Consider the following 288,358-nt stretch of genomic DNA (forward strand, 5'->3'; position numbering starts at 1 on the left):
ATCTGCTTGGTTCCATTCTTCTGTTCTTAGGAAGGTGGGTGGTCACGTCCTTTTGTTTAAAGATTCACCTGGGACCAAGGAGGCTCCACACTGGTGGTTGGCTTTTCCTTAGCTCAGCCCTTTGGAAAGTCCAACAGGCAATGCTCTCCACCTCCCAGGAGCAAGCGGCCTGGGCAGTCCTAACCCTGGCTACATCCACCACCTCCCTGTCCATCAGCAGGCAATGCCAGAGAGAGGTCCAAGCTCTCTGAACACATAAAGTTTTCCATCTTTAGACACTGGGCCAAGATGGAGGAGACCCAGCAAATACAAGGAAGCTTGCTCTTGGTTTCTGAATACTGCAGTTAAAAGAATCAAAGTGCACAAGAGCCCAGAGAGAAGTCATCCCTATTTCTGAGCAATGCCCAAATCGAGCTCACACAGGCTTCTGCTTTCTGATCTTCGAATCCAGGCCAAGACGTGAGGGCACAAAGCTACTCACCCTTTCTTCAGCCAAATAAAATCCATAGACACATCTTCACAATGAAGCTTGAAACCAGTCAAGCACTCTTTTTTATTAAAAAAAAAAAAGAAAGAAAAGTCTAATGGTAAAGTATATAGTTTATACATGCTACAGCTAACTCATTGTTCATCACCCCTCCCCCTCACATTATATATGCTCATGTATTTTTCTGTGTGTGTGTTATAAGGAAACAAAGACCACCACCAGAATTTGTCAGCTTGCCACAGGTACGAGGAGTGCTGAGATACTGAGACCTCCAGCAGCATCCTGGGAGCAGACACCAGGCGGTGGGCAAGGCTGTCAGTGCCCACTGTTCTGGAGGCATGCCAGGAACAGCCTAGTCACTTGGTGGCTTCCTGAAGCAGGAAATGTGGGTTGTAGCCGAGGTGACCATTGTGGTACCATCCCGAGAATGAAGGGGGCGTGGCTATGAACAATTTCTTGGGCACAGTGGCATAGACAGGCACACACTGGGATAAAATATGGACACCTTCAGTTGTGTTAGGATTGCTTATTGCTGTAATAAGCCTGGCAGGGGCACCTCCTTTTGTATGTTTATAAAGACCCGGAAGTGAAGGATGCCGGCTGTGGCACTGGGTTTGGTCTCTTTAAGGACAACAGACGTTGAGTCCCTTGTCCCCAAGTGGAGCCAAAAAGGCTGACTTTGGAGTATAGACAGAAGTGGCAGAGAAGGTAGGATGCTGGCACACAAGGGGTGGCTTGAGAACTTGGCAAGGTAGCACCAGAAAGCAGATATTACCCCCAGGGGCTGGATGGTACAATCTGGGGTTGGACCACTCTGGAGCCCATTCGGTTTAACCCTGCAGCTCCACAGCTCTGTGATCTTCAGGGGCTGAGGGGCATTTGGACGTGAGAAGCTTAGCCGAGTCAGGAGCAATTTCTGCAGGCCACGGGAGGGCTCTCCGCACCCTCAGGCCTCAGTGCCAGCCAGTCTCCTCCTCTTTCAGGCCCCACGGTCTGACGACAGGTCATCTTTGGTCTATGGCATATATGGCTGTTTGCAGCAGAAGCCCTGAAGGGTGGGCCTGGAAAATCAAGGAGGGGACAAGACTGCCACACGTGACTCAGGCTGTTTTGTGTCCAATGTCACAGCCCAAAGTGAAGGGCGAGACCTCCCAGAGAGCAGCCCGAGACTCAGAAACAGAGGATGGGAGCTGAACCGGGCCACGCACGCGCCTGTTCTTGATGTTGACTTGCCAGCTATTTGAGGGCAGGAGCCATTTCTTCTCCATCCCACTCAGTACAAACTGAATAAGTACTAGACTGTCCCATCTCTCAGCCTAAGCAGAGGGCCTTCCAAACTTTGGGGAGATTTGGCACTGGTCCTTGAATGTGGCAAATTTGTTTTCCTACAGTCTATTTGATGAGGAAATCCCCAGTGTGCCCAGAAATGTTTTAATGCCAAGAACTTGGCCTAAGAAACCAATCACAGGGAGAGGCTTTGTGGAGGACGCCTAACACACCTCCTGGAAGCCTGGCAGGGCTCCAGCTGCAACCCAGCTCTCCCCAAGTCTCATCCTGAGACTAGGACATAAATCCATCAAATGGCAAATAAATTCAGAGTAAAAAACTTGAGCAAAGGCTTATTTTAGATTCTAAAACTCAGTTTTCCCCAAAGATTTAGTGTTACCACGAGCTGTCGTCTTACCCTAAGATTTAAGATAAGATAGCCATCCCAAGGATACCTGCCTTTTTTGGACTGGCATTTGGCCTGTGACCTACTGACATGTGTGATTGTGGGGCCGGGGAGGAAAAAATCTAAATTAAGAGGGAGGGTCACTGCTTCCCTGAAAGCATCATCATTTCACCACTGATGGCAGAGGAAAGGTCATGGGCCCTGGGGAGAAAAAAATTCCCGGATTCAAGTCTTGGCTTGGTCACTGTTTGGATGACGCTGGGCATGTGACTTCATCCTCTGAACCCCAATGTTCTCACTGCAGATTGGGGCTGACCCTATGCACCTCACAGGCTTGAAGCGAGGAGGATGTTAAAGGAGGGAGTGCTGAGCACCGGTAACCTGCCCGGCGCTCGGCACGGCAGATACTCCTATGGCCCCACGCCATTCCTAGGACATGTGCCACGGTGGTGACTCCAGGTCCAGGAAGTGTGCATTTGTTCCAGCAAAGGCTCACAGCGTGGTGGCTACAGTCCTGGATGGTGTAAACCCAGGTCCCCAGGGGAGGACAGCGAGGGAGCGCCCCGCCCACCGGGACCACCCCTTGCAGCTGCCTGGGCAAGGGCCGTCACTGGGATAGGAAGAGCTGGAGAGACGAGACTCAGGCTACAAAGACATCCTCAAGAAAGAATGATGGAGAGAGAGGAGTGTGGCTTTAGTGCCTTCAGTTCATGTCAGAATAATAGTAAAAAGGCGAATTCTTTCAAGTGCAGGGAAAACTTTCTGCCCTGGAAAAGGGAGAAGCTGTCCTTCCCACCTAGCTGACCCCTCAGAGGAGGAGATGAGGTCAAAGACAAACCCCTTCAGTGGAAACCGCACACAAGAACCTAAGCTCTTCACAGCCAGGCATGGAGCCACCCACAGCCTGGTCTTTACTCAGCGCCTGGCACATAGTAGGCGCTCACAAAATTGTAGAAAAGTTTCATGAAGGCAGAGAAAGAATTGGAAAAAAAATTGAGAATTCTGTCTTTTGAAAGGTAGTCAAATCCTACATAACAGCTTCACAAATGGTGTTTAAACCAACGTGGGTCAAAAACAGGGAAACATGCTACGGGGCCTCCCCCAAGATGAGGTGACCTTGGAGGGTGGGTGGCCCTCTCCCATTCTCTCTCCTGCCTCTGGCTGCTACTGACCCCCGCAAAGTTCTGGGCACAGGGCCAAGGGGCAAGCGGGTGCTGCAAGGGAACCTTGGAGCCCTGCCCCAGACTCTGGGGTGTGGGATGTACAGACCTGCTGAAGGAAGGAATAAAGATGCTACTGTGGATCAGGGGAGGCTCCTTCTCCTGCAGCAGCGTCCACAGCCCAAGTGGCAATGAGGCGGGGGGAGGGCGGGACGGGAGTCGGGGGAGAGCGTAGAGGACTGTCTGCACATCAGTCCTTGGCACTGCGAGCAGCCCCCAGGAAGCCACAAGAGCATGGCAGCAGATGACGGCTCTGAGTCAGAGCCTCTGGGGCAGGACGGGGCTACTTCCTGTCCTGCAGGGAAGGGGGGGATAGGGCGTGTGCTGCCCTCTCACGTCGTTCCCCAGCCCCACCCCAGCCCAGGCAACCTGGGCCACAGGCTGTGGGCTAGGAGCCAGAAACCCTGGGTCCTGATTCTTGTTCTGTAGTGTAACTGTGCCTCTGTGTGCCTCAGTGAACCACATCAGTCAAATGGGTGCAAGGGCTGCCCTGGGTTCTTTCCCACGAGACCACAGAGAGGGAGAGTGCGTGGAAAAAAAAGAAAAGGAAGAAAACTACTCTTCGAGAACCAGCGAGCAGCAGGAAGCAGCAGCAGAGAGAGACAGAAGGTTCTGCCTGGCCCCTGGGCCCCTCTATGGGGCTACTGCTTGACTCTGCTCAGTCTGCTGGAGATCCAGCCGCTGGCCCTTGAGCCACTGGGGCCCCTTGGGACTGGCATGTGAGACCACCTTGGCTCCCCTTGCTTCATAAGCTCTATCCCCCGGGGGTCACAAGCACAAGAGCAGGAAGCAGGGCTCCGTGGCAACACCAGGGTGCTGGGCAGCCCCTGGGTGGTGCAGCTGTGGGGGTTCAGGGCAGCCTTTAGCAGATGCCACAAGGGGTTGGAGGGGTGGTGGGAGCGGGAGCAGCCACGTGGCCCCCTGATGCACACCCATGGCAGCCCGCCAGTATCTCCCTCTCCCCCGCCTGGTTGGCTCTCACAGGGCACAGGCATGGAAGTCAGGCCAGCCTAGACTCACACCCCCTTCCCTCCTCTTCCCAGCTAGTGTGCCCTTGGGCACACCGAACCCGTTTCCTCATCTATAAAACAGGTACACTGGATCAGAGAGGGCTATTGTGAGGGCTCCCCATGAAGGGAAAGTGCCAAGTACAGCGTTTGGCACCAATTAGCTACTCAGCAAAGAGGAGTTCCCAGGGGGGCATGGCCTGTGAAGGGTCCCCTTTCTCAAACGAACTTTGAGATTCTTGCACTAGGGAGGCAGAAGTGAAAGGCCCCCCCAAAAGCAGACTGGGGATTCTTGTTTAAATGCATTGGATTGGACCAGAGTCTGCAGCAGGAAAGTGAAGCATGCTTGCAGCTGGCCGCACTCCTCTAGAACTGATCACGGTCCCAGCACAGAAGGGAGGACGGCTGGGCGGGCCTCCAGGCCCCATGCCTGGGGCAGCTGCATCTGCTTGAACCTGAGAGGCCCGGGGACCTGAGGCCTTGGGCAAGAGGACACCTCCCTGGGATCAGCAACAGAGCCGACTTCTACACAAGAAAGTTCTTTCTGGGACCAGGCATTTGGGAAGCGAGTGAATCAAGTCGCTGGACATGAATGAACTGGGTAGGAAGCTGGGGACATTCTTAGGACTCTGATCCGAGCAACGAGAAACCCTTTCTGCAGTTTCTCCAGATGATGGGTTCTGGTCCCGGAAGCCTCAGAGAGTCAGGGTCCCACTGCTGGGTGGGCAGCAAGCTGCTGGGCGGCAATGCCACTGGCCTTAAGGCAGGGATGTTAAGTCAAGAGAAAGGGGTGTGGCCTCGAAGCCTCCAGGGGATGCTATGATGGGAGGGATCACTCTCCACCCCGGAAAGAAACCACAGTATTCCATTCTTCCTTCCTTTGACGTTGCGTGGAGGATGATAAATTAAGAGGCATATTAAATATGTGGGTAAAGCCAGCAGGGACGCGCAAGACCTCCAGGCAGGAGAGGAGGCGGCTAGGGCTTCTTTCTGAGATAGTTGGAAGGAATCCACCCTTCCCAGGACGGGGCCCCACTCTGGACCTGGCAGAACCACCAGCCGCTGCTGTTCTTTTCCCGGACCTCGAACACCGTCCCCTCCTGGAAGCTGCTGGTATCTTGGTCTCCTTCAAAGTTGGCCACGGCCACGTACAAGTCCTTCGGGCCGTCGGTGCTGGGGAAGGGGCCTGCAGCTACTTTCTCCTTGTTTTCTCCCGTCTTGCCCATCATCCGTGGCCCCAGCCCACCTTTGCCTCGCATGTCATCCTGGCCCCCTGAGGAGTTGGAGAGAAAAGGTTTGGCTTTCGGGGGAACAAGCAGGGCCCGGCCTGGGGCAGGAGCTGCCTTGCCTTCGCTGCTCTCCCGCTGCGGCCCTCTGACCTCTGGAAGGGGCCCTCTGACCTCTGGAAGGGGCCCTCTGACCTCTGGAAGTGGACCTCTGACCTCTGGAAGGGGCCTAGACGATGAGGAGGTTTTCTTGGGGGGTGGTGGCCTCCGAGGCGGGACCATAGGTCTCTGGAGGGATGCCTCTTGGAGAGGGACTGGCGTGGCCTTAGGCACAGGATCGGTGGTCTTGGCTGGCCTTGGAGGGGCTCTGCAGGGCGCCTCCTTTGGGCTGGGCCCCTCCTGCTTGCTCGTCCTGTCCTGGGCACGGCCAGGCCCCTCCCCTGGAGGGAAGCCACGACTGAAGGCCCCATCCTGGCCTCCTCCCGCCTGGTGGCTGCTCTCTCCATCTACAGAGGCCTTCTCCTGGGACTTGGCAGGCCTGAGCTTGCTCCGGAGGTTACAGATGTCCACTTGGTCTTCGCCCTGAGGTGGCTCTGTCCTGGGGGAAGGAGCTGGTTTTGGCCTAACCTGAGGTTTGGACTTCAAGAAAAGGTTCTGGGGAACGGCTTCCGGCTTCTCCTCCGGTGGACCAGCTTTGGATTTGGAGATAGGTCGCAGGCTGGGCTTCTTCACCTCCTTGGCCAGCACTCTGTGGCCGCACTCCAGCCCCGTCTCATTTTTCAGCTGGAACAACTTGCTTTTCTCAGGTTTGGGCTCCGCTTTCCTGCTGTCCCGGGCTGGCGGGGCGTGTTTGGCTGGGATCATTGGCAAGATCATGCCAGGTGGCTTGGGTGAGGAACCCCTGAACTGCTCCATCCTCTGCCGCTCCTGCAGTTCCCCTTCTGACTTGATGATGGATTCTTTCCGGGGAGGGAGACTGGGTTTCTCCTCCAGGTCGGGGTCTGAGATCTCCTCGTAGCCTGCACATGAAGACGTGTCTGAAGACGCCTTCCTCAGCACCTCCTTACCACCCTTCCAGTCTTTGGCCCACGGCGTCCCGGAGTCCCCTGCGCCATGCGGGGCGTCGGGCAGGGGCCGGGAGGGGCCGCTGGCTTCACTGCCCGAGCTGTTTTCCACTGCTGCTGTGTCCCCCAGCCGGAGCTGTGCCACCTCGTTGGGCAACGGAGCCAGGAAGTTGGGTCTTGAGGCATTGCTAGTCTTCTTATACTTGTCAATGAAGGTCGCTGGGGCCCATCCCTCCTTATCTTCGATCTGAATGTACCACCAGCCGCTTAAGTTCTTCTCGATCACCTGAAAGGGAGGGCAGAGGAAAGCTCTGAGTAAGAATGGAGGCAGGGCCAGGGGCCAGGGTGGGCTGGGAGAGCCCACGTGCAACTGAGGCTCTACAATCAGAGACTTTACATTCGGCAGGTTCCCAGACTGTATCTACCAGGCGGACCATCTATGGAGACTGCTGTGTATAAGAAACATCTTACACAGGGGTAGGTGCTTGTCTACTTTAGGATTCCTCAAAAAAGCAGTCCTTGAGACATGAACTCTGGTGTAGGTAGGTAATTTGAGAGATGGTTCCAGGAAGCGGAAGTGAGGAAAGGGAGGGCCAATTAGGAACAGGTTAAGGCTCTAGGCCTACTACTACTACTAAGTCACTTCAGTCGTGTCCGACTCTGTGCGACCCCATAGACGGCAGCCCACCAGGCTCCCCCGTCCCTGGGGTTCTCCAGGCAAGAACACTGGAGTGGGTTGCCATTTCCTTCTCCAATGCAGGAAAGTGAAAAGTGAAAGTGAAGTCGCTCAGTCGTGTCTGACTCTTAGCGACCCCATGGACTGCAGCCTATCAGGCTCCTCCATCCATGGGATTTTCCAGGCAAAAGTACGGGAGTGGGGTGCCATTGCCTTCTCCGAAGGCTCTAGGCCAGCGGGGCTTAATTCAACAGGACCCTATGAGAGACAGTGCAGAATCAGACACGGGGTGGGGACACTGACCTCCTGACTCCTAGTCCCCCCACTGCCTGGACATTAACCTCTCCCCTTTCGGGGTGGTGTGCTCAGGCGAGCATAGTGGGTGGGAAGCAGTCAGGGGGCGGGGATGCAGGGCAGGCCACCAGCAGTGTCTGCTAAAATTCTGAAGTGGTTCAAGACAAACCCCCAGTACAGCCCAAACTAGCCTTGATCATTGCTCCTTTGGTTGAGCACCTGACAAAGACGCTGGCTGGTGTTTACAGGCATGGTGTATGAAAAACGTGCATCCTTAACTGTGGGAGTCACACCCGCTCATGTTTGGATACAGGGGAACTGATGCTGATGGAAGTTTAACAGACTCCCCTCTCATCTCTCTCTCCCTCTGGGACACAGGCTCATTGAGTGGAATGGTGGGTAGAATCACTCATATTATTTAAGATCTTACATTTCCTGTCTCCTTTTTGTTTAGAACCATGTGGCTGAATTCACACGGGTGAAAGGTGTACATGCTCCATATTATGGACTGCATTCAGGCGCCCCAACCCCTACATTCACACACTAAGCCCTAATCTCCCTACCTTAGACCATGACTATATTTGAAAACAGAGCTTTTAAAGAGGTAATTAGGTTAAAACAGGGTCGTTGGGGCGGGGTTGTGAATTGTTATCCTTTTAAGGGGAGATTAGGACACAGAACATCCAGCATGAGGGGAGACCACGTGTGAACCCAGGGAAGTGACCGGCTGTGAACCAAGGAGAGGCTAAATCTGACACCTTGACCTTGAACATCCAGCCTTAAGAATACGAGAAAATACACCTCTGCTGTTTAAACCAACCAGTCTGTGGTCTTTGGTGAGGGTAGCCAGGGCAAACGAATACACAGCAATACGTCAGCAGGCTCTGTGCACAGGAGAGCTGACTAATTACAACCACCCGAGAAGACAGGGATTTTCACGCCATTGTACACTTGCAGAGCTGAGCCCCATGAGAGCTGAAGAACTCACAGAGGCTCACACAGAATGTCAGGGGTGGAGGTGGGAGTCAAAGGCTGGGGAGCAGCCTCCAGAGCCCGAGTCTTTACCACAATCCATCCCTGCCCTGGAAAGTGGACGCTGCTTGGGGCGGGGGGAGGGAAATGGTGCCTGAGGTGAGAAACCACCGAGGCAGAAGGCTGTGGGTGCAGTTCTGCTGTTGCACTCTGCTGCCCAGACCACAGAGGAAGGGCAGCCACCCACCCAGCGCAGGGGCAGAGGCCGGGCTCGGTTCTGGCCGCCTGAACAGCCCCGGTCGGGCCCAGGCCTGAGAGGCCATACCACAAAACAGAGGAGGGGAAGAACAATCACGCCCACGCGCAGGTTTCCATGATGACCACAGAAGGGAATATGTGTGGCAGCGCTTGGTAAAGGAGGGAAAATGCTACCTACTAGTCATTAAACTTCAGGGGAGAGCCTGGGAGTGCAGCAGGCACGTGGCAGGCAGATATTTAACACGTCCCATTGGAGTCTCTCCAGGAAAGGGTAATGAGAAATGGAAGTCTCTTATGTGCAGGCGGCCAGTGTCTTACCAACACATGCTAGCTCTGGTGATGATTCCAGGTGATGCTTGGTGTACAAGTCATTACTGGCACATCCATAAATTTAAACTCTAAGTATGTACATAAGTGAATGAAAACAGAACAGTAATCAAACTAATACATCAGGGAGGGTTTGCTGAGCTTACACTCTACCATGTACCGTGGTGGAAGCTCTAAACATTTTTGTTCTTTTTAATTTTGTTGTTGTTAAAAGGTAATTTTACTTTATCCTTTTTTAGAATTTACTTTTATTTATTTATTTGACTGCACTGAGTCTTAGTTGTGGCGTGCAGGATGCAGCATGTGAACTCTTAGTTGCGGCCTGTGGGGTCTAGTTCCCTGACCAGGGGTGGAACCCAGGCCCCCCGGACCACCAGGGAAGTCCCTGTGTATCTGTGTTCTTAATCATCACGTATGGTAGTTTTCATTAACTAGAGAGAAGCTACGGGCTACTGTGAATACAGACATACCTTGTTTTCTTGTGCTTCACTCAACTGTGCTCTAGAGATACTGCATTTTTTTTTTTTTAACCAAATTGAAGGTCTGTGGCAACCCTGCATCGAGCAAGTCTATTGGTGCCATTTTTTCAACAGCAGTTGCTCCCTTCATATCTTCCTGTCACATTTTGGTCATTCTCACTACAGGACTGGAAAAGGTCAGTTTTCATTCCAATCCCAAAGAAGGGCAATGCCAAAGAATGTTCAAACTACTGTGCAATTGCACTTATCTCAGATGCTAGCAAGGTTATGCTCAAAATCCTTCAAGCTAGGCTTCATCTGTATGTGAGAACTTCCAGATGTACAAGCTGGGTTTACAAAAGGCAGAAGAACCAAATATCAATTTGCCAACACTCCTTGGATCACAGGGAAAGCTAGGGAATTCCAGAAAAACACCTACTTCTTTTTCAATGATTATGCTAAAGTCTTCAACTGTGCACTTGTGTGTGCCTGTGTTTAGTTCCTCAGTCCTGTCTGCCTCTCTGCCACCCTTTGGACTGTAGTCCACCAGGCTTCTCTGTCCATGAGAGTTTTCAGGAAGGATACTGGACTGGGTTGCCATTTCCTCCTCCAAGGGATCTTCCTGACCCAGGGTTCGAACCCATGACTCCTGTGTCTCCTGCATTACAGGTGGATTATTTACCCAGTGAGCCATCAGGGAAGCCTTGGACTGTGTGGATCACAACAAACTGGAAAATTCTTAAAGAGATGGGAACACCAGACCACCTTACCTGTTTCCTGAGAAATCTGTATGCAGGTCAGAAGCAACAGTTAAAACTGAATATGGGACAACTGACTGGTACAAAATTGGGAAAGGAGTATGACAAGGTTGTATACTGTCACCCTGCTTATTTAATTTATATGCAGAGTACATCATGCAAAATGCTGAGCTAGATGAAGCACAAGCTGGAATCAAGATTGCTGGGAGAGATATCAACAACCTCAGGTATGTAGATGATACCACTCTAATGGCAGAAAGTGAAGAGGAACTAAAGAGTTTCTTGATGAGGGTGAAAGAGGAGAGTGAAAAAGCTGATTAAAATTCAACATTCAAAAAACTAAGATGATGGCATCCAGTCCCATCATTTCATGGCAAACACAGAACAAATGGACACAGTGACAGATTTTCTTCTCTTGGGCTCCAAAATCACCGCAGATGGTGACTGCAGCCATGAAATTAAAAGACGTATGTTCTTTGGAAAGAAAGCTATGACAAACTTAGACAGCATATTAAAAAGCAGAGACATCACTTTGCTAACAAAGGTCCACATAGTAAAAGCCATGGTTTTTCCAGTAGTCATGTACAGATGTGAGAGTTGGACCATAAAGAAGACTGAGTGCTAAGGAATTGGTGCTTTCAAATTGTGGTGCTGGAGAGGATCTTCAGAATTGCTTGGACTGCAAGAAGGTCAAACCAGTCTATCCGAAAGGAAATCACCCTGAATATTCATTGGAAGGACTGATGCTGAAAGTGAGGCTCCAATGCTATGGCCTTCTGATGCCAATAGCTAATTCCTGATGCTGGTAAAGATGGAAGGCAAAAGGAGAAGGGGACAGCAGAGGATGAGATAGTTAGATAGCATCATTGACTCAATGGACATGAATTTGAGCAAACTCAGGGAGATAGTGAAGGATGGAGGAGCCTGGGGGGCTGAAGTCCATGGGGCTGCAAAGAATCTGACAGGACTTAGTGACTGAACAACATCATATTTCAAACTCTTTCATTGTTATCATTTGAGTAATGGTGATCTGTGATCAGTGAACTTTGAGGTCATTGTTACAAGAAGATTATGACTCAGTGAAGTTTCAGATGGCTGGTAACATTATTTTAAGCAATTAAGTATTTTTAAAGTTAAAGTCTGCACATTTTTTTTAGATATAATGCTTAATGGACTATAGTGTAGTGTCAACATAACATTTTTTTTTGGCTCTGCTGTTTGGCATGTGGAATCTTAGTTCCCTGACTAGGGACTGAACCCCTGAAGTGGAAGCATACAGCCCTAACCACTGGAGCACCAGGGAATTCCAACACAATTTTTATATACACTGGGAAATCAAAACATTCACGTGACTCACTTTATTGTAATTTGGCTTTATAGTGGTAATCTGGAACTGAACCTGCAGTATCTCCAAGGTTGGCTTGTAAAAGCAAATGCAAAATCACAAGAATGGAGATGAAAGAAAAGAGCATGGACTTTAAAACAGGAGAGATCTAAGCTCAAATCCCAGCTCCACCACTTCCTAGATATGTAACCTTGGACATTTACCTAACCTCTCTTTGTCTCAAACACATGTATAACATGGGCTAAACATATCATCAACCTCTTGGGACTTCTGTGAAGATTAGTTATCAAGGATATAAGGGATCTGGCACAGATAAGTGCCTGTATCATCATATCATCACTAGTTAAACATGTCTTGAAGATACATAGACCGCACAAAGAACTAAGCTATTCCTATAGCTATACTGCTAGACTGCTGTGCTTCCATTAATGAATTCTGAACACTAAGATGGTGGTGAATTGAACCAGGAAGCAAAACTGAAAGAGAAGAAAACAAAGGATAACAGTGTTTATCATGTTAAGAGAAGACTACCTGGTTAAACCAAAAACTTTAGGGACAACTATTTCTCACCTGAGTCCTTCAAGTCACCACTGGCAGAACCTATGCCAACATCATAGAACAATAAAGCAGAGAAGTTTCAAGGATGGGTTACATCTGTGCTTCTGGAAAAGAATGCTGGGTATGTGAGCTATTTATTGGCTCAGCTTGAGCAAAAGCAGACAGGATAAAAGCCAGAAACAAGAAAGGGGAATGGGTCTGCTTGAAGTGGGGGTGGGACCTTGAAGGGAGACTCCCCAGCTCCCCAGAAAACCCCAGGGATCCACTCACTCCCTATGGCACACAGTCAGCCCTCAGCATCAGCACGATGTCTGGGATTCCCTGGTGGATTTTGTAACGTTCTAAGCCAATGAGTGCTGCTACTTATCAGCAAATGCCCTGTCAGCTGGCATGCTCAGTGGTGTGTGTTTGCACAAAATCCTGGAAACTCCTCGTCTTAAAGGAAAAGGTTTTATCATGGTTTTCAGCACTCTTGGGGAAAAAAAGCAAAACACTTTTATAATTTGCAAAGCGGACTTCTGGTTTCAAGATGGGAGATGGAATGAACAGCAGTTTCCTTTTAGTGCAATAAAGCCAGGAAATGAATAAACGAACACAAAGCCAAGCTCAGAAGGAGGCAGACAAGAAGTTAGTAGACCAGGAATTGTGAGGAATCACTAATGGATGGAAGCTGTAAGTGGGGGCAGTGGCCCAGGAATGCTACAGGGAGTTCTGCTGCAAAAGGCCTGCCAGGCTTCCAGGAGGTAGAATCTGGGATTAGTGAGGTCCGGGGGCAAGTCACCGGGGATTGATTACCTGCGATACCAGGGCAGAAGCAACCATGCTGGTTGACCCCTCTGTGCCCTCTACTCCGATTCTGTAAAGCAGGTGGAGAGAACGAAGTGATTGCTCACAAGTGGAAACAGTGGAAAGGTAAGCTCGGGTCAGAGACATGACACTGCTCATAGTCTCTAATCTGGCCCTGAAGCCACTGGAAGTCAACCAGCCCCTTGGAGATACTCCCCAGCTGGGCTTTTGACTGTCTGTTGCCTCTTTTTGTACAGCCCAAGTACTAACACCATGAAAGGAACTGAAATAAATACCAAGACCACTGCAAAGGATTTAACATTGAGGAAAGAGATCATGAACAGTAACACATTTAATATTCTTAGATAAAGAACAGTATAGAAATCATGAAAGAATAGGCTATTGTGAAACATGAACAAGTAACTATGAAAAAGAATTGGTAAGAGCTCTTGGAAATAAAAATGATAATTGCTGAAATAAAATAATAAAGAGACTGAATTGTTAAAAAGAAAACAATTAATGGACTAAAAGATGAAGCAGAATACGCCAGGAATGCAGAACAAAGTGATGAAAATGAAAAAAAGGAAAGTTAAGCGACATGGAGTTCTCATACTGTTTCATAACCATTCCAGAGGGGAAGAATAAAAAGAGTGAAGATAGTCAGTATTTAATTATGTACAAGTGGAAAATTTTATAGGTAGATCTCCTAGTCCTATAATTGAAAAGATCCACCATATGCTGAGCAGGGTAAAAATAAAGAAAGGTACCTAGACATGCTGTAGAGACATGCCAGCAGTTTAAAGACAGTGAGGAGCTCCTGAGAAAATCAGAGGAACGACAGCTAATGAAAAAGAACAAGGAACAGGTGATAGCAGCACCTGGCTAGCAACGGTCAATGCAAGAAGAGAATGGAGTAATCTGTTCAGCACGCCAAGGGAAGACGACCGGAATTCAAAAGTCAATCCCTGAAGAATGGGGGAGGATAACATTCACTCATCATAATGCCAGGAAAGCATTATGGGACTTCCCTGGTGGTCCAGCGGTTAAGGATCCTCCTGCCAATGAAGGAGACACAGGTTTGATCCCTGGTCTGTGAAGATTCCCTGCTTGCTGCAACTAGAGAAAGCCCGTGTGCAACAACAAAGACCTAGCACAGCCCAAAATAGAATTAAAACAAGAAAGCATTCTGGACACAAATAAGGGCCTGCCCTCAGTTAAGGACTGAAATGTATGAACCCATCGTGCATACGTGTGTGTTTGCAACCCTATGGACTGCAGCCTGCCAGGCTCCTCGTCCATGGAACGTTTCAGGCAAGAATACTGGAGTGGGTTGCCATTTCCTCCTCCAGGGGATCTTCCCAACCCAGGGATCAAACCCATGCCTCCTGTGTTGGCAGGCGGATTCTTTACCACTGAGCCACTTGGGAACCCCATACAAACCCACAGAAACTACCAAAAGGGTAGAGAAGGGACACCATTGTGAACCCAGGGAGGCTTCCCAGATGAGGCAGGGATATAAAGAATAAGTTGGATTTTGATATGCCAAGTTTCATTCAAAGAACGGCCTTGAGTGCTTTCCATGAGAAAGCAGGTAGTGGGCTAAGAGCTAGGTTAAAGGCAGAGAGGGATAGGGAAGCCTAGCGTGCTGCAGTCCATGGGGTCACAGAGACTCAGACATGACTTGGTGACTGAACAACAAAAGGCAGAGAGAGCAAGAGAGGTGGGGCAGGGGTTCAGAGGAAAGCAGTGAAAATAAGGCTGATCAGTAGTGGAAGGAGGAACAGCCCTTGATGTGGAACGATGTTAAGAAACAGGCGTATGTTTCACACCAGAATATCAGTACATGTTTTGCAACAGCAAAATGGGAGAACTGGACATAGAATTTATCTTGAAGCCCAAGCAGGATATCTGGAGAGTTTGCTCTGTGGACTTGAAGTTAGTAAGAACAGATTGGGAGAAAAATAATAGGAGCAGATAAAGACCCTTTTAGAGTCTTGGAGGTATTTCTACTGTCCCCTCAGTTTCTCTGTGAGAATTGGGATTTGAATTTTATAAAAATAAGTTTGAGAGGCTTCAACTCAGGTTCTTTAAACACCACTTCAGACAGCCCCTCTGACGCCTGCATGGACTGAAGAGCACAGGGCGTAAGAAGTCTCTGGAGCAGCTTGGGTGAGGCACGGTAAGCAGCTCCTCCAGGGCTCACCGGGCCACTGTCCCGGGACGTGAGAGGAAGACAGAGGGAGGCAGGCGGAGTCGGAGCTGGGGAAAAATGGTGGGTGCTTCGGAGGTCTAGAAAAGAGACTGAAGACCCTTAGGGGACTTCCCTGGTGGTCTAGTGGTTAAGAATCCACCTTCCAAGCCTGGATGGGAGGGAAGTTTGGGGGAGAGTGGATACGTGCATATGTACTGCTGAGTCCCTTGACTGTTCACCTGAAACTGTCACAGCATTGTTTGTTCATCAGCTGTGGTGGTGTTCAGTGCTCGGTCCTGTCTGACTCTATTCTTTGTGACCCTATGGACTGCAGCACACCAGGCTTCTCTGTCCTTCACCATCTCCCGCAGTTTGCTCAGACTCATGTCCATGGAGTCAGTGATGCCATCCAACCATCTCATCCTCTGTCTCCCCCTTCTCCTCCTGCCCTCAATCTTTTCCAGCATCAGGGTCTTTTCCAATGAGTCAGCACTTTGCATCAGGTGGCCAAAGTACTGGAGCTCCAGCTTCAGCATCAGTTACACCCCAATATAAAATAAGAAGTTTAAAAAAAAAAAAGATCAGCTTTCCAAAGCAGGGGACATGGGTTCTGTCTCTGGTTGGGGAACTAAGATCTCATATGCTGTGGGGCAACTAAGCCCACACATGGCAACTAGAGAAGCCCACGTGGCATAGGGAAGCCCCAGCATGGCCAAAAAAAAGACACATAGGACACACACCACACTCATGCACTGGCTCATAATCATCTGTTCACTCTCTGTGCCTGTCACTCATTCAAATGTGCGTTCACAAAGGAATGGCTCTCTGAGTACCTACTGTGGACCAGACAGGGTTAGAGGCGAGAATGAAGAGGAAAACATTCCCTGGTTTTCTGGGTATTAGCAGGAGGCTAGTGGGGAGATGGATTTTCATTGATTTAACAACATTTATTGCAAAACCACCATGTGCCAGGCACTGTGCTACCTCTGGGGTTACAGAAGTGAAAAAACAGATACGGTCTCCATCCTCCTGAGATCCTCAAATACTGGGCAGATAACCAGCAGGCTGTCAATACATCTGGTTCTAATCCGGAGACAGACAAGGGTTCAAATCCTGACTCTGTCACCTTTTGGCTGTGTGAGTTTGAATAGCATCTTTTTTCTGAGCCACAACTTCCTCATCTGAAAAACAGGGATTGAACCATTCCTGCCTCATAAGAATAAATGATAATATGATTAAGGGAGACACAGCCTGCGAGGTGCTGAGTGCTGTGGCTGGCACCTAACTGCTTCTCCGTTACGTATGGACTTCCCTTCAAGCTCTAACCCCATGAGAAAGAGAAGAGAAATGGGAGAGGAGAAAAAATAAAAGGAGAGAGAAGAGGCAAGCAGGGAAGGAGGTGATAAAAACAGAATACAAGCCAGTCACAAAGGCCACATAGTATAGGATTCCACGCATATGAAAAGTCCAAAACTGATAAATCTCTGGACCCAGAAAACAGAGAAGTGACTGTCTGAGGCTGGGGCAGGGGCACTGAGAGGGAATGAGGAGAAATGGAGAGGGACTGCTAACGGGCCCAGGGCTTCTTATGTGGGTGATGAACTGCTCTCACGTTGATTATGGTGATGGTTGCACAACTTTCTAACTATACTAAAAAACCACTGAATTTTATACCTTAAATCACTGACTTGTATGGTATGTGAATTATATCTCAATAAAGCTGTTACCAAAATTTTAAAAATGCAGAAGTAGAAGATGATGCCTAGACCAAGAATCCCAAGTAGAACAAGCTTGTATACAGCAAAGGAAACCGTGAACTAAAGGAAAAGACAGCCCACGGACTGGGAAAAAATATTTACATATGATGCAACTGACAAGGCTCAATTCCTAAAATAAATACACAGCTCATTCAACTCAACAACAAAAAGCAAACAGGCCAACTGAAAAACGGGCAGAAGACCTAAACAGACATTTCTCCAAAGAAGACACAGAGATGGCCAACAGGCACATGAAAAGGTGCTCACTATCACTAATTATTAGAGAAATGCAAATCAAAACTACAATGAAATATCACTTCACATGGGTCAGAATAGCCATCATTAAAAAAATCTACAAATCTACAATAACAAATGCTGGAGAGGCTGTGGAGAAAAGGGAACCCTCCCACACTGTTGGTGGGAATATACATTGGTGCAGCCATGAGAGAACAGTAAGGAAGTTCCTCACAAAACCAGTAGACTTGCCAAATGATTTAGCAATCCTGCTTCTGGGTACATATCCAGGTAGACCTCTAACTCAAACAGATAAGCACCTCAGTGTTCACTGCAGCACTATTCACAGCCAGGGCGTAGAGACAACCTAAGGTCCACCGACAGATGATAAAGATACAGTGTGCGCACACAGAGATACAATGGAGTGCCACTCACTGACAGATGAGTGACAGATGACAAAAATACAGTGTGCGCACACAGAGATACAATGGAGTGCCACTCACTGACAGATGAGTGACAGATGACAAAGATACAGTGTGCGCACACAGAGATACAATGGAGTGCCACTCACTGACAGATGAGTGACAGATGATAAAGATACAGTGTGCGCACACAGAGATACAATGGAGTGCCACTCACTGACAGATGAGTGACAGATGACAAAGATACAGTGTGCGCACACAGAGATACAATGGAGTGCCACTCACTGACAGATGAGTGACAGATGACAAAGATACAGTGTGTGCATATAGAGATACAATGGAGTACCACTCACTGACAGATGAGTGACAGATGATAAAGATACAGTGTGCGCACACAGAGATACAATGGAGTGCCACTCACTGACAGATGAGTGACAGATGAAAAAGATACAGTGTGCGCACACAGAGATACAATGGAGTGCCACTCACTGACAGATGAGTGACAGATGACAAAGATGCAGTGTGCGCACACAGAGATACAATGGAGTGCCACTCACTGACAGATGAGTGACAGATGATAAAGATACAGTGTGCGCACACAGAGATACAATGGAGTGCCACTCACTGACAGATGAGTGACAGATGAAAAAGATACAGTGTGCGCACACAGAGATACAATGGAGTGCCACTCACTGACAGATGAGTGACAGATGACAAAGATGCAGTGTGCGCATATAGAGATACAATGGAGTGCCACTCACTGACAGATGAGTGACAGATGACAAAGATGCAGTGTGCGCATATAGAGATACAATGGAGTGCCACTCACTGACAGATGAGTGACAGATGACAAAGATGCAGTGTGCGCACACAGAGATACAATGGAGTACCACTCACTGACAGATGAGTGACAGATGACAAAGATACAGTGTGTGCATATAGAGATACAATGGAGTACCACTCACTGACAGATGAGTGACAGATGATAAAGATACAGTGTGCGCACACAGAGATACAATGGAGTACCACTCACTGACAGATGAGTGACAGATGATAAAGATACAGTGTGCGCACACAGAGATACAATGGAGTGCCACTCACTGACAGATGATACAGTGTGCACACACAGAGATACAATGGAGTGCCACTCACTGACAGATGAGTGACAGATGACAAAGATACAGCGTGCGCACACAGAGATACAATGGAGTACCACTCACTGACAGATGAGTGACAGATGACAAAGATACAGTGTGCGCATATAGAGATACAATGGAGTACCACTCACTGACAGATGAGTGACAGATGACAAAGATACAGTGTGCGCATATAGAGATACAATGGAGTACCACTCACTGACAGATGAGTGACAGATGATAAAGATACAGTGTGCGCACACAGAGATACAATGGAGTACCACTCACTGACAGATGAGTGACAGATGATAAAGATACAGTGTGCGCACACAGAGATACAATGGAGTGCCACTCACTGACAGATGATACAGTGTGCACACACAGAGATACAATGGAGTGCCACTCACTGACAGATGAGTGACAGATGACAAAGATACAGCGTGCGCACACAGAGATACAATGGAGTACCACTCACTGACAGATGAGTGACAGATGACAAAGATACAGTGTGCGCATATAGAGATACAATGGAGTACCACTCACTGACAGATGAGTGACAGATGATAAAGATACAGTGTGCGCATATAGAGATACAATGGAGTACCACTCACTGACAGATGAGTGACAGATGATAAAGATACAGTGTGCGCACACAGATACAATGGAGTACCACTCACTGACAGATGATAAAGATACAGTGTGTGCACACACAGAGATACAATGGAGTGCCACTCACTGACAGATGAGTGACAGATGATAAAGATACAGTGTGCGCACACACAGAGATACAATGGAGTAGCCCTCACTGACAGATGATAAAGATACAGTGTGTGCACACACAGAGATACAATGGAGTGCCACTCACTGACAGATGAGTGACAGATGATAAAGATATAGTGTGTGCACACACAGAGATACAATGGAGTAGCCCTCACTGACAGATGATAAAGATACAGTGTGCGCACACACAGAGATACAATGGAGTGCCACTCACTGACAGATGAGTGACAGATGATAAAGATACAGTGTTTGCACACACAGAGATACAATGGAGTACCCCTCACTGACAGATGATAAAGATACGTGTGCACATATAGAGATACAATGGAGTACCCCTCACTGACAGATGATAAAGATACAGTGTGTGCACACACAGAGATACAATGGAGTAGCCCTCACTGACAGATGATAAAGATACAGTGTGCACATATAGAGATACAATGGAGTACCCCTCACTGACAGATGATAAAGATACAGTGTGTGCACACACAGAGATACAATGGAGTAGCCCTCACTGACAGATGATAAAGATACAGTGTTTGCACACACAGAGATACAATGGAGTACCCCTCACTGACAGATGATAAAGATACAGTGTGCACATATAGAGATACAATGGAGTACCCCTCACTGACAGATGATAAAGATACAGTGTGTGCACACACAGAGATACAATGGAGTAGCCCTCACTGACAGATGATAAAGATACAGTGTTTGCACACACAGAGATACAATGGAGTACCACTCACTGACAGATGATAAAGATACAGTGTGTGCACACACAGAGATACAATGGAGTACCCCTCACTGACGGATGATAAAGATACAGTGTGCACATATAGAGATACAGTGGAGTACCACTCACTGACAGATGAGTGACAGATGATAAAGATACAGTGTGTTCACACATAGAGACAGTGTAAGAGACCTCTGGAACAATGTTAACTGCACCAGTATTCACATTATAGGGGTCCCAGAAGAAGAATACAGAGAGAAAGCACTTTAGAAAATATTTGAAGAGATAATAGCTGAAAATTTCCCTAACATGGGAAAGGAAACAGTCAACCAAGTCCAGGAAGTGCAGAGCATTCCAAGCAGGATAAATGCAAAGAGGAACACACTGAGACACATAGTAATTAAATTGACTAAAATTAAAGACAAAGATAAAATATTAAAAGCAACAAAGGAAAAACAATAAGTAACATACAAGGGAACTCTCATAAGGTTATCAAATGATTTCTCAACAGAAACTACAGGCCAGAAGGGAATGGTATGATTTATTTAAAGTGATGAAAAGGAAGAACCTACAACCAAGAATACTCTACCCAGCAAGACTGTGATTCATATTTAACAGAAAAATCAAAAGCTTTCCAGACAAGCAAAAGTTAAGAGAGTTCAGCACCACCAAACCAGCTTTACAACGCTGAAGGAACTTCTCTAGGCAGGAAACACAAGAGAAGAAAAAGACCTACACAAAATAAACCCCAAACAATTAAGAAAATGGTAATTATATTGCCAATTACCTTAAATGTAAGTGGATTAAATGCACCAACCAAAAGATATAGACTGGCTGGGTGGATTAAAACAAGTGCATGTATGCACTTCTGCTTACCACACTGCTCTACTTAACCCCTCCAAATTGTATGTATTTATTTTATATTGTTAGGTTAATCATGTTTCCATTATGGCTTGCAATTGTAATTACCTTTTGTTTTTGTCTGGCTATTGATTGTGAAAACATCTTTTACTATTGTGATTATGTAACTATTATTAACTTAGTACCATTGTATCATGATTGGTCAACAGAAAATAATATAATTTTATATCACTAAAACTACCATTAAATAGAGAAACCTGTAACCACTTTTAAAAATCCAGATGCTTATCAGAATTATCTTGGAAATTTTTGAAAAATACAAATGCTCAGATATTTCTTTTTTTTCCTCCAAAGCTCCAGATAAACATATTTAATGAGCAGCCATGTTTAAAAACAACCAGACTTTATGAGGATATTTTCATTTTATATAGTTGGTTTCACTTTTTCTATTTCCTTTTCACTGCTCATTTATGTTTTTCAATTTTCTGTCTCTCTTTTTTTTTTTTAATGTTCTTTCTCAAGTCTTTATCAAGCATCGTAGCAATCAGGCATAGTAGAAATGCTTTTGTGTGTGTATGTATATATGTGTGTATATATGAGTGCAGCCATGAAATTCAAAGACGCTTACTCCTTGGAAGGAAAGTTATGACCAACCTAGACAGCATATTCAAAAGCAGAGACATTACTTTGCCAACAAAGGTTCGTCTAGTCAAGGCTATGGTTTTTCCTGTGGTCATGTATGGATGTGAGAGTTGGACTGTGAAGAAGGCTGAGTGCCAAAGAATTGATGTTTTTGAACTGTGGTGTTGGAGAAGACTCTTGAGAGTCCCTTTGGACTGCAAGGAGATCCAACCAGTCCATCCTGAAGGAGATCAGCCCTGGGATTTCTTTGGAAGGAATGAGGCTAAAGCTGAAACTCCAGTACTTTGGCCACCTCATGCGAAGAGTTGGCTCATTGGAAAAGACTCTGATGCTGGGAGGGATTGGGGGCAGGAGGAGAAGGGGACGACAGAGGATGAGATGGCTGGATGGCATCACTGACTCGATGGACTTGAGTCTGGGTGAACTCCGGGAGTTGGTGATGGACAGGGAGGCCTGGCGTGCTGTGATTCATGGGGTCGCAAAGAGTCAGACAAGACTGAGCAGCTGAACTGAACTGAACTGAACTACTCACTGACAGATGAGTGACAGATGATAAAGACACAGTGTGTGCATATAGAGATGCAATGGAGTGCCACTCACTGACAGATGAGTGACAGATGATAAAGACACAGTGTGTGCATATAGAGATGCAAGGGAGTGCCACTCACTCATAAAAAATGAATGCCGACTGCAGCAGCATGGATGGCACAGAATTATTGCACGAAGTGAAGTAAGTCAGAAAGAGAAAAACAAACATGGTATGATATCACTTATGCGTAGAATCTAAAATATGACATAAATAAACTCATCTATGAAACAGAAATAGACTCACAGACATAGAGAACCGACTTGTGGTTGTTAAGGGGAAGAGTGAGTAGAAGGAAGGATGAATTGGGAGTTTGGGGTCAGCAGATACAAAGTACTACATACAGTATGGATAAACAACGGGGCCCTACTGGATAGCACAGGGAACTATATTCAATATCCTGTGATAAACCATATGGTAAAGAACATGAAAAAGAAAATATATATAAGTTTTGGGTTGGTCAAAAAGTTTGTTCAGGTTTTTCTGTAAGATGTTATCAAAAACCTGAACACACTTTTTGGCCAACCCAATAAACCCAAATCACTTTTTGGTACCACAGAAATTAACACAACATTGCAAGTCAACTATACTCCAAAAAAAAAAAAAAATTGAGAAAGAAAAAGAATCACAAGTAGGCAAAAGGACTCCAGGTCTACTCACTTCAACCTTGAGGCCCGCCTGGAAGCTGATGCCGTCAGGGATGGTCGTCTGGAACTCGGCAATGGTGTAATACTCTTCCTCCACCTGAGGTGGGATGGGAGGCTTGGGCAGGTTGAGACCTCGAGGCTGGTACAATTAAACACAGTGTTAAATCCAATATAACTCCATTCCCCAGCGCTGAATGAGGGGCCAAGGGACAGGGCACACAATCACCCTTAAAGGGGTGCTGGTGGGCCCATATGGATTCTAAGGGACAAAACAAAGGGGATTACTGACTATCATCTTCTAGATAAACCCTTCAGCTTTAGGGTGATAAGAAAAAACCTGGGACTTTTGCCCACAGTCATGAAAATTAGGTGCAAGACAATATTCTCTGAACTTAAGAAATAGCGAGGTTTGTGAAATGAACACAGGTTTCCAAGTCAGACACACCGGTGTGACTTTGGGCAAAGCCCATCCCCTCCTGAGAGCCTCAGTTCCATCTCCTGTAAAATGGGGATAATAACAGGATCTACCTGGTGGGGTCACCATGAGCATTCGATGATTTCACGTAGTGAAACGTGAGCACACTGCCTAGCACCCAGTAGGTGCTCAGTAGATGGCAGACACTAAAAATGAGAGGCCCATTTTTCACGGTACTGCTTAGAGAGGTACCTAAGAATTAAAAATGGAATATGAGAGTAAAATGCCAGAATGGCACCATAAGAGAAATGTGTGCCTCATTCTGTTTCAGTCTCAAGTCACCTTATTGGAGAAGACTCATTTACGACAAAGCAGAGTGGGCTCAGGAGGCAGAGAGCACACGCCCAGGCCTAACTGTCACAAAGCCATAGGCCAGCTGTGCGATCTCCCTGGACCCGAGTTCTTCCACCTGTCAATGGGATTAGCTTCACAAGGCTGCTGTGTAAAAGAACCCATCCTTGGAAAGGGTGAGGTGAGTGTTGGGGTCCAGTCTTAGGTCAGGGGCTGGCTCCTCAGTTGCAAGGGTCCACTTACTATGGTCATATCCCGGCGAGGAGGGGGTCTCTGCCTCATCTTGGGTGATCCTATAAAGAGACGAGATCTTGTTTCACAAACGATGAACATAATCCCTGAGGTGGACACCAGGACAGATCCGACCTCTCCTGCAGGAGATGAGGTATCATGTTTTGCACAAGCGTCAGGGAGCGGCTGTGATCCTTCCTGTGGGAGGAGCCTGATGGGGGCAGGGCCACGCAGATTGGGTCCAGGACTCTCTATTAGCAATGGGATGCTTCTGAGTCCTGGAGCAATGGAAAGCCTTCCAGGAAAGGCAACAAGTGTAATGTGAGGTGGGAGGCAACAAGTTATGTGACTTTGAGCCATGCGGCCCTCTTCTGAGGAGTGGGGATAATGCCTGCCTCCAGGAGGTACTGGTGGAGATGAAAGTCAGAAGTACAGGCTTGCCTCTTGGCACGTGGCAGGGACGCATTAATGTTACTGCCCCTGTCTTTGTTTGCTCTGGAGCAAACCCAAATTAAATAATGCATAAACAGAGCCAAACAAACCTGGACTGATGACTTCAGGGGTTTTTACTCTGAAATTGGGCTGCTCCTGCTCTGGGTCAGGAAGAGGATGACTGCAGCGGGCCAATGCTCCTGGCTAAAGGCAGACTATTGAGGAAGGCACCCCACATGCTGCCAGAGCTGATTTAGTTTGAGTCTACACAGAGGGGTGGTTTGTCAGTTGGGGTGTGGGGAAGACTGCTAAACTCTTAAATACCCATTTCCTCTGTCTCTTATTAGAATAAATAGCAACAGAATTTTAGCCAGACACTTGACTGCCTACATAAGATGACATTTCCCAGACTCCCTTGCAGCTAGGTAATGCCACGGGACTCAATTCATTCAGTTCAGTTGCTCAGTGGTGTCTGACTCTTTGTGACCCCATGGGCTGCAGCACTTGAAGCTTCCCTGTCCATCACCAACTCCTGTAGCTTGCTCAAACTCATGTCCATCGAGTAAGTGATGCTATCCAACCATCTCATCCTCTAAGTCTGGCCAATGGGATGTGGCCAGACAATCTACTCTCAGGTGTGCTGGGAACATTCAGTCGTACAATATATACAACAAAGTTCTGAAAAGCAAGCTAAGTAAAGAACTATCTTTGGAGTAAACCCAACACAGGGTCCATTTTTTCTTCCCCAGGCTCAGAAATGAGGCCCTGTAGACAGAACACTGGCCCTTGAGTCAGAAGGCTGTGGGTTCAAGTCCCACTGTTCACTATCTGGGTGGTTTTGGACAAACCACTTCATGTCTCTGCTTCCTAATCTGTAAAACAAAAGCAGTGAGTCCTACAAAGTTTGTTATGAAGGATCAGTAAGACTGATTATAACATTCCTGGCACACGGTAGGGGCTTGAGAAACAGGAGGTCTGGTGATTATCATGAGACAGTGGAAAAACCACAGCTTGAGTAGGAGAGCCACATTTCTCCACTCAGGTTCTGTAACTTGCTGGTGGGATGATCTGGAAACAAGTGACCCGGGGCTGTGAGCCCATTTTCTTATCTACAGGATGGAGGGCCACAGGGCTGCTGTGAGGGTGAGGGACAGCGACAGCCTGTGAGCAGCTCTGGACACAGAGCCTGCCATGCCTCTGGGAGCCAGGTGGGTGCCACTTACTCTGCCTGATGTCACTGTCGGGCACGGGGCGGCCCTCCAACCGGCCATCCTTCTGGTTGTTAAGCAGCTCCTTCTCCCGGCCCACCGAGTTCTGCTGCCGGGAGACGCCGTCGAGCTCCAGGACGCCCACATGGGCGGGTGAGCCAGGGGCCAGCTTTGGGGGTAAGGGTTCCCCGCTGCTCTTCCTCAGGTAGGAGGCTGGGGCCCAGCCCTCTTTGCCCTGGTACCTGGGAGGAGGGGAAAGATGTTGTCCAGCCTGCTCTGCCAGGCCCATGGGAAGAAGCCGAGCTCCTACAATGAATCTCCCTTCTGGCCCCAGATGGTAGGAACGATGGACCATCACTGCCCAGGGCCAGAGGCTGGCACACTGCTTGCTGCCTCCTGCTGAAGCCTAAGCCCCCAGCTGGGCATTCAAGGCCTCCCCAGTCTGGCCTCTCCTTGCCTCCCTGGCCTTGGCTCTCACGGCAACCTCCACACCCCACCCACCCCATGTAGCCTGCAGTCTTCCAAATGCTCCACTATCTCTCACCCTCTTGCCCCAAGCTCCTGCTCTGGGAGACCCTCTGCCTGGAAAGCCCATTCTCTATCATCCTCCTCTCTATCATCCCAGCTCTGCTTCAGGTGCCCTCTCAAGGCTTTCCTGAGCCTCCTTCCACAGTGCCCCAGTGGTCTTGCCCACACAACACCATCCCATCTAAAACGCACAGGGATACTTGGCTGTGATGGTCTTGTTTCCCCACTTATGAGGTGCTGGGGGTGGAGATCACGGGCAACTCATCTCTGCATGGGGCCTCACTGCCCGTGAGTTGAATGAAGAAAAAAGGGGACAAGTGGACAAACTGCCAACAGAACTGGCAAGAGTGAGCGGCCACAGAGCTCTGCTACTGTCCTCATACATCCACACGGTCATCACTGCAGAGACAACAGCGAAGGTAACTGCCACTCACGCACGCCTATCCGTGCCAGTCCTGTTTCAAGCACTTTATAGCTATTATGCATTTCATCCATCCAATCTGGTGGGGGTGGGTGGCAGGAATGGGTTCAGCCCTAGACAGCGGGCACCTGTCTGTGCTGTTCACCTCTGCTCTGCAGCCTCTTCCCAGCAGCCATAGCTGCCCGTACAAAGCCTGGTATAGGCGGGGTGGGGCTCCGGTCACAAGCAGATTAAAACGTGTTAAGATGGGAATGGAGCAGGTCGGGGGCTGGTTCTAGGGTAACCAAGGGTCACTGAACTCCAGAATGACTGACACCCTAAGAGCCCAGCTCACTGAATTCCAAAGGGAACTGAACAAGTGTAACAATCATTTAATTCTCTGCACCATGGAGTGTGGTTGAACAGCATTACCGGAGGGGCTGATTGGGGACCACAGGTGTGCAGGAGGTGGCTCGTGAGAACCAACTGTTCACGTCCCTTCCCAGCTCCACGTTTAGCACCATCACAATGGAAGCTTGAAATCCACCACGGAGGGACGACTTACACCGTGGAAACTGGCAAACACCACAACTCAAGAGCATTTTTTCCTTCTGGGACTGGCTGTTAAACATTTGCCGGCAGACCACTAGTCTGAACCACAAAATAGGTGTCCAGACCTTTGGGGAATATGCCTAATGGACTGGAGATTGCACATAGCAGGGCCATCTCTCATCAAGAATCACTTTAAGTGCTAAACAGCACTGTGTTTCTATAAGAAGGGTCCTTTTCAACTAGAAGCAAACTTATAAGGAGACAGAAATCTGCAGATTTTGGTGTCTATCAATCTTAAAACACCCTTTGAGAAGGACTAAATCTCGTGCCAGCTGGAGAATGCTGGGCCCCACACGATGCAGGCACCACCCTGAGACAGTTCATCATCGGGAGGCACTGCTGAGTGGGCTCTGGGGTCAGAAAGGTGCAGGTTCACATCCTGGCTCCGTCACTTCCCAGCTTCGGCCAAGGCTTCTGATGACCACGGCCACATCCTGCTGCCGCCTCGTGAGGGACCTGAGCCCAGCCGAGCCACCTGCATTCCACAGCCACGCAGTTTGGGGATGATTCGTTACATCACAAGATAAAACACACTCAAGACATGTGACCTGCCACTGTCATTATAAGTGTGCGCTGAAGTGTTAGTGGCTCAGTTGTGCCCAGCTCTTTGCAACCCCATGGACTGGAGCCCACCAGGCTCCTCTGTCCATGGGATTCTCCCAGCAAGAATACTGCAGTGGGTAGGCATTCCCTTCTTCTCCATCCAGGGATCGAATCTGGGTCTCCTACATTGCAGGCAGATTCTTCACTGTCTGAACCACCAGGGAAGCCCATCACTGTTCTAAGTACGCCTTCATACCTCAGTTCTGAGGTCCTGACTCTCAGGAAGCCTTCTTGACTCCCAGGCTGAGGAGCTGTCTTCTGGGCTCCGAAGTCCCCCATGCATTCCTCCTGCACTCACTCAGTGCCCTGCCCTGTATGTGCGTCCGAGTCTGTCTTCCACGCCTGAGGGTGTAAACTATTGTGTCTTTCTCACTGTTGAGTCCCCAGTTTTCACAATACAGCTTGGCCCAGAATAGATTCTGGTGTAGGTTTGCTCAATGAATGAAGCGTCACATACTCAGCCCTGGTGACTGGCCCCAGTGTCTTGCCTCACACCAAGGCACAGACACCAGGGGGCAGGGCCCCCAGACTTCCTGTCTTGCCTAAAACTCCTGAGGTTGCCGCCTGCCCACCCGAGTAACCAAGGAGGGAGTTCCCAGGACTCTTATTACTAAAACTAGGAAAGTCCCAAGCACAGCAGGATGAACTGGCCACCTTGCCTACCGATGAGCTTTTGATTCCATCACATAGAGGAAAGAACTATAACAAAGTGTTGGAAATGCCGGTCTCCACCAGACTCGGAGAGATGATGGCAAATGATGAGCTTTAGGACGGGCTACAGTCCATGTGGTGTTACCCATCCTGTTCCTCTCAGAGTGGGGCTGGAGTAGGAAATCACTCCCACACGGCAGCTTCAGCCTCCAGTTACTCATTACGAGACACACCTGGAGGTGAAGACCAGTTTTGCTCAATGGGGTTATTGCTATCTGTGGTTCAGTGTGTTCAGAGACAGTTTTGCTTACTATGGCTTTTTAGAGAAGGATATGGGTATGGAAGGACGCCAAACAGCACAGAGGAGAAGTGACCTTCTATGGCTCAGGCTGAAGCCTCATCTCCTCTGCAATCATTTACGGACATCTGTGCAGCTGGAGTCCACGTGGCCTGAAACCCACCCAGCTGCAGAGGGTACCTGATCTTCCACCAGCCTTCCAGGTTTTTCTGGATGACCTCCACCATGGCTCCTCTCTCCAGGTTCATTTCATCTTGGTCACGGGCTGTGTAGGGGTAGATGACTGTGTACTTCTCTTCTGTGGGGACAAAGGTATGCTGGGGTAAGTCAAGGATGCTGTAAGCTTGTAATGTTGATGGCCAAGGCTGTGATCCTGAGATGCCCTTGCAGGGAAGGCTTTCTTCCAGAGGCTTCCGTGCACCATCCTTCCCCCAGTCCCCCACCATGCCCCAGTGACCCTCACTTAGCCCTGGATGACCCTGGTCAAGCAGCAACAAGACACAGGACAAAGGGCAGGTCCTCAGAAATCCCTCAGCATCACACATCGCACTCACCTTCCTCAAATCTGTGTCTCAAGGTCACCTTCCTTGAACGTGCCTTATGTAATACCCAGACCCAGGGCACCCTCACCCTACTTAACAGGAACAACCTTCTAACATATCAGATTATCTATTTATCTATTATGCTTCATCTCTCTTTCCCCAGATAGAATAAAGAGTTCCAGAAAGGCAGGATTTGTGTCTGTCTCGTTCATTCCTCTATCTCTAGCACTGGGAATATTTCGGAACTATTCAGTAAAATAGCCAAGGTTTAGTAAATGAATAAGTCCTGAAGGCCTGGTGGCAGTCACCTTGCTCATGCTGGGGTAGAGGAATGGTGTTAAACCCTTGTGGTGGCTCCTCTGCAGTCCTTGTTGGTGGAGGGGTCAGGGACAAGCTGGATTTGGCAGCATATGGTTTGGGGTTCAATCAGTACCACGGAGGAGATAGCCATTTTTCATTATCTAGCTGGTAGCTGATTTCCACTTTTCATTTATTTTCAAGTCCCTGGATCCAACCATGCCTGAAGCTTAAGTTTTATTAAAAAATTATTTTTTAATTGAGATATAATTGACACCTAACACTGTGTTAGTTTGGTGTGTACAACATAACGGTTTGAGATATGTATCATGAAGATTGCCTGCTTCTGTTTTTATTAATGTCACCGGGGTGCCTTCCATCCCCGTCTCGGTGGATCCCGGCTCCCTTACCCCCAGAGCCAAGAGAACTGCCTCCAGCAGGGTCACTCCCACTGCCCTGCAGGCCCCTCTGGAAAGCTGTTCATTGTCACACTCAGACAGGGCCCTCCCCAGAGCAAGGGCACAGCTCCCACCCCCGGCACTGCGGGCAGAGACTGCTGAGACAGATAACAGATGAGAGTCCCAGGGGAGCCAGTGAGCAGGGGAAGAGGGCCTTCCTGTTTCAGTTACATTCCAGACCCCGGGGAGTCACCGAGCCAGCTGTGCGCCGATGCTGATGGTGTGTCGGGGAAAACACCACGGGCTGCCTGTGGCCTGCCCAGCTGGCGCAGAGGGAGGCGGAAAACACACAGGGCGTTTATTTATTTATTGATCTAGCCCCCTGACCTGCGCGGCGGGGGCTGAGCTGACTCAAACGCCACACATCCTGTGCACAGCAGAGTCAGCGGTTCTGCTCACTCACGGATGCAGGCTGTGAGGGCTGCAGCGGGGCATCCAACCCCGTGGAGGCAGAGAAGTTCTGTCTGGCTAGGTGAGAAGGGCACTGCCTGGGCCCCAGAATAAACAGGGTCATTACTACGGGCTCCAAACTCCTGGGGGTTCTCTAGCACCCAGAGGCCCTTTCTGGACTCCATCGAAAGTCCAGTGATCCCTAACAAAGCTGAAGGCGGGAGGCCTTGTGGACTGCATGGTGCTGACACCACCTGCTTACCACCCATCTGCCCGTCCCCTGGTGGCACCGCCAGCCTCCAGCCACATGTTTGGGTGAGGCTGCCCTCACCAGCACCTAAAGGGAGGGTCCAAAGTGACTGGCCACTGTGATTAGTTTAGGGATGGCACATGACCCTGCTGGGTCAGCTGGAATCAAATCCTGGGACTGTGTTGAAGGAGAAGCATGTTCTTTGGTGGGTGTCCCCAAAGAGTGCCTGTAACTACCATCACCATGAGAGAATGGTTCCAGCAGGGCAGAGAATGGAGCTGAGGGTGGCAAGCATGAGTCTCAGGTGCCAAGGGCAGGTGGAAAGGAAAGGTTACCTGCCAAGCCAGTAAACAAAGAATGATGCCCACCATCAAGCCATCAGCCACTGCAGCCACCCCCAAGAGTGCACCCTGAGGGTAATTCAGTTGTATAAAAACAGGAAGCATTCTGTGCTCTGGGTACTGGCCCAAGATAGATAAGGTACATATCAAAGGAGTAATTTCAATGAGTCCAGACTCTTGCATCTTTCCACTCATAGAAAAGCACGAAAATCATTAACTTAAGACGTTTGCCTTTTGTGATTAGCAGTAATCTTTCAATGTTAGACTACGTGTTTTGTTTTTTTCAGACAAAACTCCCCTATATATTCTGGCTCCTCCCTTACCTCTTTGGGGGCAGTGCCTCAGATCTATCTGAGAGGCTGTCTCCCAGGCTACAGTCCTCAGTAAGGTGCCTGAATAAAACTTAACTCATTGCTTTTAGGTTGTGCATTTTTCTTCAGTCGACAGATGTTTTCAAGCTCCCGAATCCAGCCATGCTTGAAGCTGCCTCTACCTAGAGTTTTCAGCGACCTGAGTCAACACACTTCCCTTTTGCTTAAGCTGGTGTGACATGGGTTTCTTTACCCTTGTCACTCAAATGTGCCAGATACAGGGAACAGATCACTGGATCAACATTATAGAGGCCCCTGGGAATCATTTATTTTTACTTTATTTTATTTTAGAATAAAATGATCTTTATCCTTCTTGCAATAAATTTGACTTGTTTTTTACATTTAACTTTTCTTGCTTTTATATTTTTGCTTTATTTTTAAAATATTTTGCTTTTGATTCGATATAAAATACAGTTGGCTTTGATAGTTTTGTCTCTGCAACATAACACAACCTTAGTTAGGAAAAGGGTTTTTATTTTGTTCATTAATTTTAGCACCTACACCTCTAGGTATCATTTTCTAACCTGGGAAATTTTAGGACCCCAGGTCGAGAAACACCCCAGGCTCCCTCCTCCCAAACATACATGCCGACACGCACATGGTACAGACCAGATCACCGTTTCTCACATGCAACAGGCACAGGCAGTCCTGGAGCCGGGGGATGCATGCAGATGCAGGATCCGGTTCTGAACACCAAATGGGGAGGAAAACTCCAAGGTAGGCACCTTGACGCCAGCTGATGGCATACAAGTCCCCCAGCGTCCGGCGGCGACCCGCGGGCTGGGGCAGAGACCAGTACCTCCAAGAGACTGGTCGGGCAGCATGTGGAGGCGAAGGGCAGAAGGAAGAGGTGAGAAGAAAGCACTTCCAGGGTCTTGAGGCAAAGGCAGCACCAAGCATGTGCTCCCACTTAGGAGCAATTAATTCTGTGACTCTGCCAAGCCCTAGGTGTCTCAGAAGGACCAAATTCCTCAGTATTAGCCCTGAACTTGAGTGAAGAGCCACCCAGGAGACACAGTGCTATTCCCAGCATGATTATGAAGAGGCCCTAAGAGAAATCCTCACGGCAGAGGGAAAAAATGTACAGACCCTTAGGAAAATGTGGTCCCTCTCCCATCTTCTAGCTGTGTGATCCCGAGCCAGTGTTTCTACCTTTCTGAGATTGTTTTCCCATCTGTAAAATGGGGATAATAATCAGTCCTTTACAGAGACACGCCCCATGGTGGGCATCATTAACTGTCTAAGAGAGCTATGGTTTCCAGGCAGCACACCACTATCTTTAAGCTGAGTTGGTTTTTGTACTTTTTCTTCATTAGCCCCGCCCCTAGAGCCCGGTGGCCCTGCAAACACAGAGCAAAACAAAATGCATTTTACTCTGCCGGTGCTGGCTGTAATAAAGCTAGATGAAAAACCACGTGTGTGCTTCTTTGCTAACCTTTGAGCATAGAAACCCCTTTTCCTCACTCCCTCTTATGTTAAATACATACATAAGAAGCTCTGTGCTTTCTAAAAAGAGTCAACTAGAAGCAGCAAATATTCAACCCTAGGTAAACCACAGCTCTGATAAAACGGTGGTAAAAACCGTTCCTAGTTATTTATTATTTTAGGTTCTTGCCAACTGCTTTGCCTGTGGGATCTCATTTAACTTAAAAGAATCCCATGATGTCGATACCATCATTTCCATTTTTAGAGGAGGTGGCTGAGGCATAGAAAGGTTAAGTTGCTGGTCCAAGATCACTCAGCCAGTTAGTGGTACAAATTCAAATTCAGTGGTGAGAGTCAAATTCAGGCCTGACTCCAGAACCCCTTTGTTTAGTATTTAAAGTGAGTTCATAGTCTTGATTTAGGAATTCTTGGGGGGTGAGGGGAGGGGAGGTGGCTGGGTTAGGATTTCTGATGCAGCAGGAACCACTCTTTAGGACACCTGTAGGGAAAATTCTCTGGGAAACAGAAGTGAGTGGAGAGGGTCAGTTCTGATCCTGACACCCTGGCAGGGCCATTAAGCCGACACAGAAAGCAGACAAAGCAGAGATCTTTACAGATGGCTTCAGATGTTTTGTAAACGAGCCAGAAGCAGCGCCAGCACCTTGGCCATCAGAATAACTCAAGGGAGGATGAGTGGGGTGTGGATAGCAATCCAGCCGGGCTCGCTGAGGCCCCACAGAGGCATCAGGGCCCCAGCTCTGGACAGGCTCACCTGGGCTGGCTCCCCAAGGCCACCAAGAGCGGGCGGGCTTGCCCTGTCCCAGCCACAGGGCCTGGCTTCCCGTCCACAGGCTACAGAGCCTGAGCCAGGAAGCTGCTGAGACTGCACTGGGTGAGGAGGCCCCTGCGGGTGATGGCCGGCGGCACAGCAGGCCCGGGGGCCTGGCCCCTCCTACCTTCTTCAGGCTGCAGGGAGAACTCATCTTGCACACCGTCCTGCCCTTCCAGGCAGGTTGCAGGGACCCAGCCTTGCTCTTCAGCAGTGCTGACGAACCACCAACCTGGGAAAGTGAGAGTGCAGACTGAATGTAGTTGGGTCAAGTATGAGGCCTGTGCGTCAGAATATAATAACAGACTCAGCCGTGAGAGGAGTCAACACTCAGGGTGAGGCCAAAAAAGTCACCACTTTATTAGAGAACACAAATACCCATGCAGGGCTTCCCAGGTGGTGCTAGTGGTAAAGAACCTAACAACTCAGGAGACATAAGAGATGTGGGTTTGATCGCTGGGTTGGGAAGATTCTCTGGGGGTGGGCATGGCAACCCACTCCAGTACTCTTGCCTGGAGAATCCTATGGACAGTTGAGCCTGCTGAGCTACAGTCCGTAGGGTCGTAAAGAGCCGGACAGGACTGAAGTGACTAAGCACACTCGTGTTTACCCACTGTTAACTGCTTCAGACAGGCTAACGGGAAACCTGCTCTGAGCCTGGGACAGGGCTGGGGAAGGGAGTCAGGGGTGGGGATGTGGAGAAAGGTTGTTCTAAAGGACGAGCGTGAAGAAAGTAGCTACCTTCACTAAGGTGAGCAAAGGACTTATCATTTTTACTTGTATTTTATTATCCCTACTGCACAGACGAAACTGAGGCTACAAGAGACAGGACTTGTCCAAGTTCACAGAGCTTATGGCTGGGCTGAGACTTGTACCCAGGGCTCTCTGACACAGAAACCACTGCCCTAGTAAGTCATCTGAGACATTGATTTTGCCTCTGTTCATGTCAAGGTAAACCTGGCTTCAGATGTAACAGTTTGAGAGGCTGTTCACTCAGACTCAGGCCCTCCCTCTTTACAGAAGGGGCTCTCATGGGGCCTGTGGTAGGCAGAGTAATGACTCGGGTGGCAAACAGTTACAATTAAGGTTGCAGACAGGATTAAGGGTGCTAATCCGCTGAACTCAAATAGGAAGATCCTGGCTTATCTGGATGCTGCTGCTGCTGCTAAGTCGCTTCAGTCACATCCGACTGTGACCCCATAGACGGCAGCCCACCAGGCTCCACGGTCTCTGGGATTCTCCAGGCAAGAACACTGGAGTGGGTTGCCATTTCTTTCTCCAATGCACGAAAGTGAAAAGTGAAAGAGAAGTCACTCAGTCGTGTCCGACTCTTAGCGATCCCATGGACTGCAGTCCACCAGGCTCCTCCGTCCATGGGATTTTCCAGGCAAAAGAGTACTGGAGTGGGGTCCATCGCCTTCTCCATATCTGGATGGGCCCAATGTAATCTCAAGTGAGGCAGAACAGTTCGGGGGAGATGTGGGTAAGGAAGAAAGGCATAGAAGGGGGCAACTGCTAGACCTAAGATGGAGGAAAGGACCACAAGCCAAGGGATGTGGGTGGTCTCTAGAAAATGGAAAAGGCAAAGAAGCAGATCTTATCCAGAACCTGTAGAAGGGAACATAGCCCTGACAGTGCCTTTTCGTCCAGTGGGACCCATTCTGGACTTCTAACCCCTCAAACCATATGATGATAAATCTGTGTTAAGTCTGTAAGTTTGTGGTATCTCATTACAACAGTCATAGGGCATCAACTCAGGGCCCAAACGGCTCATGCACAGCATGAATGGGAAAAACAGGATCTGCTCTGCAAGATTACAGACCTCCAGGCTCTGGAGACCCCAAAGGAGAAGAGCAAGAAGGGGCAGACTCTGAACTAGCTTCCTGGTCTCACAGGGAGGCCTTGGCTTTCAAGCTCCTTGAGGCAGAAGCGACCTTCAGCTTTGCTTGACTGGGTGCACCTCTTCATACATATTTCGGTGGCTGAGCAGAGTGGGTGTGTATGTATGTGTGTATATGAATGAATGGGGTTGATAAACCTGTGGAAAATCAGGAAATATGCCATATATGTCTTCCTAAGGACTCATTGTAGGTATGTGTGTGGCAGATAAAGAAACTATCACGATAGCAGTATGTGTTCCATTATGAGCCCATTTTACAGATGGGGAAGCAGGGTTCAGAGAGGGGCAGTGACTTGACCAACGTCACAAAGAAAGTGGTAGAGCCAAGATTCACACCCAGGCTGTCTGGCTTTGAAGCCTCAGCTCTTAACTCTTGGCACTAACGCCTCATACATTGCTGGAGGAAGAGTAAATGGGTTTGGCCACAGTTTGGAAGCAGGTTGTTTGGCTGTGTCTTAAGATTTAAAATGTGCCTATCTTATGGTCCTGCAGTGTTCTGGGTACGTGCATGCTAAGTTGTTTCAGTCATGTCCAACTCTGTGAGACCTCCTGGGCCATAGCTTACCAGGCCCTCCTGTCCATGGGATTCTCCAGGTAAAAATACTGGAGTGGACTGCCATTTCCGCCTCCAGGGGATCTTCCTGACCCAGTGATTGAACCCATATTTCTATGTCTCCTGCACTGGCAGGCAGGCTTTTTACTAGCGCCACCTGCGAAGCCCACTGCCATGCCAAGAGACAGTCACAATGTATACATAGATACACTGTTCATACTAGAGGAAGAGAAGACTTATAGTATGCCATCTCTCCAAGTAGGGTGCAGATGTTATGGGAATAAGAGCTAAAAGTTGACTTAAGAAAGAGCACCTTGGGACTTCTCCAGGGGCCCAGTAGTTAAGAGGGCTTCCCTCGTAGCTCAGTCGGTAAACAATATGCCTGCAATGCAGGAGACCCAGGTTCGATTCCTGGGTTGGGAAGATCCCCTAGTGAAGGAAATGGCAACCCACTCCAGTATTCTTGCCTGGAGGATCCCATGGACAGAGGAGCCTGGCAGGCTACAGTTATGACTGAGCGACTAAGCATACACCAGTAGTTAAGACTCTGCTTCCACAACAGGGGGTGCAAGCTCGATCCCTGGTTGGGGAACTTGGCATCACCAAAAATAAAAAAAATTTAACAACAACAACAAAAAACAAAAAAGGAAAAGCAAGCTGCAGGTCAAAATGTACAGAATGATACACCACTGGGGTTAAAAAATCTATAAAATATGCATGAAATATGACCTGTATGTATGTGTGTACATAGTTATACATGTACACATGCATATGCAGATATGCATGCATATACACATGTACAAATGTGTACACTGTGCATATACATATATGTACATACATGTGTATACACACATATACACATACTTACATACACCTGTGTATACAATTATCAAGAAGCATTCACCCCAAACTGACAGAAGAGCAACCTGTCTGGAAAGGGGACCAGGTAAAAAGTTGGTGGAAAAAATTACATTTAAACTTTATCATTAATGTTTCAAGAAGAACATATCCATATATTACTTGTGTAAGTAAAACATAATTAAAAATAAATGTTGACTTTGTGGACCACTTGAACATTTGAGCATCTGCCCTCTTTCCCCTGCTGCCCTCTGGACACACCAGGCTCGTCTTCCACCCTATCCCTGCTCCTCCTCTCCTCCCAGCAACATGTTCTTCCTAACATCACTCAAGGGGCCGAAGCAAAGGAGGGAAGGGGGGTAGGTGCTCCCTTCTTCTTGTCTCCATGGAGCATCCCAGTCACACCCACGAGCTGACTATACTCATTTCCAGGAATTAGAACGTCACATGGCCTTGGGGCCAGCTGGAACTGGTTAGGAGTTCCAGCTCGGCAACCTGTCACGAGATTCTGGGTGAGTGACCGAGTCACTTGGAGTCTTAGTGTCTTCAGCTGTGAAGCAGGAATAACAACTGCTATATTGAGTAATCAAGGAGTTTTGGTTGGCTAAATGCTCATCTCCTGACTAAAGGGAACACAATCCAGAGACTGCTGGAAATGATTTTTCCCCTTTTTGTTGGACCTTAGCTAGTCACTGTGGAGAAGGCAATGGCACCCCACTCCAGTACTCTTGCCTGGAAAACCCCATAGATGGAGGAGCCTGGTAGGCTGCAGTCCATGGGGTCGCTAAGAGTCGGACACAACTGAGAGACTTCACTTTCACTTTTCACTTTCATGCACTGGAGAAGGAAATGGCAACCCACTCCAGTGTTCTTGCCTGGAGAATCCCAGGGACGGGGGAGCCTGGTGGGCTGCCTCCTATGGGGTCGCACAGAGTTGGACACGACTGAAGCAACTTAGCAGCAGCAGCAGCAGCTAGTCACTGGGATATCACAAAGATTGGCCCACTAATACTAGCCAACGTCACATTTTAGCCACAACAAAGTCAGTGGATTTATGCCTCTTTTTCCTGGAGAGGGTCCACTTATGCCCTGCTCCTTGATCTCTGTCTTCAATGGTGCCAATGCCCTATTCTGGCTAAAAAAGACAAAAGGGAAGGAAATTCATATTTTTGAGCACTTGCTGTGTGCCAAACACAGGCTTGGGCACTCTCTATGTATTGCCTCATTTAATCCTTGGAGCACCCTTTTTGATGAAGCGACCTGCACGGCTGTGAAATGCGGAGTTCAGGTAGGAACCCAGGCTAAGTGCCTCAGCATCTCATCACACTCTGTCCTGGCCAGTATCCAGACAAACGTTTTATGGTGCTTCTCTTTATTGCATTTCACAGATAATGTGTTTTATTTTTTTTTTAAATTGGAGGTTTGTGGTAACCCTGCATCGAGCAAGTCTATCAGTGTCATTTTTCTCACAGCATTTGCTCACTTTCTGTCTCTGTGTCGCATTTTGGTAATTCTCCCAATATTTCAAACTTTTGAATCTTAGCCACTGGACCACCCTGTGATTGGTGATCTTTGATGTTAGTACTGCAAAAAAATTATGACTCTCTGGAGGCTCAGATGATGGTCAGCAAGGGAGTATTTTTAGCAAGGGAGTATTTTTAAAATTAAGGTACGTACGTTGTTTTTTTGATACAATGCTATTGCACACTTAACAGATTACAGTACTGTATGCTATGCTGCCGCGCTGAGTCGCTCAGTCACGTCCGACTCTTTGTGACCTCATAGATTGTCGCCCACCAGGCTCCTCTGTCCATGGGGATTCTCTAGGCAAGAATACTGGAGTGAGTTGCCATGCCCTCCTCCAGGGGATCTTTCCAACCTAGGGATGGAACCCAGGTCTCCTGCATTGCAGGCAGATTCTTTACCATCTTAGCCACCAGGGAAGCCCAAGAATACTGGAGTGGGTAGCCTTTCCCTTCTCCAGGGGAACTTCCCAACCCAGGAATCCAACCAGGGTCTCCTGCATTGCAGGTGGATTCATTACCAGTTGAGCTACCAGGGAAGCCCACGGTATTGTGGGCTTTTATTTGCGCTGAGAAACCAAAAAAATTCACGTGATTTGCTTTATGGCAGTAGTCTGTAACTGAACCTGCAACATCTGTCAGGTCTGATGGTATGTGAACCGAGGTTCCTGTGACAGCAAGAGGGCTGAAGCAGGGTGTCCCTCCCGCCAGAGCCCACAGCGGACAGATCCTTCATGAGGACTCCCATGGCAGCCAAAGGCAAGCCAACAGAGCAAATTTCCGCTGCAACGGGGGGCTCTGTCTCCAGGTGCTTTGAAACTAGAAGGAATGTCCATCAGATGTGAACCTCAGGACAGTCGATAACATGTGACCCAAAGGATGCTGGTGAGTTGTGACCAAGTGGGATACTCAAGCATTGTGATCAAACAAGGTCAGATCTCTAGAGAGTCATCAACTGGATCTGTGGAAACTGACCAGCCTGGACTGGCTACTGCCGTTCCTGCAGTCCCCAGTGCTCCCTGTCCCAGGGGCTTGCTGACAGTGCAGGGCGGAAGGGAGGGAGCCCAGGCCCCTACCTGACTCGTTCTTCTCGATGATGTCCACCACTTGGCCCACGCTGAGGCTGATCTCCGAGCTCTCCTGCTTCTGGTAGTCTGCCACCACCACGTACTGCTCCAAGACCATGGGGTCCACTGAGGTCAGGTCGCCCCCTGGGGGTACAAATTGTCATCACACAATCCGTGTGAGAAGGAACAGGAGCCGGGGATAGCGGGTAGGTGGGTCATGAGGATATTCCAGTTAGAGACAGAAGCTGTGGCAGGACTGGTCTCAATGGTCACCTCAATGGATACTTCCCCCAAAGAGGATGACAGCCTAGTGGGAAAGTTCATTCATTCGTATCTATTTATCCATCTATCGATCTGCCATTATTTATCCATCACTTCCACTCAACTAAGCACCCACTCATCCATCCAACCAAACATCCATCTGTTGCCATCCATCCATCCAAAAGGAAACCAACCCTGAATATTCACTGAAAGGGCTGATACTGAAGCTGATACTTGTCCACTTGATGCGGAGAGCCAACTCATTGGAAAAGACTCTAATGCTAGGAAAGATTGAAGGCAAAAGGAGAAGGAGGTGGCAGAGGATGAGATGGTTACACAGCATCACCAACTCAATAGACATGAATCTGAGCAAACTCCAGGAGACAGCGAAGGACAGGGAAGCCTGGCGTGCTGCAGTTCATGGGGTCACAGAGAGCTGGACATGACTTAGCGACTGAACAACAAGTTTTTGATTGATGCATTGCTGGAAACAACCAAGATGGCAGACAAAGAATGAGCGGGAAAAGGAGGTTACATTAAATGGAGTGGTCAGAGGACCCCTCTGGGAGGTGATGTAAAGCAAAGATCTCTGAGACAAGAAGGCATAAAGAAGTGGGGACAGAGCAACGCAGGCAGACTGTCGGACAGGACAGGCCAGGAGCCTTCTAGGAACTGGAATGGGGTGGCTGAAGTCCAGGAGCAAGGAGAGGGCATTCCTGTCTGAGATCACTTTGGCAGGCATGGGCCAGAGCAGGGAGGGTCTGCTGGACCAAGGCAAGGAGTCTGGATTTTTTTAAACCCTAAAGGAGAAAGCCATTGAAGGGCTTTAAGAAGGGAATGACAAGATTTACATCTTTCCAAAGACAATTCTGGCTGCCACATGGAGACTGGATTAGAGCCTAGCAAGAAAAAAAGCAGCAGACCAGATGGAGGCTGTAGATTTGCAGACAAGACAGGATGGTAGCTTTGAACGAAGGCAGGGGCAGTGGGGGAGAGGCGACCCAAAGGAGGCTGTTTCCACAGGATGCAGTGCTGTGCAGCCCTGGTTAAGTACTAAGACATATCTGATAAATCAATGAAAAGCTATCACAGGATATGGATAATGTAAAGGGACATCAGACACTCCAAACAGAGGGGGCAGCACTTTCAGAGCAGCAAGCTGAATGTGGTGGGAGGGCAGCCTGGCTCTTGTTGCCACCAGGCCTGGTTTTCTGAAAGTCCTGATTTGAAGTATTTTCCCTTATATTATTTCCATAAACCTCTAAAATAGCCGTTTATATTCTGTGTCCAAATACACCCATACAGAGCTGAGTCTGTGCATCTCTTCCCAACTCTGCTGGGTGGTGCCTTACTGAAACTGGCCATAGTGGGAGTATTTACACCATGGAAATTGGCAAATGCTACAAAGCTGGGCTTTCCATCAGAAGGCTGGTTGTGAAGTATTTATCAGCAGGCCACTGCACCCAACCTCTGGCATTCAGAAGCAACACAAGAGCCCTTTGTTAGAACCATGCTTTCTGCATTTCTGAGGCAGAAAATCAGAGCAGGGCATGGTAGCCGGGTGAAGGGTCACTGCATTTTGGCTCTGTGACCACGCTCTGGCCATTCACCCTCCCAGGCTGAGGGTCACAAAGCAAAATGGCAGGGCCCCAGGGTAACCTCGCTACACATACCCTGGGTGGAGAAAGCGTGAGAACAGAGAAAGAGCAGAAAAAAAGAGATGGAAGATGTGGAATGAAGGTTCAGAAGATTGGGAGGGAAGTGGCCCCATATGAACGCCTACCACAGGCTACCTCGACACAACCGCCCTGAAGGTGGGTATTACCACTCTCCTTTTATGGACAAGAAGACAGAGGCTCAGCTATCAGGTGACCTGCCTCAGATCCCGCAGCTAGCTGGTGACAAGGCCAGATCTGAAGCAGGTCCATGTGGTGGCAGCAGGTGAGAAAGAAAAGATGGTAGGAAGGAAGGGTGTCTGAGGTCTTGCTCTCCTCCTCTGTGGGTTCCCCCCGACCGCCCCCAAGTCTTATTTCTTTGCAGCTTCAGGGTGGTCTTCACTACTGCCAGCCCTCTCCTCCTGTTACCTCTCACCTAGGTCAGTCTGCAGAGCTGACTTCCTCCCAGCCTCAAGCAAGACAGACAGCCCAAACCAGCCCGGTCACTTGAGCGCTTACACCTTTCAGTGGCCGCAGAGCAGGCTGGTGCCTGGCCCCCTCTGCTGCCCTTCTGGACAGTGACCTCCTGACCGGCTCCTTAACCCCCCGGCACTGTGCTCCTAGGAGGTACTCTCCTGTGAATGAGTAAAACAGACGCTGGCTTGCTGGAGGCTCTTGGCTCAGGTCATCGTGAGCAGGAGACACATTCTCTAGTGAATGCAACAGATAGAAACCATGGGTCTACAGGTTTACCCCAGAATACAGCCTGCCCTGGGGTCTGCAGCCCCAGGAATGCAGCTACTCTTCTGTTTTAACCCCTTTGGGGCTGGGTTCATGTAACCACACTTCCCTGGGTCTCCACTGGAGACAGAGAACTAGAGAGACAGAAGAGAAGCGTCCATGTCAGTCAGGCTGCAAGCAGAGACTGCTGCTCGGGTTAGTGCTCAGACAGCCCAGGTCTTCTGGGCAGGCTAGAGGGGCCAGGAGGTGTCTGCACACGTGTGTATGTGTGTGTGTGGGGGGTGGTTCTCTGCTGCCCCTAGAGGTGGCCGTCAGGACTCACCCTCCCAGAGCCGCAGGCCTGATGTGGGAGGACCTTCTTGCTAGCACTCTATCACCTCGCTTCACCCACATCCTCATGAAGCCACATCCTCTGCACCAGGGTCTGAGAAAGGCTTCTTGGGGCCGGGGGTGCAGAGGCGGGGCACCCTGTGATTGCTCTCCATCGCGCCCCTCCAGTGGGTCCTCCACTGCAGGCAGAGCGCTCACTCAGAACGCTCCTCTGGTCACGCCACCCTCTGCTCAGCACCTGCTGTGGTTCTCTTGCGCCCTCAGGTCCTCCATGACTTGCACTGTTCTCTTCTCTCTGCTGACACTTTTTGGCCACCTCATTCCTGGCTCACTTGTAAAACTGGAAAGCTTGCAGGCGCCTTTGCATAGCTGTTTTCTCTGCCTGGGATGTCTCCTCTTCTCCTCCGCATTCAAATAGGAACTACCTATTCTTAGCCTCCTAAGTGGCCTCCTGCTGCCAGCCTTGACCCCTACAGTCTGTTCTGGACACAGCAGCTAAAAGAATCACACTTAAAAAGAAAGTGGATCACAGTTCGAAATTCAAGGCCCGGCAATGGCCTTCACTTCACTCAGGAAAAGTCCCACTGGCCTACAAGCCCTCCCTGGTCTGTGCTGACAGTTACTTCTCCCCCACTCTCTCCAAGGTGGCCCAGATGGCTACTTCTCCCCCATTCTTTCTTCTGCAATAAATAGACTTGCCTGAGTTTTAGCTTGGCACAGGGCTACTTGGAATGAGACTCCTTCACACCGGGAGTGGTCACATGACTAACTGTTAGCCAGTAGGATATAAGTAGAAGTGTTCTATGTAACTGCTTGGTAAAGATCATTACAGGAGGGGCTTACTGTATTTCACCCTTTACTTGTTACTGCTGGCTAAAATGTGCAAGTGATGGCTGGTGCTGCAGCAGCCACCTTGGGCCATGAGATGACCTCAGAAAATGCTGGCCACGTGTGGCAAAGCAGCAAGACAGGAGTCTGGGTCACTCCTATTGTCAAACACAATATTACTTCTGGACTATCTATGGAATGTGAACTAAGAAACACAATTAAAAATTTAAAGGCACAATTATTTTTAGTTACTATGCTCAGGCCTCCTTGCTACTGTTTGATAACACAAAGCAATGTCCACCTCAGGACACTGAATTTACTGTTCCCTTGCCAGGGACAAGTTTCCTCTAGATATCTGCAGGGCTTCCTCCCTCCCTCCCTTCTTTCAGGCTCCTGCTCAAGTGGCGTCTCATCAGAGATGTCCCCTGACCACCCTGCCCTACTTCACGACTTTTTATTTCATGCCACCATGCTTTTTTTAAACCATCATGGGTTCTATACATCTCCTCGTCTCCTTGTCTGTTTTCTACTCTGGAACATAAGCTCCCGTCAGGCTGGGGACTCAGTTTCTTGCTTACTGCTGTACCCACACTCCCTAAAGGCTCACAGGCCCATGGTCCATTTTTGTGCAAGGGGAGCAAAGAACGTACTTTTATGTTTTAAAACCTTGTAAAGAATAAGAGGGAGAATAAAAAGAAGAGTAAACAAAAAAATTACTATTAGTGACAGAGTCTGTATGCAGCTTGCAACGCCTGAAATATTTACTATCTGGCCATTTAGAGAAAAAACGTTGGCCAACCCTTGACCCCAGAATATGAATGGCATCCACAAAGGCTTAATAAATATTTAAAAAGAAGAATGAATATTTTAAAACAGCTTTAAATTACTTCTGACCTCAGGGAGACACTCAAATGCCTTCTCACATGGCATTTACACTGTTTTATTTTGTTTACACATCTGTCTTTTCTACCAAACTGTGAGGTTATTGCCCACATGATGCTGGCCTTTGCATTCCCTGGGGACCTAGAACACTGTCAGGCACACAGTAGGTGCTTAATAGACAATGAACGAATAACCATGTTGGTCTTCTTCACGCAGCACAGAGGCTAGGTGAACATTTGTAGTGTGAATGAACAAAGGGTGAATGGAGACATCTAGAAACCCTTCCCACTCTACACAGCTCGGGCCTCTTCCTGAGAACACTCCGTGCTGAGTCCATCGGCAGGCACCGGTCCACCTCACAAGCAGCCAAAGACTACTCCTTCTTGTCTGTAGGGAGGGACAGAGGCGCTGGTTAAGTCAGGGTCCAGGTACTCTGTCCAGAAAGTTGAGCAGTTGCCGCCTGCTTCCAACAACTGATGGTCCAGCGGTACCACATACAATTGTCAGGACTCTGGTCAATGCACTGATCTATTCATTTCTGCACCAACTCTCCTCACCAAGCTGCCAGCCAGTCTAGGATAACCATGAGCAGTGATGGGACTGGGGAGTGAGGGGACTCACGGTGAACAAGACATGAAGTCAGGAAGTGAGGAGGGCAGGGGGCAGGGTGGGGGACTCAGTGCTGGCCTGAGCGGGCCAGGTGCTGGCTCAGGACTCAGGGATGGCACTCATTCCAAGACTTGCTCAGGGGCCAGGGCTGAGCCTCACTAACATCTCCTTCCTATTCCCCTCTAACAGTAGCTTTAGACTGTAGTTTCCTGCCACTAAGTGGCTCAGAATTGGAGCTGCTTTTTCAGCATCAGTTCTTCCAGGGCAGGTTACCTTCATTTTACCCAGAGGACTCAACTTATCAAAAACATCATTCGATCTACAAGGAGTCTCAAACTAGGCCACAGGCCATTTAAGTGTTAGGTGGAGACATCTACTAGAGGACGATGATATTGCAACCAGGCTTTATAATGCATAGTAATCACAGTACTTAGAAGCTGATACAGATAGAACAAAGTTCTAGGAGTTATAAGCGTGAAACCAAAGTATTTCTAGATAAGAAATGTCAATCCTGTGGTTCAGCAGGGAACAAGAGAGAAGGGAAAGGTCAGGAGAAAGGAGGAGCTTTGACAGTGGAAGGGCAATTTTATCATTAAGGAAGTATTATACTATAAAATATCCTCAAAAGATAATAGCTTTCACCACCACAAAAGCTTTCTGTTTGGCTCTTTTTTTTTTTTTTCTTCATGATGGTAGCTTTAGAATTTTTTAACTGATGAGTAATGGTAAAGCAGGACTTTATTTCTAGAAATTCACTATACTGTCTGTCTTGCTGAAAGAGCCCCCAAACAAGAGACTACTTCGATAAGTAAAGGGTAGAAAAAGCAGAAATAGATGGTCCTTAAATAATCACATGCTCTGTTAAATTTTGGTAAGAGGATTTTTTTTTTCCTGCAGGATGAGCAGAATTTGAGACCACATTAGCCAACGTCTGCAGGAACCAGCCAGCCAGCCACAACAGGCCCATTCTGGAGAGATAAGCCTTCTCCAACTCACAATTCTGGCATAGAAACTGCAGGGCTTGGGCTGTCAACATTAAATCCTTTTTGAATTTAATCAGGGAGGCTTGTTCTAACTTAAAGGAAGTGTTCAAAGGTCAGATAAAAAAATAAGGCTAATCCCAGCAAGGATTCTTAGTCTGAATGAAGAAAGATGCTATTTTCCACCCAGTTGAACTATAAATAAATCCGTCCCCCATCATTGCAGGTGAATGATGTAACATCGGTCACCACAAATTATAGAGCTCCTTCTTTCTTCTCCAGACCGGTCCCCTCATTAAGCCTGTTCTGACTGAATACCTTGGTTTTCACCAACCAGAGCTGTCTGTTTCCTCCCTCCCTCCCACCCGTCCACTCCAAGAAAGTCTCCGCACACTCAAAGCCAGAAACACTATGACCGGCCTAAGACTGTCTGCTTCTCTTCTCCTCTCTGCTCTTTTCTAAGAAACCTATCATTATCCTCAGGGTTCAAGGGCTATTTGTAGCTTTAGCAGGATGTCACGGCTCCGGCCAGTACCTATTAAGCAAGAAAGCAGAGCTATAAACAGACTGATGGGGGAAAGGCTGGAGTTCATGCATGACCCCATACCTTAAGGCAAAGAGATGCAGTTCTTTTCTACTCTTCCCTGCAAGAATAGCCTTGGGGCCTGTAAAGCTGACCACAGGCCTGGTATCCAGGGGGAAGTAAAGGGATAAAAGATGTTGAATTTGGCATTATTACTGATGCTGGATGAGAACACCTTTGTGCATTGAATGAGTAATAGCAGCATAAAAAGAGCATATATATCCTTAGTGCATGCCACACACTGTTCTAAGTGCTTTACATATTATTATATTAATAAATCCTATAATAATCCTACAAGGTAGAATACTATCCTTATCCCCATTTTACAGATGAGGAAACTGAGGCCCATCATAAAGAAGGCATCCTTTTTCACTTCGGGGATCTCTGCTTGGCCTCCTCTCCCCTCTTCCTTATCAACCCCCTCAAACTTCTTGGAGTTCTAGATAAATAAAAGAATTTAGAACTCTGGAAAGCTCTGAAGGCCATGTTGCCTCCAGATGTGGCACGGGCTTGGGCCTTTGCAGACATGCAGGATGTTCTTGGGCTGCAGGAGGATAAAGTTGGGCGATTGTGAATCTGAGCTTATCAACCCCAGGTCTGTGAGAACTCAATCTTTCCTCTGCACATACTCAAAATCTCACCTTCTTTTTTTCCACAATTGCTCCTGATGAAAGAGTCATGCTGTCCAGGGAATGAAAGTGCATTAAGAAGGCAGAGAACTGACTATGTGGAAGTGAGTATGGGAGCTGCCTGCAAGAGCAGTCTTCACTGCCCACATCAGTGGCTGATCGAAGGAAGCTCACAGACAGGCCTGGCACGGAGGCTGGCAAATGGATCAGGCCCAAATCTACTGCACACTCGCATTTCTGAGCTTGCACGCTGTCCCCTCAGCCCCAGCTGCTCCTCATTATCCATCTATCCATCCATCCATCCATCCATCCATCCATCCCTCCCATCGCTGTATCCCCCATGTGGTGCCCAGGGCCTGGGACATCGCTCAGTAGGGGTATACTAAACATCAAAGCAATAGAAGAAATGGAAAATATTCTTACCAGATTTCTTTTTCCCAACATGTTCCCTGTATAGGAAAGAATGGGGGTGGGGAAGAGTAATGAGTCAGTATCTCTTGTGTATTGCTACAAGTTATTCCATTAGGAAAAGGAGACTTTTCCTTCCCACAACATCTCCAGTGAATGAATGTAAAATCCACGTCAGCCCCAGGGACCCAGACCTCCTTAAAAGAAGGAGTTCCTTTTAATTTTCTCCTTTTGCTCTGGTGCCCTGGGGACAGCATCTGCACTCTGTAGAGGAGGGGGCTCCAGGGAGTTGATGGGCAGGGGTGGGTATGCAATCTGAAATCAGGAGGTAGACCCCCACGCTGCACGGGGCCTGAGGCCACCTCATCAGGCTCGGGGGCGGCCTTGCCTACCCTGAGCAGTGCCCTGAGCTGAACAACTGGGGCAGGAAACTCTTGGTGGTGAGGGGAATACATTGCACCCCTCCCTCATGGCGACACCCAGGACACCATTACGGGCTGGAACCCATACAGAATGAGCAATCACGTTTTATACTTGTGAACCACGGCAGAGTTTATACACACAACTGCGTTATGAACACAATGTTACAAATGAGGGTTTACAACATACTTTTAAGTAAATTATCCCATTAGTAAAGAGCTGTCCAGTGTTACAGAAAGTAAGATGAGATGGTTGGGTTGAGAGAGATATTGTGGCAACAGCAGTATTAGCTAATACTTACCACTAAATTCCTGATAAATGCTGTTAACTTGTGCCAGGATCCTGCTAGGTATTTTGAGTTCACTCACTTAATACTCATAATAACCCTCAGAAATAAGTGCTCTCTAAACGCCCATTTTATGGATGAGGAAATTGAGACACAGAGAGGCTAACTAACTCGCACAAGGTCACACAGCTTGCAAGCAGCATGGCCAGGGTCTGAATCCAAGTCTGTCTAAATTTTTAAGGATTGAGATACAATTCACTTGTCATAAATTTCATACTTTTAAAGTATAGAATTCACTGTTTTTTTTAGTATTTTCACAAAATTGTGCAACCACTGCCACCATCAAATTCCAGGAAATTTTCATCTAAAAAGAAACCCCGTACCCCTTAGCAGCTCCTCTCCATTGCCATTCCTTCCAGCCCTTGACAACTATTAACACGCTTGCTGTCTCTAAGGCTCTGTCTATTCTGGACGTGCACTATGAATGGAATCATACAATAGGTGGCCTGTGACTGGTTTCTTCCATGTAACAATGTTTTCAAGGGTCATCCATGTGGTAGCTCACATCAGTGTTCCATTCCATTTTATGGCTGAGTAAGATATTATTCAATGGGATACCATTATGTGGATAAATCACACTCTATCTGTTCATGGACATTTGGGTGGTTTCCACTTTTTGGCTATTATGAATAATGCTTTATGAACAGTGTACACAAATTTTCATGTACATATTTTTATTTCTCTTGGTTATATACATAGAGATGGAGTCGCTGATGAAACAGTAACTCTAGGTTTAATTTTTGAGGAATTGTCAGGCTGTCTCCCACAGAGGCTACACCGTTTACATTCTCAGCAGCAACGTAAGTAGGTTTCAATTGCTCCATGTCCTCAACACCACTTGTTACTGTCTTATCTTTCTGAGTCCAGCCACGCTAGTGGGTATGAAGTGGTATCTCCCTGTGGTTGGGACTTGCATTTTCTGATGCCTAAGGATGCTGAGCATCTTTTCATATGCTCACAGGCCATTTCTGTATCTTTTCTGAAGAAATGTCTATTCAGTGTCTGATTTTAAAGTCTGGGTTTTTTAATAATGTTTTGGTGTAATCTGAAAAGTTGGGGAGCGGGGAGCTAAGCTCTGGAGCCTGAGGCTGCCCTTCTGCATGTCTGGAAGCAGCAGCAGGGCTGGGCCGATCAGGAGTGATGTCCTCTGGCCAGGCGTTGTCCAGCGAGGCCCAGTGTCACACCCTGTGTGGGGGAAGGCGAGGGTGACGGGAATCTCCCTGCTCACAGTCCCTGCCGTCCACTGCGGACAGGGTCCTGGTCGGAGCGCTGTACCTGGACTGACCCCCAGGACCCTCCCATCACTCCACTCCGCAGGTGGAGACACGTAGGCCCACAGAGGTGAGGCGCTTCTCCCAGGACTGGAACCCAGCAGGCCTGGCTGGAGCTCACTCTCTGACCAAGCCCCGGACAGTCCTGCGGGAGGAGCTATCCTTAAAACGGCCGGGTTCAGGACACACCAGCAAAGGCCTCTAAAGTCTGCTTTTAAGCAGAGCGCCCTCTGCCCGCATGGCTGTCCAGGCTGTGACCTGGACCGTGGTACGGGACGCCTGAAATGCCGGCTCCCGCCCTGCCGTGTCCCCGCCGCCGCTGCTGCACTGGCCCAGCTGGAGCGGGGAGTGGGGGCGGCAGGGGGCTCTCGGGGTCAAGCAGCAGCTGGTGTGGGCTCACACAAGCACACTATTTCCTCTGTGCGACTTGCTTAGGGTGATCCCAAGTTTTCCCAGGTATGGCAGCAAAAACCCTCCCTCTAAAAGCACCATTTGGAACCCATGATGTCTTTGCTTAGAAATGCTGGTCAAATCTCCCAATCTCCACTGCAAGCCCTTACTCAGGGCTGAGCATCAGAGGCTTGATCAAGGGACTAACGCCACTGAGCGGCTCCCTCACAATTCATTACTCCCTAAACAACAACAGCTAGGTGACGCTGTCTACTGTGGCCCCAGAGCCACCTCTTGGGCTCTCAGCAACTAACTTCCTTCCTTCCTTCTTTCCTCCCTTCCTTCCTCTTCAAAGTCTGGCTTAAGGACAGGAAGGCATCACTAGGAAAGTATCTGTCACATGCCTGACACCATTATCACCCTTTACGAGCAGGATATTGCTTCACCAAGATGTGAGCAAGGTTAGCTACGCCCACTTTACTAATGAGGAAAGAGAAACTCAGAGATGTCAAGTCATTTGTCCAAGGTCACAAAGCAGGGAATGGATAGACAGATAGGAAACTTCCCTTTCCTTCCAGGAAACCTCTGGGAACCAGATAGACACACTTCGCAGGATGCCGGTCAGCTTATCTTAGCTGTTACTTTGTGCTTTGGGGGAGTACAGTCTAGGCTGTGTTTTGTATTTTTAGTGCATGTTCTTATTTGCGGGTGTGTTTGTGTGTGTGCATGCACACATGTGTTCACATGCTCACACAGCCTTTCCCACAAGTCTAGAAATCTCCTGAGGGCAGGTGCTATTTTTCTCTTGTATTATTCCTGAGGGAAGAAACGGAAATGATCATTAAACACTATAGGTTGTGGTCTTTTTTATTTTTTGTTTTTAAATAATTGGAGCAGTAAGATTTCTTCCAGCACTCAAAAGGTTATAGCTGTAGAAAAAAACTTTAGATTCTCAGCACATACCGTCAGTTGAAATGAATGCTAATCGATTTAATGAGTAAATATTAAAAGAAACCCCAAACCATAAATCAACTAGAAAAAAATTAAGGGAACTATCTTGTGTCTGAATGGTAACTGCCCTTCTTAGACCGAAAGCAAGTGAAAGAAGTCACAACTGAAAAAACTGGGCACCGGATTTGACTTTGCAAAAATATAAAACTTACGCACATCATAAAATCCAGAAACAAAATATAAATGCATGATAAAAGGGACAAATATTTACAACAAATACAGCAAAGCTAATTCCTTACTATATAAATAACAAAATATTCCTTACTATATACAACAGTAAAACCAACAGAAAAACCGAGCAAAGAGATTTTCCCCTTCCAACCACGAGTCAAGAGCTTCTTTTTTTTTTTTTTTAAGAGTTTCTTACTCTTGAACTTTAATGCCAACCAGCTTGCCTCTTTTCTAGCTCAAAAAAGTGCCCACCAGCCTGTAAGGCTCCCCAAGGCAAGAACTGGGATTGTTTTCCAGGCTTTCAGTGTGGGTGGCACTTGTGGGAAACATTTAGGAAATTAACTCACTTGAATGGGTTGACCCTGTCTCTGCGGGGTTTCGCCCGGAGATGTGGGGGATGGGAGAGCCATCTGGAAGGCCTGCGAGAAAAGACTCTGGTCCTCCCATAGGAGAACAAGCATCTACACACGGTACCCACTCCTTCCAGGGACATACTACAACCAAACAGACCAACTAGCTTCTTTCTTAGCATCTCATAAAAGATTGCAGAATCCAAGCATCTTGGCCCTGACAGCCAAGGAGATGTGAAAACTGTGTACCTACTATGTGCCAGGCACTGTGCTAAGCCCTTCACACATACAGCCAAACCTCACAATGACTGTGGGTCCCACATCCATGGAGTCAACCAACCTTGGATTGAAAATGCTTGGAAAAAAATTTCCAGAAAGTTCCAAAAAGCAACACTTATATTTGCTGTGTGCCTGGCAACTATTTACAGAGCATTTATATTGCATCAGGTATTATAAGTAATCTGGAGATGATTTAATGTATATGAGAGGATGCGTGTGGGTTTCATGCAAACACTGCACCATTTTCTATAAGGGACTTGAGCATCCATGGATTTTGGTATCTGTGTGGGGCCCTGGAACCAATTCCTTTGTCAATAATGACAGTACTATTATTTCCACCGAAGAAGTGAGGAAACGGATTCACCTGAAAAGTATAAGAACAAAACTCTAACTCCAGGAAACTGGAGAAAATCTATGTTTAGAATTTTCTAATAATACCCAGGGGGCACCATCATGATTTCAGCCCCCAAACTCCAGAAAACCAGCACTGATCATGTCCTAATCTCCCCATTGTTATTTCTGTTCAGTCTCCCGGTAACCCCATAATGTGGGTGGGGCAGGGGACGTGGTCTCATTTCACAGATGAAGTCAGTGGGGCGTGAGGGGAGGAGAGGGGGTCGCTCTGCCCGGGGGGAACAGCTGGCTGCCTGGCCAGCAGACCAGAAGTGCCCTGTGGGCACAGACTGCATCTGCCACGTCATCTCCATGTCCCCCGTGCCCAGCCCTTGGGCCTGGCAGTGGGCAGGCCCTCGATACCTATTTCCTGAATGGATGAACAATGCTGGCACTCCTAACTGGGAACAGCACTGGGTTTAGACCTCCCAGTCCTGTGTTCCTTCTGCCAGCCCGAGGCAGCCAGTAAGTGGGGAAGGTCATGCCATGGCACCAGCCTCCCTGACACCCCGGGCCCTCTAGGGGGCTGGCTTCCACCCCGCATGCCGCAGCGTCCTTCCTTCCTGCACAGAAGTGGCCAGACTCTTCTCCAGCACAGCAGGCTGCCCCAGGCCTGGCCCTTGCCCATCTCTGCAGATGAGCTGGGGTGAGGCCTGCTCAGAGGCTGGGGATGCACACACCACTCTCGCCAAGCAGGAGGCTGAGGACACGCGAGTGTTAACACTCACAAGGGGCACCTGGGTGGCAGTTCTTAACTTCAGGTCCCTGAATGGGATCTGACAGAACTGAGGACCTCCAGAAACTGGGGCGTTTTTTGTTTTTTTTTTTTGAGAAGGAAGAAAGCATTTATTGGGTTCTCTAAATGTTCTGTGATCCTCCTCAAAGTTAAAATCCCTGGGATGCTGAGATGGGGCAGAAGAAAATCTGGATGTTATAGAATCCAGTGGCCCAGGGAAGCCACACCCAGGTCAGATCTGCCCCTCAGGGGCTGGCGTTTTGCCCTTCCTCCCGTGGGTACCGAGTCTGGTTTGTAGAGTGCTGGCCAAGCACTTTTCTCTGCATCTTGTCATTGGACTCTTGAGCAAAGCTGCAAGGGAGGTGCAATCAGATCCACCCCATGAGACAGGAGAGGGGAGCAGGCGTGAGGAGCAGCCTGCCCAGAGCCACTCAGCTTAACAGTGGCCCAGCAATCCTCCCGGTGAGGGCCTACCGAGGGGCATCCTGGACAACTCTGGGATATAAACAGCTATGGCTGGGCACCCAGAGAGGAAAAAATACCATGGGCCACCACTTTTTGAGCTCTTGGCAGGTTCCTGGAATTTCTACTTGTGGTAGCCACTCCATCATCACTATAACCATAAGATACATTGCTATTCCCATTTCACAGGGATGGAAATCAAGGCCCAAGGCTACACAGCCCATGTGTGGTAGAGGCAAGATTTGAACCTGGATGTACCTGATTGCAAACCCAGACTCTTTCTCTTTAGTCTGGTTGTCCCTTTGGTGGAAGGTATACACAGAGCTTACATTCAGACTCAGGGAGACCTGGGGAAGAGTCACCTCACCTCTCCCAAACTGTGTGACCTTGGGCAAGTGTCTCTCATTACCGTGAACCTCAACTTCCTCACCTGTAAAATGGAATGACAACTCCTCCCTGGCAATTCTGTGAGACAATGAAGTAGGAACCGAACACGCTATGCTCCATATCCTTTGATTCACCTCTCCCAGAAATGAGACTCAAAGCCACAGGCTACAAGCCTGAACTTGACAGTTTAACTCGACTGCCTGGGAGCACTGCAGACAAAGATCCCTTAAGAATATTTCACCATGTCTTGTTCTGTCCATAAAAGCTGGGGAATGTTGACCAGGCGTAAATGATGAAGACACCAGGAACGGAAATATCAGCCAGGATGGGCTGCAGGCCCAAGAGCAGATTTATACTTATTCTGCATCTTTCCAAAAAAATCCACGGGTTGGCAAGGCATTCCCTTGTGATGTTCTGGTTCAAAAGATTTACTGGGGTCCCTTATGAAATAGCCCCCATACTTCTGTAGGCTGTCTCTGAGAAGGTATATTCACTTATGCTGGGCTTGTCACAGGAAACGATATTTATTACAGAAAGTTAAGTTTATCACCTGTGGATAGTTAAGCCATTAGTCCTGGGTGAGCAGCTCACTTTGGGTGACCTCCAAACCTGATTCTGCATGTCGCTCTGTGAGTGTGTATAAATGGCTTGATTCTACTTGTTAGAACTCTTTGCTGCTTTCACCTTACAGGACTATTGAAAAACTAAGCTTTGTGTCTTCACCAGATTCACTTCCAGAAGGCAATGTGGGTCTTTCGAGCCCCACCTAATACTGAACCCATGAGAGCCTGGCTCACTGCTGCTGCTCTGGGCAGTGAGTTATGCTCCGAGCTAAGAGGAACATTCGCACTCCTCCCAAAACTGTGCCTGGCTGGAACTTCTCAGCTCTTCCTGCCAGGGTCCCAGTGGACCCCCAAGCCTGTCAGCTCTTGCTCCTAGGACCCACGACAGCCCAGCACCTGTGATCTGTGTCCTCCACTCCCTCTACTGTGACTTCTCCATTAGACAGATCCCTTCTTTCTGCAAACAGGCAGGAGGCCTCTTCCCCCAAAAGGGCTTTTTTAAAAAAGCACCGTGCATAAGTCAGCGTTTCCTGCGGGTGCCACCCACTGCTGGCACGAGAAGGCCGGAGGGCAGGGGGTGTTGGGTTCTATGCGATGCGCACTGCACGTTGCGGGGTGGAGGGGGGGGGAGGGCCACGCAGGCTGTCTGCTGCAGGAGAACAGGACCACATCCTGGTCCCGCCACTTGCTAGCAACGGGGCCTCCACGGGGTCTCCCTCACTCACACCCCCGGTGGTCGTGTGCACATCCGCCCTCGAGGACAGGGCACACGGTCCCACCTCGGGGGCTCACCGTCTCCCGTTCACGTGCCATGGGGAGCGTAGGGCGTTAGGGATTTCAGAGGTGCATGCGGCCGGCGTCCTTCACCTGTAAAACTCACCTACGCCGCCTGTGGTCACTGAGGAGGCCATAAGAGGTAAGGCCTGGCAGGGGCTCCAATGAGAGAATCTAGTTCCGTTTTTACTTAGCTTTCCTGTATTGATCCTGGGCTGGCTGGTCCGACAGGAAGGAGGGCTTTGAGAACATGCCTGAGGGAGATCCACAAACCAACTTACTCTTTGGGGGGATTCAGGTCCTCCGGTCTTGTTTCAAAGAACTGTAGCACCTCATCACACTGGGAGATATACGGGGGCAGCTGGATCAGGGCCTGGGGAAGAGACAGGCAGGCGAGCTCAACGGAAGGGAAGAGGGGTCGGGATGCAGAAAGTCAAGACTCCATCATGATCACCCACCCCCCAGAGTTTCAGATTCAGTAGGTCTGGAGTGGGGCCTGAGAATGTGCAATTCTAGCAAGTTTCCTGGTGATGCTCCATGGCTGGCTTAGGGAACACACACACATAGAATATATACACACATATATTACAGGCATACTTTGACAAATAATATGTACATATTTAGACAAAACAATAAATTGTGAACAAGGTCCTATAGAGCACAGGGAACTATATTCAACATCTTGCAATAAACCATAATAGAACAGGATATGAAAAAGAATATATATATATATACGCATATAGCTAAACCACTTTGCTGTACACCAGAAACTAGCACTACATTGTAAATCAACTAAACTTCAATAAAAATGCTTTTAAAAATTGTGAACTTCATGCCCTGTCATTATTTCTCTATATCACCGTCTCTACGGGACACTCAGTGTCTGCTGGATAGAAATCTCAGGCTTTATTCAACTAGCGGCCTACTGACTGGTAACAATTAGGTTGTCTCCAATGTGACCCGCCCACGTGTCCTAACTCACGGATCTGAGGGGTCAAGCGAAGTGACTATTTTATGATTTAGGTAGAGGTCAGAGAGGTTGAAATACCCAGGACGTCCCACTGCTCATGTCCATGTTCATCTGCCCCTGTGGCTCATCATTTTAAGGAGCCTCAACTGTCCCAACCAGTTAGATAAGGAGGCAGCCGGGGTGGGGGGAGGACACAAAGTGGACCCAGGCATTTCTTATGCTGATTTATCTACCAACAGCTATTCAATGATTCAACAGACATTTACTTATGCCCAGCACTGACTGATTTCTGGGTCAAACAGGACAGAATTACAGGGTACATCCCATCATGAAAGGATCTGAAACAAAGACCATGGCTCCAAAATGAATAAACAACTTAATTTAGCAAATATTCACTTAAACCCCCTCTGGCACAGGTTCTGAGGATGCAAATCTGAGTGCAGTAGAGCTATTTCATGTACACACTTTATTATAAACTTCCGAGCAGGGAGAGGGCCAGTGCAGATACTGGAATTTAAACAGCACGGCTGTGCTATGGAGTGAGGCAGGACCCTGCTCTCCCCGCAGAAGGCCTCATTCCCTGGTGCTTCTCCTATGCCTTCTTACCATGCTGAGTGTTGAGTCTGGAGTGAAAAAGATTTGTCTTGTAATTCCTGTGAAACAAGGCTCTAAAAGCCATCCCCACACGAAGTGATTTTCTAACCCTACCATGGACGATGATGGACTATGGAGAAATGGCTGGGGGGTCTCGATTGTGGCACCTTCTACAGCATTTTCAGGGGGTATTTTGCCCCTCCATGATTTATCTTTCTGGTTTTAAAGAAGTTTTAGTTGTGGTAAAATATACATAACATCATCACCATCTTGATCATTTTTACGTGTCCATTCAGTGGCATTGAGTACAGTCACGCTGGGGTGGGACCATCATCACCATCCACAGGTCTCTTCTCATCCTGGGAGACTGCAACCCCGCACCCAGCAAATAACAGCTCTCCACTCCCCTCCTGACCGGGCACCGCATTTCACTTTCTGTGTGTACACATCTGACTGTTGCAGGCACCTCGTTCATATGAGGGCAATCACACAGTACTTGTCTTCTTTTGACTGGCTGGTTCACTTAGCATCAGGACCTCAAGGTTCACCCACATTGTATGCAGTGTGCCAGAATCTCCTTCCTTTTCAAGGCTAACCGGTATTCCATTGTATGTATATGACACATTTGTTAATTTACCCCTTGAGATTCAAGTGGGCTGCTGATCCAACAGGACCTTTGAGTCAGGATCTGACTTTAAGTTACCTCCCTTCTCCTGATGTATGCTGCTGCTGCTAAGTAGCTTCAGTCGTGTCCGACTCTGTGTGATCCCATAGACGGCAGCCCACCAGGCTCTCCCGTCCCTGGTATTCTCCAGGCAAGAACACTGGAGTGGGTTGCCATTTCCTTCTCCAATGCATGAAACTGAAAAGTTAAAGTGAAGTCGCTCAGTTGTGTCTGACTCTTCGCGACTCCATGGACTGCAGCCTACCAGGCTCCTCTATCCATGGGATTTTCCAGGCAAGAGTACTGGAGTGGGTTGCCATTGCCTTCTCCTGATGTATGACCTGGCCCAAACCTAAAGTGGAGAAGTGGGTGGACATGTTTTAGTAGTGTGCCTTCCTGGTCACTGTCAACTTTCTACAATGGATAAGGATAGAAGGATAAAGGATGTTGGCTTGAAGGGCCTGGTATCTGTGACTCACTGATATTTTTTATTAGCCTTGCATAAGTATCTTCTGCCCTGCAGCAACTTCCCAGAACCAGTCTTATCCAGGCCAGAGGCAGAGAGCTCAAAAGGGAGAAAACGGATACCACCCCCCCACCTCCCATTTCTGACCCTCTTTCTGGTTTGGAACAGTATTTATTCTCATGCTGTCCTGGGGCTCCCTGTGGGTCGCTCTTTCCTCTGAAATCCTGCAGTTCTTGCAATTGGAACCACATAATGAAGGAGCTGATCATACTGTGCTGGACTGTGGTGTGTCCTGGCTGCCTCGTGGGCAGAAATCTTGCGGCTCCCCCCAGACTGCAAACACCACATTCCCTTTCTGTGGGCTCAGCACTTGACGGCTCCTAAAATACATCTGTCTGCATCATGTCATATCATCCTGAGAGGGCTGGCCCACTCTAGAGATGGGGAAATGGAGGTTCTGGGGAGGTTAACTAGGCTACGTGGGGGCCAAAGGAGCTGACTCCAGCTCCTCTACCTCAAATCTACAGAGGGTTTCCTCCTGTACCTTCCCTAGGTGCCTCGACAGTGCCGAGAGGGCCTTGATATCTGGTCCAAAGTGTCTGCTGGATAAATGAGGATGAGGCCTGGAGGTGGCCACAGTCTCTGCCTGGAGGGGGTCTATCTGCTAAAATGGGCAGAGATCCCAAAGGACCAGTGAAGAAGGGTCAACGAGGCCCACAGAAGACAAGACCACGTTCTCTGTTTCTGAGCAATTCCTAAAGACGTAAAAGCCCAACCAAACCCCTGAAGCATAAAATAAATCCAAGTTGCTCATAAAGGGCGGCTCCAAATGCTTTGATACTTCCAAAAACATGACCCGGGGCACAGCAACAGTTCTGCTTCTGAAATACCCCAGAATCATTTCGTGTTTGGTCAGTAATGACAGAGAACCACAGTTCCAGGAAAACTCTGGTTCTGTTCCCCGTGGAATGGATAGATGTGGCTACTTGACATAGGGCACAAGGAGAGATGAGGAGAGCAAGTCCTGCTTGTCTGTGTAACGTCAGACAGGTCCTGGGTCTGCGTTGGCCACATTCTGGCACCTCTGAGCTTCAGTCTGTAAAACGGAAATAAGTAACACCCTACCTGGAGGGTTACTTGTGCTACAGAACAAGTGAGCAAGTGTTTATCATACACTAGCTGCTTGATAAACATGTGGTTAACCCTTTGGGCCTCTGGACTGTACCAAGAACAACAGTGTGCTGCTTGCTTCCGGGGTGAAGGTGATTCAGTTCAGTAACAGTGCCTCAGCTAGAGAGAGAGTTTGTGTCTTCAACAAAATTTTAAGCGCACAGCACAGGACTGTTGGCTGCCGTACAGCAGATTTCTAGAGCTGATTCTTCTTGCTTGACTGAAACCTTGTGCCTGTTGATTACTAACTCCTCACTTTTCTCTCCCACCAGCCCCTGGAAACCACTGTTTCACCTCTTCTCTTTTTAGGTCACACCTGCAGCATTCAGGACCTTAGCTCCCCGACCAGGGATGGAAACTGTGCTCCCTGCATTGGAAGTGCTGGAGTCTTAGCCACTGGATGGCCAGGGACGTCCCAAACATTTTACTCTTTGATTCTACAAATCTGACTATTTTAGATGTCTCGAGTGAGTGGAACCATACAGTATTTGATCTTTCTGTGACTGGCTTATTGCACGTAGGATAACGGGCTTAAGGTTTACCCCTGGTGCTGTGTATTGCTGGATTTCTTCTTTGTATGGGCTGAATAGTATTCCACTGTATGCACACGCCACATTTAGGTTGCTTCTACATCTTGGCTACGGTCAACAGTGCTGCAATGAACACGGGTGTGTTAACATCGCTTTCAGATCCCGATTTCAATTCCTTTGACAAATACCCAGAAATAGGATTGCTTGACTACACGACAGCTCTATTTTTAATTTTTTGAGGACCCTCCATACTGTTTTCCATAGCGGCTGCACTTTGCGCTCCAGCACGGTGTGCGAGGGTTCCAATTTCCCTGTATCCTCACCAGCATGTTGTCTTGTTGCCGTTGTTTTTGATACCAGCCATCCTGACAGACGTGAGGTGATATTATATTGTGGTTTTGATTTGCATTTCCCTGATGATTAGTGACGCTGAGCAACTTTTCATATACCTATCGGTCACTTGTGTATCTTCTCTGGAGAAATTCAAGCCATTAAGGCGATGGCACCCCACTCCAGTACTCTTGCCTGTAAAATCTCATGGACAGAGGAGCCTGGTAGGCTGCAGTCCATGGGGTCGCTAAGAGTCAGACACAACTGAGAGACTTCACTTTCACTTTTCAGTTTCATGCATTGGAGAAGGAAATGGCAACCCACTCCAGTGTTCTTGCCTGGAGAATCCCAGGGATGGGGGAGCCTGGTGGGCTGCTGTCTATGGGGTCGCGCAGAGTTGGACACGACTGAAGCGACTTAGCAGCAGCAGCAGCAGCCTATTTAAAAATTGGGCTATTAGTTCTTTTTGTTTATTGAGATGTATGAGTTCTTTACATATTTGGGGGATTAACCCCTTATCAGATATGTGATTTGCAAATATGTGATTTCCCATCTGGTAGCCTGCCTTTTTACTCTATAGATTGTATACTTTGTTGTGCAGAAGTATTTTAGTTTGATTTATTCCCACTTCTTTATTTTCGTTTCTGTTCCCTGCACTTTTGGTGCCATATCCACGAGATCATTGCCAAGAGTCCTGAAATAAAGCCATGCATGTGGTTAACTGATCCTCAACAAAGGCGCCAAGAATACATACAGGGACAGGACAATCTCTTAAAAAAATGGCACTGGGAGAACTGATACCCATATGCAAAAAAAATGAAATTGCGCCCTTATCTTATACCATGCAAAAAAACAACTAAAAATGGACTAAAGACTTAAATGTAAGACTGAAACAATAAAATTCCTAGAAGAAAGTACTTCCCAACTTGCTTCCCACGAGCAGGACCAGGCTTTGCAGATCTTCCTCCAATAGTAGGTAACAGCAGCTGGCTAGATTTAAAAATATTTCTTGTTGCTGTTGCATCACTGATTTAATTTTTACTTTTGGGGTAAGTGAAATCAGTTTTATATTATGATTGTGCTATAAAATTTCCTCTAAAATATATATTCTTAAAAAAGGTAAAAAAGTGAATAATTAAAGAAAAATACTAATAGTAATACAGGTGGTTGAATATGGTAAGAACCTTCAGGTGAGGTCTGAGGGACTGGAGTCTGATAAACAGTGTTGTTACACTGCCTATGTTTTTCTTGTTAGTTGCTCAGTCACGTTCAGCTTTTTGTGACCCCCTGGCTTGTAGCCTGCCAGGCTCCTCTGTCCATAGAATTCTCCAGGCAAGAATACTGCATGGGTAGCCATTCCCTTCTGCAGAGGATCTTCCCAACCCAGCAATGGAACCTGGGTCTCCCACATTGGAGGCAAATTCTTTACCATCTGGGCCACCAGGGAAGTCCCCACACTGCCTACAGCACAGTAGAGGCAGTGGGGGAGGGATAGATTGGGAGTTTGGGATTAGCAGATAGAAACTATTATATATAGGGTGGTTAAATAACAAGGTCCTACTGGATAGCACGGGGAACTATATTCAATATCGTGCAATAAACCATAATGGAAAACTATGAAAAAGAACACATATGTGCATACCGGAGTCATTTTGCTGTACAGCAGATATTAACAAAACACTGTAAATCAATTATACTTGAATAAAATAAAAAAATTAAGTACTATGGCATGAGCATATACACTCACAAACTCATAGGAATGCATGTGTGTGTGTTAACGTAACCTATACTCTAATAATGGCGAGTTAATATCTGAAGGACCTTCATCAGGAATGAACACTTTAGCAAGTAATAGACTAATCACAAGTTCTCACTTCAGAAAAGGCAACTTTGGGGCTTCAGGTATATCCCCCTCTGACCAAGACCACAGCCTCTATCCACCAGCATAACAGCTGTCAGAAATAATTTTCTTCACTGGCAACATGAGGGATGGCCCTTGCATGAACAGAACGCGCTGAGCCCAGCATTAAACACCCTTCGACATGGTGTCCTGGCTCTTGGATTCTGAATCCTCTGTGTTCGGCCTCTTCCTGAAGATTTTACTGTCACACCATGGTTAGGATTAGCTGATCCTGCCACTACGATATCATTGCATCTGTCTTGAGAAAACTTTCATGCAAAGTGGTGTCAGACAAGACAGCTGGTATTTCACCGAATTTACAGAACAACTCGAGAAGCTGTTGAGGGAACTGCTTGGTAACAAATGCTTGCGTGTGGGGCAGGATTTGGCTGAGTCTTGTTTTCATTGTGTCTTTTGATGAACAGAAGTTCTTGAACTTCATGTAGTCCGATAAATCAATCTTTTTATGCTTGGAACTTTTTGTGTCTTTAGAAGTCCCTCAATACCTTGAGATTATGAGGAATTTTCCTATTTTTATTTTCTAAAATCTTTTATAATTGCCTCTTACATTTAAGTCTTTAATGTACTTGGAAATGATTATATGTGTAGTGTGAGGCAGGAGTTATCCTGTTTGTTTTTTTTCCAATATGGACATGCATACACTGAGGAATCCTGCCTTTCCTCAATGATCTATAAAGCTGCTTTTGTTAGTATCAGAGTGTCCAAATACACATGGATCTGTTTTGGGGTTCTCTATTCTGTTGCAATGGTTAGTCTATCTTTCTGCTGACAGCATATTATGTTAAACACCGAAACTTTATAACAGGTCTAATGGAGCAGCAAGTTACTTCTTAGCTGGTAGGTAGTTTTAGGGACATCTACAGCCCTCTTCTATCTTCATCTATTGGAAACTGCCCAATTTCTACCAAAATAATGCTAAAACAGAGATAGATCAAATTGGCTTAAGTCAGCTCACAACGATGTCAATAACAGAGCCCAAATGTTACATAGAGGTCTATGCAGTCTCTAAAAGACTCCACAGGCCTTGAGATAAAAGGCGTAAGGTTTCATCTCCTTCCAGGAGGGCAGTGTCCCTGAAGCCTAGTTCAGGGAATCTGGCCAACCAAACTCCCCAAATATCTGCTCCGTTTCTTATGCTGCATTAATAGCTGGGGTGGTAACTTCTACGTGACTCATATAACATAAGCAGTTTCTCTCCTATGGTTAATCCAGGTCAATTCATGATCTCTGGACTGCTCCAAGCAGAGCAGATGCAGGCAGCTGCCGCTGTCCCTTACTCCTCCAGCATTTTATACTTCCTCTTCCAAATCAAGTGTCCAGGGGTTCGGGGAACCCCGGGTGTGAGAAGAAGGTGTGACTCTGGAGAGAAATTGGGTGGGCTGGGGAAGAAGCAGGAGAATGCATATGGGCTGAGAGATAACACTTTCTGGGAAGGTACCAGGTAGAACTTGCTAGTTGGCTAAGATGACTCCAGAGTACGAAGTTTCTGCCGGCAGGGCCTGGACAAAGGAATTTCAGGCTCTAGAGATTTGGAAAAGGACAAAGAGAGGAAGATCTGAATCTTCCTCTGAGATCTGGGAGGCAGAAGTGGTTTCTTTGTGCCTGAGAGACTGGCCCTGCCCCTCATCCCCATCTCTTTTAAAGGCACCCTTAGGAGAGGGAAGTCTATTTCTATGAAACATGTGCTTGACTCTTTCGGCCTCTTGAATTTGTACTTTCTCGTTGTTGTCGTTCAGTCGCTCAGTCATGTCCAGCTCTTTGTGACCCCATGGACTGCAGCATGCCAGGCCTCCCCGTCCATCACCAACTCCCGGAGCTTGCTCAAACTCATGTCTATTGAGTCGGTGATGCCATTCAGCTGTCTCATCCTCTGTCGTCCCCTTCTCCTCCTGCCCTCAATCTTTCCCAGTATCAGGGTCTTTTCCAATGAGTCAGCTCTTTGCATCAGGTGGCCAAGTACTTTCTTAGAGAGGCAGTAAGGGGTATGTGAGTGCTGAGTCCTAAAAAGCTCGGGTTTAACTCTCAAAGCCTCCAACACTGTTACTGCAAGTAACTTTACTAGGTCTCCATTTTCTCATCAACACAAAAGGAAAAAGAAAACCTCCTCCTCAAAGTTACTGGAGGGACGAAACAAGGTCATGTCTGATAAAGAGCAGATGCCCAATCAGAAGTGATTTTCTGCCCTTGTGTGACATCTCCTGCCAAGAGAGGGGGCATCTGTCCCCACACTGTCCCCCTTCAAATTTTTCAATAGACTTACTGAAGTAAAATTTATGCACCATAAAATTCACCCATTATAAGTGTACAGTTCAATGATTCAAATTCAAATTATAGAGTTGGGCAATCATCACCACACTCTAGTTTTAGAACTTTTCCATCACCTCAAAAATTTCCCCAACCTCATCTGCAGTCAATCTCCATTTTCACCGCCCCAAGGCCCAGGAAACCACTGACCTGCTTTCTCTAAATTTGCCTTTTCTGCACATTTCATGTAAATGGAATCATACAATATGTAGCCTTTTGCATTTGGCTTCTTTTGCATAGCATCATGTTTCTGAGAGTCATTCATTTTGCAGCACTGATCAGCATTGATCTGTCGAATAATATTCCATTGAATGCCTATTGAACATTTTCTTTATCTATTCACCAGATGATAGACATAGGGATTGCTTCCACTTTGGGGCTATTATGAATTAATGCTATGATGAACAACTGCATCCAAGTCTCTGTGTGGACAGAAGTGTTCACTTCTTCTGAGTATACACCTGAGACTAGCTGGGTGGTAAATTTTACTTTGGAAGAAACTACCAAAACTGTTTTCCAAAGTAGATTCCCTCATACGCCCCGGCCACCCGGTGGTTGAAACCGCGTGCTTCCAATGCGGAAGGTGCGGGTTTGATCCCCGGCTGGGGAACTAAGATCCCACTTGCCATGTGATGAGGCCACTCACCTAACAGAATGGGGAGTTCACTGCTCCACATCCTCACCAGCTTTTGGTCTTGTGTGCCTTGTCAATTACAGGCATTTGGGGCGCTGTGTTGGCATCTTATGATGATTTTATTTCATGTTGCCCTAATGACTCATGATGTTGAACAACTTTTCACGTGCTTAATAAGCATTGTATGTCTCCATGGATGAAATTTCTATTCAATCTTTTGTCTATTGTTAAACTGGCTATCTTTTAAAAACAACAACAACAACAACTATTTACTTATTTATATATGTATTTATTTAATTTTTTTGATCATGCTGCATGGCATGAGGAATCTTAGTTCCCTGATCAGGGATTGAACCTGTGTCTCCTGCAGTGGAAGCTTGGAGTCCCAACCACTGGACCACTAAGGAAGCTTTAGCCTGGTTGTCTTTTTATTTTGAAGTTGTAAGAGCTCTTTATATAGTCATAACACAAGTCCCTTCTCAGATATGATTTACAAATATTTTCTCCCATCTGTGGCATGTCTTTTCCTTTCCTTCATGGCATCTTTCGAAGCACAGAAATGTATAAGTTTAATGAGGTCCAGTGTTTCACTTCTTTTGGTGCTGTATTTATGAACTCCTTGCCTAAACCAAGGTGACGAAGATTCTCTTCTATGCTTTCTTCTAGAAGTTTTATAGTTTTAGCTTTTATATCTAGGTCTATGATCTATTTTGACTTGAGCTTGAGCTTTTGACTTGATTTTTTAATCATGTGTGTGACGTCAGGGTCCAATTTAATTAAAAAAATTTTTTTTGCATATGAATATCCCATGATCCCATCATTTGTTAAAAGACTACACTACCCTTGCCCATTGAATTGCTTGGTATTTGTGTTGAAAATCAACTGAATATAAACCTGAAGAGTTTACTTGCAGACTCGATTCTCTTCCCCTGGTCCACGTGCCTTTCCTTATGCCAGTATCTCCATCTTGATTCCTGTGGCTTCATAAGAAGTTTGGGAAATGGGTAGCACAATTTCGTTCTTTTTCTTTTTTTGCAAAATTGTTTTGGCTATTCTGAGCCCTTTGTACTTCCCCATATACTTTTGGATCAGCTTGTTCATTTCTACAAAAAAGCCTACTACGACTTTGGCAGAGTTTATACTGACTCTGTAGATCAACTGGGGAAGAACTGCCATTTTAACACTATTGAGTCTTCCAATCCATGAGTATGGAATATCTCTCCACTAATTTAGTTTCTTTAATTTCTCTCAACAATGTTTTGCAGTTACAGTGTATAAACTTGGTATTTCTTTTATTAAATTTATTCCTAACTACTTCATTCTTTTTGATGTTATTGTAAGTGGAATTATTTTCTTAATTTCATTTTTGGGATTTTCACTTCTAGTATATACAAATACAATTGATTTTTTAAATATTTGTCTTGTAGCCTATAATCTTACTAAGTTCATTTATTAGTTTCTGCAGGGTTTTTTTTGTGGATCCCCTATGATTTTCTATGAGAACTTCCCTGGTGGCTCAGACAGTAAAGCATCTGCCTACAATGTGGGAGACCCGGGTTCAATCCCTGGGTTGGGAAGATCTCCTGGAGAAGGAAATGGCAACCCACTCCCAGTATTCTTGCCTGGAAATCCCATGGATGGAGGAGCCTGGTAGGCTCCAGTCCATGGGGTCGCAAAGAGTCGGACACGACTGAGCAACTTCATTTCACTTATGATTTTCTAGAGTAGAATCATGTCACCTGTGAATCAAGGCAGTTTTACTTCTTTCTTCCTTTCATTTGGCCATGCCGCACAGATGTGGGATCCTAGGTTCCTGATCAGGGATTGAGCCTCAGCATTGGAAGGACGGACTTCCTACCACTGGACCGCCAGGGAAATCCCTACTTCTTCCTTTCTAATCTGTATTCCCTGTATTTCTTTTTCTTGCCTGCTTACACCAGCCACAGTCTCCCGGAAAACACAGAACAGAGGTGGAGAGCGCAAACATACTTGCTTTGCTCCCAAGCTTCGGGGGAGAAAGCGGTCACCGCTCCATTGTTAAGGCAGTTTTTGCTGTTCCCAGCCTTCTCCAATCAAACTGCTAGTTGAGTCAGAGAAACAAATACTAAAAATTAGGGAAGCTAAATAAAAGAAAAATAGGCTTCTTTCGCAACCACAACCTCAAATCAAATGAAATAAAAGCAAGAGGCAGACAGGCTCCATGTGGTTGAGAGCATTCAAGGGACTGGAAGCCAGCTGCACTGCACAACAACAGGAGCTGGCTGAATAGCTTCTAGAACATTCACGCACAATGGAATACTATGAAGCCACGAAAAGCAGGTTCAAGGAGATTTTTTAATAGCACAGGAAATTCTTATAATGCAAAAGAAAAGAGAAAGAGCGACAAAAATAACACACGTCGGATGGTCTCAACGTCATAATGAAAGGCACACAAAAAGAAAGGAAATATGTAAACACCTTCACGATTGTTGCCTTTGAGTTGAAGGATCACGGGTGATTGGTTTTTCTAATTTCTTTACATTTCTTTCACCTGTACAGATCTTTCACAATGGGCATCCTTCAGACAGAAAAAGAGAAGGGGGAAAAAAAAAAACTATCCAAGGAGAAGACGAGAAACAGGGAAGTACTGGAATTTCTCAGACTTACCTTACAGTATTCGTCTATTGGGATCAGGCGCTTGACAGCCACGTCCCGAATGTGGCTTCGTCGGAAGAGAATTTTGCCTGCAGAGGACAAGAGTGCGTACAGAGTTGAGAGGCAGTGGTGACAAGCTCTCAGCAGCTTGGGAGGATGAGGACATGCCTGCCTCTGGTATGCTTGTGTGCGCGTGCTCAGTCATGCCTGGCTCTTTGGGGCCCCATGGACTGTAGCCTGTCAGGCTCCTCTGTCCATGGATTTTCTAGGCAAGAATACTGCAGTGGGTTGCCATTTCCTACTCCAGGGGATCTTCCCGACCTAGGGCTTGAACCCTTCTCTCTTGGGTCTCCTGCACTGGGCAGGTAGATTCTTTACCACTGCACCATCTGGGAAGTGGTCCCTAAATTCCTGGCTGCCATCAAAACCCACTGCTGCTCATCCACAGGGTTTGGATGACCCCATGCCTGGTCCCCCAAAACCTTCTTCACAGCTCTAGTACAAGGGTCTGACGGAGTCGGACTTAGTGGCTAAGTTTTGGTGAGATAAGGGAGACTGGAAGCAAGGAAGACCTGATACTCAGAGGCCCGCTGTCTAAATATAACATCCTCAGACCTGTGAGCGGTTCAGTGAACACTCAGCTGTGCCCTCAGCCAACAGCTCAGCCTCCTTCCCTCCTCTTCCTGTGAGTATTTCCTGCTCTTACCTGACGTGTCCCCAGTGTGCTCTGCTCTCTCGTAGTTCTGCGCCTTTCCCACTTCCTGGAATACCTTCCCCGTCCAACCTCACCACTATCCCTGCTGGGAAACTCTTACCCACTTCAAATGGGTTATGAGTTCCTGTGGCTTTCGGAACAGACTTGTGGTTGCCACGGGATGGGGGTGGATTGGGAGTTTGGGATTAGCATAGCAAACTAGTACATAAAGGATGGATAAACAACAAGGTCCTACTGTATAGCACAGGGAGCTATAGTCAATATCCTATGATAAACTGTAATGGAAAAGAATATGAGAAAACATATGTATGTGTAACTGAGTCACTCTCTGTAGAAATTAACACTCTACCTGCCAAGACAACAAATCCCTCCCATCCCTTCCCTAGTCAGTGTGCAGCAGAGGCTCCATGCCTCCCCCCGCCAAACACTAAGAGATGGTCCACTCACTACTTGCTTGGTGACACCTGAGTGCTGGGGTGTGATACCAGAGTCTCCAATGTGACGTAGAGGCAGAGGATGTGGGTCACGGGCAAAGGTAAGTATGTAAATGGTGCCACCAAGGGTCTTAGGAAATATCCAAGAGGCTGAAATGTTACAGGTGAGGTTTGTTTCAAGCAAATCAGTGGGTTCCCTCTGATTTGCCACTTCTCACGGGGAGATGGTGGCAAGGTTCACGCACTGAAGATCCAGACAATGTGGCCACACCACACAGACAGGGGGCAGGCAAAATCAGAAAGACAAGGAGGGCCAAAGGCGGGAGACGGGGACAAGCCCCCACTCCATGCTTACGCAGGGTGACCAGGGGGTCTCCAGGGCTCAAAGAGGACAGCACGGGCAGGCCACAGCCCTCCAGACAGCAGAGCGCGGAGACCTACTGAGAACTTCACCTACTTCTGGTCCAAGGAGGCAGGTCATGGAGACAAATTTGGGTCACGAAGCTGGCAGGGCAAGGAGAGATGGCACTGGAGGACTGCTGTCTGCCTGGGTCACGCTTGGGTGAGCAGGGACAAGATGGCAGGAAAGGTCCATAAAGAATTTCGCCATAGGACAGAATCAGAAGGGATAACGGAAAACAGCCTCTTGACTTTTGAAGATTTGCAATCTAAGGTGCTCAGGAGGTTTGCACCCAAAGAGGCCATATGTTTAATGTCACATGTAAAATAATCGGACAACTTGCTCTTGGGCAAAAGGGCACAATCAGGAAATTAGGTAGATATGATCGACCTAATAGTCATCCTTTCTTTGTTCATTTCCATCAATTAAAAAAAACCCACAAGGAGATGAAACATATATTCCTTAATAACGAAGATCTCCTTTCTTTATAGTGGTGACAGGCTTAATTCTGATGAATCAGTCAAATTTCTGATATACCACGCCTGTTAGAAGAGAGAAAAAATCTAGAGGAAAATGCATCACAGTTCAAAGTCCTTGTCTCTGAGGGTGGAAGACAAAGCTTTCTTGTGTTCTTCTTTATACTTTCCCCAAAGTCCCTACCCTAAACATTGATTACTTGTGCTATCAAAAACGTTCATGTCATTTAAAACGAAGAAAGGAAATTATGCAGGAAGTGAGAAGGGGTTTACAACCTGGTCTCCCTAGAGCTGATGACATTCCCTCGTTTACTCCCGAGGTGCAGGCTCTGCGTGAGCCCCATGCGTGCAGGGTGCTGGGGGCCTGCCTTTTTGACACTTGACAGTCGATGTTTCCCAGTAGGGGAACAGGGCCCTTGCCCTGCAGGAGGCTTGCATCCTTGGCCTCCAATCCAGAGAAGGCCGATGGCCTTCCTGTTTCCATACCAGCCCTGCTGCTGCTGCTGCTAAGTCACTTCAGTCGTGTCCGACTCTGTGTGACCCCACGGACGGCAGCCCACCAGGCTCCCCCGTCCCTGGGATTCTCCAGGCAAGAACACTGGAGTGGGTTGCCATTTCCTTCTCCAATGCAAGAAAGTGAAAAGTGAAAGTGAAGTCGCTCAGTCGTGTCTGACTCTTAGCGACCCCATGGACTGCAGCCCACCAGGCTCCTCCATCCATGGGATTTTCCAGGCAAGAGTACTGGAGTGGGGTGCCACTGCCCTAGTCACTGTGATAATCAAATTACTGCCCTCACGGGTGGGACCACCTGAAGATCAGAATCTCTAGGAGAGTCCTAAGCCTTTAAAAAAAAAAAGAGAAATCCCACAGGGCAAACGCTTCCTGCCTCTAATCCATTTCTCAAAATGGGAGGAGTCCCTATGAAAAACATTTTGCTCTCCATTTAGTATAATTTCCCCTTCTATAAAATCAGAGGAAGTGGGCAGAGTGGGGTATACAGGCTGGCTGAGAAGGCTGCGACTTACAGCGGCCGTGGCGCTAGCCCTGGCCTGCAGGAACAGCACAGGCCTCGGAGCCTCCACCGCCCAAGAGAATCTGCCTGAGGCCTGGCCTGCAGAGGCTGGGAGAGGACGGAGAACTCAGGCGCCTTCGTGTCTCCTGGGGGTGTGACACAGCAGTGTCTCTCCTTTCCCTGTGTGGCCTTAGTGGGACCAGTCTCTGGGCTCATGTCAGGGGCCCTGCCCAACACAGGGGGCAGGAAGCCCCATGGCAGGATTAGCACGTGCCGGGGAGACACACAGAGGCTCTGGGGTGATGAGCAAGCCCCCCCCAGGCCAATCCCAGGGGGTCCTCTTCCTTCCTGAGCTGCCTTGGAAAATGCATTTACCTGCTGGAGCCTCAGTCTCTTCATCTGCAAAAAGGGAGAACCACCCCTATGTCTTAGTAATCTCTTAGACGCACGGGCACTGGGCTTGGCCCTTGCTAGGTGCTTAAAAAAGGGCAATTACTTGAAAAAAAAAAAAAAAAAAAAGTTACAGGGCACTGCCTGACTCCCCACTAGGAAGGGCACATGTCTTTTCTTCAACTCCCAGCTTGGTTTCTTAAGACCTGTCACCGACAGGCTCCCTTATCATTTACCCCCAGCAGAGCTGGAGTGCCGCTCAGGCTTGGGGGCAGAACTGCGTGGCCAGCACCCGCTTGGCTGGTGCCTCTGGGCGAAAGGCTGGGGGGGCTGCACCCCCAGCCTGCGCCTGCATCCAAGTGTTTCTGTGCGAGTTGTGGGGAAGGAAAGCAAGTGAGCCTGCACCCAACCTTCCCAGGCAGGCCAGCCTTGCTGGAATGGAAAGGGTCCTCAGAGGAGAGACGAGCCTTTGGTGGGAACGAGCAAGCTTTTGTTTTCCACAGTGGAGAAAGGCCAAACTGTAATTCTTATTTTTCAAGCCACATCCTCTGCCAAGTTGGCTTTCCCCAGCTCTTGCTGGGATGGAAAATTGCACAGGCCTGTTCTCCCCTCCCCTCCCCCGCCTTTGTGCTAACAAGAAACTTGCTTTTGTTCTGCTGACGCGGCAGTCTTGGCAGAAAACTGACCCCTCGGAGTGGGGGACGTTTCTCCCACCCGTCCCTGCCCTTGGCCTTGGCATAGAGGAAAAGCAAAGAGGTGGGCTGGTAAAGGATGCTCCAGGGGTCCTGGGGCCCAGCGGGACCTCTCCAAGCTGCAAGTGGGTCTCCTGAGCAGGGACAATGGAGCCGAGTCCCTGAGAACTGCATCTCCATGCACTCGTGGGTGGATAAGGATTACGTAACCACGAAAGCTTTCAGGGGCTGGGGAGAGGGTCGGCTCAAGTTCTTCCCTGTTCTGGGAAGTTTTTCCAGAGCTGGTTTTGCCTTTCATCCAGCAGAGTTCTAACTCACGGCTTTCCTTTCCTGTCTTGAAGAAAAATATACATTCAGAGCCCATTTCAACTTGAATATCCAGATGGATCACTTAAGCAGGATTCCATGATACGAAATACCCAGAAATTCCAAACGAATGTCCTCGGACCCTGTTTCTGCTTTACTGAGAACCTTCTATGTGCCAGGGAGAGAAGCTTATGAAGCAGGGGTCACTGTTCCATTTTACAGATGAGGAAACTGGGGCTCAGTGGTGGGAGATGTTGTCTGCTTGAGGTCACAGGACTTGGTCCACTGGACTCCAAAGCACGTGCTTTGGGCGCTGAGATTAGACTCCTGCAGCTGGCACACTGGGTTATCTCCAATAGAGGAAAAAATTTCAGTGTTCTTTCCCCGTGGAAGAACTAAAAACATTAATTTTTTTAGGTAAACGATGCTCCCAGTAAATGGGGGCCTGGCAAATACATCTACCCTGTCTCTAAACTCACTCAACAGTGACAATATTTGAAAGAACACAATGATACGCGGATAGCAGAATCTTGGAATGGAAGAGGGGAGAATGAGCTCCTGGGTGACTCAGAGTCTCCCCGTCTTGGAGCTTTCCCCTCTGTCCCCTCAAAATGAAAAGACTTAAGGGCCAGGAAAGTGAAGTCGCTCAGTCGTGTCTGACTCTTTGTGACCCCATGGACTGTAGCCTACCAGGCTCCTCTGTCCATGAGTTTTTCCAGGCAAGAGTACTGGAGTGGGGTGCCATTTCCTTCTCCAGGAGATCTTCCTGACCCAGGGATTGAATCTGGGTCTCCCGCATTGTAGGGAGACACTTTACCATCTGAGCCACCAGGGAAGTCTAAGGGCCAGTCTAGCTCCAAATATCTGTGATTTAGGGTGACTGTCAATTTGCTGATTATCTGTACAGAAAGGTAGTAGTAAGTGCTTACTTGTTGCTAGCTACACACTAGGCACTTACCTAACCCTCAGAACAACTTTATCATTTATGTACCATTATGATCTCCAATGTGCAAGTGTAGAAATGAAACTCTGTATGCCTACGTAACTTACCTAAGAGAACAGAGTGGATGATTAGGGACACTGGGATTTGAGCCTGCGGTGTGTGACTTTCAGGCATAAATTTTAGAGCCTGCCATACCTGTGTCTGAATCCCAGCTCTGCCATTTGTGCAAGAGATCATAATTTCTCTCAGTCTTCATTTCCTCATCTGTGAAATGGGCATAGTAATGTCTGCCCTGCTGGGTTGTTCTAAGGACTAAACGAGCTAACGAAAGCACTTAGCCCAGTGACTGGCCCACAGCAGACATCTAATGGTAGCTATTATTATTGGAAGCTACAACACTGGTTTGGGTAGCTCATTTTTTTGAGTTGAAGCCCTGATGTTATTTCTTTGGTAAAAAAATTTTGGGGGGGATGTACTGAGAGCAGGAACCAGCGATGGCTGCATTGAGCCTGGCCCTTAAAAGCTGCTTGGTGGCTGTGGTAGGCGGGCAGGCAGGCAGAATTTCTTAAATGGCTCCCGAAGATATCTCTTCTCAATCTCAGCACCTGTCAACAGAGTGGGAGCTCCCGCCTGGGATCATGTTACATGATATGCCTCAGTTCATTTCAAGAGAAAGAGATTATCCTGGATTAGCCAAGTGGGTACAAGGTAATCCCATAGGCTTTAAATGCAGACAACTTTCCCCATTGGTGGCAGGCGGGGGAATTCAGAGTGATTCCGAGCCCAGGAGAGATTCCATGCCCTGTTGCCAGCCTGAAGGTGGATGAGGAATACAGGCAGCCTCTGGAAGCTGAGTTTGCAGTAGACAGCCAGGAAGGAAACAGGCATCTAGGTTCTAGAGTTGCAAGGAACCGAGTTCTGCCAACAACCTAGATGAGGTTGAGAGGGATTCTTCCCTAAATCCTCCAGGTAACAGGCCAGCCCAGGCAAGACCCTGACTTTGGTCTTCTAAAATGCTAAACAGAGAAGCAGGCTGAGCCTGCCTGGACTTCAGACCAGCAGAGCTGTGAGATAATAAACGGGTGTTATTTTAAGCTGCTAAATGGGTAGTAATTTGTTATGCACAACAGAAAACAAATATTTTAACAGAAGCTGTTAAAATAGGTGCCACTCACTACACAGACCACATGAGCTCGAATTATTCCTTTTATTTTGTTATTAATTTATTTTGGGAGGCCTTGCCACGTGGCACGTGGAATCTTAGTTCCCCAACCAGGGATTGAACCCGTGCCTCCTGCAGTGGAAGCATAGTCTTAAACATTGGGTGGCCAGGGAAGTCTCTACTCCCAGAGATGGGAGAAACTGAGGATCCCAGAGGTGAAGTGTCTTGCCTAAGGTCACGCAGCTAGTAAATGGCGTAGCATCTAACTCCAAAACCCGTATTCTTAAGCACTGAGTTCTACAAAAGACTGAGGTCTGGTCACCGGGACAATGGACAGGGACAAAGAGGGGAGTGATCCAAGAGCTGTATGAGAGCCTAGAGGCCCCATCTGAGAGCATGCGTCTCACTCACCGGGGAGAAAGGGAATGATCCGCTGTTTGGGGTCCTTCTGTCCTCCTTCCATGGGAAATTTGTCCAACATCTGCATCTAAATGGGAAGAATAACAAAATGAAAGCCTTTAAATGATAAAAGCGTCTCTGACAGTTTACAGGAATTACGTGAACTACGTGATTTGATAGAGAAAAGCTCACTTTGTTCAGTGTTCCAGAAACCCAAACTAGCGGAAGACAAAGTCAACCAAACCTAGGATCTCCATACAAACAATTCTCTAGATCCGCAACTGGCAGCCTGGTGCAGGCTCAGGGCTGGGAGAGACCAATCTCAGTTTTCCTGTGGGCTCTAGTCACAGGATCTGAAGCATGAACAACGCCCACTAGAGCCCCCAAAATTCCACAGATGGCAGGTCATCCTGTTTCCTAAGAATTGCCGGGTGGTGCTCAAACCACGGAGACTCAGTTAATCTGGTTAGGTCTCCACCTGTGAGGTCATGACACACTCCTGCCGCAGGAAAAATTGCCCTGGCTGGCTCAGCTCCGTTCCTAGCTCTGAGTCAGGCACATGGGGTGCAGCAATGAAGCGACTCAGAGTCTAGGGAGAGACTGAAAAGTAAATTGATCATTGACGGGTGGTGTAGGAAGCATCTTGAGAGGTAGTACAGGCTGCTGTGGGCAGAGAGGAAGAAGAGGGACGGAACACCCCAAACAAAACCTTTCATGTCTTCTGATAACAGCAAATGCATCTCTGATATTTTAAGGAATTAATGTGAAGTATCTGATCGGATATACACAATCATCAGGATCTGTTATTTGTGATATCTTGCGCCTCATCCTTAGTTGACCATAATGGTACCCACTGCCAGCGTTGCTTTACAGATTAAAGCTGGGATGTGGTGGTCATTAATGCTGTCACCAGATTTCTGGTTCTTCCTTTCAGCACGTGGTAGATTCCTACCTCCCCACCCCCTGAAATAAGATGCAGCAAATTCAAGGTGAGCAGAAGGGACATGGCTCACTTCGGGGAGAAGAGCTAGGAGTGGTACTTTACCCATCACTCTCCAGTTCTGCCTGCCATGTGACAACCATGCTCCAGAGTGTGGCTTTTCTGTCAGCAAGGGACCCAGAGCGAGGGCCCAGGGCCCCCAGCAACCTCTGTGGACAATCTTTATTTCCCAAGCGAGAAGTGAACCCCGTGTACAGTGAGGCTGTCTGTCATAGCATCGTATCTTTTTTAAAAAAATTGGATGTAACTGCTTTATGATGTGCTCGTTTCTGTTGTACAATGAAGTGGATCAGCTCTAAGTACACATATAAGCCCTTCCCACCCCTCTAGGTTCACAGAGCGCCGAGTTGAGCTCCCTGTGCTGTGCAGCCGCTTCTCACCACCTGCTTTACACGTGGGCATGTATATATGTTGGCACCACTCACTTCGTCCCACCCTCCCCTCCCACCCGCGTGTCCACCTGTGTCTGCTCTATGCCTCATAGCAGAGCATTTTAAGCCAGTCTGATTAGTATGCAGGCCCAGGATTCAAGGAGAAGAAAAGGGAGTCCTGAACCTCCCACAGTGGTGGCCGAATGTGAGAAACCTGTCCATCATTTTGCCTCAAGGAGAAAGTCACCCTGGATCTTCAGATGTGTCCCTCTGGATGTGGAAAAAGGGAACTCTTGTGTACTGCTGGTGGGAACGTAAATTGGTACGGCCACTATGGAAAATGGTCTGGAGGTTCCTCAAGAAACTAAAAAAGAACTACCATATGACCTAGCAATTCCACTCCTGGGCATATATCTGAAAAGAATGGAGACGTTAATTTGAAAAGATACATGCACCCCAACATTCACAGCAGCACTATTTACAGTAATGAAGACAAGGAACAACCCAAGGGCTCGTCAAGAGATGACTGGATTAGGATGGCGTGGGGGGTGTGTGTGCATATATGCACATATAACACACGCAGACACAGTGGAATAGTATTCAGCCATAAAGAACGAAATTCTGCCATCTGCAGCAACATGGATGCACCCAGAGAATATTATGCTTAGTGAAATAAGTCAGAGAAAGACAAATATTATATATTAACAATATCACTTGTGCTGCTGCTGCTGCTGCTAAGTCGCTTTAGTCGTGTCTGACTCTGTGCGACCCCATAGACGGCAGCCCACCAGGCTCCCCTGTCCCTGGGATTCTCCAGGCAAGAACACTGGAGTGGGTTGCCATTTCCTTCTCCAATGCATGAAAGTGAAAAGTGAAAGTGAAGTCGCTCAGTTGTTTCCGACTCTTAGCGACCCCATGGACTGCAGCCTACAGGGCTCCTCCATCCATGGGATTTTCCAGGCAAGAGTACTGGAGTTGGGTGCCACTTGTATGTGGAATCTAAAAAATAATACAAATAAATATATGCAAAACAGAATCAGACTCAGAGACATAGAAAGCAAACTTGTAGTTACCAAGTGAGAAAGGCAAGGAGGGAGGGGCTAATTAGGGGCGCAGGATTAACAGACACCACTGCTATATATAACACAGATAAGCAACAAGAATATATGGTACAACACAGAGAATTATAGCCATTATCTTGTAAAACTATAGTGAAGTATAATCTACAAAAATCCTGAATCATTATGTTGTACACCTAAAACTAACATAGCCCTGTGAATCATCTACATGGTGGAGGTTTAGGCGCTCAGCCGTGTCTGACTCTGCGACCCCATGGGCTGTAGCCCGCCAAGCTCCTCTCCCCATGGGATTCTCCAGGCAGGAAAACTGGAATGGGTTGCCATTTCCTCCTCCAGGGGATCTTCCCAATCCAGGGATCAAACCTGGGTCTCCTGCGCTGCAGGCTGATTCTTTACCCACAGAGCTACTAGGGAAGTTGGTGAATCAACTATACTGTGATTAAAAAAAAGATGCGTGTCTCTGATAGCATGAAAGCAGCTTTGAATAGCCTGGGAAAAATAAGCACAGCTATGGTGCAGGGGGACGGAGGAGAGGCCTGAAGTGGGAGAGCAGAGAAACATGTATACATGCCAAGCCCAGTTAGATTCTTCCGACATATCCTCTCACAAAACCTGCAGAATACCCCTTCAAGAGATGGACATTATCATGTAGGGAACTGAAGTCCAGAGTGAAGAAATCCACCATGGGCCTGCAGCCAGCAAGGGGCAGGGACACAGACAGAAGCCCATGGCTTTTCTGCCATTGTATCACCTGCCTCTGAGATGCTACAGCGGTAATTAAAAAGGATTGCTCCCCAGGATTCAGGAAACAGGGTCATTTAGGAGCGCCTTGCCTCCTTAGTACTGTTTAGTGTGACACCCCTGGGTAGGAGGTGGCCACCCTCAACTTGGCTGGCAACCCTGAAGGGCTGCCCATGAGGCTGTGGTTTTATTTGTGATTGCCAACTGGCCCTTACTCTGTGCTATGCTGTGCAGTGATGGGGAACTGTGGCTTACCAGCATCTGGAAAGGACTTGCTGGAAAGGCAGGCTTCCCTTTTTAATCCAAGATTTTTTCAATGCTGACACATAGTAGGCATGCAATAACAATTGGCTAAGCCAATGAATACATGTAAATGAAGTCTGGAAATACAGGCAGATTTGCGAAGATATTTGCAATGCATCCCTGATTAATAATATTCAATTTACTAATGCACGAGTGTGTGCACTAAGTCACTTCAGTCGTGTCCAACTCTTTGTGACCCTGTGGACTGCAGCCCACCAGGCTCCTCTGTCCCTGGGATTCTCCAGGCAGGAAAACTGGAGTGGGTTGCCATGCCCTTCTCTAGGGGATCTTTCTGACCCAGAGATGAAACCTGCATTTCCTGTGACTCCTGCATTGTAGGATTCTTTACCACTGAGCCACTGCATTACTAATAACAAATAATAATTAGTAATGGTGTTAGAAATAAGGCAGAGGAACCCGATTTCAAATTGCCAACATCCGCTGGATCATCGAAAAAGCAAGAGAGTTCCAGAAAAACATCTATGTCTGCTTTATTGACTATGCCAAAGCCTTTGACTGTGTGGATCACAATAAACTGTGGAAAATTCTGAGAGATAGGAATCCCAGACCACCTGACCTGCCTCTTGAGAAACCTATATGCAGGTCAGGAAGCAACAGTTAGAACTGGACATGGAACAAGAGACTGGTTCCAAATAGGAAAAGGAGTACATCAAGGCTGTATATTGTCACCCTGCTTATTTAACTTATATGCAGAGTACATCATGAGAAACGCTGGGCTGAAAGAAGCACAAGCTGGAATCAAGGTTGCCGGGAGAAATATCAGTAACCTCAGATATGCAGATGACACCACCCTTATGGAAGAAAGTGAAGAGGAACTAAAAAGCCTCTTGATGAAGGTGAAAGAGGAGAGTAAAAAAGTTGGCTTAAAGCTCAACATTCAGAAAACGAAGATCATGGCATCTGGTCCCATCACTTCATGGGAAATAGACGGGAAAACAGTGGAAACAGCGTCAGACTTTATTTTGGGGGGCTTCAAAATCACTGCAGATGGTGATTGCAGCCATGAAATTCAAAGACGCTTACTCCTTGGAAGGAAAGTTATGACCAACCTAGATAGCATATTAAAAAGCAAAGACATTACTTTGCCAACAAAGGTCTGTCTAGTCAAGGCTATGGTTTTTCCAGTGGTCATGTATGGATGTGAGTTGGACTGTGAAGAAAGCTGAGGGCTGAAGAATTGATGCTTTTGAACTGTGGTGTTGGAGAAGACTCTTGAGAGCCTTGGACTGCAAGGAGATCCAACCAGTCCATTCTGAAGGCGATCAGCCCTGGGATTTCTTTGGAAGGAATGATGCTAAAGCTGAAACTCCAGTACTTTGGCCACCTCATGCAAAGAGTTGACTCATTGGAAAAGACTCTGATGCTGGGAGTGATTGGGGGCAGGAGGAAAAGGGGACGAAAGAGGATGAGATGGCTGGATGGCATCACTGACTCGATGGATGTGAGTCTGGGTGAACTCCGGGAGTTGGTGGTGGACAGGGAGGCCTGGCATGCTGCGATTCATGGGGTCTCAAAGAGTCGGACATGACTGAGTGACCGAACTGAACTGAACTGAATGACTATGAATGTTGGTTTGACAGTTTACAGCTAACAAGCCTTCTCAGACACCTGGATTCATCTGTCCTTCAGAATAATTCTATGAAATCAGTGCACAACCCCCAAGTCACAGATGGAGAAGCTACAGAGCAGAAGGACACAGTGACCTGCTTGAGGTCACATAGCTAAGTGGTGGTGCAGCCAGTTCAGATATCTTAGCCTAAATCCTCTTCTTTTCCCCTCAGACCACTCTCTTAGGCAGCTTCAGTGTCACATGAACATGAAAAATCAGCCAGGCTAAGTTTCATATTCCATGCACAGGTGGAGTATGCTTTCTGTTTAAAAGCAGAGTGATTAGTCAAGCTCAGCTGCAGAGTCTTTCTGGCACTGTTTAAGTTTTGTCTTTATGCTATCCTTTTTTTTCCTGGAGGAGGGCATGGCAGCTCACTCCAGCATCCTGCCCTGGAGAATCCTGTGTACAGAGGAGCCTGGTGGGCTACAAACCACAGGGGCGCACAGAGTCAGACCCGATGGAAGCGACTTAGCACATACGCATCTTCTTTTCTTCCTCTCAATTTTACTTGTGAAGACAATGCTGGAATACAGGGGAACATTTTCTTAGAAGGTATGCCTTGGTAACCCATCAACCACACCCCGCCTGCGTGCACTCGTCGAGGCTTCTGCTGCGCTTCTGTCTGAGTGCACACACAGGCTCAGCGGCCCAGCCCACTGCTGCATTGCCCTGTGGTCTTCACCGCTCGGTCAGGAAGTTATTCATCCTCTGTCCTGACTTGCTTTTACCCACATACGTGGAGCTCAAAGAGCTGAAGTGTCTCCCCAAGTGGTATTCATTTGAGGCAGGTATTATTAATTTGAAGCAGTAGTCTCGGGTTTAATGTTGCAAAGTCTAACCACAGACATTATCCCTGAGGACCAGACAGCCCCGGGGTTTAATCCCGATGTTTCTTTGTGCCAGCTGTGTGTCCCTGGCCAGAGACCTACCCAGTGAGTCGGAGTCACCATTTGCAGACCGACAGACGCAGCCTGCTGGGCAGGGGGGTTTTGTAAATGATTCTGCGTGTGAGCTGGACACGGGGGCGCACCAGGTGCCCAACAAGGAAGGCCCCCTCCTTGCATTCTGCCCACAAAGAATGCTATTCTGAGAATCATCTGGGAATAATTATCAGTATTTTATAAGACTGCATTTTTGGGTTAAGCATACATAACATGAAATTGATCATTTGAACTATTTTAAGTGTACAATTAAGTGGCATTAAGTACACTGTTGTACAACCACTGCCGCCCTCCATCTCCAGAGTCTCTTCATCATTCCACATTGAAGCTCTATGTCCATTAAACACGGACTCCGCATTGCTCTTCTCCAGACTGTGACAACCACCACTCTACTTTTTATTTCTGACTTTACATCTGACTATTCTAGGGACCATATGTAAATATCTGTCCTTTGTGTCTGGCTTATTTCACTTAGAATAATATCTTCAAGTTTCATCTATATTGTAGTATGCACTGCAATTTCCTTCCTTCTTAGGTCTGAATAATATTCCACCATGAGGCTGTATTTTAAGGTTGGCCAAACTCCTCCCACTATCAAGGTCCCCACAGTGGCCAGAGCTGGGCTTTCTAGTGGAATTTTCTATGATAGAAATGTTCTACATCTGTGGTGTCCCTTACAGTAGTCATTGGCCCTGGATTGCTATTAAGCACTTGAAAGGGAGCTCCTGTATTGGAGGTCGAAGCTTCACTGGATGGAGGAACTGACCTTTTAATTTTATTCAATTTTAATTAACTTAAATTTAAGCAGCCTCACATGACTAGTGGCTACCATATTGGATAGCACAGGGCTGGACTATAATACTCATTCTCCTCTTTTAGCCATATCTATTGGAGAAGGCAATGGCACCCCACTCCAGTACTCTTGCCTGGAAAATCCCATGGACGGAGGAGCCTGGTGGGCTGCAGTCCATGGGGTCGCTAAGAGTCAAACGTGACTGAGCGACTTCACTTTCACTTTTCACTTTCACGCACTGGAGAAGGAAATGGCAACCCACTCCAGTGTTCTTGCCTGGAGAATCCCAGGGACGGCAGAGCCTGGTGGGCTGCTGTCTCTGGGGTCGCACAGAGTCGGACACGACTGAAGCAACTTAGCAGCAGCAGCAGCAGCAGCAGTTTTATTTCTGGAGAAGGAAATGGCAACCCACTCCAGTTTTATTTCATTTTCTTTATTATCCCATCAGTGGTAACTGCAATCTGTATGATGGCTATTCGCCAGGAGAGGCGAGCAAAGCCTGGGAGCTATTTGGCTTTAGGTCTCAGTGTGTTGGGGTTCACAGGCCACAGGCTACTTCTAGCCAGGGAGCTGTCACGCTTGGCCCCATAGGCTTTGAAGCAGACACGGGCAGCATCCCAGACCCTCTGTGGGGACCCCAGGTGGCCTGCAGCAGCAGGACCAGAGGCATGCCAGGCAAGTCCGACTGCAGACTGTGTCCTTGGAGACTGGACGTCCATGCCCCGCCCCTCAGAGAATGAAAGGAAGCGGTGCTGAGAGTGAGGAGGACTGGAAACCCCGGAGGAAAGTGAGTCAGTCTCGGGGGTGGGAAGGGAGAGGGAGCCACGTCAAGCGGCCACATCACAAGGGGACGGGATAACACTCCATCAGCAGTTTTCAGGACGCAGCTTGTGGTGGAGGGAGAGGAGACGGGCTGTCCAAGGAAAACATCGTGGAGGCTGGCGTGGAGGTCCACACGTGGTTTGTGTTAGCGGCAGACTGGACTTGGAGGGGTGCACTACCACACTGGGACAAAGGCCCCGTGTCCCAGGAGAGCCAGGGCAGGCAGTGTGCAAGGGCCCAGGTGATCGTCACGGGCAGCTGCAGGCTGGCAGCGAGCCATGTGGTTCTCGGGGCAGGACACGCTAAGACCAAAAGCAAATCAGCTCCCAGGCTCTGATCGCCTCTCCTTGCAAACAGCCGTCTCACTGCAGTTACCACAGATGGTGCGTTGCTGGTTGCCTCTGGGGATCCTGTCCCCTCGATGACCTTGCTTTGCTAAATGTCGGCATGTCCTGGTCTCCACTGGAGCCCGCTGTCCGTCCTGTCTGTCCCCAGCCCCACTTCTCTCCTTCTTACGGCCCCTTCTCAGTCAGGGCAGCATGTTCTCAGCCTGACTCCCTTACTGGGCGGCCCTCTGGCCCACCCCCTTCCCCATCACCTCCTCTCTGGTACATGGTAAGCCCTTGGGATACATATGTGCAAAGAATGAATGAATAATGGACGAACAAATGAATGAAGAACTGGTTAACTGGCTTGGTCAGCCACTGTCTAGAAATGGAGACATTATTTTCCAGGTAGTGGTAGCAGGCCCTGGTTTGGGCCTTAGATGCAATCAACCAATACAACCTTCCCTCTTTCTGTTTTCCAAATAAAGAATTGCAGTTGGCCCTCCATACCCTCAGGTCCCCTACTTGCAGATTCAACCAATGGCAGATCAAAAATATTTGAGGGAAAAAAACTTTCAGAACGTTCTAGAAAAGGCAAACTTGATTCTACTACGGTTGGCAACCATTTACATAGCATTTACCTTTTATTTGCATAGCATTTACACTGTGTTAGGTGTAAGTAACCTAGAGATGATTTAAAGCTATATAGGAGAGTGTGTGTAGGTTATATGCAAACGCTACACTATTCAATGCGCTTCCCAGGTGTCACTAGTGGTGAAGAACCCACCAGCTAATGCAGGAGATGCAGGCTTGATCTCTGGCTCAGGAAGATCCCCTGGAGGGGGAAATGACAACTCACTAGAGCGAGTATTCTTGCTTGGAAAATCTCATAGACAGAGGAGCCTGGTGGGCTGCAGTCTCATGGGCACCACAGAATTAGACACGACTTAGTGACTGAGTACGCATGCACAATATTTAATACAAGGGACTTGGGCATCTTTGGATTTTGGTGTCTGTTGGGGGGTGAAAGGGAGCGGTCCTGGAATCAATTCTCCCACAGATGCTGTGAGAAGAAAGGTAACGCTTACATGTCCTCAGCTCTACACCATCAATATGGCAATGGTTTTCAGACACAAGGGAACAAATATGCTGGTGTGTATAACACCCCAATTTCAGAAGATAATGTCTGGGGAAAGAAAGTGTGTCTGAGGAGCCAGCAAAGACAGTATCTGGGTAAAGATGCTTGGTGGAATCCCAGGCCAAGTGTTGGCTACGAGCTCGCCGGGAAGTCTTCCCAGCTGGGCAAGGCCTGCCTGCGGAGCGAGAGCTTCAGCTGTGCCCCTCCTACACCTGCTCCCAGAAAAGACGGGAGAAAACAGTCCTTCCCCGTGGCTTCTGTGGTGCAGCCTAGGGGCTTCTGGCTGTTCCCAGGGCTCATGAAGTACGTCAGGGGCTGTCCTATCTCAACAGAAAGTGGAAACAAACGATGCTTGCCATGCGACACTGGACAGCCTCTCCCGTCTCCGGGTCTGAGTTCCCTTCTTTGGGGAGAAACAAAAGGCTCAGACCAAGATGTGGCAGCCTGCCTTCAGCTCTGTGACGTGCTACGTTTGGGAAACAGACCCCGCTGAAAGCACCCATGCCCAGAAGCCGTCCCCGGAGTGTGGAGGGCTCCTGCTTACAGGACACAGTCAGGGTTTCTCTCGCCAGCTCCCTGCCTGGCAGGCTGACCGGCTGGCTCATGCGCCATGGGAATTCTGCAAGATCACAAGCTAACAGTCCTGCTGTCTCACGCTTCTGCATCTTTGCACACATGGTGTCCTCTGTGTGGGATGACCTCCCCGACCCTGTCGGTGGGGCAACTCCTTACTCATAGTCAAGACTCTGCTCAGCTGCCACCTCCTCCAGGAAGCAAGCCCTGCCTGAGTTCCCTGGCTGGGACAGAGGACGAAGGGACAGGCAGTATCTGGAGTCTGGCTCAGCAAACCTTTAAGTGTGCCCTCTGTGAGGGAACCCTTGGTTCCAGGGACAACCATCTTGGCCTTGAGGATGCAATGAACTCCTGGGAAAACTCAGAGGGCAAAGGTCGCAAGGCACAGATCCATCACACACTCAGGGTCTGTCCGTGAGGGGCCATGTCCTGCTCAGAGCAACCCTCCGCAGGACAGATGCTACCTGAATCTCACAAGGAGGTGCTAAGTGGGCCTTCAAAGAGCAGCTCTCTTCAAAGGGCAGAACTCCATGAGGAGACAGACTCGAAGGCAATCCTGGGCCTCCAGGAGGTGGGGGTGCAGCAGTTAGGAGCACAGGCTTCAGACTCAGCCACCCCCAGGGCTGAATCCCACCCACGCTGCCTTCTAGGCACGTGATTCTTGCCTCTCTGAGCTTCCCTTCCCCCATCTGACTTCATGCCTGTAAGTGAGGACTTAATGAACGTGTGTGTGCGCTTACACGCTTCAGTCATGTCTAACTCTTCGTGACCCCATGGACTGCAGCCCACCAGGCTCCTCTGTCCATGGGATTCTCCAGGCAAGAATATTGGAGTGTGCTGCCATGCCCTTCTCCAGGGGATCTTTCCGACTCAGGGTCCAACCTGCATCTCCTGCCTTGCAGGCAGATTCTTTACCACCGAGCCACTGGGGAAGCCCAAGGACTATATGAAATGATGCATAAATCAGGCAGCTAGCATGTTTTAGTAAACAGCCACCAATAATGTTTGTTATTACATTGCTCAGTTCAGTTCAGTTCAGTCACTCAGTCATGTCCGACTCTTTGCAACCCCATGAACCACAGCACGCCAGGCCTCCCTGTCCATCACCAACTCCTGGAGTCCACCCAAACCCATGTCCATTGAGTCAGTGATGCCATCCAACCATCTCATCCTCTGTCATCCCCTTCTCCTCCTGCCCTCAATCTTTCCCAGCATCAGGGTCTTTTCCAATGAGTCAGCTCTTCACATCAGGTGGACAAAGTATTGAAGTTTCAGCTTCAACATCAATCCTTCCAATGAACACCCAGGACTGATCTTTAGGATGGACTGGTTGGATCTCCTTGCAGACCAAGGGACTCTCAAGAGTCTTCTCCAACACCACAGTTCAAAAATTACATTGCTCAAAAAAAATTACATTGCTCACCAACCACACTTCCTCAAGGCTCCGCCCTGGGCCCTTTGGGCTCTCCGGGCTCTCTTGTCCCCACCCAGTGCCCTGCTCGGAGGCCAGCTCTCTGTTACACTCTGCGAGATTCTCCAGAGAGGCTCAGATGAGGGCAGAAAGGGAGGTTCAGAGAGGCTGAGGGGCCTGCCCAAGGCCACACAGCGGGTCAGACAGAGGACTGGGACGGCACCAGGCCTCTCCACTCCAAGCCCAGGGCTCTCCCACTGACACCCTCACACAAGTCGCATGGTCAGATGTCAAGCAGCAGCAGTGGGTGTGACTGTCCCCAGAAAGTGCCAGAGGGACCCTTCTTGCTGGGAACTGTGAGTCTCTTTTCCCACAGAGGAGTCTGAGTCATGCTCTTTCCTTCCACCCTGGTGGCCTCTGTGCAGACCTTCCCCTCTGCCCGAGTGTCCTGCCCCCACCAGAGGGGGCAATTACTGTTGTGTCACCCACAGGTTATCTTCTCTTCTCTTGCAGCAAGTCTGACTTCTTCTGGAGGATCTTCTACTCCTCTGCCAGTCAGCAAGCATGGATGTGGTGGGATTCCTCCACTTCCTGGGCTGTTCCTGGCCAGACACCCAGGATGAACCCGTAAGACTTGTGCTGAAACCGCTGGGGTGTTCTGTTTTTCCCTGAAGTCACTGAGCGGAGTTGTTCAATAAGCTGGGAGCTATGGCCACCACCATACAGTCTGGACACAGAGCAGGCCGAGAACCAGAGGAAGGCAGGTCCTCACTGACACTGTGGCCCTAGATCCAGGCGGACCTGAAGCCAAGCACCTCAGTCTTCTCAGTTCCATTTAGATAAGCAATGTTCTTTTTGAATAATCCATACAGACTAGGTTTCTGTCATCCATAACTAAAACACTTCTGACTAAAACAAGGTCTCATGGCCAGGAAGTGGCAGCATTTGGATCAAAGCCCAGGATCTTAACCACTCTATTAAACTGGCATCATCTCCCACTCTAATCTTCATGCCAGTTCCTAGCAGCAACCCATGTCCATCAATAATCCCAACAGCTGACATTTGCTGAGGGCTTGACAGCCCAGAAACTGCTCTCGCACACATCATCACTTTTCTACAAAAAGGAATTGAGATATACTTCACATACCATAAAATTCACCCTTTTAAAGTGTTCTATTCAGTGGTTTTTAGTCTATTTACAAGGTTGCACAACAATTACCACTATCTAATTCCAGAACAATTTCATCACCCCCGAAAGACACCCAGTACCCATTAGCAGGCTCTCCTCCTCTCTCCCTCCCCCCGGCTCCTGGCAACCACTAATCTGCTTTCTATCTGTATGGATTTGCCTCTTCCGGACACACGTCATCACTTTTAACTCCAGAGGGGCCTTGTGAAGTGGTGACTCACGAGGGGCGCACAGAACAGCAGAGTGGATGAGGCTGTGGACCCCAGTGGTGCCGCCCAGCTTCAAATCCAAGCTCTAATGCTCACTGGCTGTGTGACCTTGGGCAGATGCCTGAACCTTTCTGAGCCTGGGTTTCTTCATCTGTGTGATTTGATAACCTTGACAAGAGGATTAAACAAGTCATTTTATCTTGAGGCTGAGCGGGCAACATCCCAGCAATGCCAGCTGTTTCTACTATCGCCACCCCCATGCTACCAATGAAGAATTCACCAGTGGGCACAGAGGGGTTAAGGGGTGTGCCCACGGCCACACAGCAGAGGTGGCTGGGTCCCAAGTCTCCTGACCGAGTCCTCTGCTGTTTCCATTACACCACACTGGCCGAGCTGCTCCTCCACGAAAGATCGACTGTCCCCTATACTCTGAGCCAAGCTGTCTGAAAAAGCCAAGGCTACTCCCAGCCAGGAGTGGGGGCGGGGTGAGTCATGAAATCACCGACTTCAGGGTGCTGAGGTCCCATGCAGGCGGCCTCCTCCTGCCTGGTCCTTGGGATCAGCCCACTGCGGCGGGTGGGGTCCTGCCTTGACTTCTTCCAGTTTCCCCCAATCAGGTATGGGGTTGGAGGCAGGGCAGGCCCCTCTGGAATTTCAGGACTCTCCCACTCCAGCTGCCCATCTGGAACTCTTTAAAGCTCCCTTAAGCCCTGCTTCTAGACGACTTTGTTTTGGGAGTGGAGTCTCAGGCAGCTTTATGTCACAGTAAACCTCCAGTTAATACCTATTATGGCGAGGCGGGGGGGGAACCTCACTTTTAAGTTCTGGGAGAAGTAAGAAAGTTGAGTTAGAACAGGAGAGTGGAGGGAATACAGGCTCTGGGCCAGGGCGCCCTGGGATCCAACCCCGCCTCAAATGTTCCCTAATGATGTCACTTTGGGCAGGTCCCATCTGGGCAGAGTGACAGCAGGTGACTGCTCCTGCTTACTGAGCCAGGCACTGCTCAGCGAACTGTCACGGGAGATGCGGGGAAAGCGCTTTCATTCTTAACATGAGGACGGGGAAACTGAGGCTCAGAAACAGAGCGGGACACCAAGCTGAGACTGAGACGGCAAACTGAGATGTGAGCCCAGGTCTGTCAAACCCTGGAAGTCAAGGTCAGAAGCCTTGAGTGCAGCTGGAACGGGCAAATCAATGACCCAGTCAAATTCCCCACACGCTTCCCGGCCCACGCTCCACCCTTCGGGCCACAGATGGCAGGCTTGGGGGCGGACTCTGACCCCGGACACTGACACTCAGGTGCTCTCTCTCAGACACTGGAATCGGTACCCAAACGCCACTGCCTGGACACGGGGAAGGGCACTTCACCTCAGGACTGAAGGGGCATGTGGGTCAACGGGCCAGCAGAGGAAGCTGGTCCAGAGGTGTTGGCAGGAAAGGGAGCTTGTTCGGAGACTTTCTGGCCATGTGACATGTGGCCTGCATTCTGTTGCTGGCTCCGGGACCCTGCGAAGCCAACTACACCCCTCGCTCTGGGTTCCAGGGGGGCATACCTGCCTCCTCGCATCAATCCACCCCACTTCTGTCTGTCTCAGCAAGCTGGGAGGGTGTCTGTTCTGTGCACGCCATTATTCTCTAGGTGAGCAATCACCCACGTCACCCATCTCTGCCCCCTCTGTTCCTTCTTGGATGCCTCAGGCAGGGACGAGGCCTCTGAAAGCAAAATACAGGCAGCACTCCGCACTCCCCCCAGTGCAGACCCCCAGTGCAGAAAAAAATCAGTCTAACAACTTGCAAAACATTTACCCAGCACCTATGCTTTGGAGATCTGGCATAATGGGTCTGCATAAATCACCCTTGTGTCTGGGAAAGAGGGTGTGGATCTCCATCAGTTTCACACAGGACTGAGGTTTGGCTCACAGTGTCTGGAGGTGTTGGGCATTATAGCTATCACCTTCCCTGCCTTTGCCCCAGGGTCAGCCCTACCCGACTCCCCCTCACCATGCCTGTGTCTTCTCTTTCCTTTATTTATTTATTGGCTGTGCCACACGGTTTGTGGGATCTTAGTATTTTAGTTCCCCAAGCAGGGATTGAACTCACGCCCCCTGCAGTGGAAGCCTGGAGTCTTAATCATTGGACTGCCAGGGAAGTCCCCTGCCAAGTCCATTTTAGATAGTATCTTAGCATCTTTAACACAGAGCCTCTTCGGGTATTGACATTCGCTTCATGTTTGCTGTGGACCAGAAGAAAAAATCAGAGAAGGCAATGACACCCCACTCCAGTACTGTTGCCTGGAAAATCCCATGGACGGAGGAGCCTGGGGGGCTGCAGTCCATGGGGTCACAAAGAGTCGGACACAACTGAGCGACTTCACTTTCACTTTTCACTTTCATGCACTGGAGAAGGAAATGGCAACCCACTCCAGTGTTCTTGCCTGGAGAATTCCAGGGATGGGGGAACCTGGTGGGCTGCCCTCTATGGGGTTGCACAGAGTCGGACACGACTGAAGCAACTTAGCAGCAGCAGCAGCAGCAGAAGAAAAATATTGTTTGTATATGACCCTGTTTGGTTTTATTGCATCACTGAGTTCATTACATTTTAAGTAGTTAGGCAACGGGGGTTAAGTGCTGGCCCGTGGGCAGTGACTCTTGGCAGTTTGTAATGTAGACTGCTTGGTGACTGTTTAGGGAAACTGGTTAAGAGCACATTAACATTGCTCCTCCCCCTTTAAAATACTGGAACACAGGCTCTGAAAATCTTCCATTTGACAATTTCAGGAACAGATCAGGTCTGCTCGACCAAGGATGCCTGTGGTTAATATCACCCAGCCTTCAGAAAGAAGGTGGGCGGCACAGAGGCAGGCTGGTGTGTGGAGGACGAGGGCTCTTCTGGCGGCCCCACAGTGCCCCCTCTCCCTTGGATCCCAGCTGTTCTCGCCATGTCTCAGCCCCTGCCCCGTGCCTGAGAGGCAGAGCAGGGACCGGACGAGTCCACTGGCCGCCACGTTCCTCAGCCCTGTTGACTGGCTTAGAGATGAGCCTAGAAAACACAGTGTTTGCTGGCACTTCTGTGAACTGACCTTTCACTCTTTCCTGCTGAGTGTGAGCCCAAAGAATTTTGCAACCACATGAGACCCGAGATAAAGCCAGGGAACTGGGAATCCAGAACAAGAGAGAGAAGCTGGACAAGAGGACACAGTGGAAAACCCTGGATCAAGCTGTGCCTGAAGCCTGCCAGTTTCCCTCTCCCAGGGCATTCTATTACAACAGTCCCCTAAACCTCCTGTTTACTTAGGCCAGTTTGAGTCAGGTTTCTGGCATTTGCAACAAAAGCAGCCTAATTGGTACAGAGGAAAAGAAGACAGTCATCTCCACGAGCCCTCACACTGGCCTGTCAGGTATGTGAGCCCCTTACCACAAGGCACGGAACACTTGTGGATTCAGGAAGCCAAGCCAGTTCCCATCTCCTCCTAAGGCCTGTGTTTCCTAAAGAAATGTGCTACATGATATCAGGCACTGTGACTTCTCATCGAGATACACTTGCTCTGATTTGCTGGCCGTTGGTGATGTCAGGATAATGCTACTGATCCATGGATTAGAGTTCTTTTGCCCTAGTGGGGAGGGGCTTACACGGAGCTGTCCACAGAGGCTCCCTATGAGACTGGTGGTGCTCGGTGTGGATTTTAGTTCATCCCTTTGTTCATTTGTTCATTCATTCATTCACAAACGCTGACTGGCTACATACAGTGTCCTTGAGTAAAACACGAAGGAGGGACAGGATAAAGAAGATGCGGTTCCTGCCCACAAGGGTCACGGATTAGAGCGGGACAGGCAGACAACTTCAACAGAGTCAGCACAAAGGGATACAGAGCTGTGGGGGTTAGGGGACGTGGCTCTCGCTGGCTGGGAAGTGAAGTCAGACCAGGCTTTCCAGGGGATGAGAGTCCTGAGGGCGGCGAGCCGACAGGGCCTGGAGGGTGCAGGAGGCGTTTCAGGCCAGGACCGGCCTTAGGAAAGGGCAAGTGCGATGCCCTCAATACACAGCAGGTGTTTCAGGCTAAACATGGAGCCTGATGGGGAGAGGAGGCCAAGGCGAGGGAAGATTTGGGTCTGTCTTGAGAGCAGAATGGCCCCATAAAGTCTGACCACACATAACTCACCAGCAAACACGATTACACAAGTTTACGATCTGAATGCCAAAGCCAAACACAAACAATTTCCAGATTAGCCTCCATTCTGGAGCAGGCAACATGAGACTTTATTTTATTTAAAAAATACTGAATACCAAAGTAAAAGCAATACAGCCCATCACTTATGTCCCCAAAGTGATGGACACCTTTTTTTTTTTTTTAATATGGAATGCTCCACAAATTTGTGTTATCCCTACACAGGGGCCAGACTCATCTTCTCTACATCTTTATAGTATGTGAGCTGCTGAGGTGAGCAGATGGACATCATTTTTAAGTCTAGGAAATAAATACTGTGCATCCACCGTGGGTGAGGACCCAGGCTCTGAAGTCAAAGCGGAAAGTAGGTCCATATACACTCTTTCCTACCCTGCAGCTCCCTGGAGACCCCACATCCTTACCTGGAGATCGAAGAACTTGCTGTAGCGTCGGTAAATGGCCTCCGTAGAGCCACTGGACCACGTGACCCGGATGATGTAGACCTGCAGGGAGGAATGGAGACAGCCGTTAACACCGAGGCAGCCTCTCCATCGCCTGGGCTCTAGAGCAAAGCACAAGGGTTAGAGGCAGCAAGGCCTGGGCTTGACTCTCAGCTCTGCCCCTGACCAGCTCTATGACTTGGGACAGGCTACTCGCCCTCTCTGAGACCCAGCTTCCTCTTCAGTAAAATGGGTATAATACCCTCGCCTCTGAGAGTTGTGCAAAGGATCACAGGAAATCAAGTCTAGGAAAGCATAAGCACCCTGCTTATCTCAGGAGATGCTGCTATTTTCAGGATTTCTTACTCTCCACTCAATTCAGAGACCCATCGGGCTGGCTATTTTGTTAGCATCATTCTTAAAACTTGGATTTGTCAGAAGTCACAGCAACCTGTGGCTCTCAGCTCTCCCAAGTTTCTCATAAGCTTAGCCATCGTGTCATTTCCTCCAGTTAGGACCTGGGCCTAGTCATCATTTCCCTCTATATGCAGTTTGTCCATCTGTAAAGTGTGCTAATAACTGTTTCTGCTGCCTACCAGGATAGCGTGAGGCTCCGATAAAGCAGAAGATGGGAAACCACTCTACAAACCACAGGGCCATGTTTCTAATCCGTCACTAACTGAAACACGCACAGAAAATAATACATCGACAACAAATTCAGGCAAAACAAGGTGACGACAGGAGGTCAGAGGCCTCTGGCTGGGGACTCTGGTGGCCTTGGACCCCACCTGGGTACTCAAGGGATGAGGGATGAGCACATCTATTCCTGCTTTGCACAAATGATCTGTGGTTACAGGGCGATTTTGACATGTAAAACATACATGTGTGAAAGCCATCTAGAAAGAGAAATAAACCCGAGGGGCTGGGTGTTGTTAGAGGCACAGGAGTACACAGGCAAGGCTTCTGACTCCATGAGTGGAGAGTGAGCTGGGGAGACAGCATGTGCATAAATGAAGATAAATAACATGTGGGCGGTGGAAATCACTGCAGATGCTGACTGCAGCCATAAAACTAAAAGACACTTGCCCCTTGGAAGAAAAGCTATGACAATCCTAGACAGCATATTAAAAAGCAGAGACATCACTTTGCTGACAACGGTCCATCTAGTCAAAGCTATGGTTTTTCCAGTAGTCTTGTACCAATGTCGGAGTTGGACCGTAAAGTCTGAGTGCTGAAGAACTGATGCTTTTGAACTGTGGTGCTGAAGATTCTTGAGAGTCACCTGGACTGCAAGGAGATCCAACCAGTCAATCCTAAAGGACATCAACCCTGAATATTCATTGGAAGGACTGACGCTGAAGCTGAAGCTCCAATACTTTGGCCACCTGATGTGCAGTGCTGACTCACTGGAAAAGACCCTGATGCTGGGAAAGATTGCGGGCAAGAGGAGAAGGGGGTGACAGAGGATGAGATGGCTGGATAGCATCACTGACTCAATGGACAGGAGTTTGAGAAAATGCCATGATAGTGAAGGACAGAGAAGCCTGGTGTGCTGCACCCATGAGCTTACAAACATTCAGATGCAACCGAGTGACTGATCAACTACAGTAGACATCATTATTTTTTGCATTTAATTTTTTTTAAATTGGAGCATAACTGCTTCACAATGTTGCGTTGGTTTCTGTCATACAACAATGTGAATCAGCTGTAAGTGTACCTATATTCCCGCCCTCGTGAGCCTGCCTCCCACCCCCAGCTCTATGTCAGTCGAGTGCTGAGTTGAGCTCCCTGTGTCATACAGCAGGTTCCCACTACTTATGTTTACACATGGCAGAGTATACATGTCAATGGCACTCTCTCAACTCATCCCACCCTCTCCTTCCCCTGCTGTATCATTATTTTACTGTGTTGATAAACCTTTCTTTCAACCAGAGTGCCCAGACTTTTCTCCTGGGAACCTCTTTTCCCACCTCAACATAGTCCTTTAGACACCACGCTGGGCACCACTGTCCACGGTGACTGGTTAAGGAGTGATCACGTGACTCATGCCAGGCCAATCACAGGCACTAAGAACCAGCCCTGGGACTTCTGCTCCCACCCTGAGAAAAACCAGTTCTCTCTTCCTTGAGGTTGCTCTGCTGTTAGGACATGACCTGGAGTCGCTGGGGGATCATGTCATCATCACTTAGGAGGAATGTGTCTGAGAATGAAATCAGTAGATTTCTGATGACACAGTCTGACCCTTAGATCCAGCTTTGCATGTAGCTCAGTCTACGCCTGGTCTCTCCTGAGCCAGTAAATCTTGGGCCACACCCACACTCCGGGAATATTTTTGAAGCCAGTTTGAGTTGGGTTTTTGACACATGTAATTTAGTTCTGACTGGCACAGGAAGCGGGGCAGGAGAGTTCTCTGAAGCTTGAAGTCATTGTGGTGTACCTTGAAGGGCATGTCGATCCAGAGAGCAGGAGAGGAAGGACGAGACCGTGGGTGGTAGGGGACGATGGTGGAGCAAAGACCAGCTCAGGGAGTACGGGGGGCCACACCTGGCAGTGGTGTTTCCAAGGTGGTATTAAACAAAGTCTCTTGCTAGGATACCTTCATTCAAAACAGGAAAAGGAGGAGCAGCTTTGGGCAGAGGGAGCCAGACCCCACTGTAAACACCAGGGACTTATGGGAGAACTTTCTCCTGGTGAGAAGAGATGAAAAATTGAAAGACGAACCAGGACAAGGTGGGAGGTGCCCTTGAATGCCCAACTCAGAGGTTCACCGGGGACGACCTCTCCAAATCCAACATCTATTTCATTTCAGTGAAGCAAGGCAGGGAGGAAGGAACTTGGGCTCCTGCATCACAGTTTCCCAACCCCCAGAGCCTCAGTTTCCTTATCTGTAAAATGGAGTCATCAAGCCCATCTCACATAGACTTACGATGATTATCAGAGATAAAGCTCTGAGCTCCTTGCCTGGCAGAGAGGAAAGGTTCAAGAAATCTTAGTATCCTGCACTCCGATTCCCCAATGCCTACCCAGCCCCTGTTTTAGAAAGAAATGATTTCATGATTTCACCAGGGATTCACGTATCTTGGCCCTTTTCTCTCCTACTAGTCCTGGGTCACTCATGGAGCCAAAGAACAGGTCAAGGCATCCTTTGGGAGACAGTCACCCTGGAAAAGTGATTTTACAACAAAAAGAATTGTTATCAAAGCCACCCCAATAATCATTAGTGTTATGAAAAAGAAAACACCAATTCTAATGAAGTAGACAGTCGGACAGTCTGGACCCTACTCTTGGAGAGTGGGAAGATGGGCAATAAACCAGCTGATGAAGAAATATGTGTGTAATTTAAGTTACAGTCTGTGCTAGGAAGGACCCCAAAGCCTGCTGTGAGAGTGCAAGACACGAGTGGTGGGGGTGGGCGTTCCTGGAAAGCAAAGTCGAGGAAGCAGACTCTGAACTGACACCTGAAAGATGAGGAACTGGTCTGGAGAAGAGCTGAGGAATGTGTATTCCACACAGAAAGAGAAGTGCAAACAACGATGGGCAGGCTGGAAAACGCTTGGCCTGTTGAGGAACCAGAAGACCATTATGGCAGAACAGCGCTGGCGGGGAAGGGGGTGCTCCCAGGAGGGGCAGCCGAGGCATCACCGCAGGCTTATACACCAGGGCGAGGAACTTTATTCTGTTGAAGGTTTGAGAGGCGCAGGGGTTGGGAGAAAAGCATGAGATATAATTTAATGTATGTTTTAAAATAAATACATATATATATAGATAAATATACCCACATGCATACCTCTGGCTGTTGTGTAGAAAATGGTCTTGAAAAGGGGCAGGGAAACTAGTAAATGGGCTTCCCCACATCTGAAAGGGACCACGGAACTCAGTCAACCCAACGGTCCCACCTTCCAGATGGGTAAACTGAGGCCCAGAATACACCTTACCAAAAGCCCCCATCCTGGGGAATGTATAAGCAAAGTTTAGATGACTATCTGTGAAGGACAATGCCAATGTGGATTAAAAAACAAGAAAAAAAAAGATAACTGAAGATGTAAAAGCCAACACAGAGCATACACCCATAAATAGAGAAAAACAATTCTGCTTACATAATTCATTCTTGACCTCTTGCTTACAATTTTTAAAGTTCTGTCCCTATGGTACAAGAACTCTGCAGCAGATCTAATTGGTTTACTGGAATCAACCTCTGAACACAATTTGATAGCTTCACTTTTTAGGCACAGATCTAACTTTTTAATAAGAACGGTCCCACTGCAGAGCTTTGGCCTTTCCCAGGGCTTGGGGGCTGGTGAAGGAGCCCGTGTGATGGGTTCTAATGCCAGCCCTGCTGTGGTTGAAACTCACAAGGTATCAGTCTCTCTGGCCACAGCATCCTCCTCTGTAACATGGGCACAGGAAACCAACTTATGGTTCCCAAGGGGTAAGCAGAGGAGGGATAAACTGGGAGGTTGCTGCTGCTGCTACTGCTGCTAAGTCACTTCAGTCGTGTCTGACTCTGTGTGACCCCATAGACGGCAGCCCACCAGGCTCCCCCGTCCCTGGGATTCTCCAGGCAAGAACACTGGAGTGGGTTGCCATTTCCTTCTCCAATGCAAGAAAGTGAAAAGTGAAAGTGAAGTCGCTCAGTCGTGTCCGACCCTTAGTGACCCCATGGACTGCAGCCTACCAGGCTCCTCTGTCCATGGGATTTTCCAGGCAAGAGTACCGGAGTGGGGTGCCATTGCCTTCTTCGAAACTGGGAGGTTAGGATTGACATATACACACTACTATATACAAACTAGATAACTAATGAGAGCCTACTGCCTAGCACAGGGAAGGCAATACTCTGTAATGACCTATCTGGGAACAGAGTGTAAAAAAGAGTGGATATACATTTAAGTACAACTGATTAACTTTGCTGTGTACCTGAAATTAACACAACAGTGTAAATTAAGTATACTATAAAAATTAATTAAAAAACAAATAAAATGGAATGGGGATAGTATTTCCCCCGAGGACTCACCATAACAACTGAGGTACACAGGGCCTTGTCCAGTGCCCAGCACCCACGAGCTGTGTCTGGTGCTCCGGCTGGCCTGGAGCCCCATCTCTCCTTTTGGTGGCGGCCCCCAATTCCCCTGGCTGGCCTAGCGCCCCGTCTCTCCTTTTGGTGGCGGCCCCCAATTCCCCTGGCTGGCCTGGTGCCCCGTCTCTCCTTTGGTGGCGGCCCCCAATTCCCCTGGCTGGCCTGGTGCCCCGTCTCTCCTTTGGTGGCGGCCCCCAATTCCCCTGAAGAGCCACTGCTCTCCCTTCCCTTGTCTTTGTGACAGAGAGTGTCGCGTTCTAAGCCTGGCTACCAGGGTACTATTGGTCCCTGGCTTCAACAATGGCTCAGGGATGGGCACGTCACCCACGCCAGGGTGATGAGACTCAGTTCTGGACATCTGACAGCACAATCAGGAAAGAGACTGCTTTCCTCACTGCAGCGACTAACTGGGAGACCATCACACCGAGACTTAAGACGGAGAAAGCACAGAAGCAAGCAGAGGTCAGAGCAAGACAGACGCGCCAAGTCCCATGACGTTGTTTGAATCCCTGGATCCAGTATCCTGGACATTACTTAGACACAGGCCCAAACTTTTCCTTACTTATTTAAGTCAGTTTGAGTGAGTTTCTGTTACTTTCAACCAAAGCAATCCTAATACATCTAATCTTGGCTTTTAGATTATATCTCCAAAACAGTTAATACCCAGTGGCCTGGCATTAAGAAATTAAACGTAGACTTTTCCATAGCAGCATTACTCACAACAGCCAAAAGGTGGAAACAATCCAAGTGTCCATTGATGGATGAATGGATAAGCAAATTGTGGTATATTCATACAATGGAATATTACTCAGGCTTAGAAAAAGGAAATTCTGCCGTATCCTACAATATGGATGAAACTAGAAGACATGAGATGCTAAGTGAAATAAGCTGGTTCACAAAAAGACACATGCTGTGTGATTCCACTCATAGTAGGTACTTAGAGTAGTTAAATTCCTAGAGACAGAAAGTAGAATGCGGTTGCCAGGGACTGGGGAAAGGGGAACGGAGAGTTAGTGCTTAATGGGTTATGCAGGTTCAGTTCCGGAGATGAAAAGAGCTGTGGAGACGGATGGTGTGATGGAGCACGACCATGTGAGTGCACTTAACACCCCTAAGCTGGACCCTTAAAAATGGCTGAAATGGTAATGTTTATGTCATACATATTTTATCACAATTTAAATAAAAATAAGCAGATATCCTTCAGAGATTTACACAGTACCTGTCATACTCCCTGGACACGACACTATAATTTTATAGTGTAGTCCTCAAAACATGGGCTGCATACCTGAAGAACTTTTATACCCAGAATATATTTTCAAAAACACAAAACCAGCTCAACAGTAAGGAAACAAACCTACCTGATTACATGATGAAAAAAGACCTAAACAGACACTTTATTGAAGAGGATATATGGATGGCAACTAAGTGCATGAGAAGATGTTCAACACCATTAGGCATGAGAGAAAGGCAAATTAAAACCATGATGAGGTATCACCATACACCCATTAGAATGGCGGAGACAGGAGATACAAAAACAAGTGCTGACAAAAACGTGGGCACAGGAACTCTCAGACATTGCTGCTGGGAAAGCAAGGTGGCACAGCTACTCTGGAAAGATCCTTGATGGGTGCTGACCACTGGGTGAATGGTTATTGGAGAAAGGGAGGGTCACATAGGCTGAAGATATCACCCCAGGAATTACTCTCCAGCAAAGGGGGAAATGCCCCTTTCAGTGGAGAGATCTGGTGACCACGACTGAACAGTGAGCAAACCTGACGTCACCAACAAGAGGGATAATTAGACACTGAATGGTCCCTGAGGTGATATAACAGGAGTATATAAAACCTTCTGTCAAGTATCGATACCAAAACATTTAACCTGAATCTCAAGCCTCTTGACCCAAGTTTCAATTCATAGGAAATAGAGGAGGTAGAGAAACAAGCTCAATGACACCAAAAGGAAACAATCAGACAGATCCAGAAGATGGGATGGTTTACAAGCCCACTCACAGGGCAGAGTTCAAATGCTACCTCCTCCAGGAAGCCATCCCTGACTGCTCCCACCCCATCAATATTAGGTTGGGTCTCCATGGCACATGTCTCCTTGGAACCCACCTCCTCATCACAAAGTCAATCACATTTTACAGCAATTGCTGAGAGCAGGAACCATGACTGTCTTGTACACACATTGAATGCCCAGCACTGAGGTCAATGGAAAAATCTATACTTTGTGGGAAAAAAAATGAGGAAGAAACAGAGAAGCCAGGAAGTCCAGCCCTCTCTGGCTCTGTCCTGCTTCAGCATGGGACTCCCTTCAGCATGGGACTCCCTTCCTCTGGGAATGAGGAAGCAGAGACCACACTGGTGTCTGAGAGCCACCGAGGGCTTCCTCTCGCTCCCCACAGGAGGCTCTAAACTGGAATTAGCCACCATCAAAATCCCTTCTTACACAGTCTCAGCAGCAGAGTCTGCATGATTAACTAAGTCTAGACTCCCCAGGCCTGCGTTGCCCACAGGGGCTCAGAGTCACCAGGGCCAGACGTCCTGAGCTTCTACTTCCTCTGAGTCCACAGGGAGATGAACTGGTGGCAAGGGGCAGGCTGAGGTGGCGGCGATGAGCCATAACAGGGTGCTCGGGGTCGAGGTGGGCTTGGTCTCCCCCAAATCCTCGTGAGCTTGCAGATCAGGTGAACACTTTCCACGCTGTCCTGTTGAGGCTGGAAGTTCAGAAATGTAGTGACTTGCCTGAGGTCACCAGCTACGCTGTGCAGTTCAAGGACTCTGCCCTCCTGTTACTTCCAACCCCGACAGCCTTGCCACCCCGGGGAACCATGCCCTCGCCCAGCAGCTGGGCCACAGCTGGACTGGCGAGGTGCCTGCTTGCTTTCTATCTTAAAGCTCCTCCATAGAGCCTGCTGGAGGCTTCTGAGTTCAGGGCTTAAGAGGGCCTGGACTCACCCTCTGCCTCCATCTCAACTAGCTGTGTGGTCTTGGGAAAGGGGCCTGACCTCTCTGCAACTCAGCTTCCTCCTCTGTAAAAACAGGGGGATCAGAATAGCATCAACCTCAGAGCTGGTGTGATAATTAGTGGGAAAACGCACAGAGAGTGCCTGGCATGGGCCCTGGCACAGGGCAGATGTTCCATGAAGAGAAGCCACCGTCGTCGTCATGCTCCCTAAGAGCTAAACACAGGGACATGAAGCTGAGGGGACCTTGCCCCGCTCTCCGTCTTGACAGGGGAGCCCCCCAGAGTCCCCTCTCCCTCTCCAGTCCCCATCTCCCCAGGGCCCTGCCCCTTCCACTGTCTTCTCTGGGCCCACAGCCGTGCAGAGGGACTGCTCCTCCAGGGCCTGGGCACGGGTCTCCCAGCTGCTGGATGAGCCAGAGTGCTGCCCCTCCCACACCAACCTCTGGCCTCTGTCTTGGCAGAGGGGTGCCGCGTGTCTGCTGGGCCACCAGAAACCCGTGAGCCTGCTTGGTGCTGGGGCTTCAGCGGCCCTGACCCTTCCTCTCTCCGGGCTAAGGACCATTCCAGGGAGACCCAGGGCAGTTTGACCCACCAGGAGTCATCATAAAGAGGATGGAAACCCCAGCTGCTCACAGATGCCATCAGGTGTCCTGAAGCCTGGGCCACAGGAACCCACCCTGTCCTGGGGCCTCCAGAGACCACTTTTCCTCAACTTAGACTGCTTCTGGGAGACATAGAAGCCCTCTGGGAGATGCCAAGAATCCATCCATGAACCCCTTACATGAGAAGTGCCCCCTCTCCCATCTCAAAGCCAGGGATGGTCAGTCTCTCTCAGGAACCTGAAATTAGACCTGAATACGCTAGCTCTGAGAGGATACTGCTGCAGCCCGAGTCACCTCCACTTTGCAACAGACGTCTGGTCTGCAGAGCGGGATGAAGGAAGGAGACACAGAGGAGCCTTGCTTGGCTCCCGCGCGCTCTCCAGATCCTGCCTCTGGGGCCCACCCGGGGCTGCTGGGACTCAGGACAGGGGACTGGCCTTCCAGGTAACGCCCCTCTCGGCATGAAGAAGGTCCGTGTGCAGCTAAAAGAATTCTGTGGTTTCGGGGAAAGTTCAGGCATCATCTTAGGTATAAGAACAGATTTCAATCTCAAAAAAATTATGTATACAATATATACATGTATGCATGTGCTTGTGTATATTTAATTTGTGTAGTCACATTCTGGAGAAAGAAATAGCAACTCACTCCAGTATTCTTGCCTGGAAAACTCCTTGGACAGAGGAGTCCGGTGGGCTATAGTCCATGGGGTCGCAGAGAGTTGGACACGACTGAGCAAGTGTGTGCGCACACACACACAGAGTGGCATTCTACAGTCACTGTGACTACTGACTTAGTGAATGCAGACCTGCCGCTCCCAGGGGAAATGAGGGCTGGGGTCTTGCACGCCTCTGATCACAGCATTTTCATCTAGTAGTCAACAGTACACAGCCTGGTTGTATGTTTCTCTTTAATGACACCTTACTTAGTGTTGTTCATTCACTAACCTTGACCTCATGGCCAGTGGCACTGGAACTCATGCCTGAACGAAGAATACCTAACACCCATATTTTCTCCAAAAGGCACAACACAGCCATCCTGAGTTTAGGAACCCTAGACTGCCCTTCAGCACCACGTTTGAGGTCATTTTAAACAGTGAAATGGCTGATGAAGAGCACAAGAATGTGAAGAGAATGTAGCACTAAATAGACCATGACAAAGACACTTATTCAGAGTATTAAGAGCTGGAACAAGAAAGCAGAGGTCGCTGTGTTCAACCCCAGCTGGGAACACGCACATCAGGCCGCACACAATTTCTGCTGCCGTGCACATGCCCACGTCTGCAAGTGACTGGGAAAGCACTGCAAGTATTGGTTGGATTAGAAATAAAGTTCAGCAAATAGGCAAATCCCCAAACATGACATCCGCAAATAACACGGATTGACTATATTATATATAAATGCGCATCCGTACATAACCCCGATATATATAAATAAATAGACATATAAATGTACATATATGGCTTGCTCTGTGTTGGTAGGAATATTAGACTTTAAAAATTCTCTTCTTGAGACTTCCCTGGTGGTCCAATGTCCACCTGCCAATACAGGGGACACAGGTTTGATCCCTTGTCTGGGAAGATGCCATATGTCAGGGTCCAACTAAGTCTACGAGCCACAACTACTGAGCCCATGCGCCCAGGGTCCATGTTCTCCCACAAGAGAAGCCCCCGCAGCGAGAAGCCCACGCACCACGGTGGGAAGGCAGCCCCCGCTTGGTGCAGCTGGAGAAAGCCTGGCTGCAGCAATAAAGGCCCAGCACGGCCAAAAATAAATGAATATTAAAAAATTCTCTCCTTGATGCTTTCTTGTAGTCTTCATATTTTCTATAGTCTGTTTTTTTTTACAGTCAGAAAAAAAAAAAGTCACTTTCCTAGGAGAACAGGAAGAAATGTGTCTGACTCAGCACCATGAACTCCAAGGTGGAACGAGCCCCAGCTTCCCGCACTACCCTGGCTCACCCTCTGGTGCGCCAGTCCGGATCACGGAGCACCCCTGGGTGCAGATGCAGCTGAGGACAGAGGCGGGAGTGCGGGGCGGGGAGGAGCTGGGAGTGGGCAGAGGGGGGCCTCGGCCCTGACCGCACTCCAAGTTTGGGGAGGTCCTTTGCGCCTTTCAGCCTCTGTGTTCTCTGAGAATAACGGGATAAGGATGCTCGTCCTTCTTATCTCACAGGCAAAGACTGAATGAGGTATTTTTTTTCAAAGTTCCTGAAATGGAATCTACCTTGGTCAGAATCTCTGCCCATGGCTGGGATTTGAAAGAGAATGTTCCATAAATGCTTCCTATGGCCTCCAGTCACCTCCTTTGGCAGGTCCAACCTAGCCCCATGGGGTTGGCGGCTCCCAGTGCCTGGAGGACCCCATTAAACACAAAGAAATTTACATTCTATTTCTAGGTGACAACAGCCAAGAGATCACCCATGAATAAAGATTTAAACTAGCACAAAGTTTAGAGACCTTTAAAAAATGCCTGGAACCAGGCTTGGGCACGGCTAAGTAGTGGCCCAGAAACGGGCAAGCCCCAGGCAGCTCGGTTTAACTGCCATGCCCTCTCCCTGCAGACCCACTGGCCCAGAGCTCTGCCCACAGCCGCGGCCCTGGGAGAGGCCCCAGAACTCCACCGATACAGCCTCCCCAGGGCAGGGCGATATGAAACAGCTGTCGCCCCGCCTCGGGAGTGCTGTGATCTCATGCTTTCATCATGTGAACTCACAAAACATGAGAAGGTGTTTTTGCCCTGAGAATAAAATCCCTGAGGCACGGGGGAATGGCCTTCAATCACACTGTTTCTGCAGATCTCTGTGGCGGGGTTTCTAGGGCTGAAATTCCCCGCTGATGTTAATTAGAAGGGGCGTGACTTCTGCACTAGTCACAGGACAAAGGGATTTCATTTTGATGGGAGGGGTGTGGTGGCCAGAGGTTTACATCTGGGGGTCTGGGGACGGGTGTGGTCCAAGCTCTTTTCAAAAGCCGGTCTTTGCTTAGATGACGGTCTCAGGGCACGCAGGAGCTCGGGCACACCATCGGGTTTCAGGTGGTTCAGGGCTCGGCACTCAAACTGCAGGGAATCCCACAGTGAGAAAGTCAGTCTCTGCCGTTCCCTTCCAGCCCTGACTGGCTCAGAAAGTTGGCAGTCGTGGTTTCTTAACACCCCTTCCAGCACTTGTTGGTCTCATTTCCTGAAGAAGGGACAGAAGACCTCAGGGCAGGCAACCCTTGCCAGGAAGAACTTTAACACGCTGATTTTCTTTTTCCTTTCTATTTAGTTCCCTTCTATTTCTAGCGAGGGCTGCTGGTTTTCCACTTACAGTGGACAGCTAAAATTTCCTTTAAAAATAATGTAAGTAAAAAAAATGAGTCAGTTTGAAGAACACTGAGTTGAGGATTAAGGGTATATGGTGCAGGGGTTTGTGGCAGGATGGTGGAGGCAGGACAGTCCCCGATGAGGGCAGTGCTGTCTTAAGTGGAATTCCTTGCCATTCTCATCTGTCTGGAGCTGTTGTTTACAGGCCAATGAGCCCACATTTCTCAAGTTGAAAGCCCTCTCCTGGCTCTGCAGTATTGATGGGGAGCCTGGAATGACCTGGGAGGCCAAAGAAAACATCTAAAGCAAGGGTACCAGCAGGACAGCAGGGTTGGGGCTCTGTTCCTGCACGGGCTGAGAGAAAGGAGCACCAGCAAGACACAACTCTGCGGTCCATTAGCGATGTCTGCCCTGGGCCCCGGGCGGACGTGTACCACACAGCCCTGATTAGGGCAGCTCCTGCATTCTACAAATGGGGATTCAGATAAGTGTCGTGACTTGCTAGGGGTTCCACTCCCAGCTATGGACTCTCTAAACTTCCATGGTAGTATGCAAATTTCCTTGCATGTTCCTCAGGGCCTCCTGCACAATGACACCCCAGAGGACTTCACATTTGGAGAGTTCTTAGGTGATTAGCCAGTGGTCAAATTGGCCTGCAAGAAGCCCGAGGCTGCTGGTGAGGTGGGTGGGTTCCCAGACTCTCCACCCTGGTTTCCACTAGGCATTGCCGCTTTTAGCTCTTCTATATGTGGAAGAGGGTGTAACCGGTCCACACTGCCACAAGGCAACCCTCAGCGGAGCCTCTAGACAGGGCTCAGGCTCCTCCATTGCTCACAGTCCTCCTTTGCCTGCTTCAGGCCAACAGCACAGGGTTCCAAGACTTTAAAATATACAAAAATCCTGTTCTAGATCATCCCTCATTTTATAGTTGGGGTTATGAGGTCATAGAGAGGAAGGGACTTGCCAAGGCCACACAGCAAGTGGGGAGGAGAGTTGGAACCAGATCTAGGGCCCTTAGGATGAGGGCTGAGGATGCTGGAGCTCAATCTGGAATGCTGTTTCTCAGGTGTGGGGAGCTCTTTTTGGATTGAGGGAGGAAAAACTCCATCTCTCATGCAGCATGAAAAAAAGTGAAAGTGTCAGTCGTTCAGTCATGTCCAACTCTTCGCAACTCCATGGACTGGAGCCCGCCAGGCTCCTCTGTCCAGGGAATTCTCCATATTGAGGGGCTATGACTTCTGTTCACAGACCACACAGTTCCTGCAGCAAGTCCTTAGCCCAGAATAACTAAAGCTGTCCTGCACTGCAGCCAGAACAACCTTTATTAAACACAAAACATGTGCAGCCCTGAAATCAAGCAGCAGTGTTAGTTTCAAGATCTAGATGGGTTTCTGGGGATATGTCTGAGGGCACCCAAGAGTCTATAAACCCTCGTTTAAGAAACCAACTTTGAAAGGTAACTGCGACCTTCTGGGCAACCCCAATAAAGCTCCCACACTGGTTGGGTTTCTGGGTTGGTGGTTCCTGGGAAGAGCTTGGTGATTAAAGACTGGCTGGGCTCCAGGCCCACCTCGCTGGCTATCTGCTGCCAGGGCTTAAGGCGGAGGACAAAGTCGCTAAAGGGTGGGGAGGTGTGGGGCTGGCGTGGGGGGAAGCAGGAGGTTGGGAGGGAGAGGAGGAGAGAAGGGTGGAGGAGAAGGGGAGAGCAGAAAGAGGGCAGGGGCAGTTGGCTAGGCTCCACCAGCTTAACTAATGGGAAACATGATTCTGCTGTTCCCTATGGAGACCACGCGCTCCCTTTGGTTCCCGATCTGTCAGCTCTCCCCAGATGTCTGCCCAACATCTGGCCTATGTAGGTCAGCATTCCCAACCTCTTTTTGGAATTGCAACACCCTGCTGCATGTTTGATTTCCCAACACCCCAGAGCAGCATCACAACCGGAAGTGCTGAGAAACGTGTTATTTCTCTTTTTAAGGAAGGTACATTAAATTTATATTAGTCACTCAGTCGTGTCTGACCCTTTGCGACCCCACGGACTGTAGCCCACCAGGCTCCCCGGTCCGTGGGATTCTCCAGGCAAGAATACAAGAGTGGGTTGCCATTTCCTTCTCCAGACATTAAGTTTAATCCTGGAGAAATGCCACTGAGTGTCATGATGCCTTTGAGACCTAGGATGTCAGAGTGAGGCAGGACCAAGCTGAGTGGTGTGTGTGTGTGTTAGCTGCTCAGTCATGTCTGACTCTTCGCGACCCCATGGACTGTAGCCCGCCAGGCTCCTCTGTCCATGGAATTCTCCAGGCAAGAATACTGGAGTGGGTTGCCATTTCCTTCTCCAGGGGATCTTCCCGAGCTGAGTGGGGGCCTAAAATAAAAGCAGCATCCATGCCAGGAAACCTGCTGGATGCTGACCCTGTGCTGGGCACTTTGTGGTTCTTTAGTCACTAACTCGTGTCCGACACTTTTGTGACCTCATGGACTGTAGCCCTCCAGGCTCCTTTGCCCATGGGATTTTACCAACATCATGTCAATCATCACGAAAGGCCTGTCAGAAGGTGGGGCCACCCTCAGGTGGGGGAGGTGGAAACCCAGGGCCATGCTGCCATGCTCAAGGCCAGGTAGCTGGGAAGCAGGAGACCTCAGTCTCAAGCCCAGCTCCTTCAGCCTCCTAAGTCCCTTCTCCTCCTCCCAGATCCCCAAGGCCAGGCCTGGCTCTCCTGGCCCCAGGCAGCGTTTTCCTGTCCCGAGTCAGAGTCAGGATTGCCAAGCTCAGGCGCCACAGCAAGTGACATACTGAGTGCGGCTGGCAGCCACGGTTTTTTCTTTTCAATCTTTTCAATTAAGTGAATGCTTGGAAAGGGGCCCAAATACAAGTGCTTGCGGTGTTAGCGGCAGATAGAACGTTCTGGTTCGGGACTGACTATGCTCCTCGCCCCTAGGACACACAGTAAATGCTCAGGTGGGCGATGAGGCTGGTCTCAGACTGTGCCTACGGGCAGAGGGCCGCCAAGCTGGGAGGTGGGAGACAGGTCCAGTTTATCTCTAAAGTGCAAGTAGAACTGAGTCTCTCTTCTGCTACAAACACTTCAGTTCATTTATTCATTCAGCAAATACAGAGCACCTACTGTGTACCAGGCTCCCTTCCAAAGGCTGGAGATACGGCCATGAACCAGGAAGACAGAAGTCCTGACCCTTCTGGAGCCTTCAGACAGTGAGGACAACAAAGGCATGTCAGGTCTTTAGGGGGCCTCCTCCCACTCCCACCTGACCAGGTGCTCCCCTGCCTGTGACCCCTGCGCCTCCCATTGCCTCTGGAGGGAGCATCTTCTCTCCCTTCACCTGTATAGCAACTCGTCACTTCCTAGGAGTCGGTGCAGAGGTCGCCTCCTCCTGGAAGCCTTCCTGGAGACCCTCATTCTCTGGGTTCCCACTAGGGCTGCCCTTGCTCAGCACATGTTCTTCTGGGAAATCTGTTCACACGACTTCAGCCCACTCCCCTGGGGACCCTCAAGCCAGGCCTGTCGGGCTCACCCTAGTCTGTGCTGCGCCTGCTCTCAGGAACTGCCCAGGGAGACCAACAGGCGGATGGAGAGGCAGGCGGGCACAATGAGAGAAAGCCAAGACAGGGCCACACGGTCATAAATCAAGGTGGCCTCATTCAAGGCTCTGAGTCTGGGGTAACAATGCTCTTGGAATGGCTGAGTGAACAGTTCAACTGCCAAGCATGCGAGAAACAGAATCGTCTTTGTTACAGAGAAGAATGCAGGCACAGGGCCCAGCCTTGGGAGAGAGGTCCACACTTCACCCCAAGACCTCTCAGGACAGGCGACAGGAGCAACTCCAACTGCGGGTGGAGGCAGCATTTCACATCATCCAAGAGTCTGGGCAGCCGAGGGGACTCTTAGGAGGTGATGGGCTCATTCTTCCTGTCTGGGGTGGTGGTTATGAGAACCTATACACGCACAAAAGCTAACAGAATGTCATACCAAAAAAGGGAATTCTCCTGCATGCGTGCATATAAATCAAAAATTAAAATTAACAACTACTTTTTAATGCCATTAAAAAAAAAAGGGCACTGGCTTTTGGGTACCTGGGTGTGATTCTGGGCTCTATAGCTTACCGCTGCTGTGGGATTTCACAAGTCACTTCATGACTCTGAGTCTCCATTTTCTTATTTGTAAAATGGACAGAACAGTCATACCTACTTTACAGGGTTGGCTAAGGATTCAACAGGCTAATGCAGGGCAGAGTCCTGGCACACAGCCTGACTTACAGGAAGCTGTGAGTGCAATCACTAATAACTCTGTCAGAGATGGGGCCCTAGAGGCTCAGGCTGAGCCTGTCCCCGGCCCCCTCCAGGGCTGACTCAAATCTGTTGAAACAAGCTATGTTAAAGGGAAAAGTCAGGAATGTCTTGCTGTGAAATCCAATCAACTGCCCTCCCTGAAGCCCATCTTTCCCTCACTGCTGGGGTCTCACCCAGAGGATGGGCATGACCCACTTGCAGAGCCGGGGGGCCCGGCCCCTCTGTTCTTCTAGATGGAGACTTGGAGCTGGTGGAAACTCTCGCTGGATCAGGTCTGCAGCATCAGCCGGGCCTCTGGCTGCCAGCTCACGGCCTTGCACACATCTGGCCGGAGCGGCACGGGGAACTTTCCAATGGCAAGCAGAGGTGTTGGCAGCCGGAGCCCAGGCTCTGCTGAAACTAACCTGAAGGCTAGCTTTCTAGGAAAGCCTCCAGGGCAAGCACTGAGGGCTCGTGGAGATGGCCCAGGTTGCCAGGCCTCAGAGGAGCCCGGGGCAATGCAGGAAATGCAGCTGAGAGATTTTAAATCAGCGCCTCTCCTACAGGGAGAACTGGGTAGCCACCTGGAGCACCCACTGTGTGCAAGCGCACAGGCAGCAGGGATGAAACTGAGTAACGCAAAAGAATCCAAACGGCCAGTTTACTTGGCTGACTGGGCATGGGGAGTGGGGACATTGGCTGGCACGAGGCCTCACGGCCAGCACGTGACAGAGTTAAGATCTAAACCAGGGCTGTGGGGGTCTTCCCTGGTGGTCCAGTGGTTAAGATTCTGCGCTTCTACTGCAGGGGGCTGGGCACGGGTCCAATCCCTGATGAGGGAACTAAGCTCCTGCGTGCCATGTGGCATAGCCATGAAATAAACCAGGATGGTGGGACACACGGTCACATGGGTCTTGGTGAGTGCACGCTCAGTTGTGTCCGACTCTTTGTGTCCCCATGGACTGGAGCCCACGAGGTTCCTCTGTCTGTGGGGCTCCCCAGGCCAGAATACTGGATGGGTTGCCATTTCCTATTGCAGAAGATCTTCCTGACTGAGGGATCGAACCCAAGTCTCTCGCATCTCCTGCACTGGCAGGCAGATTCTTTACCACTGCGCTACCTGGGGTCTTGGTTCACACCTAAAGGGCCCAGCACAGTGCCTGACACACAGCAGGTACTCAGCAGAGAAGAGAGTGGTAGAATCCTCTCACAGGCCACAGGCCCTCCAGGGAGCACTTTACAGCCGCTGATGGAGCATGGAGGAGGAGGGCTGATTCTGTTGGTGGAGCTTGGAGGGGCTCTGAATCTGGAGGGATTCACAGGGGTTCTCCAGCTGAGGACCAACACTAATGAGCACTTGTGAAATCCTCAGCACTCTGCTCTCAGGAGCCCTACAGAGTGAGGCTTACCATTCATCCCATTTCACAGCATGGTAAACTGATGGTGGGTCCAAAGCCACACCGCTGCTTGAGGAGGGGGCCAGAATGCAAACCCAGGTTTGTCTGACTCCATAATGCCCCTTACAGTCCCCAACCAAAGCTACAGACACTGCAGCAGAAACTGCAGAAGCCAACTGTCCAAACCAGAACAAGAACGGTGGCATCCCACAGCGGCAGCTCAGGGAGTTTCAGTCTATAGCTGCCAGCCCCCAGGTCAGGGGGTCCAAGAGAGCGCTGGGAGCTCTCCTGCCACTCCATGGGGAGACAGGCAGCCCCGTCTCAAGACAGCAGCAAAGCAAACAGCCACAGACTCAGACAGACAGACCTGGGTTCCAACCCTGGCTATATACTTCCTTGACCAAGCTACTTAGGAGCCTCAGTTTCCCCATCTGGTAAGTGGGGATGCTAATACAGTTAGCCCTTTGCATTTGTGGATTCAACCAAGCTCAGATTAAAAAAGAAAGAGGAAGAAAATCCAGAAAGTTCCAAAAAACCAAAATTTGAATTTGCTGTTTGCTGGCAACTATTTACATAGCATTTACATTGTATTTACAACTATCTACATAGCATTTACATTGTATTAGGTATTATAAGTAACCTAGAGATGATTAAAGTATTTGCGAGGATACACAAGGGGACTGCAAGGAGATCCAATCAGTCCATCCTAAAGGAAATCAGTCCTGGGTGTTCACTGGAAGGGCTGATGTTGAAGCTGAAACTCCAGTATTTTAGACACCTGATGTGAAGAGCTGACTCATTTGAAAAGACCCTGATGTTGGGAAAGATCGAAGGCAGGAGGAGAAGGGGACGACAGAGGATGAGATGGTTGGATGGCATCACCAACACAATGGACATGAGTTTAGGTAAACTCTGGGAGTTGGTGATGGACAGGAAGGCCTGGTGTGCTGCGGTTCATGGGGTCGCAGAGTCGGACACGGCTGAGCGACTGAACTGAACGGAACTGAACAAGGTTATGTGCAAACACTATGCCACTGTATATAAGGGACTCCAGAATCCATGGATTTTGGTATCCACAAGAGCCTTGGAACCAGCCCCCCAAGGGATGACTGGAAGAGTACTACCTGTCTCTCAGGGCTGTTGTAAAGTGTAAATGGGATAATGTTGATAAGATGCCTGGTAGAGTGGTGGCCCCTAATCCCCTGCCGTGCAAGCAGAGTGGGTTCCGTAGGCCCAAATCAAACTCGATTATTAGGTTGAACTAAGTGAAATTGCCATATGTTAAGTCAAAAGCTGGCAATTTCATATGGTTCGACCTTGTAGCATCCCAAGGGGTTAAAGTATTCCATCCGTGTCCACTGGACTCTTGAGGGTTTGCTATGTGTCACTTACTGGTATGACTCCTCTATTTAAAGATGAAGAAGATACTGAGGTTCTGAGAGGTTAAGTAACAAACCCTAAACCGCACAGGCAGAAAGTAATAAAGCCAGGATTTACACCCAGGCCTGGCTGCCTCCAAGGCCTGTGCCTTATCCACTATGACACAATGCTCGGTCTGGTGGCAGGAGCGGGTCAACACAAGGCATCTGACTCTGCCTCAGTTGAAGGATGCCATCCATGGCCATCACCCTAGAGTCATGGGACCTTGGGACTAAGAGGGTTCATTGAAAGAACAAGAACTGACTTGTTCTGGGTCAGGTCCTGGACTGTGAGGGACTCAGGGCCTAGTGGAGAGGAGACAAGTTAACAGACAACTAGACCCAAAGTATGAGCACCGAGACGGGCTTGGTCCACTAGGAAGCATCTAAGCTGAATGCCCTGGTTGGGTGACAGGTAGATACAGGCCAACTAAGATGGTCTAGGGTACTCCCTAAACATCTGCCCCCTCCATGTAAGTGCAGCTCCATCTTCCTATCCCCCTGGGCTTGAGGGCATGAGGGAGAAAAGAAACAGATGAGAATGTAGAGGGACTGAGCTCTCAAACCCTGGGGACAGCCATCTATTAGGGGTATCAGAAGAGGATTAGGGATTCTCACCCCAGATAAAGGAGGGGAGGCTGCATAAGTGGGTACCAAACTTTGCACATCCAAGGAGCCCCTTTTCCTGCATGAAACTGCATGTGGTTCCCAAAGGTCAGGTTCTGTGGGTTCCTTGGTCACCCCTGTACCTGTGCCCTGCTGGTCTCCTCACCCAGCAGATTATTCCTCCTAGCCTTGATGTGAACCCCTATGTGGAGTTTTTCACCAGCTTCTGGGGCTTCATATACAAGTCTATGAGACAGAAAAAACGGAGCAGGGGAAGCGGGGTCCCTCCTTCTCCCTCCCTTCAGGACACTTTCCTGACTCTGGTCCTAACCCAGTCCTCTCCCCTCTAGAAACACCTGGGATAATATATAAAAATATAACACAATGCAAAACAATGTAATTGCTCACAACCACCAGTGGTCTCCAACGTGTTTCCTACGAGGCTACACTGCATTACTGTTTCCACTCAGCAGTGGTGGAAAGTAAGACCCAGTGTGTGAAGTAACCTGTTCCATCCAGCTGGTAATGAAGTCTGATGGCAGAGTCTGAGGTCTTAACAAGCATGCATGTTTCTACCACCAGAAATGAAGCTTTGGGCATATTTCTCCCCAGATCCTTTTTCTATACGTTAGTTTATGAAATTAAGATCACATTGTATATATGATCTTTTTCACTTGTGTTACATGGTGAGTGAGTCCGTATTTCATTAAAAATTCTTTGAGAAAAATTTTTGAAGGATCTTCAGTAGTCCATTTATTTAATCATGCCTCTGATAAGCACTGATGTTATTTTCAATATTATTTTAATCACTACACTGCTAAACATCCGAATACATACATCTTCAGGGAATGCTGCTTTTAAATCTTAGGAGGGGGTGTGTCCATTTAGAGACTGTTTCTCAAGGTGAGGTCATTCCAGACCACCCATGTCACATCGTCCAAGGTTGCTTATTAAAAATGCACATCATTCGTTAGGGGATGCTGCTGATGAGAAATATAATACTAACAGGTAACTATTCAGTACTTTATGTCCTGGGCACTGCTCTAAACCCTTTACAGGAAATAACCCACAGTAGGAACTATTCTTACCCTCATTTTAAAGATGAAAAACTAGAGGCACAAAGAAGTCACGTCACTTACGAAGGTCACACACTCAGCCACTCACTAGCAGGGCCAGGTCAAATTGCTGCCTGACTCCCAAGACCAACTCTGACACTTCTACCCAGAAGCCTTTCATCTTTTTGTGTATATGTGCCATGGAGGCCCTTGGCAATCTGATGGTATCTATGGTCCCCTTCTCAAAATAACTTAAAAATGAATAAAGCATGTAACATTCCAAATGAAACTAATACTGAATAAAAATGTTTCAAAAAGACAATGAATAGACATACAATTTATTAATGCAATAAGTAACAAAATCCAGCAGTAGTCAAAGAGCACCATGGTTCTGAAGCAGGGGTAAGTGTAAACGATCTACTGGGGCCCACGAGACGCCTGTAAAGTGAGCGGGAGTACCTGTGAATGTCCACCTGTGACAAAGGCGCAGGCATTAGTGAATATCCAAGGCTCGCTGTCTTCAGAAAGGAAAGCAATGCTAAATGGCTATTGGAGGTTATTGATGATAAAGGTGTACTCCTCCCCCTTCGAAGTTCAAGGACCCTCCAAATTCTACCCGTATTAAGAACTCTGCTAGCTGGCTCTCCTTGTCCGGGAACACCCATCTCCTGTGGACCCCAGCTCAGAATGCCGCCTCTCTAGCAGGGCACGGGCAAGCCAGGCCTCGGCCCCTTGCCCTGTCCCCATGGCCCTATAGCAGGCCCCACCACAGCCCTTACGTCGTAGGGACATGGTCTAAACAGAGGGTGACCTCTGTGAGGACAAAGGCTGCCTGGTCATCTCAGCCTCTCTTTGGCTTGGGGCCAGGCCTGGCCCGCGGCAGACAATAAACCACATCTGTGCAACTGACCGGCAGCCAAGGATGGCCCAGCGCCCCCGCTGCTGATCCACACCTTGGCCGGGAAGGAGGAAACGGTGACGCCACTGTGTGGGCTTCTGGCTTTCTTTCTCAGTGGAGCAGGCAGGGGGGTCCCTGCAATTCTGCCTAATTAAGCAGAACAGAAAATCCTATCCTTATGTGCTTTAAAGGCAAGTCTGAGGGGTGGAGGTGGTGGCGAGTTGAGTGCACCATTCTTTACATTCAGTGACAGGCAGCAGAGCCAAGTGTGATCCTGGGCAAAGTACTTCATCTGAGCCTCAGTTTCCATATTTGTGAAATGGGCTAGTAACAGTGCCTGCGTAGCAGACATCTGTTGTTTCCACCCATTCGGGTGCCATGCCCCACTTCTTCCAGCAACACAGCACCCTAAGTCCCCTACAACAACTACCGGCAGTTTCAGTGGGCTGGTCTATCACAGCTCCTCGCCCTTCCTAACCAAAGGAGGGTCAGGTGATCCGGCTGGGCCAATCAGTTTCTCTCTCCCTGGAACTGGACTCATGAGCGGCCACTTGGACCGAGGGATGGAGCAGGTGCCTGCTTCTCATGATGCTGATGCCTGTTGGCAGTTTCAACTCCCTGGATGGCCCCAGCTGGCCAGGTCCTGTCTGTGACTGGGGGCTAAGCCAGTTCTGCCAGAGCCATTTATCCAATACATTTCCTCTGGCTTACGTTAGCTAGGTTCATTTCTGTCACTTGCTACCCAAGAATCCTGAGTAATACTCCTTATCTCACAGAACTGCTGCTCAGATTCTGCAACATAAAGCATGAAAAGCTTTTGAGCATATAATAAGCACTTGAGTAAATGAAAGCTGTTCAATAATAACAACAATAAGTAATTATTAAGTCTTGAGAACCAAACCAATCCGGAGTTATTTAATCCCAGTAGGAATTTCAGAATACTGGCTTTCATGGTGTTGGTGGTGGTGGTTTAGTTGCTAAGCCATGTCCAACTTGTGACCCCATGGACTGTAGCCTGCCAGGCTCCTCTGTCCATGGGATTTTCCAGGCAAGAATAGTGGAGTGGGTTGCATCCCCATCTCCAGGGGATCTTCCTGACCCAAGGATGGAACCCATGTCTCCTGCACCACAGGGGGATTCTTTACTGCTGAGCTGCCAGGGAAGCCATGCTGGCTTTCACAGACCCCTCTGTTTCCCATCCTCCACTCCCTCTCTGACTTCATCTCTCCTGTCTGCACACAGTCCTCCTGTGGACAGGTGTCCAGTCCTCTTGTGGACAGGTGTCCAGTCCCCCTGTGCACAGGTGCCCAGTCCCTCTGTGCACAGGTGCCCAGTCCCTCTGTGCACAGGTGTCCAGTCCTCCTGTGCACAGGTGTCCAGTCCTCCTGTGCACAGGTGTCCAGTCCTCCTGTGCACAGGTGTTCTCTCCCTCTAGCCTCCCAGGTTTGTTGTGTGCCTGCCCCTTCCATTCTCCTGTGAAAGGTGTGCCCCCCACCCATCAAGCTGGGGGAGTGTCCTTGAGTCTCAGCTCCTCCTGACCTCTCCAGCAACTTTCATTTGGGACATCTCTGATTCTGAGCACTGGCTTGTGTGTGTGTGTGTATGTGTGTGTGGGAGGTGGGGGTAGTGAGAGGAGCGGGGCAAGGCCTTCTTGAAGGTAGAGTCTATGTGTATTTATTTAGGCTGCACCATGTGGCTTGTGGGAATTTAGTTCCCCAACCAGGGATTGAACTCAGGCCCCCGGCAGCAATAGGGTGGAGCCTTAACCACTGGACTGTCAGGGAGTCCCCTTTGCTTTTATTCTTCTGTGGGTTTTGGCCCAGTCAGAAGCCCCCAGACCCTTGGGGCCCCCAGCCACCCATCAAGCTCCATCTCCATCACTCAAACCTCTCCTGCTTTTTGCAAACATGCCAGATGCCAGGGCTGCTGCTTCCTTGTCCTCTGTCCTCTGTGCCTGAAGCCCTTTACCCTTCGCCACTCGGCAGCATCTCTCCTATGGCGTGTGAGCAGCCTTGGGCACCGTGCTGCCTCCTCCAAGTCCAGCTTCCCAGAATCCAGGGGCACAGGCCCCTGCTCATTCCTCAGTGCCAGACTAGTCCTAAACTGCCATCCATCTATCGCTCAGGACACTGGCCTCCCTGAGGTCTGAATCCCCGCTTTGCACACCTGGGTGTCATCTCTTTGCTCAAGTGCCTGGCCCCTGAAGGGATTTACCTGTGTTCAGTGGATTCTTAAGAACTGTCAGGATCACGAAGTATGATCGTTTCTTGGTAGTTGTCTTATTGAAAGTGGTAGTTTTAGCAGTCTTGCCAGATCAAGCACAGGATGCCCAGGGAAATTTGAATTTCAAATAAATAATGAATGATTTTTTAGTATAAGTATGTCCCAAATTTTGTATGTTTATCTGAAATTTAAATTTCCCTGGGCATCCTGTATTTTCTTTGGTAAATTTGGCAGCCCTAGGCTCTGGGACAGCCGGAGAGAGGCCTGCAAAAGCTGGCAGGAGAGCTCTGCCTCCCCACCCGCTAAACGCGCGCACACACACACACACACACACACACACGTGCGCGCGCGCACACAGTAGATGCACCTCTGGTCCCTTGTCCCTTCGCTACATGAAAAAGGCCCCAGGCTTGGGTTCATCTCCTGTCTGCAGGTCTGCACCTGGGCCAGCAAGTACGAGGAGAGAACACCTGTAGCCTGGAAAATGGTCCAAAGGAGGATGGCTTCCAGCAAAGCTCGGGCCTGTGGGCTCCTGGTAGAGCCCCTGAGGAGCGGCTCCAGCGCCTCCCCACGGGCCGACAGGTGGGAGACCCCAGGCCTCCCATCTATCGCATCAGCCAGTCCCCACAAACCAGCAGAGGGCAGGGATACCAGCTACACCCTGGTCTGGGTGACCCCACTGACAAGAGCTTGAGAGGAACCCCAAGGCCCCAGTTTCTGGGCACAACCCCAGGCCAGGAAGCACCAAGGTACAGCCGTGCCAGCAGCGCCCTCAGGCACTCTGCACAAACGCTCATGCAACTTCCCCGCCAAAGCCGCCCATTTCCCAGAGGAGAAGGCTGAGGTCCCAGAGTGAGTGAAGAACAGAACAAGCCCCGGGCCCAGTCTCGGTGCAGACGCTCGCGCACCCTCCCAGCCTCCCGAAGAGGCCTCCTCGCCGTGGGCCAGGGCGTGCACGCCTCAGCCTCGCGCTCGCCAGGCTGACAGGACGCTCAGTTGGCGGCTGCCTTTCTCATAGCTGCAGTAACCTGCAGCTGGTCCTGGCCTCCCAGGGGAAGGAGAAAACGGAGTCACACCACCAAGTAAGACCTTTCGCCTCCCCAGAGCTCTTTCTTCACGGAAAAAAGCATGGACGACTTGCAACAGGATACGAGTGTCCGTGCATGGAGCAGTCCGCTAGGCCTTTTTGGCCGTGATGACTCGGTTGTGTGATGCTGCCTGTACACCTCCGGATGGGTGACAAGCCAATGGACGATCCGTCCAGGGGAGTGGGTGTGGGGGCACACCTCTAACCTGAATGACCTTTCTGGTGCCCCTATGACCTCATGGTGCAGACCCTTCCAACCTAGTCCAATATAAGCACTACCGATATAAGAGCCCCTGAGGAGCTGCAGCAGCTCCCCCCACTAGCCAACTGGTGGGGAGAGGGCCTGGCCCCCGAGCAAGGAGCATTTCAAAGCATCTGCTCTGGACTTTCTTCCCTCTTGCAACTGTGAACTCATCTCTTGCCACTTCTTGGGCTCAAGGATGGGAAAGCCATACCCAGAGCCCCGACTCCGCGGTACGAGTCCGGGGAGAGTCTCAGAGGCCAGAGCCTGTCTGCAGAGTACAGGCTCTCGGAGGAGCTGGAGAACTCTGTGGCTTCAGGACAGGACAGCGGGGCGGGGATGTGGGAACCTGGCTGGAGCCGCCATGGCCTGGCACTGCTTCTCTTTTAAAGTGAGCACTTGCTGTTTTTTAAATTTTTAACTAAAAACAGGAATATGGGTTCTTCGCAGAACATTTGGAAAACAGAGAAATGCACAGATGAGCAAAAAGAAAGTGACATATATTTCATCAGCTATGCTTCTGTGCTTTCACCGACGCATCTTTTCAGCTTTCATTTGTAACCAGGTGGGAGTCAGCCTGAGCACGTGGTTTTGCCACCTGCTTTTACTATTTTACATTCCCGTGACAGAAGATGGAACACATTTTTGCCATCTCGATGGTATTCTAGCTCTTTGTAGCTCAAGGTTATAGTGTGTTTTATTTATCTTATTCTCTACTGATGGGTGTTTAAGTGGTTTCCAACTTTTACTATCATAAATGATACCAAGTGTGTACACTCCTAATATAGCTCAGAGCTATTAAGCCCTTACTGTGTGCCAGGACCATTCCGTCCTCATAATGAAATTGGAACCACCATTATTATTCCCACTTTACAGATGAGGAAACAGAGATGAGGTGCAGAAAAGGTAAGTAATCTGTCTGAAGTCACACTGTTGGGAGGTGGCCGGACCGGGATTTGAACCCAGGCCATTCGGTGCACTTTCTTTGCTTACCAGAAGCAAGGAATGGCACTGATTCAAAGTCTGAACTAAAGTGACATTTAAGTAAATATGAAGATATGACAGCCTCACCCTCTTGGATCTTCAGATAAGTGCAGGGGTCCAGAGTATAAGACTGGCAGGATGAGGATGACCTGGCAGGTGAGGTGAGGGGCCTGGCTCCTTGCAGCCATGGACCAGAGCGAGCAGGATGGCAGAGCATGGCTGACAAGGCCAACAGCCAATGAAACAAACAAACAAACAAATCAAACCTACCCGAGGGGCCTTAATGTCTCCTGAGGGCACTAACTCTGTGCCACAGACAGGGCGCAGAACCCACCTATACGGAAGGCAGGTGGGCTCTGCCTCGCTCATGGGCCTCTCCCAGGACAGCAAGTGCCCTTTCTGTGGCAGCACCCGGAGTAGAGAAAACACTCGCAGGCCCCCAGGGCAGTAGGCAGGAGAGAGGCAGAGAGGTGGATCATGGCAATGACTATCATTAACTGTAGTTTTCATGATGGCCAATGATTGAGTGCCTTTTCTACAGGAGGCATCAGGCTCAGCAGTGTGTGAGGAGTACCAAGTCCCTGTAGGTAAGCACCATTACTGCTCCTATTTTACAGACCCTCGGGGAGCTGCTGTGCGAGGTCACCCAGGTTAGGAGCTCATGAAGAGAACTCAGAGTCAGGTCCTTCCTTCACGAAGCAATGGTGCAGCCATAAGAAATGTGCTAGGAGCTGGCAGTGATCCCTCCGCAGGAGGAATGGAGAACAGATCAGTGCATACATTATCTAAACAAGCACACAATCATTCTAGAAGGGTGACACTGTCCCCATCTTACACATACAGAATCTAAGGCTTGGGGTTGAGTGAGTCACCCAAGATCATGCAGAATTTGAAGGCAGAAATGTTTGTCTCTGACGCCCAAGTTCTTTTCACTCAAGTTTGTTGGCCTGCCCTGCATGTTTCTGCAAAATGGGGTGCCAGGATGTCTGGGGGGGAGGGGCGGGGGAGGCTGGAAAACAGAATGTAGCTAATTTGGGCAGCAGATTCACAGTTCGTTCCAGACCACTGAGCCTGCCAGCCAGTGGCCTCCCATAGACTGAAACAAGAATGCTGATAATGCCTCATATGGGCATGATCCATCCTGCAAAAGTCAGCTGCTCAGAGGAGAGACCCTTGGCTCTTAGAGCATGGCAAGTGAGGCGGGAGGTCTCAAAGCCAGGAGCACAGGGTCTGCCAACCCATCACTCCAGGGGCACAATCAACCTGGAGCTTTCCTGGGGTTAGCATGACTAAGGGCTGGCGGCAGCTTGTGTGTCGTCCATCCAGGCTGGGCGGGCAGTGAGACAAGGAAGGGCCAGGGTGCAGAAGCTGGGCCTGGAGGCTTAAATGAGCCACCCAAGGTCACTTGGCTCAGGGGTGGGATCACAGGGCTGCTGAGCACACATACATCAATCCCCATCCTGCCACGCTTTGCTGCGTGACCTCAGGTATGTGCCTGTACCACTCTGAACCTCTGGTTTCAAGGGGAAAACAGGAACACTAATGAAGGACCAGGATCCCAGGTGTATAAATAAATCCTATAAATTAACAGAAAACCAATAACTCAATATACTGAAAAAGGGGACAAAAGATAAAACAAGCAATTAATTCACAGAAGACGAAACTCAAATGGCTGAGAAGGGTGTGAAAAGATGCTTAATTTTACTAGCGAGCAGGGAAATGCAAACACACACTGCTATGAGATACTATTCTGTACCCACTAAAAAGTCATGTAGGGGATGTGAGAGTTGGACCAGAAAGGCTGAGCACCAAACTGATACTTTTGAATCATGGGGCTGGAGAAGACTCTTTAGAGTCCCTTGGATGGTAAGGAGATCAAACCAGTGAATGCTAAAGGAAATCAACCCTGAATATTCACTGGAAGGACTGATGCTGAAGCTGAAGCTCCAATACTTTGGCCACCTGATTCGAAAAGCTGACTCATTGGAAAAGACCCTGATGCTGGGAAAGATTGAAGCCAGGAGGAGAAGCAGGCAGCAGAGGATGATATGATTAGATAGCAACACTGCCTCAATGGACATGAATCTGAGCAAACTCCAGGGGATAGTGAAGGACACAGACCGTGGCATGCTGCAGTCCATGGGGTCACAAAGAGTCAGATACAACTAAGCCACAGCAACAAGAAATCTGACAATTCAGAGTGTTAGCAAGGACCCAGAGCAAAGAGGCATACAAACACCGCTCCCAGGGATACTGAATGCACAGCTGAAAATGCACAAAGCCCAAGACCCAGTAAGCTGGGTCTGAGCCTTGGGTCTGACCCATACTGAGCTGTATGTACAAAGCAGCTAAGAGAAAGCATTCTAAAAGTCTCCTCCAGAAGCATGAACCAACACAAACATATTCATAAATGGAATATGAAGCAGCAGTTGAAATGAACTGGAGCTCCATATACCAACATAGATTGCAAAAGTATGTTTTTGTACAGTTTTTAAAACTTTCCCTATAAGATCCTGGGGAGTGCTGAAAAGGTAAGAATTAAAAGGTACACGGGACCTAGGTGGCAAGGGGAGTGATTGCCACAGGGCACAAGGGATCTTTCTGGGGGTGATGGGAATATGATAAAGCTGGATTGAGATGATGGCTGCACAGCTCTATACATTTCTTTAAAAATAAGCCAACTGTATACTTATAATGGGTAAATTTATGGTATGTAAATCATACCTCAATAAAGCTAGTGAATTAAACAAATCATGTCTGTTGGTTATTTTTAAAGTGTGCACGGGAACGACAAGCTCCAAATGTAGGATACTGTGATTTGTTTTATAGGGGAGCTTGTTGGGATGAATGCGCAGGAGGCTTTGCAGCTGCAAGATTTTATTTCTTAAAAAATAAAAATGACTTGACTACGGCAAAATGTAAAGATCTGACAGCTGGATGGTAGACAGATATTTAACTTATTCCATGTATCTGTATATTTAAAATTATGTATGAGTATAATAGAAATCCATTCTGAAGGAGATCAGCCCTGGGATTTCTTTGGAAGGAATGATGCTAAAGCTGAAACTCCAGTACTTTGGCCACCTCATGCGAAGAGTTGACTCATTGGACAAGACTCTGATGCTGGGAGGGATAGGGGGCAAGAGGAGAAGGGGACAACAGAGGATGAGATGGCTGGATGGCATCACTGACTCGATGGATGTGAGTCTCAGTGAACTCTGGGAATTGGTGATGGACAGGGAGGCCTGGCGTGCTGCGATTCATGGGGTCGCAAAGAGTTGGACACGACTGAGCGACTGATCTGATCTGATCTGATAATAGAAACGTACTTATTTAAAAGGACCACTCTTATGACTAAATATGAACACACAGAGAGCTCATCTAATGCCTGGCCCACAACAACAAATTAAATTTCAGCTATTAAGATTATTGCTTCTATAACTACTCCTAGCATGTTGTTCTTCTTAACATCTAAAGATTTCAAGACAGAGCAAGCTAGTGTCTCCTGGCCCCTGCTAACAGAGACTTTTTTCTGAACCCCAAGGCTTCTGTATATCCCTCTCCAGTGCTGGAACTGGGGCAATTCAAATAAAACCTGCAAAACCTACAGGGAGCACATCCTTCTCCCCTCAAGCTGGAAGATAACCTTGCTGGGAGGGTCTCTCAGGGTGTCACACGTGAAAGCCCCCTTTCCATTCATTCAGAAAGCCTGGATAGATGCCAGCAGAGAAAGGCCAACAGACAGAGGGCAGTGGCTCCAGGGAAGTCCTCTCCAAATGATAATACTGTTGATATTATTGGCAACAATAATCCCTACCCATCCATTGGGATCTCAGAGGCCCTGGGAGCTTCTGTCCCTGAATTCTCCAAATGTGGCCTATGGCTGTGCCCTTGGGCCCACTGATGATGTCTCTGCCCACAAGGTGAAGGAGGCTAGGACCAGGCCTGATAAAGATGCCACCTTGATTATGGAGAAGATGCCATTTCAAGTGGAACAAGTAGCCCAGTCCTGATGGGCAGCCCTAAGCTCCAGGTGCAGCTGGAGAGCTACAGCATCTATGACTTTTTCTTTCTCAGGCAACCAAGCTATGAGCAGAGGAGATCAAAGTAGCTGCAAATGGGGAGCAGGTGGTGGGGAACCCTCCGTAACTGACTTGTATATTCTCATGGAGTCATTGGAGCAGGGGGTTAGAGGTTGGGGGACATGTGTGGGGACATTTTGGACATTTTTGGTATAATTAGGGAGGGGGACACTCTATGGGGGGCATCTAGGGGGTGGAAACTAGAGATGCTGCTGAACATCCTACAATGCACAGGACCAGCCCCCAATAACAAAGAATGATCTGGCCCCAAGTATCGACAGTGTGAAGGTTTAGAAATTCTGCTCTGGAGGAAAGCAGTATTTACAATCTGCAGATATAGAAGGTGGGGCTCAGAGAGGTAAACAGAGGTACAGCAGCCCAAGGTGGCACAGCAGGAAGTGGCAGAGCCCGCGACGGGCCAACTCCCCTGCTCATGCTCTCTCTCCAGAGCGGCTGGGCCAGCTGCAGATAAGGGGACACTACGTGGGGAGAAAGTTCAGGCTCATGCCAACAGCTACCTCCATCCCAGTTCCCAGAGTGGAGGAGGCAGGTATGACTGGAGAACGAGTGGGGATCACTGGCAATTTCTGGTGGGTTTCTTGCCATCAAGGCACTTAATTTTCTCTGTTCCTGTGGATGACTCAGGCTTCAGTTCAACTCGCTACCCCTCTTCATCTGATAAACCCAAAAGCCTGGCTGGAAGGGAGGGGGCCCTTTTGAATTACAAGAGTGACTAAACCCACATGCAGAAAAACAAATTCTCGGTGAAATCCTCCTCACATGACGTCGGCACGTTCCCAACCAGAGTGACATGGATACCACGGGGCAGGGAGGCAGGCGGCTAGCGGTTATGGAATGTCAACCCTGCCAGTCACAAGGTCTCTCCCCCTAAGAAGTGGGCACCATTACTCCCATTTTACAGATGAGGAAACCCAGGTCACACAGCTAGCAACTTGTGATGCCAAGATTTAAACTGAAATCCATGTTAATATGTAGAGATTTATCTGAAGGGGCCCCTAAAAAGTGGTTGAAGGCTTAGAAAGATGCCCTTCAGAGCTGCAGAACCTCCAAAAAACTGGTAGGGAGGGATCTAAGCAGAGAATGAAAAGCCTCAGAGTGATCACAAATGATGGCAGATTTCCTAGTCTTTGAGGGGAGTCTGCTTAGGGAAACTATGGGGCATGAAATCTGCAAAATGGTGTGGCCTGGTGGAAAACACTTTCTGGTGTTGAACAGACTTGGGTTTACATTCCCGCTTTCGCCCTGATTGTGACCTCAGGCATAGGGCCTCACCTTTCTGAGCCTTAGTTTTCTCATCTGTCAAGTGGGCTTAATTAAGAACCTGCACCTGACGTGATAGGAGAGGACAGGAGCGTGGACGATGACGCCCAGTTCTTGGTGGCTCACGGATCTGGGGGGAGGCAGCATGGGGGCTTTCAGACTTCCTCCTGTTGCCAAGTTGGTAAAAACTGTCTGTATACCAAAGAGGCAACTCAGTTACGCAGTCAACAAGCTCAAACAAGAAACCAAGACTTGGCAGCATTTGAAACAGTTAAAAATAAATAAATAAGGGATTAAAAAAAAGACAGTTTAACCTAGCTTTGGAATCAAGGGAAACTTCACTCTATTTAAAGATGCCACAGGTCCAGGAAATAGCTTCCCACCGCCTGGCTAAGGCTTGAATAACTGGCTGCCCAGCCAATAACAATACAGGCTCACACAGCACAGCCTTTCTGTAGGGAGTGCAGAGTGGATTCCCCGCTATCTCCTTTCAGAATTGTGTAGACTATCTGTGGAGGGCATGTAGATCTATCTTAAAAGAAGGAGCCTCTTAAGACAAGAGACCCAAAGAGGACTTGCCGAGATGTCAAGGAGCTGAATTTAGCCAGCCAACGCCCCTTGTTCTTTATTGTTCTACACTTCTTTGTTAGGATTTTTTTCCCTCCCTCTTGCTCTTTTTTCCCTTCCCGGTTAACTTCTCTGCAACTAGGCGCTGCCACTGCCCCCTTCTCACCGCCAGAGACACCAGAGCCCCTTCCCTCCTGCAGAGAGGCCTCCCCAGGGCCCAACACCCCCCCAGCCCCACTAGCCTCCTATCTAGAACCTCTAAGGTCCTCCAAACCCACAGATTGAGCTCCTAGGCTGGTGAGGGAATCCATTCCCAACTGGGGTGGGGGTGGGGGGGTCACCGTCTACTCCAGGCACATCTTCCAGAAGCAGAGAAAAACCAAATGCAGCTCAGCCTTGTTCCAGAACCCAATGCCTCCCAGAGTCTCAGCCTTCTCATCTGCAAAATGAGGACACCGGCCCATTTTCTCAAGTCCCCGCCAGCTCTAAACAAGTTCTCATTTTGCCAGGGAGATACCAGGAAAAAACTTTCATACATTTTTAAACAGAAGTTTTTGGAGAGAAGGGGGGGGAAAAAAAAACAAAACACCTTTTCGTGGTGCAGGCACTGAAAGGATCCATCCTCAGAGATTTCAGGCTGCCTCTTCCAGAAGGACGGGGCCAACCTGGCGATCCCCGGCAGGGCTACCTGTGGCTGGGCACTGAGGGTCTGAGCGCCTCCGGACAACGAGGGACAGGGCAGGCGGCCTGAGAAACAGGCGCCTCTCTCTCAGCCTCTCGTTCCCTACACCGGCTGGGGCCAGACTTCTCCACGGATGGAAAGGGAGGGACTAGTGGGGGACAAGAGAGAGAGGGAAAGGGGGAGATGACACGCAAAGAGGCGATGAGGGGCGATGCCCGAGCACTGGGTGGAGGATCTGAACAGGGCAAAAGGGAGGAGGGGGAGGGGGAGAGGGAGGAGCCGGGAGAGACCCGGGCCGCGCAGCAGCAGGGCGGCGGGGGAGCGCAGGGGCGGTGGGGGAGAAAGAGCAGGAGGCAGAAGTTTTCAGAGCTGGGGGGCTCCCGGCCGCCTCCGACGGGGCCCGGGCTCGAGGGGGCGTGGGGCCGCGAGGCACTCACATAATGCTTGTTGGGCACCCGCCGCTTCTGCACGTCTAGCACCTTCACCTCCACGATGCTGCGCCGCGGCGGCATGGCCGCTCCTCCGCGGGGCCGGGGGCGGGCGCAGGGGTTACGGGGGCGCGCCGCCGCGGGCCGGGAACCAGGGACCGGTCGCGATCGGGAGCCCGGGCCGAGCGCGAGCTGCCGCCGCCGCCGCCGCCCTTCGCTCCGCTCGCCCTCCGGCCGGGCCGCCGCCGCCCGCCCCCGGCCCGCCCCCGGCCCGCCCCCCGCGCTGCCGGCCCGCCCAGCTTAAAGGGCCCGGCCCCCCGCTCCGGCCCCCCGCTCCCGCCCCCCGCGCGGACCCGGCTGGCCGACGTCCGGCCGCCGCGGGGCCTTTGTCCCGGCGCTGCGCCCCCGCGGTCGGGGAGGGGACGGGCGCGCGTCCGCCCTGCGATCATGATTGACTGGTGGCTTCGTTCCCTCCCTCACCCCTTGTGGTAGCCGCGGTCTGGCGCCGGATTTGAGGGCCGGGCTCTGCTGCTCTTCGACTGTGACCTTGGGCAAGTGGCTTAACCTCTCTGGGCTCAATTTCTTCATCTATAAAATGGGCCTAGTACTGCTGCCTTCGAAGCGGGGCTGTCTTCAGGATTAAGCGCGTGTCAGTACACTATAAATATTAGTAATTGTCAGCTCAGCCCAAAGCCATGGGTATTCAAGGAGGAGCAAGAAAAGAGCCCCCCACCCCCAATATGCAAGTGTGGTATAATGACAAGAACAGCAGCAAAACCGAGCAAGAGGGTGGTGAATGGGGGAGACGCAGTGGATGCTTTTTAACAAGAACACCGATTCCCAAATTTGGGGCACTTACTCCATACCTGGCCCAGTGCCTCCTGTTTTGTAAAAAATAATTTCTCTTTGAATTCTCAGGCCAACTGTGGGGGGAAAAAGTGGTTGACTCATATTATAGAGGAGGTGGGCTTCCCAGGTGCACCGGTGGACTCAGGTTCCATCCCTGGGTCGGGAAGACCTCCTGGAGGAGGAAATGGCAACCCACTCCAGTATTCTTGCCTGGAGAATCCCATGGACAGAGGAGCCTGGCGGGCTGCAGTCCATAGGATTGCAAAGAGTACTCACACTCCGAGAAGGCAAATGAGAGCAACCTCTGGAGTCACAGAGCTAGGGGAGAGACCCTGTCACCGGCCAGCCCTAGGCACAATTCACGGGTTGAAGCTGAGGGTGCCTGGGGCCGCCCCACATTTCTTTATCCAGTGCCTCCCAGCCCTGTCTCCGCAGTGAGTCATTTTCAGGAGATGTTGACTGAACAGACCGTCTGAATGAGCGTACACAGTGCAGGGATGGGAAGTTCAGGCTCCTGGCCAATGTTCCCATATAGTAAGTAGTAAGCAGGTACAAAAAACCACACAGCTCCTTTCCGGGCCTGTGAGAGCCCAGGGCTCCTTACCACCCTGGGTCCAAGGTCAGCCTTTGAAAGTGGGTGGGGGTCATTCAGAGCAGATGCTTCTCAGCAGCCCTGGCCAGGCCGCTAGACATTTCAGTACCGTTTCCCTTTAGCTCTGTGCCACCCCTTGCCTCTCTGACTTTCTTGCCAGGTTTTACCACCCCGCTCTGACCCTGGAGGCTGACTGGTACGGATTTCACTGATGGGTTCCCTGTCCTTTGGCTTCGTGTTGGGCTGGGTGAATAGAGGGGTGGCTTGGCAAGAGACTGAGGGCAGGAGGAGAGAGAGGTGTGGGAATTCACTTCCCAAACTTTCTTCCTGCCGGGTTGTCCTTACCAAAGCCACCTTCCCTTAGCAGCTCTCCCAGCCTTCCCTCCAAGGGTGGTGACGGTCCTGCCTGTATTGCGCCCTTCTTTGGCTCTTCGAACCCTGCCCACAACTTTGTAAACAGACTCTTCAATAAACTCTCCTCTGTAACCCAGTTTGTGGGTGACATTTGTTTTGTGGGACCCTCATTGATGTAACTCGTGTAAGGCACCTTCTTCTGCATCACAATTACAAGTCAAAGGACATGGAAATGTCCAGTGGGTTGAAGGCTTGGCTTTTTTGTGCCTTTTGCCTCATGGTGTGCATGAGCCAAGCCTTCCTAATAAGGCAGAACCGTGGAGGGCAGACGCTAGAGGAAGTCTGTGAATCAGCCTGCTTCCTCGGTTTTCCCAGAAAGGCAATGAGACCTGTCCTCAGTTGCGCCCGTCGCAGTGGAGCTGGCGCTCCATCCTCCTGAGTGTCTTCCCCTCCTCCGCTGCGGCAGGCCTGGCTGGAGGAGGCACCTTCCCCCTACCTGCCTGTAGCAGAGACACAATCCCTGCATCCTTCCACGCCCACCCTTCCTTTTTCTTCCGTTGTACTGAAATGCACATGAGATGAAATTTACCATTTGAACCATTTGTAAGCATACTGCTCTGTGGCATTAAGTGCATTCACGTTGTTGTGCAACCATCACCACTATCCATCCCTAGAACTTAAAAAAAAATTAATTTTAAAATTGGAGGATAATTGCTTTACAATGTTGTGTTAGTTTCTGCTGTACAACAACGTGAGTCAGCTCTATGTACACATCTGTCACCTCCTGAGCCTCCCTCCCAGCCCACCCCCGCCATCCCCCCTTCTAGGTCATCACAGAGCACGGAGCTGAGGTCCTGTGCTGTGCAACAGCTTCCCACCAGCTATCTGTCTCACACATGGGATCCAGCTGTCTGTTTTAACAACTCTCTCAATTGACATATATACACTTCCAGGACTTTTTTGATGCTCCCAAACTGAAATTCTGTACCCCTTAAACACCAACTCCCCGTTTCTTCTCCCCAAGCCCTTGGCAACTGCTTCTTACCAAGCGTATGACTTCGGGCAAGTTACCTGACCTCTCCATACCTCCATTTCTGCATCTGTAAGATGTGATAAGAAGACCCACTGACCACATAGTTTTGTTCTGAGCTCTAAATGAGATGATACGGGTAAAGCAAGCTTATTTTTGTTATTTTGCTACTAGCTAATCTGATACCCCTAAATATCTCCTTTTAACCTGCATCCAGATGCCAAACCTAACTTTTTAAAGTATTAGTGGCAGAATGTAGAGTCTTCGTTGCCTCGTGTGGGACCTTCTGCTATGGCGTGCAGGCTCAGTGGTGGTGGTGCGTGAGCCTACTTGCCCCAACCAGGGATCAAACTCATGTCCCCTGCTTTGCAAGGTGGATTCCTCACCACTGGACTGCCAGGGACGTCTCCCCAACCTAATTTTAATCCTGACTCTGCCTTGACCTACATGCACTCTACCCAGTGCTCACCCTCTCTTTGGCCCCAATTGCATGTCCTGCCTCATCTCCCACTGTGTGTGTTCAGTCGCTCAGTCATGTCGAACTCTGTGACCCTATGGACTCTCCCTACCAGGCTCCTCTGCCTGTGGGACCCTCCAGGCAAGAATGCTGGAGTGGGCTGCCATTTCTCCTCCAGGAGATCTTCCCGACCCAGGGATCGAAACTGTGTTTCTTTCATCTCCTGCGTTAGCAAACCTTTATCACTAGCTCCACCTGGGAAGTTCCCATCTCCCACTAGTCATCTCCACTTTCCTCATCCCAACCAGAGAAATGGCTTGTCATCTCTAGAAGAAAACATATTCTGTTTTTTCCTACTAACATGCCTTGGCATAAACTATTTATTTCCCCACCTTGTCTGCCGGTGACCTCTTATTCAGCCTTCAAAGCCCGGCTTGATGTCACTTCCTTCAGGAACCTCTGCCTCCCAGATACATCATCACTTCCTCCCCTGGCTAACGCTGTGTACTATTGCAGCCATTACTCTGGGCTGTAACTGCCTTCTTATAGATCTGATGACTTTGCCAGACTCTGAGCTTCCAAGGAGCCGGAGTGGGTCTCAAATGCCCCCAGCATCCAGCACAGACTAGTGCCGAGAGGCCCCGAGGAAATGTTTGTAAGATGAAAGAACGCAACTCCATCTCCCTAGGTCGGAACTCAGTCTCCACTGGCAGCATTAATCAAACCTCCAGGCAGGGCCTAGTTTTGTCCCTCCCCACCCCCAAGAGACATCTTCATCCCGAGCTTCACTGCTTCTGGGAACACTGGCATTCTCACTGTTTGTGGTGTGGAGTGGACAGTGTAGAGAAGATGGTAAATCTGCTGTTTTTGCTTTAGAAGGACTTTATCCTTCCAAATTCCTCTTTCAGGAGTGCACTTTGCAAGCTTGAGAGCTGCAGACCATGGAAAATCAGTGCTAGAGCCAGTGGACCTCAGAATTCCATATGGCAAGTTTATTTGGGAGGAGGGCTGCGCTTTCAAGGAGCATTTAGTCCATCAGCCTGAATTAGGCTCTGGTCTTTTTGTGATTTTTGGTGTCTATCGGGCTGGCAGGCTGTACTTCTACCAGATCCCAAGTTCCCAGGATGGACAGCCAGGCCCAGGAAGCTGAGGCCTGCTCCTTTTCTGCCTCTCTCCTCAACTGCCTCTGAGAAGGAACTAGGCTTCTTTCCAGGACAAAGCCGGAGACCTGGAAACAGATGCCTGCTCCCTCTCCCCCCAACTGCTGTTTGATTGGCTGGCACGGCAAGATGCCATAATTAACAGGGCTAAGCCTGCGAATACCAAGTGGCCAGGCACATGTGGCCCTGTGGAATAGGCCGTGGGTTGGAAGGAAGCAGGCCTTAAAGCAACATGGCAGGTGCCCGCTGCAGGATGTAGCTTCCGGGGTTGGGAGGAGGGTGAGTGAAGCTGTAACTCAGGGTCAAGAAGGGGATCATGACTTCCTTCCTCCCACCTTCTTCCTCTTTTCTGGAAGCCAAAAATGATCTTCCTCTGAAAAAGAAGCTCTGTCCTTGCTCCTCCCTGCTCGGAAACCCTCACAGGCTTCCACTGCTCACAGAGGTTTTCGTGCTTTAGGTTGGCATTCAAGGCCTCCACGCCCTGGTCCCTTTAGTACCGCTTTCCTCTCTCCCTGTTTTGTGTTTATTAATTGTGCATGTGGCTGTCTTTTCTCTACTTGGTAAAGGGATGTGTGTGATAATGTAACTTTTATCAAGCATCTACCAAGTGCTGTGCATAGCACCAGACATTCCATATCCGCTTCTCTCATTTACAAATCCACAGTGTGAGTACTATTCCCCCCATGTTCCTGTGAGAAAACCAAGCTTAGAGAAGTTGCTCAGAGTTATAGCATGGAAAAGTGGTGAAGCTGGGATTTGAACTCAGAATTGCTGTGCCGCCTGACCCTTGTTCTTCCCACTGGAGTCAGAGCTCCCTTGAGGACAGGGCTGGTATCCACTCCCTGCAGTTAAGTAGGTGTCCCTCTGCTATAGACTGAATGCGTCCTTCCAAAATTTACATTGAAATCGAGCCCCTCATTTGTTGGTATTTGGGAGATGGGGGAAGGGGCAGTGGAGCCTTTGTGAACAGGGTTAGTGCTCCTTTAAAAGACACCCATAATTAACATATAAACACTATTAAAACAGGTAAACAGCAAGGACCTACCATATAGCACAGGGAACTATACTCCACATCATGTGCTGCTGCTGCTGCTGCTAAGTCGCTTTGCGACCCCATGAACCAAAGCACGCCAGGCCTCCCTGTCCATCACCAACTCCCAGAGTCTACCCAAACTCATGTCCATTGAGTTGGTGGTCCCATCCAACCATCTCATCCTCTGTTGTCCCCTTCTTCTCCTGCCCTCAATCTTTCCCAACATCATTGTCTTTTCAAATGAGTCAGCTCTTCACATCAAGTAGCCAAAATATTGGAGTTTCACCTTCAACATCAGTCCTTCCAATGAACACCCAGGACTGATCTCCTTTAGAATGGACTGGTTGGATTTCCTTCCAGTCCAAGGGACTCTCAAGAGTCTTCTCCAACACCACAGTTCAAAAGCATCAATTCTTCAGCGCTCAGCTTTCTTCACAGTCCAACTCTCACATCCATACTTGCTGCTGCTGCTAAATTGCTTCAGTCGTGTCCGACTCTGTGCGACCCCATAGATGGCAGCCCACCAGGCTCCCCTGTCCCTGGGATTCTCCAGGCAAGAATACAGGAGTGGGTTGCCATTTCCTTCTCTACAATATCATGTAATAACCTATAATGGAAAAGACTCTGAAAAATACTATAAATTTATCTGTAACTGAATCACTTTGCTGTTCACTTGAAACTAACAAAACATTATAAATTAACCATACTTCAATTAAAAAAAGAAATTGTATAAAATAAAAATGTCATGGGATATATGTAAAAATAAGCTTATGAATTAACATTTTAACAAATGTAAATGTAAACAAAATTTATCAATTTGAATTTATTCATGAACACATTATTTACAGTAAATATACAGTAGCAAAAACTTCAGAGGGTGAAAATAAGGAAGCCCAAAGAAACATAGTATTTCAAGTCTGCAAAAATGCACAGTGAAATGTTATATCATTACGTTGCTTTATAAGGCAAGAGAAGGCAAGGCATCCAGATGCATACGAGCAACAAAAACAAATCCCTTTGTTATTAAATGTAACATTTAATAAATAAATAAGACTGAAGAGAGCTTCCTTGTCCCTTCTGCTATGTGAGGACACAGTGAAAAGACAGCCCTTTATGAACAGGAGGCAGGCCCTCACCAGACTTTAAATTGGCACCTTGATCTTAGAATTCTCAGCCTCCAGAACTGTGAGAAGTAAATTTCTGTTTTTTTTTTCCTATGAGGCAGCCAGTCTATAACATTCTGCTCTTAGCAGCCCAAAAGGACTAAGACATGCTGTGAAGCCATTCTCCATACCCAGCTAGATGGGTCTTTAGGAAAGAAAAGGCCAGCTGGATAATCTGTATAAAGTCAGCCCTCAATGGCCAGCTGGATCTGGCCTCTGCTCGCCTCTTCCCATCATCTGACACCCCTCCCCTGACACACACCCTCCACCCACTTGGGCCTTCTCTCCGTTCCAAGAGCACTCACCGCTTCTCACCTGCCGTTCCGTCCTCCGGGAGCGCTTTCCCTTCATCTGGCCCATTCCTGTCTCGCAGGCTTCTAGATGCCGTCTCTTTGGGGGCCCTCCCTTAAGTAGCCCCTCGTTTCTCTCCCGTGTGTGTTTCCTTCATAGCACTCATCACCATTGTCATCGGAATGAAGAAAAATAGCGGTTCTTCCCTCCGACAGCTGTTCCTCTCCTGTTGTCTCCTTCACTACTTACAAAGGACACTTCACTCTGGCCACCAAGTATGTGGAGGTTTTCCCCAATGTCAAGCAATTGTCTATGACACCGGCTGCTGCTGCTGCTGCTGCTGCGTCGCTTCAGTCGTGTCCGACTCTGTGCGACCCCATAGACGGCAGCCCACCAGGCTCCCCCGTCCCCGGGATTCTCCAGGCAAGAACACTGGAGTGGGTTGCCATTTCCTTCGCCAATGCATGAAAGTGAAAAGTGAAAGTGAAGTCGCTCGGTCGTGTCCGACTCTTAGCGACACCATGGACTGCAGCCCACCAGGCTCCTCCATCCATGGGATTCTCCAGGCAAGAGTACTGGAGTGGGGTGCCATTGCCTTGTCCGGTGACACGAGCTGGGTGTCCTATGATTTAACTCAATTCTGACAAAGTCTACCTGGACATAGTGTCAGGTCCCACAGACTAGGCACTTAGTCCCACGAGGTTGCTCCCATCCACTTCAGACACCTAAGCAGTAGGTCACCAGGCTACCCACAAGCCTCTCCTCAGGTTCAATTAATTTGCTAGAGTAGCTCATAGGACTCAGAGACACGCTTATTTACGTCTACCCGTTTATTGAAGGATCTGATGAAGAATCCAGAGAAGGGAAGAAGAGAGAAATAAGTGACAGAGATTAAGAGACATAAACTTCTAGTTGAAAAATCCATAAGTCATGGGGGTGAAATGTGGGCATAATATAGGCAATATTTATATGACAGCTTCATATGGTGACAGGTTATGACTAGACTTATCACGATGATCATTTTCAAATGTATAGAAATACTGAATCACTATGTTCTGTAACAGGAACTAACACAGTATTGTAGTTTCTGTACTTCATAAACTCATAGAAAAATAGATCCGATTTGTGGTTTTCAGAGTGGAAAACCACAGGCGGGGAAAGAAGGAATTGGATGAAGGTGGCCAAAGCTAAAAACTTCCATTTATAAGATAAGTACCAGGGAAATAATGCGCAGCATGAGAAGTGTAATGAACAATGCTGTGTGTTATGTATGACAATTAAGAGAGTAAACCTTGAATTCTCATCACAAGGAAAAATATCCTTTCTATTTCTTTCATTCTGTATCTGTATGAAATGATGGAGGTTCACTAAACTTACTGTTGCAGTCGTTTCATGATATATGTAAGTCAACTCATCATACTGTACACCTTAAACTTAGACAGTTGTTGTTATTGCTAAGTCGTGTCTGATTCTTTGAGGCCCCATGGACTTAGTGGTGTATGTCAATTCTATCTCAATAAAACCAGAGGGGGAAAAAAAGAATATAGATGAACAGCCAGTTGAAGAGACACACAGGGCAAAGTCTGGGAGGGTCTTGTACACAGGAGCTTCTGTATCTGTGGAATTGGACTGCATTACCCACTAACTTGGAAGCTCAGAGGACCCTTTACAACTGGAACTTTATGGAGGCTTCCTCACTTAGGCATGATAACTTATTAATTCCATTTCTAGCCCCTTCATTTCCAGCCCCTCTCCCCTCTCTGAAAGATTGGGGTCGGCTGAAAATTTGAAGCTTCTAATCAGACTTGGTCTTTCTGGTGACCAGCCCCCAACCAGGAGGCCCCCAGCAGCCCATTCAGACTTGCCTCATTAGAACATAAGATGCTCCTAGTGTTCCTATCACTTAAGAAATTATAAAGGTTTAGGAGCTCTGTGCCAGGAACTGTGGGCAGAGACCAATGTATGTATTTTCTATGGTCTTACAATGTTATTTATTTATCTTCAACTGGAAGATTGGCTCCATGATGGCTGTCTACTCTGTCTCAGTAGTTACGATTCACAAACACCAGCATGGAGCCAGCAGGCTCTTGGTAAATTGTTGCTGACTACTGAATGGCTTTCTTTTCACAGGAAAGGCAGGACCTCTTTCCCCCCTCCCCCCAGTGTCTGATCATTTATAGTTCAGTGTAGTTCAGCCACTGAGTCATGTCCAACTCCTTGAGACCCCATGGACTGCAGCACACCAGACTTTCCTATTCATCACCAATTCCCGGAGCTTGCCCAAACTCATCACCATCAAGTCGGTGATGCCATCCAACCACCTTATCCTCTGTCATCCCCTTCTCCTCCTGCCTTCTCTCTCTTTCCCCGCATCAGGGTCTTTTCCAATGAGTCAGTTCTTCACATCAGGTGGCTAAAGTTTTGGAGCTTCAGCTTCATCATCAGTCCTTCCAATAAATATTCAAGACTTATTTCCTTTAGGATGGATTGGTTGAATCTCCTTGCAGTCCAAGGGATTCTCAAGAGTCTTCTCCAACACCACAGTTCAAAAGCATCAATTCTTCAGTGCTCAGCCTTCTTTATGGTCCATCTCTCACATCCATAATGCAAAAAATCATAGCTTTGACTAGACAGACCTTTGTTGTCAAAGTAATTTAATTTCATGGCTGCAGTCCCCATCTGCAGTGATTTTGGAGTCCAAGAAAATAAAGTCTGTCACTGTTTTCATTGTTTCCCATCTATTCGCCATGAAGTGATGAGACCGGATGTCATGATCTTCGTTTTTAGAAAGTTGAGTTTTAAGCCAGCTTTTTCACTCTCCTGTTTCACTTTCATCAAGAGGCTCTTTGGTTCCTCTTCACTTTCTGTCATAAGGGTGGTGTCATCTGTATATCTGAGGTTATTGATATTTCTCCCTGCAATCTTGATTCCAGTTTGTGCTTCATCCAGCCCGGCATTTTGTATGATGTACTCTGAATATAAGTTAAATAAGCCTTGACGTACTCCTTTCCCAATTTGGAACCAGTCCATTGTTCCATATCTGGTTTTAACTGTTGCTTCTTGACCTGCACACAGATTTCTCAGGAGGCAAGTAAGGTGCTCTGGTATTCACATCTCTTGAAGAATTTTCCATAGTTTGTTTTGATCCACACAGTCAAAAGCTTTGGCATAGTCAATAAAGCAAAAGTAGATGTTTTTCTGGAACTCTCTTGCTTTTTCTATGATCCAATGGATGCTGGCAATCTGATCTCTGGGTTCCTCTGGCTTTTCTAAATTTAGCTTGAACATCTGGAAGTTCTCAGTTCAGGTGCTGTTGAAGCCTGGCTTGGAGAATTTTGAGCATTACTTGCTAGTGTGTGAGACCTCTCATAACTGTTCAGCAAATGTTTGTTGAATGAATGAATGAATGATGAATGGATGGATGAATGCATGAGTGTGTAAAAGATCATGCTAATCACAAAAAGGGTTTGGGCTTGCATTTCAGATCAATTGGCACATACTCCAGAGACCTCTGAGAGGGCCGGGACTGGTGACTCTCATGTTGTTAACAGCGCCTAGAGAAACTTGCAAACACCTAGTGTGTTAAGAGGTAGAGGTCACCTGCCATAGAGCCGCTTCCCAGTCAGACTGGGTGCAGTTCCTCATTTAGCCACTAGGTGGAAGCCTGTAATGCCGCAATGCACCACCAGAGTCAGGTCCCCAGCCCTGACTGATCGTCCTCAGGGCTTCCCACACCCCACATTCCCAGGGGAACCTAAGTGCTTTGTTACCATATAAATTTGTTCCAGTGGTTATGAAGGTTGTGACTCAACCTCGCCTACTCAAAGTGTATCAGAGCATGATCCCAAAGGGCAGGTAGCTCCGGGAGCCCATTATGTATTCATTCCTATTTATACCTCACTTGTATACAAGTATTTATCATTTGTCTAAACAGGTTTTCTTGAACCCCTGATATGCGCTAGGCACAGTAAGAGGTGGTTGGAATATATCAGTGAGCTGAATAGGTAAACATTCTTTTCCCTGTGGTGCTCATGTTCTAGTAAGGAAGGCAGACAAAAAGCAATAAACATAAGAAACAAGGCAATTGTGAAGCGCATTAGAAAGTAAAGTGTGTTATGAAAAACTGAGCCAAACGAGAGGGCTCAGGAGGTGAGGCCTCCACTTCCAGAACCAGGCAGAACAAACACTGGGTTCAGATCAGTTCAGTTCAGTTCACTCACTCAGTTGTGTCCGACTCTTTGCGACCCCATGGACTGCAGCATGCTAGACTTCCCATTCCGTCACCAACTCCCAGAGCTTACTCAAACTCAAGTCCATCTAGTTGGTGATGCCATCCAATCTTCTCATCCTCTGTCATCCCCTTCTCCTCCTGCCTTCAATCTTTCCCAGCATCAGGGTCTTTTCCAATGAGTCAGCTTTTCGCATCAGGTGGCCAAAGTATTGACTGGAGGTTTAGCATCAGTCCTTGCAATGAATATTCAGGATTGATTTCCTTTAGGATTGACTGGTTTGATCTCCTTGCAGTACAAGGGACTCTCAAGAGTCTTCTCCAACACCACAGTTCAAATGCATCAATTCTTTGGCACTCAGCTTTCTTTATGGTCCAATTCTCACATCTATACATGACCACTGGAAACAAAGTAATGTCTCTGCTTTTTAATATGCTGTCTAGGTGGTCAGAGCTTTTCTTCTAAGTGTCTTTTAATTTCATGGGTACAGTCACCATCTGCGATGATTTTGGAGCCCAAGGAAATAAAGTCTGTCACTGTTTCCATTGTTTCCCCATCTATTTACCATGAAGTGATGGGACCAAATGCCATGATTTTTTTTTTTTTTTGAATGTTGAGTTTTAAACCAGCCTTTTTGCACTGGGCTAGAGCTTCATAAAAGCTCCCTTCCCAGAGCAAGGGGTGTCTGAGGGGTCTGGGAGTGGGAATCCCTGCCAGAAAGAGTCCGAGGGGTGCACCCTCAAAGTAGGGGATCTGAAGGAGAGTCACAGAGACCTAAGCCAGGGACTGGGCAGGAAAAGGTCTCCGTAGTGGAGGGAAACTTAGAGGCCCTACAAAGCTCACTCTGAGAGGAAGAGATACAGATGTTGCCCAGCTATGACCAGGAGTGGGGGGAGGGAGGCTGCAGCGGTTCTGAAGACCGTCAGGGATGCAGTCAGGTCAGTTCCTGCTCGTCCCCGGGGTTCCCGAACCCCTGTCTCCAGCACAGTGTTCGCCCTGGCCTCTGGTTCTGTTTTTCCAGGATCCCAGAGTGGGAGAGAGGAGTCTGGCTGGACGCTGTGAGGAGGCATCTCCCGCCACAGGGACTGAACGGTGGATCCTGTGAAACACTGGAGAGAAAAGGATCAGTCAGACCTGTGGGGAGAAGCAGGAAAATACAGTCTAAGCTTCCTTTTAGGCAGGGGTCAGACTCTCCCAGAAGCCCCACAGCATCTGTCCTGAAGTTACTGAAGGCACCCCAATGTCCCTTTAACCACCGCCCCCTCCTCGTTTTTTGTTTTTTTTTTTTTTCTTAATCCATGCAGTAGGTATGAAACTCAGGTCACAGATGTAAGTGTCCAATAATGACATCAGTTCTAAATTTTCTTAGAACAACTTCATTTTGACTTTACCTCCTACATGCTCAACCGCTGCTGGGGTACCCCTTCCCTAAGGTTCTAACAGGATTTCACATCAAGTAAAGCCCCAGTAGCTTTCCTTCCATTCATCATGTCCAGCCTTTCATGCCAAGCCACCCTTGGCTCTGGCCCTTATTGTCCCTTCATGTCCCTTGGTTGGCAGGTCCACACCCTGCTAGGGGCGCAGGATCTCGGGGGAGACTTGGGGTCCAGCCTCACTGGTAATTCCAGAGTCCGCCTCAAGGTGCAGCTGGGGAACAGGCATAGCTCCCTTCTGCTCTCAGATCTGCAGGCCCTCCTGCTCCTCCCATGCCCAGGGAGGGCTCTTTTTGTCCTGGGGGAAATCCCTGGTTGATGCCTACAAGCCAAGCACCCCAGCACACACCTGTAGGCAGACATTCCTGTGAGTGTGCCACCTGCTGCTTTGAGAGGGTGGCGGGGGGGGTGGATATACACCATGGGGAGCTTCGTGTCTGGGGGAGAGAGGGTGAGGGAGGGCTTGTTAGGGGATTGGAGCCTGTGTTGGAGGGTGTGGGGAGGGCCCAAGGAAGTGGGGTCTGTTCTAGATTGGGTGCTGTCAGGAAGCGGGGGTACTCAGAGGATCAGGCAGTGCTTTTCACCCAGGAGGCAGGAGAAACAGAGTCGCAGTCGCAAGTCAGGCAGGAGAGGGTGTTGCTGACGCAGGGGTGGTTGTCTCCACCCTTGCTTGGGTGTGACGAAGGAGTGTTTGCTTTTCGTTCGTTCCCTCACCATCACAAGACGTCCTCATCTGACACTGATGTTCTGGGAAGTCGTGTATGCTTAGGATGCAGTGGCACAGCCTGGCCAGAAGCAAGAGGCCAGCTGCCAGCTGTCGTCCAGCAGGAATGCTTCTTCCTGTTTCCCTCTCTTCTTCAAATCCTGTTCTCCTCAGCAGGCTCGAGTTTGAGAGGGAAAAGCCCTGCCTCAAATCTCCCAGGAGGTAAGGAAGCGTGGAGCCTGCTACCTGCTTGGGTCAGGGGAGGGATGTCCATAGTGAGGAAACAGGACTTCATTTGTGGACACGTGTTTCCAGCCTCACAGGCTTGAGGGGGTCTCTGCAGAGTCTAACCAGGGTCCCCGTGGCAGGATTGGGGGCCCCTGCTTTACAGAAGCTCAGAGGAGAGAATGTGTGCTCTAACTGCAGCCATGAAATTCAAAGACGCTTACTCCTTGGAAGGAAAGTTATGACCAACCTAGATAGCATATTCAAAAGCAGAGACATTACTTTGTCAACAAAGGTTCGTCTAGTCAAGGCTATGGTTTTTCCTGTGGTCATGTATGGATGTGAGAGTTGGACTGTGAAGAAGGCTGAGCGCCGAAGAATTGATGCTTTTGAACTGTGGTGTTGGAGAAGACTCTTGAGAGTCCCTTGGACTGCAAGGAGATCCAACCAGTCCATTCTGAAGGAGATCAGCCCTGGGATTTCTTTGGAAGGAATGATGCTAAAGCTGAAAGTCCAGTACTTTGGCCACCTCATGCGAAGAGTTGACTCATTGGAAAAGACTCTGATGCTGGGAGGGATTGGGGGCAGGAGGAGAAGGGGATGACAGAGGATGAGATGGCTGGATGGCATCACTGACTCGATGGACATGAGTCTGAGTGAACTCTGGGAGTTGGTGATGGACAGGGAGGCCTGGTATGCTGCGATTCATGGGGTCGCAAAGAGTCGGACATGACTGAGTGACTGAACTGAACTGAAGGTCACATAGCCAGCAAGCTGTAAACTTGGATTCCCAAAATCATTATTTAGTTGTAGAGAGTCAGTTTATGTTGAGAAAGGTACAATTTGCATTGATGATATGAGTCATCAGCCTAGATGTGCCGGAAAACATTGCAGCAAAAAAAAAAAAAAAAAAAAAAGAAGAAGAAGAAGAAGAAGATAAAAACAAAATAGAAGGAAAAAGAAATAAGCCCAAGAGGAGATGGGCAGGTTTAAATACCCACCTTGCTCTTTGGTAGGTCAAATAGACAACAACCACATATGGACACAGAGAAATGGTTCTTGACGTTCTGGAGGCTTGAATGAGCCCAATAAACCCTTGCTCCAGAAAAGTGCAAATCTGATGGTAGATTAGTATTTTACACACATCTGAGGCACTCATTGCCCCCAGCAGGAGCTCCGTGAATTCCTGATACTGAAGACTCTAATTATAATTCAGCCCAAACTTAAGAATCAGACTTAAATTTGAATTCCAGCTCCACATCTCTGATGGCAACCTTATACATTCTAAAGGAAATCAGTCCTGAATATTCATTGGAAGGACTGAAGCTGAAGTTCCAATACTTTGGCCACCTGATGCAAAGAACTGACTCATTGGAAAAGACCCTGATGCTGAGAAAGATTGAAGGCAGGAGACGAAGGGGATGATAGAGGATGAGATGGTTGGATGGCATCAGCGACTCGATGGACATGAGTTTGAGTAAGCTCTGGGGGTTGGTGATGGACAGGGAAGCCTGGCATGCTCAGTCCATGGGGTCGCAAAGAGTCAGACACGACTGCGCGACTGAACTGAACCTTATACAAGGTAGCAAACCTCTCTAAGCCTTAGTTACCTTATCAGTAAAATGAGGATCACAAGAGACATTTCTTAGGCAAATATTATATGATGTCACACATAGAATCTAAAAACTAGTACAAATGAACTTATTTATGAAATAGAAACGGACATGGAAAGAAAAAGGTTACCAAAGGGGAAGGGCAGTTTGGTATTAGCAGATACACGTTGCTGCTGCTGCTGCTGCTAAGTTGCTTCAGTCGTGTCCGACTCTGTGTGACCCCATAGACGGCAGCCCACCAGGCTCCCCTGTCCCTGGGATTCTCCAGGCAAGAACACTGGAATGGGTTGCCATTTCCTTCTCCAATGCATGAAAGTGAAAAGCAAAAGTGAAGTCGCTCAGTCGTGTCCGACTCTTAGTAACCCCATGGATTGCAACCCACCAGGCTCCTCCGCCCATGGGATTTTCCAGGCAAGAGTACTGGAGTGGGGTGCCACTGTCTTCTCCAAGATACACATTACTGTATATAAAATAGATAAGCAGCAAGGACCTACTGTATAGCACAGGGAACTATATTCAGTGTCTTGCAATAAACTATAATGGAAAAGAATTTTTAAAAAGAGTCGAGGTAAATACATATATCTGTATATATAACTGATCACTTTGCTGTGTGCCTAGAAACTGACAGAATATTATGAATCAACTGTACTTCAATAAAAAAATTAGAAAGCAAAAATAAATTATATTGAAAAACAAAACCCCACACCACCACCCCCTCCCCTGGCCAAAACAAACAAAACAACAACAACAACAGCAAGACACACCTCTTGCAGGACGCTGAGAGGGCATGAGAGCCTGGCACAGCGGGCTCTGCACGTATGGCGGCTCTCATTACTGCTGCCGCTAGAATGATAGTGCGGCTCATGGGTCTTGTCCTTTGCAAAGAAATAAAATATCTTCTTTCTGGTGCCCATGTACCGAGCACAAAAGTAGAACCTATCTGAAGCCACTAAGAACAGTTACTTTAAACACAAAAGGCAGAAAGTGGATGGTCCATACCCTTTACTCACAAACCAGTACGACAGAGATGTGAATAACACAAGTTTAAGGGGAAAAACCCACATACTTAGACATGGAAAAAAATAAAAACAAAACCCATTCTCCTGCATAGACCTTGGACCCAGGGGAAATCAATAAACGTGCTCTCATTGTGATGAAGAACCCGCGGCGATTTTGCCTCCTGTCCCAGGGATCAGGGCGTCTCAGGCGCTCTGGGTCTGACCGCCCCCGGGCCATTTTCTTTTCTCAGCGGAGTTAGGGTCAGACAGGGGAGATTTCTGTAAGCAAGGAGCAGTGCGGGAGGACCCGGGGACGAAGGCCAGGGTAGAAGAGCTGCTTGGGAGTGGAGCCAGGAGCATGATGGCTTTGGCTGTGGCACCGGGGCCTTTATTGTGAACTTAATCAGTGAAAGGGAAATGGGTTCCGGAAGACAGAGGCTTTCCAAACGGAGGCATTAAGTGACACTGGGGACAATCAGGAAGTGCAAAATGGAAATGGAGATCAATATTGATTCCTTTGAATTTGAACAGGCTGGGAAGCCAGAGAGTAGAACTGGGACTAGAACATCGAGATTCTGAACTGAAAGCATGTAGAGAGAATATGGAAAGCAGGGGAAAAGTATTACTATGTATGGAGTCAGAAAGGCAAAAGGAAAAATTCAATTAGAGAAGATTAATAATTGAGCTGTATTTAAAAGCCAACTAGAACAGGAAGGAGCTGGCGTAAATGAAGAGCTGAAAGATGGATGGCTGAGAGTTACAAGATCATAAGTAATGAGAAAGGCCAGGCTGCTGGGCACGCCTCGGTTTTTGCTCTGACAGAAGACATACAACGGGAGAACACATCTGTTAATGTCCTTCACGAGTTAGTCTGAACTTGAAGCGGAAGCGAGGTCACGAAGGAGTGATGCCCGACAGTTGAGAAGCATTTGTAAATCATCTCATTTGAGATGCAGTATCCAGGAAGGGGTCCTGGAGCCTCAGAGAGCTTGCCGCAGGAACAGGTAAGATACGATCACGGACAAAGATGAATGGAGTTCTGCAAGAATGCTGAGATGGTTGGAGGGAAGACCTTTTTATCCTTCAGAAAGGAACTGGGAGATTACATTAGAAATAAATCACTGCAAGGCAAGAGAAGCGCTGAACATATTACATATGCCAGAGAACTGTGGAAAGCCCTGTTTGCTGTGAAGACTATAAGAGGTGCTGAATTAAATATGGGGCGTGCAGCAGCTATTGTAGGGCTTGTTTATCAGCCAACACTCCCCGTGTGCTCTTCGTGTGCCTGGCACTGTGCTCACATGACAGGTAACACCGAACCCTTGTGGTTTTTCCTGTGGTCATGTATGGATGTGAGAGTTGGACTATCAAGAAAGCTGAGCACCGAAGAATTGATGCTTTTGAACTGTGGTGTTGGAGAAGACTCTTGAGAGTCCCTTGGACTGCAAGGAGATCCAACCAGTCCATTCTGAAGGAGATCAGCCCTGGGTGTTCTTTGGAAGGAATGATGCTAAAGCTGAAAGTCCAGTCCTTTGGCCACCTCATGCGAAGAGTTGACTCATTGGAAAAGACTCTGATGCTGGGAGGGATTGGGGGCAGGAGGAGAAGGGGATGACAGAGGATGAGATGGCTGGATGGCATCACTGACTCGATGGATGTGAGTCTGGGTGAACTCTGGGAGCTGGTGATGGACAGGGAGGCCTGGCGTGCTGCGATTCATGGGGTCGCAAAGAGCGGGACATGACTGAGCAACTGAACTGAACTGAACACTTGCGGAGCTCTGGCATTAGTTCTGTGCACCATCATGATGATGCTATTAGTTGCTCAGTCATGTCCAGCTCTTTGCGACCCCATGGGCTGTAGCCCACCAGGCTCCTCTCTCTGTCCATGGGATTCTCTAAGCAAGAATACTGGAGTGGGTAGCCATTCCCTTCTCTGGGAGATCTTCCTGACTCACGGGTGAAACTCGGGTCTCCCGCATTGCAGGTGGATTCTTTGGCATCTGAGCCCCAGGGAAGTCCTCTGTGCCTATATCATCTTATTTAATCTCACAGCAACACTGAGAGGGAAGTGCTATTGTTATTCCCATTGTCCAGATGAGGAAACTAAGGTACAAAGGAATTAAACCTTTGTACAAGGCACAGCCGGAACTAGGGTGAGCTGAGTGAGGCATTCGCCAGAGAAGCAAAGTTTAAAGGTGGCAAGGAAGACCCTCAGTAATCAAGATAAGTACTATGTAAATACAATATTTAAGGGGATCAAAATTAATGTGAAGAAATCTATGATGAAAAAATACTAGAATTTTAAATAAAAACAGAATCAGCAAGCTCACACGGTTTGTAAGTGCAGGGGCAGGATCTGAACCCGGGCAGCTGTCTGCGGATCCACGCATTACCCACTGCCCTATCCTGGCCAGCAGGCCACATCTGCCTTTTCTGCCTCTCTCTGCCCAATCCCATTCCAGGCCCTTGCATGTAGCAGGTCCACAGTCAATGTTTGTTGAAGGAACATGGAATGAAGGCGTGGGCCTTGCTCTCAGGAGTTTTCATGCCTCCTGCTGTGGGCCTGTCCTGTGGCCATGCCGAGGGCTTGCTGTGTGTCACAGACTGCATATGACGTATACTTATCAGGATAGAGTCAAGCTGAGCCACGAGCACTGGCAGCCCAGGAGTAGCAAGGATGCCTTTAGTCTTGCCATGCTGTGGCAGACTTCTTTTTTTAAAAAAAGTGCTGGAATCAAGATTGCTTGGAGAAATATCAATAACCTCAGATATGCAGATGATACCACCCTTACGGCAGAAAGTGAAAAAGAACTAAACAGCCTCTTAATGAAAGTGAAAGAGGAGAGTGAAAAAGTTGGCTTAAAGCTCAACATTCAGAAAACGAAAATCACAGCATCCGGTCCCATCACTTCATGGCAAATAGATGGGGAGACGGTGGAAACGGTGAGACACTTTATTTTTGGGGGCTCCAGAATCACTGCACATAGTGACTGCAGCCATGAAATTAAGACGCTTACTCCTTGGAAGAAAAGCAATGACTAACCTAGACAGCATATTAAAAAGCAGAGACATTACTTTACCAGCAAAGGTCCATCTAATCAAAGCTATGGTTTTTCCAGTGGTCATGTTTGGATGTGAGAGTTGGACCATAAAGAAAGCTGAGCACTGAAGAATCGATGCTTTTGAACTGTGGTGTTGGAGAAGACTTGAGAGTCCCTTGGACTGCAAGGAGATCCAACCTGTCCATCCTAAAGGAAATCAGTCCTGAATATTCATTGAAAGGACTGATGCTGAAGCTGAAACTCCAATACTTTGGCCACCAATGCGGAGAACTGACTCATTGGAAAAGCCCCTGATGCTGGGAAAGATTGAGGGCAGGAGGAGAAGGGGATGCCAGAGGAGGAGATGGTTGGATGGCATCACCAACTCGATGGACATGAGTTTGCGTAAGCTCCGGGAGTTGGTGATGGACAGGGAAGCCTGGCATGCTGCAGTCCATGGGATCGCAAAGAGTGGGACACGACTAAGCGACTGAACTGAATTGAACTGATTTATTTTTAATTGAAGGATAATTGCTTTACAATATTGTGTTGGTTTCTGCCATACATCAGCATGAATCAGCCATAGGTATACACATGTCCCCTCCCTCTTGAACCTTCCTCCCACCTCCCACACCATCCCACCTCTCTAGAGGGGTGAGTCATACAGCAAGTTCCCACTGACCATCTGTTGTACATATGGCAGTGTATATGTTTCCATGCTACTCTTTCCGTTCGTCCCACCCTATCCTCTCCCCAGCCCCTCTCCCGTGACAAGTCTGTTGTCTGTGTCTATGTCTCCATTGCTGCTCTGCAAATAAGTTCATCAGTACCATCTGTCTGGATTCCAAATATACACGTTAATATAAGATATTTGTTTTTCTCTTTCTGACTTACTTCATTCTATACAATAGGCTCTACGTTCATACACTGCTGGGAGCGGGCATATTGCATATTGAATGCATATTGCATATTGCATATTGAGTGCAGCACTTTCCACAGCATCATGTTTCAGGATCTGGAATAGCTCAACTGGAATTCTATCACTGCCGGGAGCAGGAGCTCCGCCCATGGCAAAGGTCATGAGGAAGGAGGCTCGGCATACGCAAAGGTGGGATCGAGCCTCAGGAGTCCCCCTGGAAATTCTCGAGCATTTACCCCCAAACCAGAATCTGCCTACTTTCTGCTTTGTGCTCTCACCTACACCTCTGACTTTACGGGGGCTGTCCCCCACTACCTCTCTCTGAAAAAAGAGTTAGCTTACAGCTCCAGTTAATAATTCCTGGGTGTGACAGTGTTTCAACCTACAAACTCCTTTGGAAATCCTCTAGCCTGCCTGAATAGGTTTTTCCGGCCACATGTGATTGTTCAGAGCCTCCCAACTGTGAGAGGCAGGAGATGTTCTAAATTGTCTAAACACAGATTCTTTTGAGTAGTTAACAGATTGATTAGAAATTGTATTGGTGAAGGGTTTTTCACTTATTGGGCCAATGTTTGCTGCTAAGTCTCCATACTCCGTACCTACTGTGTCCTTGGCAGTGTATTGATTGATATAATGGGTGTATAGAAATGTAAGTAGTAGCCTCAATGTTTGTAACGTTGGACCCTTGAGTTAATTCTTTTCTTGATTGAGCCCACCTCACCTTTGCCCTATAGGAATGCAGCTTTGTCCAGTGCTTTTTTGGAGGCTGGTGCCTGACTGTGGAATAATCACCTTTAGAGAAAGATAAGTTTCTTAAAATGTTAACAGGCCTCCTGGCCAGAAGATGATGTAAATCACCTGAACTTTTGCATATGATAAGTTTGAAAGCCTGGCTTCGATTAGAACCAGGAACTGCTGTCCTTGCATGACTCCACTCCTTCCCCCATTATCCTCTATGCACAACTTAAGGTATAAAAACTACTTTGGAAAATAAAGTGTGGGCCTTGTTCACCGAAACTTGGTCTCCCCATGTCACGCTCTCTCTCAAATTCTGGCTGAGTCTCCATCTGGAGCGCGGAACCCGCCATGCTTGCTAATTATGCCTGGGCTTCTAAGATCCGACCGGGGAGGCCTCAGTGTCTCCTCTCCTTCGGGAGAAGGGAAGGACGCCTGCGGCCTACGTAAGTGGTGCAAACTTCTTGTCTTGAAGTTTTATTGGTCTCCCGCATAAAGCAAGCTACTCAGCCTTTTTTCTCCACTGAATTTTCCTACTGAGCTATCCTCATTCTATTACTCTTTATATCTCTGAATAAATAAATAAATAAATAGGTCGCCTATGCCGTCTCTCCTTCGAATACCCTGGATCAGCCGGGGCTGGACCCCGGCAATCCACCTCATTAGAACTGACTCAAATGTGATCCTTTCTATGGCTGAGCTTTATTCCGTTGTGTATATGTACCACAGCTTCTTTATCCACTCATCTGTCAGTGGACATCTAGGTGGCTTCCATGTTCTAGTTTTTGTAAACAGTGCTGCAGTGAACATTGGGGTACATGTGTCGTTTTCAATTTGGTTTTAGGGCATATGCTCAGTAGTGGGATTGTTGGATCATATGGTAGTTTTATTCCTAGTTTTTAAAGGAATCTCCATACTGGGCTTCTCTGGTGGCTCAGATGATAAGAATTCACCTGCAACGCAGGAGACCTGGGTTCGATCCCAGGGTTGGGAAGATACCCGGGAGGAGGGCATGGCAACCCACTCCAGTATTCTTGCCTGGAGAATCCCATGGACAGAGGAGTTACAGTCTGTGGAGCCGCAAAGAGTCAGACACGACTGAGTGACTAAGCACGTACTGCTCTGCATAGTGGCTCTATCAATCGACACTCCCACCAACAGTGCAAGAGAGTTCCCTTTTCTCCACACCCTCTCTAGCATTTATTGTTTGTAGATTTTTTGATGATGGCCATTCTGCCTGGTGTGAGGTGATATCTCATTGTAGTTTTGATTTGCATTTCTCTTATAATGAGTGTTATTGAGCATCTTTTCACGTGTTTATTAGCCATCTGTATGTCTTCTTTGGAGAAATGTCTGTTTAGGTCTTCTACCCACTTTTTTATTGAGTCGTTTGTTTTTCTGGTATTGAGCTTCATGAATTGCTTATAGATTTTGAAAATCCTTTGTCAGTTGTTTTGTTTGCTATTATCTTCTCCTATTCTAGAGGCTCTTCTTTCACCTTGTTTATAGTTCCCTTTGTTGTGCAAAAGGTTTTAAGCTTAATTAGATCCCACTTGTTTATTTGTGTGTCTATTTCCAGTACTCTAGGTGGATCACAGAGGATCTTGCTGTGATTTATGTCATCAAGTGTTCTGCCTATGTTTTCCTCTAAGAGCTTTATAGTTTCTGTCCTTACATTTAGATCCATTTTGAGTTTATCTTTGTGTATGGCGTTAAAAAGTGTTCTAATTCCATTCTTTCACATGGTCCACTTTTCCCAGGACTACTTACTAAAGAGACTATCTACTCCACTGTATACTCTTGGCTATGGCAGACCTTTAGAGGGGGTGATATTTGATCTGGGCTTGCAAGAGCTGATGAATTTCTTCAAGCAGGAAAGGGGGGATGTTCCCTAGCGACATGGCTGAATCCCCATGCATTACTGAGTCAAAAACATTTTTCTGGCGTGATGTTTCTAATGTAGTACTAATGTTTCTAATGTAGTAAAGAAACCTTCCTGAAGTATGCATATGGTGACACACACATGTGGGGAGAGACCTGGGAAGATAATCACCAAACTCTGGGGAGGGCTGCCCATGGGTATGGTGATTGGAGGGGTCTTAGAGAGCCGTCAGCCTTACACGCAAGGTTCAGCTTTTTAAAAAAACCAGAAGAGAGCCATTATTGATTATGTCATTAAAGATTAATTTTTCAAATAGATGGAAAGGATCTCTAGGAACTGATATGAAGTAATTTCCAAGATGTATTATTTTTTAATTATTTATTCATTTGATTGTGCAGGGCTTAGCTGTGGCGTGTGGAATCTTTAGTTGTGGCATGCAATTTTTAAAAAAATGTATCTATTTATGGCTGTGCTGGGTCTTCACTGCCGCACAAGCTTTCCTCTAGTCGTGGCAAGCGGGGGCTACTCTCTACTCGTGGCGTGTGGTCTTCTCGTTTTGCTGGCTTCTCTTGTTGGTGAGCACAGGCTCTAGAACATGCAGGCTTCAGTAGCTGTGGCACCTGGGGGCTCAGTAGTTGTGGCTCTCGGGCTCTGAAGCACAGGCTCAATAGTCGTGGCATGCAGGCTTGGCTGCTCTGCAGCATGTGGGTTTTCCTAGACCAGGGATCAAACCCATGACTCCTGCATTGGCAAGTGGATTCTTTACTACTGAGCCACCAGGAAAACCCCCACATGTAAAACCTATTAGCTGTGGCATGCAAGATCTTTGGTTGTGGCATGTGGAATCTAGTTCCCTGACCAGGGATCAAACCCAGGCTCCCTGTGTTGGGAGCGTGGAGTCTTAACCACCAGGGAAGTCCCTCAAGATGTATTTTTAAAAATTGAATACAATTGACATGCTGTTGTTCAGTCACTAAGTTGAGTTCAACTTTTTGCAACCCCATGCACACCAGGGCTTCCTGTCCTTCACTACCTCCTGAAATTTGCTCAGATTCATATCTGTTGAGTTGGTGATGCCATTTAACTGTCTCATCCTCTGCTGCTCCCTTCTCCTTTTGCCTCCAATCTTTCCCAGCATCAGGGTCTCTTTGCATCAGGTGGCCAAAGTATTGGAGTCCTTCCAATGAGTATTCAAGGTTGATTTCTTTTAGGGTTGACTGGTTTGATCTCCTTGCAGTCCAAGGGAATCTTGACAGTCTTCTCTTGTTATAATTGACATATAACATCATACAAGTTTCTGGTGTACAACATAATGATTTAATCCTTGTATATATAGCAAAATGATCACCACAGTAAGTCTGGTTAACCTGTGTCATCACACATAGTTACAATTTTTTTCTTGTGGTGAGAATTTTTAAGATCTACTCTCTTAGCAACTTTCAAGTATACAATACAGTGTTATTAACTACAGTCTCATGCATTGTTCTGCGTTACATCCCGGTGACTTATTCATCTTAGAGCTGGAGGTTTGTACCTTGGACCCCCTTCACCCATTTTGGCTCTCTTGCCCAAACCCTGCCTCTGGAAACCACCCATATATTCTTTGTATTTATGTTTCATTCTTCAATGCTGTTTTTTACTTCCACATATAAGTGAGATCTTGCATCATGTGTCTTTCTCTGGATTATTTCACATTGCACAGAGCCCTCAAGGTCCAGTCATGTTGCTCCAAATAGCAAGATTTCTTTCTTTTTAGGGCTGAATTATATTCCAGTGTATACCTATACACATGTGTGTTAAGTCGCTTTAGTCGTGTCCGATGGTTTGCGACCCTAAGGGTTATAGACTGCCAGGCTCCTCTGTCCGTGGGATTCTCTAGGTAAGAGTACTGGAGTGGGTTGCCAAGACCTCCTCTAGGGGATCTTCCTGACCCAGGGATCGAACCTGCATCTCTTCTGTCTCCTGCACTGGCAGGCAGGTTCTTTACCACTAGTGCTACCTGGGAAGCCCATACCTACATATATGCATGAAGTGAAGTGAAGCTCTCAGTCGTGTCTGACTCTTTGTGACCCCATGGACTGTAGCCTACCAGGCTCCTCAGTCCATGGGATTTTCCAGGCAAGAGTACTGGAGTGGGTTGCCATTGCCTTCTCCAGGGGATCTACCTGACCCAGGGATCGAACCTGGGTCTCCTGCATTGTAGACAGACGCTTTACCATCTGAGCTACCAGGGAAGCCCCTAATACATATACGATACTACATTTTTTTTTTTTAATCCATTTCACCATCCACAGACACTTAAGTTATTTTATGTCTTAGTTGTTGTAAATAATGATGCAATGAAAATGGGAGTGCATTGATCTTTTTTAGTGTTTTCATTTCCTTCCAATAAATACCCAGAAGTAGAATTGCTGAATGCATAGTAGTTCTTTTTTAAAAATTATGAATTTATTAGTTTTTGGATGCCCTGGATCTTCATTGCTGCTCACGGGCTTTCTCTAGTTGCAGTGAGCAGGGGCTACTCTGCAGCTGCAGCTAGCAGGCTTTAGAGAAAGGGCGCAGTGTCTGTAGCTCCTGAGCTTAGTTGGTGCATGGGCTTAGCTGCCCCATGGGCTTAGCTGCATCAGAGCATATGGAATCTTCCCAGAACAGGGATCAAAGCCTTGCCCCTGACATTGGCAGGAGGGTTCTTAACCACTGGACCACCAGGGAAGTCCCATATAATAGTTCCATTTTTAATTTTTTGAGGAAACTTCATTTTGTTTTCCATGGGGCTGGACCAAATTACATTCCTACCAAGAATACACAAGGGTTCCCTTTTCTTCACATCCTCATCAGCAATTGTTATCTGTCTTTTTGATAATAGCCATCCTGACAGGAGTGAGGTGGTATCCCATTGTGGTTTAGATTTCCATTTCCCTGATGATCAGTGACGCTGAGCACATTTTCATGTACCTACTGGCCATCTGTTGTATGCTCTGGGAAGATGTCCACTCAGAACCTTTGTCCATTTTTAACTGGGCTGTTTGTTTTTTCAATTTGAGTTGTATGAGCTGTTCATAAATGTTGGATATTAATCCCTTGTGATAGGCTGTTTTTATTACCATAGCTTTGTAATATAGTTTGAAATCAGGTAGTGTGATGCCTCCAGCTTTGTTCTTTCTTATCAAGATTGCTTTGGCTGTTTGAGTAAGATTTATTTTTATGTCCAAAAAAGTACTTATAGCATATGATCTTTTTTATCTATGTATATATGTCTATGTATTTATCTTTTTTGTTTTGTAAAAATGAAACATGGGAAGAATACTAAAATGATGAGAATGATTACCAATGACAGTAGGTATGAATGGTACAGAAAAGATAGGAATAGAAGAATCATTATCCTTTTATAGTTTTTGAATTTTAAATAGTTTACCTAATAAAAAAATAAGATGAAATAGAAATGATGGGAAAACAACCCTAAATTTAAATATAAATGGAAACAAATGAAGTTGTCCATAAAATTGATACCAACTACCCAGAGATATTGATAACTTCAGATTTACAGATGACAGCACCCTATGGCAGAAAGTGAAGAAGAACTAAAGAGCCTCTTGACGAAGGTGAAAGAGGAGAGTGAAAAAGCTGGGTTAAAACTCAACGTTCAAAAAATGAAGATCATGGGATCTTGTCCCATCACTTCATGGCAAATAGATGGGGAAACAATGGAAACAGTGACAGACTTTATTTTCTTGGGCTCCAAAATCACTGCAGATGGTGACTGTAGCCATGAAATGAAAAGATGCTTGCTTCTTGGAAGAAAAGCTATGGCAAACCTAGACAGCATATTAAAAAGCAGAGACATTACTTTACCAACCAAGGTCTGTCTAGTCAAAGCTATGATTTTCTTCCAGTACTCACATATGGATGTGAGAGTTGGACCATAAAGAAAGCTGAGCACTGAAGAATTAATGCTTTTGAACTGTGGTGTTGGAGAAGACTCTTCAGAGTCCCTTGGATTGCATGGAGATCAAATCAGTCAATCCTAAAGGAAACCAATCCTGAATATTCATTGGAGGGACTGATGCTGAGGCTGAAACTCCAATACTTTGGCCACCTGATGTGAAGAGCCGACTCCTTAGAAAAAACCCTGATGTTGGGAAAGACTGAAGGCAGGAAAAGAAGGGGATGACAGAGGACGAGACGGTTGGATGGCATCTCCGATTCAATGAATACGAACTTGGGCAAACTCTGGGAGATGATGAGAGACAGCAAGGACTGGCATGTTGCAGTCCATGGGGTCGCAGAGTCGGACACAACTGAGCGACTAAGCAACAACAACCGAGAGATTAGAAGTAGCTTCATGACGGTGACTACGTACTCTTCATCGGATATATTTTAAGGATGAAAAGAACTTCAAGTAAATCATGAACTTTACTTAGTAGCGTTTTTGTTGTTGCTGTTGCTAGTGATATAGGTGTAGTAGTTTGTATGTGCTGTGAAACAGAGTTATATATTGATATCATTACAAGCCAGAGTTCTCACTCTGGAAAAAGGAAGATGTAAATAGGAATGGGGGAAAGTGCCAAGGAAACCTGTGGTGTTGGGCTTGAATTGAGATAATCATTATAAACTGATAACTAAAACTTAAGTAAAGCAGCGGTTAGCACATCTATCCCTTAGGTGTTGGTTTCTAAACACCATTTCTCACCAAAAAGAACTCTGATGACATGAGAGATTCCTGGGTTGGGGCACGGAGAGCACAGGTTAAGTCTGTAGCTTAAAGGCCAACGAAGACAAGATGAAAGGACAAATAGGAGGCTCTTCCCTCACGGTTCAGTGGTTGAGAATCTGCCTTCCAATGCAGGAGACACAGGTCTGACCCCTGGTCAGGGAACTAAGATCCCACACGCCGAGGGGCAGCTGAGCCCACATGCCACAACCGAAGAGCAGCCTGCACGCCGCCAGCAGCGGGGAGCCTGCGAGCCACAGCTGAGACCCGACGCAGCCAGAGACAGACACACAGACGGTTGTTAGAAGGACAAAAGGGACACAGAGTTTGCTTGAAGGGCCTCCCACTGGTCAATTTGGACATGACTTAAATATCAAAAAGAAGAGCAATGAAAATGGATAATAATATATCGAATTTTTTAAATCCACGAATCTATAATAACAGTGAAGAAGAGGAAAGAGAGCTCTCTTTCATAGTAGAGTACCAATGAATACATTTAGAAGGGATGAAAGGAGTATAAAATCACCATTTAGTAAGCAATAATTGATTGCAGGCAAAGATTGAGTGAATGCTAAAGCTGGTAGGTGAAAATTTGTTGAACAGAACTGTTGCATGGTCTTGCAGAGCTGCCCTACACTTTACTCATCAGTTACCAGAGGACCAGGGTACAATGAAGCAATCTAGCAGATATCATCTTCATCAAGCATGGTGAGCTTTCCCTGTCTAGCGGATATTATCTTCATCAAGCATGGTGAGCTTTCCCTGTTCAGAAGGATGAGTGCTCATCTGAGAAGTTCACAGTAGACCAGTTATGTGCACAGGCTCTGCCTCTGGACTACCTGGGTCAGGGCCCAGCTTAGCTCTGGGCAATCCTGGGTACTTATCTTTTCCGGGCTTCATTTATAAACTGGAAATGCCAGTAACACTTACTTCCCAGAGTTATTGTGAAGGTGAACGGAGCTGGCTTGGAGAATGCCCCTAGAACAGAATACAGTGGACTTGTAGCAAGCACTTGGAAAGTGTTGGCGGCTCTTTTCACAAAGGAGCCACGCTGTCCAGGGCACAGATGATGCTCAACAAATGCTGTTTGCATCCCTTCCTCTCTCTTCCCCATCTGGCAAATAGAGCCTGGGCTTTGGGACTCTTTGGCCTGGGTTTGACCCTGGTTCTCCTATTGAACAACTGAGTGACCTTGGCCAGACCAGCAAACCGCTTAAAGTCTCTGTTTTCTTCTGTATAATGGGCACTCCAGGGTTATTGTGAGCATTAAATGAGGAGGCTCACGGAAAGAGCCCGGCACACGGCAGGTGCTCATTGAAAGGTCAATCTTACTGGCTATTTTGCCAGCTTGGGGCTGTTGGGACTCTTGGCTCTTTAATCAAGAGTCCTGTCTTCCTGTCTCCCACCAGACGGGGGCAGTCGCTGCTTTCTTATTCCCCGCATGCTCATAGAAGACTTTTCCAGGAGCTGGCTCACTCGCCACCAGAGGGCTTTGTCGCCTCTTTTAAAAGCATTCTTGGGTGGACAGACAGAGTCCTGGATGACACACAAAGCCATCAGATTCTAATTTGTTTCTCAGTTGATTGCGTCTTCATCTGAAACGAGCGGTCAGACAGCCCCCCCTCTCCGAGCTCGGTCTGAGCTCACACCCACTCCAGGTGCCCTGACGGGGACCCGATTTTCTAGAGAGATGCTGCCCAGGTACACAGGTGACCCCCGCTCCGTCCTCCATGTGAGAGGGGAGTCATCTGGTGGCAGTGCCAAGCTTGAAAACGCTAGAGCTGCTTCGCCAAAGATGCACACTCTGCCCATTCATCTGCCCTCTACTCTGAGCCCCCACAGGAGCTGAAGGTGCAGGGGAGACTCAACTCCAGCCTGAGGAAGTCAGCTTTTACAACTCACAACTCATGGTGGCTTCACACAGGGGACTGGATTCATGTTGACTGTGACTATGCCAGTCTTGCTTCTGTAAGAGCAAGGAGGCGGGGATAGAGAGGAAAGGCTCTCCAGCCAGTCCTACCTGCCCAACAGTGTGCTAAGGGCCCTGCAAGGGTCAGATGGAGAGAGTGACTTCCGCGGTGTCACACAGCTCGGAGTGGATCTGGATCTGAACTCCAGTTGTGGGCTAAAGAACCATGATGCCGTCCCCATTCTCCATCCAGCCCCAAACCGGCAGCCTTTGTGGAGGGCCAGTGCTGTGCCCAGGCCTGTGTGGGTGTCTCTGGGAGATACAGGGAGAATGATCAGCCTGCTGGCAACATGAGACCTGTTTACTGCTATTGTTATTTATTATTGTACGCGTGTTAGTTGCTCAGTCGTGTCCGACTCTTTGCAACCCCAAGGACTGTAGCCCGTCAGACTCCTCTGTCCATGGGGTTCTCCAGGCAAGAATATTGGAGGGGTTGCCATTTCCTTCTCCAGGGGATCTTCCGGATCAAAACCACATCTCCTGCATGGCGGGCGGTTTCTATGCCGCTTGGGCTACCAGGGAAGCCCTTGCTTGTTACTACCCTCTGAAATCCCGGAGGAAGAGAAACAGAACCAGGCTAGAGGAGAAGGAGCAGGATTTCTTCTCCACCAGATTGATGATTGAGAGGAAATGTTTTCCTTCATATACTTCAGTCTGGACTTCTTAAAACTGTTCTTTTTCACTAGTTTGACTAAATATATCTTTCTGTGAACATTTGCACAGATTTTTGTCTTGTCATTTTTTGCCCTGAGTGACTGGTGTCACGGGCAGAGTTTGGTTCTGGAATCATGCTGACCTGGTTTTGAATTCTGTCTCTGTGGCTAGATCAGCGGTGTGACCTTGGACAAGTTACTGGACCTGTCTGTGTTTCATCTTCTTCATCTGTGAAACAGAAATTAGAGTATCTTTCTCATGAGGTTCTTTGGAGAGCTTTAAAGTTTACTTTCCATTATGAAACACTTCAAACACAAATAAGAAACACAGACAGGACACTTTAAAGTCCCACGTCCTCACCTTGTAGCTACAACAGTGTTGATGTTTTAGACACTTTTTTTTCATTACTTTTTTCACCCATGTTGCCCCCATCCCACTGGATTATCTTGAAACAAATTCCTATCATTATGGTATTTTATTTGTAAATATCGTGATACACGTCTCTCTTTTAAAACATAGCTTTGGAGAGGTTTCATGGAGCTTATTCTTTATGACCAGGATTCTTAATAAAATTTACAGGATCTGATGAGAGCTCTCATGTCCTGCCATTAGAGTTTTCCAAGAATAATTATAATCACATGCTCTTGCTTATTGATTGTTGGATCATTTGACTGCAAACACAAGCAGTAGTGAACCATTAGACTACCGTGTTATAATCTGCTGCTAAGTCGCCTCAGTCGTGTCCGACTCTGTGCGACCCCATAGATGGCAGCCCAACAGGCTCCCCCGTCCCTGGAATGCTCCAGGCAAGAACACTGGATTGGGCTGCCATTTCCTCCTCCAATACATGAAAGTGAACAGTGAAAGTGATGTCGCTCAGCCGTGTCTGACTCTTCGAGACCCTATGGACTGCAGCCCACCAGGCTCCTCCATCCATGGGATTTTCCAGGCAAGAGTACTGGAGTGGGGTGCCATCGCCTTCTCCAGTGTTATAATCTAGCTACACTTATATACCTGATGACCATTTTTTGGGGGCAGTGCTATCTACTGAGCTATGTTTTTACAACCCTTTAAGGTGAGAATAACTATCTCCATCTGTAGGCAAGGAAAAAGAGATACAGAGAGGTTAAGGCGTTTCCTGGGCCACACAGCAGTGAGTAGTTGAGGTGGAGTTTAAAACCAAAGCCTGTTTGACTCCAGAGTCCATATCCTTTCCTCTGTCCTGTGCTGTAACCTTTGGAATTTCAATTGGCTTCTCTGTTGAGATTGTAAATTCTTCAGCGTAAGGGCTCTACCTCACATGTCTATTTCCACGGTCCCAAGAAGTTTGATGATTTGACTAATACAAAGTCCAGAGCAATCTCTGAAAATTGCTGAGTAAAAGCCAATCTTATCATCATCACCATCAGTTTGAACACACAAGTGCTAGTTACATATCTCTACATAGCACAGCACTCAGACCCTGTGGGGAGTTAAATACACAGTCTCTGTCCTCGAAGTTATTTATGGCATCTGCCAGGGATTGATTCAGACGTAACAGCAATAAGATGGGGAAATGGGTTGGAAATATTCCTGCCTATGAGAATGGTTCCTTATCTGCTTAAATGGCTTCGTATTCCACATGAAGGCAAAGACGTGCATATGAGCTGAAAAATATTTATCTAGCCCAGTTTGTGCCGGGAGCTGTGCTGGGGATCTTCTAGTACTAGGGAGAGGAGGAGGAAGCAGGATGCAGTGGACAATCACATAGACAATATAGAGCAAGTGGAAAACACACACGGCATTTTGCAGTAGCAACAGCGCTGGAGGGAGATGAGCAGGGTGACGTAGCAGACGGTAACGGGGTGAGGAGACCTAGTGTGCATGTGGAGGCCAGGAGGACCCTCTTAGAGGGTGGCCTCTGAGCATGCCCAGAAGGTTGAGCCACAGGCAGCAAATGAGAAGCCACAGAGGCACATTCCAGGCAGGGAAGAGCACGTGCAAAGGCCCTGAGGTGGAGCAGGGTTGGCACAGTTGTGGGACAGCAGCCCAGTAGCTCAGCTGGTAAGGAATCCACCTGCAATGCAGGAGACCCCAGTTTGATTCCTGGGTCAGGAGGATCCCCTGGAGAAGGGATAGACTACCCACTCAGTATTCTTGGGTTTCCCTGGTGGCTCAGATGGTAAAGAATCTGCCTACAGTGCGGGAGACCTGAATTTGATTCCTGGCTTGGGAAGATTCCCCTGGAGGAAGGCATGGCAACCCACTCCAGTATTCTTACCTGGAGAATCCCCATGGACAGAGGAATCTGGCAGGCTGTAGTCCATGGGGTCACAAAGAGTTGGACATGACTGAGCAACTAAGCATTCATGCATGCAGAGGGCCAGCACATCTAGAGACTAGAACACGCTAGGCAAGGAGGAGAGCAGGGTGAGGCAAGACCAGAGACACTGGTTGGCCAAGACCAGATCCCATGGGGCCTGTGAGGCCAGGAGAGGAATTTGGAGTTTAGTCTCTGTGTGAGGAGAAAGCACAGGATGATTTTAGAGCAGGGAGTGGTGTGATGTGACCTGACCTTGTCACTTTCTAGAGCTAAGTCCCTCCTCAGAGTTCTGGGGGGTGAAGGCTATTGAATCTGGCCAGGGGCCTTGATACAGCCCTTTGGCTCACCCCTCTGCAGGGAGCTAGGCCTCTGGTCTGGACGGGTCCAAACATGAGCCAGAGAGGGCTCACCTGCTTCTCTCCTGTCTCTCTGCCTCCTCTGTGCCCTCTGCACTGCCTCCAGAGAGGCCCTTCTGAAGAGCAAAACCACACCCCTCCTTGCGGCTCCCATCACCCTCTGGAGAGAGTCCAGCCACTTTAGCTTGGCTCCATGACCTCTGACCTCTGTCAGGCTCTTCCCACTGTCTGGAATTCTCTCTGCCACTGGTTTATCTGGTGACTTTCTAATCACTCATCAAGGCACTGCCTCTCAGAAGCCTGCCCTGAGTTCCCAATGTTTGGCAAGGCGCCTGTTTCTATTGGAGTACTTTATTGGTCAAATACAACAAAGCTCTCAATGAAAAGAAGCTGAAGCAATGAGGAACTTATCACTTCACTTAATGAGCAGTCTAGAGATAGGCCAGTTCCAGAATTGGTTAATTTAGGCACAACTAGGTCTTTCTTCTGCTGCATCTCGTTGATGGTGGTGACTTGCCTCAGGACTGGAAAATGGTTGCCACAACTTCAGACAAATTGGCATATGACATCTGAAGAAGGTGCGATAGTTTCTTCCTTGTAGCAGGGGGGCAAAAGCTTTCTCAAGAGCTTCTTAATTTCCCTTGCACAGATCTGGATCAACTGTTTTAAATCAACAAGGAATATGGGATTATCTGATTAAATCAAATAAATCATATATTCTCCTTGGAGCTAAGGAGGGATTGTCTGATTGAAACTGGGGTTTTATTAGCAAGAGAGGAGGAAGGGTTTTTATTGGGTGTGGTAGTCAGCCTCCAGGCAGCCCTGTGGTCCCTCAGGCTGGCATTCATGTCCCGTGTGGTCGCCTCTTCATTGCGCATTCACTGACAACCCGGCTGCCACCCCCTGGGAGGCCTTGAGCCGGAACAACCCAGCTCGGTGGCTCACAGATACCTGATCCTCCGAAACCGGGTGGTCATCAGTGTTTGTTGTTTTAGGCTGCTTAGTTTGCGGGTAATTTGCTATGTGGAGGTAGATAACTAACACGGCTGGGACACAGCACTGGGTACCGTGGCGCTGCCCTCCTATGGCCTGTAAGTCACAATCAGAACATCACTTCCATAATCTGTGCATGTCTCTTCCCCTTCCCCCCCAACCAGCTTGTGAGTGCCTTGATTTTTAATTTGCTTGTGTTCAAGGATCTCAAGTGTATATGTGCACGCCTGTGTGTGTGTGTGTGTGCGCGCACTAAAGTCACCAATCTTCTCCTTCATGGCTCCTTCTTACTGGGCTCTCCCTGGACTCAGGAACGTCTTATTTCCTCTGTATGTCCCAGGTCTGGCCCAGGCCTTGGCACAAAGTTGCCTCAGAGAATACAGAGAGTATCAGCGATGTTAACAGGATGCTGAGGTGGGTGAGAACCCACTTGGCTGCCATGGCAACCACAACATGGAGAACTCAGAGCAGCCTGGGCTCCGCTAAGGAGCTGGGAGGTTTGCGGTAATTTTTCTGTGAAATGGCTCAGGAGGTGGGAATTAGTCTCTGTTCTCACCGCCTTGGAAAGAGGGCACCCAGAAGCGTGGGGTGGGGTGGGGGAGACAGTTGAGTGGCTGCCTGCTCTGCACACTCGCACGCACAAACCCTCTCACCTCCACGTCCTCAGTGGCGCCTCATCAGAACTCCTCCAAGCCTCTTTTTTGTTTACTGAAGACCTACTATGTACCAGTCACTTGGCTGAACATTTTATGCCCAGCTCTGATCTATAAGTCTTACAAAGATCAGCCATGGGAAGAATTAGGCAAAAGGAGAAAAGCAGAGGATGGGTAGGATGGAGAGAATATTCCAGGCCAGGAAGTAGCATGTGCAAAGGTCCTACACCCTCCAAAGGGGGGTGAGCCCACAGGGAGTGCCTAGTGCCACGACTTGGAAGACAAGCTGCCTGAGCCTGGCTCTGCCACTGCGTAGTTGGGCTTACCCGGGGTGCTGCCTCAGCCTCCTCATCTGCCAGATGGGGACAATAGCAGAACCTACCTCACAGGGTTTTTGCATCACTAAGTGAGCGTACGGATGGAAAGCACTTACAACACATAGGTGCTACATTGTGAGGGCTTCCCAGGTGGCTCAGTGGTAAAGAATCTGCCTGTAATGCAGGAGATGCAGGTTCAATCCCTGGGTTGGGAAGATCTCCTGGAGGAGGAAATTGGTAACCCACTCCAGTATTCTTGCCTGGAGAATCCCATGGACAGAGGAGCCTGGTGGGTACAGTCCCTGGGGTCACAAAGAGTGGGACATGACCAAAGAGACGGAGCATGCCTGCATTTTGTGGGTGATGGAGCCATGCAGAGGCAGACCCCAACTGTGTCCCTCTGGAGGGCAGCCCTCTTGGGGGTCAGCCAGGACAAGGAAAGCATTGGCCATCGCTCTGCTGAAGTGGAAGCAGGCAGTCAGGTGCGTTCGAGCCTCCCATTTCTGCCTGAGCCTCCCACTCCTCCGCACTGATCAGAAAGGACACTTGGTGTAAGGGATTTGTCCTTTGCCTGAAGCCTCCAGTTTCTGAGAGTTGGAGACCGTGTACAGGGCCCATTGTCTCCGTTTCCAGACGGTTCCAGACAAAACCAAGTGTGATTGCTTTGGAGGAGCACGCGGGTGAGACAAACCTAGTATTTTGAGGCAGCTGTGGGAGCTGTGTGTCCACTCTCTTGTCAGAGGCCTGTCAGAGGAGCTGGAGCAAACCCGAGAAGCTGGTGCGGTGGGGGCAAGCCAGGAGCTGGGTGAGGGGAATAAGGCCGACACGCCCAGACCCCAGCGAAGTCATGGCCAGAGGGGAAGCCAGGCGCAGCAGCGGGCCTCCAGCGAGGGCAGCGCAGGAGGCAGAGACGCTGTCTTCAATCCCAAGTGCCTACAGACATCATTTAGGCGGATGCCTCCATTTTATGGGATTCCCAGGCGGGTCAGCGGTAAAGAACCTGCCTGCCAACGCAGGAGATGCGGCTTTGATCCCTGGGTCGGGGAAGATCCCCTGGAGGAAGAAATGGCAACCCACTCCAGTATTCTTGCCTGGAAAATTCCATGGACAGAGGAGCCTGACGGGCTACAGTCTGTGTGATGCATCCTCGGTTGCTTCGGTTGTGTCTGACTCTTTGCGAAGTCACTGACTATAGCCCACCAGGTTCCTCTATCCGTGGGATTTTTCAGGCAAGAATACTGGAGTGGGTTGCCATACTCTCCTTCAGGGGATCTTCCCAACTCAGGGATTGAACTGCGTCTCCAGTGTCTCCTGCGTTGCAGGTGGATTCTTCACTGCTGAGCCACCGGGAAGCTGGGCTACAGTCTACAGGATTGCAAAGAGGTGGACACGCCTGAGCACACACACACACTCCGTTTTATAAATGAAGAAACTGAGGTTCAGAGTTGGGTGTGTGGTTGGGGGAGAGACATAGTTTTCTTTATAAACTGACACACACTTTTCATTTTCTTTTAAATAATCACTGCATTAAATAGTTAAATAATGTATGCCACCTCAATGCTATGGTTCTTTATAGGATTTAAAAAGAAGAAAAAAATGTGTATGAACCAGCAGACATCTCTAACGCTTGTTAAGAGAAAAAAGCTGCAGAAGAATATATATAGCATGCTACTACTTAAAAAAAAAAAAACAGAGCCAAGCCAGAATGACATGTTTTGATAGGTCTGTGTATGTATATAAAGGCCTCAAGAAAGTTCCGAAGGGCATTCATCAAGTCAGGTAGGATGGTCACTTTCCAGAGGGGACCCAATGGGGAATGTGGGGCAGAGGGAATCTCAACTTCATCAAGATGGCTTTAATTTTTAAGAGAATCTTTTCATATATTATGTGTGTCATTCAAACATAAAATACAAAATATTTTTTTAAAAATCATTGTCAAAAGTTTGTTTGACCCTGGGGTTAGATTTGTCTAGAAAACATTTCTCTTCTGGGTACCAGACCTAATAAAATCCTGACCTCTCCTCTCTGAAGCCTCACCCCTACGACCACTCATCATATGCTGGATTTTGTAAAAGACAGAAAAAATGATGAAAATGCTAATTCAAAGACACTCACCCAACTCCCTTTGCCCAAAGGCCGTGAGAAGATGGGTTTTCTCAGGATGTCAAGGCTTCCGGGAAATTCCCCAGTCCCGGGGGCCAGACTGACGTGGGTGCACAATCCCAGTGTGATTAGAGGTGGGGAGCAGCGGGGCCTCTGGGCTTCCTCCTCCACTGGAGTCTATCCCCGCCTTCTGTGTTTCTTCCACTCAGCTTTGAGAGGACCGGTCAGCACCCTGGATGCTCTTCCCAGAAAAACATAGTTATCATGAGTTAACCATGTTCCCGGATTTGATCTTTTTTCTAAATTAATCTTTAGAGCACAAATTAAACAAGAATACATTCTCCTCGGGGGATAAGCACTCTAAATGAGGCTCAAGTCCCTTTGGACAGCCCTCGTCTACAGAGGTAACCACTGTTAGCAGTTTGATATGGGTCCCTGCAGAGATTTCTCCCCTGCGTTTTGTATCTAGTTATTCGTACTCTTAAGACAATATATTTCACTGTTGTGTACTTTGTGTGTACATGTGTGTAGGTACTGTATATGTGTGTGTACTATGTGTGCACATATATGTGTGCAGCTGTGCGCACTGTGTATATGTACCGTGTATACATGTGTGTACACCATGTGTGCACATATGTATGTGTGTACAGTGTGTATGTACTGTGTGTACATGTGTGTATGTCCTGTATATATGTGTGCATTTATGTGTGTGCATGTGCGTATGTGTATATGTGTGCACATACTATATGTGGGCCACACGTGCACATACATGTATATGTGTGCACATGTGTACCATGTACATGTATCTGTACTGTGTGTACATTTGTGCATGTGCTGTGTGTGTACCATGTATGTACACGTGTGTGTGCATGTGTGTGCACTGTGTATATGCACTATGTGTGTACATTTGCGCTTGTGTGTATGCCTGTGTGGGGTTATTAGGCGCGCCTGGAGCCAGCTGTGCACACTGGATAACTGTCCTTTGATGTCATAGACTGCTCTCCCTGAGGCAGCACCGCCTTTGTCCTGTTCCTGGTTTTCCTGCTGCCTGGCACACAGTGGATGTTTACAAGAGCCCCTGCACTTCAATCTCAGGCACCACCTCTGCCCAAGCCGTTGGCACCACATCAGAGACCCTGAGCTCTGCCTCTGTGCCCAGTAGTGCCTCGGAAAGGAGGCTCCTGGGTGTCTAATGGGGAAGTGGCCCGTCAGAGCCACTCCAGTGGGAGGGACAGCCCAGCAGATTTGAGCTCGTACAGTAGCCTCCCAGAGAGGCCAGTCTGGAGGCAGCTTCTGGGTGGGAAAAAGAGAGCACTTGAGATATGAAGTAAGCCTCTTGACCACAGGAAACAGGGCCACCTTCTTATCCCACGTCTGTGGAATTAATAATGGGATCAACGGGGACCCAAGGCTCACCGCCCAATGCTGCATTTGGGGGAAAGTCCCCTCTTGGGCCTTCACTTTCTTAACTGACTGATGACCCTCTGTCCCTGGCATGTAGTTGGTTCTCAACCAGCCTGGGTTTTATTTTCTTAGATCAAGGGTCCAGCTGTTTGTCAAGTCGTGGTGCTGAGCTCTGGAGCTAACTTCAGTTTGGTGCACATGTATCTGTCCTCTGCTGCGTGCCTATAACCATTAGAATGCTTTCGGTTGCACATGACAGAAAAAAAAAAAAGCTCATGTAATTGAGCAGACAAGGGCAGCTCGGTCCAGGACTTCTGTGTCTCTCTCTATCTGCTTCATGGGTTGGCTGCTTCCATGAGGCTCTGCCTCAAGCAGGCCTTTCCTCTGTGGTCCCGGGAGGGCTGCCAGCAGCCCAGAGTGACATCGTTCTTCATTCCTGTTGAGCAGAGACGGACAAGCACGTAATTCAGTGTTTCCAGCAGAACCTTGAGATCCATCCTGACGGGTCGTCTTGGGTCCCAGGCTTTCCCTGGACGAGTCAGGCTAGCTGGTGCATGGGTACTTAAATTGGCCAGGCCATTCATGGGTCAGCCTTAGTGTGGGGTCAGCCAACTTCCCCAACTGTCACGTGGACCAAGGGTTGGGAAGGATGTTGGTCGGCTAATCCCCTGTGCATTGAAGGCTGTACGAACACTCACCCTTTGTTCACACTCACAAGGCTGGAAGATGGGGTGAGTTTCAGTAGAACAGAGGTGAGGACTGAGGCACCTGTGTCCATACATGGAAGAGGTATGACCACTGCAGTGCTTTAAAAATCACCTACAAGCATCATAGCTTCTAGAAACTAGATTTCCCAACAGAGAACAAGATCTATTATTTCATGAATAAGGAAACAGAAAGTCATAACTTGCCTGGGTCACACAGAAGTGCTATGATCCAGTTGATGGTAGAATTTAAGATTTTTAATTTTGAGACGAATGCTCAGTTGGGTGGTGTAATTTGGTGCCCCAAAAGTTACACCCCTGGGGGGAGAGAAGGTGGGTAACTGCTCCTAGGTGGAGGTGAGTGGTGTATGTGCCATAGGGCATTGCCTCTGCGGGTGGACTTAGCCCTCTCTAGTCTGAAGTGGCCCCAGGCTCTTGTCTGTTAGGCTTCGGGTCACCCCCTGGTGGGCAATCCCAGAAGCTCACCCCGAATTCCTGGTATTGTCTCTCTGGTATAGAAAGAATGTGGATGAAGAGCCAGAGAGACCTACCACTTGCTGGCTGTGTGACCTTGGGCAAGTTACTTCACCTCTGTTGCCCCCTTAGTTGTATAATGAGAACAATCACCCCTACTTCTCCAGAGGGTCAGGAGGAAGAAACGACATAAGATATGAGAAGTGTCCAGCATGATGCCTGCCCATAACCACTGCCCAATAAGTGTGAGTGGCTCTCTGTGGGGCAACAGATGGTCCATTTCCCGGGCACATGCTTGCCCCCATGGTGGCTCCAGGCTTCCTCCTGGGGAGGCATGGGGGCTCTGCCTGGTGTCTGTAGGTTGAGCTGGAACTGCATTTGGAGCGATCCAGGCCAGCCTGGGTGCACCACTCCTGGGCCAATCTGCCCACACTCCTAGGAGGTTCTTTCCCCCAGCCCTGCCTCTGGGGCTCCAAGGTGAGGCTTCTGGGCCGCCCGCCCAGAGAAGCTGCAGGATGGGTACTGGGTGACTCATGTGCAGAGAGGGAGGCCAAGACAGGGCATCAAAACAAGACAGAGAAAGGTTGCTCCCCCACCCCACGGATTATGAGAGGCTTCAAAAGGGACCCATGCATCACTTATTATTCATGGGACCTAAAGGAACCTATGTGAAAAGCCCAGCTGGAGAGCATGGTGGGATGATAGGGTGAGAACTGTGAGGCGCCTCACCCAGGGGCAGTCCCTCCAGGCTGGGGAGCTAAGCTAAGGCCTTCTTTTTTAAATTAATTAATTAATTTATTTTAATTGGATGCTAATTACTTTACAATATTGTAGTGGTTTTTGCCATACATTCATATGAATCCGCCCTGGGTGTACATGTGTTCCCCATCCTGAAGCCCTCTCCCACCTCCCTTCCCATCCCATCCCTCAGGGTCATCCCAGTGCAGCAGCCCTGAGCACCCTGTGTCATGCATTGAACCTGGACTGGCAATCTGTTTCACATATGATAATTTTCATGTTTCAATGCTTTTCTCTCAAACCATCCCACCCTTGCCCTCTCCCACAGATTCCAAAAGACTATTCTTTATATCTGTGTCTCTTTTGCTGTCTCACATATAGGGTCATCGTCACCATCTTTCTAAATTCCATATATATGCGTTAGTATACTGTATTGGTGTTTTTCTTTCTGGCTTACTTCACTCTGTATAATAGGCTCCAGTTTCATCCACCTCATCAGAACTGATTCAAATGTATTCTTTTTAATGGCTGAGTAATACTCCATTGTGTATATGTACCTCAGCTTTCTTATCCATTCATCTGCTGATGGGCATCTAGGTTGCTTCCATGTCCTGGCTATTATAAACAGTGCTGCGATGAACATTGGGGTACACGTGTCTCTTTCAATTCTGGTTTCCTCAGTGTGTATGCCCAGCAGTGGGATTGCTGGGTCATAAGGCAGTTCTATTTCCAGTTTTTTAAGGAATCTCCACACTGTTCTCCATAGTGGCTGTACTAGTTTGCATTCCCACCAACAGTGTAAGAGGGTTCCCTTTTCTCCACACCCTCTCCAGCATTTATTGTTTGTAGACTTTTGGATCGCAGCCATTCTGACTGTTGTGAAATGGTACCTCATTGTGGTTTTGATTTGCATTTCTCTGATAATGAGTGGTGTTGAGCATCTTTTCATGTGTTTGTTAGCCATCTGTATGTCTTCTTTGGAGAAATGTCTGTTTAGCTCTTTGGCCCATTTTTTGATTGGGTCATTTATTTTCCTGGAACTGAGCTGCAGGAGCTTTCTGGGTTGCCTGTTCCTCAAGGATTTGCACTGGGAGGGGCACAAGGCAGCAGGTCTCCTCAGCACCAGGCCTTTCTGCAACTTTTGTGCTGTGGCCGGCCAGCTGCGCCGTGTATAAAGACTAGTTAGCCCCATTGTATGGATGGGAAAACTGAGGAGCAGAGAGCAGAGAGCACACTGCTATAAAGTGACCAAACTGGGAATGAGTGAAAGGGGTCACTCATGTGAAAGGGGGTGGGTATTTGTTGAGAATCTACTGTGCGCCAGGCATGGCTCTGGGTGCTGGGGACACAGTGGCGGACTATGCATGGTCTTCATCCCAAGGGGCTTATATTTTATTAGTGAGGTGAGAGGCAATAAACAAGCAACAAAGAAACATATAAAATAGTTTTAAGTAAGGGTAAGCACTAGAAAAAAAAAAAAACAGAGGGGGTGAGGGAACAGAGAGAAGGAGGGACAGGATGGTGGCAAGGACAGGCTGTGTCACAGATGGGGTGACTGAGGAAGGCCTTTCTAATAAGGTGACATTTGAACTGAGGCCTGGATAAAGCAAGGGGCCCGATCCTGTAAAGATTCAGAAAAGCATTCCTGTTGGGAGAACAGCAAGTGCAAAGGCCCTGAGGTGGAGGGCTCTTGCGTGTTCAAAGCGCTAGCAGAAGGCTGGTGAGGTGCATCGTGGGCAGGGCGGTAGGTTAACGGGGAGTTGGGGCCGGGATGTGGGGGACCCGGCAGGCCATGGTGAGAACAGATGTGTGCAGGAACACGGGGTGCTGGGGCCACCGAGTGGGAAGATTGGTACTGCGTGCCTCACAGTCTCCTCTCCAGGTCAGCCCAGGTTTCTGGGGCTCCTTCCCTTCTGAAGCACCAGGAAGGAACCAGGGACACTCAGTCTACGGAAGAAAGGAAATGGGTGTTCACAAGGCTGCCTTTGCACACCAGAAGAGATGCGGCCACCATCCTCCACCTCACCCCTATCTTTTCTTTAGCTCAGCTCCCTGGTGCCAGGCCTGGGGAAGTACATGTCATCTTGATTAATGCATGCTCGTGGCGACCCTGGGAGGAGGCACCCGTATGCGACAGATGAGAAAAGTGAGGCTCATCAAGACAGCCTTACTTGAGGTCACACAGCTGGCACTGATGCTGACTCGAGCCCAGACACCAGAGACGATGCTCTTAACCTGGGGCAGGTTTTGAAGACCCTGATGCACCTGCTGCTGGGGCCCCCACAGACCCACAGCACCCACAGCCCCCCACCGCTGAAGCAAGGCGTGCTTGCTCACTGGATGCTCACATCTCCAACCTCCTTCCCTCGGGCTTCCTACAGGGACCTTGGACACCCCATCAGCTGTGAGCGTTATCAGCCTCTTCTAGGGAACCACAAGCCCAGCTGACCAGGGAGTTGCTGGTGAGAAATTCCATCCCAGCGCCTTTTTGACCAATTAGCAGATAAGCAGCTGGGAAAATGGAAAATAGGAATTCTGTTAGGATCATTCAGATTCTTTTAGAATCTCTTCTAAAGTGAGAGTGAGGCTTGAGACATTTAGAAATAGATGTCACTGTCTTAAAATGTTCCCTTATCCTTTGGGCCACTTAGAAATTCTGCTTCTTAGAATGTATACAGGGGAAATCACAGGGTGTGTGCAAAGAAAAATGTGTGTGCAGTGGGGATACACAGCGCTGCCAAAGCAGCCACTTGTGACCACTGCACACTCCAGTTGGGTGGTGTCTAAGCCCAGATCATCCCAGCGGTCATATACTTTGAAAGTCACTCAGTATGTGAGGATGCTCATTGTATCCCTAACATTAATAAGAAGAAACTGGAAATGACCTAGGTGTCCAACAGGAGCGGACGGTTAAATAAATGACGATATATTCATAGACTACTGCATAATGTTGAACAGTCTTTTGGACTCTGTGGGAGAGGGAGGGGGGTGATTTGGAAGAATGGCACTGAAACATGTATAATATCATATAAGAAACGAATCACCAGTCCAGGTTCGATGCAGGATACAGGATGCTTGGGGCTGGTGCACTGGGATGACCCAGAGGGATGGTATGGGGAGGGAGATGTGAGGGAGATTCAGGATTGGGAACACGTGTACACCCGTGGCGAATTCATGTTGATGTATGGCAAAACCAATACAATATTGTAAAGTAATTAGCCTCTAATTAAATAAATAAATTTAAATTTAAAAAAATAAATAAATAAAAAAATAATAGTATTAACCTTAAAAAAATAATAAAAATAAAATAAAATTTAAAAAAAGGAAAGTATGCATCCGAAGAATATGCAAGGTTATGAAAAAATCATTATAATCTTTTGTTAGATGAAAGAGGGTTTTAACAGCACATTTCTAATCTAGAAGACCTGATATAAATTTTTCTGATTCTGACAAAATGGCAAACTGGGCTGACACTTCTCATTCCTCAACCAACAGAAACATCTAGAAGTGCTGGATAATATAAAACAAAGGTATTAAAAAACTTAGCTGAGCTTAAATAAAGGGAAATCCCCACTGGGACAGAAGACATGGGCTTGACATGCCTCTGGTGGCAGATAGAACTGAGACGTATTAATGAAGCAAGAACCTCATAGTGTTCACCAAAAACTTCTAGAGCATTTAAGTGCCTGTGCAGATTGTCCAGACTGGGAATGGTTATTCCATCAGCCTGGGTCCTTGAATGAGGACACATTGAACGGAATTCTCAACTGATCCCTGATGGATATGGGGAATCAGTAGGAAATAAACCTTTACTGTGTTGAGCCACAAAGAGTTTGGGCTTGTTTATCACCAAGCATAACTGTTCCTTTCCTGACTGCCATAACTATCCATGGAAGAGGGGCTGGAGGACCTTCACCCAAAATGTGGTCTCCACTTCAACCTCTGGGTGGAAATGAATAAGTACCCCCTGGAGAATTTGAAATCTCAAGCTTGTACCATGTGAGAGAGTAGAGATTAAATTTATGCTATCCAGTTAGAACAGGAAGCCCATACCAAGACATTGTAGAAACTGAATCTTGACTAGTGAAGATTTGGGAGCACCAAAGAGAAAATGTAAAACTGGTTTTCAAAGACACTTCTCCACGGGCACAGGATAGTCTCACAAAATTCACAGCACACCAATTATTAATACGTAAGAAAAGCGATCAACTACAGGGCAGAGTCAGCAAATAGAACAAGTTAGGAGGATGTGAATCTCAGTACTATGACATGGAAGGACAATTAGAAAGAGACTAACATACATACATTAAAAAATGTACCCTTAAATTATTTTATGCAATGGAATTTGAAGCATGAAGTTAAAGATGTGGTGAACTTTGGTCAGCTTTGGTCCTAAAATTATCAGTCCACCCCCGATGATTCATGCAGTACCCAGGGATCTATAATTTCCTGATATTTCTATTTAAGGTTTCATATTTGTTCTACTTGTAATATGGTATTCTTTTCCTACATATTTAAACACACCTCCTGTTGGTGAGCACAAATCAAATATATCTATCTGAGTGTTTACATGTGTATGCAAGTACCTAGCAAGGTACTATGGTATATGAACCATACCAAGGTACCCAGGTACATGAACACAGCACTCTGTGTGCACGTGTGTGGGTATATATGTAAATGTGTGTGGATACCTGACAAACAATACTTGTACAATAATGTGACATTTTATTATAAGTATGTCGCTCATACATAATTTTACAATGATTCAAGCAGATGGCGGCTCTCAGAATAAAAAAGAAGCCAAGAGACAGAAAGACAGCCACCCTGAAAGTACAGACATCCACACAGAAAAGTGACTGGAAGGAAATACATTCACATTCTGATCCTAATATTACCTCTGAGTGCAGCGAAAACAGGTGGTTTTAATTTTCTTTTTCATGTTCTTCTGCATTGTTTAAAAATTTGTGTTGTGATTAAAAATGACTTTGTTTTTTCAATTTGCATTAGAAACTTTAACAATGGAGGTAATACATATAGATAATTAAAAGAAGGTAATACAATGAGAAAGAAGTTGAAGTATATATATGGGCTTCCCCGGTAGCTTGGTGGTAAAGAATCCGCCTGCAGGGCAGGAGATGCAAGAGATACGGGTTCAATTCCTGGAGGAGGGCACGGCAACCCATTTCGGTATTCTTGCTGGGAAAATCCCATGGACTGAGGAGCCTGGCGGGCTACTGTTCATAGGGTCGCAGAGTTGCACGTGAATGGAACAACTGAGCACGCACGCATGCATACAGATATGAAAACGAATTGCATTCCTTCTGTACTTAGGAAGTACAGAAGATAAATAAAAGATATTTATCTTTTAAAAATCCAAGATGAGAATATTACCTTTCCCTTTTCCAGTGGGTATATTGTAATTTGGGGAGGAGAGTGAGGCAGATTTTCCTTGGCTTAAGCTGGCATCAGGTTCCTAAGCCGGGGATTTTCATTCATATCTGGGGTTCTCTGGAGGGTGTGCAGTTGATGATCCAAAGTAGACTTGTCTGTGAAATCCCACACCTCCTGAAAGCTCCCATAGAGGCAGAGGATTGGGGAATCAATGAGCACTTCCATGGGGACTCAGTGGTCACTGTTTTGAGGGATCCTTAGCTTATTTCTTTAGAAGAAAATCAAGCAATACAAGTTTATTGTAGAAAATGTGGAAACTGACACAAAACGTAAAGAAGACGTTAAGAATGGTGAAGGAGCTCCACCATCCAGGATCTCCACTCTTCTCAGCTTCTCCAACACATACCAGCTGCCTCGCTCTGGGCCAGGCACAAGGAGAATATAAAAGGAGCGTGAGGCAAGGCTCATGGATCTCATCACCAGCTTGGGGGAAGCAGCCGGTGCTTCTGGTTGCAAGCAACAGAAACAGGTTGTCCAACTTCAGCTCAAAGGAACACACTGGAAAAATATGGTGTGGCTCCCAGATTCCACAGAGAAGCTGGAGGCTTCTGAAAGGGCAGGTGCTCTGAGGATCCAGGCAGTGAGGATAAATAGACACTCTCACAGGAGGCACTCAGCAAAGGTCACCGTGTGGAGTCCCTCTGCTAGTCTGGGTCAAGGGCGGGTGAAGCACCCTGATGGACAGCCCTGCCGGACTGTGTGCGTGATGGGTGGTGGGAGGTGGTAATCTCCATAGGAAACCAGGCTGCCAGCACGAGGGCAGTGGAGGGGGAAGATCACTCCACGCCTTCCTTGACCTGGATCTGACTCAGGCTCTGCTTCTCAGCACTTGTGTGGTAGGGGGTGGGTTGCTAGCCTGTGGATCCTTCTGTTCTCCTACCTCTAAAATGGGAATGGTAACACCATTCTGGGGGGCTGCCATGAGAAAGAAATGAGATATAGTTAAACATCTGTGCAATGAGTTGAGCAGGAAGAGGAGTCATGTGTTGGGAGTCCCAGAGATTGTGGGGACAAGGAAGGACGGAAAAACCCCTAAACCCTGGTTGAGTTTCATACTAGGGTCTGAAGACCACAGTTGCCTCAAGATCTGGCCACTTCTCAGCTGCGGGAGCGCAGGCAAATCAAGGGTCCTCTCTGGGCCTTAGTTTCTGTACCTGAAAGCAGGGTGACAATCTTCCCTGCTGCCCCACGAGGCGGCTGTGAGCATCCTGAGGGAGGAAAATCTAACTGGTGCCAGATGTTACAGGAGAGGAGAGATGGACATATACCGTAGGGGCACCAGCAGGAGCAAGGGATGGAGGGGGAAACACGCCAGCTCCTCCCCACAAGCCCGTAGATGCTAATAGTCTAATGATGGCATCTATTTGGGGGGCTCTTGCCCTGTGCCTGGCTCTGTATGATGTGCTGGGCCACAGAGACAACAAAAGGGAAATGCTCCTGGCCAGATGGAGTCCAGGGATGGGCTGGAGCTCAAATGATTAGGGGGTGCTTGTTTCTCCCTAAGCAGTAACAGGGATCTGAGCTGGTCTGAAGTCTGGGAAGGCTTCCTGGAGGAGGTGACCCTGACCTGGCAGCTGAGCATGAAGGAGGCCACAGGGCCCACAGGTGGAGGAAGAGCACTCTGAGCAGCGGCAACAGTGGTGCAAAAGCCCTTTGGCAGAAGGGAGGGAGGCGTGCTGAGGAAGCTCAGGCGGACGGCCAGGTGCATGCGTGCTAAGGTGGCCGGAGGGTGCAGCTGCCCTGAGGGGCCCTTTGGGAAGCAAAGACAGTGCTGCCCAAGGACATACTGCTGGTAGGCCCTCAAGACAAGCTAATGAGACAGAGACCCTTTCCCTCCCAGGGGTCTGGCCCTCGGGAGTTTGAGTGCTTTGCTCAAGGGCATTCAGCCTGTGGGACAGCTGCGGGAAGATTCAGGCACAGAGGGCCGTGGCAGAGAGTGCGTCTTGACTGAGCATGGTGAGGGTGCTGCTGGTAGACGTGTTGAGGCAGACATGCTCCTCTGGGCACTGGGGAGCCACGGAGGTCTTGGAGCACCGCCGGTTCTCAGTACACGAGGAGCGCTTTAGCTCCTGTCCAGAGGCCTCAGGGTGGTGGCTGGGGACAACAGATCGTGGCCCGCCACACCTCACGCCACGCTGAGTCACGGTCAGCAGTAGACTTCAGCCCTCTGTAAGTAAGTGGAGGTGGCGAGGGAACGCGAGTGTAGCTGTAGGTTGCTGCTGGGGCCACTTTGTCCTTCGGAAGAGGAAGGCCAGTTTTTCCTGTGAGAGGTCTGTTCCGGGGGAGTGAGGCTGGAGAGGGGAACTCGGGTTTCTGGCCATGGCCTGTGTGCTCGCAGAGAGGTGACAAGTTACTCGGAGGGTCTCCGGATCCGGCCTTGGATAACCCAGCCTGGAGATGGGAAGGAGCAGGAAGAGCACTCCGCCTGTGAGAGTGGGCGCTAATGCTTTAACACTTTAACACTTGTTTGCCAGCATTCACTGTTTAAATACCTTCTATTTGTGGCAAATGTGCCCAGTTTCCTTTTTAAGGTAGCAACAGGAAGTTAGTTTCAATAAAGTTCCTATAAATATATTTGAGTAATAAATTGTGGTTCATTTAAAGAAAAAGCCTCTAGTGGTTAATGCAGGGGAGTAGTCTCCAAGTCATGTCTGACTCTTTGCAACGCCATGGACTGCAGCACGCCAGGCTTCCCTGTCCCTCACCATCTCCCAGAGTTTGCCCAAGTTCATCTCCATCGAACTGGTGTTGCCATCCAACCGTCTCATCCTCTGTCGTCCCCTTCTCCTCCTGCCCTCAATCTTTCCCAGCATTAGGGTCCTTTCCAATGAGTTGGCTGTTTGCATCAGGTGGCCAAAGTATTGAAGCTTCAGCTTCAACATCAATCCTTCCAATGAGTATTTAGGGTTGATTTCCTTTAAGATTGACTGGTTTGATGTCCTTGCTGTCCAAGGGCTCTCAGTGCTGGGGAGACGAGGCCTGTAAACCAGGCGTGGTGGAGGTCTGGGAGCATTACCCTCTGTGATCCCCACGATAGCTCTGGAGTGGGGACTGTCATCCATATTTTATAGCTGGGAAAGCTGAGTCCTGAAAAATTAACGTTCCCTCTCCCCAACAGTGGGCAAGGGCTGAGTCAGTTCTGGAATCTGGATGTCCCCTGACACTTAACCTCACTCCACTGAATGCCCAGGTTCCGCATATCTGGGCTGCAAAAAACCATGCCCACCTCTCCAGGTCACTCCTTAGCAGTTCAGAGCTCTCCTGATGTCACAGGTTCTAATCCAGGCCCCAGCGTCCCCTTGTGCTAGCTTGTGGCCTTGGGCTAATGTCCAACTTTCTCTGTGCCTGGTTACTCTCTTGTCAAATGGGGACGTTGCTTGTACCTCAAGGATCGTTAACAGGATTCAGTGAGATGATGTCTGTTATTATTCCCAACTTAAAAGTGAGACAATAGAATCCCAGAGCCATGAAGCCACCTGTCCAAGGTGGAAAGCAGAGGAGCTGGTGGAATGCTGCTGTTGTGCTCAGTCACTCAGTCGTGTCCGACTCTTTGCCATCCCACAGACTATAGCCTGCCTGTCTCCTCTGTCCATGGGATTTTTCAAGCAAGAACACTGGGGTGGGTTGCCATTTCCTTCTCCAAGGGATCTTCCCAACCCAGGGATCGAACCTGCATCTCTTGTCTCCTGCACTGGCAGGCAGGAATGCAGGCCTATGAGACTCCCAAACTGCTGTTTCCCTGACCCCGTGGTGCTGCCTCTCTTCTGTTGAAAGCCACCCATGCCCACGTGGAAGAAACTGAGAGGGTCTGCAGTGGACAAAAAAGAGGCCCTGGGGGGCACTGGTTTCCTTCAGGCATGAGCCCATAGACTCTGCCCAGATCCCCAGAAGCATGCAGGGCCAGGAGTGAGGGAGCGCGCTTTCCTGTGGGAAAATGCAGGGCGTTTCCACTTATAGCCTGATAATTGGGCCCCGTGAGGTCCAGAGCACAGATGATGTAATTTATCCTCGGTGGCCTCTGGGGCCTCTGGGGAAAGCGGGAGGGGGAGAAAAGGCTAGAGGGCCGAGAATCTGGAAAGAATGACAGATGAAAACAAGAATCAGAGTTCTGGGTGTGTGCACTGTGTCGAGGGAGGCTTTTAGAGCAGTTGTAGCAGGAGACGAAACGCACAGGAATCAGAGGCAGAGGCTGGGGGCAGGGTGACGGGTGAGCCAGGGGCGCCTGAGTGGTTGGTGGCTTGAGCGCAATGCTGAGGAGTGGGGAGAGATTCCTGGGAAGGCGCTGGAGTCGGGACCCGGGTGCTCCGTGAGAGTGGACAGAAGGGAGTTCAAATCCCTGCTGACATTTACCAGCTCTGTGACTCTGGGCAAGTATCTTGACCTCTCTGAACCTCCATGGGGCAGATACTATCAGTTGCCAACCAGACAGCCATGTCTCAAGTCATCCTGGTGAACGAAACTCTGCTCCTCCTTGGGGTGGCAATGCACTCAGCCTGAGGGCCTCTGCATTCCCTGCCTCCCTCACAGCATGGGGTGGCCAAGGTGATGCCCTCAGCCTCCTCATCCCCAAAGGAAGGTGATTTTTGCCTCTTTGCAGGGCTGGGGGAGGATCTCAAGGGGTGCAAAGCAGTGGTCCTGGCACACAGCCCATGCACACAGGTGAGAGTGAGGCAGACTTCTGCCCCAGGGGATGGGCCTACACTCCTGTCTCCAGCATTTGTCTCTCACTTCCCGGGACCTCCCCTTGGCAGTCCCCATCATCCCAAATGCAACAGACCCCACCTGCCCCCTCCCCCATCTACCCCGGCAGCATTTTCCAGCTCTTGCAGGCCCTGGAACTAGCTGTCTGTCTGGACCTGAATCTTGGCCCATCTCTTCCAGCTGTGTGACTTTGCAAAACACCTAACCTGGGATAGTAATAGCATCAACCTCCTACAAGAGCTGTGAGGGTGCAAATCCGTAATTGGTGCCGGGCACTTGGCACACTGTGAGCGCTTGTCTGCGCCGTCCTGTCCTGACCTTGGCTTGGCCTGCCACGCCCTGCGATGGGTCCTGCCTCCGTCCCCAGCTACAGAGCTGTGGGCCCTGCCCCACGCTGATTCTCACCCCTCACTCCTTGGTGCCTTTGCACTGGTACTCCTCTATCTGGAATACTGCCCGCCCTTCTTTCTTCACTTGGCTCATTCGGTTTTAGCCTCTAAGCCTGATCTCCATGTCACCTTCTCCAGGAAGGCGTCTCTGGTCTCTGGCTCACTCCTGGGCCCCACTGCCTTCCCTGTGTGTCCCGCCTGTCAGAGGCGTGTCTGAGGTTTTGTCGTTGTCTGTGTTTCTGCCTCCACGGGGGCTGGTCTGTGAGCCCCTCTAGGGGCACTGCGGCCACATCGTCAGCGTCCTCAGGGCCCGGCTCGGGGAGGGGAGGCGGGGGTCCTGAGCCCATGGCTCTCATGCATCTTCTGACGCTGTAATACCTGTGCAGCCCAGCTTGCAGCACCAACAGCTAAACCTTGTTTACCATTTACTACAAGTTCCACAGGCGGTGCCCAGCCTTCTCACACGTGCTTTCACATGGGCTGTGTCTGTTGGGATGTCCGCTGGGCAAACTGTGGTGGCCACTTGTTGGGCAAACACTAGGTGTGGCCATGAAGGTTGTTTTGTAGATGAGATTAACACCTATAATAGACTGGTTTTAAGACAAGACTACCCTCCCTAATGTGGGTGGGCTTTATTCAAAGAGTTGAAGGCCTGAAGGTTTCCCAAAGAAGAATTCTGCCTCAAGACTGTAACATAGAAACCCTACATGAGTTTCCAGGCTGCGGGCCTGCTAGGAAGTTTTAGATTTACCAGCCCTCACACTCAGTCATAGGGGCTACAGAGGACAAGATGGCTGGATGGCATCACTGACTCTGTGGACATGAGTTTGAGCAAACTCTGGGAGATGGTGAAAGACAGGCAAGCCTGGCGTGCTGCAGTCCATGGGGTTGCAAAGAGCTGGGCATGACTGAGTGACTGAACAACACTCAATCATGTGAGAAAGTGAAAAGTGAAAGTGTTAGTCACTCAGTCGTGTCTGACTATTAGCCGACTATTAGCGACCCTACAGACTATAGCCTGCCAGGATCCTCTATTCTTGGGATTCTGCAAGCAAGATTACTGGAGTGGGTTGCCATGCCCTCCTTTAGGAGACTTACCCGATCCAGGAATCAAACCCGTGTCTCCTGTGTCTCCTGCATTGCAGGTGGATTCTTTACCCATTAGGGAAGTCCTGAGTCAATTATATAAAATAAATAAATTGATTCTGTTCTTCTGGAGAATACAATTATCATCGCTATTTTATAGATGGGGAAGCTGAGTCCTGGAGACATTAAGTCTTGTGGTCAAGGTCATACACCTGCTCAGTGGTAGGGCCAGAACTGGGACCAGGAAGCCTCTCCAGGACCAACCATCCTGACCACCCAACTGATGCTGGGATCCAGGGTCTTATCCTTCTTCAGACATTACCAGGCACCTGGAGCCAGCTTCCTGAGCCAAGGAAGCTGATCAGTGGAGTAGCCCCTTCCTGTAGAGCCAGGACAGTTTACAGCTCTTCTCTGCACAGTGCTTCAAAGGAGAGATGTAGTGAAGCTTCTCTAGTATAAGAAAGAAGGCGGCGAGGACCTGGGAGCCCTTCCTTCCACTTCCTGGCTGTGTGACCTGGGGCGAGTATCTTCCCCTCCCTGGTCTTCGGTTCCACAATGTAAAATTCCCTTAATAGGGACTGGTAAGATACACTATGATACCTCCAGACAGTGGGATAAAGTCAGGAGATTCTCTGTCTATTGAAATAGAAAAGTCTTCAAGGCGAATTGTAGATTGAAAAGAATAACGTTTTGTACAGCGTGACAAATATTTTCTATTTTATATAAGGAAAGAGGATTTTAAGACTATGTTCTTGTATTTGCATACAAGAATGTATTTTTCTATCTGGAGAGACACACCAGAACCTATTCAGTGTGATTCCTTGAGGCAAAGAGTAGGTGGGAACATGGATGAAATAAGACTTCTCACTTATTTCTAAAAGAAATAGTACTTTTAAGTGGAGATAGGGAGAGTATTTCCTTTAAAAACTTGTAGTTAAGATTAAATTTGAAAATACATGTAAAATGCAAAGTATTTTAGTTAGGTATTTAAAAGTAATAGCTAGCTGTCTTTTCACTGTGAACCTTCCGGGTTTTCCTCATAAAAAATAGCTCTACTTCCCACTGGAGCACCTGCTGAGTGTTTCCTGCTGAACGGGGTCCTTTGGGCTACAGATGAGATATTCCCCACAGGCCCTGGCTTTCCAGGTTTTAATAATCTACCCAGGGAACCTGGGCTAACATCCACTGACAATGTAGTGCTCACCATTCACTCAGTAAAGGGTCCAAAGGAAATTCTCACTTATTGCTGGCGGAAAGGCAAAATGGTAGTATCACTCTAGAAGATAGCTTGGCAGTTTTTTTTTTTTTTGCAAAACTATACATATTCCTACTATACAATTCAGCAATTGTGATCCTGGGTACATACCCAAATGAATTAAAAACTTATGTCAAAAAAAAAAAAAAAAACTTATGTCCATGCAAAAATCTGAACATGGATGTCTATAGCAGCTTCATGCACAATTGCCAAACTGGGAAGCAACCCAGATGGCCTTCATCAGTCAGTGACTGGATGATAAACTGTGGCATAGCCAGACAGTGACATATCAGTCAGCACTAAGAAGAAATGTAGTGGCAAGCCGTGAAAAGACAAGGAGTAATCGTAAATGCATATTGCTAACTCAAAGAAGCCAATCTGAGAAGTCTACGACTGGGAGATTCCAACTATACGACATCTGGAAAAGGTGAAACTATTGTCAAAAGATCAGCGGTTGCCAGGGATGAGGCAGAGGGAGGGGGAGGTGAATAGGCAGAGCACAGAGCATATTTCAGGATGGTGAAAATACTCTGTAGGATGTTATAAGGACAAATACAGGTCATTATCAGTTCAGTTCAGTCGCTCAGTCGTGTCCGACTCTTTGCGACCCCATGAATCGCAGCACGCCAGGCCTCCCTGTCCATCACCAACTCCCGGAGTTCACTCAGACTCACGTCCATCGAGTCAGTGATGCCATCCAGCCATCTCATCCTCTGTCGTCCCCTTCTCCTTCTACCCCCAATCCCTCCCAGCATCAGAGTCTTTTCCAATGAGTCAACTCTTCGCATGAGGTGGCCAAAGTACTGGAGTTTCAGCTTTAGCATCATTCCTTCCAAAGAAATCCCACGGCTGATCTCCTTTAGAATGGACTGGTTGGATCTCCTTGCAGTCCAAGGGACTCTCAAGAGTCTTCTCCAACACCACAGTTCAAAAGCATCAATTCTTCAGCGCTCAGCTTTCTTCACAGTCCAACTCTCACATCCATACATGACCACTGGAAAAACCATAGCCTTGACTAGACGGACCTTTGTTGGCAAAGTAATGTCTCTGCCTTTCAATATGCTATCTAGGTTGGTCATAACTTTCCTTCCAAGATCATTATACACTTGTCCAAATCCGTGGAATGCACGTGAGACTGAATAGTAATGTACACCACGGTCTGTAGGTGATAAAGACGTGTCAATGCAGCGAATGCAGGGATGCTAATAGTGGGGTGGGCTATGCATGTGTAGAGGGAGGGGCTGTAAGGGCACTCTTTGTATTCCCTCTCAATTTTGTTGTAAACCTAAAACTGCTCTAAAAAAAGTATGCTTTTTTAAACAAGTTTTTTCTTTTAAAAAAACTTACATTGGCTGCACTGGTCTTCGTTCCTGTGAGCCGGTTTTCTCTAGTTGCGGCGAGTGGCGGCTACTCTTTGTCACTCTGCTTGATCTTATCTTCGCGGTGTCTTCTCCAGTTGCAGAGCACAGGCTCCAGGCACAAGGGCTTCAGTAGTTGCAGCACGTGAGCTCTAGAGTGAAGGCTCAGCAGCTGTGGCACACGGGATTAGTTGCCCCAGGGCATGTGGAATCTTCCCTGACTAGGGATCGAACCTGTGTCCCCTGCATTAGCAAGCAGACTCTTATCCACTGCACATCAGGGAAGTCCCTAAAAAATTGTCTTAAAAAAAAGATTCAAAAGGAAAAAAAGGTCACTGGTGGATAAGAGGAAGGACTTTACAGGACAGGAGAAACATTCATTGATCTATGTCGCATTCTTACATACACCCCCTCCTGTAATCCTTATATCAACCCTGAGAAGAATGGTGATTGCTTCCGTTTTACAGAGGAGGAAACTCAGGCTCAGAGAATTGAACTAATCTTGCCAAGAAAACACAGTAGACCTTTGCAGAGTCAAAGTCTGACATCACATCTCTCCAAGTGCAAAGCTTTGTCTTCCCCTACACTCTGACACCTGGTCAAGGCCTAGAAGGGTCCATTGGGTTGACTAAGTGAAGTCGGGGTACGTGGTGGACAGGTGTGGGTCAGAGAGAGTGGTAGTAGCAGTGTGAGAGTGAAAACTAGTCCTTGCAGGCATGCTGGGAACTAAGGATGTTAAAATGAGGACGCACCCAAGGAGTTCACAATCCAGCAGGGGCGAAAGATCCACAAATGAATGTGGGCGTTTGAACGGTGGGTGGGCTAGAGGATGAACATAGCAGTAAGAGAAGGTGGCGTGGCAGGGACAGAGGTCTTGGAACATGTGCAGGAGTTTGCTGTATGGGTTGGGACTCCAAAGGACAGCATGTGTAAGGACCAAGGTGGGAGAAATCGTGATGAGTTTGGAGAAGTGACTCAGTGTGATTGAGGTGTATGGGGGGTTGGGTTGAGGGATGTGAAGCAGGTAGGGAGGGAAAACAGCAAGGATGGAAAGATGGTTTGGGAAAAAGTCGATTGTGACGCAGCATGACAGAGACTGGACACCATCCTATAAGCCCCAGCAGAGGAGCCAGGCACGTCTGGACTTCGGAATCACCACTCTAGGGGCCTGGGAAGGGGGCAGAGGGAGTGGGAACAGGGGGCCTGGGTCCATCTTAGGGTAGCTTCTGGTGACTTAGGGTACTCCAGAGTCTCTCCTTTGCCACTCTCCTGTTTTTACAGAGATAATTATAGATTCATATGTGGTTATAAGAAACAGTTTGAGATAGCCCTTGCACATCGTGTCCATGTTCCTTCAACGGTAGCACATTCTGCAAGGACTGTGGATGCTGGGATGGGGGGCATCAGTGTGCTGAAGGACAGGTGCCCCGAGAGCTCCAGTGACCTGGGACCTCCTTTCCTGTCACCTCCCCTTCTTCTCAAAGCCAGAACCACCTTACGGGTATGTCATGGAGCAAGTTTGGGAAGCCTTGTAATAACAGCCTACAAATATATTCTTATAAACCTTGTAAAATCCCTTTTCTATCTCCTTGCAGGAGACCAGGCTACCTCCTTGGGCATCACCTTAACACGGCCTAGTAGAGTAGTTATAGATGATATGGTCAGCTGACCAACCAAGTTTCAGTTCCCTTTCTATTATATGGTGGTGATGCTGGAATTACCCACCCAGCCAGGAATTGTATCTCCCAGTACTTTTCCTTGCCAATCATGTGACCAGTTCTCACCAATGCAACGTGCAGAGCACTTTCAGGATGAGGTGCTAAGTAGTGGGTATATCACCTTTTTTCTTCCTTCTTCTTGTATTCTATTTGGATGATTCCAAGATGACCTTGAGGCCAAAAGATGGCAGAGGAGACACAAGACAAAAGGGCCTGTGTCTTGGAGAGTCCATTAAAGGGAAGCCACCCAGGAGAGCCATGGGCCAGGAACATGAGCACTGAGCTTTGTCTGAGTGACAAATAAATATTCATAAATGTTTGGAATATACAAAAGAAGTAGAGAGTATGGTATAGTAACCCATCTTAGTCATCCATCATTCAGTTTCAAAATCTACTGACATTTTCCCAGACTTCTTTCGTTTACCACCTCCACTCAACTTTTCAAACTGCTGGTGTTCAGTTTAGTTCAGTTCAGTCGCTCAGTTGTGTCCGACTCTGTGACCCCATGAATCGCAGCACGCCAGGCCTCCCTGTCCATCACCAACTCCCGGAGTTCACTCAGACTCACGTCCATCGAGTCAGTGATGCCATCCAGCCATCTCATCCTCTGTCGTCCCCTTCTCCTCCTGCCCCCAATCCCTCCCAGCATCAGAGTCTTTTCCAATGAGTCAGCTCTTCGCATGAGGTGGCCAAAGTACTGGAGTTTCAGCTTCAGCATCATTCCCTCCAAAGAAATCCCAGGGCTGATCTCCTTCAGAATGGACTGGTTGTACTTGAAAGTTATTCCCAGACATCGTGCAAAAAGAAGAGACAAAAAAACCAAAACAGAAATCCAAACACCTTCATTGTGCTGAGCCACCTGAGATGAGGGGCCGTTTGTCACAGCGATTAGCCAGCACTGACTAATGCCACGGAACCTTGGTACCCGGCTGTTGAACTGTACATAACTGAACACAACAGACCTGTTTTTCTAGGCTGTGCAGTGCACAGAGGAATGTGTCTGGGCCTAAAACAGCAAGAATGCCAAGTCTTCTAGCTCTGTGAGAAGTAGTTCTCTTTGTTCTTCAGGCCCAGCTGCACCCAGCCGCACCCACCCAGCCTGTTGGCCCCCACCTCCGATGTCTTCCTGCTTCCAGGCCCTGGGCTGCCTAAGGTGGGATCGGGAATAGAGGGCTTTCGGGCCATGTCTCGGCTTGGGCTGGGCTGGGCTGGGTGTGGCGGGTGAGGCTCTGTTGGAACAGAGAGCAGGCAGAAGGGAGAGATGTTGGAAACCCAGAGCTAAGCAGCCCGCGGGGGCTGGGGCCAGGGGAGCAAGACCTTTTGTGCCTTTCAGCTTGGCCTGTGTTGATGACCCTGAAGCACAGAGACAGATCGGAGCTTTGTGGTCAGACCCTTGGGTGGGCTTAAGGCCCTTCAGAAAGCGATTCCGGAGCTCCGGCGGGGCAGCCCTGGGCCTGCTGCTCGGGATGTGCTGAATCCTGGCTTAGCGGCGCCCTGGTTCTGAGACCTGGGGCGGGTTCTTTTACCTGTCTGAACCTCGGGCTCCCCATATTGAAATGCGGATGGATATGGCCACCTCACTGGGCCCCGGGGAAATCAGCCATGGTGTACAGAGAGCCTGGCACTCAGTAGGCTCTCGGTGACTCACAGCGATTGCTACTGATTTGTTACCCACAGCGATAAGCAGGGGAATGTGAGCGGGCACCCGTCCAGGAGGTGGATCGGGCTAGGGGAGGCCGCGCCCCACCCTCTCGGAGCTGCTTATAGAGAAGGAGAAGTAGACAAAGGCGGGAGCTGGAGGGGGCGATTTCTCTGGGTGCCGCCAGGACTAGTTTTGCACGTCAGAGTGCGGGAGGGCAGAATCCTGCGATTCAGGAGTTCTTTCCTGGAAGGGGCCGGGTCGGCAACACAATGTCCGCCCCCCTCCCCCGAGACACCCTCACAGCTGTGGGGAAAAACAGCCGAGTGGCTTCTCTTCCAAAAGGGGAAACCTCAGTCCTTAGGGGAGCAGGGCAAGAAGCGATAGAAAACAGGAACGCCCAGGCAAGTTCTCTCGTAGGGGGAAGGGGTGCGGGAGGGGCTGGGTTCAAAAGCCAGCTCTCTTGCTTCCTGGCTGTGTGACCTGGGGCAAGTCACTTCACCTCTCTGACCCTAGTTGCATCATTTTCTAAATGGGGATACCAATGTTTATCTCACAAGAGCATGGTGAGAAGAAGAAAAAAAAGTGTCTCAAGTGCCTTGCACAGTGCCTGGTACACAGGACGTGCTCAATCAAAGGTCATTGTAAGTCACTCACCCTAGAGCTAAAATGAAACTCCCTTTGTTTGCTCAAGAAGCTTCTAGAGACCTATATGTAAAGACCAGACTTGTGGACACAGTGGGGAAGGACAGGGTGGGACAAATTGAGAGTGGCATGGCAATATATACACTACCGTATATATGTATACACACACACACACATATATAAATATATATATCATAGATAGCTAGTGGGAAGCTGCTGTATAACACGGGGAGCTCAGCTCAGTGCTCTGTGATGACCAAGAATAGAAGGATGGGATGTGGGAGGTGGGAGGGGGGCTCAAGAGGGAGGGGACATATGTATATATACACACACACCCCTAGCGATTCACGTTGTTGTACAGCAGGAACCAACACGACACTGAAAAGCAAATATTCTCCTGTTTTAAAAAAAAGCAGCTTTAAATGTCAGAGGTCCCTGTCACCTCCTCTCATGCTCTGCATTGACTCCTCGAGGGCTCAGCCGCTCCACAGCATTAAACCCTGTTTCCACGACATTGGCTCCAGAGGTGTCCTTTGGAGCTGTGGTGCCTTTGCTGTTGTAGGTCACAGATCCTTTATATTCCCCCTAAGCAACAACTGTCCCCCCAGCCCTTCCCATCTTGGGAAAGTGCCTCTGTTCAGGGGAAAGATCTTGATTATTCTCTCTCCCTCTGCCACCAAGTCCAACCCATCTGCAGATGCTGCTGCCTGTACCTTCAGAACACATCTCCAATCTCCCCACCTCCACCGGCACTGCTGTGGTCCACACCGCCTTCTACTCTCGCTCCTGTGCTGCTCAGAGTCCTCCCCATGCTCCCTGCTCCCACTCTTGCTCTCTAACAGCCAGCTCTGCAAGGCAGCCTCTCCTTTTCCTTTTAACTGTTCATTTCGATGTAACTTTTAGCCTCCCAGAAAAATGGCAAGAACAATTCAAAGATTCTCCATACACTCATTACTCAATCCCTGACATGTACCTTATCATCTGTGGTCTCAATATCTACACATTTTTTTTTTTCTCAAACATTTGAGAGGAAGTGCAGACATGACACTTCTTTATCCCTAAACATTCCAGTGGATAGCTCCTATAAAAGGGGCCTTTTCTTACATAACTACAGTACCATGATTTAATATATGTGCTATTGAGCTAGTACCATCAGCTAATCTCCAGACCTTATTCATATTCTGTCTATTGTCCCCAAACAAAAGTCCAGGGCATTGTATTCTGTTATTGTGTCCCTTCGCTCATCTTTAAACTGGATTAGTCCCTTGGTCTGTCTTCACCTGTCATGCCCTTGGCACTTTTGAGAAGTTCAGTTCAGTTCAGTCACTCAGTCGTGTCCGACTCTTTGTGACTCCATGAACCAAAGCACGCCAGGCCTCCCTGTCCATCACCAACTCCCGGAGTCTACCCAAACTCATGTCCATTGAGTCAGTGATGCCATCCAACCATCTCATCCTCTGTTGTCCCCTTCTTCTCCTGCCCTCAATCTTTCCCAACATCATTGTCTTTTCAAATGAGTCAGCTCTTCACATCAGGTAGCCAAAATATTGGAGTTTCACCTTCAACATCAGTCCTTCCAATGAACACTCAGGACTGATCTCCTTTAGGATGGACTGGTTGAATCTCCTTGCAGTCCAAGGGACTCTCAAGAGTCTTCTCCAACACCACAGTTCAAAAGCATCAATTCTTCGGCGCTCAGCTTTCTTCATGGTCCAACTCTCACATCCATACATGACTTCTGGAAAAACCATAGCCTTCACTAGATGGACCTTTGCTGACAAAGTAATATCTCTGCTTTTTAATATGCTGTCTAGGTTGGTCATAACTTTCCTTCCAAGGAGTAAGCGTCTTTTAATTTCATGGCTGCAGTCCCCATCTGCAGTGATTTTGGAGCCCCAAAACATAAAGTCAGCCACTGTTTCCACTGTTTCCCCATCTGTTTGCCATGAAGTGATGGGACAGGATGCCATGATCTTAGTTTTCTGAATGTTGAGCTCTAAGCCAACTTTTTCACTCTCCTCTTTCACTTTCATCAAGAGGCTCTTTAGTTCCTCTTCACTTTCGGCCATAAGGGTGGTGTCATCTGCATATCTGAGGTTATTGATATTTCTACTGGCAATCCTGATTCTAGCTTGTGCTTCATCCAGCCCAGCATTTCTCATGATGTACTCTGCATATAAGTTAAATAACCAGGGTGACAATATACAGCCTTGACGTACTGCTTTTCCTATTTGGAACCAGTCTGTTGTCACATGTCCAGTTCTAACTGTTGCTTCCTGACCTGCATACAGATACAAGAGGCAGGTCAGGTGGTCTGGTATTCCCATCTCTTTCAGAATTTTCCAGTTTATTGTGATCCACACACTCAAAGGCTTTGGCATAGTCAATAAAGCAGAAATAGATGTTTTTCTGGAACTCTCTTGCTTTTTCGATGATCCAACGGATGTTGGCAATTTGATCTCTGGTTCCTCTGCCTTTTCTAAAACCAGCTTGAACATTTGGAAGTTCACAGTTCTCATATTGCTGAAGCCTGTCTTGGAGAATTTTGAGCATTGCTTTACTAGTGTGTGAGATGAGTGCAATTGTGTGGTAGTTCGAGCATTCTTTGGCATTGCCTTTCTTTGGGATTGGAATGAAAACTGACCTTTTCCAGTTCTGTGGCCACTGCTGCGTTTTCCAAATTTGCTGATATATTGAGTGCAGCACTTTCACAGCAGCATCTTTTAGGATTTGAAATAGCTCAACTGGAATTCCATCACCTCCACTAGCTTTGTTCATAGTGATGCTTCCTAAGGCCCACTTGACTTTGCATTCTAGGATGTCTGGCTCTAGGTGAATGATCACACCATCATGATTATCTTGGTCATGAAGATCTTTTTTGTATAGCTCTTCTGTGTATTGTTGTCTCTGCTTCTTAATATCTTCTGCTTCTGTTAGGTCCATACCATTTCTGTCCTGTATTGAGCCCATCTTTGCATAAAATATTCCCTTCGTATCTCTAATTTTCTTGAAGAGATCTCTAGTCTTTCCCATTCTATTGTTTTCCTCTATTTCTTTGCACTGATTGCTGAGGAAGGCTTTCTTATCTCTCCTTGCTATTCTTTGGAACTCTGCATTTAAATGGGTATATCTTTCCTTTTCTCCTTTGCTTTTTGCTTCTCTTCTTTTCACAGCTATTTGTAAGGCCTCCTCAGACAGCCATTTTTCTTTTTTGCATTTCTTTTTCTTGAGGATGGTCTTGATCCCTGTCTTCTGGACAATGTCACGAACCTCTGTCCATAGTTCATCAGGCACTCTATCAGATCTAGTCCCTTAAATCTATTTCTCATTTCTACTGTATAATCATACAGTCCAGTTATTTTGTAGTATGCCTCTCAGTGTGAACTTGTCTGATACTTCCTCCCACGGCGAGCTTTTAAAAAGTGAGGGCGATCCCCTCACTCCTCAGCTTCAGTCCTACGATGGACATCCTTCACACTCAGAGAAAATGCAGACCCCTCACCACATCTCCATGACGACTGGGTTCAGTCGCTGCCTGACTCCCCCATCACTCCCTTTCTGCTCTCTCCTCTCGGCACTCTGACCTCCACCCTCAGAGGCATCTTCCCACCCTAGCTTCCCCTCCCCAAGCCCCTTACCCTGCTGCACTGCTCTTCACATGCCATTAGGTTACACATCCTCTCCTCCACTAGGGTGTAAGCCCCAGAATCTGGCTGGTTTTTGCCTGTGTCTGCGCATCCAGCACCACAGGGGCGCCCTGGCTTCCACATTCCTCTCTGGGGGTTCCCTATCTTCTCACTTCTCACTGACCCTTGGTCCCTTTCTCCAATAACGCATCTTCCTTAACCCATCCCGTGTGATACTGTAGGATTTGTCCCAAGCCCTGGTGGGATCCTTTTGTATGACATGGACAGACCTGAGGCCAATATCCCTGTGCTGTTTCTTAGCTGTGGGGCTTTGGGCAACTCACTTAAAAACTCTGAGCCCCTACGTCCTTATCTGGAAAGAGGAAATAAGAATCCTTAGCTTGGCAAGATTCTGGACAGAGTCAAGATAAAGAATGTGGAGATATGTAGATAATGACATGAACCTGACAAGAACAGGTTCTTCTCTCTCATCTCTCTCTAGTTGGTGGAGTAACAGGAACCATCACATCTTGTGGAGAAATGGGAATGCGGTTGTAGTAGGTTGAATGGTGTCCCTTCAAAAGATACGTCCACCTCCGAATCCCAGAACCTGTGAATGCGACCTTTGAAAACTGTCTTTGCCAATGACATTAAGTATGTTGAGATGATATCATGCTGGTTATCCAGTGGGTCCTAAGACCAACAGCAAATGTCATGTTTATGAGACACACAGAGGAGATGATGTGAAGGTGGAGGCAGAGACTGGAGCTTTGTGGCTACAAGCCAGGAAACGCCAAAAATGGCTGGCAGCCACCAGGAGCAGCAGAGAGGCATGGCATGAAAGGGTACCCAGTCCTGCCAACTCTGCAATTTTGGACTTCCAGCCTCCAGAACTATGAGAGAATAAATTTCTTTTTTTTTAATTTATTTTTTATTGAAGGATGATTGCTTTACAGAATTTTGCTGTTTTCTGTCAAACCTCAACATGAATCAGCCATAGGTATACATATATCCCCTCCCTTTTGAACCTCCCTCCCACCTCCCTCCCCAGCCCACCCCTCTAGGTTGATGCAGAGCCCCTGTTTGAGTTTCCTGAGCCATACAGCAAATTCCCGTTGGCTGTCTATTTTACATATGATAATGTAAGTTTCCATGTTACTCTCTCCATACATCTCATGCTCTCCTCCCCTCCCCCCATGTCCATAAGTCTATTCTCCATGTCTGTTTCTCCGTTGCTGCCCTGTAAATAGATTCTGCAGTACCATTTTTCTAGATTCCGTATATGTATGTTATAATACAATATTTATCTTTCTCTTTCTGACTTACTTCACTTTGTATAATAGGTTCTAGGTTCATCCACCTCATTAGAACTGACTCAAAGGCATTCCTTTTTATGGCTGAGTAGTCTGCCATTGTGTGTATGTACCACAACTTCTTTATCTATTCATCTGTCGATGGACATCTAGGTTGCTTCCATGTTCTAGCTATTGTAAATAGTGCTGCAGTGAACAATGGGATACATGTTTCTTTTTCAATTTGGGTTTCCTCAGGGTATATGCCTAGGAGTGGAATTGCTGGGTTATATGGTGGTTTTATTCCTAGTTTTTCAAGGAGTCTCCATACTGTCTTCCATAGTGGCTGTATCAATTTACATTCCCACCAACAGTGCAAGAGGGTTCCCTTTTCTCCACACCCTCTCCAGCATTTATTGTTTGTCGACTTTTTGATGATGGCCATTCTGACTGGTGTGAGGTGATATCTCATTGTAGTTTTGATTTACATTTCTATAAAAATGAGCGATGTTGAGCATCTTTTCATGTGTTTGTTAGCCATCTGTATGTCTTCTTTGGAGATATGTCTGTTTAGGTCTTTCTCCCACTTTTTGATTGGGTTGTTTGTTTTTCTGGTATTGAGTTGTTTGAGCTGCTTCTATATCTTGGAAATTAATCCTTTGTCAGTGGTTTCATTTGCTATTATTTTCTCCCATTCTGAGGGTTGTCTTTTCACCTTGCTTATAGTTTCCTTTGCTGTGAAAAAGCTTTTAAGTTTAATCAGGTCCCACTTGTTTAACTTTTGTTTTTATTTCCGTTATTCTAGGAGGTGGGTCATAGAGGATATTGCTTTGATTTATGTCATCAAGTTTTCCTCTAAGAGTTTTATAGTTTCTGGTCTTACATGTAGGTCTTTAATCCATTTTGAGTTTATCTTTGTGAATGGTGTTAAGAAATGTTCTAATTTCATTCTTTTAGATGTAGTTGTCCAGTTTGCCCAGCACCATTTATTAAAGAGGCTGTCTTGCCCCATTGTATATTCCTGCCTCCTTTGTCAAAAATAAGGTATCCATAGGTGCATGGGTTAATTTCTGGGCTTTATATCTTGTTCCATTGGTCTACATTTCTGTTTTTGTGCCAATACCATACTGTCTTGATGACTGTAGCTTTGCACTATAATCTGAAGTCAGGAAGGTTGATTCCTTCAGCTCCATTCTTCTTTCTCAAGACTGATTTGGCTATTCAGGGTCTTTTGTGTTTCCATATGAATTGTGAAATTTTTTGTTCTAGTTCTGTGAAAAACGCCATTGGTAATTTGATAGGGATTGCATTGAATCTACAGATTGCATTTGGTAGTATAGTCATTTTCACAATACTGATTCTTCCTACCCAAGAGAGAATAAATTTCTATTTAAAAAAATGTTTTTTTAATTAGAGGGTAATTGCTTTACAATGTTGTGTTAGTTTCTGAGTAGTGAGATGGCTATACTTAGAGCCTGTTATACAGGTCTCTTGCATTAGCAGTTGGATTCTTTACCATCTGAGCCACCAGGGAAGCCCTTACGCAGAGTGAAATAAGTCAGAAAAAGAAAAACAAATATCACATATCAACGCATATGTGGTGGTGATGGTTATTCGCTAAGTCTTGTCCGACTCTTGTGACCCCATGGACTGCAGGTGGCCAGGCTCCTCTGTCCGTGGGATTCTCCAGGCAAGAATACTGGAGAATAGCTCATTGCTCATTCTCCAGGGGATCTTCCCAACCCAGGGATCAAACCCACATCTCCTGCATTGTAGGCGTATTCTTTACCACCAAGCCAGGGAAGCTCCTGATGCATGTATATTTCTAAATTTCTATTGTTTGAAGCCACCCAGTTTGTGGTCATTTGTTATGACAGCCCCAGGAAACAAATACAGGAATGAACTTTTGCAAAACAATAGATGGAAGTTGCTGGCCCACAAGGAATACTTTCTGAATGGAACTTTCTACACCAGGGTTTCATTCCCTCTTGACCGTAGGTTGGAAGAGATTTCAAACATGATTCCTTATGAGGGCTGAAGTCTCCTGAACCAGAGGGCTCCCCGTGTCCCCTCCTCTAGTGGAGTGGAGGGACCTCCCCTGGATCTCCCTTTGGAAAGACAAATGCCAGAGAGAGGCCCAGACAGACCACTTAAATCAAGGCAGAATGGAGTCGGGGTGCTGGCTGATTATAGGAGTGGTTTGCATATCAGCACCCAGGAAGCTTGGGGCCTCTGGGGGCCAGTGGGATGTTAAAGTTGGCCTCTGTGGTGGTGGGGAGAGGCAGCTGCTGGCCTGTGGGAGCAGGCTGCCTCGTGATAGCTCATTGCTTAGACAACACAGCACAAGATTCTGGGGCCCTTTTCAGACAACGCTGCCCACTGCACCAGTCTACCTGGAGATACACGCCATTTTTTCACGGCATCACAGGCTTCCCTGGAGAACTTCATGTCCATAGCCTGAATCTAACATTTGGTGACATGGCTCCCGCCTCAGAAATTTTTGTGACAACTCCAAGAAGCATGGAGTCCCCAACAGCAGGTTCTCATGTGACTGGATGCCAGGCTTAGGCATACTCTCATCCACAGTCTTCACAGCACCCAAAGAAGGACAAGGCTCCTTGCAAGTAGATCCTAGCCAAGGTGGGGCTTGAGCTAAGACTTGCTTGCAAGGGGCAGTGCCTGAACTACTTTTTCTGGGAAAAGCCACTTCCCAGTTGCTACAGGTTAGCTGAGCCAGAGGGTGGATTAGGGCACACATGCCAGCCTCAGGTTCTGCCCACGGCACCCCCACTGCTTCTGGGGCCAGCTCAGGGGCCGCTAATGAATTCTCCAGCGTGGCTCACACACCAGGCAGGAAGGGAAAAGCTGCTCTGGGAATAGCAGACCCAGCAAGTGAGGACTCCCGGGAGGCACGTGGGAGAGGCAGCGGAGGCGGCTCTTTCACACCCTGTCACAATGGAGATAGCAGTTTCCTTTTTGGACTGGAAATGTGACCTACTTCCTTGTAACAAAGATGCTACTTCAGCACTTAGATGGAAAATGCAGGTGAAGGACATGTTCCTCCCCAGACAGAGCAAGAAAGAGAAGGGTCCTTGCCTTGATTTGTTCTGTACATTATTCCCCCACCTAAAATCCCCTGCTTAGCTATTCCATCTGGAAAATACCTCGCTGTGCTTCATAAGCCAGCTGGAGGGAGCCCCCCTTCCCCCCAGGCAGCCTGCCACCACTTCTCCAGACTGAGCCACCCACACTGGGGGTGAAGTCATAGCCTTTTAGACGTGGGCTGAGAAAGGGGGCTGTCTGGCCTACATCCCTAGGCCCCAGCTCAGAGGCTGGCATGCAGATCAGGAATGTGTGCTGATCATCTGTGCGAAGCAGACATGTGGGATCCACTCTTGGAGCCCTGGTGTCCTCATCTGGTGGCAGAGCTAGTGTTCAACAGCTGCCTTTATTAAGTCCTTCCTATAGAAAAGCTCAGGAGGTAGGTGCTAGCGTTAGCCTCACTGACCAAGATGAAAGATAACTTGCCCAAGATCTCTATATCTCCCTAGTCCTCTTTTAAGGATCAAATTATATGTATGTAAATCATGTGCTATGTGTTGTATTATATGCTATATAAAAATATGAGAATATATATGTGTTATATTTTATGTATAATATGTGATACATACATATATATATGTATGTGTATATATATATACATAATGAATAAATTATGGCCTTTAAAGATATCAAAGTTCTAATTCCTAGAACCTGTGAATGTTCATAAAAATATGGATATGTATTTATATGTGTATTTCAAGGCAGTCACTGCCTGACACATGGGAACTGCCCAGTAAACAGGAGTTATTTTATTTATTCTCACTGCAATCTCCCCGGTGTTCCTAGCACTTTCCAGTCATTGATCTGCTATATCATACAGCCCTTGTCCAGTTCTCCTCCCTTGGACAGGGGATCTCTGAGCACAGGCCTGCCCATAGTAGGTGCTAATTAAATGCTATAGAATGAATATGATGAATGAAGAAGTGACTCTAAATGTGATTTCATAACCAACAGATCCAGCTCCCAGGGAGACTCAAAGCCACTTCTATGAAAGGCCTTTGTCACCAGTGAGTAGCATTTTATTATAATCATTTCTGCAGTGGAAAGAGAATTTCTACTTTGGAAATATCTCATAACTGTTACCTCAGTTGGCCCACCCAGATGACTGCTGCAGGATGGGACCTGTTTTATAGATAGTTGGTACCTGGTTTGTGAAGGATGTGGCTCAAAGAATCTTTAGCTTCTTGATGTCCAATTTATGCTCTGCCACATCTCCTGTGTGATCTGTGACCAGTCACTTCTCTACTCTGAGCCTTACTTCCTCATCAAAAATGTAAATATTCCTGTTATTACAAAAGTGTAAATAACCCTACGTATCTGATTGGTGTGAAGCTTGCATGTACAGGGAGATAGTTTCATGCTAAGTGCTCAGTTGCTCAGTCATGTCTGACTCTCTGTGACCCCATGGACTGAAGCCCACCAGGCTGCTCTGTCCATGGAATTTTCTAGGCAAGAATACCAGAGTGGGTTGCCATTTCCTACTTCAATAGGAAGATAGGTAATTAAGACCAAATCTTCCACAGAGGACAACTGAAAAGGATATAAGGAATATAAAAATATCTTAAAAGCACCAAAGAGCCAGTAAGAGAATAAAAATTTTTCTAACAAAATAAACTGAAAAATGAGAACCCAGAGAAGTAAGACTATTACCCAAAAGTGCATTTTCCCCAAGTACATTTACAAATCCAGAAGAAATAACTGTGGTTTTGGTAGTATCAGGAAAATTTAAGTCCCAGAATCTGCCAAAAGTGGGGATTTTTAAATGTTCATCCTTCCTTATTATAAGCTGGGATCCTGAATAACTATACTGAAATTTATGATAAGTCATAAGTAAACCAAGTGTATCATGGACTTTCTAGTTCCAATTACCTGGATTATCTAAAAAACCTCAAGCTTTGAACTTTGACTAAAGTGGTTCCAGGATGGTAGAGTATCTGATTCCTGGCAGAAGCAAGCAAAAAAATCTCCTCTGTAGAAAATATCACTATCTTAGTTTATAAATTGTTCTTACATATAATTTTTTGAATAAAATTTCCAGCCCAAAGTGAAAAAAATCAGGAAGTGAAGGAAATAATAAACATGTGAAAACCACAGACAATAGAAATATACATGAAACTTCAGTTATTAGAATTGTCAGACTCAGACTATAAGATAACAATGCTTACTGTGTTTAAAGAAATACAAAGGGACAAAAACTATAAAAAGAAACATTGTATATTGGCAAAAAGCAAAATAAACTTTGAGAACTGAAAACTTAAAAGCTCAAAGTTAGTTTAATGTCAGATTAGATACAGCTGAAGAGAAAATTAATGAACTGCAAGACAGATTGGAAGAAAGTATCCAGAATGCAGCAGGAGAAGCAAAAAGACTGAAAATATTGAAGAAAGGATGAGCGAATATAGTGAGAACCTCTAACACATGTGTAAGTAGGGTGGAGATCTAGAAGGAAAGAGAGATACAAACAGATAATGGCTGAAAACTTTCCAGTTCTGTTGCAAGATACCAATTTCAATATTTGTGAATTTAAAAAGCCAAGGTGGGATACAAAACAAAAATCCATATCCTGATACATCATAGTGATTGTTCAGGAAACTACAACAAAGAAAAAAGAGAGAAAGAAATGAGAGAAAAAGTATAGTTTGTTCAAATAAGTGACCGAAGGACAGCTAACTTCCCAACAGAAACAATGGAAACCGGAAGACAGTGAAATGACATCATCAATGTGCTGAGAGAAAATAGTCCTAAGATAGTATTCTACACACAGAGACATATCCTTTAAGAATGGGTGTGAAATAAACATAATTTCTGACGAACAAAATGCCACCAATAGATAAGCACTAGTAGATATTCTTTAAAAGCAAATTATTTCAAACATAAGGCTAGAAATGAAAGAAGACATGCAACAGAAGAAAAAAAAATTATAAATGAGCTTCATAAAAATTAAAAACTTTTCTATTTCAAAGAACACCATCAAGAAAGTGAAAAAACAACCCATAGAATGGGAGAAAATGGTTTCAAATAATATTTTTCTATAAGGGACCTGTATATTGAATATATTTTTAAAAATTCTTACAACCCAATAATGCTGCTGCTGCTGCTAAGTCGTTTCAGTTGTGTCCGACTCTTAGCGACCCCAGGGACTGCAGCCTACCAGGCTCCTCTGTCCATGGGATTTTCCAGGCAAGAGCACTGGAGTGGGGTGCCATTGCCTTCTCCGCAACCCAATAATAAATAATTTAAAAATAAATAAATGATAAGAATAAGATTTTCTCCAAGGAAGATATACAAATGGCCAATAACATATGAAAAGATGTTTAACATCATTACTCAGCTGCTGCTGCTGCTAAGTCGCTTCAGTCGTGTCCGACTCTGTGCGACCCCATAGACGGCAGCCCACCAGGCTCCCCCAACCCTGGGATTCTCCAGGCAAGAATGCTGGAGTGGGTTGCCATTTCCTTCTCCAATGCATGAAAGTGAAAACTGAAAGTGAAGTCGCTCAGTCGTGTCTGACTCTTAGCGACCCCATGAACTGCAGCCCACCAGGCTCCTCCGTCCATGGGATTTTCCAGGCAAGAGTACTGGAGTGGGGTGCCATTGGGAAATACAAATCAAAACCACTTAGATACAACTTCACACCCACTAGAATAGCTAAACTAAGGTTAGATAATAATAAGTGTTGGTAAGGATGTGGGAAAACTGGAACCTTCATATACTGCTAGTGGGAATGTAAAATGGTATATGCACTTTGGGAAAAATTCTGACAATTCTTCAAATGATTAGACATATGACCCAACAGTTCTACTCCTAGATATATATCCAAGAAATGAAAACATGTGTTCATGGACACAAAAAAGCCTGTATGTGACTATTTATAGTAGCATTATTCATAATAGCAAAAAGAAGCAACCCAAATACCTATGAACTGATCAATGGATAAACAATATGTGGTACATCCATGAAACAATATTATTTGGCCAAAGAAAGGAATGAAGTGGAGTTCAGTTTTCTTGTCCATTATGTAAGAAGCTCCACTCTAACAACAAATTAAAAGTTGAACTTTTGAAAAATCAACTTTTTCAGATCTGATCATCAAAGGGATGTTACAGGGCAAACCACTGCCCCTCAAATGGGAGAAACAGGCAAATACAGAGTATTACAGAAAACCTCTGTAACTACCCAACTCCAGCCAGCTCTAGACCTGTTCCCTGGGGAAGAGAAATATCCAACTCCAGCCCTCTGTAGTCATCCTGTCTCACCCATGAAGACACAGGGTTCTAAGAATACTTAATGTCTATGTAACCAACAACACGAGGCAAAAACTGATCAAAATTCAAAGAGAAGTAGATAAACCCTCTGTTATAAATGGACACTTTAATATACCTGTATCAGAAGAACAGATTCAGTAGGCAAAAGATCAGTAAGCACATATTTGAACTCAACAGCACCATCAATCAACTGGATATAATAATTGATATTTATAGACTACTTCATCCAACAACAGCAGATTATACATTCTTTTCAAGCTCACACGGTACATTCACCAAACAGACCACATTCCAGACCATAAAACACACATTAACAGATTTTAAAAGACTATAAATCATACAATGTCTGCTCTCAGAACACAATGGAATTAAACTAGATATCAGTAACAGAAAGATAGATGAAAAATCTCCAAGTACTTGGAGATTAAATAGCATATTTATAAATAACACAGGAGTCAAAGAAGAAATCTCAAGAGAATTTTTTTTTAAATTGAAATAAATGAAAACTAAAATTCAACATGAAGTATGTAGGATGCAGTGAAAGCAATGCTTAGAAATTTACAGCATTAATGTATATGTTAGAAAAGAAAAACATTTAAATCAATAATTTAAGCCTTTGCATTAGGAAACTAGATAAAGAAGGACAAATTAAATCCAAAGTAAGCAGAAGAAAAGATATATTTAAGAAGTTGAGTACCAATCAATGAAATTGAAAATAGCAAATCAACAGAGAAAATTGAGAAAATCAAAGCTGATTCTTTGAAAAAAATCAATCAAATTGATAAGCGTCTAGCTGGACACAAATTACTAATATTAGAAATCCCATGTACATTAAAAAAGGTGATAAATGAATACTATTAACAACTCTATGCCCATAAATGTGATAGCCTAGATGAGATGGACCAATTATTTGAAAGTGCAGTCTCTTAAAACTCACATAAGAGGAGCTTCCCTGGTGGCTCAGTGATAAAGAATCTGCCTGCCAATGCAGGAGACACAGGTTGGATCCCTATCTGGAAGATCCCACATGCTGTGGAGCAACTAAGCCTGTGTGCCACAACTATAGAGCCTGTGCTCCAGAGTCCAGGAACCGCAACTCTTGAGCCCATGTGCCACAACTACTGAAGCCTGTGCACCCTAGAGACTGTGCCCCGCAGCAGGAGAAGCCACCACAACGAGAAGCCTGCACGGCAGCTATAGAGTAGCTCCCACCTGCTGCAACTAGAGAAAAGCCCACGCAGCAGTAAAGACCCAGCAGAGCACAAGAGGAAACAGATAATCTGAATAGACATATGCCTATTAAAGCAATTGAATTAAGAATTAAGCACCTTGCAAAACAGAAAGCGCCGTGATCAGATGAGTTCACTGGTGAAGTCTATTGAACATTTAAGGAAGAGAGTGCATCAATTCTCTACAATCATTTCCAGAAGATAGAAGCAGAACAAATACTTCCTACGTTACTCTATGTTACCAGCATTACCCTAATACTAAAAACAGACACAGATATTACAAGAAAACTACAGAACAGCATCTCTCATGAACAAAGAGGTAAAAGTCCTCAACAAAACATTAGCAAGTTGAACCCAACAATGCAAAAAAAAATTATAACTATAACCAAGTGGGGTTTATTTCAGTTATGCAAGGCTGTTTCAACATTTAGAAAACAATTAATGTAATTCATCAACTCAGTAACTTAAAGAAGAAAATTCACATGATCATATCAATTGATGGAGAGATAAAATCCAACATTGATTCACAATAAAATCTCTCAGTAGAAGGGAGCTTCCTCAACTTGATACAGAACATCTGTAAAAGGTCGATAGCTAACATCATTCTTAATGGTGAGAAACTAGCTTTCCTTCTAAGATCAAGAATAAGACAAGGATATCTCTTTCATCATGCCTTTTCACCGTCATACTGAACGTCTAAGCTCATGTAGTAAGATGAGAAAAGGAAATAAAAAGTAAACAGATTGGGAAAGAAGAAATAAAACTGTCTTTTTACACAGATGACATGATTGTCTATGTAGAAAATCTGTAAGAACTGACAAAGAAATTGTAATGAATAAGCAATTATAGCAATATTGCAGGATAAAAGGTTAATATAAAAAGTAATTGCTTTCCTATGTCAGCAATGAACAAGTGGATTTTGAAATTAAAAATGTAATATTATTTACATCAGCACTCAAAAAAGAGAAATACCTAGGTATAAATCTTATAAAATATATACAAGATCTATATGAGGAAAACTACAAAATTCTGATAACAGATATCAAAGAACTAAATAAATGCAGAGATAGTTCATGTTTATGGTTAAGTAGCCTCAATATTTTCAAGATGTAATTTCTTCCCAATTTTATCTGTGGATTCAATTAAATCCCAGTGGAAATAAACCCCGTTAAGTTGTTTGGTGCATATTGATAAACAGATTCTAAAGTTTAAATGAAGAAGCAAAAGACCCAGAATAGCCAATTCAATATTGAAGGAGAAGAACAAAGTTGGACAGTACCTGATTTCAAAACTCACTAAGAAGCTGCAGTAATCAAGACAGTTTTGGCAAAAGGACAGTCACATGGATCAGTGAAACAGAAGAGAGAGTCCAGAAATAGGCCCTTCAAAATAGAGTTAACCAATCTTTGGCAAAGGACAAAGGCAAAACAGTAGAGCTCAGCAGTGTTCTCAACAAATGATGCTGGAACAACTGGGCATCCACATGCGAAAAAATGAACTTGGACACACATGAAGAGATGTCCAACATCATATATCATTTAGTTTAGTTTTTAGTTCAGTCGGTCAGTTGTGTCTGACTCTTTGCGACCCCATGAATCGCAGCACGCCAGGCCTCCCTGTCCATCACCAACTCCCGGAGTTCACTCAGACTCACGTCCATCGAGTCAGTGATGCCATCCAGCCATCTCATCCTCTGTCGTCCCCTTCTCCTCCTGCCCCCAGTCCCTCCCAGCATCAGAGTCTTTTCCAATGAGTCAACTCTTCACACGAGGTGGCCAAAGTACTGGAGTTTCAGCTTTAGCATCAGTCCTTCCAAAGAAATTCAGGGCTGATCTCCTTCAGAATGGACTGGTTGGATCTCCTTGCAGTCTAAGGGACTCTCAAGAGTCTTCTCCAACACCACAGTTCAAAAGCATCAATTCTTCGGCGCTCAGCCTTCTTCACAGTCCAACTCTCACATCCATACTTGACCACAGGAAAAACCAAAGCCTTGACTAGATGAACCTTTGTTGGCAAAGTAATGTCTCTGCTTTTGAATATGCTATCTAGGTTGGTCATAACTTTCCTTCCAAGGAGTAAGGGTCTTTTAATTTCATGGCTGCAGTCACCATCTGCAGTGATTTTGGAGCCCAGAAAAATAAAGTCTGACACTGTTTCCACTGTTTCCCCATCTATTTGCCATGAAGTGATGGGACCGGATGCCATGATCTTCGTTTTCTGAATGTTGAGCTCTAAGCCAACTTTTTCACTCTCCTCTTTCACTTTCATCAAGAGGCTCTTTAGTTCCTCTTCACTTTCTGCCATAAGGGTGGTGTCATCTGTATATCCGAGGTTATTAATATTTCTCCTGGCAATCTTGATTCTAGCTTGTGTTCCTTCTAGTCCAGCGTTTCTCATGATGTACTCTGCATATAAGTTAAATAGACAGGGTGACAATATACAGCCTTGATGTACTCCTTTTCCTATTTGGAACCAGTCTGTTGTTCCATGTCCAGTTCTAACCGATGCTTCCTGACCTGCATACAAATTTCACAAGAGGCAGATCAGGTGGTCTGGTATTCCCATCTTTTCAGAATTTTCCACAGTTTATTGTGATCCACACAGTCAAAGGCTATAGAGACTTATAAAAAGATTAGTGGTTGTAGGGGTTGGAAGTAGTGGAGACAGAGGGGTGAATATGTGGAGCACAGATGTTTTAGGACAGTGACACTCCTCTGTATGATATCACAATGCCATTATACATGTGTCCAAACCCACAGGATGTACACCACCAACAGTGAGCCTGAATACAAACTATCAACTCTGCGTGATAATAATGTGTTATAGGTTTACTGATAGTAAGCAGTGTACCTGCTCTGGTGTGGAATGTATCAGTGTGGAAGAGGTTGTGTATATATGGGGACATATATATGGATGTGTATGGGAATTGTTTGTTCTTTCTGTTCAATTTTGCTATGAATTTAAAACTACACTAAGAAATAAAGTTTATTAAAGAAAGAAAGAATTGCTGATATGTGTCACAACATAGATGAACTTTGAAAGCATGTACTAAGTGAAAGAAGTCAGTCATAAAAGTCTACACATTATCTGCTCTCATTAATATGACAGTCCAGAGTAGGAAACTCCATAGAGACAGCTGGTATATTATGGGTCTATGGGGTCGCACAGAGTCGGACATGACTGAAGCGACTTAGCAGCAGTAGCAGCAGGGCTGAGGAGGGGGTGGTGATGAGGACAGCGGTGATGGTGGTCGTGTAGTCACTCACTTGTGACTCTTGTGACCCCAAGGACTGTAGCCTGCCAGGCTCCTCTGATCATGGGATTGCCCAGGCAAGAATACTGAAGTGGTTGCCATTTCCTTCTCCAGGGAGTCTTCCCAACCCAAGGATCAAACCTGGGTCTCCTGCATTGCAGGCAGATTCTATCCCGAATGAGCCACCAGGGAAGCCTGGTGATGAGGATATGGAAGGGTAATACCTAAAGTGTTTGGGGTTTCCTTCTGAGATGATGAAAGTGTTCTAAAATTGGCTGTGGTCACGGCTGCACTCTGAAATACATAGAACACATTTTAAATGAGTGAACTCTATGGTATGTAAATTATAACTCAAGTTGTGTTTAAAGAAAACCTCAGCACTGACAAAATAAAAAAAAAATGAAATAAAAGAACAGTAAAGAAAGTGGTGAGTATAAATCTAAATAAAACTATACTAATGTCTCATGGAGACTTAAAAATATATGTATAATTAAAATGCACAGAAACTGTGATGTAAAAGGCAGGATGAGGATAAATGGAGTTAAATGTTCTAAAGTCTTTTCTCTTTGTGAGGAAGATAAAGGCACTAATCAATTATACTTCAATAAATCAAGGATCATGTTAAGTGCTAGAAAGGTATGTGACTTCCAAATTAGAAGAGGAAAAAATTATTCAAAAGAAATCAATGCATAAGTTAAAAACAGCATAGGTAAATAAGTAACTTTAAGTAATTATATTAAATGCAAACAGACTAAAAAACTCCCTTAAAAGATTAAAACTGTCAGACTGAGGGCAAAATACAAAATTGAACTATATGCTATTTATAAGGGTTACATCTAAAACATATGAATATAGAATGGTAGAAAATAAAAATATGGAAAAAGAAATAATATATATAAGTATTGACCAAGAGAAAACTGATATAGCTATATTAAATTCCTATAAAATAGACTTTCAGGATGCAGAGGAGTTCACAGCATCACTTGTAACACCCTAAACTGAAACTACCCAAATATCCATGGAGAGTAGAAGGGATAAACTCTGGTATATTTGTGCATGCAAATGAGTGAGCTATAAATACCCACAACACTTGGATAGCTCTTAAAAACATAATGTTGAGCAAAGGCAGTAAGACACAAAAGAATTCATGAAGTATGATTCCACTTAGAAAAGTATCCCAAAACAGGCAAAACTAAACAATTTTATTTAGACAGGTACCTATGTGTTTATGGAGAAGGCAATGGCACCCCACTCCAGTACTCTTGCCTGGAAAATCCCATGGGCGGAAGAGCCTGGTAGGCTGCAGTCCATGGGGTCGCTAAGAGTCCGACACGACTGAACGACTTCACTTTCACTTTTCACTTTCATGCATTGGAGAAGGAAATGGCAACCCACTCCAGTGTTCTTGCCTGGAGAATCCCAGGGATGGGGGAGCCTGGTGGGCTGCTGTCTATGGGGTCGCACAGAGTCGAACACGACTGAAGTGACTTAGCCGTAGCCTATGTTTACACTGTGAAAAAAGTCAAGGAAGTGACTGTCCTTCCATGGAGAGGCTTCATTCAGGCTCTATGTTGAGAGGGATCTTTCCCCAGAAACACAAGGAGGTGTTTGGCAGGTTCTATATCTGGAAGGATCAAGACTCTGCCCATGGTAATGAGGGACCAGGGCAGGGAGGGGAACTTCTGAGGCCAGGGCGAGCCTGTGCAGCCACCTGCAATTTGAGGCTTCCTTGCCCACTCCTTACGAGTGCAGGCAATGTCCCCAGGGAGAGGGCAGAGAGGGCAGAGCAAGTGGGGAGAGGTCCGGCCCCTCCTCCTCTCCCTAGCCTGTCCTATCTCGCGCCAGGGTGCCAGCACTTGGGACCTCCTTGGGCTGTCCTTTAGGCTAGGGTGGCCATATTCAGGATCACATGACCCTTATTCCCAGTTGGCCAACCCACTGCAAGCTTGGGGCCATGGACTCCATAAGCCATGAAACCGAAGGAGTTCAGGGCAGTTTCCCCTCAAGTGCACTGAACAAATGGGCCCCCACTAACACCTGAACTGCAGGAGTCATTAAGATGAAATGATTTCAGGCTATTCCTATAACGGGGGCTTCCCTGGTGGCTCAGCAAAGAAGAGTTCACCCACCAACACTGGAGACACGGGTTCGATCCCTGGTTTGGCAAGATCCCCTGGAGAAGGAAATGGCAATCCACTCCAGTATTCTTGCCTGGGAAATCCCATGGATAGTGGAGACTTGGGGGCTATAGTCCATGGGGCACAAAAGAGTCAGACACAGCCTACCCACTAAACAGCAATTCTTATAATGAGGTCAGCTTGGAGTGGGGTTTTGGTAGAGACTGAATTTGCCAACAATGGCTTCATCTCAGGTCCCCATAGCTGGCCGTAACCACCCCTCACCTGCATCTGCTTTGGCCACAACTGCAGCTTGTTGGGGAATTTGTACGAGTGAGTGCTTCCACGCAGACTGTCTGCAGGCTGCTCCCTGACCCTTCAAGCAGTAGGAGTGGAAACTGGCTGGGGTGTTTAACTTGACCTAGTGATTCTTGTAGGGTGAAGGTGATGCCTGGCTTCCCTCCTTCTTTTCTTAATTTTGTCTGCTCTTGGTCAACTCAGTGATTCACAGTTGGAAACCACAGAAATGAATCTTAGCCTACTTATAAAAAAAGGAGTATACTGTAAGAATACTGGGTAGGTTGCTCTCAGAATCGGAGAAGGCAATGGCACCCCACTCCAGTACTCTTGCCTGGAAAATCCCATGGATGGAGGAGCCTGGGAGGCTGCAGTCCATGGGGTCGCGAAGAGTTGAACACGACTAAGTGACTTGACTTTCACTTTTCACTTTCATGCATTGGAGAAGGAAATGGCAACCCATTCCAGTGTTCTTGCCTGGAGAATCCCAGGGGGGGATTGGTGGGCTGCCGTCTATGGGGTCGCACAGTCAGACATGACTGAAGCGACTTAGCAGCAGCAGCAGCAGCAGCAGCAGCAGCTCTCAGAATGGACTGAAGGGAATGCTGACGGGCCAAAGCACAGACAGGTCATCCCAAGGGTGTGGTCTGGTGCTGCCCTGGCTGGTTGCTGGTCTCTGGACCCCTGGACTCTCAACTCCATCCACAGCCATCTAGCACTCAAGATCCCAGATGCCACCACCCTGGTGATTAAAATGGAATTGGAGGAACTTCTGCTTGTCTCTGTTCCTCATCCAGACTTGTGTCCTAGACAAGATCATCTCACAGGCTGGCAGGACTGTGGTGGTCCGGAGAACACGTTTGGGTCTTTGCCTTCTGTAGAGAGGAGTGGGGTTCATCAGCACCCACATGGTGGGCATTTCTCCAAACCCAAGATGGGGGCTCAGATGCTGAGCAGCTAGCCCCCAAATGGTGAGCAACACTGCACGTGGCCTCCAGGACTGGGCATCAGGGCAAGAGGAGAGTCCGACCCAGCCCCTGCCATTGGGTGTGACACAGGTACATGACAACTGGAACAACACCGGGGTCAAACAACGACGGTGTCAGCACCTAGGAAGGAACCATGAACCTGGCCTCAGTTTCCCCATCTGTAAAACGAGCAGTAATGATAGCGCTTGTCTCACTCACACGATGTTTGAGAAACACTGATAAACAACACGTGACGCACCCTCTGCCGTCCTGGCGCGTATGGGGCCCTGCACTAGCGGCCGTGTTCTCATTAAGGAGGCAGTGGCGCAGAGGCGGAGCAACCGGGAATGTGGTCACTTGTGGCTGGGGTTCTAGTAGCTCCACCCACACATTTCCAGGGGTAGCATAGTGGGGTGGGGTCAGCCCACAGGCTCTGGAGCCAAACTGACTGAGCCCGAAACCCATGTCTGACTTGTACTAGTTAGAGGAACTTGGGTGTCTTATTTACTGTTGGGTGCCTCAGTTTCCTTATTTGTAACTTGGGATGGTTACCATTGCTCACCTCACAGGGATGATGCAAGGATTATACAGGTGATACATGAAGGTCTCTGAGCAATGCCTGGCAAGTAGTTAGGAACTCAGTGTGTCTGTGTGCGTGCTCAGCTGCTCAGTCGTCCGCTACTCTTTGCGACCCCATAGACTGTAGCTCGCCAGCCTCCTCTGTCCAGGAATTTTCCAGGCAAGAATACTGGAGTGGGTTGCCATGCCCTCCTCCAGGGGATCTTCTCCATCCAGGGATCACACCCAAGTCTCTTAAATCTCCTGCATTGGCAAGCAGATTCTTTACCGCTGTGCCACCTGGGAAGCCCACGATCTCAATAAGTATTAATAATTTTTTTTAGTCAAGAGTCCATTCTGGGCACAAAGGCCTGACAAATGCCAGACTGCTCCGTCTCAGAGGGAGGTACCATTTGCTCGTGCTAACTAAGGAACTGTACTGTACAGTTAGCAAAGGCCTGAGGGACCTAGTTGTTCAGACCCAAACTTCTCAGGCTCAGAACCTCATGTTCATAGCCTGTGTGAGCCTGGAGCTCACTGTTGTCAGTTCCTGGCCAAGTTCCTGCTAATACCCACATCCCCATTTCTATACCGAGCCTGCCATCTTGGCTTGGCTTCATCACACTTTTCCACACTACATCCGGTCTCAGGATGTTGAACCTCACAGGAGACTCGATGGGGGATAGGCTGGTATCTGGGCAGGGACTCCCAATCTCTCATTCCAAGTCTTCTCTAGGGAGCAGCCCTATGTTCTAGCCTGTCTTCCTCTAGGACAGTGGGTCTCAACCAGGAAACATTTAGCATTGTCTGGAGACACTTTTGGTTGTCACAGCTTGGGGGGATGCAGGAATGCGACTGGCACTGAGTGAGTAGAAGTCCGGGCTGCTGCTCAATATCCTACGATGCACAGGACAGTCCTGTGCAACAGAGAACTTTCCAGCCCAATAAAAATTTTCCAGTGCTGAGGTTGAGAAATCCTGTTCTAGGAATTTCATGAAATTAAAATCTATATCTTGCTATAATACAATTCTTGCATAAGAAAGCAAGCAAAAATCCCTCTAAATCTCCCTACTCACTAGTGACCACTGTATACATTTTGGTGATCTTGGCTCCATGTTTCTCTCTGTGTATGTACATGTAAATTTATAGATGTGTATAACATGACAGAAATATGCTCATGCTATACATGCTGTTCTGCAAACTTTTTTTTCACTCAGCAATATACCATCAGCATCTTTCTACTGTCAACAAATGGAGATTTGCAACATCCTTTTTAGAAGTCTGCATGGCATTCCATAGTACGGATGTAACACTTTATTTAGACAATCCCTTATTGATGGATATTCAGATCATTTCCAGTATTTTGCTTTATAAACACTACTGTGATGAATATCATTGTATATACATCTTAGTGTGCTTGGCTGAGTAAATCCTTAAGATAAATTCTAAGAGTGGAATTGCTGACAAAAGAATAACATGCCCTTTTAGGACTTTCAATACTCAGCGATGAGTTACACTTGAAAAGGTACATTAATTTACACAATCTCCAACAGGGCACAGGGATGCCAGTCTCTCTGCCCCTTTGCCCACACTGGATATTATCAATTGTATTAATCTGCAAAAGGGATTTTTTTAAGACTAGCAGAGAGTAGCCAGAAACGCTCACAGCTAAGTGTGTTAAGTTTGTGCTCGGCAGCTGAGTCCCGGGATTTGACGTAGCCCTGCTGGGTCCCGATTTTCTGTCTCCTCCCAGGTCCTTGCTGTCTCTGTGGACGCCTCGGCGAGGCCAGGGCGGCCAAGGGAAACTTGGTGAGCACAATGTGGCTTCTCATGTGGGGCTACTGCTCCCCAGCCAGTGTTCTCTCTGTCTGGCTGGGAACACTCCTTGGCCCTCCTTTCTCTGTGGTCACTTCTCTCCCTGATTTTTAAGGACCCAGGAGAATGTGTCTATCAGGGAAGTCTCTATGGCCTGACCTGAAGCTATCTACTCTTTATGCTCTAATTGGGGCAGTCTCCACTCACAGCTCATATGATTTTCTCAGCATATATGCCCAATAGTAGGATTGTTGGGTCATACCTGTAGAAGGGAATACTACTACCTGTAGTAGGATCGCTGAGTCACACCCACTCCAGTATTCTCCTGTGTCCCATGGACAGAGGAGCCTAGCAGGCTACATACAGTCCATGGGGTCACAAAGAGTTAAACACAACTGAGTGACCAACCCTTTCACACTTCCAGTTTTTCACAGTAATTTTATTTCTTTTTTTGATTAAAGGAATCTCCATATTGTTCTCCATATTAGCTGGATCAATTTACATTCCCTTTAACAATACAAGAGGGTTACCTTTTATCCACATCCTCTCCAGAATTTATTGTTTGTAGATTTTTTGATGACGGCCATTCTGACAACTGTGAGGAGACACCTCATTGTAGTTTTGATTTGCATTTCTCTAATATGAGTGAGGTTGATTATCTTTTCCTGTGTTTGCTGGCCATCTGTACGTCTTCTTTGGAGCAATGCCTGTTTAGGTCTTCTGCCCATTTTTTGATTGGGATGTTCATTTTTCTGATACTGAGGTGCATGACCTGCTTGTATATTTTGGAAATTAATCTTTTGTCAGTTGCTTCATTTCCTATTATTTTCTTTCATTCTGAGGGTTGTCTTTTCATTTTGTTTATAGTTTCCTTGACAGCATCCTTTCCCAATTTGGAACCAGTTTGTTGTTTCACGTCTGGTTCTAACTGTTCTGAGGAAGTACGACAAGACTGTATATTGTCACCCTGCTTATTTAACTTATATGCAAAGTACATCATGAGAAATGCTGGGCTGGATGAAGCACAAGCTGGAATCAAGACTGCAGGGAGAAATATCAATAACCTCAGATATGCAGATGACACCACCCTCACAGCAGAAAGTGAAGAGGAACTAAAGAGTCTCTTGATAAAAGTGAAACAGGAGAGTGAAAAATTTGGCTTAAAACTCAACATAAAGAATGAAGATCATGGCATCTGGTCCCATCACTTCGTGGCAAAGAGATGGGGAAACAATGAAAACAGTGAGAGACTTTATTTTCTTGGGCTCCAAAATCACTGCAGATGGGGACTGCAGCCATGAAATTAAAAGACGCTTGCTCCTTGGAAGAAAAGCTATGACCAACCTAGACAGCATATTAAAAAGCAGAGACATTACTTTGCTGACCGAGGTCCACATAATCAAAGCTATGATTTTTCCAGTAGTTATGTATGGATGTGAGAATTGGACCATAAAGAAAGCTGAGTGCCGAAGAATTGATGTTTTTGAACTGTGGTGTTGGAAAAGACTCTTGAGAGTCCCTTGGACTGCAAGGAGATCCAACCAGTCCATCCTAAAGGAGATCAGTCCTGAATATTCATTGGCAGTACTGATGCTGAAGCTGAAGCTCCAATACTTTGGCCACCTGGTGTGAAGACCTGACACATTGGAAAAGAAGCTGATGCTAGGAAATATTGAAGGCAGGAGGAGAAGGGGATGACAGAGGATGAGATGGTTGGATGGCATCACTGACTCAATGGGCATTAATTTGAGCAAGCTCCAGAAGTTGGTGATGGACAGGAAAGCCTGGTGTGTTGCAGTTCAAGGGGTCACAAAGAGTCAGACATGACTGAGCGACTGAACTGAAGTGAACTGACAGTTTCGTTTGCTGTGCAAAAGCTTTCAAGTTTAATACACCCTGCTGCTGCTGCTGCTGCTAAGTCGCTTCAGTCGTGTCCGACTCTGTGCGATCCCATGGACTGCAGCCTACCAGGCTTCTCTGTCCATGGGATTCTCCAGGTAAGAACACTGGAGTGGGTTAACATTTCCCTCTCCAATGCATGAAAGTGGAAAGTGAAAGTGAAGTCGCTCAGTTGTGTCCGACTCTTAGCGACCCCATGGACTGCAGCCTACCAGGCTCCTCCATCCATGGGATTTTCCAGGCAACAGTACTGGAGTAGGGTGCCATTGCCTTCTCCCAATACACCCTGAGAAAACCACAATTCAAAAAGACACATGAATCCCAATGTTCATTGCAGCACAATAGCCAGGACATGGAAGCAACCTAGATGTCCATTGACAGATGAATAAAGAAAGAAACTGTGGTACATATATACAGTGGAATATTATTCAGCCATAAAAGGGAACAAATGTGACTCAGTTCCATAAAAGGGAACTGATGTAGATGAACCCAGAGACTGTTATACAGAGTGAAGCAAGTCAAAAAGAGAAAAACAAATATCATATATTAACACATAAGTGTGGGATCTAGAAAAATGATACTGGTGAACCATTCCTGCAGGACAGGAATTAGAGATGCAGACACAGAAATCAGACTTGTGGGCACAGCATCCCATAAATGTCATCCTTAGACATGCAACTAGAAGGCAGCTAAGGATGGTACCCACTGCTCCCTCTTACTCTCCTCTCTCTGACATGCCTATCCAATCCCAGGAGAGTAAGTAAAAGCAGCTGGCAAGTGAGAAAGGGGGTGAGCTTTCCTATAGCAAGCATTGATTTTTAGCCAAGCATCCCACAGGTATTTCTAGGACAGCGAGTTGAAACCAGGCTCTGGTTGAGTATTTGGGGTAGGGTTATGAGAAAGTGAAATGAAGGCGAGCCAGCAGCTCTTGCCATCTAGAAGTTCACATTCTAGTGTAAGAGGCTGGCATATGAAAGATCATTACAAAATGAGATGCATATAATAATAAAAACTAATCTTCATTGATTATGTGCTGAAGGCTTTGCCTGAATGATCTCATTTAATTTCCATAAAACCCTGTGATATGGGTATTATTAGGCTGATTGAAGAAATTGAAGGCCAGAGAAGTAAAGTAGATTTGAACTTGGTCCTTTCTGACTACAGACCCATGTCTTTACCATTCTGCTATCAAATGGTACATGGAGAAGGTAGCCACTGGGGATGGGATGTGGGAAATGGGATTTGAGAAGATGAGCTGAAAAGAGAAGGAAGTATATTCCATGGATATGGAGACGTAGAGAGGACTTGTGGACACGGTTGGGGAAGGAGAGGGTGGGATGACCCGAGAGCTGCATTGGCTGACACGCACTATGCATAAATAGCTAATGGGATGCTGCTGTACAGCACAGGGAGCTCAGCTTGGTGCTCTGTGATGATTTAAAGAGGTGGAATGAGGAGAGGTAGGAGGGAGGTTCGAGAGGCAGAGGCTATACATATAGCTGGTTCACAACACTGTATAGCAGAAACTAACATAACATTTTAAAGCAATTGTACTCCAACTTAAAAGAACAAAAAATAAAAATAAATATTTAAAAAAGAAGGAACTATGTTCCTGAAAAATGAATCAGTGTTGTCAAAGACTGCATATTTGTGTGGACGCAGTACATTGGTTATGACGCAGTACATATGGTGTGCTTGGTTGCTCAGTCATGTCAGGCTCTTCCAACCCTATGAACAAATAGCCCACCAGGATCTGTCTATGGGATTCTCCAGGCAAGAATACTGGAGTGGGTTGCCTTGCCCTACATTGGTTTATAAAGCTGCTAATTAGCATTTACTGAGAACCTACTATGTTCTAAGCACTTTGCATGTGTTTAATCCCTACAGCTGTCTATACATTCTTACCTACATTTTTTTAAAGGGGGCCCTAAGGCTCAAGGAGAAAGCTGAGGGCCGAAGAATTGATGCTTTTGAACTGTGGTGTTGGAGAAGACTCTTGAGAGTTCCTTGGACTGCAAGGAGATCCAACCAGTCCATTCTGAAGGAGATCAGCCCTGGATTTCTTTGGAAGGAATGATGCTAAAGCTGGAACTCCAGTACTTTGGCCACCTCATGTGAAGAGTTGACTCATTGGAAAAGACTCTGATGCTGGGAGGGATTGGGGGCAGGAGGAGAAGGGGACAACAGAGGATGAGATGGCTGGATGGCATCACTGACTCGATGGATGTGAGTCTGAGTGAACTCCGGGAGTTGGTGATGGACAGGGAGGCCTGGCATGCTGCGATTCGTGGGGTCGCAAAGAGTCGGACACGACTGAGCGACTGAACTGAACTGAAGGCTCAAGGAGAAGGGACCCAGAGAACCACAGACAGTAAAGGAGAGAAGGCAGAACCAGAACCCAGATCTGTCTCATCCCCAAAGAGTGTTTTTTCCACTACAACAGTCCATAGCTGGAAATGTAACATTGAGATCTGACCCCAGCTCCTGGCCCGTCTGTCAATGCACTGACGCTCCCTAGCTACAGCGGTCGGCTCAGACGTGGGCACGTGGTCTAGGTTAGTCCAATCAGAGTAACTCGGGTGCTTGATGAGGAACTTCTGGGAAGAGGCTTCATTCTTGCCTACCTTGAACATGGGGGCAGGCTGGAGAGGCAGAGCTGAAGCTTTGGCTGAGAAGGAGAAGAGGTTGAGGCTGGGGCAGTGGTCTTGAACTGCAGGGTCAAGGGCTGCAGATGTGGTGGGTAGGAGAGCAAATGTGCGCAACACATGTGAAGAGTTGTGAGAAATAAAACACTGCCTGCCATATCATAAACCAAGGATATCACAGGCATCAGTAATTGCAACCCCTCCCCCAGTGAACCCAGAGGGAACTCAGGATGGAAACAAGGAGTGTCCATGATCAAGCAGTCATCAGACCGCAGCCACCACTGAAGGTGCAGCTTGAAGAAACTCAGGATTTGAAAACAAAGGATATTGGCCCCATAGTGGCAAGGTGCATACCAAAGAAACTCAGAGGAGGCACTGGCGACCCACTCCAGTGCTCTTGCCTGGAAAATCCCATGGACGGAGGAGCCTGGCAGGGTCAGTCCATGGGGTCGCTAAGAGTCGGACACGACTGAGCGACTTCACTTTCACTTTTCACTTTCATGCATTGGAGAAGAAAATGGCAACCCACTCCAGTGTTCTTGCCTGGAGCATCCCAGGGTCGGGGGAGCCTGGCAGGCTGCCGCCTACGGGGTCGCACAGGGTCAGACACGACTGAGGCGGCTTAGCAGCAGCAGCATACCAAAGGAAGGATTTCAGTGAGCCCAGGCTCTTGCATCTTCCCATACACAGAAAAGCACTAAATTCCTTAACTTGAGATATCTGGTTTTCTTTAATTAGCAATAATCTTTTGACAATCCGACTACCTTCCCTTTGTTGCCCAAACTTCTATATATTCTGGCTCCTCCCCTCGCCTCCTCAGAGCAGTTTTCTTAGAGCTAAGATGTTATCTCCCAGGCTTGAAGGGCCTAAAAATGACAGCTGAATAAAACATAACTCTCAGCTTTTAGGTTGTGGCTTGTTTTCAGTTGACAGTTGGGAGGGGGGCGGAATTCCCGGCCCTAACTTGGCATCTGGCAGCCAGCAGTGCCCCTGCTTGGACCCGGCAGGCAGAGCTCATTTGTGGGGGAGACCGTGCTATAAATGAAACCAGAGAGAATCAGGCACTCCTTGTACTTCCACTAATAACCACCCACTAGACTTGTAGACACTGTGTCCCAGGTGGGTCATCAGGCAACTGTATTTCATGTCACGGTAATAAATAGGAGGCTGAGGTGCAGTAAAAAACCAGTTTGGACCTCTCCAGGGGGTGGCACGGTGCCTGTCACTCTGAATAATGCTGTGTTCTCTCAGTACCTCCAGCATGCCAGGCTCGCTCCAGCCTCCGGTTCGGCATACCGAATTCCCTTTGTCTGACGTGCTCTTCCTCCATCTCTTCACCTGGCCACCTTATGGTCCGGGTAGCAGCAGAAGTGGCACTTTTCTCAGAGGACTCCCTGGACCTCCAGCCCCTCCCTGGAGGGGCAGGCAGGCCTCAAAGCCCCGCCTCCGGAGCCCCACCCGCTGGGCCCTGCCCGCGGAGCAGAGGTCAGTCTACCTTGTAGCTGGAAGAAGAAAGCCACGTGGCGGCAGGAGCCAGGCTGCCGAGCCTGGCAGAAGGAATCTGGAGCTGGGTTGAGTTTCACTTGCTCACAGGGTGTCTCTTGCAGAGACCTCACACCTGGCCCTTCAGACCGGAGTCCCTAGTGTGAAATGGCTGAGTGGACACCTCAGTCGTTGGACTGTGTGCAGAAGCGCTGCGCACCTCACTGCAGTTCAAGATGGCGGAGCTGGGCCGTGTGCAGAGATGCTGCGCCGGACACTGCGGTCGGCAGCCCCGAGCAGCACCGCCCCAGCCGTGAGGACTCCTCTGCCCTCCCACTGACAAGGACCATGTAAAGCAGCCCTGCACAAACTCGTGCCTCCCAATGCTCTGATCAAAGAATAAAGCCTGCTTTTCCTTCTGAAAACACACACACACGTTTGTGACCATAACAAGCACTCAGGGCATCCTGTGCAGAAGGTCTCTGCACTTGGGGTCTAATGCTCCGTGGTCACCATCTCGATAGTCTTAATGACTGTATCGCTGAATTTGTGTTTTATAGGTGAACAGAATGGGACAATAGAGCATGCACTGGGAACTTGGAACCTCACCTCATGTGCAGTCCCACCTTCCATCACGTCCTGGGATGGGTCCTCAGACATTTACTCTTTCTCTCTTGGTACCCAGGACATTCCAGGAGACTTGCTGGCTTCCCCCTCCCACCTTCTGACCCAGCAGGGGGCCTGAGCCAGGCCCTTGGAGGGTTGGAGCCAGCCATGCACGCTTGGTGGCACCTTGCGGCAGGTGTGATCCCCAACTTGTGTTTAACACAACAGCGGTCTGGTGGGTGACCAGCCAGAGACCGTGGGGCAAGGAGGTCAAACTTAATCCAGGTTCCCAGTGCATGTTAGCATGGAGGTCTAAATGTTCCAGAGGGTCTCCAGTCTGCAGTGGGTCGGGCCTGATGCCTGAATCTGCTTTTCCATGCCTGCCGGGCCAGGGCATGTGGTGGAGGGCCTGTGAACTTCTGTGCTCTCCCCACTGGTAGCCTGAACCCCTAAGGGCTCATGTAGCTGGTTGTGTGCCTGGGGGAGGAGGAATGGGGGTCTCAGAATCCCCTTCCTCTTTTAGCCTTCCTGTGTCTGGCATGTTTAGCTCTGTGGCTAGCTTCAGGCATCCTTTTTGGATGAGCCATGTAATACAAATTGTGTAATTTCAGTGGTTTTGTTTATGAATTAAATGCCCTGGTGATTACTTTTTTTTTTTGGCCACACCAACTGCGGGATCTTAGCTCCCCAACCAGGGATCAAACCCACGCCCCTTCCGGTGGAAGCGTAGAGTCCTAACCACTGGACCTCCATGGAAGTTCCCCTGGTGTTTACATTTAAAACTGGAATCACCAATATGAAGACAGTAAATTCATGCTAGTATTTTAAAATTTATAGTTTTATTTACTTAGAATGACACCAGATAAGAAATGAAAAGCATTTTAAGTCAAGAGACAGATCATGGAAGAAAGTAGAAACTGTGTATGTACCTTTAACAGCACTTTTCCCCTACTCTTTGACCAAGGAGCTCTGAATTTTCATTTTGCACTCGCCCTACCACAGCTCATGTTTATTAAATGAAAGACTAACTAACTAAATAAATATTTTTATTAAAAAGTGGAACACACTCATTATCTATTTCCTGACAATGCTGTGTGTACTCAGGACTGCTGGCATGAAATTCAAGAATATCTGAATCATACACTTCCTCTTGAATCATATATGCCTATTGTGGGTTTATTTGCCATCTGTCTTCAAAGTCATCACATTTTGTCAGCACTGATGTTCTAGTCTCACTTGAGATCCGGTGCTGGTTCTGTTGGAGTTGCTTGTATCAGACTAATCCTTCCACAGACAGAAATTGTAAACTCTGGACATTTTAAAACAACCATTGAAAGATGCCAGAGAACAGACAAAAACAAGAAAGAGTTTAACCCATGAAAACAGTAAGCATACTGACACACACAGACAAAACACCCATGTCCATAGGCATGCATGCATGCACACACACACACACACACACACACACATTACTGAGGGACAGAATCTCTGTGGGGGGAAGACCATTGTCCACCTTGTTGATGATGCATAGTAGATGACCAGTACGTCAAATGAATGTTTTGTGGGTGTACATCTTCTTTCTTTAAATCGGGTTTATTTAGACATGAGTATGAGCGTGCTCAGTCATGTCCGACTCTTCGTGAACTCATGGATTGCTGCCCACCAGGCTCCTCTGTCCGTGGCATTTTCCAGGCAAGAATACTGGAGTGGGTTGCCATTTCTCTCTCCAGGGGAATGTTCCTGACCCAGGGGTCGAACCTGAGTCTCCTGAGTCTCCTGCATTGCAGTCAGATTGTTTACCACTGAGCCACCTGGGAAGACCCTTATTGAGACATAATTTGTCTAAAGTATAATTCACATCTTTTAGTTGTGCTATGTGATAAGTTTACGTATTAATATATAGTTGTATTATCTCCACTACAATCAAGATAGAATTTCTATCCCCACCGAAAGTTCCTTCTTGTTCCTTTGCAGTCAATCCCCAGCCATAAACCCTGGCAATGATTGACCTGATTTCTGTCATTATAGCTTTGTTTTTCAGAATGTGGTATAAATGGAATCATACTGAACGTAGCCTTTTGTGTCTGGCTTCTTTCACTTGCATGAATGTTTCTGAAATTCATCCCTGTTGTTGCACATATGTGTTTGTAAATCACTCCTAGTCTGGCTGAGTAGTATTCCACTGTGTCTCAGTGTGTGGACATTAGGGTTGTTTTCAGTTTGGGGCTGTTATGAAGAAAGCTGCTACAAGTGTTTGCAGGTGGGTTTCTGTGTGCATGTGCTTAATTTCTCTTGGGTAAATAGCTAGGAGTGGGATAGTTGAGTAACATGGGTAAATATGTGTTTTAACTTTCTAGGAACCTGCCAAACTGTTTTCCTAAGTGGCTCTATTAGCAATGTAATGAGGATTCAAATTGCTCCATATTCCCGTCAGCACTTAAAGAAATGCTTAACCATTCTACTAGATGTGTCGTGTTATCTTGTTGGTTTCAATGTGCATTTACGTAATGAATAATGAAGTCAAGCATTTTTCACATCTTTATTTGCTATCCACTTCTCTTTTTTGGTTAACCATGTATTCAAATTTCTTTCCCATTAAAAAGTTGGATTGTTTATTTTTTATTACTGAATTGTGGGAGTACTTTATGTATTTAAAGATACAAGTCTTTTACCAAATACGTGTTTTGCAAATGTTTTCTCCAATCTGTAACTTGTCTTTTCATTCTCTTAATAGTGTCTTTTGAAGAGTAAAATTTTAAAAACATGACTAAGTCCAATTTATCTATTTTCCCTTTAAAGTTTGTGCTTTTGTGTCCTAAGAAATCATTGCCTAAACCAAAATCACAAAGATTGTTCCCCAGTGTTTCTTTTTCTAGAAGTTTTTAAATTTTGAGTTTTTCTAGTGTTAAGGCCCTGATTAGTTTCAAATGATTTTTTGATATATGTTGTAAGATGGAGTTGAGGTTTATTGGTTTGTATGTGCAATTATTTCAATATCATTTATTGAAAAGACTATTCTTTCTCCATTGAATTACCTTTGTATCTTTGTTGAAAATAAATTGGCCATATACCTGTAGGTTTACTTTTGCTAAACTACTGGACTCTGGACTTCTGAACTATCTTTTCTTTCCATCTATCTGTGGGTCTGTCCTTTCAATAGGGCCACATTGCCTCGATTACTGTAGCTTTATAATAAATCTTGAAATAAGGTAACACAAATCCTCCAACTTTGAAAAATTGTTTTGGCTATTCTAATTCCTTTGTCTTTCTATGTAAATTTTATAATCAGCCTCTCAGTTAAAAAAAAAAAAAAACCTTATTTAAATTTTATTTAATACCGTGTTGAACCTGTAGAACAATTCAAAGAGATATAGAATATTAACTATGCTGAGTATTGAGCTTTCTAATCTGTGAACATAGATTATCTCTTTATTTGGTCTTTCTTTGATGCCTTTTAAAATTTTATTTATTTTGGCTGCACTGGGTCTTTATTGCTGCATGTGGGCTTTGTCTAGTTGCAGAGAGCAGAGGCTACTCAATAGCTGAACAAGGGCTTCCCATGTTGCAGAGTAGAGGCTCTAGCCTCACAAGCTTCAGTAGTAGTGGTCTGCAGGCTCTGCAGTTTTGGTGCACAGGCTTAGTTGCTCCGTGGCATGTGGAATCTTCCTGGATGAGGGATCGAACCCGTGTCCCCTGAACTGGGAGGCAGATTCTTATCTACTGTACCACTAAGGAAGTCCTTTGATGTCTTTTAATGCTTTATAGTTTGACAGTTTTCAGAATATAGACCTTGCACAAATTCTGTCAGATCTGCCTCTATTTCATAATTTTTGATTTGATCATAAATTTTACTTTTTAAAAAACTTCAAATCCCAATTGTTCATTGCCTGAATACAGAAGCTAAATTGACTTTTATGTGTTGACTCTGCATATGTGACCTTTCTAAATTCACCTATTAGTTCAAGTTGCTTTTTCATTGATTATTTGGGATTTTCCACATAGAGATTATATCAGTGCAAATAGGGACAGTTGAAGCTTTGTGATATTTCTGTAGACCCATCCTTCTGAGGACATGAAATATAGCTGATGAGAGTATGATTTTACCATCAGACCAACTTGGCTTGGATTCTAGGCCCTTTACTTCCCAGCTGTGTGACTATGGGCAAGTTATTTAACCTCTCTGGGCTTCCGTTCCATCACTGTAGAAAGGGAGAAAACCACTCTCATCTAATGATTATCTAGTGATAATCAGGAGTGGGATGGTAGGTTAAAAGGCAGTTACAACTTTAAGGCTTTTGGTATATATTGTCAGAAATGTTTCCCAGAACTGGTATTCCACTGTTTACCAACTACAGCAACATCGTCCATCTGCAATTTTGTGTGCTTTAAGCGACTCCGAGAAAGCCAATAGAAATTTGACCTTTCTTACAATAGCTATTTTTACCCTCTTTGTTTAAAACTGTTGTCCAATTGAACTTTTATATTTCCTGTCTATTGTTTCAGTCTCATGGACTGCCTTCACTATTAGTTTGTTTATGTTATTCTTTTGATTTAGGAAGTGTTTTTCTTTTCAAACTAGAAACTGGATAACCATAACAGCAAAAAGAATTGACCTTTATGGAACATTTCCTATGGGACAGCCATTGTGCTTCACGGGTATTAACTAATCCCCATGACAAGTGTAGGAGACCTATCTTATGTCTATTGCAAGGTGAGAAATTAATGACTTTCCCAAGGGTTCAGATAGTCAACAGCAGGCTGGGGATTTTGCCCTGGGTAGATGATTCTGGAGTGCTCACTGCCTCTCATTCAGTAAACCTAAGATCTAGGCAAACTGGCCAGGGATCTTACATCTGCATGGGCAGCCTTCCCAGGTGGCTCTAGTGGTGCAGAACCCACCTGCCAAGGCAGGCGACATAAGAGACATGGGTTTGATCCCTGGGTTGGGAGGAAGATCCCTTGGAGAAGGGAATGGCAACCCACTCCAGTATTCCAGCCTGGAGAATCCCATGGAGAGAGGAGCCTGGTGGGCTATCGTCCATAGGGTCACAAACAGCACCCATTCTTTTTTCATATTCTTTCATTATGATTTATCACAGAATATTGAATACCGTTCCCTGTGCTATACAGTAGACCTCATTCATCTATTCTATATATACACCAGTTTGTATCTGCTAATTCCAAACTTCCAATCCAACCCTTTCCCACCCTCCTCCCCTTTGGCAACCACCAGTCTGTTCTGCTTTTTTGACTTTAGTTCCTGATTGCTTCTTTCTCTCTGATCTATAAAAGAACCTGGCATCCAGACCCAAATAAGATGGTTATTTTGAGGTGCTAGTCTGCCATCTTTGCGGTCAGCTGGCTTTCCAAATAAAGTCATTTTCCTTGCCTCAACACCTCGTCTCTTGGATTCATTGGCCTGTCTTGTGGCAAGCAGAATGAGCTTAGACTCAGTAACAATTTGGCTTAGCCAGCCAGGAGCCTTGCTGCCTGTGGCCAGCTGGCCCCAATCAGGGAATACTGGGGTAAGACCCTAAAAGTTGCCAGGACCATTTTCCTGAGGTTCTTTCCTTCAGGATTCCCTGAAGTGGCGCCAACTGCCCCCAGTGCTTGGCAGTTGAGACAAGGGATCAACAGACTTCTAGAGTCTATGGACTTAATTTTGTTTGTAGGGTAAGTCTACCCAATATGATGTCTGGTTCAGCCGGTTCGCTTGTTTTGTGCGTCCTTTTGTGTTAAGAGCTGACGGGCTCGATTTTGGAGGGTAAGTCACTCTAGTGTGCATACCTGGAACGTTTTTTCCCCTTAATCTGGGTTTTGTCTTTATGGAACAAGTCAATTTGGTTGGGAACCCATTTGCAGAGGGGAGGTGTTTGTTGGACTCTATCCTGAATGGGTTCACTGGGAACTAGCTCTTGTGGGGCAAGCCCACTTTAGTTGGAATTATCTCATTTGTAGCATAAACTTATTTACCTGGTTTGAGAACTGGTCCAGATGGAATAGGTTCATTTGGGAGCTAGTTCTTGTGGGAGTGGGTAGCCTAGTTGGAATTAGTTCATTTGTTTTATAGGGCTAATTTATTTACCCTACTGGGGAATCGGTTCATCTGTATGCATCGGTGCTGGAATCTGTGCTGTTTTTGTTGGAATTTTTCTGCATCTTTTGTGTTTTGGTGTTATAAAGCTCGTAAAAATGGGAAATATTTTATCTGTCCTGAAGGCAAGATCTTTGGGGTGCGTATTAAATGTGTTACGATCAGGAGAGCAGTGGCTCGCCGCCAGTCTGGCGATCAGAAGCGCTTTACAAAGCAGACGAGTACTCTGATGATGAACATACCTGGGGGCTCCCTTGGACTTGAGGCATCTAATTCTAATTTGCCTTACAGGAGCTCCAGAGAAGGAAATGGCAACCCACTCCAGGATTATTGCCTGGAGAATTTCATGGACAGAGGAGCCTGGCAGGCTACAGTCCATGGGATCGCAAAGAATCAGACATGATAGAGAGACTAACACTTACTTACACCTAGTCTATTCTCTATGTCCGTGACTCTGTTTTTGTTACTGGGATGTATCTACTTTAAAGGGTTACAGGCAATGTCAACCCACTCCAGTACTCTTGCCTGGAAAATCCCATGGACGGAGGAGCCTGGTAGGCTGCAGTCCATGGGGTCGCTAAGAGTTGGGCACCACTGAGCGACTTCACTTTCACTTTCATGCACTGGAGAAGGAAATGGCAACCCACTCCAGTACTCTTGCCTGGAGAATCCCAGGGATGGGGGAGCCTGGTGGGCTGCAGTCCATGGGGTCACTAAGAGTCGGACACAACTGACTTAGGAGCAGCAGCAGCAGGAGGATTAAATAGGTTAACATATGATTGCAGTAAGCATTCCATAAACTTGAACTTTTTTTGATTATTATCCACTGGGCAGTATAGAACAGTGTTGGGAAGACCTAGAGTGGATTCCAGCCACCCTAGGACTGGACTCCAGTCCACTCTAGTGGACTCCAGTGTTTCATTAGCTGTGTGACCTTGGGGCTGTCATATGACTTCCCTGAGTCTCCATTTCCTTATTCACTAAACAAAGATGATATACCTGCCCTTAGATAGCTTGTGAGGAGTGAGAGAACACAGCAAATGCCAGTTGCAAGGCCTGGCCCTCAGCACGTCCTTAGTCTATGCCAGCTATGATGATCAAGATATAAACAAACACCCAGCACACATACATGCTCCGTCAGTACCCGTTCTCTGCTGGCCCTCATCTCGTTCCTCCCCTTGCTTCCATGCTGTACCTTACCCAGAGTTGGGGTGCTGTCCTTAGGGTGAGGCAAGTGGGGTATGGAGGGCCTGTGAAAGTAACAGTGTTAGTCTCTCAGTCATGTTCAACTCTGCGACCCCATGAACCAGGGTCAACCAGGCTACTCTGTCCATGAAATTCTCCAGGCAAGAATACTGGAGTGGGTTGCCATTCCCTTCTTCAGGGCATCTTCCCAACCCAGAGATCAAACCCAAGTCTCCTGAGTCTCCTGCATTGCAGGTGGATTCTTTACCGTCTGAGACATGAGGGCCTGCTGTCCTCTCTTTTCAGAGGAGAAATGCGAAGCCCTGCCAGGCAAAGGGCTAGCCCCCTAAGCTGGGTGTGGTTGGCAACCATGCAGAGGCTGGATTCATCCTGCACCCTCTAAGTGGCCCCACACCAGTTGGAGAGGCCAGAGTCCTGCTGGCGCCCAGGTGGCCGGCTGCCTCGTGTGCCCTGGGGCTGGGACGCTGAGCACGGCAGCTGGGCTCCGCGGGCCAGGTGGCGAGGAGGCGGGCCTCTCCCCTGGGCATTGGCAGCCACTCTGGTTACCCTCTTGGATTTCCGCACTGAGGGCCCCACACTGGGTGGGCACTTTGGGGCTGGTGAAGCGCCCAGTGTCTTCACCGCATGCTGCAGCTCCCAGGCCAAGGGGTGCCAGCTGAGCTGGAGGGTCCCGGCCAGCACCATGGAGAGAGCAGCTCCCCAGAGAACCTGTCCACTGCGGCCGAGTGGGGATTACGAGGCGCTGTTACTGAGGAGTGAGCTTAAGATCAGGAGCTGCCAGCGGCCACAAGGTAGGAGAGGCTTCTGGGCCCAGAGAGCACTGCCCCAGCACACACACCTGCAGGACTGGGGTGGGGGACTCTGGGGGCCATGCAAGGGACCACCTGTTTCCCTATATGTACCAGCAATGCAAGAGGAGGGGGCCCTGACTCAGGCTGGAAGCCTCGGAGCAGAGATCAGAACAGCCCGGCCCAGAGCAGAGCCACGGACCTGGGGCTACAGGGCTGAGCAGGAAGATGAGGGATGCTGTGGAGAAGGAGGCCAGCAGGTACTGGGACATTCAAATCCTCTTTTTAAATTCAGATGCAGCAAACCAGATTTGAAACCTACACCCAAAATGTCCTGAGCGCAATATTTGTCTGCTCAGGCTGCCATAATAAAATATTGGATTGACCAAAACATTCATTCAGGTTTTCCCATTAGGTGTTATAGAAAAGTGTTTGGCCACAGGCTGGGTGACTTAAACAACAGAAAAATGATTCGCACTCAGTCCTGGAGGCTGGAAGTCCCAGACTGAGGTCCAGCAGGGTGGATTTCTCGAGAGCTCGCCTCCTGCCTTGTAGATGGCCTCCTTCTCACTGTGCCCTCACGTGGAGAGATGGTGTCTCTCCTGTCTCTTTTTATAAGGACAACAACCCTATGGCATCAAGGCTTCACTCTTATGACCTTCTCACTTAACTGTCATTATTTCCGTAAAGCTCCATCTCTAAACACAAGCATACTGGGCATTAAGGCTTCAATGTAAGAATTTGAAACATTCAGCCTATAACAAGCACCTGCTATGTGCCAGCAACATGGCTTACAAAGTTCTTGCTATCATGGTACTCATGTTCCTATGGGGGGATGTGTGTGTACACATGTGTACAAATGCAGATGATTGTTATCGGGAATAAATAAGCACAGGGTTCATGATGCTGGGAAGGATTGAAGCTTTGCAGAAGGAGAAGAGGGCGGCGGCAGATGAGATGGTTAGATAGCATAACTATCAGACTCAATAAACATGAGTTTGAGCAAGGTCCGGAAGATGGTGAGGACAGGGAAGCCTGGCATGCTGCAGTCCATGGAGTCACAAAAAAGCGTCAGACACGACTGAGCGACTGAACAACAACATCCATGGGTTAACTGTGTCACTGTGGCCTGGGTCACTGGTTTGCTGTGTCTATGTAGAGTGGTAGCAATGCAAGCTTTGGAGCAGAAGGACCTGGGCTCATATCCTGGGTCAGCCACTTACAGACTGCACGTCCTTGAGCAAGCAGATTTACCTCTTTTCCCCTCAGGTTCCTTATCTGTGAAATAGGAATAATAATCCTTACTGCAGATGGCTGTTAAAATGACCAAGAGAGCTGATATGAGGTGCTTAGTACAGGCTTTGGAATGCGGATATGAGCAATATGAGATGGTTGTTATTACTGCTTGTGAACAAGATCTCCTCCCTTGAGGTGAAGGCTCTGAATTAGAGATCCTCTAAGCTGTGAGGTCAGATGCTGGAAGATCGTAGCCATGGAGGTATCTATCAGGGAGAATAGGTACTATTTGGGTTCAATGAATGATGCCCTTCTGTGGTGCACATCATCCACCCACCCATCCATCCATCCATTCATTATATTTTCATGAGTTTATCCGCTACCCTCCTGAAGTCATCAGAATCAGCTAAGACATTGTTTGCCTGACAACCTCCACCTTGGCACGCTGATTGGCTCTGCTTGTTTGGGGACAGAGCTAGGGGCAGGCAGGGGCTGAGAGGTTCTATTGGTGCAGGTGGCTGCCCAGCAGATGCAGGCAGATAGAGCCTTCTTACATCCATAGCACTTGGTCTCGGTGTGCTGGAGACCCAGACTGCCTTCTGCTGATGGGAAGGTTGAACCATGCATGTGGCAGGGCCAGCACATCGGTGCCTTGGGCAGGAGATGGCTTGGCATTGCGCTCAAACCCAAACTCTATAAACACTTGTTGGTTGCGTGAGCTGAGCGTGCTCCCTGCGCAGTGAAAGGCAGGGCCCCGGGTGGTGGCCGCAGCTGCCGCTGTCCTGGGGTTGGCAGCTGGGCTCCAGCCTCCATACAAGCCTGCTGTTCACCTGCTTTCCCCCCACCCTGGGGGAAGGCCCCCTGTGTGTACAGAGGCTCTCACTTTGAGGGGTGGGGTGAGGTAGGGTCAAACCTCCACCCAGAGAAGCTTGTAGAAGAACCCCTCCCAACCCTTCCAGCACCCAGCTAAGAGACAGGGTGTACCCCAGGGTCCCCACTTCATCACACCTCAGGCTTGCCTCAGTGCCCCTTCGAAGTCAGTGTCTCAGGCCCCTGCTCCCTCCCTACTGTCTCACCCTCACCCCTCCCCTCAGGGCCGCTTAACTGAGACAGGGGCATTCACAGAGCAGTGTGGCGCTGGGCTCCATGGACCCTCAGGTTCCTTTTGTCTTGATATTTCTGAGATTCTAAACACCCACCCTCTGCCCATTCCTGGGCTCCTCAGGGAGATGCCGGGATGAAGCAGGTTTAGGCCCAGCCCTGGGGAAAAAGCATGGTGTACAGAATTAGCATGCAGTAAGACTTGTCTCTGCCTCAGTTTCTCTACCTGTAAAAGGGGGGACAGTGCCAGTGCCCCCCTCAGAGAGCTGCGCTGAAGGAGCTGCCGCCTGCACAGGTGGAGGCACTCAGGACCCGCAGCCACCGTGAACGCTGCACATTGGCTGGTGGAGGAAGTGGGGAAGGAGAGCCGCCCTCAAAGGGCAGGCGGTCCCTGGCTGCCCAGGAGCCGGTGGTGCACCAGGGGGCTGGCGCCGCAGTCTAAACCCCACTGTTGGCTGTACTTTCATGCTTGAACTGGCATGTCCGGCTAAAGTGCTGAGGGCGTGTGGGAACTGACACAGTGTATAATGGTTAGAGTTCAGTCGTTTCAGAAAGAGCTGCGGGTCTGGGTGAGATGGGTCACCTACTGTAGACAAGGCCCTGATCTCAGCACTGGGGATACAGCAATGAACAGAATTTCTGCTCCGAGTTAACTTACATGCCAGTGGAGAAGCAGATTGTAAACCTATAAGCCAACAGATACACCACAGGTGGTGATGAGGATCAAGCACAAAAATAAAGCCGAATACGGAGCCATAGAAGGGAGGGGGTTGTGTGGGGAGCTTTGTTCATATGCGGAGGTGCGGGGAGGCCTTCCTTTAGTGACTCAGTCAGAGGCTTGAGGGGATGTGAGGGACTCAACCATGAGGGTGTCTGGGCGAAGGCCATTCTGGGCAGAAGGAGCAGCCAGTGCACAGGCCCTGAGGTAGGACTGGGTTTGGCGTTTATAGTGCACAGCAAGGAGGCCAGTGTGGCTTGGGCAGAGTGAGTGAGGGGAAGGGTGGGAGGATCTGAGATCAGAGAAGGGCAGGAACCAGATCACAGAGGGCCTTGCAGACTGTTGTGAGGATGCGGCTTTGACGCTGAGAAGGGGAGCTCCTGGGAATAGAGGGATGAGCAGAGGAGACACATGACCCAAGTTGCATTTAAAAAGGATCCCATGATCCTCTGAAAAATGTCCCCCACCCTGAATGTCCACATCCTAATTATCAGACCTTCGAATGCATTGCTTTGCATGGCAAAAGGGACTTTGCGGATGTGATGAAGGTTAAAGTCCTTGATGGAAAGAGAAAACTGGCTTATTCCGGTGGGGCCACGGATGGCATCACAAGGGTCCTTATAAGAGGGAGGCAGAAGGAGATGCTGCTCTGTTGGGGGCCGGCGTGAGGCACTCCGCCCATGGCAAAGGTCATGAGGAAGGAGGCTCGACATACGCAAAGGCGGGATCGAGCCTCAGGAGTCCCCCCTGGAAATCCTCGAGCATCTACCCCCATAACCAGAGCCTGCCTACCTTACTACTTTGTGCTCTCACCTACACCTCTGACTTTACGGGGGGCTGTCCCCCACCACCTCTTTCGGAGAAGGAGTTAACTTAGAGCTCCAGTTAATAATAATTCCTGGGTGTGATAGGAATGTTTCAACCTACAAACTCCTCTGAAGGTTCTCTAGCCTGCCTGACAGGCTTGTCCGGCCACATGTGATTGCTCACAGCCTCCCAACCGTGAGAGGCACGAGATGCTTTAAACCTTCTAAAAACAGGTTCCTTAGAAAAGTTAGAAAACCATTAGTATAAGTATAGTGGGCTGATTAGAAATTGTATTGGTGAAGGGTTTTTCATTTGTTGAGCCAATGTTTGTTGCTAAGTCTCCATATCCCCTGCCCTTAACACACATTAATGAATATATAGAAGAAATAAGTATTAACCTTTGATATAAATCACGTTAGACCTTAGGCTAATTAAATTCTTTCCTTAACTAAAACCCACTACACCCTCACCCTATAGGAATGTAACTTTATTTGGGTGGCATCTGTTTAAGAATAATCACCCCTGGAGAAATAAGTGTCCTGGTTGACTGACCGCTGTCACAAGGAGAGGGTCATAAATTGTCAGCAGGCCCCCCGGCCAGAAGATGATGTAACACCCCTAAGACCTCTGTATACATTTGTATGAAGCACCTGACTTTGATAAAAGTCAGGACTGCTGACCCCGCGTGACTTTTGCATAACATCTCAGTGTATAAAAGTAGACCATGGAAAATAAAGAATTGGGATCAGTTCCTCGAAAGACTGGTCTCCCCATGTCTCTCTCTCACTCTGGCTGAGTCTCCATCTGGAGCGCAGAACCCACCATGCTTACTAATTTTGCCTGGGCTTCTAAGATCCGACCGGGGAGGCCTCAGTGTCTCCTCTCCTTCGGGAGAACGGAAGGACGCCTGCAGCCTACGTAAGTGGTGCAAGCTTCTTGTCTTGAAGTTTTATTGGTTCCCCGCGTAAACCAAGCTACTCAGCCTCTTTTCTCCACTGAATTTTCCTACTGAGCTATCCTCATTCTATTACTCTTTATATCCTTAATTAACGTTTAATTAAGCAGTTGCTCCCTGACCCTCGCCTACGCCGTCTCTCCTTTGAATACCCTGGATCAGCTGGGGCTGGACCCCGGCACTGCTCCATAAGAGGAGAAAGAATTGTGACAATGGAAGCAAGAGGCTGGGGTCATGGTTGCCAAGGAATGCAGCATCCAGAAGCTAGGAAAGGCAAGGAACAGACTCTCCCTGAAGCCCCCAGAAAACACTAGCCCGCTGACATCTTGACTTTAGCTCAATGAAGTTGATTTTAGCCTTCTGGATTGTAGAGAATAAGTCTGTGTTGTCTTAAGCCATCAAGTTTGTGGTCGTTTGTTACAGCAGCATCTGGAAACTGATACAGACAGCTTGTGCTTCTCTGCAGAGAAGAGGATAAAGAAGGCACTGGGGGGAAGCAGAAAGACTGGTCCGGAGACATTCTCCATCCTCTCCCAGAAAGACAGTGGGGACCTGGGCTAGGGCGGAGGATGTGAGGAGGAGGTGAAAATGGCTGGATTCTGGATACATTTTGAAGGGTCAGTTGAGGTGAATTAGGTATGGGATGGAAAAGAAGAATTAAGGATGGTCTCAAGATTTTTGGTTCCAATGGTTGGGAGTGCTGTGTACTGAAATGGGAATGGGGGTGGCAGGAGCGGGTTTGGGGGAGGTGTGGGTGGAATCGAGAGTTCAGCCTGGTGTGTGTCAAGTGTGAGCTGCTTATTAAACAGCCAAGTGGGAAGGTCCAGGGGATCCTTGGATATATGATCATATTAGGTATATTGGACATATGAGTCCATTTCAAGGGAGAGGTCCAGACTAGTGATGTAGATGTGGGGGTCCCCAGTCCAAGTCCGTCCTGTCTGCCTGGGACAAGGGTGCTCTTTCTGCCTAGAGAGAGCTTTGGGTGGTCGACCTAAACAGCTGTGTCCATCAAATGACTAACCTGCTTTAGGGCCATACTTGGCTCTTCATCCCCACACCTTGGAGACCCCATCATCACAACCTGCATTCTGCAGATGGAGACGAGGAGGCTTAGAAAGGGAAGGGAGCTGCCCAGGGTCATCAGGGAGGAAGAGGCAGAGCTGGATTTGAACCGTGTCTGCAGGGACACCGGGGACTTTTCAAGGGTTAAGCTGGAGACTGGCTAGTCCAATTCCTCCCCCTGCAGTCTAGGATGGTGGGTGCTCTTATTTAAACCATTCTGGCAGTATGGTGTCCCTCCCACATGGAGCCAGGCTCCAAGTATTTGCCAGGAATCACCACGTAGGGAATAGAGATCACGTGACCAGGAAACCTTGAACTTGCTCAAGGCCTGATATGTACAAATCTTTTGCCTTAGACTTCACAAAGGCAGCTTACTCCAGGGAAGCTGAGGATGCACATCTTCTTGCCTTTTTTTTTTTTTTTTTCGTTTATAAAAGATTAATTAATTAGGCTGCTCCAGGTCTTAGCTGTGCTATGTGGGATCTCTTATTTGCAGCATGCGAATCTTTTAGTTGTGGCATGCGAACTCTTAGAGGTGGCACGTGGAATCTAGTTCCCCGAAAAGGGACCGAACTTGGGCCCTCTTGCACTGGGAGCAGGGAGTCTTAGCCCCTGGCCCACCAGGGAAGTCCCTCCCTTGCTTCCTGAAAGCTGGGCCTGGGTCCGATCCCTCTCTGGTTCCCTCATCACATTTAATGCACAGCCCCTTACCCACGGCATGTGAGGGGCCCGAGGCTACGGTGCTGATTGCACATGGGGAAAGGGACCGGGTGCCCCAGCCTCTCTTTTCTTTGTCCTCTGTGTACCTTCCCTCTTTGAACCTTAGTGGCTGCAAGGCTGCTGCGCCGCCTGGCCCCATGAAGCCGTTGCACCTGATGAAGGTAAGGCGACAAAGTGGACTCATGGCCACAGAGAGGGCGTGGGGTGGGGGTGCGGAATGAGACCTCCTCTGTCCGCATCAGTGTCTCAGGCAGAGACGTGAGCTGCAGCCGTCCCCCCCAGAATATCTGCCTCCTCCCTAGAGAGCCGAGCGGATGCCCCGCCTCTGGGGGTGAGAAAGAGCCTATTGTCTGCCCTGCACGCGAGGAAGGCCTTTTATTGTCTGCTTGTTTGGCTAAGATGCTCTGCCTCATTGTGGGCCATTAATAAATGCATCTGTTTCGATTGCTCTGGTATATTTGAACCCCTAAGTCTTCCTTAGCATACCAGAAGCAAACGTAACCACCCTTTTCAGACCCACACCCCAGCAGGATGTATGTGACATTAAACTGGAAACGACTGTTGGTGTGCAGAGCAGGCACCTAGCATGTAATGAGGATTTACCGTGTGTTAGGAGAGGTGGGAAGAGTCCTGCTATGGAGTCAGGCAGACTGGGGCCAAACCTCTACCAGCTGCTGACCTGCTGGGGGATTTGGGGCAAGGGACTCGCCTTTCTGAGCCTGGGTTTCTTCAAGTGCACTGAGAACGTGAACCTCTACTTGCTTGGATTGTGTGGTGTGATGTGTGTAAAGCAGATGCATTGATGCCACATTTATTTCCCACGCTGTAAGGTAGGTATTCCAGGAGAAGGAAATGGCAGCCCACTCCAGTACTCTTGCCTGGAAAATCCCTTGGATGGAGGAGCCTGGTAGGCTACAGTTCATGGGGTTGCAAAGAGTCGGACACAACCGAGTGACTTCACTTTCTTTCCTCCAAGGTAGATATTAGCCATACCCACTTTGCAGATGAGAACACTGAAGCTTAAAAGTAAAGTAAATTGACCACAGTCACATAGCTGGGAAGTTAGCTCTGGTGGCTTCAAAAGTCATTATTCACTGCTAACCACTGCCTCAGACACAAGCAGGTTGGCTCTTCGGCCTTCATAAACCTGGCCAAGGATCGGAGTCAGGGAATGACGTGACCTCGCCTGGCCTCTTGTTGGCCTAGCTAGGGGCTGCTGGTGGGCTGGGTAGGCAGTTTGGGCCTTTCTGTGGATCCCGGGCCTCTTCCAAGTGCAGGTTTCAGCCTGGTGGCCGCTCCACCAACATTTCCACCCGCGCCTGGCTGCTCTCAGCCTCGGGTCTTGGTTTGGATCACTTGGTTCCTCCTGACACTCGCAGGCTCCTCGCCTGCCTCCCATCCTGGTAGATGTGGATTTCCTTGTATGGACTTGACATGGCTCATCTCAGACCCCAGGGTTGACTTTGTACACGGATGTCTTTTTTCCCCTGTCTCCTCTAGCTTCCTGGAAGGCAGCCCGTTTGATTTTTATAGGCACTGTCATTATAATTAACCTTCACTGAATTCTGCCCGGGGCTGACTCAGGCTTCACAGAGGGTAGGGGTAGTCAAGCAATTTCTTATCTCTGCCACTTGCTGAGTGACCAACGTCCCTGATGAGATTTCACTCTCCCGAGTCTCAGTTTTCTTATTTGTGAAATGGGCATGTGATGTTTGACTGTGTTGATGAGAAGATTCCTTAAGTCCATCCTGGGAAAGATTTAAAGAGATATCACACATTGGCCTAGCTCAGTGTGGAGCATGCCTGTGAGTGAGCGTGACCCCCTACGAGGGCAGGGCCTGGGCCTGCCTTCACTGCTGTGTCCCATGCTGCATAGATCATGTCCTAACTGGGCTCACTGAGCCTGTGTTGAATGAATCGTTACACCTATCGCCTATCTCTGGGAAGTTCCACTTGGAGCTTCATATGCCCTGGAGAGATTCGTAAAAGAAAATACGGATGGAACAGTTCACACGCACAGAGATGCCTACAAGGAGAAAAGCATTTAATTAAATCAATAGCCCAGTGTTTAAGAAGCACCATTGTTCCAAACTCAGGGCGTTCCTGTCTGGGTGTAGGGTGTCCAGAGCAGGGAAGTGGTGGCAGAAACTTGATGCCTAGGTGTGCTGGGCACAGTGGCAGATTTTTGTGTACTGTAACTTATTGAATCCTCTCAAACATTTTTCAGAGTTAGGGCATCACCTCCATTTTCCAAATGAGGAAACAGAGAATCAGGAGGGGGTGTGACTTGTCAAAGGTCACACGGCAAAGATGAGGGAGAGCTGGGAAGCTGGGTAAAGGCCCTGGGGGGATGCCTTTCTGTTTCTGCTCACCCAGCCTCTGTTCCCCTCGTCCGGCAACAGGGCCTTCATTTTCCTTTGGGGAAATAATCTTCTACTCCTGTGACCCAGGCTTCTCTGCTCAGAGTACCTGCCTCTGGTGACTGGTTCAGGAGTGGGCAAGGCCAGAAGGGGTCAGGGGAAGAGGAGCTTGTCTGCTGGGGCGGTGGAATTGGCAGGATGGCACCCAGGATGCTGGTGGCTATTTTGCCCCTGTTGGGTGGGCCTCCCGAGATTGGTGCAAACACAGCAGAGCCCCAAGCACAGAGAAGTGAGTTCCTGGCGGCATGGTTAAGCCCATGAGGCTAGCTTTACCCTTGAGCTTTCAGTCTTGGGGGCCAAGGCATGCATACTTTGGCTGAAGTCAGCTTGAGTGGGGTTTCCGTCACTTGCAACCCAAACCATCTTGGCTCATGTCATCTAGCGTGGGAGACCAGACACACACTGTGAGATGACAAGCCAGGAGGAGGGTGTGATCGGCTTGGCCGAATTGGAGAAATTCTCCTGAATAAGAGAGAATTTGAACTGTGTGTCAAAGGATGGGGGGGGTTAAACCTGTCAAAACGCTGTTGGTTTGGTCTTCTCTCTCTCTTTCTCTCTCTATCTCCGTCTCCATTTGTCTCTCCCCCACTCCCCATGTCTTTTTCTCATGGGACAGAATCTGACTGCCACAGACAGTTGGGCAAAGGTATTTTCCTTGCCTGACTATTTTGCCCACCAAGATAACACTCTATGAAGTGACTCAGAACTTTGGGAGAAAAGTCACATCTTCCCTCTTGGGCAGAGCTTTCTGCCCCAAGGAAGGGACTTGAGGGAATATGAATGAGCGGACCAGGAGAGGAGTGTAATGTAGTATCAGCAAGGGCCGGCGAATCAGACAGATCTGGGGTCTTGCTCCAGGACAACCATTTCTCATAGCTGGGAGAACCTGGACTATCTCTAACTCAACTTCCCTGAGCCTCTGTTTCCACATCAGTGAAGTGGGAATATGACAGTGTTCAGAGGGTTGTTTTGGGGATAGAACAAGATTGGTCATTTATCTAACAAACAGGAGATGTGGCAAAAAAAGAAAAACCGATGCATGGTGTCCAGTCTTGAGGGCCTCCTTGAGAGAGGTGGAAAGTGCCTGGCATGTATTAAGTCTCCTTTTCTACCCTTCTTCCAGAATTGGCAGAGCAGTTAACTTGGGTTGTAGGAATTTGAGCTGAGCCAAGGGAACAGTAATAGCCTTCCTGAGTCAGGGCCCTAAGGGGAAGGTTCTAAACCGTCAAGTGTAGGCTCTGCAGTCAGGGTTGAACCCTTGCTGCCTCACTCTGTAGTCCTAAAACTTTGAGTAACTTATTTAACCTCTCTGAGCCCCAGTTTCCACATCCATTTTAGGAGCTTATTATATTGCCTCTTGGTAATTATAAGGTTGACATGACACTGAATCTCATTTGATAAACATACAATAGAAGTCACTTACTATTCTCAGTATTTAATCCTGACCACTATCCTTTGGAGTAGGTGTTATCATGCCCATTTTATTAATGAGGAAACTGAGGTTCAGAGAAGGTTCATGGCTCCTTTGGGCTATGAATGATCTCATTCAGCAAATCTTCCCCTGAAGGATGTGCACTGAGCCTGGCTTCCCATTCCAGGACCCCTATTAGGCTAGAGGGTGGTGGGCTTTAATCAGGACTATTTTCAGCATACTAGGATCTCATCAACCTGCCAGCTTCCCCTGACCTCAGCCGGCCTGGGACGGCTGGCTCTCTTGGAAGAGGCTGGCCTGAGCCTAGGCCCCAGGATCCCCAGCTGGAAGATCTGATGTGTCTGAGGAGACACCCACCCCCGGTCATTCCTTCCCCACGTCTCTGGCCAAGGACAGAGAGAGTGAGCTACAGCTCAGAACGTGTTGGCCTGTTCCAGGGCTCACGCCCACAGGGGAGAGCTCTTTCTCCCGGAGCCCAGGAAATGCCTGGGCAGCATTCTTGGCCAGTAACTTCCTCCTCCACCCCTCCAGACGTGTTCAGCCACTCCCTGCCCCTCAGAGCCGAAACCAGCAGCTCTGAGTGTGGTCCCTGTACCCACAGCACCCATGTCACCTGAGTGCCTGTCAGACATTCAAAACTCTGACCCGCATGCCAGGCCCGTAGTGTCAGTCTGCTCAGGCTGGTATTACAAAATACCACTGGGTGCTTTAAAGAGCAGGGGTGTATTTTCTCATGTTCTGGAGGCTGGACGTTCAAGACCAAGGTGTCAGCAGGGTTGCTTTTTCCCTGCGGCCTCTCTGCTCAGCTTGAAGCCCGCACCTTCTTGCTGCATCCTCAGTGCGGTCTCCTCTCGGGCTGCACACTTGTCTCTCACTGTCTTTATCCTAAGTTTCTCTTCTTAACAGGATAACAGATTCAGTTTAAGCCCTAACCACCCTCATTTTGGGGCTTCCCTGATGGCAACAGCGGTAAAGAACCTGCCTGCCAATGCAGGAGACAAAAGAGATGCGGGTTCGATCCCAGGGTCGGAACGATCCCCTGGAGGAGAGCATTGCAACCCACTCCAATATACTTGCCTGGAGAATCCCATGGACAGAGGAGCCTGGAGGGTTACAGTGGGTGGGGTTTCAAAGAGTCGGACACGACTGAAGCGACTGAGCATGCACACATCCCCATTTTAACTTAATTGCCTCCTTAAGGCCCTATCTCCAAATACCATCTCATTCTGGGAGACTGGGTGTTAACGCTTCAACATAGGAATTTTCAAGGGACATAAATCAGCCTGTAACACCTAATGAATCAGAAACTCTGGGACAAAGCAGTCTGTGTTTTAAAGAAGCCTCGGGTGAATCTGATGCATACTCAAGTGTAGAAGCCATGGAATGGAGCTTACAGCACCTGCAAGGTCCTCTGTGCTAGCCACTTAGTCATCAAATGATCTGAGCTCCTGAGTGATGCAGGCGGGGGTCACACAGAAACCAGACCCTGTCTTCCTGGGGAAGCACACACAGTTTGAACAGGGAAACAGACCCCACAACTGATTTAAAATATTACAGTAGGTGACTTCTCTGATGGTCCAGTAGTTAAGAATCTGTCTTCCAACGCAGGGGACGTGAGTTCGCTCCCTGGTCGGGGAACTAAGATCCCACATGCTGTAGGGCAACTAAGCCCATACATGTGCTCTAACTACTGGGCCTGCATGATCGAGAGCCCGTGCACCACCATGCAGATCCCACGTACCGCAACTAGGACCCTATGAAGCCATAAATAGATAAATATTCAAAAAATATTCCATGAAATGATCATGCTGTAAGCAGGAGGCTCCAGATGAAGGAAATGGCAAAATGAGAGCCATAGCTCAGATCATTGCTTTCGGTGGAAATGCCCCCAGGGAAGGGTGGACTAAGCATCTTTATTTTCATTTGTCTTATGTACTGGGATTATATATAAGATTTGTCCCTAGACAAGGGATGTTATAGACCTGAAACCTTGGAATGGTCTTCAGGCACCCCAAGGAGTGTTAGGATAATTCCTTGGGGTGCAGGAAGAAATCAATAAAAATTCCCATTTATTTTTTGTTCTTGTTTTTTTCATTTATATTATATTTGTGTATATTTTAAATATATACAATATGTTAGCACAGATGTACATGGGAATAATTATAAATTTTAAAATGTGCAGATACTGGGGATGTGTTTGAAAAATCTGTGGGGATGAGGTGCATGCCAACAAAGTTTGGAGGCCATTGGTGTATATGTACAAAGGCAGGGAGGTTGGAAAGAGCAAGGGAGGCTAGTATGGCTGGAGCCCAGAAAGGAGTGGGGCAGTGTATGGGCAGAAGGCTGGAGGGGTGTCTTGAAGGGCAATGGAGAGCCACAGAAGGTGCTTGAGCAGGAGAGGGGCTCCAAGAGATCTGTGCCTTAAAAATGACAATCTGGCTTCTTTGGGGAGAAAGATGCGAAGGAGGCAAGAGCAGCTCCAGCTTACTAAGCTGAGACCTCTGAGCTCTTGGGGTGGCAGCCTGGGATGGTGAAACAATGTGTTCTGGAGGCCCACAGCCTTGTGTCAAGTTCCACCGCCACTGACTTACTTCACTCTCTATAGCAGACTCTAGGTCCATCCACGTCACTACAGATGATCCAGTTTCATTCCTTTTTATGGCTGAGTAATAGTCCATGGTATACATGGACCACTTCTTCTTTATCCACTCATCTGTTGAAGGACATTTAGGCTGCTTCCATGTCCTGCCTATTGCAAACAGTCCTGCAGTGAACACTGGGGTACATGTGTCTTTCTGAATTATGGTTTTCTCCGGGTGTATGCCCATATTAATGCTTATGTATGGAATCCAGAAAGATGATGCAGATGAGCCTGTCTGCAGGGGAGGAATAGAGATGCTGAGAGTGGACACAGGGGCACGAGTGGCAAGGGGAGGCTGAGACGAGCGGGAGAGCTGGACGGACATACACACACGACCGTGCGTGAAATAGCTAGCCAGCGGGAGGCTGCTGTACAGCACAGGGAGCTCAGCTTGGTGCTCCATGATGACCTAGAGGGCTGGGAGGGAGGTTTAAGAGGGAGGGGACAGATGGATACCTATGGCTGACTCATGTTGATAAAGGGAAGAAGCCAACCCAATATTGTAAAGCAATTATCCTCCACCTAAAAATAAATAAATATAAATGAAACAGACAAAAGAGAGAGGAAACATGCACAGATAGCTGATTCTCTTCGTTGTACAGGAGAACACAACATGGTAAAGCAATTATACTAAAAAAAAAAAAAATCCCATCTCCACTTATTAGCGGTGTGACCCTATTGTTCAGCCTTCCTGCGCCTTGGCTCCTCATTTCTGAAACGGGAGTCTCAGTAGGCCACTGTGGAGCTGCGGCGAGGATGAAGCCAGATCAGGCAAGTGAAGGGCTGGAAGCAGGGCCCTGCTGAGGGAGGCAATCAGCATGTGAATTTTCTCTAGCGTTGCTGTTTGTGTTGCCTCTGCCATTGGTCTGGGTGCTCCTCTACGATGCGATACTTGTCTGCTCTACCCTATGTTGCCAGCAGCTCCGACCCAACTTTGGGTGCCCCTGGGCAAGACCCTTCTCTCTCAGAGTCTCAGTTTCTCCTTTGCAAACTGAGAGCCACAGCTCAGATCAGCGCATTCAGTGGAGATGTCCCCAGGGAGGGGTGAAATAAGCACCCTTATTTTCATTTGTCTTATATCCTGGGATTATGTATGAGATTTCATTTGAACAAAGGAATCTATTGCTTTAAAACAAAACAAAACTTCGGAAAAACCTAAATACAAATGGATGAGACATTTTCCAAAGGCCTTCCAGGGTCAGAGCTGATGAATCTTGTTGCAAAAATCATAATAGGGTAACAGTTTAAGCTGTCCGTTATAAATATCACCCTGGCACAGAGTTTGAGTTTCTCGTGTATATAATTCCTGCCCCCATTAGGCCTGGTAATGCCTGCATGCTGGGATATATGATGCCTCTCAGATGGGCTGCCGGCCGTCTTCTGGGATTTATGTGTGGCTCCTGCTTTCCCTCATACAAACACTGCCCCCTCAGTTCCTTCCATCTTTCCTAATAAGTCATCCTCCTCACCCTTGGTAGTCTCTCTCAGTTTTCCCTGAACTGCCTCCAGCTGGCCTCTGTTTATGCAGCAGGCTGATGCCCGTCAGCAGAGTCCAAGGGCTTCGTGTGAGAGGGGCCTCAGCTCAGACGGGGTGTTGAGTCGACCTGAGAGCTGTGGCTCTCAAAGTTTTGACGGATGTCAGGATCTCCTGGCAAATGTATTACAAATGCAATTCCCTGGGCCCCGGGTCTTCTGATTCAGCATCTGCCAAGGGGTCTAGAAATCTGAACATCTCATGAACTGCACATGGACTTCTGAAGGAGTAGACACATGGATCTGGGCTTAGATCAAGTTATACTGCTGGAGACCACTCCTGCTTTAGCTGAATCATTTGTTCATTCATCTATTCAGCCAGCCAGATAACCAGCAGGTCCTTGCTGAGCATCGCTTCTGCCAGGCATTGCGCTGAGTTAAAAGATAAGTGTTATCCCGACTCTCCCCTTGCCAAGCACACAGGACAATTTGGGAGCATCCAAATTAATGTCTACTAGAATGAGACAATAGAGGCAGCGGGTTAAAGAGGTGACTCCCCAGGTTATGGAATGAGATAGACTTGCTGCTAAATAACTCGGTGACCGTAGGTAAATTGCTTAACCTCTCTGAGCTGTACTTTCCTTCATTGTCAAGTGGCATAATAACAGTGCGTGCTGCTCCGGGTCACCACGAAGATTAAACAGGGTTATTTAAGTGCGTGAAGCTCTTAGCTGATGCCCGGGATGCATTTGGTTCTCAGTAAACAGTAGTGATTTCATTTTAGGTGAAATTTGCTCTAGATGTTTAGTTTCCTTTTTAATCACCCCGGTCATTTTGCTGCAAGAACACTTCTGTACTTGGCTTTTTTGTATTTCTTTTCAGATCAAGGTCCTTTTCCCCATGGGCTGGGCCTTGGTTAGTCCTTCTCTACACAAGTCCATGGCCCTTTTCAGTCCTGGATCGTGGCTGAGAGCTCAGGCTCTGGCACTGGGTGGGTCTGCATCCTGATTCCAGCTGTGTGACCATGGGCAAGTCACTTCACCTCTCTGAGTCTAAAGATGGTAACTTTGTCATTGCGTTCCGTCGCCAACTTGTGTCCCACTCTTTGCGACCCCATGGACCGCAGCACTCCAGGCTTCCCTGTTCATCAGTGTAAGACAGTATCTACATCATGTTATTGAGGTGTTAAATAAAAATTAGGTATACAATGCTTATCTGGGTGTATATTAAGCAGTCATGACATATTAGCTGTCATTAGTTATTCACCGAATCAATATTCATTGAGTACTTACAAAGTGCCTAGTTCAATGTGTGAATAACAATATAACAGTTAATCCAAACGGGTCCAACAACAAGTGAATAAATAAATACAGCTATATGTCAGATTGCATTAAGCACTGTGGAGAAAATAAAGCAGAGGAAGGAATTGACTGTGATGGGGGTTTTGTGTGTGGGGTGTTGGGGTTGCTAATCTAACTAGGATGCTGCAGTGAGGCCTCATCGAAAGTATGATATTTGCACAGCGATCTGAAGGCGAGGAGACAGCAAGCCTATCTGTCTGAAAGAGTGTCCTTAGCAGAGAGAACAGCGAATGCCAAGGCCCTGAGATGCAAGTGTGTTTGGAGTGTTAGAGGAAATCCAAAGAGGCTGCTGGGACTGGAGTCTGGTGGGTGAGGGGCGAAAACGGGCCAGACATGTAGAGGACAGGGGTGGTGGGGGGCTATGGTGAGACCTTGCCGTAAGGTTGTGAGCGGGAACCTAGATATGCAGGAGTTTAAAGCACTAGATTTTGCTCCTGAAAGTCAATGAAATGTTAGAAGAGGCTGAGCTGAGAAAGGAGATCAATCACCAATGAAGTTACAGTAGGGCAGGGTATAGAGGCATTTTACTGTTTTGGACTTTATTCTGGGCAGGATGGGATAAAAGCAGGAAGACCACTTGGAAGCTTATATCCAGGTGAGGCATGCCCAAAGCAGAAGTGGTAAGAAGGAGGGGGACTGTGGCTCTGCTCTGACAGGATGTCTTTTCTTACGGGCTGGTCTTCTCAGCGCCTCGGCCTCCCTCCTATAGGCGGTGCTTCGCTGTGGCCATCCGGGGGCCGCTGAACATGTCCTCAGCCATCACTGCCGCCCGGGGCCCAGGCTGTTTTCGCAGGAAGGAGTCCAGCTTTTCACACGACGCAGGGGTTCTCTCCACATAGGGCCTCACAGTGGTATCCCCTAAGAGACGCCCCAGGCGTTCACTCAGGCACTGAGCGCCTATCCCCACTCCAGTCACATGTTTAGCTTCATCTCTGACTGCTCTCTCTTGACCTCTCCCCCCGCCAAGTAGATGAATGGCCTCGCTCTGCTCTGGGCTTGGCTCAGGTTACCATAAATCATCTGGCTGCGCACACACGCGCGCTCACTCTCCCCTGGCCAGGACGAACCTTCCTGCGATAAACCATGAGTATTTATCTCCGTCTGTCTCATGTGTGTCCTGAAAACAGGAATGGGTTGGGGGTGGGGTGTGTTTTCAGCATCACGGTCCGTTCCTCTTATCCCCCACAGTTTGACAGGCCCAATCAAGCCAGGATTAAGTTGACACACAAAACTGACCTGGGCTGAACCGTGAACCCTCTGACTGCTGAGTGCCATTATCATTGATGCAAAGGCAAGTCCCTCTTCCTGCAAATAAGTACCCTACAGGGTGCCGGCGACAAGGACCTGGATGAGAATAAAGCCACCTCCCACCCTAGGAGAGCTTGCAGGCCAGTGGCAAGGTCTGATGGCTATAACCCAGGGCCAAAGCTGCTAAAGTAATGACAGGAAGGCCACACGTTTCTCTGAACACTCACTATGGGCCAGGGTCTATGCTAAAAACCCAGTTAGCATGAACACATTCAAACCCCAGAGCAGCCCTACTTGGTAGGGGCATGTTCCTGTCTGCCAAGTTCCCTGACTCCAAACAGCCCTAGGAGGGCCCTGGGACACAGCAGGGTAGGAGCCTCTGGCCTGGGGTTAAATGTCCTTTGGCATCCCAGAAAGAAAACACATGAGTGAGCCTTGCTTCCATGAAGAGGCATTTGACAGGTGGAAAGTTATTACAGGCAGTAGAATTAGCGTGGCTCGAGAAAGACACATGTGATCCCACTGAATACCCTCAGCCACCCTACATCCTGTTATTGTGCCCATGACCCCGAGGGCTCTGCTATGTAGCTTGGACTTGAGACTGAGTGAACACTTTGTAAGCCAGGCATACAGAGGCAGACTCTAGAAGGCTTGTTCTAAAAGGACACCCCCAAGAGCTCCCACCCCTTTTGCAGGAAGCCTGTCTCTCCCAGACCACAGCCCGACGCCCAGCCATGCTGACATCCAGACTCTACACAAGGGGCCTCCAAGAGGGGACAGGATGCGATGCCATGACCCTCAATAACCCTCCTCCTCCCAACACCACCCTCCTTGTGAGCAGAAATCACCTGAATCCTTTCCTTCTTCGTCAAGGCCCTCCCTCAGGAGGGATCTTTGTGTGAGAGAGGAGCACTCCTGCTTTGGGAGGATGGCAGGCCAGCCTGGGAGGGGTCAGAGCCTGGCCGAGCCGGGTCATCATGCCAGGAAAGGTAGAGACGAGGGGCAGAAGAGCGTGTGGTATTGAGGGGAAGGGGCTGGGAGATCTTGGGGATGAGATGGGCTGGGTGGTGGCCTCTCCGTCAGGGAGAACCAGAGGCTCTAAGAGGCTGGGATGGATGGGAGAGAGTTGCATGGGTCATGTTTCCTGCACCTTAGGCCACTCATCCCTCAGAGCCTTGCTTTCCTCCCTTAGATCTTGGGCCTGGGGGGAGGAGAAAATGAAGCGGGATATGGAAGAGCCTAGAACTGTGCCTGGCACAGAGAAAAGGTCTATTATCTGTGTGAGCCTGCGTGGGACTGGGACCCTCCAGAGACCCCTTCTGTGGCAGGAGACGCAGAATGGCCAGCATGGGGTAGGGAAGGCAGCCTTGACTGTGTTCTGCCCCACGGCGCTGTTTTCCTTCTGCAGGCGGCTGTGGGTGTTTTGGGGGGTGGGGTGGCTAGGCTTAGCTCTTAGCCAGAGATGTCTTAGCATTTGATGTGATACTGCTGTTGTTTTTGGCTCTACATCCAAGACTCCTGCGTGGCTAATTACTCATTGTCTTGGAAGCCTGGTGCAGGAGCCTGAGGAAGGAGGGTGGAAAGGGCTGGTTGCTGTTTTTCTCCTGGTTAAAGAGGCAGTGGCATTGGAGTGATGAGTTAAGCCTTTTGCATGATCTCAGCTGAACTGAGAAATAATCTATATACAATAAAATGCACATGATTTAGGACACAGTCCAATTAGTTTGCATAAAACTCCCATAAACCAATCAAGCCCATAAACACATAAAATCACCAACCCAATCAAAATATGGAACATTTCCATCTCTGAATAAAGTTGTCTCTTGCCTTCTATCTGTCAATATCCCCACCTCTGCCCCAAATAACCACTAATACCCTTTCTGTCTTTATATATTATTTTTCAATCTTTTCTAAGATTTCATATAAACGGAGTCCTCCAGTATGGATTCTTTTGCATCAGGCTACTCTCATAAAGCATTCCTGAAATTCACCTACCTTGTTGTCTGAGTTGTTGCTCCATTCCTTCCTGCTGCTGAGTTGTATTCCACTATGGGGAGATGACACAGTTCCCTTATCCATTCGTTTATTATTAAACACTCTGGTTGCTTTTAGTTTGGGGCTCTTATGAATATATAGCTGCTATGAATGTTCTCACACAAGTCTTTAGGTGAACACGTGTCTTCATTTCCCTCAGACAAATACCAGGAAATGGAGATGCTGGGTCATATGATAAGTGTATGAGTAGTATTATGAGGAATTTCCTGATCTTTTCTCAAGGCAGTCATGCCATTCTCATCAGTTTTGTCTAAGAGCTTCAGGTGTTCCATTTTCTCGCCAACATTTGATATTGGCAATCTTTTAAATTGTAGCCGTTCAATTACTCAACCAAAAAAAGGAAGGAAGTTGTGCCATTTGCAGAGACATGGATAGACTTAGATAATGTCATACAGAGTGAAATAAGTCAGAAAGAAAAGCAAATGTATAATACTGCTTTTATGTGGAATCTTGGAAAATGCTACAGATAACCTTATTTGCAAAGCAGAAATAGAGACATAGATGTAGAGAACAAATGTATGGATACCAAGGGAGGAAATGGCGGGCGGGCTGAACCGGGAAAAGGGGACTGACATATATACACAGTGTATGTACTCGCTTAGCCGTGTCCACCTCTGTGACCCCATGGACTGTAGCCCCCAGACTCCTCTGTCCATGGAATTCTCCAGGCAAGAACACTGGAGAGGATAGCCATTCCTTTCTCTAGGGTATCTTCCTGACCCAGGGATCGAACCTGGGTCTCCTGTGTTATAGGCAGATTCTTTACTATCTGACCCACCAAGGAACCCTGACATATATATACATTTCTATGTATAAACTAGTTAACTAATGAGAACCTATTGTATACCACATGGAACTCAACCCAACGCTCTATGGTGACCAAAATGGAGGAAATCCCCCAAAAGGGGGATATATGTATAACTATAGCTGATTTACTTAGCTGTACAGCAGAAACTAACAATTGTAAGGCAACCATGCCTAATAAAAATTAATAAGAAAAAACTGTAACCATTCAAGTGGTAGGTAGTATTATCTTATCACGGTTTCAAATGTGCAGTTCTCTGGTGATTAACAGGGTGAAGCATATTTTCACAGGTTTATATCTTTCATGGGATTTTGAAAATGAAATGTGAGTCCTGAATCAGGTCTCTGGAACTGGGAGATTTGGGAGGGGATTAGAGGATCATGTGCCATAATCCTTATTTCAACTAACCTATTTTAATATGTGAATTGTTCATTATGTGAGTAATATATGTAAATAAATTCATATGACAAGAATATTAAAACATTTTGTGTAAGACTTGAGATTCCTTTGACCAAGTGCTCCTCTCCTAAGCTGCTTGCTTCTCCTCAGAGGTCCTTCTTTATATTTGCAGGTATGTTCCCATAGAAAATACTCAGTATTTATTTCTGTATGTGTATGTTCTTACATAGATAACACAATTCTATACAAATCATTCTTCAGCATGCTTGTTCTCATCATCAAACTATGGTGGAGACCTTGCCATGTCATTATCTATGGATCTGCTCTGGCAGGAAGTGAAGAGGAACTAAAAAGCCTCTTGATGAAAGTGAAAGTGGAGAGTGAAAAAGTTGGCTTAAAGCTCAACATTCAGAAAACGAAGATCATGGCATCTAGTCCCATCACTTCATGGCAAATAGATGGGGAAACAGTGGAAACAGTGTCAGACTTTATTTTTTTGGGCTCCAAAATCACTGCAGATAGTGACTGCATCCATGAAATTAAAAGACGCTTACTCCTTGGAAGGAAAGTTATGACCAACCTAGATAGCATATTGAAAAGCAGACATTACTGTGCCAACAAAGGTCCATCTAGTCAAGACTATGGTTTTTCCTGTGGTCATGTATGGATGTGAGAGTTGGACTGTGAAGAAGGCTGAGCACCGAAGAACTGATGCCTTTGAACTGTGGTGTTGGAGAAGACTCTTGAGAGCCTTGGACTGCAAGGAGATCCAACCAGTCCATTCTGAAGGAGATCAGCCCTGGGTGTTCTTTGGAAGGAATGATGCTAAAGCTGAAGCTCCAGTACTTTGGCCACCTCATGTGAAGAGTTGACTCATTGGAAAAGACTCTGATGCTGGGAGGGATTGGGGGCAGGAGTAAAAGGGGACGACAGAAGATGAGATGGCTGGATGGCATCACCGACTCGATGGACGTGAGTCTGAGTGAACTCCGGGAGTTGGTGATGGACAGGGAGGCCTGGCATGCTGCAATTCATGGGGTCGCAAAGAGTCAGACACGACTGAGCGACTGAACTGAACTGAACTGAACTGAAGAATTCCATTGTAAGGTGAACCATAGTTTATCAATTAATTTCCCTGCTGCTGGATATTGAAGTTAGTTTGCAGTGTTTTGCTGTTACAATGATACTGGGAACATCTTGTCCTTGGCACTTTTGTTGCCTGTTTGTTTCTCAAGGTATATTCTAAGGAGAGGAACTTGAGGAAATGGTATCAGTTATCTCTTGCTGCAATAATGCTATTTAACAAATAAAAGTGAAAGTCGCTCAGTCATGTCTGACTCTTTGTGACCCCACAGACTATACAGTCCATGGAATTCTCCAGGCCAGAATATTGGAGTAGGCAGCTGTTCCCTTCTCCAGGGGATCTTCCCAACCCAGGGATTGAACCCAGGTCTCCTGCATTGCAGGTGGATTCTTTACCAGCTAAGCCACCAGGGAGTGTAACAAATAGTCCTAGATTTAATGGCTTAGAACAACAACCATTTATTCTTTCTCACCAGTCAACAAGGTGGTTGGGCAGTTCTGCTAATCTGATTGTGGTTATGCTTCCTTATGTGTTTAAAGTTCACTAGCAAGTCAGCTGGGGAAGGCTGGTCTTAAATGGCTTTAGCTGGGACAGCCCATTTCTGCTCCATATGGCCGCTCTTCCTCAATCAGATTAGGCTGGGCTTGTTCTCCTGGTGGAGGCGGGTGTCTAAGAGGGTGAGGGGAAGTGTGCAGGGCCTCCAGAAGTCTGGGCTCAGAACTGGCCCACGGTCACTTTTGCTCCATTCTACTGACCAAAACAGACCACAAGGCCACCTAGAATCAAAGGCTGGGGAATAAAATCCACCTCTAGAAAGGAAGAGTGACAAGTCACACTGAAAGAATATGGAGGGAGCACGTGGGGGGCAGAATTGGGGCCACTTTCTGCAATCAATCTACCACACTTTTTGAGTAGGCACCTGTTCCATTCAACTGGATGCTGCCAAACTGTCCCCCAAGTGGTTGGTCCTACGGTCTGCATCCTACAGGCAGTGGCAGAAGGATTGTTTTCCACACCCTCCCCAGCACAGAGTCTGACTGCTTGGGCTGGATCTGTCATTCTCCACACAGTGTAAGCTTTTACGAAGACGATGGAGCAATGAAATGCATCCTCTTAGAGTAACCATTTTACTCATCTTTTTGAGGGTCAAAAACCCATTTTTTTTAAAATCAAACACAGATATAACTCATCAAAACGCAAAATTTACATGAAGTCTTAAGAAAAAAAAAAGGTAAAATTTCAAAGAAATATCTTGCTATCAAAGCCAGTTACTTTAGATTTTACACCATACTCTCAGAATTTCTGCATTTGTTCACTTGTGGCTCAACTAATACTGAGAGCTCACCTCCTATGCATCAGGCATGGTTTTGGTGCCAGGGATGCAAGGGGTGACCTGAGAGTCAAGGTCCCTTCCCTCTTGGAGCTGAATATTTATGGAGAGAAAAGAGACAAAAACTTTAATATTGTAATTTCAAAAAATGATAGAAGCCATGAATAAAATAAAACAGGGTAATATGGTAGAGAGCCTCCAGGGTTCAGAGATTTCATTGACTCCTTGATGGCTTCAGCAAATATTTACTGAGTTTCTTTTGACGATCAAGTCACCATTCTAGGTGCTGGGGTCACAGAACAAAGATCCTTGCCCTTCTAGAGCTGATACTCCAGGGGAGGCAGGATGGCAGAGACGGACAACAAATAGCAGAGATAATAAATGTAAGTTATCTGGTGTATTAGGTGATGGGCTTCCCAGGTGGCTCCCAGGTGGTAAAGAATCTGCCTGCCAGTGCAGGAGATCCAGGTTCAATCCCTGTGTGGGGAAGATCCCTTGGAATAGCAAATGGCAACGCACTCCAGTATTCTTGCCTAGAGAATCTCATGGATAGAGGAGCCTGGTGGACCACAGTCCACGGGGTTTGCAAAGAGCTGGACACAACAGAGCGGCTAAGCACACGCATATGTGTTAGGCAATAAGGGCTATGTCCACTCCATTGCCCCCACCCCCGCCGTATAAAGAAAAGCAGGATAAAAAGGGGAATCAGTCCTGAAAGATGTTGGGGCAGTAGCTGAGTGAAATGGGAGGCGGGGGCCTCCTGGCAGAATTGAAGGAGGGACGGAGGAGCCATGCCCTTCTCTGGGGTGAGAGGAGTCCAGGGTCAGGGCACACCTGTGGCAGAGGCCCAAGTCAGGAGTGTGCATGGTCCATGAAGGAGCAGAAAGAGGCCAGTGGGGCCAGAGCAGAGCAGGGAAGGGAGGGTGGGTGACGAAGCCCCAGAGGGAGTCACACAGCCACAGCAGGCTTTGGGGTTTTCACCCTGCACCAGTGTGGGCCACCACGGGGTCTGAGCAGAGGAGGGATGTCCTCTGCCTTCTGTTTCCAAAGATGCCACTGGTTGCTGCAGAGAATACGCTGTAGGCAGAGGGTGGCGGCAAAGGAGGCCAGTCCAGAGGCTCTGGCAGCTGTCCAGCTGATGGGGGCTCAGCCCAGGGTGGCAACGGCGATGGGGTGGTGGAGTGAAGCGGCCAGACTCTGGATCTGTCCTGGTTAAAGCCCATTTGCTCCCATGTGATTCCTTGGGGAAAGAGAGTCCGGCCAGCAACTTCTGTTCCCCATCACCCCCACCATGGTTCAGCACTGACTGTAGAGACTCAGGTCCCAGGAGATGTTGACTGATGAAGAGTCTCCCACTGAGAGCAATGGGGTTGCTACCCAGGAGTAACTCAAGGAAGATGCATGTAGCCACTAACTCTGACCCCAGCTGGTCATCTCTCTGCAGAGGCAGAGAATTTATTTTTTAAAAATTTTAAAAAGATTTTGTTTTCAATGTGGACCATTTTAAAGTCTTTATTGAATTTGCTACAACATTGCCTCTATTTTATGCCTTGGTCTTTAGGCTGCAGGATATGTAGGATCCTAGCTCCCCGACAGGGACTGAACCCACACCCTCTGCGTTGGAAGGGGAAGCCGCAACCACTGGACCACAAGGGAAGTCCTGGGGAATTGAGTAGAGAGAGAGCTGGGCTGGAATCAGAAGCCCCAGGCCTGTGTGCTGCTTTGGCTTCTTATAAACTATGGTTCTTCTGTGGTCTCAGTGTCTCCTGTTCAAGTAGAAAACTCCTATCAGACAGGCAGCCAGCTACCTTCTGGGAAGATTCCAGCAGGTCAGGGACAAAGACAAGCTGATGACAAACGTCCTCCCTTCTCCCATGCCATCCCACACAGGGAGGGGAGGCAGAGGAGGCAGACAAGCTGGGAGATTATAAACCAAACAAGCAAGCCAAGAGAACACCACAAGCTTTGTAAACCCAGCCCAGGAGGATGCCTGGGGCTCCTCTGAGGTTTGTTTTGGGGCTGTTGCTGACAGGCAGGTCCTGCCCCTGCAAGGCAGGGCCTGGGAGGGACCACATCGCACCTGGGAGATAAGCTGGACCCCTTTTCTAAACGATCACCTGAACAAAAGCATAAATGCCACACATGCGAGCCAAGGTGAGCCGGGCTCTCGATGGAACCACATAGATATGCGTGCAAGAGTGCAATAGCAGTACATCTTAGACAACACGCGGCTTGTCTGTTCAGGTTCGAACACTGCCCGAGCACCTGCTATGTGCCAGGGGCTTTCATCTGCATCATTAGGTTTGACATGTTCCATAGAAGTCGGGGAGCAGCTTGGCAGCGGGAGACACTCGCTTGTTTGTTGTTAATTTCAACCAGTAACTAGGCAGCTACATACATGTTTCCTCATCCAGTCTCTCCAACAACCCTTGGAGGTGAGGACTTTTATTCTCGCTGTACAGGTGAGGATGCTGGGGCTCAGAGAGGTGGAGTGACTTGTCCAGAGTCACACAGCCGGCAGAGACAGAGCTGGGATTGGAACACAGTTTGTGATCTTGTCCTTCTCCATTTGTCTTTGCCACCTGGGCGGGCAATAAACGTGAATAAGAATGGTGACAATAGCTTTGATAGCCTCAGCCTACTGAGCAGCATTTATATACCAGGCACTGCCCTAAGCACATTACAGGCATCATTTCATTTGCTCCCCTGCCCCTGGGACGGGGCTGGGAGCTGGCAAGGGGAGCAGTGGGGAGAGGGGTACTGAGCTGGGTTGATGACACAGCACCTCTCCGGGGGCTTCCTGCTCCGTGGAGGGATGGGGTGTGCCTCGCTTGGAACCATGAAGTGAAGTGAAAGTCCAGGGTGATGCAGTGGCTGGCCTGAGCCCAACAGGTCTTGCTGCGCTGATGGCAGCCGGCTGAGAGCTTTGCAAGGGCCAGTGGCCGTCCACAAGGCCCGGCCTCTGCCACTGCTGCCATTCCTTCTGGAAGGCAGGGAGCGTGGCAATTACAGCTTTGAGCCCTGCAGATGAGAGCATCGAGTCTGAATCTCAGGCCTGCCACACACTAGCAGATGATCCCTCCGATGATGTCTTCCTGTTTCCTCACTTGTAAAATGGGGGCGTCTCCAAAGTACCCCTCAGAGGTTGGTGGGTGGGTCACTCATTCAAAGGTCTGTCTGCCTGGAGCTGGGGACCACGGCAGGCTCGATCTGCTCTTGAAGACGTGCTCTTTCTGGGACCTCCCTGTCTCGCATGGCCTGCCAGGGAATGGGAATCAGAAATAGGGTGGGAAAACAGATGGCTGGTGAAGAAGACCTGTCCCTCGCAGAAAAGGCTGGGGTGCTAATTTGCTAGGGCTGCTGTAACAAAGTGCCCCAAACTGAGTGGTTTCTGCAGCAGACGATCTACATGTACTGTTTTCTGGAGGCTGGTGGCTGAGATCAGGGTGGCGGCAGGGTTTCTCTCTGGTGGCTGGCAGGGAGAGTCTATTCCTGGCCTCTCTCCTAACTGCTGGTAGTTAACAGCAGTATTCGGGGTTCCTTGGCTTGAGGGAGCATCACCCTGATCTAAGTCTTCATCTTCAGATGGTGTTCTCTGTGTGAGCTTGCAACCTGCACGTGTGTGCCTCCCCTCTGCCTCACTCTCTGTATCCAAATTTCCCCTTTTTGCAAGGACAACAGTCATCCTGGATTAGGCCCCAACCTAATGGACTCATTTTAACTTGATTACCTCTGCAAAGACCCCATCTCCAAATGAGGTCTCGTTTTGAAATACTGAGTTAGGACATTGACATATGAATTTAGAAGTGACACAACTCAGTTCGTAATAACCAGGGAGGGAGGGAACCATGGTGGTCTTCTTCATCTGCTCTCTGCAGGAACCATCAGCAAGACTGGGTCCCTCTGCACCACCCTCCAGGGAGGGCGGCTGAGCTGCCCCATCACGTGAGTACAGCGGGGCCAGGACACTCCTCTCTGTGGTCACCATCACCTGGCTTTGCCTCTTTGGAAGTTTATAGAAACAGGAGACCAGGGTGAGTTTTCTGAAAGACCTTTCTAAGAAAAAGGTCACCAAATTATCTTCAGGAACACCCTGAGGGCAGGGCCTAGGCTGGTGAGCAAAAGCAGCTCTGGCCTTGGAGTCCCAGTGCTGTGTGGCTTTGGGCAAGTTGCTTAGCCTCTCTGAGCTTCAGTTTCATGACTGATAAAATGGAGCTAAGAATCATATCTACTTTCCAATGTTATGAAGATTAACTGAGGGAATGTGAGAATGCTCAGCACAGGGTTTGGCACAGAGTAACCACTCAAGAAATGTTTGCTCTTCTTACAATTGATTATGTGATTGGGAGAACAGTGAAAAAGTCACTGGTTTCCTTATCATTCCATCCTTGGAAACTCATTAAACCTGCTTCTGGCATCAGATGGGAATACCATTCCCTACAGTTACTAGCCTGTGATCTTGAGCAAGTAATGACCATCCTGACCCTCAGCTTCCCTTCTACAGAATAGGAAGACGAGATCTCCAGAGTTGGCAAGAGAGTAAAGTGATGTGACTCCATCTGCAAAGTGTAACCCAGGGCTTGGCACACGGAGCTCTCAGCAAATACAGGCCCTTGTCGCTGAACGAGCCTGGGGAGAGCAGCTTCTGTCGGCAGGTGGGTGGTCTGTCTGCGTGGCTTCGGGCAGGCGCAGTGTTTCCACAGCAGGCCTGGGGGTGTTTCTATTTTCAGATGACACTTAGTGACATCTTAACAATGCTGGAATGAGATAGGACCCAGCGAAACAACCGTTTCCTGCCAAGGATCTGAGCCTTGATGGGCAGGGAGGGAGGGGTCCCTGACCCTGGCAGCCTGGGAAGCTGAGTTTTAACTGAGCAACGGGGATCGGGCCTCGGAAGGGGGCCCTGTGGGCCCTACAGCCGCGCCTGCTTGCCCTCTACTTTTCCTCTGATGCTCTGGATTCACCCCCCACCCTCCACTTCCTGACCTGCGCCCCAGGAGGCTGACCTGCACTCAAGGACCCTTCAGCAGCTCCCTTGCGTGATGGCCTCTCGCTGAGTCCATGCGGCAGGAGTTGGCAGGGGTCGGGGCACTGCTTCCCCAACTGCCTCACCACAGAGCTTCCACCCCGCAGCACTTCTGCCTGGTACCCCCTCCCAGGTCACCTGTCACCTTGAAAGTGAAAGTGTTAGTCGCTTAGTCATGTCCAACTCTTTGCAATCCCATGAACTGTAGCTTGTCAGTCTCCTCTGTCTATGGGATTTTCCAGGCAAGAATACTGGAGGGGGTTGCCATTTCCTTCTCTAGACGATCTTCCTGACCCAGGGATTAACCCTGAGTCTCCTGCATTGCAGGCGGTTTCTTTACCGTCTGCGGATTCTTTACCACCTGAGCCACCAGGGAAGCCCAACCTGTCCCCTTTACCCCTTCAGTAAGTAAAACTGGCTCCTCCAGTCACCACCACTCTGCCACACTGGTTTCCCCACACCTGGCCCAGACCTCTGAAAACATCTTTAAATTACCCAGCTTCCGGATCCTTCCTTCCCTCGCCATCTCCTCCCTTCTCCCTCCTCTCTTCCCTCCTTTCTTCTTTTCTCCCCTCCTCGTCACTTAGCTGTCCCCTTACCTCTCCTTTCCTCCAGGCTGGGAGAGTGCCTACAAATCCTTCCACACCAGGCTCAAATGTCAGCCCCCTGAGAGGTGGGGACTCTCTCCTCTCAGCATCCTTAGCATCAGGGCTCCCTCACCCCAATCCTGGATCCCTTTGCATATGCCCACCTCCCCAACAGGGCAGGACGAGAGCGCCTTTCAGTTCAGCCTAGGGTGGGGTCACCTTTTACCCACTGAGTCCAACACAGGGCCTGGCCCAGGGCTGACTGATGTGTGGTAAATATTTACTGAGTTAAATGAGTGTACGGATGGCAAGTGTCCAGGGAGCTCGAAGGAAAGGACAGTCATAAGGAGCCCAAATCAAGGAAGGCTTCCTGGAGAAGGTGAAACTTGACCCTGCCTTGAAGCAGTGGAGCAGGAGGTGGTGGTGGGGTGGGTGGGGTGAAAGGACAAGTGAGCGGATTCTTGGCCGAGGGAATGGCATGTGCAAAGGCCCAGAGATAGGGCTGCCAGGGTGTATCAGGCTCTGTTGGAGTAAAGCAGACACCGGCGAGATGGAGTGGAAGGAGAAGGTAAACACTTTCTGTTGGAAACTGGGATCTCAACCCTACCCTCACTAAATGCAGTCACATAGTGTGGCGTAGGCCTGGCCTAGAAGTTATGAGTAAATGAGAGCCGGGCTCAGCCCAGCACGTGCAGGGCCCAGGTCCTGAGCCCATCTCCATGCACCACCCAATCAGACGCTCAGTTCTCTGGGACTCAAACTGCTTGGCTTCCTGGATCTGACTGGGTGGGAAGTCAGCAGGTTCTGCAGGTCCTGTCTGGCCCACTTAATTCAACCCCATCCCATCCACCCTTCCCAAGATTGCCAGCCTCTCAGTCCCGTCTTGCTATGGGAATCACCAATGTCAATGGGATTTCCCTGAAAACACTCAGAGGAGAGGGGTTTTCTCAAGTGTGTTAAGCTTGATTCAACAGCTGATGTGACGTTTCACAATCAGTGTGAGAAATATCACTGGGCCCAGGGCTAACATCCACCAGGCACCATGGATACAGTGCCTAAGGCCCATTAGACCTTCAAGGGCAAAAGAAAATATTCTCATTTTTTATAAAAGCATAAAATGTTGATATGACCTATTCTGGATACATACATCTTTATACTGATGCTGTCATAAAATATGATTTTCAGGTAATTTTCGTGGAGTAAGGGCTATGGAGAGAAAAGTAGCCAGGACCCATACAATGGTGTCACAATCCGGCCCTGACTTTTGATGGGGCGGGGCAAACTGCAGGAGAGGAAGCTGGAATGGAAGCTCAGGCCCGTGCGGCCCAGGGATGTGGAGCTGGGACTGGGACTCAGCATTACCCAACTCCTGCAAGCGTTGTTTGCTAGTTGGCTGGTATTCTTGGGGTGGTTTCTCAAACCTCCATGTCCAGTCTTCTTTGAGGCCTCAGGCTTCCTGGTCCCAATGGCCAGGAATTTAATAGATACCCCCGCCTCTACCCGCTCCTCTTCCTGCCACGGCAGTTCTAATTGACAGAACTGGGAAGGACCTTCCGAATGCCTGAGCCACAGCCACGCTTACAGAGGGGGGCCCCGAGGCTCCGCACGGAGAGCTGCTGCTCATGACCTGAGCTGTGGGGGAGGCGGCTGGGACTAGCCCTCCCCAGCTCCCGATCCACCATCCAGGGCTCCCCAACCCCACCCCGTTTTGTTTACGTTGAACCTGAATTAGACAAGGATCTGACACTGTCCAGATGGAAAGTCCCGTTTTTGGCTGAAAAGCTCCTTGCTTGGGGAGCTATTGGAGGTGGGCGTCCTACAGCTTGACCCTGCTGGAGCAGGGTTCAGAGCTCTGCTTTCTCTCCTGCCCCCACCCTAGGCCCGTCTCACCTGTCCCTTCCAATGAGCAATAGCCAGCCAGGAGGCCAGGCCCCTCCTCCCTCTTCCTGGGGTGGGGGCAGCCTGGCTGTGCCCATTCAAGGGTGAGCCCTCTTCACATGCAGGGTTGGGGACACTTCTCTGAGGCCCCTGACCTGAAGACATCTCCCTCTTGGGAGCCTGAAACCCCACCATTTGTGCCTGATTAAGAGCACAGGCTAAATTTACTGGGCATTGCCTTTAAAGGCAAAGGAGTGAATGGCTCTCAGATCGTCTTTCACTGTGGCCAAGTGCCTGGGCAGCCTGAGGACGCTGAGGGTCTGCCCAAGAGTTTGTAAGGGGGAGGGAGCTGGGGGCCGTAATCACCACCTTTGCCCTATATGGCCTTTTAGAGTCAGTGACTTTGACCAGGGCTGCTGCTGCTGCTGCTGCTGCTAAGTTGCTTCAGTTGTGTCCGACTCTGTGCGACCCCATAGACAGAAGCCCACCAGGCTCCCCCATCCCTGGGATTCTCCAGGCAAGAACCCTGGAGTGGGTTGCCATTTCCTTCTCCAATGCGTGAAAGTGAAAAGTGAAAGGGACCAGGGCAGGGAGCCACAAATTCGGCCTGGGTTAAGGGCCAGGCATGTGCGTGCTGGGGACATGTTGGGAGTCTCAGACAGCTCAGGTGAGAAAGATACGACATCAGCTGAGTTGGGGGACAAAGAAGGGAGGCAGGGCATGCCAGGCAGCAGGAACAGCATGGGTAAAGCCATGGCAACCAGAGAACTCACGGAACATCTTGGGAACAGCAGTAGCTGGAGCACAGACTGCTGGGGTGAGGGTGGGGGTCAGAGTGTGTGAGAGTGGCAGGGGGTCAGAGGGGAGGCTGGAGAGACTGACTTCTCATCTGGGAAGTCAGGAGTCGAGAGTCCAGGAATCAGCACCCAGAGGTGTTTCCCTTGGGGCTTGTCCATGGTTTACCTGCGGGAATCCCAGGCTATATCCAGACAAGCAGCCCTAAGGTCACTGCTCCACAGCTAGGAAGAAAAGACAGTGTAGTTCAACGAGGCTGCAAGAAGACCTGGTTACCAGTCCAGCTCTAGCATTTGCTGGCTGTGTGCCCTTGGGCAAGTTACTTTGCCTCTTTGAGCTCCTGCAGGTAGTACTACTGCTTAATTTCCAAGGTGCTGATGAGTGTTAGCTTCTGACATAGATTACTCGGCCTGGTGCCTGAAACATAGCGGGAACAAGAGATATTGTTTTGTTTTTCTCACTTCATTCATAAGCTACTTTTGTCCTGTTATGTTAGCAAAACCAGTGACCATCTGAATTTGTCAGGTTGGTTCAACTGTCAGAGACAGAAGCCAACTCAAACTGGCTTAAGGGAAAGCAGAAGAGCTTAATGCCTAAGAACCCAGCAGTGAAGGAGGCAATGTGGATGCCGGTGAATGAACATTCTCTCTTCTTTCTCCCTGGCAGCCTGATCTTTTCCTCCTGCCACTGTCCCATTTCCAGGAGGCCGAGACTGAGGCCCTCAGAAACCCCTGCTCAGGAGCCGGGGAAGAAAGAGCTATTTCCTCCTGTGACTATCACTCAGTCCCAGGAAAGGAATCTGATTGGCTGTGCTTGGGTCATGTGCTCATTTCTTGGCCCAATCAATCTGGCGAGGGATGGAGTATTTTAAGGGGCCAGGCGGCAACATCTAATACCAGAGGGATAAGGAGCCCTCGCTGGACTGAAAAGCAACCAATATAGAAAATTTTTATGAGACAGAAGCCCAAGCTATACAGCTGAAAACCTAACGAAGCGTTTCCTGGTCTGTTCAGCTCCGGTTCTCCCTTCCAGAACAAACTCAGGTGCCTCTCCCTCACTGGACACCCCTGGGCCCATGTGTGCCTCCCCCACGGGATCTGCCCTGCCTGGCTGCTTCTCCAGGCGGGTCTGGACTCTGCCCCTGTGCGGCTCTAAGGTCTGTCCTGGCTGTGCGTAAAGCAGGGTTTGAACTCACATCTTCACAGCCAGCATCCTGCATCCTCCCCGCCGTGTCCATCTGAACACACCTCTGCTCTACTCTGTCCAAGCCCTGCCTTCTCCTGGGGGACACGTGACTGCCGCGTCTTCTGGGTGGGGAGCAGATACACGGCACTTGCTTCTTGTTGAGTCCCCAAGGATCTGGCTGGAACCCCTGGAACTGGCACCAGGGTCGTACAGGGTTATTTAGCTCGCCTGAGGCTTTCTCCTTTTCCTCACTTCTTAGACTGGAAGCTCAGAGGCCCCCCACAGAGGGACCGTGCTGCTTTATGTTCCCGTCCCCAACCCTGCCTGTGAGGCGGTGGAAGGAAAGGGCTGCAGCTGTTTCTACCAGGTTAGGCTGACCCAGCTCACCACCCCCTCGCCCTCCCCAAATTCACCCTGCACAGGAGACAGGGAGCCTCTGACTTTCCCCAATACGGTCCCTGCAAACGCCACCGGGCGGGCGTTTTATTCCACCCCGCAGTGGTTCATACCTCCCGACAAAGAGACATTCTTTCTTTCCTTTTCTTCCCCCCTTTTTGGTACTGTTTAAAGAGAGTAATGTAAGTCTCAGATCCCCTCACATCATGTTAATGTTAAAGTAGGACTAAAAATAAATCTTGGGTTGCCATAGGAACCCTGACTGTTGCTAGGTTTAGTCTGTGGGGGATTGGGAGCCCTGCTTTTTCCGGCCCTGCTGGAAGGCGGCCTTTGTGACTGCACCAAGCACCTGGGAGGGGCCCCCAGAGCATCAGCCACCCCCCAAAACCCACTAAAGGTGACTGGGAGTCAACTCTCCACGGAGTGTCCTCTGCTGCATTGGGATCTGCCTTGGAAGGGGGATTAAGGCTCTACAAAGTCTCTGAAGAGGAGTTTCCAAGAAAGGGGTGGAGGGGAAGAAAATAAAGACAGGATGAGAGTGAGGTAAAGAGAAGGCAGGAAGGAGGGAAGGAGGGAGGGAGGGAAAAGAGAAAGGAAGAAGTGAGGATATGGGTTTGCTGGGCACCCGCTCTGTGCCAGGTCCATTTGGACAGAGTCATCCCTCTCTGTATCCGCCTTGCTGGGCAGACTCTGGAGCAGAGGTTCAGAGAGGCGAGGCAACATCCCCGTGTCACACAGCCAGCATGAAGCGCACTTGGGCACGGAACACAGGCTTCTGGTTCAGTCCTGGGTTTGGGACACAGGGCCCCTCCTCGCTGTTCCCAGCCCTCTCCGCGGCTGGGTCAACAGGCGTCCAGTGGGTCTTGAGCCACGGTGGCTCCCTGACCCCTGGTGAGGATTGCCTTCTTCTGATCTGGGCTTGCCAAAGACATGGGAGGCCAGCCCTTGCACTGTGGGAAGTCCCTGTGTCCCTTCTCTGTCAGCTCTGAATCTGCTGCAAAGCCCATGCTCAGAAGGGCAGACAAGAGTTCAGATCCAGCCTCAGCACTGACCGCTGTGTGACTTCCAGCAGTTTCCCCACGTCTCTGTGCTTCAGGCTCCTCCTCTTCACGACGGAGGCGCGGGTACCTCCCAGGGGGTCGCTGTGGGAGCATGGAAGAAGGGGCATGCGGGCCGTGGACCCCGGCCCCACATTGCAGAGCCGGCAGCTGCTCTGACGATGATCTTGGAGAGCTGCCCTGCATCTGCTGGGACAGCCGGTGCCTCTGGCTCCTGCCCGCAGGACTGTGGCCCCAGCCACGTTACCTGGATGCACTGGGTGGCTTGAGTGTTGTGCCCCAAGGCCACGGGGTGGGGATTCCGCACTGGCCTTGCTGATGACACTCCTCCCAGCTGGAGCACGGGCCCCAGGCCCCAGGCCACCGTGTGCATTTCTGGAACTGGCCAGATAATGCTGCCCTAGAGAGCCCCTTGCAAAACGTACCGGCAGGCTGAGACAGAAGCCTGCCATCCTGCAAATGCTGCCATTCCAGACTTCCCTCCAGCCCCTCCATGAACATTTCCTGACCAGATCCCGAGTGCTACATACTGGACAGGGCTCGAGAATGTGAGGCGATCACTCTGTTTTTAGTCTATGACACACACAGTGAACAAAACAAAGATGGTTAGAAGGGGGTCGAGAGGCCCCGAGCTTGGAGGACTCCCCTCCAGTGACATCGCAGGGCCAGCCAAGGGGAGCAGAAGTTCTCACAGCCCCCAGGGCAGAGGCCGGAGCTCATGGGTTCACAGATCCCTGATATTTCTGCAGTCAGGTGGCACTGAGAGAGAGCCACAGAGACATGACTTTGGTTCAGGCAGGAAGAGTTCTAAGGGGACATTTGAACAGATACTGTGCTGGCTGCTTTGCAAGTAACATCTCATTTTATCCACATAAACGCACAGCAAACGGTATTGTTTTTCCCATTTTACCGATGAGGGCTCTGAGGCTCACAGAGGCTAATTACCCTGCCCAAGGTCACATAGGGAAGTCCCTAAGCCCATGCTCTTTCTATTACACTAATACAGCATCTGTATTGCATATGAGACAACTTGGCAAGGGGGGTCAAGGAAAGGGAGGTGACATTTGCTAAGCATCTACCATGTGCTTTCCATATTTAATGGAGTATTATACCCACTTTACAGATGGGGAAATGTAAAGCTCAGAGAGGCGAAGGCCCTAGGCAGAGAGGAAGAGCTGTGTCTTGATAAACTTGATATCGTGTGCGTGTTAAGTGGCTTCAGTCGTGTCTGACACTTTGCGACCCTGTGGACTATCGTCCACCAGACTCCTCTGTCCTAGTTCACAGGAGGGGCATGATTGGTGACTGACGTGTGCTTGTCAAGATAAGCTGTAGAGCAACGGTGAGTCAGATTCCCAGATCTAGAGGGGCCATGGCTCATGGCCACCTCATAGTTAGTAAACTGCCGTTTTGAGAAGCATTCAAGTGGAAGTGAGCGGCTCAGGCATGAAGCATGGTGGAGAAGAGAGAACCACCAAGGGGCATTTTTCTCTTTGAATGTCAGTATTTTAAGTTCAACATCAACCCTATATTGAGGCTTCACATTCATCTTTTATCATCGTGCACTTTTTATTTAATTAAATGTATCCACATTCTGGGCTTCCTAGGTGGCGCTAGTGGTAAAGAACCTCCCTGCGAATGCAAGAGATACCAGAGATGCGAGTTTCATCCCTGGATTCTGAAAATTCTCTGGAGAAGGGAGTGGCTACCCACTCCAGTATTCCTGCCTGGAGACTCCCATGGACAGAGGAGGCTGGCGGGCTTCAGTCCATGGCATGGCAGAGTTGAACACAACTGAAGAATATCCACATTCTAAACTGTACCATTAAATCACATATGTTGTGGGCTAGTTATGTAAGTTTTCTAATGCATCTTAAAGTTGATGCATAAATATTAAATTTTTAAAGAAAAGGCTTGTCTGTGTCCCTCCACATGTACCCCAGTGGTGCCCTGCTGGACGGTACTATCTGGGAGGGCCACCAGGGTTCCTCAGGCCCTGGGAGAGGTGTAGATGCAGCTGGGAGTGGGGGGTCCCAGACTGGCACCTGAAGGTAGACAGGTCCCCACCCCATCTGGCTGGTTCTGTTGGTTATGGGATGACAGGGGTTTGATATAAGATACACAGGAGAGTAATGGGGGACTCTGGCCTGGAGGCATGGGGATAGCCTTGCGGGGCTTTGGGGGCGGCAGATTCACCCTCTCCTCCACCCATGAGGTGACCTGCCCGAGCCCTGCCTGCTTCGGCTCTGGGCTGCTGTCGTCGTCATCCTCCTGCCCCTGGGCTGCCCCCATCGCCTCTGTGTGCTTTTCCTCACAGCTCCGGCCTTCTCCTGGCCCGCCGTGGCCCGCCGGAGCTCCGCAGCTGTGCACCTCTGTGCCTGCCTCTCCCGGCTCTGGTCTCTCATTCCAGTTCCCGTGTGCAGGGCTGGGACCTGCTCGGATCAGCCCTTCCCTGTTTGTGACAGTCCACACTGTGACCTGGGAGAGAGGACAGAGAGAAATCTGGGCCAGACACGGCTCTGTGTTGGGCATCCCCTCCCAGGGGTGGCATGAACCAACCCAGGGTGGGGGCAGAGAACCACAGCCAGAGCCCACTCCCATTCCTGTGAGCCAGAAGCCCTGTCTGGGCCAAAACCCTCACAGCCCCATTGTTCTCCGAGTCCAGGAGCACCCAGCCCAGAGGACTGTAAACACGTGGGACCTGGACCCTAGAAACAGAGCGCTGACGGGCACCTGACTTCCGGCGGCCCGTTCCTCCTCTTCCGTTCACCTCCGTCCCTTTGTCTGCTGGCTGGACCTGAGGGCGGGATAGGGAATCAAAGAGCCTAACTCAGTGTTAGCATGAGACCATCTCTCCTGGCATAACCTGGCTGACTTCCCCGTGGACCCTGGAAATGACACTCACCTGGAGAGCAGGAGCCAAGCCCTGCGAGACCTCACATCGCTGCCTGCCTGCATCCCTCCCCCACCACCTCCCCCTCATGTGTGGCAACAGCCTTCCAGCTGGTCCTCCTGCTTTCAGGATCTCCCCTGTGTTGCACTTTCCCACAGCCTCCAGGTGACCCTCCAATACACCCCGCCTGACCCTTGCAGCGGTGCACAGGTTAACCCACAGGTTAGCAGTCAACCCCCCGGGAGTGATAGTCAAGGTTCCCCTGGACCCAGCCCCAGCAGGCTCTTCTGCCTCCCCACCTACACATGTGGCTCCCACACAATGACCCAGCTACAGCAGCCAGCTCCGTTTTCCTGTGCCCCAGGCTGGTTCTAGCCTTAGATTTGCTGTGCCCTCTACCCGTGTGTGTGCTAACTCACTTCAGTCATGTCCGACTCTTTGTGACCCCATGGACTGTAGCCCGCCAGGCTCCTCTGTCCATGAAATTCTCCAGGCAAGAATAAACTGGAATGGGTAGTCATGCCTTCCTCCAGGGGATCTTCGTAACCCAGGGACTGAACCTGTGTATCTTACGTCTCCTGCATTAGCAGGCAGATTCTTTACCACCAGCATCACCTGGGAAGCCCTCTGCCTAGAACAGCCTATTCATCACCCATTCCTCTACTACCAATTCTTCCTTATGGGTTAACGCCTTGTGTAGAAGTTTGCTCCTCCTCCAGGAAGCCACAGGCCCCTCTGAGATGCTCCCAGAGTCAGACCACAGCCCAGCAGGGCCTCTGTGTCAAGATTTCCACTATGTCACAGTTGCCTGGGAGCCCGCCTCCTCCGCTGCTCCTGGCGAGCAGACACCATGTCTGAGCCATCTGATTCCCCAGTGCCTGGGGTAGGGTGCAGGGCACAGTCAGTTCTCGTGCTATTTTAACCCTGGTTCTCTGCAGGGGGGCGTCAAACACATCCTGCCCTGGGTTGCTGGGGTGGAGGTGGCTCTCTTAAGCATGGAAGTGTGAGAATTTCCTTTGTCAAGCCCTGCACTGGTTGCCTCGAAGCCTGGCGATTTGTCTCAGGTCTACTTTGAGGGGGTGAAGTTTAGTTTTGGGAGTTTCCTTTTGGGGAGTGGTAGGATAATAGAAGCAGGGGTTTCAGGATCAGTCACACTGGAGAGGCCACAGGATAAGCTAACTTGGGAACCGGCATGCTGGGCTCGCGCCCACTGGGTCCAGGCCCACTGCTGAGGTCAGAAGCCCCATGCAACCCAGACAGGATGCTCAGAGTAGCCGAGCTTCTTGGCTTCTCAGACACCAGAAAAGGAATTCCTAGTGTGTAACGACTTTTCTCAGAATCCTCTTTTTTTCTTCCACCTGTGTCCTCTGTGCCCCACAGATCTGCCAGAATCTCCCCTCTCCTCTTTTCTCCCAACTGGCATCACACACACCCCAAGGCATTGTCAGCAACAGGTCCTTCCTGGGAGGGGCGGGGCGGGCAGGGAAGCCAAGTGGCCCTGTCAGTACAGGTCCCAGGAAACGGATGGCACAAGGGAAGCGCGCCTCCCAAAGAGGGCTTATAGCTTCAGTTGCAGAGGGATAGGTAAATGCTGGAAGCAACAGGATAACCCACTCTTGGCCTGAAGGTAAGGGGGAGGAAGCCACTGAGCAGAAGCCAGAGGCTCTATGGAGAGGGCTGCCCAGGCCGGGGCCACGGCGATCAATTGATGAATTCAGTCTTCTGCCTCTGCTTCTGCTGCCAGCCCTGCCCATTGGGCCACCCAACTGGAAGTCAAAGGACATGAAGGGCCTCTGATGAGGTCCACACAGGTCAGTACAGTGCAGCACCAAGCCAGGTAGCAAGAGGAGGGGGGCCTGGAGAGACAGGGACCAGACATCTGAGCCAGGATGCTCCTTGGTGGTGGCAGAGGGGAAAAGTGGATTCTCAGGCCAAGCTGACACTCGGACACTCAGAGCAACCATCATTTTTGCTTGGAGCGAATGGTTAAGAACAAATACATATATGTATGTATAAACAGGTTTTTAATAATAATAGATTTAATTTTATTAATAGAATTAAAATCTAATTAATTGGTTAATTCTATTAACCAGTGTATAAAGGGGCTTCCCCGATGGTTCAGTGGTAAAGAATCCACTTGCAATGCAGGAGCTGCAGGAGACGTGAGTTCGATCCCTGGGTCAGGAAGATCTCCTGGAGGAGGGCATGGCAACCCACTCTAGTATTCTTGCCTGGAGAATCCCCATGGATAGAGGACCCTGGTGGGCTATTCCATAGGATTGCAAAGAGTTGGACACGACTGAAGTGACTTAGCATGTACACATGCATCAATGTATAAAGAAAAAAACAAACGAAAGTGAATTCCAAAAAAAAAAATGCCTTGAAAAGAAAGTTCCAGAAGATGAGAGATTTATCAGGTAGCTAAGAGGAACCTGGAAAGGGCCTTGAGGATGAGAACCTTCAGAACATGGAGCCACCTGCCTGGCACCAAGGAAGCCCAATGGTTGACAAATGCTGTCTCATTTTCATTCAATTGCATATCCTGATCTAAGATCCCAACCTCCAGATTCACTAGACGAAAAGAAAATAATTAGTGCAATCTTCCACAATTGTTTGTGAGCTTCATATGCTGCCTGGAACCTGCGTAGGGAGATGTAATTGCATTCTACACCACCACGTGAAAGGAAGGGGTTGAGGCCAGGCCTCAGCCCGAGTGTGGGAAGCTCCAGCTCCAAGACTGACCGGAAGCTGAGGAGGCCTGGAGGTACAAGGGGTTCATAGGCGAGATTTCCAACAAGCAAGGTTAATGAAGGTGGGCAGAGAGCATGGTGGATGGGCCGCTCCAGAAGCCCCTCTAAGCTCAGAGGTGCTGAGGGGAACCAGATACTCTCCTTGTGCACACAATACGAATTTAAGAACTGTTCAAATGAAATCAGTGCAAACAAATTGATTGACTGAAATTTTATTCCTCATAGTGTATTGTTCATCCTACTGGGCTTATAAGATGCCTTCAGAACAGAGGGTTTCATGTTCAAATAACTGGGAGGAAATGTATGTAAGTCACAGGGCTCCTTAAGGTGGTGAAGGAAGAGTCTGAAAGATACTCAGGCCTGGTGTTGGACCTGCCATTCCTCCAGGTCGAGCTCAGAGCCTGTTGTCTTTTATAGCTACTCATGTGCTATGGTGGGCTTGGTGACTCAGTTCTAAGGAACCCGCCTGCCAATGCAGGACATGGGGGTTCGATCCCTGGGTCAGGAAGATCCCCTGGAGAAGGAGATGGCAAACTACCCCAGTGTTCTTGCTTGGGAAAACCCATAGACAGAGAAGCCTCGTGGTCTATAGTCCAAAGGGTCTCAAAAGAGTCAGACACGACTTAGTGACTAAACGGTGTCATCCTATGGCATCGCCTTGAGCAGAACTCCATCCCTGTGGCCATCACTGATGGGGCTCCTGGATTAAACCAGTGAAAAGGAGGCCCTTGCAGAGAAAAGTAATCTTCATTTGAAGGGTGAGACGGTCGTATATAACCCTGATTAGGCTATATCTCTTTCTCTTTGTTTGGCAGAACAAGTCCAGGTTGCTGGGTTTCATTCATTCAACAACCCCCCTAAGTGCCAGCAGCATTCCAGGTGCTGTTATAGGCAATGGATACGTCAGGGCACAAAAAGACAGAATCTTCACTCTGGAGGAATTTCTGTTCCCCTCCTGTCCTCTCCTCCTCCCACAGGCCAGAGTGCTAGGGGACACACCCCATCCTTGCGGCCATCAGTGATGGGGCCAGGAAGGGGCATCCGATCCAAGACAGTCGTTCAGAAGCTCGGTGGGGCCAATCAGTTCCAGGACACAGACCTTGCAGTTGGGCTGCCCAAGTTCAAACCCTGACCTCCCCACTCATGTGTTGAGTGATCATGGGCAAGTTATTCATTCACTCTGAGCTTCTATTCCCTTCTATGGTGAGGATATCGATAAAACCTGTCCTGTAGTGTTATTTTGAAAATTAAATGAGAAAGCCCACTTGAAGGCCTTAGACCAGTGCTCACTATGCAACTGGGTGCAAATGTTGTGGCTGGGTGTTTGCAGTTATGTAATGATGGTAATTCTTACTCTCAGATATGAAGAAAACTGCTTCCTTGGCTGGGCCTGGGGGGCCATGAAAGGTTTAAGAACAAGGTTGCCATCTGGGGACCCTAAGGAGCAAACGAAGGGAGCTGATCTCCAATCAGAAAAAGGGTTCAGGGACTTCCCTGGTGGTCTAGTGGCTAAGACTGTGCTCCCAATGCAGGGGACCTGGGTTTGATCCCTGGTCAGGGAACTAGATCCTGCAACTAAGACCCAGGGCAACTAAATAAATAAATATTAAAAAAAAAAAAAAAGATTTAAAAGTAGAGAAAGAAGAAGGAAAAGGGTACAGATGGCCTGAGAGAGGTGGTCCCAGAGGGAGGGAGGGCGCGACCACCTTGGTGTCTGACAGTTTTCCTCCACAGGCTTGTGGCTCCCTGGTCCCCGGGTCCCATGTTGTTCCCCTACTGATTCCAGTTATCTTGATGGGATTTTCTGTTCCTGCTGCTAAGTCGCTTCAGTCGTGTCCAACTCGTACCGACCCCATGGACTGCGGCCCACCAGGCTCCTCTGTCCAGAGAAGTAAGCAATTCCTGACCAAGGTGAGGTATCCTCAAAACTCTGCTGGAGAAAAGAAGAGCTGTTCCCAGCAAACCCAGATTGGACAGCAGCCCAGCTCCCTCTGCCTGGGCCGTCGGCCCACCTGCAGGCTTGCTATCATGTGAGCCCTCCTGGGGGAGGAAGAGGAAGGAAGCGTTTGGAAGGTGGAAGAAAGGCCAAGGTGACAAGTTAAGGAGGACCCAAAGGCACTCCCGCCCAGCCCTTTGCCAGGCCTGAGGGAAACCGGCCAGAGCTAATTAGCAGGGCCCAGAACTGCTTCCTGCCATTCTTCAAGGCCCAAGGGTCACTCGGAGGAGCAGAAGACATCTGCTGTTTCTTCCCCTGCCGGAATCCCCATACAGCTAAACGTGTCCCTGCCCCGGGCCCCTCTTCCTGGAAGGAGCGCGAGCAAGGCTGTGCCCTCCCAGCCCCTCCGAGGCTTGAGCAGAGTGTCGATGCTTAGAGAAGAGACCGCGAGGGCATGTGAGGATAGCACGGAGGTGTGGCGGTGTGGGATGTCGGCGGGGGGGCACAGGACTCATGGGCTGTCAGGGTAGGGGACAAACCCAGGAAATGGCTTGGGATACAGTGGCCTTGAAGCCTGCGCCAAGGAGCTGGGAGCCGCTGGCAGACTTTGAGGGGGGCGTGGCATGGTCTGCCTGTGCTTTAGGAAGTTTGTACTGGAAGCATTGTAAAGGTCTGACCCATGACAAGTGTAGCTTGGTCACAAGGAACAGGAAAGGAAGCTGGACAGGAGGGCATGTGTCTCACAGGGACCCTGGTGCGGTCAATGGTGTTGGAGATGCTGACCTACAGCTCCTTCGGTCCCCTGCCCACCTGCCCTGCATTGGGCAGGGCCTGGCAGGAGAGCTCCTGGCTGACCCAGGAGGCAAGGGCAGCCCTGGGCTGGAGCTGGAGATACGTGGGGAGACAGCACAGGGAGAACAACTTTATAGGAAGGAGATATATTTGTTCATTCGACAAACACTCCCTACACCTCTGGGCTGAGCCCTAAGCAGACACACTTCATGCCTCTTCCCCTGCTTCTGCCCTCTCTCCCGCCCTCTCCTCCTCTCTTTTTCTAAACTCTCAGCCCTTTCTAGTACTTAAGTCAGACAAGTCCAAGAGCTGCCGTAACAAATTGCCCTCACTGAGTGCCTTAAAACAACAAGAATTCATTCCCTCGCAGATCCTGAAGCTACAAGTCTGAAATCAAGGTGTCAGAAGGGCCGTGCTCTCTCTGAGGCTGTAGTAGAGACTCTTCCTTGTTTTTCTCTCAGCTGCTGGCGTTGCTGGCAACCCTTGGTGTTCCTTGACTTGTCTATGGGTCGCTCCCGTCTGCCTCCACAGTCGCATGACTTTCTCCCTCTGTGTGGCTCTGTGTCTTTTCTCTTCTTATTGGGGACACCAGTCATATTGGATTAGGGCCCACATAAATCCATTATAACTTCATCTTACCTGATTATATCTGAAAAGATAACTGTTTCCAAAGAAGATCACATCCATAGGTACCCGGGGTTAGGACTTTAACATATCTTGTAGGGGGACACCGTTCAACCCACAGCACTCATAATAGGAAAAAATACAGAAAATAAGAGGAATAATAAATAAATGAATAAAATCTTAAAAATTTGCTTCATGCAGTCTCTCCAACGTCTTGGGATGCTCTTCCCTCAATCAAAAATACGTTACTGTTTTTGGAAAGATTCAGTTATGCTGTGCTCACCATTGGGATTTGTTTATTTCACCTGATGTTACGTAGTGCCTATTCTAATCACTATATTTCATGCCCTGGGTTAGATCTTCCCTATTACATCTGGGAATCTACTACCCACGTCTCTTTCTGTATGCAGAACATAGTAATAATACGGTCATAGCTATAGCTTTTGGGGCCATGACAATGGCAGGATCAAGTCCATATATATCTCATGTTAATGTAAATTTCATGATCACCCTGTAAGGGCAGTATTTTGGTCCCATTCTACATATAAGGAAATAGATTCAGAGATGTTAAGTACCTGGCCCCAAGTCACACAACCAAAAATCACTTGGGATTTGTACCCAGGACCATCTAGTATTAGCAGACTAACACCTGACTGCCTCCTTTAATAGAGATGCTTCTGAGATATTATGTCAGGGTGCTATTAAGAATTACGTCACAGGTCTTGACGGCCATGCACGAGGGAGTATTCGCTATGCATGAAGGAGAAAGAACAGGTGGAGATTATGGCAGCTGCCAGGGCCCCAGAGCACTGGCCAGCTCGACCTGGCGGGAGAACTTCTGTTTGCTCATGTGTTTGTTCAAGGCAGGGTGTGGCCGGGCGAGGCCAGCTAGGGCTATATCCTGTAAGAAGTCTGGGCATTCTCCAGAGAGCAGAGGGAGTCCCTGAAAACGTGTCGGCAGGGAGACAGCCTGTGCTTTGGAGAGTTCATTTTGGCTGCAGGAGGAGGATGGCTGGGGCAGAGAGACTAGGGAGAAATGGGACAAATTGACCAGTTGTACGAGGAGAAATGGGCGTGGGGAACAGTCAGGCCCAGAGGGTTGACAGCTCCCTCAGACTTTGGGGAAAGCTATAACGTGGGCCATGCCAGGTCCAGTTCAGCCCCAGCTGGGAGCTGCCTGGGGTGGGGCATCTACTGCCCTCTTTTTTCTTGGCAGAGGACCTCCCAAGTAGCATCAGGCAAAGCCTCAGCCTCCCTGGTGGGAAGCCTGGCTCCTTGCCACAGGAAGGCAGAGATAAGTGGTATGATGGAGGTACTGAAAACACAGGATTAAACACTTAGGAGGTGACATGAAGCCACCCTTCAGAAGCTGGGAGATGGAGCCCAGGCCCTGCCTCCCGCTCTGGAAGGCTGGGCAGCTGGGAATGGAGGAAAGACCCTCTCCCCGGGTGACGGAGACAGGCCCACCCTCATCTTTCATACACGCTGCCGCCCATGGCCTGCCCCTCTTCTCTCTGCGCCCTGACCTCTGCTCCCCTCTCACCATGTCGCGGATTTAGCCAGCACTTCCAAATTCTAAGCAGCATCCTCTTCCTGCCTCAGATGGCCACCCTCGCTACCCCTCAGGTCTAGAGATGCCCCTGCACGCCAGTCATACAGTCCACGCCCAGGAGGATGGCCTCAGGCCCTGGAAGTGTGGGCAGAGAATTCTAGGATCTTGGCTATCTGGAGTGAGGTCTGAACTTCTGGCTTGGGCAGCTGAGTGGACAGGGCTGCTCTTGGGTACAGAAAGCTGGGAGAAAGGAAGAGGCAGCTGGGGGGAAGGAGATGCTGAGAGTGAACTTGGTTTAGACAGGTTGCTGGTGGACAGAGGAGACTCAGGGGCAGAGTCAGTGTAGGGGCTCCCCAGGCCAGGCTTAGCTACAGACCCCAGGAGGGACCCTCAGCAGCCGACAGTCACCGCCCTGAGAAACAGAGGGTTCATGCCAAACTCCTGGGCTGGGTGGGGTCCTCTCCTCCCAGCCTGCCAGCGGCAGTCACGGGGCTTGGAGGACGGGTCAGCTGTGTCTCCTCCGGTCCTTCCCCTCGCTTGACCGCCCTGTGGAAGGGCTCGCAGCGGGGGGGTGGGGGGCGCCGGGGCCTTCCAGGAAGAGGAAAAAACAGGATGTCTTAGTCAGCTTCAAGGTCAGGGCAGTTTTCTAAGGAGCATCTGGAGGTGGCAGAGGAGCCAGAGACATCCAAAGATTAAACCTGGAAGGGCTGCGATATAGAGAACTCTGTAACAGGACTGGGAAGGGAGCCATTGTTGATTCACTGACCATGATAAAATACAAAGAGTGTAAAAATTCCCACTGAATTATTGTAGAGAGTGCGATTCTGCGGCATTAATCTATGCACGACGCTGTGCCACCGTCAACACTAGCTAGTTCCAGAACTTTCCATCACCCCGAATGGAAGCCCTGTCAGCTCCCATTGATTGAAGACGTCTCTGTGCTCTACACGCATTATCTCAGCTAATCTACCCTGCAGCTTTGAGAGGAACCCGCTTTACAGATGAGGAAGGTGAGGCTCAGGAAAGGACAGTAACTTGCTCAAAGCCATGCAGGATGTAAAGGCTCAGGAGAGGATGAGTCTAGGCTTGTCTAGCTCTAGAGCCCATCGTGCCTGAGGGGACTGTTGGAGGCTGTCGAAACTGGAGAGCACAGATTGGGGTGCGGCTGCATTGATTTGTATGCAACCCCAGAAAATGATGAAGAGGAGCTCAGCTCTGCTGGGGAACGGTAGATAAACCGAAGCATCCAGATTGGAGGCAAGGCTCAGCTGGGGAGCGGAGGGAGCATGGCACGGTAGCAGGGCTTTTGGCCTGTTGGGCAGCTGGCAAGGGCTTCCCAGGTGGCGCTAGTGATAAAGAACCCCCCTGCCAATGCAGGAGACACAAGAGACCTGGGTTCAATCCCTGGGTCGGGAAGATCCCTGGAGGAGGGCATGGCAACCCACTCCAGTATTCTTGCTGGAGAATCCGATGGACAGAGGAGCCTGGCAAGCTACAGTGCACAGGGTAGCAAAGAGTCAGACACGACTGAAGCGACTTAGCATGCACGCACGCACACGCGGGGCTGATAATAGGGATCGATCCTGTTCCCAGGGAAAGGTGCTGGTTACAACTGAGCAGAGGGGCCAGGGACCCAGCTAAGTGGGAACCACTGACCAAGGGTATACAGTAGAGAGCAGGTTGAAGGCTTGGGGTACAGAAGGGGAGCAGGCCAAGGTCAGAGCGAGCCTGCATACCAGGCAAGGACCTGGTGACGGTTGCCAGGAAGACCACACAGAAGCAAGGCTTGACTTCAGATCCCACGCCATCCTGGCAAGGGTCTGAGTGCCGGGCAGCAAGTGTTGGGGCTCTCAGATCTGTGTCCCCAGTAGACCCTAAAGTTCAGGTTCAAGACCTCGCTTTGCTGCAAAGCCCTGGAACATGAAAAGTGTTCACCTTCTCTCTCTCATTTCCTCTTTGCTCTACATGAGTAAAAATGGGATTTTTAGTAACATCCGGTTTTGTCACCTTTTCTTTCTCCTTAGAAATGTTGTGGAAATCTTTCCAAGTCAATATGTAAACCATCCTTTTTACACAGCATTCCATTGTGTGGCCGTCTCTCAGCTTATCTAACCCAGCGATTCTCATTTGGCAATGGCTGGGGTTTTTGGTGGTCACAACTTGGAGAGAGTGGGGTGCTACTGGCAACTACTGGAGAGAGGCCTGGGATGTTGCTAAGCATCCTACAACACACAGACCCCTACTCCTTAGAACAAAGAATCATCTGGCCCCAAGTGTCAATAATAGTTCCAAGGTCTGAGAAACTCTGGCCTCACCAACCCCTCCTACTTAGCCTTAGGCCATGTCCAGTAGTTATGTTATCACAATGTTGCCATCAACTTCTTTTTATTATGAATGTTCATTATTCAAAAATTCTGTATTTTGTCTACTTGCTAAAATTTATTTGCAACCTCAAAATCAATACTTGTGACACTTTTGGGGTCGTTGCTGGACACGCGCAGAGCAGCAAAACAAATGTGAGTCACCCGACATGGATGTCCCCAGCTGAGGTCAAATGGGGCGAGATGTTACTTTCTTGTTCCAGCTCTCACACGTGTGTGAACAAGTGTCCTGTCTGTGACCCGTGTAGTGCCACGTTTCCACATTGTTTTGTGTTTTCTGTTGGCGATTCTGCTCTTTGACATGGTCCCCCAGCCTAGTGCCAAGGGGATGCTAAGCTCAAGAAGGCTGGGCTGTGCCTTACAGAGGAAATACATGTATTAGGTAGACTTGCTTCAGACATGAGATACAGCAACACTGGCCGTGAGTTCAATGTTAATACATCAGTGATATATTATTAAATAAGGTGTCTTTAAACAGAAACACACGTAAGACAAGGTTACACACTGATCGATCGATCAAATGTTGTGACCAGTGGCTTGCAGACCCCTCACCCTGTATTTTCCCCAAGAACAATGTTCCAGGATTTGCTAATTCAGCCTTTGGGTGTCTTCTTAGAGCTGGAGTACCATGGATCTTGCGAATCTACTGTATACCATGACTACTTTGTATGTGTATGACCTTGAAGTGTGGTGGCTTATTCAGAGGTGTGGTCTTTGGAGGTTTTTTCTCCTCCATCTTTACTGAGGTGTAATCGGCAAATAAAAATTGTGTATATTTAAGGTGTACAGCTCAGTGTCTTGATATACATACACTGTGAAAAAATTATCACAGTCAAGCTGATTAACGTATCCATCACCTCACATAGTTGACTTTTTTGTGTGGTGAGAACGCTTAAGATCTAGTCTTTCAGCAAATTTCAAGTACATGACGTTGTCAACTACAGTCCCCGTGCTGCGGGTCAGATCCCCAGGATGCACCCGTCTTGCACACTTTCCATCTCCCCCTCGTCCCTCCCCACAGCCCTGGTGACTATCATTCTGCTCTCTGCGAGTCTATGTTAGATTCCACACATAAATGAGGTCAGGCAGTATTTGTCCTGATGTGTTAGGGTTATTTCACTTATCATTACATCCTTCAGGTCCATCCATATTGTTGCAAATGGCAGGATTTTCTTCTTTTTAAAGGCTGAATAATATTCCACTGTGTAAATATACACCATGTTTTCTTTATTCATTCATCCGTCAAGGGACAGTTATGTTGTTCCCATTTCTTGGCTATTACGAATAAAGCTGCAATGAATATGGGAGTGTAGATATTTCTCTGAGATGCTGATTTTATATCCTTCAGTTAAATTTCCAGAAGTGGGACTGCTGAATCATAAGGGTTTTCTATTTTAAATTTTTTTAGGAAACTTCCAGACTTTTTTCATAATGACTGTATCAGTTTACATTTCCACCAACAGTACATAAGGATTATCTTTTCTCCACATCCTTTCCAGCAATTGTTATCTTTTGTCCTTTTGATCATAGCCCTTCCAACAGGATACAATAATCAAATCAGTAGAGTAATGGCATAAAAACAGACACACTAGTCTTAATAGAACAGAATCCTAGAAATAAATCAATGTCTCTACGGTCAACTGACTTTTGATAAGGGTGTAAAGAACATACAATCGTGAAAAGATAGTCTTTTCAATAAATGGTGTTGGAAAAACCAGATATCCACATGTAGAAGAATTAATTTGAACCTTTAACTCACACCATAGACAAAAATCAACTCAAAGTGGGTTAAAGACTTAACCATATGGACCAAAATCATGAAAATACTAGATAACATAGGGAACAGTTTCTTGACATTGGTCTGTCAATGATTTTTTAGAAATCACACCAAAAGCACAGGCACTAGAAATCATCAACAGACTGAAAATGCAACCTATAGAATGAGATAAAATATTTGCAAATTGTGTGTCCAATGAGAGATTAATACCTAAAATGTCCAGGGAACTCATACAACTCATTAAGAAAAAAAAATTTACCCTAGATTTAAAAATGGACATAGAAACTGAATAGACATTTTTCCAAAGAAGATATACAAATGGGCCAACAGGTATATATGAAAAGGTGCTCAACATCACTAACCATCAGAGAAATACAAATCAAAATCACAGTGAGATATCAGTTCACATCTGTTAGGATGGCCATCATCAAAAAGACGAGAGATAACAGATCGGTGAGGGTGGAGTGAAAAGACAAGCCTTATACGCTGCTGGTGAGGATGTTAATTGATGCATCCTTTATGGAAAATAGTATGGAGCTTCTTTGAAAAATTAAAAATAGAACTACCATATGATCCAGCCAGCCCATTTCTGGGTATACATCCAAAGGAAGCTAAATTAGGACTTTGAAGAGATATCTGCACTCACGTTCATTGCAGCATCATTCATCACAGCCAAGATACGGCTAAGAAACGTAGACTGAAGGCAGAATCTCAGAATAATACTATTTTAGGTCCACTCCTACCTCTTGATATGAGCATTATTTTACAGCCTATGGAGGAGTTCTGGAGTCAAATGGATCTCAAATTTCTTCCTAGCTCAGCTACCTCCTAGCTCTGTGATGTTGGGTTAGTCACTTGACCTCTCTGAGCTTTTTCTCCCTTACACTGCCTCAGGGTCTTTTCCAGACCAGAAGGCTTGGTGGAGCAGTAAGCCCTGTAGCCACAGTCTCAAAAAAGAAAGAAAGAAAAATGTCCTATACTGGGAGAATTAAGTTTGAGGATGTCATCCGAACTCTGACATTTACTATCTCTGGGTCTCAGTTTCTCCATCTTCAAATGAGAGTCATAGATCAAAAATGAGAATTAAAAATTGCTTTCTAATGCTTTATCTTGAATTGCCAATGAAGTCACTTTGTTTGGATTTATTCCGTTCAATTCAGTTTATTTCATCTTAATACAGATCAATAGATGTGACCTGAGCCCCTTTAACATGCCAGGGACAAGCTCAGTCAGTTGCTTCAGGAAGAGGCAGAAAATGTGCGATTCCTGTTGTACAGCACTCACAGCTAGACCAAGGGAAATGAACAGATTGTTTGCTTCTGGAGCCCATGAGGCATTTGCTGAGCCTTGGGTCAAAGAAGGCTTTCTGGAGCAGAAGTCTGGACTTGAGGGTGAGTAGTACTCTTGCCTGGAAAAATCCCATGGATGGAGGAGCCTGGTGGGCTGCGGTCCATGGGGTCGCTAAGAGTTGGACACAACTGAGTGACTTCACTTTCACTTTTCACTTTCATGCACTGGAGAAGGAAATGGCAACCCACTCCAGTGTTCTTGCCTGGAGAATCCCAGGGATGGGGGAGGCTAGTGGGCTGCCATCTATGGGGTCGCACAGAGTTGGACACGACTGAAGTGACTTAGCAGCTGCAGCAGCAGCAGAAGTCAGATACCCCACGAAGGGCAAAGGTTTGGCAGTGGGATGAAATACGGCATAAATGCAAGGAGTGAATTGAGTCTAGTGGCAGCTACGGGGTAGGGGACAGCCACAGGGGTCTGCAGGGCAGATCAGGGAGGGTTCTGCAAAGACACTAAAGAACCTGGGCTTCCTGTTGAGCAGGGAGAAAGGCTTTGATCTGAGGACCAACAAAATCAGATTTGCTTCTTACCAAGAGCACTCTGGCCACAGAGAGGATGCCAAGGGTGGACTGGAGGGAGGGACATCAGTGAGGAGGTGAGTGCAATGGGAGAAGAGGTGACCTCCTCTGGATCAAGCCTGACCTGGGCTGTGCATGAAATAGACCCAGATCACTGCCCTCAGGGAGCCCAGGACTAGTGTAGGAGAAAGGCAAAGATGAACAGAGAAGGTCTTTGAGGTCCATCAGGTGTGGAAAGTGCTATGGAGGAAAGAGAGCAGGGTGGGGCAAGGGTCACTTAGCAGGGGGTGGTGTGGCAATTCCACCTGGAGTGACCAGGGAAGATCTCACTGGCAAGAAAGCTTAGAGAAAAGCTGTGCCTTCATCCTTGCCTCCCCGCTCCACTCAGCCTTATGCGCAGCGGTATCCAGGGAGGGGCCCCAAAGAGCCACCGCAGAGCGGACCTGGGACCCGCTGGGGATGTCCATCTTCTCAGGCTGAGTCTAAGGGGAGGCAGGGGACCAGGCTCCAGGGAGAGTAAGGGATTTCCAAAGCTGGCAGTACCCATCACCAGCTGGCTTTTGGGAGCAACAGAAAGTATGAAAAAAAGAAAAAGCAGGACAGCCATTGTTCTACCTGGGTTGTTTTTTTTTTTCTATTTATAGGTCTTCTTTTCAACTTCATTTCAAAGGCCCGTGGCGCATCACTCCCCAGGGCCCCCAGCCCCCGCTCACCGTCCTGTCCCCTCCCTGTGCATGGCCTGGCTGGCCTTTCATTTTCACTGTTTTTAGAGTGGCCGAGTGCAAACCTGTCCCCTGTGGTGAGCAGGCTGGAATGCAAGAGCCGGGCACAGTTGCCGAGAAAGCGTCCTCAGCCCAGATTCAAATCCCTGCTACCATCTCTGGCCCTGTCTGTGGCCATGGGGAGGCCACTGCACTTCTCTAGATCTCTGCTTTCCTCTCTGTAAAATGGGCACAAGAGTCCACACACCTGAGAGAGGCCATGGACTGGTCACTAAGGCTCTCTGAACCTCTAGTCAGACCACAAACCCAGCTGAGTCTCTGTTTTAAGAGTTCTAGGAAAGGCAAATGAGGCCATGAAATCACAGCAGAAGGTCTGTGGTAGAGATGGCAAGGAAAAATGCTTTCAATGCACCCACCAAGAGGATAAAGGTGATTATCAGAGTAAGGAGGGGATTGGATAGGAGAGCAAGGTGCTAGGGAACTTAGTTTAAGGCTTGCTTTTTACAGACGAGCAAAGAAGGCCCAGAGAAGTTATGTGACTTCCCTAAGGTTGCACAGCATTTCAGGTACACAGCCTAGGCTAGAACTGGGCAGTGGGTACTCTCCTTGTAGGCAGTACCAGCCAGGGTCTAGAAGGTCTCTTCTAAACACCCTCCTCTAAATACCTACAAGGGAAGAATCTGCCCAGGACCCCTCTGCCCTGGAGGTGTTCACTGCAGGAACTAATCCCAGGGTTCATCAATAGGAGAGTGATTAAACAGGCTGCATCGTATAGAGGAATGCTGTATGAGCATTGAAAATGTTGACATGGGTCTATGCCAACTCCAAGCTAAAAAAGAATCCAGATTGCTAACCAGACCCACTCCACACCCACGAGGATGGCTGGAATCAAAGAGACAGACAAGGACCAGTGCTGGTGAGGAAGTGAAGACATTGGAGCCCCCATATCTTGATGGTGGGCGTGTACAGTGATATAGCTGGGGTGGAAAACCATCTGGCACTGCCTCAAATGGTGAAACCAAGACACACCATGTGACCCAGCACTTTCAATCCTAGGTAGATGTCCAGGAGAAATGCAAGGATATATCCAGACAAAAACTTGTACATGAATGATATAGCAGTTTTATTCGTAAGAGCCAAAATGTAGAAAGAACCCAATGGCCACCAAGGGAGGAGTGGACACATAAAATGTGGTCTGTCCATACAGTGGAATATTAGTCAGCCATAAAAAGAAGTACCAATACGTGTTACGATGTTGATGAACCTTTAAGACGTTATGCTAAGTGAAAGAAACCAGTCCTGAAAGATCATGTACTCTATGACTCCATTTACATGAAGTGTCCAGACTAGGCAAGCCTGCAGAGACAGAAAGTAGATTAGTGTTTGCCTAGGGGTGAGAATAGAAAGGGATTGGAGGGTGATGGCTAAGAAGTGTGCGGCTCTTTTGGAGTACACAAAATATTCTAAAATTGGTTATGGTAATGGTTACACAAATTGTGAGTTTACTCAAAGCCATTGAGCTGTACATTAAATGGGTGAATTCTATGGTATGTGAACTCTACTTTAATAAAGCTCTTTGAAAACTCAAGTTGTGGGAGGTCAGGTATAGTCTGATTCTACACGTATGAGAAAAAATGACATACATGAGCATGCATGGGGCTTCCTTGGTGGCTCAGATGGTAAAGAATCCGCCTCCAATGCGGGAGACCCAGGTTTGATCCCTGGGTTGGGAAGATCCCCTGGAGAAGGGAATGGCAACCCACTCCAGTGTTCTTGCCTGGAGAATCTCATGGACAGAGGAGCCTGGCAGGCTGCAGTCCACGGGGTCACAAAGAGTCGGACACGACTGAGTGCCTGAGCACGCGTTGCCCACACCGTCTTCTCAGGATGCTCAGAGGAGAGCACTGAGCACTGGTGCTGGACACAGAGGGAGCTCTACTTTCCAATATTAAGTACAGGGTGTAAGTTTTCACCACCTGTGTTGCTTTCATGATGAAAACAAAGACCCACCCTGCATTCAGTCACCTTGGGTTGGCCTGGCCTTCCTCGGGAAGCAGGCCCTGGGGTCGTGAGAGCCCATGTGGAGGCTCCTGAGATTCCAGGAGGATGGGGCAAGTAGTCCTTCTCCCTGGGCCTGGAATCAATTTCCCATTAAAAACCTAGCAAAGTAACTAATTTTTGGCCACCTGGCTTCCTAAAAGCCAGCTGGGGTGCCCTACCAAGGCTCCTGAGTGGCTCCTTGGGGCCAAAATCAGAGTACCTCCCCTCCCCAGCTCCAAGAAGCTGCTGCACCATGGACGATGGGAAGGGATTTCAGGAGGCTCCTCTTATAAGCCCAGGAGCAAGCCAAGGGCAAGGTCTCAGAGCATGCAATTCTGGAGACTTATTTGGTGTCATCTATATTAGAAGAGCCCAACAAGCTAGTCTCCATCAACTGCCCAGTCCATCAGGGTTAGCCATCATCGTCTTACAAGTGAGGAAACAGGTGAAGCTCAGAGAGGGAAGTGACCCATCCAAGATCCCACACCTGGAGCTAGGTCTCAAACTTAAATCTGTGGTCTGTGGCCTGACCTTCCTGTACTACATGCATCATTCAAGATATTATACAAGTGAAAAAACCTCAACTCAAGCTAATGCAGATAAGAGAAGAGATTTATTGATTCATATAGCTGGGAAATGGGGTATATGAGCTTCAGGTGAGGCTTGATCAGGGCTCCAGCTCCACTTCCCAGTTGTTCTCTCAGCTCCACCTTCCTTTGTGTCTCTATGAGCTTCATTCTTAGGCTGATTTCTCTCCTGGTGGCCGGATGATTTCTAACATCTGTCAAAAGAGAACTCTTCACGCATCCTCCCACAGATCCAGAAAGTTAGCAAGAGCATTCTGTCCCAGCATTCTAAACAAAACTCTGGAGATTGACTGTGACTATGTGTTTGGGTCACTCTTCCTCCAAATCAATTACTATGGCCAGGGACTGGGATGAGTGTCAGCCTCCCACAGAGGGTGGAGGAGGTGGGAAGCTGAGGGGATTGTTGAGTAAAAACTAGGATGGAGAGAGGGTACAGGGTGGTGTGTAGGTAATTGTTAAGACCTACCCACCACCCCACTATTCTTGAACTACTTACTCTAAGACAATTCTGAACACAGAGTACTGAATAAAATAGTCTCTCAGTTTCTCCATCTGTAAAATGGGTGAGCATCTAGACTATGTGTTCTCTAAGCCTTTATATGCAGGGTTGTTATTTATTTTTAATCAGTCACACCCTGGCTTATGATGCCATGTGAGTAGCTGGATTTATTGATATTTGAATGTCTGCCTTTGTCACACATGCCCAGGTCTGACCCCTCCCCTACCTCCTTCCCCGGATCCTCTCCAAGCTCTGCTCTGGATCCTCCTGAGAGATGTCTTTGCCCCGCTTAGGACCTGGCCCAAGCCCCTTGGCCAGGCACCGGGATCCTTGCAGCCCTGCCTCCTGCCCGCTGCCACAGCCACTGAGGCCAGCGGGAAGCATGGTTTCCCCTGCCTAGCCTGGATCATAGGCTCTTCCCAGACGCAGAGGGGAGTCAGCATTCTCCAACACTCAGATCCCTAAATGGAAATGGGAGTTGCTGAGGGAGGGACCCGGGGAAGGGCCAGTTGTCAAGTACCCATCCGCACTCTCACGGGGCCCCCAGCTGTGGGCCCTTAGACAGGCCCCTTCCCTCTCTGAGCTTCCAATCCTCTGTCTGTGAAATGGGGGACTGACAACTCTCACCTCATGGGTGGAGATGATGGCTGAACGTACAATCTGTACTCACAGAACACTCCCGCCCAGAGCCGCTGGCTGCTCCCCCACTGTCTCCCCCGCCTTCCCTTCTCTCCAGGCATCCTTTGTTCTGGCGCCCCCCTTCTCCGCAGGTCAGGCTGCACCCCACCCGCTGCAAACAGCTGACCCAGAGGGCCCTTTCCCAGACTCTGTGACTCGAACCCATGAACTTTGAAGGGAACTCAAGTGCTGCCGGCTGCCAGCATCTCAGAGGGGACCAGGGCAGGCGGGCAGCAGCCGCGGGGCCCTGGCCCGTCTGGGTTTCCATGAGCAGTTCAGGGCTGCTCCCGAAAACAAATGCAATGTGTATCTTGTCAGCCTCGTGCTGCAGATGTGTAAGATAAACCCTCGTAAATCTCTGTCCGGGGCCTGTTAGAAAAATGCTGAAAATCAGAGGAGCGTGGCAATGGCCACAGACCCACAGTCTTCCTCTGGTGTCTTCTCTCTCACTTGCTTCTTGCTCTGCCTCTGTTTCCCTCTTTATCTCTCCTTGACTCTGTCACCCTTTGTATTCTGTCTCCGTCTCTGAGGGTTCCCTCTCAATCTGTCTGTCCCTCCCATTTCCTCCCTGCTCAGCTCTCCCCACCCCATTAAGCAACAAGAGAGGCCCCAGCCTACCAGACGCCCACAGAGCACATATTTTAATGCAGCTTCACCATATTCCAGAGAAGCGGATGCGCCATGTATGACATTCCTCCCGCTCCTTAGAACAGTGATGAAACAGAGAGGGCTGGGCGAGGGGAAGGAGAGCGGAGAAGAAAGGCTCCTTGCTGGGGGAGGGGCCGCTCTTCCCAACAAAGCAGCCGGCGGCGGTACAAGGGCCTCTGTGTGACTGTGTGGTGCTGTGACATCTTTCTGCCCTGCGCTCCGGCCTGGGGAGGGCTGTGCGGCGGCTCAGCGGGAAAGGCCTGGTATTGGGAGACAGGCAGGAGACAGCAGGGGGTCCAGGGTCCCAGCCAGAGGGGTGCTGTAGGCGAGCACAGGGCTCTGCATCCAGCATTCTAATCCGGGCTCTGCTCCGCGGGCCCACGTGAATGCAGGCGGCTTTCAAATACTCACTCGTGCTGTGGTTTATTCCCTAACTCATTCATTTATTCAACAAGCATGTTTTGAGCCCTGAGCAGGTGTGACGTCTCTGGGTATGTGGCTAAACTAGGGGTTAATAATTATCAGAACAACACGGGGGCGTGTGAACAGGGTTGCCTGGGGATCCTGGCAGCTCTCCCAGAGGAGATGAGACATCTCAAGACTGAAGGATGGGAAGGATTTGGCCAAATGGAGTGGGGTGGGGATGGCTGTCTGAGGGGGCTGGAGGCGCCATGGAGGGCCCTACAGCTTACAGGAAAGAGGATGGGGTCTAAGAGGACAAGGGCCTGCCGAGGTCGGCAGGGTGGCAGAGGGTCTCCAAGGAGACAAGAAGGCTGCCTGCGTCCCAGCATCGACACCGTCACCATCAGCCAGGGCTCACCTTCAGATGCCAATGGGGGCAGGCGGAGGTCATGGGTAGGTGAGGCAGGCCGGGCAGTGGAGACCAGCACAGTACCCAGAGATCTGTGCTCATCAGAAGAGGACACCAGTGGAGGCCACGTCGGACTCAGCCCAGAGCTGCCAGACTATCCATGTTTTCATGAGATGTGAAATACGTGATCGGAGTTCACTGTATCCAGAAAGAAGAGGGTGACACAGAAGTTTGTAGCACTCTTTACCGTTCCCAGGAATCAATACAGCGCTTGGCTCCTCATGTTGGCCAAGCAACAAGGCAGTTCTGGGATTGCCAGTCTTCCCTGGTTGCCCTCTTCTGTTCTCAGACATCCTCATGGCTCTCTGCAGTCTTGAAGCACAGGAAACATGCCCACTGATGACTGACCTTTCCCACATGGAGTTGTTTTTAGTTTTATGGACATTGAGAGGTTGGAGATCTCCTGGGTCAGCTATTTCCTCTCTTACGGCTAAGGCGAGGGCTTCTTTGAGTGCCTCACCTTTCTAACATTTCATCAACTCACCCACTCAGCTTAGAATGTAGTCATCTCATCAAGGAGACAAAAGTGGCCTGTGGCAACTTTTGCAAGCAGAAACTTCTCAAACAGGATAACTGAGCTCTTACTGGAAGGATTAAAGGCAGCTTCCAAGGACAGGTAAGTTAGAGCACTCTTCACCCCTAAACAGCAGAGCGAGTGAAGGAACAAATGAGAGCATCGGGACACAAACAGAAGCACAACTAAAGCTTATTTAAAGAACGCACACTGAGGTTCTAGAAATGTGCTATGATTGGGCACAAGATTGACGGTGAGCTTCCTAGCAGCCAGTGTGAAGAGGGAATTTTGGTCAGTGACATAAATCACAATGATCATGCCATTTGAACAAACCAATTACCCAGGAGAATTATAGTAATAGCTAGAATCTGTTAGGTGTTTACTACCTCTCACAAGGGAGGCACTATTATTATCCCCACTAACAGGAAAGAAAAGTCCATAGCTTGCCCACAGTCATACACTTGGTGGAACAAGGGTTGGAATACAGACTGTGTAAACTCAGAGCCTCGGCTTTCATCCATCTTGTGGTTTTAAGAAAAGGATCTCTTCCAAGGATTCTCATACATGTGGACAGTGCGTAATAACCAACATTCTTGCAGTAAGCACAGAAGGAATGTCATGTTTTATCCCACCCCTCCACACATTTACACTTTCCTGCAACACACATTTCAGGTCCGCATGGTTCCCATGGAGAGTCTCTGTTCCCAACCGGCTGCCATCTGGCTGCCTCCGGGAAAGATTGGAGAATATTTGGAAAGGAAGGTGGACAATCTGTCTTTAAAGCAGTTCTTGCTCAACACTGTTTCTCTCACTGAGCTTTGGCTAAATATTGCCTCACTCATTCAACACATTTATCCTGAGGATGCGCGCTGCCAGGCACAGTCCTAAGCTCCAGTCCCACCACTATGAGCACAGCAGGCAGGATCCCCACCCTCATAAACCTACAGTCTTCCAGTAGAGACAAACATCAAACAAGTAAAAACACAGATAAAACACATTTTCACATATTAGGATAAGTCTGTGAATGAAGCTTAATGAAGGGGGCATGATTTCCACTGAGGCAGCGCAATGCAAGTGCCCTTGGAGGAAATACCATTTGATCTGGAAACTAAATGATGAGAAGAAACTGGCCAGGCAAAGGAGAGAGACGAAAGCCCTCCAGGTCGAGGGAACAGCATGGGCCAAGGCCCTGAGCAGGGACATGGCTGAGTGTCCCAGGGGCTGTGGCTTGAGTGTGTTGCTGGAACATGGTGGATGAGAGAGGAGAATGGTAGCAGATGAAACTGGCGAGATGAGTAGGGTAAAACTCGTTTTTGTCGTTTAAATTTGCTTGAAATTAGACCCCTGGCAACTGACTGGATTTCTATGATTCCGTGTTGTAGCTGAAAATAGGCATGCACAAGCAATTTGTTGGCTGGATGGATGGAGGGATGGAGGGATGGATGTATGGATGAATGGATGGGTTAAAGGCTGTGTCCTGAGAACCTCATGAAGTTATCTTGGGCAGGACGAATCGGCTGGGGGAGACAGGAGGTTAGAGCTCCATTAAGACACTTTTGTCCCCACCCAAGCAAAGGCAGAAAGGACGTTTTGGAGGAAGGTCCTTGAAGAAGATGTTAGCTCTGCTCTAAGAAAAGTCCTGTTTGGTCAAATGAAGGCACTAGGTTCAAAGAATCCAAAGGGGTCTCATCTGTTCCACAGAAGATTGGCTTTGGAGCAGGACATGTGAGGTCTATGGTGACCTTCCTGATCAGAGCAGACGAGCTAGAAGAAACACGGAGGGTCATAAGGGCACTATGTTACTTTGTGGTTTACAAAGCACTCTGACTGTGATCAAATGATGATGACGACCATGATTGTGGTTTGTTGCACACCTACTAGGTGCCAGACCCTGTGCTAAGCACTTCAAATGCATTTGCTCATGTAACTCCCACCACAGTTTTGCATAGGCTGTGCTATTCCCACTTTGTCCCCCCATCCCCATTTTGCAGATGAGGGTGCTGAGGTTCAGAGAGGTAACATAACTTGTCTAAGGCCACACAGCTCCCTCTCCACCTCTCCAATAAAAGCACCTCTTTTATTTGCAAAGCACCTCAGATACTTGGTACTGCTCACATCCACCTTCCCAGAGCACAGTTCTTAGTTGGCACCCGTGCCCATGGCATGCTAAGTGGATGCTGTGGTATTTCCAGGCATATTTGCCTGAGACAAAGGTAGGAGTGGGGAGGGATGAGGGTGAGGAGTGACTGGGACAGGATGAGGTTGAGCAGCACAGCAAGCAAGGAACCTTCTGGGCAAGGCTTTGATGCTGTTTGGTGAGTGACTGGTTCTCCTATTTAGTCTCATCCATAAACAAAGCCACGCACAAAAGCCATGTCCCCAAATTGCTTACCAGACACTGATAATCCCCAGGGGCTTTGTGAAATGTTTTGAAAGTTGCCCCAATAAAATTTCACTTAACTATAAGTTTAAAAAAATTATTCACCCAAAACAATGCAAATGAAAATAGCAGTGAGCTATGATTATTCTATCAGATGGGCAAGATGAAAAGGCATGATAACAGCCATGGTTGGAGGGGCGGGGTGAGATGAGCAGGGATTTCTCACACTAGGCTGAGGGAGCATTCATCGATAACATCTTTCTGGAGGGCAATTCAGTATTGCTCACTCACAGCTTTGGGATTGAGCATATGCTTTGACAGCCATTTCACTCTGGGGAATTTATTCATAGGAAAGAATTCAGAATATGCACCAAAGTGGTCCCCAAAGGGAGCAGTGGGGCTCTGGCACGCTGGAAGCTGCCAGCACTGGATTCTGAGGACCGTACCAACTTGAGGTCTTCAATTGCTTGAAATCAGCCACAGAGGAATGGGAAGATTTACACTACAGAAATGGACAAGCACTGCAAATCAGGGTCTTTCTCTCCCCTTGACAGTCTAACACTTACCAGTTTGACACACTGGGTGGTCAAGATGGTTTACAATTGGTAACAACTGATACGCCCAACAACTGGAAATCGGTTCCTATATAAGTGCAGCCCTCAGATAGAATAGTGTGTGAGAAGTATTGACTGATTGACATGGGAACACATGCTGGAGGGAGGCTGAGTGAAGAAGCATTTACAGAACGCTAGGTGCACTCTGATACCAAACACACACGTGTGCTCACACACACGCACACGCACACACATACACACACACACACACACACACACACACACCTTTCTATCACCACAGTTTGTCTGGAAGTCTCTCCAAGAAAACGTAGCATGTTATCTCTAAGGAGAGTAAAGAGGGCCCCTGGGCAGGGATGGAAGTTCACGCTTCACTGTGAACTCTTTCCACTGTAGAGACTTCACTAGGAGCATGCTTTCCTTATTGTTTCTCGGTCACTAAGTGTCCAACTCTTTGCGACCCCTGAGCTGCAGCACGCCAGGCTTCCCTTTGCTCAGACTCACGTCCATTGAGTCCGTGAAGCCATCCAACCATCTCATCCTCTATCACCCCCTTCTCCTCCTGCCCTCAATCTTTCCCAGCATCAGGGTCTTTTCTAGTGAGTTGATTCTTTACATCAGATGACCAAAGTATTGGCGCTTCAGCATAGTTCTTCCAATGAATATTCAGGGTTGATTTCCTTTAGGATGGACTGGTTTGATCTCCTTGCAGTCCAAGGAACTCTCAAGAGTCTTCTCCAGCACCACAGTTTGAAAGCATCAATTCTTTGGCGCTCAGCTTTCTTTACAGCCCAGCTCTCACATCCATACATGACTACTGGAAAAAAACGGTGACCGTTTACATTCTAAATGAGGACCAGCAGGGGGGCAACCAGGGCACTAGGCTTCCCTGGCATCCAACAAGCCAGGGTGTCCAGCTACGTGGAGCAACTGAAGGGCATTTCCCTGCCAGTCAGGGCCTGACAAAACGTGGGCCACTGGAGAAGGGGATGGCAAATCGCTTCGGTATTCTTGTTTTAAGAACCCAACGAACACAATGGTTTCCTTAAGCCTTTTTAAAAACACATTCATCAAAATTGTATTCTGCACATTTCTAACTCCAATACAGAAACAAGACTGGACATATATGCTAAAATGTTAGCAGGACTCTCTCTGAGACTGTGGAGGACTTTTTAAAGTTTTATTTATTTTTTGTGTTTCCTTTTCTTCACTTTTCTGCATATGGGTACAACATTGTATTTCAGTCAGAGAAATGGCACCCCAATTCACCTGTTCCAAGAGGAACAAGGGGGAGATGCAAGAATGAGGATCACAGTTCTAATGGAACAAAACAAGATTTTATGGTGATGACAGGGAAAATGGCGCCCCAGCTCCAGAGCCCTGAGGGGAAGTTGGCAAAACCCCTGAGTCCAAGTAAAGACTGGCACCGCTGGACTCCCACTATAGGGTGTCTGGGGCAGATCTGAGGTCAGGGAATTTAGTGACTAGTCTCTTTTGCATGGGTTTTGAGAAGCGAGGACGGGAGGGTATTTACAGGAGGGAGGGTCAGGCTTAGGAAAGCCTAGGCCTCTCTTGGGGAGGAATTGAGATTTGCAAGCCTGGGGCGGTGAGTAGGCAGGATGGCTTTGTGATCAAATACGCATGCATGTGTTCATTCATTCATTCAGTGAATTCTTCATTCGTAGTTCCTAGGCAATTTCTCTGAGGCAGACCCAGGTCAAATACCTGACAAGTGGTTGTGTCTAAGCCTTGAATCACAATGAAAACATTTCCCATTTAGCAGTGCAGGAAACTGATGCCAGGGAAGTAAGGTCCCTTGCCCAGGGGTTTCTTTAGATGCAGATTCTCTGATGCTGGAGGGCATGCCTGCCTTCTAGACTTGAGGGACTCTTGCAGGACGGCCATGGCTTAGAGATAAAATCGGTCTTTGGAAATTCACTTTATCTTCCCTTCTCCACTCTCTCTTTGGCAGCAAACCCGCTGACCCTGCTATACACAGATGAATGAGGAGGCGCTGCCCCTAAGCACACCCTGAAGCCAGGCAGGGCCCAGAGGGGTCCTGTCCCACAGGGGAGGGAGAGGGCAGCTGTCACATGGCCCCTCCTGCTGCCCTCTGTCCTGCCTGTGACCTACACTAGGCAGCCCCACCCCAGCACCCACACCACCAAGGTCCCGGGGACGGAGCCTGCAGGTGAGACAGTGAGCCTGGGCTCCAGAACCTGCAAAGGCCTCGTGCTGCCTCAGCTTGGCCTTCAGTCCCAGCCCAACATGCAGCTGGTGATCGTGAATCCCAAAGCTTGAAGCATAAACCTGGCCTCCCGCCCTCCTGCTACTCAGCCACCCCGGTTCAGGCCAGCTGTCTGCCCAGAGGCAATAGTTGTAGTAGAGAGAAGGGGCTTTGGATCAGCCAAGCCTGTGCCAATCCCGGCTCTACCACTTACTAGCTGTGCAATCTGGGCAACTCAGTTAACCTCTCTGAATCTCGTTCTGCCCAAGATCCTGGGCCTGAAAAAGGCATTAGAGCATGGGGTTAATGATGGTCATTGATCACAGCCAGCCAATGCAGGGACTTCTGCCCACAATAGAGGAACAGAATCTGGATTGACCCTCCCACCCGAAACAAACAAAACAGGACACAACACACAAAATAACAGTTCTCAAGGCACTGGGCAGGAGGCAACAGTGAGCCTGGAGTGTCAGGAAACAGACAAGGACAAGCCCACTGCTTTGAGAGTTCCCAGATCACAGCCTGGGGTAGAGGGAGGGGTGGGAGCCCCACAGATCCTGATGGTCTCGCTGAGTTGAAGACATCAAATTGAGAGCCCTGGGAGTCCCAAGTGGCTAGAGTTACCAGCAGAGAGTATTGGATGGGAGGGTACTCCAGAGAAAGAGAGAGATCCAGAGAAACTCAGAAGGCCTCGCTTGCATACTCAGCTGAGTTGACCAGTACACACAAGTGGTAAACTTTTCATCTCTGAGCTGGGGAAAGAACCATCCAAAAGGATTAGATGGAGCAGTGGGTATTTATACTGGGGCAGGAAGAGTGCCTGTTCTCAGCACCCAGACTGGCAGACGACACAGTGCACAGAGCATCGTGCCTGCATGATACGTAGAAGGACCTTACCTTACTAGCAGAACAGCCAGTCCTAATTCCTGAGCACTGCTCTAGCCCGGCCTGACAAATCTTAAAAGCAAGCCCTGAAAGGATGAAATGGCTTCTAAATAATTTCACCCCAGGACTTAGGAACATAAAAATAATCTATTCCCAGCAAGGTAAAATTCACGATGTCTGCCATCTAATCACAAATGTCCAGGCAAGCAAAGAGGCAGGAGAATAGGATCCATAGTAAGAAGTGTCAGTCAACGAAAGCTGACCCAGAACTGACATGAATGTAAGAATGAGCAGACAAGGACATTGAAACAGTTATTATAACTGCATTCCATATGTTGAAAAAGTTAAACAGAGACTTGGAAGATATAAAACAGACTTCTAGAGATGAAAACTACCATGTCTGAGACGTTGCACTGGATGGGCTCCATGGCAAAAGATTCGTGAACATGGAGACATCAGTAGAGACTACCAAAAATGAAACACAAAGAGAATAGAGAATATTTTTTAAAGGATAAAAAAAATTTTAAAGCTAGTTGTGGGGCAACTTCAAGCTGCTTGATACACATGTAATTATGGGCGTAAAGGACAAAAAATATTTTTAAAAATAATGGCCCCAGATTTCCCAACCAAGGATCTAACAGCTAATGCTTTCCAGGTGGTTTTCTTGTGCCAAGTATCATTCTAAGTACTTACACAGATTGAACTCACCTACTTCTTATGGTCCTATAAAAGCCATGTAATTCTTGATTTATCCCCACTTTGAAATCAAGACACAGAGGCCCAGAGGGTTAACCAATGGCCCAATGTCACACAGCTAATGAGTGGCTGAGCCCATCCCGGAACCCAGGAATTTCACATACTATTCAAATCTCGGCCCTGCCATTTCTGAATGTTTTCCACATCAGTAAACAGCATGCACCTATTTTTTAAGTGGCTGCATAATATTCCATTGCTAGCATTTATTTCACAAATTCCTCATGGCTGAAATGTCGCCTCTAATTTTTCACCATGATGAAGAATGCTTCCTAGGATGTGTACAGAGCTGAAGGTGGTGGCCCTTGCCTGATTATGTTCCTCAGTTTCTCAAAGTGGGGCAACAGGGGCAGAAGCAGGCGCATTTTGAGGGCTTTGCTGCATATTGTCAGCTTGTCCACAGATAGTCTGTACAACCCCCCAAACCCCACCACTGGCTCCCTGTTCTGCCTTGGGTAAATGAGCTAACCTGTCTGAGCCTCAGTGTCCTCATCTATTAAAAAAGAGAGCATAGCATCCCCTGCCTCTCAGGGCTGTTGTGAGGATTAAATCAGACAGCAGATGCCAAGTGGCCGTCACGTCACACCGCGTGGTATGTAGAAGGTGCTCCTTTTCTACGACATGAATGGTGCCTCCTTGGTGCCTCCTTAGAACAGACTTGTGCTGGGGGGCGTGGGAGGAGCCCAGAGGTGCCCTCCGGCTCTGGGGCCAGCCCCCACGGGTCTCCCTCAGAGAACCCAGGGCTGCTTTGAGCATCTCCAGCTGGAACCTTCCCCTCCTGATCCGTCTGCTGACTCATGGTCTCGCCCGAGCTGTGGAAAAACACTTCTTTTCTTTCCATGTGGGTCCCTCCCTGCTTTTCTATCAGCTTCTTTCACGTAGAAGACGTTTCACTTCATAGGTAAAACACAAAATCCCCCAGCCCTCCCCACAGGGACACATGCACACGCGAACTGTGGCTCCCCACCCCCGAAGCATCCCCCCAGGGACCTATTATGACCTCAGAGCTATTTTTGCACAGAGACTCCTAAAGAGCACAGATAATGCACAGGGCGATGCTAACAGCACAACCGCGGGCGCTGTGCGCGCTTGCACACCCGTACCCCCAGCTGGTCCCGCTCCACTGGCCAATCCCAGCATGGCTTCCTCAGTGGTAACGGGACTGGACCCCAAACAAGGATTTCCGGACTCAAACATCATTTCCCACTAAATCAGATTCACAAGGGAATGCCTTCCCTTTTCGTCCTCCTCCCAAGAACACAGCTTTTAAAAATATGGTGTTAATGGGATTTTAAAAGCCTACTAGCTAATGTGGCAGAGAAAGCAATGGCAATCCACTCCAGTACTCTTGCCTGGAAAATCCCATGGGCAGAGGAGCCTGGTGGGCTGCAGTCCATGGGGTCTCGAAGAGTCGGACACAACTGAGCGACTTCACTTTCACTTTTCACTTTCATGCATTTGAGAAGGAAATACAACTCACTCCAGTGTTCTTGCCTGGAGAATCCCAGGGACAGGGGATGCTGGTGGGCTGCTGTCTATGGGGTCGCACAGAGTCGGACACGACTGAAGCGACTTAGCAGCAGCAGCAGCAGCAGCTAATGTGAAGAGAGAAAGATCCTGGGAGAAACATGTTCTCCTGATGGATTAAATTACAAACACTTGCAGTGAGGAGGGGACGAGTGTTTACTGAGCGCATACTGTGTGTCGGGCACAGGGTCAGCATCTGCCACCAACCGCTCACCTCCAAGGCAGAAGGCAGCTGTGGTGATCTCCCAGGTGAGCGCTCTGAGGCCCCCAGAGGCCACAGGACTCCCCGGGCCACACGGCAAGCTGTGTGTGGGCCACGAAGGTGGGCCCAGGTGACTCAGATATGAGGGACAAATCCCCTCCTCTTGGAGTTCAGTAGGTGGAGTGGGTCCTTTGTGGAAACCGCTGCCCCCGGTAGCCAAGTCTGGGCTCTTCCCAGCCTCCTCTCATCCATCTGAATCCCTCTGCATAACTCAGCTCTGTGCACATAGTAGGTCCTTCCTGTCTAATGATTTCTGTGCTCCGTTCATCCTTTCCTTCATTCATCCAGCCAGCATTCATTGAATACCTACTACGTGCTGGCCCTGTGCTGAGTCAGGGATGCGGCACTAAACAAATGATTACATTGCTGCCTATAAGAGCTCACTTTCCCTCTATGAGCTCACTTTGCCAATAAATGTCTGTCTAGTCAAGGCTATGGTTTTTCCATTAGTCATGTGTGGATGTGAGAGTTGAACTATAAAGAAAGCTGAGCGCGGAAGAATTGATGCTTTTGAACTGTGGTGCTGGAGAAGACTCTTGAGAGTCCCTTGGACTGCAAGGAGATCCAACCAGCCCATATTAAAGGAAATCAGTCCTGAATATTCATTAGAAGGACTGATGCCGAAGCTGAAACTCCAATACTTTGGCCACCTCATGCGAAGAACTGACTCATTGGAAAAGACCCTGTTGCTGTGGAAGATTGAAGGCAGGAGAAGGGGATGACAGAGGATGAGATGGCTGGATGGCGTCACTGACTCGATGGACATGAGTTTGAGTAAGCTCCAGGAGTTAATGATGGACAGGGAAGCCTGGCGTGCTGCAGTCCAGGGGATCACAAAGAGTTGGACACAACTGAGCGACTGAACTGAACTGAACTATAGACTAGTCTCTGCTTCAAACCTCAGTTCCCACCTTTGTAAAGTGGGGACCAAAATAAAACCTGTCTCACAGGCTTGTTGGAATATCCCGAGGAGGAAACAGCTGGGTAGCCATGCCTGGAGTGTGAATAAGTGGCCTATGAGGGTTAGACGTGGGGACTATGTCCAAGACACCCTAGTAGAAAGAATGAGAGAGGCAGACATTTCTACTAAGGCTCTCAATGAGCAGGAAGTACAGAGAGCAGAGCAACATTCAAGAAGGAGGTAGATTTTCCTAAAGACAACAGTGTGTGGTCATAGCCTGGGTTGGCAGGGAGGCAATAAGTAAATAACCTCATGAATACATGCATACTTGTCCCCTTGAGAAGCTTCACAAAGGAAAAGGATTTGTGTGGCAGAGGGCAAGATAGGAGACAGAAGGAATAAAGGCAAGTCTTCCTTGAAGTCTGAAGACTGTACCTAGGAGAACAGGGAGTGGTGGGAAGGATTCCAGGACAAGAAAACAGGATGAAAAAGATCAGGGGCTTAGAGGGAGCAGATCCCATGGGCAGAACCAAAAGAGCTGAGATAAAGTCAGATGAGCAGAGGTCAGGTCATGTAGAGCTCAATGGACCATAGTGGAGAACTGGGGTTTGATCCCAAAATAACAGGAAACCACTTAAGTGTTTTAAGCAGAAGTGTGACATCATCAGATGTGTGGGGAAGACACTCCAGGTGCTGTGAAGAGAAAAGGTTAATGCATGTGGCAGCTTTAGTTTGCATGTGACTGTCTCTTAGCTTGGAGGTACTGCTTTGATCAGGCTGACTGGGAAGGTATAAGGCACTGGGGCAACAACCACACAGGATGGTCTTTAGGAAAATCTACCTCCTTCTTCGGAGAAGGCAGTGGCACCCCACTCCAGTACTCTTGCATGGAAAATCCCATGGATGGAGGAGCCTGGTGGGCTGCAGTCCATGGGGTCGCTGAGGGTCGGACATGACTAAGCGACTTCACTTTCACTTTTCACTTTCATGCATTGGAGAAGGAAATGGCAACCCACTCCAGTGTTCTTGCCTGGAGAATCCCAGGGACGGGGAAGCCTAGTGGGCTGCCGTCTATGGGGTTGCACAGAGTCGGACACGACGGAAGCGACTTAGCAGCAGCAGCAGCAACCTCCTTCTTGAATGTTGCTCTGCTCTCTGTACTTCCTGCTCACTGAGAGCCTTAGTAGAAATGTCTGCCTCTCTCATTCTTTCTACTAGGGTGTCTTGGACATAGTCCCCACGTCTAACCCTCATAGGCCACTTATTCACACTCCAGGCATGGCTACCCAGCTGTTTCCTCCTTGGGATATTCCAACAAGCCTGTGAGACAAGTTTATTTTGGTCCCCACTTTACAAAGGTGGGAACTGAGGTTTGAAGCAGACGATCAAATTCCCCAGGTCATTCACTGGCTTCCAGGAAGCAGAACAAGAATAAAGAAAAGTTCTAGTGGGCCAGTTCTTTAGGTCTTGGCATTAGTTGTAAAATAAACTCGTACTGGTGGTCCAGGGGTCAAGAATCTGCCTTGCAATACAGGGGACGTGGCTTCAATCCCTGGTCTGGGAAGATCCCACATGCCATGGAGCAGCTAAGCCCAGGCAGCACAGCTACTGAGCCCACACGCTGCAGCTACAGAAACCCACAAACCTACAGTCCATGCTCCACACCAAGAGAAGCCACTGCGATGAGAAGCCTAAAAACCGCAACGAAGAGCAGCCCCCACTTGCCGCAACTAGAGAAAGCCCAGGCACAGCAACAAAGACCCACCATAGCCAAATGAATAAATAAACCTTTAAAAATAAATAAATAAACTTGCACATCCCGAAAGAG

The 288,358-nt window shown here is 48.3% G+C and overlaps 1 protein-coding gene and 1 long non-coding RNA gene across 2 annotated transcripts; both read right to left on the reverse strand.

Annotated features, from left to right (window-relative positions):
• Window positions 1-516: 516 nt before the first annotated feature.
• SH3PXD2B (SH3 and PX domains 2B) lies at window positions 517-124,774 on the reverse strand. Its single transcript, XM_025270848.3, has 13 exons — window positions 124,555-124,774; window positions 91,352-91,432; window positions 74,251-74,326; window positions 67,322-67,398; window positions 55,374-55,465; window positions 47,555-47,580; window positions 39,643-39,777; window positions 33,860-33,964; window positions 29,010-29,127; window positions 25,753-25,979; window positions 24,110-24,159; window positions 23,114-23,239; window positions 517-6,962 (listed from the first exon to the last, which is right to left on the reverse strand). The coding sequence occupies exons 1-13, from the start codon at window positions 124,627-124,629 to the stop codon at window positions 5,364-5,366; spliced, it is 2,787 nt and encodes a 928-aa protein (XP_025126633.3). The 5' UTR covers window positions 124,630-124,774; the 3' UTR covers window positions 517-5,363.
• A 149,043-nt stretch (window positions 124,775-273,817) lies between these two features.
• On the reverse strand, window positions 273,818-274,825 carry LOC123330607. The gene is made up of 2 exons (XR_006546631.2): window positions 274,539-274,825; window positions 273,818-274,007 (listed from the first exon to the last, which is right to left on the reverse strand). It is a non-coding gene; the product is annotated as an uncharacterized LOC123330607 (long non-coding RNA).
• Window positions 274,826-288,358: the final 13,533 nt, after the last annotated feature.

The sequence above is a fragment of the Bubalus bubalis genome, chromosome 19 (genome assembly GCF_019923935.1).
Source record: "Bubalus bubalis isolate 160015118507 breed Murrah chromosome 19, NDDB_SH_1, whole genome shotgun sequence".
Lineage (NCBI taxonomy): Eukaryota > Metazoa > Chordata > Mammalia > Artiodactyla > Bovidae > Bubalus > Bubalus bubalis.

Bases quoted from the DNA above. Each gene is read 5' to 3' on its own strand.
- SH3PXD2B (XM_025270848.3), bottom strand. From the start codon at position 124,629: ATGCCGCCGCGGCGCAGCATCGTGGAGGTGAAGGTGCTAGACGTGCAG. The intron at 39,778-47,554 runs GTAAGAATATTT...TTGTACCCCCAG, and splicing joins TGTTGGGAAAAAGAAATCTG to GGGGCGACCTGACCTCAGTG. The intron at 25,980-29,009 runs GTACCCTCTGCA...CCCTCCTCCCAG, and splicing joins GAAGGCTGGTGGAAGATCAG to GTACCAGGGCAAAGAGGGCT.